At 35.9% G+C, this 288,358-nt stretch overlaps 1 protein-coding gene and 1 long non-coding RNA gene across 3 annotated transcripts; one reads left to right on the top strand and one right to left on the bottom strand.

Annotated features, from left to right (window-relative positions):
- Positions 1-1,830: 1,830 nt before the first annotated feature.
- Positions 1,831-210,556, bottom strand: LOC146397399 (uncharacterized). Of its 2 annotated transcripts, XM_084989064.1 has the most exons (5): positions 207,692-210,556; positions 121,831-121,915; positions 21,989-22,092; positions 2,823-2,928; positions 1,831-1,916 (listed from the first exon to the last, which is right to left on the bottom strand). In XM_084989064.1, exon 1 carries the CDS (start codon positions 208,280-208,282, stop codon positions 207,896-207,898), a length of 387 nt encoding a protein of 128 aa, XP_084845190.1. In that variant the 5' UTR covers positions 208,283-210,556; the 3' UTR covers positions 1,831-1,916; positions 2,823-2,928; positions 21,989-22,092; positions 121,831-121,915; positions 207,692-207,895. The 2 variants fall into 2 exon arrangements, with proteins under 2 accessions (XP_084845190.1, XP_084845192.1); XM_084989066.1 differs by lacking the exons at positions 1,831-1,916; positions 2,823-2,928; positions 21,989-22,092; positions 121,831-121,915 and adding an exon at positions 162,005-163,942.
- Positions 38,185-50,847, top strand: LOC146397400 (uncharacterized). The gene is made up of 2 exons (XR_014823554.1): positions 38,185-38,268; positions 43,401-50,847. It is a non-coding gene; the product is annotated as an uncharacterized LOC146397400 (long non-coding RNA).
- Positions 210,557-288,358: the final 77,802 nt, after the last annotated feature.

Consider the following 288,358-nt stretch of genomic DNA (forward strand, 5'->3'; position numbering starts at 1 on the left):
CATAAGATTGATATAATACTCAGAGTCTCATACTACAATATTCAAAACTTCTAAGATACAATCCCTTATGTTGTATGAAGAATGAGAAAATTTTCAACTCATTTGGGAAAAGAAAATCAATAAATTCTAATGGTTACATGACATAGATGTTGGAATTTTCTGACAAAGATTTAAAATTAGCTGTTATAAAATACTCTAACAGCTTAAGAGGGAACCCTTTTAAAATAAATGAAAAGACGGACAGTTTCAGCAAGTAAGTAAAGGATATGAAAAAAAAAAAACCCTGAAATTTTAGAACATAAAAATAGCAAAATCTAAAAATTTACTGAATTGGCTCAAAGCAGAATCTAAATTACAAAGGAAAATAATCATTGAACTTTAAGATAGATCAATAGAGATGATACAATGTGAACAAGAGAGAGAAAAGAGAAATATTTCTAAAAAACTGAACCAAGCCTCAGAAATTTGTGAGACAGTATCAGACTAAATGTACATGTCATTGCGGCTACATAAGGAGGTTAGAAAGAGGGTGGTGTAGAGAAAAAAAATGATGTAATAATACCTAAAGACTTCCAAAATTTGATGACATACTCCTACAAAAGCACAAGCATACTTCAAATAGGATAAACTCAGAGAAATCCTCTTCCAAATGCATCATAATCTACAGTTTAAATTAATTAACCATTAAAACTAAGTATTTAAAGAATGGAAAGCAAACAAATTAAATATTGCCTATGGCATAACAATAATTTTCTAGGTTCCAACCAAAATTATGGAGACACAATGTTTTTAAGGTGATAAAAGGAAAGAACTATCACTACAGAATGCTATATCCAGCAAAAATATACTCCAGGAATGAAGGCAAAATAAGACATTCTCAACTGAAAGAAAACTAAGCAAATCTGTCAGCAGATCTCCAAAAGTTTTGCTAAAGGAAGTTTATGAGACTGAACAGAAATAATATAAAGATTGAAGGAAGAGCAAAAGAAATGATGTGTATCTGAGTAAATGTAATAGATGGCTATTCCATCATCACATTAAAAACACATTTGATGGTTAGAAATAAAAATTATAATAGTCCTGATGAAATTTCCAGTGTTTGTAGATAAAATATGTAACACAGCTACAACACAAAGGGGACAAGGATAAGGACACTTACATGATGGCAAGCTTTCTGTACTTTCAATGGAAGTGGCAGAATATTGATCAGAAGGGAACAATGAAAAGTAAAAAAACTACTGTATAGTCAAAAACAAAACAGACAACTTAAAACAGGATACCAAAATGTGGTAAAAAGAAAAAAACCACAAAAGGATGGCAGGAAAGGGAAAAAGGGAAACAGAACAGAGAGAGCCATCAAATCATGGTAGATGTATATCCAGATATATCAGTAATTACATAATAATGTAAATACTCTAAAAGTCTCAGAATATATAAAATATATCCCCTAAATATATGCTGCCCACAAGGAATTCCTTAAATACAGCCCATCAGTTTAATTAAAAGTAAAACAGTCTACCATACAAATAATAATCACAGAGAGCTCAAGTGACTGTGGTGCTCTGAAGATACCTTTGAGCAAAAATAATTTGTAGGGATAATGATAAAGTTCAAGTCATCATTCTCTAAAAAGATAAAGTACCCTAAATACGTGTGCACCATACAATGGTATATTAAAATATATGAAGCAAAAACTGACAGAACTGAAAGGAGTCAGATAAATACAAAAATATATTTGAAGATTTTAATATTTTTCTCAGTAATCACTTAAGCTAATAGGCAGAAAATCACAAAGAGGACACAAACAACTAGAAAATATTCATCACCCACCTGGATCTGGTTGATACACCTACGTGATATCATCAGGATATGGCAGATTCTTTTGTAGTATACATAGAATATTCATCAAGATAGACCTAATATGGATATTAAAGCAAATTTATAATAATTAAAATAGACTATATATATGAAGTGCATACAGGAATCATAACTGAATTAGACTAGAAATAATTAATAGAAAACAGGAAAATCTTAACACACAAAAATTGAACAATACACTTCCCATAATAATCCTTATGTCACACAAGAAGTCTCAAGTGAATTTAGCCAATATTTTAAATTGAATGGAAATTAAAGCACCAGATATCAGAACTTTGTGTAATGCAGCCACAACTGTGCTTGGTGGGAAATTTATAGCATTAAATGCTTATATTACAAAGAAGAAACGTCTTAACACTGTGGGCTTCCACCATAAGAAACTAGACAATTAAAAGTGAAATAAATCAAAGAAAGCAGAAATCAATGAAATTTAAGAGGGGGATGGTAGAAAATAATCAAGAAAACAAAGTATGAATCTTTGAAAAGATCAATGACATTAATAAAGCTCTTTAAAGTCTGACGAAAAAGGAGAAAGGATGTAAATTAGCAATATCAGTAAAGAAAGAGTATTTCTACAGATATAAATATGATAGTGAATACTACAAACAACTCTGTAAACATAAATTTTCAACCTAGATTAAACGGAACCCTTCCGTAGAAACTATAAAAATGTATTCAGGGTGAACTTGATAATTGATAATCTAAATACTGTTATATGTATTAAAGAAGTTGAATCTGCTAATACCTTTAAAAGAAAAAATGCTTAGGCTCAAGCAGTTTCACTGGTGAATTCTACCAAACATGTCAGGAAGAAATAACACAAATTCTGTACAATCTCTTCCAGACACAGAACATGCCCAATACATCCAATTTGTGTTCTGAGGCTGGCATTGCTCTGATTCCAAAGTCAGACAAAAATAATATAAAGGAGGAAAACTACAGACCTGTACTCCTCATGAGCATACTTGTAAAAATCCTCTGTAAATATCAGCAAATAGAATCCAGCAACATATAAAAGGAGTAGTACACCATGGCCAAGTGAAGTTTATCCTAGAATTTCAAGGGATTAATATATTAGAGCATTAATCAATAAAATTAATAATATTTTAATGGTAAAAAGAAGAAAAGCTAAATGATCAGTTCAACTGATGCAGAAAAAGCAATTGACAAAATCCAACGTGTATTTGTAACAAACTCTCAGAAAAAAAGAATTTAAGAAAAGTTCTGTTATGTACAGTACAGTGTTGTGTACTGCCTTGTCATCTGGTGAGACTGGGGGTGCCTCAAAGAGCCTGAGCACAAGTCTCCTTCTCTCCTTTGCTTTTTGGGACAAGATCCCCTAGCCAAACAACCCTTTTTATTGGGGGGATCATGCACAGTTCCTGTTTATCCCTGAGTAGTGAGTTTCAGTTTTTTGCCAGCTCAGAGACTCATTCAGATAAGCCAGTTATATCCTCAAGAGAACATTTTTCTGTTACTCTACCTGCCCGATGCCACAAACTCCGGCCCCCATTACCCCTTTGTGATTACTCTGCTTCTAAGCCCAGACCCCTGTGGCCCTGCATGGTATATAGTATCCTTCTCCCCCATGCTGTGAATTTATGTGACTAATTAACTGCTATTGATCTCATCTGTCTGGTGTTGACTGTCCTGTATTCAACCATCTTCATAATCCTAGGGCAAGAATCTCTCCCTCCCCAGAGGGATGGGTAGGATGCAATTAGAATGATGTCCTCAACTTAATAAAAGGAATTTAAATCAAACCTATAGCAAACATCATACTTAAAATGTTGAAAGACTGAATGCTTTCACTCCATGACTGTGGCCAGCAGAATTTGGAGATGGTTCCCAAATTGCCACCCCATAGTGTCAATATCCCGTATGATATCTATCTATAGAGTGTGCCAGGACTTGCACATGTATGGGGGTAGTCACGCTCTTGATGATGTTAATGTTAAGGGACAAATCTTATGTAACCGTAACTTGAAAAATTAAATTATATGAGACTCTGTCTTGGAAGCTGGAGAGAGATCATCCTATTTGCTTTGATGAAATATGCTGCCATGTGCTGAGAAAGCCACAAGGCTAGAACCTGAGAGTGGCCTTTAGTTTCTGTGAGTGACCCCAGGCATCAGCTAGAAGAAAAATGGGGACTGGATTGTGCCAATAACCTTTATGACCTTGGAAGAGGATCCCCACATTTTTAGACGTGAACACAGCTGATACTTTGATTTCAGAGTTGTGAGATCTTCAACAGAGAACCTAGTTAAGCCATGCTTGGGCTCCCGACACACAGAAACTTAGCAGGTTATATACACTTTTTTTTTTTTTTAAGCTGCTAAGTTTCTAGCAATTTGTTAGGTAGCAGTATGAACTGGTGTGTCATGTCATGGCAAAATAGTGAAGTATTTATGGAGAAAATACATTTAAAATTTTTTATTTTTTTATATGATGATTTTTATTTTTTTCCATTATAGCTGGTTTACAGCGTTCTGTCAATTTTCTACCATACAGCATGGTGACCCAGTTACACATACATGTAATAACATTCTTTTTTTGCACATTATCATGTTCCATCATAAGTGACCAGACATAGTTCCCAGTGTTACACAGCAGGATCTCATTGCTGAACCATTCCAAAGCAATCCCACTCTTGGGCATATATCGGGACAAAACTTCCTTGAAAAAGACACATGCACTCGCATGTTCATTGCAGCACTACTCACAATAGCCAAGACATAAAACTTTTTAGATATGGCAATATCTAAAGAGATCTAAAGAGCATTTTGTAAATTTTGAAATGTTTCAGTTTTGATATTTTGGGGTGTACTCACAAATCTGTCAATAGCAATTTACAGTTTTATGATCTATTTTTATAGGAAGAAATATGTTAGTTTTAAAAATAAAATTATAGGAGTTCTCCTTGTGGCTCAGCAAAAACAAATCTGACTAGTATCCATGAGGATGCTGGTTTGATCCCTGGCCTCATTCAATGGGTAAAGGATCCAGTGTTGCTGTGAGCTGTGGTGTAGATTGCAGGTAGGGTTTGGATCTCACGTTGCTATAGCTGTGGTGTAGGCTGAAGGCTATAGCTCTAATTTGATTCCTGGCCTGGGAATTTCCATATGCCACAGGTGTGGCCCTAAAAACAAAATAAAAATAAAAATAAAATAATAGACAAAGCATGAATGTTTACTCTTTTTTTACATATAGTGATTTTTATTTTTTCCACTATAACTGGTTTACAGTTGTCTGTCAGTTTTCTACTGCACAGCATGGTGACCCAGTTACACATACATGTATACATTCTTATGTATACATTAATGTGTACATACATTTTTATGCTCCATCATAAGTGACTAGACATAGTTCCCAGGGCTACACAACAGGATCTCATTGCTAATCCATTCCACAGTCAATAGAGTGAATCTATTAACCCCAAGCACCCCATCCATCCCACTCCCTCCCACTCCCCCTTGGCAACCACAAGTCTGTCCTCCAAGTCCATGATTTTCTTTTCTGTAGAAAGGTTCATTTGTGCCATATATTAGATTCCAGATATAAGTGATATCATAGGGTGTTTTTCTTTCTCTTTCTGACTTACTTCACTTAGTATGAGAGTCTCTAGTTGCATCCATGTTGCTGCAAATGGCATTATTTTGTTCATTATGGTGGCTGAGTAGTATTCCATTGTGTGTGTGTGTGTGTGTGTGTGTGTGTGTGTGTGTGTCACATCTTCCTAATCCAATCATTGGTTGATGGACATTTGGGTCATTTCCATGTTCTGACTATTGTGAACAGTGCTGCAGTGAACATGCAGGTGCATATGTCTTTTTCAAGAAAAGTTTTGTCTGGATATAGGCCCAAGAGTGGGGTTGCTGGGTCATATGGTAGTTCTATGTATAGTTTCCTAAGGTACCTCCATTCTGTTCTCCATAGTGGTTGTACCAGTTTATATTCCCACCAACAGTGCAGGAGGGTTCCCTTTTCGCCACACCCCCTCCAGCATTTGTTCTTTGTGGACTTATTAATGATGGCCATTCTGACTGGTATGAGGTGCTATCACATGGTAGTTTTGATTTGCATTTCTCTAATAACCAGGGATGCTGAGAATTGTTTCAGGTGCTTGTTGGCCATCTATATATCTTCCTTGGAGAAATGTCTATTCAGGTCTTTTGCCCATTTTCCATTGGGTTGTTGACTTTTTTGCTGTTGAGTTGTAGAAGTTGCTTGTATATTCTAGAGATTAAGCCCTTGTCAGTTGCATCATTTGACACTATTTTCTCCCATTCTGAAAGTTGTCTTTTTGGTTTCTTTTTGGTTTCCTTTGCTGTGCAAAAGCTTGTCAGTTTGATGAGGTCCCATTGGTTTATTTTTGCTTTTATTTCTGTTGCCTTGGGAGACTGACCTGAGAGAACATTTATACAGTTGATGGCAGAGAATGTCTTGCCTATGTTCTCTTCCCAGAGTTTGATGGTGTCTTGTCTCATATTTAAGTCTTTAAGCCATTTTGAGTTTATTTTCGTGCACGGTGTGAGGGTGTGTTCTGGATTTCATTGATTTTCATGCAGCTGTCCAGGTTTCCAGCAAGGCTTGCTGAAAAGTCTGTCTTTTTCCCATGTTATGTTCTTGCCTCCTTTGTCAAAGATTAATTGACCGTAGGTGTCTGGGTTTATTTCTGGGGTCTCTATTCTGTTCCATTGGTCTGTCTGTCTGTTTTGGTACCAGAACCACACACTGTCTTGATGACTGTGGCTTTGTATTATTGCCTGAGGTCTGGGAGAGTTATGCCCCCTGCTTGTTTTTTGTTCCTCAGAATTGCTTTGGCAATTCTGGGTCTTTTGTGGTTCCATATAAATTTTGGATTGTTTGTTCTAGTTCTGTGAAAAATGTCATGGGTAATTTGTTATTATTATTTTTTAATAGTTATTTCCCAAATATAGTTTTTTCCCTACTGTACAGCATGGTGACCCAGTTACACATACATGTATACATTCTATTTTCGCACATTATCATGCTCCATCATAAGTGACTAGACCTAGTTCCCAGTGCTACACAGCAGGATTTCATTGCTAAATCATCAGTAATTTGATACGGATTGCAATGAATCTGTAGACTGCTTTGGGTAGTATGGCCATTTTGAGAATGTTAAGGATGGTTCAACATAAGCAAATCAATCAGTGTCATACACCACAATAAAAAAAGATAAGTCAAATACCACATGATCATCTCAATAGATGCAGAAAAAGCATTTGACGAAGTCCAACATTGATTCATGATAAAAAACTCTTACCAAAGTGGGTATAGAGAGAACATACCTTAACATAATCAAAGCCATTTATGACAAACCCACAGCAAATATAATACTCAATGGAGAAAAGCTGAAAGCCTTCCCACTAAAATCTGGAACAAGACAAGGATGCCCACTCTCACCGCTGTTATTCAACATAGTACTGGAAGTCCTAGCCACAGCAATCAGACACACAAAAATAAAAGCATCCAAATAGGAAGAGAAGAGGTAAAACTGTCACTTTATGCAGATGGCATGATCATATATATAGAAAACTCTAAGGATTCAACCCAAAAACTACTTGAATTGATCACCAAATTCAGCAAAGTAGCAGGATATAAGATTAATATTCAGAAATCCGTTGCATTTCTGTATATTAACAATGAAATATTAGAAAAGGAATACAAAAATACAATACCTTTTAAAATTGCACCCCAAAAAATCAAATACCTGGGAATACACCTGACCAAGTAGGTGAAAGACTTATATGCTGAAAAGTATAAAACATTAATCAAAGAAATTAAAGAAGATGTAAAGAAATGGAAAGCTATTCCATGCTCCTGGGTTGGATGTTTAATCTTGACTCATTATTGAAAACTTAAATGAAAAGAACATATGGCTTTAAATTATAGGAAAGTACGTATTGCAAGCTTTAGTATCACCTAAAATGAAATCTGTTTTTAATACCTTAGATTAAGTGGAAGAGATAATATTTTTAAAAAAGGTATATATACATATACATATATATATATATATATATGTATTTATGTACGAACAATTGCTTTGAATTTTTTCCATTTATTTTGTACTTCTCACACTTCCCCCCTTATTTCAAGTTAAAATTTCTTGAGGGTATGAAATGTGTTGTAGTTGCTCGGTACTTTCACAGGGAAAAAACATAACATGCATACATAGTCTGTATTGATAATTGTTATTTGAAAACAAGCTGCCTCTCTGACAGCTTCTGTTCTGCCCTTGCCTCGATGCCTCTTCCAGCACTTTTCTTCCTGTATGGCTGTATTGCTTCATTTAGTCTCAGCCTAAATGTCACCTTGTCACAGAGGCCTCTCCTTACAATGTTGTATAAAATCTCAGTTGCTCTTTCCCTGGTCCATTGCCTTGCTTTATTTTTCTTCATTTAAGAAATAAAACTATGATGTAGCACTGGGAACAATGTCTAGTCACTTATGATGGAGCATGATAATGTGAAAAAAAAAGAATGTATACATGTATGTGTAACTGGGTCACCATGATGTACAGTAGAAAATTGATAGAACACTGTAAATCAGCTATAATGGAAAAAATAAAAATCATTTTATATATATATATATGAAATAAAACTGATTTTTCCATAGACAGAATAAGCAAGTACATGAGAAATGCTTAACCAATTTTAAACCTTATTTAATTTTTTATAACAGTAATACATGTTTTGTTGAATATTATATGCTATAAAAATAAGAGGAAAACTGCTTTTAACATTCAATGACATAAACAGGCTTTACATTTAAATTTAATACTTTCAGGATTTTCTTTGTAAATATTAACTTAGTTTCTTCTTTCGTTTCTAAAGTTTGTGACACAAGTAAAGCATGTATCATTAAACAGTGAACTTAAGAATGAAATGTATCATTAATTTTAAGTATTTGGAGATGCAAAATTTTGGAAAGCTATGTGATGTCAAGAGAGAATTCAAAATAATATATTAATTGTATCATCAATATGTTTGTTTCTGTAAAAATAGCATCAAATTTTCTACTGTATTAAGAGAATTCGAGGTTTTAATAGTTATTTAATTGATATTGATTCTTATATGTACTTATTTATATTTTATCTTCAGTTGACTAAACAATTAATAATAAAACCTTTTTTTTTATTCTTTTATGTCAGTTTTATTTTATTTTTTTTTTTTATTTTCCCACTGTACAGCAAGGGGGTCAGGTTATCCTTACATGTATACATTACAATTACAGTTTTTCCCCCACCCTTTGTTCTGTTGCAACATGAGTATCTAGACATAGTTCTCAATGCTATTCAGCAGGATCTCCTTGTAAATCTATTCTAAATTGTGTCTGATAAGCCCAAGCTCCCAATTCCTCCCACTCCCTCCCCCTCCCATCAGGCAGCCACAAGTCTCTTCTCCAAGTCCATGACTTTCTTTTCTGAGGAGATGTTCATTTGTGCTGGATATTAGATTCCAGTTATAAGTGGTATCATATGGATGGAACTAGAGAATCTCATCCTGAGTGAAATGAGCCAGAAAGACAAAGACAAATACCATAAAACCTTTTAAATAAAATTTTGTTTTGTCATAGGTTTGCTTCTTTCTTCCATAAAGTGTGGATTACATGATTTCAGTTTTAAAACATTCAGAGAATAAAATTAACCTACACAGATTGACACCCTTAAAGTCAACAGATATACAGAGGTTAAAACATTCTCTGAAATGTGGAATCAACAAAGCTGGGTATAGTAACATGATTAAAAGATATTTTCCATCTTGGTATTGCTTTGGAAGATTCAGTTTAAGCCAATATGGAAGTAATGTAAGAAATGTAAGAAAAGTTATGATGAGGTTTCAACTATATATTGCCATTGGACACTTTGAGATTTCCCTGTCTAATACTCATTCAAGTATCTAATACCTTGCAGAACTATCCTGAGGACTATATATATATGCATCTGTCAAGACACGAGTACAATGCATGGAGTGGACAAGTCAGGGCGTATGGACTTCTTATCGTATGCATTCATTTTCAAGTTAAGTTTTACTGTTTGCTCATACCATAAGCTAAATTTGATGATTTTTTTTTCCAAAATATGTTTCACCAGCACAAGGTCTCAGCAATGACTTAATTACTCTTTCAAAGAAAGTGGAATATTGGCTGTAATGTTTAGGTTTTCTAACTGGTTTTGTGACATGGATTCCTCTTCATCTGTTTTCTTGTCGTGTAACAGGGATGATATTATTTCCTTACCTACGGCAATGGTAGTAGGTGGCAATAAGTGGTAAAGATGGAAGGCACTACTTGCAAATAGCTTTCAAAAGTAAAAAAACATTTAAAATTATCTTTGGTTTTGCATATTTTATCATAGGTTACAAATTATTGGCCCTTGGACTGGTTGGGTCCTAAGACATTTTATTTGGTATATATGTGTGATTTCTTTCAGAAAGAGCCTGTGTTCTCCAGTTTACCATATTCTTCAGAAGTCCTATGTTCCTTTTGGTCTATTTCATTAATTTGCATTTCCTGTAAATATCTGCATTGTTATTGCCACTCTTAAGAGTTGAAAATGAAAAGTTCTACTCATTTCCTTGTTAAAACTATGGGTTAGAACATCCTCAAAGTTCTTTTAGAAATATATATCAAAGTCAGATTATTACTCCAAAATCAGACTTATTCATCAGTGCTCCTTGATATAACTCAGGAGGTTTGTGAATTTGGGAAAATAAAAAATACTACATCTTTATTTTCAGGATGTCTTTTAATTGTGATTGTAGACAACAGGCCAACCAAGTATTAGAAGTACTCAATAGAAATTACAAATATTTTTGTATTACATTACATATATTTCAGATATCTTGAATTATTGCCCTTTGAAATTATAGTGATTGTAAAACTCACTGCTAGATTGTGTTATTTAATATATTATTAAAGTGCACATATTTCTGTATTATAAATATGTGCTATGACTATTTGGATAATTGCATTTCAGAATAATGTCCTTCCTTTGTTATCTTATATGTTTTAGTTCATGCACTTAACAAATGTTATTCTGAAAGGTATCTTGGTGAGAGAAAAAGAAAATGAGAAATAAAAACAAAAAAAAAAAAACTACTGCTCTAAAACAGTGTACTTTTATCTAGAGAAAGTACTTAGTTCAAAACAATGTACATGTCAATTCTATGCTGTCATATAATCTTTTATTTTCAGTGGAAGAAAATATATTGGAAATATTTATATTCCAATGGCAAAATTATTCCTTTAGTCAATGTTTCTTTTCTTAAAAACATCCTTCCTACAAACACAATTATACGCACATTTTATCTTTTATCGCACTTAGCTAAAAGGAGCACAAATTGATTTAAAATTATGTATTAAGAATTTATTACACCCACCACTATATTTATATAGACTTGAAAATAGCACTGTATAAATCATACATACCAGGAGTTTTGAAAATCTGGATAAAATGTTTGATTGTAAAATTTTAAATAGCAGATCTGGATTTTGAGACTCTGTTACTTCAGTAATATACAGCTATCTGCTGCAACTGCCCAATTTATGTTTTCTACATGTTGGTGTACCAGGAAGGCAGCACTTTAATCTTAATGTCAGCTCTGGGTTTGTGCAAAATCTGCAGTCACTCCAGACACACCAGATGCTTCTCTGTGTATTTGAAGCTATCAGTGTAATGTAGCTTTCATTGGATCAGAGTACAAATATGAAGGATTATGTTCTTGCTGAACAAATTATGTTTTTTCCTATATGCCTCCCTGAGAAGTGATTATAAGAATTCTGACTTTCAAGAAACCAGTATGGCATCTGAAAATATCCAGGATATTAAAAGGTAGATAAAAATACCAAAGGCATTTATTTAATACTATTGTAATATTATTGCTCCCCACCCTAGCAAAAATAAATAAAAAATCAATATGGATAAAACATGCAGATACATTACATGTTTATATCCCCATCCTGGTTTCTCGAACCTTCAACTCCAGATCCTATTAGTGTTTAGGAGAATAGTAGTATTTTGTATATTTGTAATAAGTTCCTCCATGCACCCTAGATTGTAAACTCCAGAAAGTGGTGATCTTTCTTTTGGCCCATTGTTCCAATGCAGGATGCTTTGGAATGCTTTATTGGTGAAGTGATCCAAACTGTATCACAGGGGCATGACCAACTGAGACAGGGAAAGAAAGGGAGCCATTAAGTAGGTCCAGTAACTCAGTACCTCTGGAAACTCTGGAAAATAGGATGGGAAACAACTCAGAAGCTGGGATAATTCTCCAGCTCTCAGCTGTCATTGGCTGAGGGCTGCTGTGGAATACCCCTGCACTTTCCACTTTCCGTTTGTCCTGTACCGAGCTCAACAGGATAGGAAGAAACCCTCAGGCAGAGAATCTCAGCAGGACTGATGAGCACAGAGCTACAAGGGAGACCAGCTATGTCATACCAGGACAGGGTGAAGATGATTTTTGGGGGGGGAGGATCATAAAGGGTAGATTCTAGGAGGTTAAGAGGGAAAAATCTCATAGAAATTCTAAGAAGACAAGAACAAAAATAAAAATCACCTCCCAATGCTTCTTAGACTTTTAATGTTTTTTATTAAATTATAGTTGATTTACAGTACAGTGTCATTTTCTGCTGTACAACATAGTGATTCAGTCATTCATATACATGCATGCTTTTACTTATATTGTCTTCCATCATGTTCTCTCCCAAGAGCTTGGATATAGTTCCTTGTAATATACAGTAGGACCTCATTGCTTATCCATTCTAAATGTAACAGTTTGCATCTACCAACCCCCAACCCCCAGTCAATCCTACTCCCTCCCCCCTCTCCTTTGGCAACAAGTGTGTTCTCAATGTCTGTGAGTCTATTTCTATTCTGTAGATAGGTTCATTTGTGCTATATTTTAGATCCAACATGTAAGTGATAATATCACATGGTACATTTTTTATCTTAGCATAATCACTTAAATTTTTCAAGAGAAGCATATATACTCTTTAAGAGAACTTTTAGGGAGAAGGTAGTAGTAAGTATGGGTTAAGTAGATGCAACGAGGAAAGAAAATGAGTAAAACTGCAGTAGTGAAGGAAATCAAAATATGCTCAGTCTCCCACAGTATTTCAGCACAGAAAGCATGAAGCAAGAACCAAGGGCAACAATCTTATCCTTTCTTCCCAACAGGCAGAATTTGTACTGTGAAAATCAACAGTCTTTTGCTTCATCAGAATTGAAATCATACAGTTTGCAGACATACACTCACACTTGAAGTAATTTTATATATTTATGTATATCTATATATTTTATTTTAGAAAGAAATGATTCATTCTATAGTATCCATTGGAAAATTCCTCAGCATCTCAGAATTATGGGTAGTTTCTCAGTGTGAGGTAATTGTTTTAATTATTTTCCTCTGTCTAGAATATAAACTCTGTGAAATGAGAAACAATGTGTTTTTTAACCATCTATTAACACAATGCCTGGTATATAGTGATGATAGATGTATGAGTGAATTTCATTGGTTATATGAAATGAAGTCATTTCTATAATCTAGTGGTTCTTAAAGGGATATGATAGGAGATGATTTTGCCTTTTCACATCCCCCCTCTCCCCCACCAGGGACATATCTCACTGTCTGGAGAGATTTTTGGCTGTCACAACAGGAGAGAGGCTGCTACATGCAGATGCATACAGTAGATATGCTGCTAAACATTTTATAACGCACAGGATGGTCTTCACAACCAAAAGTTACCCATCTCAAAATGTCAACAGTGGGCTAGACTTTTTCAGCCTGGTATAATACCTAACACTGTTCAGTCATTAACATATTCTGTTCACACTTTATAAAATGCCCTTTCAGTTATTAACCAGCACGTTGGGGTTTTTTGGTCCACCGTTAGCATCACACAGAAGTTCTTTTATTCATTATAGAGTTAATGTCTGCCCAGTGTTTGGGGTTCCCCTAAAAGCCAACCCAGAGACAAGGAGTTCCACATAAGTAGTTTATATGGGAGGTGACCTCTGTGACAACAGCAAGAAGCAGGGCATTGAAGCAGGAAAAAAAAGGAAGCCCATAAATGGTGCAGCATAATTAAGATTTTTACCATTGTGGACAATGGGACTAATTACTATTGGAGAACCCTTGGAAACAGGGTATAGTGCAGCTCAAAGTCATCTGAAATGAAAGGTAAGGATGTAGTGTTGTGTATCCATACCCCCTTTATCATTGGCTGTAGGTGGTATTCAGGGATATTAACTCTCAAGTTCTTTTGGCTTGTCCTCCACACAGGTTGAGTGTATTCCACAGCCAGATAAAGACCTTTGGCAGAGTTTATTTTTGTGCATGGTGTGAAGGTGTATTCTAACTTCCTTACTTTGCATGCAGCTCTCCAGGTTTCCCAGCAATGTTTGCTGAATAGACTTTCTTTTTCCAATATTATGCTCTTGCCTCCTTTGTCAAAGATTAATTGACCATACGTGTCAGGGTTTATTTCTGGGTTCTCTGTTCTGTTCCATTGGTCTGTCTATCTGTTTTGATACCAGTACCACACTGTTTTGGTGACTGTGGCTTTGTAGTATTGCTTGAAGTCTGGGAGAGTTATGCCCCCTAGTTGGTTTTTGGTTCTCAGGATTGCTTTGGCAATTCAGGATCTTTTGTGGTTCCATATAAAAAATAAATAAACTCGAAATGACTAAAAGACTTAAATATGAGACCAGACACCATCAAACTCTGGGAAGAGAACATAGGCAAAACACTCTCTGACATCAACCTCATGAATATTTTTTCAGGTCAGTCTCCCAAGGCAACAGAAATAAAAGCAAAAATAAACCAATGGGACCTCATCAAACTGACAAGCTTTTGCACAGCAAAGGAAACCAAAAAGAAAACAAAAAGACAGCTTACAGAATGGGAGAAAACAGTGTCAAATGATGCAACTGCCAAGGGCTGAATCTCTAGAATATACAAGCAACTTCTACAACTCAACAGCAAAAAAGTCAACAACCCAATGGAAAATGGGCAAAAGACCTGAATAGACATTTCTTCAAGGAAGAGATACAGATGGCCAACAAGCACATGAAACAATTCTCAGCATCCCTGGTTATTAGAGAAATGCAAATCAAAACTACCATGTGATAGCACCTCATACCAGTCAGAATGGCCATCATTAATAAGTCCACAAAGAACAAATGCTGGAGGGGGTGTGGAGAAAAGGGAACCCTCCTGCACTGTTGGTGGGAATATAAACTGGTACAGCCACTATGGAGAACAGTTTGGAGATACCTTAGAAATCTATATATAGAGCTACCATATGACCCAGCAACCCCACCCTTGGGCATATATCTGGACAAAAGTTTCCTTAAAAAAGACACATGCTGGAGTTCCCATTGTGGTTCAGTGGTTAACGAATCCGACCAGGAACCATGAGGTTGCGGGTTTGATTCCTGGCCTTGCTCAGTAGGTTAATGATCCAATGTTGCTGTGAGCTGTGGTGCAGGTCGCAGACGTGGCTCGGATCCCGTGTTGCTGTGGCTCTGGTGTAGGCTGGCAGCTATAGTTCCGATTCGATCCCTAGCCTGGGAACCTCCATATGCTGCAGGAGTGGCCTTAGAAAAGGGAAAAAGACAAAAAAAAAAAAAAAAAAAAAAGACACATGCACCCACATGTTCATCACAGCACTATTCCCAATAGCGAAGACATGGAAACAATCCAAATGTCCATTGACCAATGATTGGATTAGTAAAATATGGTATATATACACAATGGAATACTATTCAGTCACAAAAAGGAACAAAATAATGCCATTTGCAGCAACATGGATGGAACTAGAAACTCTCATACTGAGTGAAATAAGTCAGAAAGAGAAAGACGAATACCATATGATATCATTATAACTGGAATATAATTTACAGCACAAATGAACATTTCCACAGAAAAGAAAATCATGGACTTGGAGAATAGACTTGTGGCTGCCCAGGGGGAGACGGAGGGACTGGGAGGGATTGGGAGCATGGTTATCGGATGCAAACTATTGCTCTTGGAATGGATTTACAATGAGATCCTGCTGTGTAGCATTGAGAACTATGTCTAGATACTTACGTAGCAACAGAACAATGGGAGAAAAAAAAATGTATACATGTATATGTAACTTTGTCCCCATGCTGTACAGTGGAAAAAAATGAATGAATGAATGAATAAATAAATAAAAATTATAAAAAAAATTCTAGACACTTAAAAAAAAAAAGACCTTAGGCAGAGAGTCATGGGTATTCACATGAAGTGGCTTGGTGTGACAAGATCAGTACCAAGGAGATATGGCAGGCAAGGCAGTGGCATCTCCATCATGATGTGGCAGGTTTATGACCAAATATGAGTTCCTATAGGGAATTGCATAACAAAAATTGTTTACAGTGATTTTTTACTAAAATCTTGTTTTCCTTTTAGAGAATCAGTACACTTTGAGCTTTAATCTTATCCTTGTGATACTATAGAATCGTAGAAACATGAAATCTTTCAGTGTGTCTGACCCTACCTCCTCTGTGACTTGAACAAATGGATATTTAGTTTTTCTTTCAGTACTTATGTCCTACTACTGTCTAATCACTTAATTAATTAAATTAATACTAAAAAGAAATAATCTGTTTTCCTTTGTGTTTTTACTTTTAATTATGAATTAATTAATGTCACACTGCCCTTGATCGATTACTGATAGAAATGCCTTAAGTTATAATACTTGTTTTATGCTTGGAGAAAGATAATAAACTCCAAAGAACTAGAAAAATGTTATGTAGAAAATGGTGACTGTTTGAAGATCTCCATGTTTTGTATACATTTGTGGTTTAAATATTACTCTGTATTTTGTATACATTTCTAGTTTAAATATTACTAATTATTTCCATTAAATACTCATTCCAATAGGTGTATGCTACCAATTTATAAGGAAACATAAAATTAGTTTTATAGAAACTTCTAAAACTAGTATAAATCTGACTCCTATGCAATATTCATCTCTGTCCACACATTACATTAAAGTGTGCTAAAATGTGTAAATTTAACCCTGATACATATGGGTTGAAGGCTTTTTTATATGATTTATGGATTACCGAAAGATTTATTTCTCCTCTCCAGTCATTTTTTTACTATCTTCTCAAGATTTATATTATCCAATCAGATAAAGACCACTTTCAACCATATTTGAATAACTGCTGATAGGTCATAACTTTTCTAGAAAGGTATATCAGGTACAGTAGTGATGTTCTTTGATTTGACAAATCTTGAACCGGAAAAGCTTGGCTGCTGAGATTTTCAACATCAATCCACTTTTTGTGTTTTTACAGGTATTTTTTTAAAAGTCTTGAAACACAAAAACGAACTATCTATCTCAACTTAAAAACTGCTACACACACAAAAAAAAAAGAAAAAAAAATTGTTACCAAAAATAAACAAAAATACTCAGTTTAAATTTCAGGAAAGACTATCAATGTGGATGATTGTATGATAGTGACAATAATGACTGCCATTGCTATAAATAATTCTCTTTAACTTAAATTATTTTTTTCTTCATAGTCTAATGAGATGCACTATAATTTTTGTGCAGATGCATTTATCTCACATTTCATTCACTGCTGTTATTATATCTCTCTATAGAGAGTTAACAGTGGGCAAGAACACTAAAGAATTTTTACACTAATTTTGCATGCTATTTTATAATTATTTTACAGAAGGTCGATGTAAGAGGGAAAGAAAGAGAGTTTAAACACATAGAAAATTCTATTTAAATCATTTAGATCATGCCACTGGAAATGTTTCTCAAATAGTTTATGAAAATTATTTTGTAGAAGGGATTTTAACACTATGAAAGACACTGGTTTTAATGGTGGTTTACGGAAAGATGTTTCTTGAAGAATTAATTTATGTATTTACAGTGGATCTGGAGTATGCCCTAGTTCCATTTTGATATATGAATTTCACTTGGTATCTTTGACAAAATGCTATAGCAATCAACCTGGTTTTTATTTAGCGCGTGAAAGGACAATCAGCCAAATTCTAATCTCAAATGTGTGAACTTATCACATATTTCATAAAATATGCTTCTTTGCAATATCAAAAATGGATTTGAAACATTTATGGCAAAGCACAGTACATGTAAGGCACATAAGGGTGGGTGAATTCATTTCCAGGGAATAAACATGGGGCTTCCGTTGTACCTTTAAGAACACAAGACTTTCATTTTTCTCTTCAGGTTCTAGTCAGCTCAGGAAACATGTAATTTATCAGCGGGCAGAATAGAGAGGCTAAACGTTTAGTGTGGGAAAAAAGGAGGGCAGCAAATCTTGAAAGTCATAGATTATCTGAGAGCTACTCAGTGCACAAATGGTTGTGTTTTCCTTCAGTGATCCCTGATTGAACTAGTCACTCACTGATCATTTGCATTCTCCTGCACAGATTTTCATAAATTGCAGTTATGGTTTTACTTTGGGTGGATATACTGCCAAATATGACCACTATTTTTTTAAATATAGGCTTTCTTGATTTGATTCTTTCCTTTCACTTCCTGTACCTCACCATGAGTAGAGTTACAGCAATGTTAGATGATGACAAAGAACCTTTAATATTTATACAGTTCAATTAATCTTCTAAACTTCTGGTCATCCATGAAAGGCAATCCAGAATGTTTCACCCTTTGAGGCTTCTCCTTTGAGTTTCAAAGTGCAACTTAGTTGTACCATTAAGACAGATATTTACTGCAGGAACTCATATTTTGTACATTTTAAGCTTTATATTTTGTAGCCTGATCATTTGTTCTATACACCCTATTTCCAGTGTATTGTATCTAATTATGTTGAGTCAATTGCAGCTTTCTGAAAAGTTCTAATGAAATACTTACTTGTCAATTTTTAGTTTTCTTCACTGGAGCTATTACTCTTAAATGTTATTATTTGATATGATTAATAATATCATTTTTGGATGTGGGTTACATTCTGATAAACACTTAAATATTCTGAAGGAGGTAGCTTTATTTTTAAAGATGCAATTCAATTGAAACTGACATTATGCAGTTCAAAATATATATATTTAGTCTACTTTAACATTGAAGAATTACAATCTGGGAATGCATTTCTTTTCATTGTTAATAATAGCTATGTCTAAAGATCAAGTCCTGTAGGCAAACCATATGCTAATCTTCACCAAACACTGCCTCTTTTAAGTAGATAATTTAAAACATTCACATTCTTCCCTCTTAGATGCTCTTGGAATATCTCATCTGAAAGGACTCTACAGCATAAATATTTGTTTTTTTATTATAATTACCCCTTTCCACTCTGCAATAACATACTGTTTGCATCATCTGGTAAAGACTCTTTGCAAACCAAGATGGGTAATAGTATGAGTGAGAAGAATCAACAGTACCTTCTAAGTGGCTATGAAGAAGACTGGACGTTGGGAGTCCTAGGAATATTTCATATGTAGCAGAGAAAATTGTGTAATTACTTAATGCAACATTTTACAAAGGGGAACGTTTAGAGTTATAATGTAGAAGTTCTAACACTTCTGTGAATAATGTTGCCTATAAATATTAAATATTGAAGAAACTTAACGTATTTAAAATGGAGCAGGAAGTGATGGCCCTTTCCCCCACCATGTCATCCTCAGCCTGCCGTTTGTCTGTAGGAAAACTTTAGTCAAAGAATTAATTTTATCAGGAGTTCCCCTTGTGGCTCAGTGGTTTATGAACCTGACTAGTATACATGAGGATGCAGGTTTGATCCCTGACCTTGCTCATTGGGTTAAGGATCCAGCATTGCCATGAGCTGTGGTGTAGGTCGCAGACAAGGCTCAGATCCCTCGTTGCTGTGGCTGTGGTGTAGGCCACAGCTGCAGCTCCGATTCGACCCTGGCCTGGGAACTTCCATATGCCATGGGTGTAGCCCTAAAAAAGAAAAAAAAAAGAATGAATTTAATCAGAGAGTGAGAAAATATAGAAACAAAGGGAAATAGTCAAAAGACCAAATAATAATACACTAGTCGTTAAAGTCAAGGACCTTTAGTTCCTTCTGAGGGGCTATTGATAATATTCTGATTTATATGAAACCGCCATGTGGAAGAAGGTAATCACATGATAACCAGACTATAAACTGCCACAATTCCAAGTTCTGGCCTAAAGGAAATGAGAACAAATTGACCGTGGAACTGAAGATTAACTGTAACTAAAACAATCAAGGTGATACTGATCAGACTACTGCATGACCAATTTCAAGACAACTGCCAGAACTGACTATGCCGCTTCTGCTGGTAGCCTTCCTTTGCCCATACACCCTTGAAATGACCCTTTAAAAGCCCTTGCCCACTGATTGTTGCGGGAGTTGGGCCTATGGAAATGAGTTGGCCCTCTCCCCTAGTTGCTGGACTCCAAAAAAGCAAACTTTCCTTTCCACCAACCTTGCCTCTGAGTATTGGCTTTCAAGCAGTGAGTGATACTTGAAAGTAATGTACTGCCCAGACAGAACCCTTTCATGGGGCTGTTGTTATGGTTATTGTTTTTATTATTAGTGTTTTAGGAGATTCAATACATAGCTACCATAGACCCTTTTAAATTGAGTTTGTATCCCTGCCATTTAACACCATCCAAAGACAACCTCTTTTAAACATGAAACATAGTTAACTAAACATTTATAAAGTAAAAATCCCTTTACTACACAAAATTAATCATAAGCAGTGGTACCAATGATTTGGTGATAGAAACTCATCAAATATTTCAAAATCTAGTCTAGATATTGAATTTTTGGCAAAGTTACACTGTCGGTATCTTGGTTTCACTGAGTCCTGCCTTCTCTAATTCAGTTCTAAATTTGGCCAATGAAAAATTATTTAGCATAACATTTCACCAAACTAGGTTAATTTGCTTAATTGCCTACAATTTTGCAAATAATTATTGAGCCCTTACTGTATGCCTTTTACCAAGATAGGCACTAAATACCTTACTCATAAAGATAACTGGTGAGACACCATTCTTCACCTCAGAATTTCAAGATTTATTCAAATCATCACAATCTGTGATATGATAGGAATCATGATAAAGGTATTAGAAAGAGAAATAGTAATGATACTACTATGAATTCCAATAAAGAGTTTATCAAAATTCTTCGGATCCACTTTTTTCACAAATATTCATTAAGTGCTTACCAGGGCTTATCAGAACACTGGGGATATCTCCATGAATGAAACAGACAACACCTCTCTTTAAATGAGGCCAACATGCAAGTGGGAGGAGATGGAAAATAAATCATAAAAATAAGAAATAAGTAAATTTTGTAGTATGCAATATTTGATTAGCTGTTTTCCTCCTTCGAAGCAAATAAACTTATGTCCTGCTAAAGGGACATATTTGGGGCAATTTAAAAAATATTTAGGAGTTCCCATCATGGCTCAGTAGTCAACAAATCCGACTAAAAACCATGAGGCTGTGGGTTCGATCCCTGGTCTTGCTCAATGGTTAAGGATCCGGCGTTGCTGTGCGCTGTGGTATAGGTTGCACATGTGGCATGGATCTGGTATTGTTGTGGCTCTGGCGTGGGTCGGTGGCTACAGCTCTAATTGGACCCCTAGCCTGGGGATCTCCATATGCCATGGGAGCAGCCCTAGAAAAGGCAAAAGACAAAATAAATAAATAAAAAATAAAAAATATTTAAATCCAATTACTCACATTGACTATTCAAATATATTAGAAAAATATGAAGTAACTTCTCCAAATTTGACTTCTCCAAATTTCATATTTTATTGCTACTAAGATACATATATATATACACATATTTAGTGACTCTGAAAACAAAGTGTATAAATTAATTAATAGGATGCAACAATCACTGTCAACAGGACAGCAGGTGCAATAAAAGTTGTACACCTGCTGTGCACGTATCAACTTGGATTTCATCTATGATGACATGATGGGAAAACAACTCCCCTTTGGCCTTGGTTAGGACACCAGATATGAACACATTAAATAAAGACTATGAGTCCTGGTTGTGGTCTGAAACCTCCTATTAAGTCCTTGTGTAAGGTCAAGAAAACACTGAATAAAAACTTACAAAAAGTGTGGCAGCAGCTTTGAAGAAAAAACTGGAGACGGCAGGGGAGCAATCTTTTGAGAAATGCTGTATCACCAATGCTGTCAGTGGCACAGGGGACAATACTGTGGGAGTAAAAAAGAACAAGTTCATAGATGACTCTGAGTAGAAAGGAATTCAGGAGAATTGTACTCTGAATGTGACAACATTCTGAGAATACCCTATCCAATTTTTTGGTTTATAGTTCCCTTTTCATGTGTATACAAAGTGATATGTAAAAATGTTTGTTAAATCTAAAACACCTCTGCAATATTTTCAGGCAAAAATTTCAGGTCATATGAATGTATAGCCCATAAAATTGGCAGGAAAATCAAAAGCCAATGCATTAGCTCTTTTTGTCATTCAGTCAGATTTTTGAAGTCTAGGATATCTTTTTCTAAAAGATACACTTTATCATGATTTAGAATTTAGATGTAGTTTCTTTGTAAATTAAATTATGTTTGCTTAGCTATTGCTCTGTTATGCGTACTGAGCAGTAGACTTAAAATTTCCAACCACTACTGTTCTGACGATTAAGCACACTTGTTTGTCTAACATCTTGCTTGGAGATAAATGGCAAGATGGTAAAGAATTGAGTACATGCCTCAACCCTTGTTTGGTCCATATTACAATTTCAGACACTCTTCCGTCTTTCAAGTTACTGGTCTTTGGTTATTACCTAATTTCCTCCTTTTGTCCCACGCCACATTGTGTATGCATGCGCATGTGCACACTCACACTCACACACACACACACACACACACACACACACACACACACGGGTAATTTTTTTTGTATCTTAAAAAGGTAGGGAACAGACAGGTTTTTGCTGTATGTATTTTTGGTGGGTTGGGGAAGGCAAGAATTCTTCCTGGTGCTCCTCAAATAATGTCCAGTGACTAGTGTCTTTATAGTTTTTTGATTAATTCTGGTGAAAAGGAAAGTGTAGCTATTGATGGATGGCAATTCATTTTAAAAATAAGATAAAATGTGGACTTTACATTACTGTTTTTGATTTAAGAATGTGATATTTTTCTGCTTTTTTGAGCTTTTTCATTTCTCTACATTCATAAGAAATGTATGAGACTCTGTTATTTATGCACATAATTTTTTGTGCTAATAATATAATTAATAAAGGGTCTAAACATCACTAGCATTTACACTAAAATTTCTTTCTGAAGTTATTGTAGACTTTTCTCATTTTAAGCTACAAAATTTACTTTTGTCATTGAGGATATTGGTAAAATCATAGAAAATCTAAATAATGCATTATGAAACCCTATCTTAGCAACAGGGTTATCATGTGCCATGAGTTCTGTGGTATGCCAAGTTTACTAGACATTGGAGAACAGTGAAAGTTTATATAAATGAGCATTTTCCCTTTAATTTGCATAACTTTAAATTTTATCCACTTTGATGCAATTCTTCCTTCCTTCTTTCCTCCCTCTCTCCCTTCCTTTCTTTATTCCTTCCTCTCTCCCTTCTTTGCTTCCTTTTTTTTCTTTCCTTTATCGGGCTGCACTCACAGCACATGCCAGTTCCCATGCTAGGGGTCAAATTAGAGCTATAGCTGCCGCGTTATGCCACAGCCACAGCAACACAGGATTCGAGCTGATTCTGTGACCTACACCACAGCAAGGCAACACCAGATCCTTAACCCACTGAGCAAGGCTGGGGATCGAACCTGAGTCCTCATGGATACTAGTTGATTAATTTCTGCTGTGCCACAACAGGAACTCCCAATATTTTTTCTTTAATTGTAGTGTATTCTCTCTTACTATAAGGCACAGAACACAACTGACTTTGATAGTCCCCTCAAATCAGGGTCATCTTTAATAGCTTCAATTCCTGAAAGGTAATTATAAAAAGTTGGATGGGGGTGCTTTTAAAGGGCAGTTGATTAGCATACAAAATATTTTTGTGACTTGTATTTTCTGTTTATGACCATCTCTTTCACCTATTTTATATTCAAGTCATTTTTCTTATCCTTTCTACATTTCCACTGGCCATGACTACTAACTCTTTACATCTATTATTTTCTTTTGACTTTTGATCATTTTTTTCCTTTCCTCCATCTTATTTTCTTTTATCTTCTAAATTTCTTTTTTTTTTCAGACTCTTTGGCTTTCATACATTTCAGATTTGGCTGATAGTTATCATTAGACAACAAGCAAACTCTTGCTTGTATTAATATCCCTTCTTTAGTTCTTCTTGGCTGGATTTATTGGTAGGATTTTCTATTCCTTCTCTTATTGGAACTGTTTCAGAATGTTGGCCATGCCTGCTATCCAAGGGCTGAGTATACACAGTGTTCCTGTAATAAAAATGAGAGCCTTTGGGTACCAATTTTATTAGCTTACCAAAATGTGAATTCTCTATGCCAATTTTATATAATATGACATTTGGATACATAACAATATTTTATGAAGGACATTGCATGATGTTGCCAGAGTTTCTATCTGATCTAATGTCTGTAACTGCTGTGCCAATAATGTGACTAATGAGTAGATTTAAAAAAATCAAATCTGACATTCTTGTGCAAATAAAGTATTTAGTCATTATAGATTATAATTTACATGATTCCATGAGATAAGAAGTTGGCATTGAAATACTTTTCTTAAAACTTTGAAATTTATCTTCTGTATAATTGATAACATCTCTGTATCAAGACATTCTACTTGGATGAAGTTACAAAAATAATCAAAAAGCCCATAACTTTAAGGTTTTTTTAAATTATTTTTATTTTTTTCCATTATAGCTGGTTTACAGTTTTCTATCAATTTTCTATTGTACAGCAAGGTGACCCAGTCACACATACATATATACATTCTTTTTTCTCACATTATCATGCTCTATCATAAGTGACTAGATGTAGTTCTCAGTACCATACAGGAGGATCTCACTGCTTAAGTTTTTTTTAATCACTAGTGTGTAATACAGCAAGGACCTAAGTTTCATGAGGAAGTATATTCTGACCAAATAATATAACCACGCCCATGAATTTTTTATTTAAGACTATACTAATGTGTGCCTTTGTTCCTAATTATATATGTTTCTCAGTCGAAACAGAAGTTTTGTCACTCTGGTGGCACAATCGGTTAGTACCTGGTATGTATAAAACATACAAGTTTTGTGTTTATTTCCCCAATTTCTATGTGGAAAAATATGTAAAAGAATTTTGTGAATCAAGCCCAGGTGTTTTCCTGTGTATTCAAAACTCATACTTAATTCCAAAGCACTTATATTTCTAAACCAAGAGCCAGATTTATGGGATATATGAGCTCTTTCAAATAATAGTGTAATGTGAAGGCTACTCTAGAGTTCCCGGAACTTAGGTCAGGCCACAGTGCCGTTACCTTTTTAATTGTGGTCTATTGTGCAAGACAAACTTTTAACTCCTGGGGTTCACTTTCCTCAACTGTAAAATGAAGGGGTTGGGGTGATACTAAGGGTGCATGTATATTATAGAGCTTTGGAAGGGATTAAATGAGAAAATACATTTAAAGCACTTATATATACCTCATGTATAGGAAACACTTGACAAATATTAGATCTTATATTTTCTGAGTGGCTATGTTCCATTTAGACAGAAAATGTAAGAATGAAAAAGATTTGCAGATGTTTTTATTGGAGAGGCCATGATTACATATTAAAGTCACAAGTAAAAGGGTGATGTAATCTTTCCTTACTGCTCTATTTCACTGAATAATCCATCTTCCACACTATGCAATCTAACTTCGTCCCACACGGAAAAACCTTCACACTTTATCCAAAAGACTCAGGTTTTGCTTCTCTGAATATTGCCAATGTGCTTGAGAGGAAACTGGAAATGATATTAAATGGATTTGATTTTTTACTATCTAGAAACTTACTGTGTAAAATGAATTTATATAAACAGAAATTAATCCTTTAGAATTTTTGACATATTAAACAGACTTCATTTAGATGCAGGGTGGTCTCCATTACTTCTGATCAATATGTGTAACCACTTTAATTTTAACATATGTTAAAATCGACATCAGCCCTGACGTGTGGTGTCTAATATTAAAGCTGATATAGAGAATATTTTGAAAGCTAAAAAGTAATGAAAATTATAATGTTTGTTGGTTTTTTATACACAAAACAAAAAAGCAGTATCGATTTTGAGGCTTAGTTTTCCAGAAATAAATGTTGTAATTCATTAATAATTCAGTTGTCAAATCTATTTTTATTTTCATTTATTTATTTATTTGCTTTTTCTTTCTTTTTTTTTTTCTTTTTTTTTTTTTAGAGCCACAGCCACAGCATATGGAGGTTCCCAGGCATGGAGTATTTGGAGCTGTAGCTACCAGCCTATACCAGAGCCACAGCAATGCAGGATCCAAGCTACATCTGCGACTTACACCACAGCTCACTGCAATGCTAGATCCTTGACCCACTGAGCCAGGCCAGGGATTGAACTCACAACCTCATGGTTCCTGGTCGGATTTGTTTCCGCTGCACCATGACGGGAACTCCCTAAAACATGTACTTTGATACATGACTCAAACAGTCATCCAAAATTTTATTGAGGGATTTTAGAAATTATGGGTACTGTTGAAAGGGCATTAAATATTTTCAAGGAGATTACAGTTCAAATTGGAGGACAATAGTAATGCATATGTCAAAAGTAAAAGAGTAATTAAATGTACCTCATAGAGTACACAGGATATTTTTCAAAAACTCTAAAATAACAGTTAAATCTACAATGCTGTCAGCATTTCGCATGAGTCATGCCACTTCGCCATGCAGCAAAGCATCATGGAAGAGCAACAGAAACTGGCTTAACATTTGAAGCTTTTTTTCTCTACAACAGCCAGGTCATGTCGTATTATTGCAGCTCACAATTATCAGCACTAACTAGGTAGAGAATGCTTCAACAATGAATATATTAATACCCTATTTTAGAAGACTTCGTGGGATAATACAGTACTTTTTATATTTTATACAATTTCTATATAAAGTTGTAGTATTCCCAAAGGAAATGTGAAAGCAGTGCAGAGTGTTGTAGATCCTATAAAGTAGGGAGTTAGCAGTCATTACTGGATCATTTTCTATTGCAGAATGCTCAAGATATGCACATATTCACCACAGGTGGCTGTTCCAGTTCCACACTGTGCAACTCTAACAGATACTATTTACATTTTCATCTATGGAGAATGTTGTGCATAGGAAGAATTCCACTACCATATGCAATGGTCGGGTATGTGCTAGAAACATATCACTTGCTTACATTTTTTTTTTCACTATAGTTATTTGATAATAAAGAGGAACCTCCAAAGTGAAGTGCAGATTCAGTGCAAAGTAAACAGGTAGGCTCATCAAAGCAGGAATGGTAATGTCAATACAAGTGGTGGTGATGATGTATGTGCATTATCAGTTGCTTACATATCCTTTAGAATCCATATGGCGGGATTCTGACAGATGATTTTTTGAAGGGGTAAGAAAATATTTTAAGTTTCTGTTGTTTGCCTAGGTTCTTTATCAGTTGCTTTGGAGAAGTGTATTGGTGAACAGAACCTTATGTTTTTGTGTGTTTAGATTGTTGAACGATCTTCAGGGAAGCTCCAAGTAAATCCCTCTGCACACAATGTAATAATTAAATATTAGCTTAACTTTTCTATCACCTCCTGGGTTGTTATCAACCATTCTCAAACTAACTCAGCAGAAATGAAAACATTTCTAGTGACTGAAAGAGAAAAGCTTATTTTATTTGTACATTCTAGATAAATGCATGTAAGTATGTAGCATATTTTGGATACAATATCACGGTCTAAAGATCTGTGATCAGAGAAAAGAGTGTTCATATGTACTAACATATGCTGTGTACAGATTCCTCTGCAAAATTTTCCTTTTCCTTTCTATATAGAGGAGGGTCACATAGATAGGACTGCTATCTTGGAAAGGTGAAACAGAAGAAAGTGTTTTCTGAATCACATAGTTCTTATGTCTTATTAGTTGAAATCATTTAATTTGATTAGAATGGAGACCAGAGAAGCTTAATGTTTAATGGACAGTGCAAACTCAGCTCCCTGATCTATAGTGAAAAAATCCAAGAGTGCTGGAGGGCTGGGTGTTGGGTGGGACATTAATTGGGAAGGGATAGACAGGACTTTTTGAGATGATCTTGAATATGATGGCAGTTACATGAGTGCATCTATCTACCAAAACTCATTAACCTTACACATATAATGGGAGCATTTTATTGTATGTAATTTATATTTCAGTAAAAGCGATTTTGAAATACTAGCTGCCTATATCCAAAAGGAAAATTTCTTTATTAAAAATAGAAAAACATTTTTCTCTGTTCCAAAGAAATACTAGTACATCTATATATTTGAAAACAAAAGAAGGAGTCTTATCGAGAGTTAACACATGAAGAATTGTTACCTTAACTGAAAGTAAAATGTGGCAATATCTTTTAAAATATTTGAGGTCATTAAATATCTATGTGTATGTTTAAGTGGGTGAGTATATGTATGAGTGAATAAATAATTGTCCTATTGCTAAATAATCTAAAAATGTATAGTATGTTTGCTATAAACATGGAAATGTTCCCTTTCTTAAAATTGTAATATTTGAATAAGTATATTATCTTTGAAATATTTAAATAGTATGAAATGAAACGCCCCTCTTACCCTTCTTTGCCTCCTAATACCCATTGCTCAACTGAGACTTCAGAGTTGGAAGCTCACATTTGTACTTTGCTCCATATCATTTTTATTCATTCATTCATTGGAGATTTGGGGTATGAATGAGTAGATTTAAAAGTAGATACACACACACTGTTTCTGCAACTTGATTTTCACTTAAGTATTTAGAAAAAATAGTTTAAACATTACTAAGTAAGGCTGTGTCCAGATCCAAAATCAGCTGGTCAATTTTAAAGCATATGCCTCCTCCAAAGTTTATTCCAGAGGGATTTTAAAGTGATTAACATTTAAAAGTTGTTGATTTCAAAGGAATGTTAGGGCAAAAATTTTTTTTAACATTTTTAACCTATGTATAAATTACAAGGCATAAATCTAAATTCAGTGAGTCTTGACAAATGTATACCCATGTAATCCACAACCCTGTCTAGACAGAATTTTCTCAAATTCTCAGAAACTTTTTTCATGACTTTTCCCAGTCAATCCCTATGGCAGTTGTTCATACTTCTTTTCATTGATTAGTTTTGTTTGTTCTAGGATTTCACACAAATGGAATCAAACTGTTTGCACACTTTGTTAATCTCCTTGGCTTATCAACCTGTTTTTGAGCTTCTACCCATATCAGTAATCTGTTCCTCTTTACTGCTGACTAGTATTTTGGTTGTAGGAACATATTACAATTTGTTTATCCATTCTTCCTTTGATGGATATTTAGGTTAGGTTTAACTTAGACTGATTATGAGTAAGTGCTTATGTTCATTTTTATACAAGTCATTTTTGTGCTTGTTTTATCTCTGTGGGGCTAAATACTTAGCAGTGGAATTGCTAGGATTTAGAGTTAGTGTCCAGCTAACTTTCTGAGACTCCACTCGACTCACTTCTAAAGTGGTTGTATCATTTTACACTCCTACCAGCAGTGCATGCCAGTTCTGGTTAATAGCCTATATTTTAGCTATATTATAGTTATTAACTTCAAAGAGATTTTGGTACCTGATGTTTTAAAAGAACCATGAGTCTAAATGGACAATTTGGCCACTACCATCAGGGAGCTACTTTCAACTCTAAGAGGTCATTTTGTAGGGCAAGAGTTAAATGTCAGAAACAAAAGAACAGTTTAAACCTCTGCTAATTATCAGGTATATTAAGAAAAGTCCTTGACTTTTCAGCTGTCTTTGGCAGATTTTACAATTACCACATGTGCCTCAATATTGGATAGATTTTGAAATATTATATAAATTAGTGCTTGCTTAAATCAGAACAGTTTCCTGTGTTTTCCATTTTAAATGCTGGTACAAGCCACCATTTCTCACTGACTTAATTGTAAAGTGCATGATCCAGTGCAGAAATAAACACATACCTTCAGTTTTGCCTCTAATCTCTGAGTTCTTGCCAACCCTGTTTCTTCACACCTCTTGAGTTTTTCAGTGGGGGATTTGGAGCGATAGAGACATTAAATTCTAACTCTACCCTTTACTTGCTTTAGAGTTCAGGCAAGTTAGTTAAGAAAGAAAGGGGCAAATGGGGGCTATAAAAACTACATGAAATGATGCAAATAAGGCACTTCATTAATACAAATCACAAGAAGTTTTAGTTCTCAGACATTGTAGCAGCAGGAATCTTTTTTCTAAATTCCATGCCATAGACAAAGTGCAGTGCTCCCTTTTTTATAAATGTAGCCTGTTTTTTCTCTGCAGTACCTTAATTCATACTGTTGCTACGCTCTTGGCAGGTCTGTCTTCCATTTTTTAGAAGTCTAAATCCTCACAGTAATTCTCAACTTAAAGTCCTCCACTTTATCTGAATCTCTCCAAACGGTCTATCTGGAAACAAACTTTAATGTGAAGTATACCTGTCCTTTAAAGATAGAACAAGTCTTTTTTGTTTGTTTTTTGTAAATTGTCACCATGTTTGATACTATTAGGGAATAAATTATAATGAAAACAAAAGTTGTTTTATTTTATTTATTTTACTCTTCAAGAGGCAGAAAGAGTACCATCCCATGTATCTTGCCATCTTTATCATCACCATGAGAACTACATTAATAAAGTGCTTCCCATGTGCCAGACTCAGTTCTAAGCATTGATATTATTAAATCAATGTGGCAAATGCACTTGGGAATTTCTTTTTTTTAAAATCTGACTCACATTAACTTCTTTGCTTCAAAGTTTCTTTTGAATATACTAATTCCCTTCCATCTTTACTGAGACTTAGGGTGGACATTTAATCAAAAATCACTACAGAGAATGCTACATTCACCTAGAATTGTGACTGAGATTAAAAATCAATACATACTATTAATATCTAATTCCACTACTTTTTAAAGTGTCCTTTCTCCCTCTCTTTTAATCCCAGCTCATCTATGAGTTTCAGCATTGACATTCTAAAATGGACTATGATGAGGATGATTCACTAAAATACTATGAATTAGTACTATGAACAGTACTATATGAACTCTTTCAATACATATCTGCAGCACAAAATTGAGCATATCAACCCACTGGAAAGTGCATCTATCCTTAGCATGGAACTCTTGTAGGTCATCTGAGAGTATAAGGCGGTTTTTCAGGAATCAAAGAGATAAATTCAAATCAAATTTTGCTCCATGTCCTGTAATAAGTTGTGATTAAAATGTCATTTATTAATTTTGTCATAATTCTAGACATTGAATGATACTCTAAATGACTTTATTGAGGTACATTTTACATACAATAATATGAAACAACTTGAGTGTACAGCTTAAGGAGTTTTGTCAAATGTGTAATCTTGCTCACCCACCATGACTTAAGGTATAGATCATTTCCATCACTTTGCAAAGTTGTTTGGTACCCATCTGCAAACAGTTCCTCTCATGTTAATCTCCAGGCAACAACTTCTTTCCGTTCTAACACTGTAGGTCAGTATTGCCTCTTTTACAACTTCACAGAAATGGAATCACAGGGTCTGTACTCTGCTTTTCAATCTGAAAATCGCTAGGTATTTCCTTTCTACAATTTCAATCTCCTTATTGATATTCTCTATATCAATAAGTGATATCAATAAGTGAGATATAATTATCATGCATTCTTTTAGTTACTTTGACATATTTTCCTTAGCTCTTTGAACATATTTAATATAGCTGATTTAAGTTATTTGTCTCATAAGTACAACATCTGAATTTTCTCAGGAAGTTATTGACTGCTTTTTCCTGAATATTGGCCATACTTTTTCAATTCTTTACAAGTTTTAGAGGTTTTTGTTGAAAACTGATTTTATTATAAGGAAGTAACTCCTGAAATTAGAGTCTTCCTCCTTCCCAAGATTTGCTACTGGTTGATGTTATTTGTTTTAGTGACTATTCTGAACTAATTTTAAAGTCTGTTGTTTTTTGCTCTTTGTAGCCACTGAAGTTTCTCTATGATACCCTACCAATCAATTAATGCTTGGACAGGGATTTCGTTAAATTTCCCATGCAAAAAAAAAAAAAAAAAATCTTTCGGTCTTTGCAGATTTGCTCCATATTATGTGTAGGGGTACATCTTGAACACTCAGCCAGGCATCTTCCATCTTACCTTTAACTTCCTGCTTGTGCAGATCCTGAAAGTCACCCAGATATGAGATTTTAGGGCTTTCTCTGGCCTTCTCTGAACATACAGCCAACCCTGTTTATGTTTGGTTTCCATATTCCAAGAATATGTCACAACTTTTCAAAGCCCTTATTCCTTAGATATCTCATTTTCTAGATTTTCTTCCCATTCTTTTTTTTTAATAATTTTTTTTTATTTTCCCACTGTACAGCAAGGGGATCAAGTTATCCTTACATGTATACATTACAATTACAGTTTTTCCCCCACCCTTTGTTCTGTTGCAACATGAGTATCTAGACAAAGTTCTCAATGCTATTCAGCAGGATCTCCTTGTAAATCTATTCTAAATTGTGTCTGATAAGCCCAAGCTCCCAATCCCTCCCACTCCCTCCCCCTCCCATCAGGCAGCCACAAGTCTCTTCTCCAAGTCCATGACTTTCTTTTCTGAGGAGATGTTCATTTGTGCTGGATATTAGATTCCAGTTATAAGTGATATCATATGGTATTTGTCTTTGTCTTTCTGGCTCATTTCACTCAGGATGAGAGTCTCTAGTTCCATCCATGTTGCTGTAAATGGCATTATGTCATTCTTTTTTATGGCTGAGTAGTATTCCATTGTGTATATATACCACCTCTTCCGAATCCAATCCTCTGTCGATGGACTTTTGGGTTGTTTCCATGTCCTGGCTATTGTGAATAGTGCTGCAATGAACATGCGCATGCACGTGTCTCTTTTAAGTAGAGTTTTGTCCGGATAGATGCCCAAGAGTGGGATTGCGGGGTCATATGGAAGTTCTGTGTATAGATTTCTAAGGTATCTCCAAACTGTTCTCCATAGTGGCTGTACCAGTTTACATTCCCACCAACAGTGCAGGAGGGTTCCCTTTTCTCCACAGCCCCTCCAGCCCTTGTTATTTGTGGATTTATTAATGATGGCCATTCTGACTGGTGTGAGGTGATATCTCATGGTGGTTTTGATTTGCATTTCTCTTATAATCAGCGATGTTGAGCATTTTTTCATGTGTTTGCTGGCCATCTGTATATCTTCTTTGGAGAAATGTCTATTCAGGTCTTTTGCCCATTTTTCCATTGATTGATTTTTTTTGCTGTTGGGTTGTATAAGTTGTTTATATATTCTAGAGATTAAGTCAGTTGCATTTCTCTATACCCATTCTTTTTAGGTAGTCAGTTGTTTCTCTGTCCCACTGTATCTTTTGCTTTGGGTGGGAAAGACTGAAAAACATTTACATGAAAATTTTTTTCACAAATGCCTTCCTTCACATGGCTTGTTCTGAGTTAAGCAAGCACTAATTTTGAACCAGTCGTCGTGAAGCTTCCAGACAGATCCACCAAGGCTCAATCTTTCCAAATCAAGATATTTTTGTTCCCTTGAACAATGGCATCTAGAATGCAAGCTGCCATTTTTAAGACTTCTATTGAGGTGGAGGGGGGGATGTAGCTATAGGTGGGAATAGGGAACATCCCGAAGTTCACTGTTTTTACTGAAATTCACTGAGTTAAGTAAGCACTCCCAAACTGCTGCAGGCTTTTCATTCATTTTCAAAGCTGCAAAAAAAAAGCTGATTTTGGTAGTTTTTTGCAAACATAGTTGCTTGTATGTGTAGGGGCAAATACTTGAAGTTTCTTACTCCTCTATTTTTGCTGACATTAATGCACAACCTTGTTTGTCTGTTCTTGCATGTTGTTTACTTTTCCATTAGAGCCTGTAACATATTAATCATAATTATTCTAATTTATTTATCTGATCATTCCAACATATGCATCATATCTGAGTCCCATTCAGTTTTTTACTTTGTTTAGACTGTGTTATTCCTTGCCTTTTAGCGTGCCTGGAATTTTTTGTTGCAAACAGGATATTCTATTTTATCCTGTAATAAGAACTGAGGCAAACATCTTTTTCATATGACTATTTTTTTGTTGTTTATTTCTTTATTTTTTATTTAAGTAAGTCAGAAAGAGAAAGACAAATGCCATATGATATCACTTATATCTGGAATCTAATATATGGCACAAATGAACCTTTCCACAGAAAAGAAAATCATGGACTTGGAGAATATATAACTATTTTTTATTTCAATTTATGTCACTATAATTGACTTACAGCACTGCATATGTTTAAGGTATACAGCATAATGACTTGATTTACCTATATTACAAAATACTTAGCACAGCAAATTTAGTTAACTTCTCTCACTTCATAGAGATACAAAAAAAAAAGATAAGCTGTTCATGTGAGGATTTATTTTAATCTTGGCTAGGACTGGAACTGTGTTTAATGTGAGTTGAAGCTGTAGGTTACATAGGCTTCATATTCCTTAACTGCTGTTTTTGGCTCCTTTATTGAATTGGGCTTCCCTAGTACTCTAATTCTCCTCCTCAGAGGCACTCTTTCAGCTGTCACCATTGTTATTATGTAACCTTTTGGTGTGGTTGTAATGTTGGGGGAGGGGAAGCATTATATAATCTTACAGCTAAATCTGTTTTTTATGTGTTTCTGGGTTGGACTTTTGAGTTTCAAGTGTTTTTCCTGTGATACAGCTTTTTTCTCCCCTTTGGAGGGAGTCAGGAAGATTAGAGGGGGATTAAAATGACCTTCTACTGGCTGTGAGACTCTGGTAGTCTTTTCCCTTGAAGAGCATGCCTGGGCATATTTCACAGGGATTCATCTCTGCTTCTCCTTTGAAGGATCATGAGAGACTCTTTCTTTGATCTTCATACCTGGGTTGATGGAGGTAAACCCCTGAAGTATCAGAGGGTCCTGAATGAGGCCTCAGGACTTTATCACTTTCATGCTAGTCCACAGTCAGTCTCTAGTACTTTAAATTTATCACTGAAGTGGTCCTATCTTCTGCCCCAATTAAGTAAATCTAGACTGTGATTCCTTTTATTCTTTTTTCTCTCCAGATTTAGGAGGAATAGCTTGTCTAACTGATGGACTGAAGAAAAGTCATTGATTATCAGTGTTTAGCTTTTCCTATTTATAAAGGTCAATCATGATGAATTTCAAGCTCTTTATATTTCAGAACTCAAAGCAGAAGTCCGTGTATTTATTTCTTTAATCTTTTATTTTTTCTAGGTTTCTATTTAGGTCGTTTCTATCCTTTTAACTTCAAGTCCAGTGATCTTTTCTTCTTTATGGTTTTATATGATGTTAAGCCATTCTATTAGTTGTAAAAACACAATGGTGTGTTTTTTACCTCCAGAATTCCCATTTTTTTTTTTAAATATCTTCTGTTTTTGACTATATTATGTTAATACTTTTTTAAATCCTTGAGCATACTTAGGATAATTGTAATTGCTGTTTTAAATTCCTTCTCTGTTATTTCCATTATTTTTGCACTTCTTGGTTTATTTTTATTTTTTTTGACAAATATTCCCTATGATTATGGGTCATAATGCGTACTCTTTTTTTTTTTGTACCTTTGCTATATAAGTTTCTTTAGTCAAGCAGCTCATTTATTTATTGATTACCTTATCCTTCACATTTTACTTCTTCTTAAAAGCCTTTTTAGCTCTGATAGTGCATTTTTACAGTAACCTTTACACTAAGGCTGGTGTGACTTCCAGGCACCTCTGCTGATTGCTTCAGTATTTAACAAGGTCTCACGACTTCCAGTGAACTCTAGAAGATTTTGCTTATAGACCTACATTTGTTTTTGTTTTATTTGCTTTGACTGATCATTTCCATTTGAAAATGATGATGGGTATTTAGCTGAAAACTCAGCAAACCTCCTATGCAGACAACTGGAATCCTTTTTTTTTTTTCTATAGATCTTTCCCATTCTGGACTCTTCCCACAAATTATAGCTGATTTAGCTTTCCCAAACTCCAATCACTGTTTCTTCAACTTATCAATATTCCCATTGTCTATTTAGTTTCCTTCCTCCCCATGCTACTGTTCTGAACTTGGCTCCAGGTAGGCAAGCTATGGCAATGTTTAAGGTGCATTACTTCTTTCTCTTCCCTCAGGGATCACAGTACTGCACTTTTAGTTCAAATGTTTGAAAACATTTGTTTCCTATATTTGGTCAAGTTTCTAATTCTTTATTTCAGAAAGGCACCTTTCACACTTGTTACTCTTTCATAATTAGAAGCAAAGTTCTGAATTATACTTCCATGTCGTTGAATTTGTGTAATATAAACTACTGCAAATTACTGGGGACTCAGGAGTCATAAAATAACCTTAACTTTATAGAAATTTATTGTGTAAGTTGTAAAGAATTTTAGTTTCCTTATTAGTAGCTCATTTTATTCTTAATAGTAATTTCTTAATTCTGTGCACATTAACATTGTAATACTATTTTATAATTATGTAGATACTTGGCAGTGAATCAATTTCTTTCCCCGAAATTTCTCAGCATACATTCAGAATTAGCAAAAATTGATTGAAGTTAACTGGGATAATAACAACATTAACTAATATCTATGGAGTCCTAACCATGTGCCAGGTACTGAGCTAGGTTCTTTATATATACCGAAACCCTGGACTGTCTTTAAAGGCACTTGCTATTATTTTACTGGTATTATTGATGAGAAAACAGATAAGATAGCTAGTATTAGCATACCCACTTTACATAGGGACTAAAGGCTTGGAAAGATTATATGCTTAGTAGGTAATGAATTTAGGTTCATCCCAGAAAAGTAGAAATAAATATGATTTTCTCTTTTTAAAAAAACATTGTGGATTTAATGTGTATGATTTAGGATATTCCTGAAAGCGTAACCTTAAAAGCTAAAGCCAGAGGCTTATTTGGGAATATGAAAAATATTTCTCTGTTAAAATTACTTTCAGTTTCTATTTGAGTTTTCAAAAGGTTCATATTAGAAATATGAAGTTTATCTCACAGTCTTATTTATTTTCACTTTTATAGTTATTGACATCATTATTTTGTGGGGACAAATATTCTTCCTGTTTCTAATTCCTTTACATATCAGTATTTATTTGTAATCAAGATCACCACCATTTATATTTCTCCAAAGATCTCTCTACCATTACAATTGTTCTGTTTTACTCTCGACATGGATTTATTTATATTCCAGCACCTCCCAATGCACTTTGCACATACTGTAGTGGTATTCATTATGCATTTGTTGAATAAATGAGTAAATGCAATAAATAAGTAATGAAAACCTCAAGTCCCCTGTCTGCTCTCCAAGTTCCCTATGGCAATTACTTACTCTTTTTGTTTGCCACAGTATTCCACATCTCTAAATCACTTACAGTGTGAACAAGTTATTGCTTTTCCTTAGAGAATCTAAATTCTAACACTTTATTCATTCTTCTCTCTCTCCTCTTTATCTTTACCTCTCTAAATTCTAGATGAGCGCATCCATACAAAACACATACATACATATAGTACACATTGACTCACACAATTTACTTACAATTATGTGTTACACATTTCATTTACTCACTCAATAATGGAAAATTCCTCATAGACAGGAAACATAATTTTTCTCCTCTAACACATCATTCCTCAGTTATAATGAATGGAGTCAATGTGTTCATGAGATTGCCCACTTCAAAGGAAAATGCTATCTGATATATTTTCTTTGTTTCTTTGTTTCTTTTGTTTGCTTAGCAGAGCACCATATGCCACCCAATTTAGTCATATTTAAGGTTAAATATATATATATATAAAACACACACACATATAACAAAATACTGTCCACCACATAGCATTTTATTATCTACTCATTTTACAGTATAAGGAGACATAATCCTAATTTATAGAAATATAAAACCCTGTTTTGAGACTGTGTCCCAAATATATCAGAAGGGAAATAGGCCTGGTGCCTGAGATTTACTACGGAGGTGGGCAGAAAGTTTATTTCTATTAAGTTTCCAAGTAGTACTGATATTGCCGGTTCAAATTTTGAGAACCACTGCTCTAAGTCATTTAGTTCATATTTCTTATTTATTTGCATATTTGTTTCTTTCCTTCATGTAGGAATAAATCTGTACTTAGAGGGAATAAATTCATGTGAAATATTAGAAGACTACTTTAAGGTAAGAGGTGCTCCTAAATTATCTAGAGTAGGTTAGTCTCTTTTTTCTTGACTTTGACAATTCAATTCCCCCACCTTAGTTTACTAACCCTAATGATTCTGAATCATAAGATAAATCTTCCCTCCTATCAAGGTTAATAAATCCCTTCCCAGACCCACTTCTTTCACAGAGTTGCATCCAAACAAAATTTGCTTTGGAACTTTTTCTGAACTCCACAGATGCTTCCATCCAAATCTACTAGTCCTTTACCTTCCTCTTGAGTCTGCTGGTTTACTGGACAAATTAGCTAATATTATGTCATAATATTAGTGACATAATAGTAAATACAAGTGGATACTTTTTTTTTTGTCTTTTTGTTGTTGTTATTTCTTGGGCCGCTCCCGCGGCATATAGAGGTTCCCAGGCTAAGGGTTGAATCGTAGCCACCGGCCTACGCCAGAGCCACAGCAACGCGGGATCCGAGCCGCGTCTGCGACCTACACCACAGCTCACGGCAACGCCACAGCCACACCACAGCTCACGGCAACGCCGGATCGTTAACCCACTGAGCAAGGGCAGGGACCGAACCCGCAACCTCATGGTTCCTAGTCGGATTCGTTAACCACTGCGCCACGACGGGAACTCTGCAAGTGGATACTTTAATCACTTGGATGTAGGTATGTCTTAGAGAACACAAGGGCAAGGAGTGTGACTGGATTTGCTAAGAATTGGCTAGAAGTAGGAACTGGAAAACTATGAGGAAATCAAGTTTCTACCCACATATTTTCTCCCCTACAGAAAACATGGTCTCTTGCATTCGTTTCTGCAGACACCTTTCGCTCTCTCCATGCGTATGTCTATGACACAGTTCTCAATTTCATGTTTGTGCTAACAAACAAGATGATCAGTGTCTTTGTTACAAATCAATGGAATACAGAATTTGGCTCAAGTTGGTGTCAATTGCCCAGCCGGTTTTCAGTTAACCATAACTACAGGAAAAAAGTATACTGTATGATTGTAACTGTTGATGCCAAACCCTCAGGGGTGAGGACAACTCTGAGATGAATATAGATGTCTCATTCATGAAAAAAATGATATTTAGATTCTATTTATAAATAGGTATATATGAATTTTAAAATTACAAAAATGAAACTTGCATGTGATAAAACAAAACATATTCAGGTAGGTCATTATGATGACAAGTCAGATAATTACCATAATTGAGGTAACCACTTGTAAATTTTTTGTTTGAGTGATTATTCTCATTTTAAATATTTTAAAACTTTAAATAGATGAAAACAGATATTCAGATATTTAGCTTTTCCAATAGCATTCCTTAAAAGATTCTTTTCAAACAAAAAGAATTTGGAGCTTTGTTAACAATCAACTTGTCAACACAAAATATGTGTATCTTCATACTCACTATTCTGCTCCATTGATCTAATTTACAATAGTAGAACACTATCTTCATTATTGTAGCTTCATATGCAGTCTTGAAATTAGATAGTAAAGGTCTTTGAGCTTTGTTTTTCCCTTTCAAAAATGTTTTATGCTGGAATTCCCATCGTGGTGCAGTGGAAACGAATCCGACTAGGAACCATGAGGTTGTGGGTTCAATCCCTGGCCTCACTCAGTGGGTTAAGGATCTGGCATTGCCGTGAACTGTGGTGTAGGTCACAGCTGTGGCTCATATCTGGTGTTGCCGTGGCTGTGGCAGAGGTTGGCAGCCGTAGGACTGATTTGACCCCTAGCCTGGGAACCTCAATATGCCATGCATGTGGTCCTAAAAAGCAAAAAAAAAAAAAAAAAATTGCTTTGGGCATACATATGATATCATTTATATGTGAAATCTAAAATATGGCACAAATGAACCTATCTACAAAATAGACACACAGACATGGAGAAAGAACTTGTGGTTGCCAAGGGGAACAGAGAGGGGGGATGGATTGGGAGTTTGGGGTTAGTAGGTACAAGCTATTACATTTAGAATGGGTAGGCAATGAGGTCCTATTCTACAGCACAGGGAACTATATCCAATCCCTTGGGATAGAACATGATGGAAGATAATATTAGAAAAAGAATGTATGTATATATTATACATAATATATGTGTTTTTTATATATACTATATATATAATATATATGTATGAGTGAGTCACTGCTGTATAGCAGAAATTGATACAACATTGTAAACAACCATAACTTAAAAAAATGTCAAAAAATGCTTTGGGTATATTAAATTTTGGTATTTCATTATAAATTTTAGAACCAATTTGTCAACTTCTGTAAAAATTCTCTTAGGATTTTAATTGGGATTCAGTTCAGTCAATTGTTGGTTTGGGTGAGAAGAGACATTGGTATCATCTAATCCATATCATGGTATATTTCTCACTTATTTAGATCATCTTTGGGTTTTCTCAATATTTCATAGTTTTCAGTATAGAGAACTTACTGCCATTTATTCCTTGGTATTTGATACTGACATATAAATGTTTTTGTTAAAATTTTATTTTCCCATTATTTATTGATTATTTATTTATTTATTGAAGCAGGACTCTGTTTTGATTATTGACTTTATAAACTTTGGCCTTGCAAAATTCACTAATTCTTATCTAAAAAAAATTCTCGGTGTTCTTGCTTCTCAATATGTCATTTAGAAATCATAAAAAAATTTCCTTTTCTGCTCTTCTTCTTCTTCTTTTTTTTTTTTTTTTTTTGGTCTTGTTGCCTTTTCTAGGGCCACTTCTCATGGCATATGGAGGTTCCCAGGCTAGGGGTCTAATCAGAGCTGTAGATGCCAGCCTACACCAGAGACACAGCAATGCAGGATCTTAGCCGGGTCTGGGACCTACACCACAGCTCATGGCAACACCAGATCCTTAACCCACTGAGCAAGGCCAGGGATCAAATCCTCAACCTCATGGTTCCCAGTCAGATTTGTTAACCACTGCACCACAACAGGAACTCCACCCTTTCTGCTTTTTATGCTTTCTCTTTATTTTTATTGTTTTATTTGTTTGTTTTCTTGTTTTATTTCAGTGGCTAAGATGTTGAGTAGAAGTGATGGGAGAAGGTATTCTTGTTTCATTTGTTAATGCAGGGATAAAGTCTTCAGTGTTTTATCATTAAGTAGAAGCTTAGGTTTCTTATCAATGCTTTTTAGTCATATTCAAGAAGTTTCCTTCTATTTCTAGTTTGCTAAAACTTTTTATTATTCCATTTATTAGAATGATGGTATATTTTTCTTCCTCCTTTTATTTGTTAACATTGTGACCCTGATTGATTCTCTAACAATAAATTTACCTTACATTCCTGGGATAAATTCCACATGTTTATGATGTACTCTTTTTTCAAATATTGTTAGATGCTGTTTGCTAGTAGTGCCTTAAGCATCTTAATTATTTTGTATTTATGATCATGAGTGATAACTAGTCTAATTTTATTTTGTCAGATTTTGAATTAGGGTTATGCTGGTCTTACGAATTGAGCTGGTTTGTGTTTCCTTCTTTTAAGTTGAAAGAGTTGTCTAAGGTTGATATTACTTCTTTCTTAAATGATTGATAAAATGCACAAATGAAAGTGCCTAGATTCAGAATTTTTTTGTGAGATGGGTTTAGATTAGGAATTAGGTGTTGAATGTATCTATATCCATTCACATTTTCAGTATCTTCTTGTGATAATTTTTGTAATTTTTATTTTTAAGTAATTTTTCTATTTCCTCTAAGCTTCTGAATTTATTGGTACAATGTTTATTAGTTATTGTCACAATGAGTATTATATTATTATCATTATTATCTTTTTCATCTTTGCTGGATCTGTTCTTATGTTTCTGCTTTCATTCCTGAATTATGAGAGTTCTGTTTTCTCTTCTTTGCTCCATCATGCTAGGAATTTACCAATTTTACTAATCTTTTCTAAGTTCACTTTTGACTTTATTTTTCTATTATTTACTTCATTTATTTTCTTTCTATTTTATTAACTTTTAAAATTTTCCTTTGGTTTTAAGCTTGATATTTTAAATTTTATTTTAAATTACTTCAGGCATTTTTTCATTTTTTAAAAGTTTTATTGAAGTATAATTGATTTACAATGTTGTGATAATTTCTGCTGTACAACAGAGTGATTTAGTTATATATATACAAATATCCATTCTTTTTTAGATTTTTTTCCCACATAGATTATCATAGAATATTGGATAGAGTTCTCTGTGCTATAGAGCAGTTCCTCACTGGCCAATCATTCCATATACCACAGTGTGTATATGCCAATCCCAAACTCCTAGTCCATCCCTTCCTACTACCTCTCCCCTTTGGAAACCAGAAATTGTTTTCAAAGTCTGTGAGTCTGTTCTGGAAATAAATTTGTATGTATCCTTTTTTGTTTTAATAGATTCCACATATAAGTCATATCATATGCTGTTTGCCTTTGTCTGACTTAACTCACTTAGCATGACAGTCTCTTGACTGGGCATTTTTTTATGGTCCAAATTATGGTAAATCTCAGTAAATGTTCCAAGAGAACATGAAAAACTATATTCTGTACTTGATGACTGAAATATTTTATAAAAGTTAATTCAAATTGGGTGATGATATTTTTTTAAATATTCTATATTTTTCCCGAAATTTTTTCTACTTTATCTGATATAACTTGCCTACTTGTCTTCTATTTTATAAATTTTTTTTTGTCTCCTAATTATTGTGAACTTACCCAGTATATTAGTTTTCTGTTGGTATATAAAATTTGCCAGACACTTAGGAGCTTAAAAGAATACACATTTATTATCTCATAGTTTCTGTGGGTCAGGAATCTGGTATGTGTTTCCTGGGTAATGTGCTCAGGGAACCACCTGCTGAAATTCAAGTGTTGGCTGGGGCTGCAATTTCATCTGATATTTGGGGAAGAATTTAGTTGTAGACTCAATATCCTTGCTGACAGTTGGATGGGGTTCACTCTACACTCCTAGTGGCTGCCCTCAAAGCCTAGGCATGTGGTACTCTTACAACATGGCAGCTTACTTCTTTAATCCAGGAGGAACCCTCATCAGTCACCTAAGACAGAGCCTTATATAATAGAGATATGAGAGAGATGATCTCAACAACTTTGTCATACGGTAAAAAACTAACCAAGGGAATGACTATCTCATGTTGTTCACAGGTCACACATACATTCAAGAGAAGGAAGTTATTCAGTGTGAACACCAAGGGGCAGGGATCTCGGGAGCCTTCTTAGAATTTGTCTACCACAATGAAGACGTCAAAATGAACCAGTAGGATTGCTTTATTGTATAGTACATGTCTCCATGTGTATAAGACCACTGTAAAAAATTATAATTAACTTGTGATTACTTGAAGTGATGGATTAGGGCATATCATGTGCCAGAAGGACCTGGGCCATGTTTGAAGAGCTATGTTTAATGAGAAGAGAGATTTTAATTGCCTGAAGAACATCCCAGAGTAAAAGCTTCTATAAAAGAGAGTACTTAGGCTTTGTGGAAAATGTATTTTTTTAATTGCTGTGAAAAGCATAGGATGAAGGAACTTTGGAGGGGAGAAAAGTTGAAATGATATTTGCCAAATGAAATATGTTGCAGTTATGTTAGGACATCTACTCCCTCTAAAATCTCAGTAAAAGCCATAAAATTTGTGAAAATAAATTGACATTTCCGTATTTCTTGAAGACACTAGTAAAGGGGCTGGATTCCAGGTTTAATTGATGTGAGGGCAAATAAGACTCATTGTGGGCAGATGAGAAGACTGACACCTCTGCGTTATTGAAAATTGCTGTTTAATAAATACACAACCCATCCTTGATCAATTTTGTGACGCAAAATTTTAACGGACATTTTAAACTTCTGTTCTTTCTCCTAACCCCCTTTTTGGCCATAATTTAGGTTAGTTCAATGACTCTTACACTGTATTTTTTGGACATATCTGGCTGTTTCTTGAACTTCCTAAAAGCTTAGTTGTAGGAACAATTTGCTGCTGATAGCAGAGTTTCAAAAATGTTGATTTTATTTTATTAAAAAGATATTTATAATATTTAGAAGAGTACATATAATAAGGTATTTATTTTCCACTGCTGTGGAAATCTTAGTTTTGCTTGCTTTTTTTAACTCTAGTCTTCTCCTCATCCTCCTTCTCTTCTTTCTCTCTCTCTCTCATTCTCTCTGTCTCTCTCAACTTGTTACTCTATTGATTTTGTTAAAATTATACCTTAACAGAATAAAAGCTAAAATAATCCAATTATTACAAAATATGATATCAAAATTAAAACAATGGCAATAAAAATTAATGGCAAAGCCCACCTACAACTATGAACATTAAGTGACTATCATCTCCTATTTTACATGTAGTATCCTATTTTAAATAGGATGCTTGGTAGGTAGATTGACAGACATATAAAATGAGGTTATATAGTTACTGCTCTTTTAAAATTTGAGAGTATTAAATTGAATTTTTTGAATTAAATTTATTTGGATGAACAGCAAGTAAATATTTTTCGGTTTCAAGAAATATTTCATAAACCAACTTTAGTTTCAAAAAAGTGATTGTAAAATGCATTAGGTGGTTGGATTCACATTCTTCAGCCTGCATTTCCCTATAATGGACAATTCAGACATAGACATGGACATTTTCCTAGGTCTCTTCCCTGCCCACATATGCTTTTTTATTTTTGTTTTAAATAAGTGATTGACATTTTCATTGTGGATAATCTTGGGATTTTTTTTTTTTTCTCTCAGACATTGGAGGATGTTGCTCTGTTATTCTCTGGTTTTGAACCTTACCACAGATGTGAGAACAGCCAGTTCCCTGGTATTTTTCTGCTACCTATTGTTAGTTTGTTTTTCTTTCTGGGTGTTTAAAGATTTCTTTCTTTATCTTTGAGGTACAAACGAGGCTATTTCTAGGTGTTAAATGTCTGCATTTTTTGAAACAGGATGTGTTATTTCAATTTGTATTTTTTTAATTTGTTTAAAGGAAAAAAATGTCCAATTCTATCTCATTTCCAGTAGTTTTGTATCAATTAATATCTCTATATTTAATCCTTGCAACATATGGAAGTTTCCAGGCCGAGCCAGGGATTGAATCCCAGCCATAGTTGTGACCTATGCCACAGGTGCAGCAATGCAGGATCCTTTAACCCACTGTACTGGGCCAGGGAACAAATATGTGCCTCCACAGCCACTGGACCCACTACAATTGCACTCTTAACCCACTGTGCCTCAGCAGGAATTCCTGTTTTAACCCCTTTGACTTTTTCTTTTAATTATTTTTCTTATCAAGTAGTCTTAATTGTAATAAATTGTTATTTCCCCAATACTATTTTTTTTCTACTGTACAGTTACACATACATGTATGGAAACACCCCAAATGTTCATTGACAGATGATTGGATTAGGAAGGTGTGGTATATACATAATGGAATACTACTCAGCCATAAAAAAGAACAAAATAATGCCATTCGTAGCAACATGGATTGAACTAGAGACTCTCATACTGAGTGAAGTAAGTCAGAAATAGAAAGACAAATACTCTTTGACTTTTTCATTTGTAATCACTTTGCTTATCTTCAGTCTTCTTTTATGTCAATAATTCAGCTTTTAGTGTGGCTTCTATTTGGCTTCTTTTTATCTTTTAAATTTACTTCTTTGCTCTGAAATGATGATGCTGTTTTGTTCTTTAATATGTTTGGAAGGGTCTCCAATTTGATTTTCACTTCATACTATATCATTCATTTTATTATTTTCTGTTGTTTTATCAAATTTGTGTTCATATTGATGTTACCCCTGTTCTGAAAAACTAGAATGAATTTTATTCTTTTACTTGAAATCTTAGTTTTTTTCTCTGAATTGGATTATTTGTTTTCCTGTTACATTGTACTTTTTCTCTTTCCTTTTTTATTTCCCTCATTCTGTTCCTTTAGTCCTTCCTTTCCTTTCCCTTCCTTCCTTTCTTCTTTTCCCACTTTATAGTTTATCTGCATTATTTCCACGTTGTCTTTCATCTTGGTTATGCTCAGGCCTATGTGTTCTTTTGCTTATATACAGAGTGAATGTATCTTGACTCTCCTCATTGAATATCAGATACTGGTTTGTTTTTCCTTCCAAGGTAGAGATAGGGACTGTGCATCTGAGACTGTGCATCTTCACCCTGTCTCTGTAGACCGACAGGGGATAGAAAAATGAGGAATATGAAGGTAAAGGGTGTGAAAACTCAATGGAATTCTCGTGCTTTTCAGCTTGGTTAAGGTCTAGAAGCAGGTTTTACCTCTGTCTAACTTGAAGGCTGATAATTTTGTTCATGAAGGGACTTTTGGCTTACCCTTGGGCCTCAGACTTTTTCCTCAATCCAGCATATGTCGTCCTGGAGTCTTTAGTTGATTGAGTCTTTACCTTTGCTATCTTCTTTATACTTACTTTTGGATTCCAATAATCTTCAGTACAAAAGGGGAAAATAAAGTGGATGTCCATTCAGTTGTTTCATTCCAGATTTTGGGAGGCATCATTAGTGAGTAGTAATGGAATTTTGTTAACTCATTAGTAAAGCTTCTAGAAGGTGATATCAGTGTTAGGAATCAAGTGGTTTATCTCCTGTAGCTGCCATTATTTCCTAAATAATCTTACTAATTGTGAAGCAATTAAAGTTTGTTTCTATGTCATGTGGTTCCCCCAGAAGAACATGACACAACATTTGACTGCAGGTAGTTTGGGAGGTAACTCCAGGTGCAGAAGTGAAGAATTTAGCAGAGACATTATCAGTGCTTCCTTTTCGAGCCAGATAGTCACATAAATTGTTGGAGAAACTCTGGAAACCACTACCCAGAGTTATGTCACCTGAGAAAGGAAAGAGTTGGGCTATTTACATTCCCAAACATCTGCCAATAATTCATTAGTTGTTGTTGTCCCTGAGGAATTTAATCCTTAGTACTTTTAACTTGTACATTCAGAAAAGTAGTTTCCATCATGCCAGAGAAAATCCTCAGGCAAAGCAGTGTAAGGTGCTGGAAGTTGGAGAGGATATGGTAAGCATTAAATTAGTAATGGATAAAGGGTCAGTGCCCTGACAGTATCTGTTACAGATAAATTAATTTTCCACTAATTTGCTATCAAGTACAATGGTGATATGGTAATATGGTAGCCGAAGGAAAAAGGAATTGTTTTAAAATTATATGTTAAAACACAGCATTATACTATTGCTCAGGAAAGAATAAGAATTTTTTTTAATGCCTATATAATTTATGATAGACCACAGTACATTCCAAACAACTACTAATTTATAAATAATAAAGGTTTATTAATTTTACTCAAGTATTTAGCTTAATGTGTGCTTTCATTTCTCTCAAGTGACACTTAAAAATATGAAGGTTATAACAAACAACTCAAGAGTAATATGTAACAACATTATAAAGCACATTCTAGGAGATCACAACAAGTGGTACAAAAGGAAGAAATTCAGCTACATTACAAGAGATGAGAGTTCACTCTACCTATTAATATAAGTTTAGCTTCTAGCTCCGTTTTGGAGGCTGGAACACATACCATTTGCCTCTCCTTCCACAGGGATCTCCTTATAATCATTCATGGCATTGAAGTGCAAATAATAATAAACTCCGAATGACAGAGAATTAACATATATGAGATCTTGACATATTTCTAGAAGCTTCTAGTCTGTTGTTTGAACAATCAATGTATTTCAGATTCTTGAAAGCTGTTGCCCTGCATATGACCCTAAGGTACTCTTGTGGAGGTACAATTTGGTCTGCAAAACAAAACTTCAGAAACATGCTTGAAATGGAGTTGGAAGAAAGGACAGAGAGAAATAATGAGAATGAAGGAAGGAACTGATGGATTAACTAATGATCTGTAAAGGGAAGATCTGAGCTAATATGTTCTTAGCCAGGAAACAGTTAACCCAGTATAATCAGGAACTACCAGCCCATTAGTTCTTGGGAGAACTAATACATTTGTACAAGTGATGGTAACTTGGAATAAAACCCTTCTTAATCCTGTCATTTAACAGAACTGTTCCTGGCCTGATAGTATTTTCTTGCCTGATCACTCTAAATTGAAGCTTTATGATTAACACCAGACTTCCTAATCTGGCTTGCTGCTCTGAGAAAAGATCTATTAGAAAAAGCAAATTTATTAAAAAGCAAATAAACTAATCTTAGCTACCTAAAGTCATCATTTCAGCTCTATATTCCTAAGAAATGGTAGTTAAATATCACCTGAATTAAGAACAAAACTAGTAGTATGAAAAAGAACTAAATTGAAGAAAATCTGACCCCTTTAAGATACAGAAATAATTCTTTGAAACTATCTCTTAACAATAAAAGATATATTTTTAAAAAAATTATTGGAGTACAGTTGATTTACAATGTTGTGTTAGTTTCAGGTGTACAGCAGAGTGAATCAATTATCCATATACATATATCCATTCTTTTCCAGATTCTTTTCCCATAGAGATAACCCAGAGTATTGAGTAGATTTCTATTTACTATATAGTAGGTCCTTGTTACTTACCAATTTTATATATAGTAGTGTGTGCTAATCCCAAATTCCTAATTTATCCTTCCTGCCAACATTTCCCCTTCGGTAACCGTAAGTTTGGTTTTGAAATCTTTGAGTTTGTTTCTGTTTTGTGACTCAGTTATTTTGTATCATTTTTTATTAGATTCCACAAATTAGTGATCTCATACGATATTTGTCTTTCTCTGTCTGACTTAACTTAGTATGATAAACTCTAGATCCATCGATGTTGATGCAAATGGCATTATTTCATTCTTTTAATTGGTAGATAATTTTCCACTGTATGTAAGTACCACATCTTTATCCATTCCTCTGTATATGGCCATTTAGGTTGCCTCCATGTCTTGACAACTATAAACAGTGATGCAGTGAATATTGGGGTGCATTCATTTTTTCAAATTATGGTTTTCTCTGAGTAGATTCCCAGGAGTGGGACTGCCAGATCATATGGCAGTTCTGTATTTAGATTTTTAAGGAACTTCCATACTCTTCTCCATAGTTGTTGCACCAATTTACATTCCCATCAACAGTATATGAGGGTCCCTTTTCTTCACATCCTCTCCCTTTTCTCCACATCCTCTCCATCCTTACTGTTTGTAGACTTTTTGATGATGGCCATTCTGACTGGTGTGAGGTGATACCTTATCATAGTTTTAATTCACACTTCTCTAAAAATTACTAATTTTGAGCATCTTTTCATATGTTTTTTGGCCATCTGTATTCTTTGGAGAAATGTCTATTTAGATCTGACCATTTTTGATTGGGTTGTTTGTTTTTTTAAAATAAACCCATATAAGATTGTATATTTGGGGGATTAATTCCTTGTCTGTCACTTAATTTGAAAAATGTTTTTCCCATTTTGTGGGTTGTCTTTTCTTTTCTTCTTTTTAAATAGTTTACTGTGCAAAATCGTTTAAGTTTAATTAAGTCCCACTTGTTTATTTTGGTTTTTATTTCCATCACTCTAGGAGTCAGAACCAAGAAGATTTTGCTGTGCTTTATGTCAAAGAGTGTTCTGCCTATGTTTTACTCTAAGAGTAAAGTATCTGGCCTTATTTTTATGTTTTTAATCCATTTTGAGGTTTTTTTTATGTATGGTTATAAGAGATGTTCTAATTTCATTCTTTTACATGTACCTCTTCAGTTTTGTTTTTTTTTCCAGCAGCACTTAGTGAAGAGGCTGTCTTTTCTCCATTATGTATTCTTGCCTCCTTTGTCATAGATTAATCAACTATAGGTGCATGCGTTTATTTTTGGGCTTTCAATTGCATTCCACTAATCTATATTCAAAACATAGATACCTTCAAAATATAATAAAACAAAACCTGAAAACCTAATTTTAATCTTTCTGTGTGGTAAATAATTGCATTCATAAAACATGAGGAATATGCCCTGTGATATAACACATTATAGAGCATGATAATAGTTATAATAAATGGAAAATATCATTACCTATCTTAATAAATCTATTTCTTGCCAAAAAAAGGAAAATATCATTACATTTAAAAAAATCAATTGAAAGATTGGAAATTAATGTCAATAAAATATCACAGAATAAAGATAAAAAAATTTAGATAGAAAAAATATGAAAAAAATATTTCAAAACATCAACTAGTATAGAAGAGTCATCATCAGAATTAAAATAAGCCCTGGAAAAAGAGTTAAGAAAACAGAGACGAAAAAATCATCAAAGAAATTACACAAAACCTTCCAGAGTGGAAGATGAACTATGAGTCTTTAAAATGAAATGGCTGGAGTTCCCATTGTGGCTCATCAGGTCATGAACCTGACTAGTATCCATGAGGATGTGGGTTCAATCCCTGGCCTCACTCAGTGGGTAAGGATTTGGCATTGCCCTGTGCTGTGGTGTAGGTCACAGACATGACATGGATCTGGCGTTGCTATGGCATAGGCTGGCAACTGAGGCTCCAGTGTGACCCCTAGCCTGGGAACTTCCATGTACTGCACGTGTGGCCAAGGAAAGAAAGAAAGAGAGGGAAAGGGGGAGAGAGAGAGAGAGAGAGAGAGAGAGAAGGAAGGAAAGAGAAAGGAAGGAGAAAGAAACAGAAGAGAGGAAGGGAGGAAAGAAAGAAAAGGAAAGAGTTCACTGGTGAACATGAAAAGAGCTACACCTTGTCACATTTATGGTATACCATGAAGATCCTCAAACTAAGTGGAAAAATACTAAAACACAAGATGGGATATGTACACAGTAAAGAAAAGCAGGTAGATATCAGTAACGTCTAATAATAAAAGTTAATGAAGCAGTGCCTTGAAAGTTCAGAGGTAAAGTATATTAAATCTATAATTCCATAATCTTCCAAACTATCAATCAGTTTAAACATTTAAAATGTTCAAGATTCTCAACATTGACCATTTGTGTATCTTTTATTAGAATTTTCTTGAAATACTTTAGCAAAATTAGGAAGACACCCAATTAAAAAAAAAAAAGCTCATGAGATCTAGGAAAGTGTAAGTATATATAACCAAGGAGAACAGAAAAGTTCTAGGTTAATAGCTTTTGACCAAGTGACTCTAGGACTAGAGATGATTATAGATAGCACTTTGGGATTTTTATATTTGGGGCAAAAGACCTTATATAACATATGATATTTTTGTCAACAGGTGTATGATAAATTGGAGCTATGGTGAAAAGCTTTTGTTGTTTTGAGTTTTGGTCAAGAAGAAAAAGGGAAGACAATTAGATTATTCAGGAAAAATCAAATTTTGTATAGGAAAATTGTGCCAAATATGTAGCAAACATATACATGGAATGGTTTGAAGTAAAAGAGTATAAGAAAAGTAACTGTATTTGACTTGCTCCTCAGAGCTACTCAGGGATGGAAATAAGCTACAGTAAAGTAGAAAGTTATGTCTGGCAAAGACATTCATAATAACACTGACAAAGCCTATTGATTTTCAAATTTGTTAATAAATCTATACAAAAGTGCAGGCAAAATTATTAACAGAATATTAGGTTTAAACTTAAAATATGCAAACAAAGAAGTATTTGAGAAAAGGTAAAAGATGAAAAGTACTGGGAGAAGATGGGGTGGAAGGGCATGGGTGATGGCATCTCCATCTTTGACAGAACTGTTATATTGACCCAGGTTATTGACACAAGAAATAGAGCTGTAAAAATGTTATTCAAAGAACAGATACAAATAGTGGAATTGGGAGGATGATTGCTTTTAATTATATATTTTTATGTACTCTTTAATTTTTATTATTTCTCTGTATTACTACAATAAATATATTAATTTATGTACAATATGGAGAAGCCATTTCTTGTTTTTATGTTACTTTATCTCTTAATGTGACACTTTATTCAAAACCAACAGTTTTCTAGGCATAATTATTTCATGATAGATGGAGGATAGCTCCATTTATAATTTTTCAGAATTTTTAATCAATTTCAGTTTCAAAAAAAGTAAAATAAACAAAGGGCCATAGATAAAAGCCAAGGCATACTTAAACTCTAAAACTGATTCTGAAAAAGATTTAAGGGCAAGGGGAAATGGCCGAATAAATATACGGCAAATGTTAATTCTCAGGCTGCCAATAAATCTGTTAATTATTAGCTAAATATTAATTGCGAAATATTTAGCTTCTTTCAAAGAAAAGGAACATTTCAATAATTACTTTAATAACAGATGGTTTTCACTCTCTAGTTATAAATCTTATTTGTTGCTGTTACATATCTCTTTTAAAATCTCTTAAAATTTTGTTTAGAAAATTTCCTATTATTATAGATTATTGTAATAATCTATACCTCCTAATATATGAATTTACAAAGTCAACTGTATTTATATTATGACAGAGCTTTTTAACCTATCTGTATAGTCTTATTCCTACTGCAATAACAAACACATCTGTAACATTTAGCCACAAATATTTTAGGGATATAATATGACAAACTCTGAAGGAATCTAACCTACTGTGTTTAATTTCAGTACACTGGCTGTCATTAAGTACTATGTGTCATTCAGTACACTATGTCATTAGGTACTAAGCTCTAAAGCTTAACAAAAGATGGAAAAACTAGAGAGTTCATGAAATGGATTAAAGAATTGACAAGATAATGGCTGGATATAGAAGCTGGTGTCTAGTTTGGCAAAAATTATTTTTGGAAGAATAGCGAGTTATTTGTGCACTTTATTTTATTTTGTTTTAGCTGCACCCACAGCACATTGAAGTTCCTGGGCTGGGGATCAAACCTGACCCATAGCAGTGATAAGTTGAACCTTTAAGTACTAGGCCACCTCGAAAATCCTGTTTGTGCCATTTTAAGAGTGTGACTTTGTGTAAATCACATTGGGGAATAGGGTGGGACAATTAAAATTAAAGCACTATTTCAGATATCTTTGATATCTTCCACATATAAATTGTATAATTCTAGAAAACATTAACACAGAAAAGATATTATCTTAAAATTGCTTAAACTGAAGCAAGAAAAAGGCTACATATGGCAAAACAAAAAAAGAAAGTTAACTCAGTTGTATTCTTCTAAAAGAATCTATGGATTTTTTTTAACAGCAGAAAGCTAATTTGTGTGGCAAAAAAAAACGTCTACTTAGATGTTAGGGGAAAATAAACTAAGTTAATCTTATAAATCTAAATTCTGAAAAAACAAAAATCAGCATAGCTTTAGTCATCATACCATTTGCTCTAATTAGTCTAGATCCACAGACCTTCTCCTGGTCCTGCATATTCTTCATCAACCCTCCCACCTTGATAGGATAATTGCACATGTAATCATCTCCATTCAGAATACATTTTCATGACTTTTTTTTGGCTGCACCTACAGCATGTGGAAGTTCCCAGGCTAGGGATCAAACCTGAACCACAGCAGTAACAATGCCGGATTATGACCCACTAAGCCACCAGAGAACTCCTCCACCATCGTTTAAGTCTGTTCATCCTGAAGACTGCAGTTTAAGCATCAAGACCCTGTTGGACATTCCTTAACTCTCCTCATTGCATCAAATTGCTCTGTTATGAATTCTTTTAGCAGCAAAATAGCTCCCCTACAAAGTACATGTCAGAGTTGGAATTTTCATATCATTTGTGTATATACTTGGATGTGTTCTGTCTCCTTCTGTTCTCTAATTTTATGAGGCTAGGTACCAATTAAGTTTTGATCTTAGTTTCATTTCCAGTGTTCTGAGACAGACCCTGGTACAAAACACACAGATGCTGAAAGAAGGAATGGATATTTTTAAACCTCTATCCATAGTGTTGGAGGTCCTAGCTCTCTTTGCAATATCTTTATTTTCTAGATTTCTCATTTTGAGGATTGATAAAGTTCTTTATAAACTCATAATTTCTTGTTTCACTTTTACTTTTACATGGTAGGTAATCCTTATTAATATTCAGGAAACATATTGTTAGAACTGAGACAGATGGAGGGGAATGTCATATAGTATAAACATATCAGATATTTAAAAAGGCATGGGTCTAGTCCAAAACCTGACTTATGAACTTTTTCCTTTGTTCCCTGTTTATCTGTGAAATGGAATTAATAGTCTTTACCTTGCCTGCCTCGCTGGATGGTTTCATGTATGAAGATGAAACACTTCTAGTTTTGCTGTTTTTCAATTATCTATTAAACTGTGTATATCTAAATATAGCCAGGAAAATACTACTCAAATTGCGAATAGTTATGTATCACTAAATTCTTTCAATTGTAAGTAATCAAATGAAATTCAAATAGGCTTAAGAAAAAAAGGGACTATATTAACTCATACAAGCTGAAAAGTTCACAAGAAATTTGAGTACAACTGTATTCAAAGCCTTAAATGTCATGAGCTCTAAATCTTCTCTACATACATTATGTTAGCTTTAGTCTCTGGTAATGTGTACCATAGTAATGTCTACCACGGCATGTGTAGGCCAAGATGCCCATGTGCAAATTCATTTCCTACCAGGTTAGCATGCCCAGATGGTAAAACAAAACATAATAAAACAAAAATTTTATTAATTCCTTCCTCAAGTGTTCCAGCATTCATTGGCCTAACTCGCCTAAAGTACTGTTTCCTAAACAAGTTATTTTGAAATATGATTAGTTACAGCTGAGGCAAACACACTTTTTTTTTTCCCACTGTACAGCAAGGGGGTCAGGTTATCCTTACATGTATACATTACAATTACAGTTTTTCCCCCACCCTTTCTTCTGTTGCAACATGAGTATCTAGACATAGTTCTCAATGCTATTCAGCAGGATCTCCTTGTAAATCTATTCTAAGTTGTGTCTGATAAGCCCAAGCTCCCGATCCCTCCCACTCCCTCCCCCTCCCATCAGGCAGCCACAAGTCTCTTCTCCAAGTCCATGATTTTCTTTTCTGAGGAGATGTTCATTTGTGCTGGATATTAGATTCCAGTTATAAGTGATATCATATGGTATATGTCTTTGTCTTTCTGGCTCATTTCACTCAGGATGAGATTCTCTAGTTCCATCCATGTTGCTGTAAATGGCATTATGTCATCTTTTTTTATGGCTGAGTAGTATTCCATTGTGTATATATACCACCTCTTCCGAATCCAATCATCTGTCGATGGACATTTGGGTTGTTTCCATGTCCTGGCTATTGTGAATAGTGCTGCAATGAACATGCGGGTGCATGAAACACACTTTTTTTTTGAGACAGGGTAGGATAAGTCATACCTATACTTGTATGAAATTGTGGAGGAGGGATTGGAGTTTCCTAGAGGAAAAACAATAGACTTTTTGGGAGGATGGAATACTAAGAAGGCAAAGTAAAATATGCTTCCAGCAATATTCATCTTGTTACTAGGATTACCTGTAATCTATTATCTACTTTTTGCTTCTCTGTATTTTTCAATAATCCTCCAACAATCATGTACTATGTGGGCAGTAACAAAAACATAAATGAGATACTGTATACAATAGTATACTCTAAACTCTAGGGAGCTATATAATTGAAAGGGATTATTAAAATGACTGGATTTTCTTTCAAATGGAAGAAATAGGATAAGCAAAAACCTCAACCAAAACACCATTAATTCCCAGCAATTTAGAGTTATTGAGAATGTTTATGTAGTTTTTTAAAAAATGTGTTTGACCTAAGAAAAGAATTTGAGATGGTTTTTCCAGCATAAATTTGCCATTGCCTCTTAAGGAAGATGTTTGTTTGCTGTGAATGCCAGTGAATAACTGTGGCACCTTATGATGGCTCAGCACCTATTTCTCTACATACTTTATGGCTTAAGAGAGCATTTCTCATTTTTTTATATATTGCTCTTTTTTTTTTTTTCCTGTCCTTTTAGGGCTGCACCCATGACATGTGCAAGTTCCCAGGCTAGGGGGAGAATCAGAGCTGTAGCTGTCAGCCTACACCACAGCCACAGCAATGCCAGATCCTTTACCCACCAAGCAAGGCCAGGGATCAAACCCATGTCCTCATGGATAGTAGTTAGGTTCGTTACCACTTACCCACAATGGTAACTCCTCATTTTTCATATATTTCTAACTGTGTTCTAGTATTTTATCTCTGGCACTGCAGACTGGTGGTAGATGAAACCCACACGTGTATCTTAGAGTTGACAGAGTCTAAATAGAAAGTGGGTCTCAATACTATCATTTGTCTTTCAAGAGAGTTTCATGAAATGTGTTTTATTTAGGCCATCATATTGAAAGAAACAGTCTAAATAATCTTCAGCTGATGTTTGTTCTTTTCTCACCCCTCATCATTCACAGTTTTTTCAAAGGACTCAGCTTTAGAAGGGTTCTGTGGATGATAAACTCTCCTAGGTTAGGTTACCCAGGAAACAGACTAGGAGACAGAGATTTGCATGCACAAGGTTTGTTGGGGAGCGCTTTTAGAACAACACCTACAAGGGAGGGATGAAATAAGATCATGCAGAGAGAAAAGCTGTACTGTGATGTGGTGAGAACAAAGGCTGATTCTATGGGGAGCTGTGGAGTGGCAATGACCCTTCAGACTTGTCCTGAATTGGGGCAAGGCAGTTGGACTTTTGTACCCCACATAGAGCAGTCATTGAAGTGAGGGCCTCTGGAAAAGAGGTACAGTGTGGATGAGGGAGCCCCCCTGTGAATGAGAGCAATTCTTCAGCAGATTTCTTCTGTGAGTGTTTAGTAGCCAACCAGTCCTGGCAACTGAGGAAATGAGAACTTGTGTTCTAAAAGGAAGATCTGGGTAGCACAACATAGCTTCTGCTACATATATCTAGTGACTTAACTTCATTTATAGTTGAAATTAAAATAACATTTCTTTGTTGTGCATCAGAAATTATCACAACCTTGTAAGTCAATTGAATATCAATAAAACTTTAAAAAAATAAAATTTGAATAATCTCAATAATTATGGTCAAAAATCTAATGTAAAGCTTAGATATTTGTATGTAGCTATCAAAATAAGTTTGGTTCTTTTTCAGCATGTATTTTGTTATAATTTTCTCAATCTCGATATTTAATCCTGAAGATTAATTTTTTCCTCTAGTGTTATTTTCCTTCAACCTGCAGAACTTCCTTAAATTTTTTCTCATAGTTTAGATTGGCTGGCACCAAACTGTCTTTGTTGTTCTTTGATATGACAGTGTCTTTATTTCTTTTTCATTCTGGAAGGATTTTTTTGCTAGATATATAATCTCGATTGAAAATTTTTATATTTTTCCTGTCAGCACTTTGAAAGATATTGTTTCACTGACTACTACTCTTGCTGGATTTTTGATGAGAAATCCAGTGATTTAAATGATCATCCTTCTCTCTTTACAATATTTAAGTTTTGTTTGTAATGTCTTTGGCTTTTTACAGTTTGATTATTAGGTATCTATGCATGTTTTTCATAGAATTTATCCTATTTGGAATTTATTGAGCTTCTAGATTCTATAAATCTATGTATCCCACCAAATTCAGCATATTTTCAAATGTGATTTCTTCAAATACACTTCTGTCCCAATCTCTTTGTCCCTTTCTTCTGGGATAATAATGCAACTTACTTTAGACCTTTTACTATTGTTCCATAGGTCCATAAATCTTATTCAATTTTTTATTAAACTTTTTTCTTTTCTATTCTTGAGTGATTGCTATTGATCTATATTCAAGATTACTGATACTTTGACATATATATGTGTATATGTTTGTGTGTATATTGTATATATATGTATATGTGTGTGTGTGTGTGTGTGTGTATACTGTTATTGAGCCCATCCAATTTTTTAAGATATTGTACTTTTTTATTACAATTTTGTATGTAAGATATTGTACTTTTCACCTAAATTTTTTTCATTTAGTTATTTTTTTGTTGTTTTATTTCTCTGCTGATATTTCCTATCTTTATATTCATTTCAGTTATTTGTTATAAAATTTTTAACCAATAGTGGTAGTTACAATAGCTGCTGAAAGGTCCTTGCCAGATAATTACAAAATCTGGGTCATCTTTTGCTTGGCATCGGTCAACTATTTTTTCACTCTTAAAAATGGGTTTTTCGTAGGTCTTTCTAGGTCAGTTTTTGGTTGTATATTGGTCACTGTTAATGTCATATACATTCTGGTTTCTATTATAATCCTCTTGGGAATGTGGACGGTTTTGTTTTGAGACACAACCAGTTTGGATACATCTGGACTGTAAGATCTGTTTTGTCTTTGGTGGGTGGTGGTTTAAATTTCAGCTCAGTTCTTTCAGCTTTTGCTATGCTGGTTTTGGTTGTGCTTTGTACATACACATTTCAGAAGTAAAGCTGAGCATTATTTAATTAGAGCATCTTAGCTTTATTCTCAGTAAATTACACCTAGGAATTGCGTTTTTCCTTATCATCAAGGAATATTATCAATTAAAGACTGGCATAGCTTAACTAAAATTTTTGCATGTCAGTCAACTGAATTTATATTAGAAAAACCAAATCTTTTCTAGATTTATCAGAGAGGGTAATATTTTAATATTTTCTGAAAGCTGGTCCACTAACTTCTACAAACATTTATTTTTTAAGAGGTTATAAAGAATTTTGCTTCCATTAATGACTAACTAGGAGGTTTCAGAGGCTTTGGATGAGAACAATGAAATAAACCAGAAAAATATTTAGAAAACTATCTGTTTAAACACATATAAAAGGTACCACTGCCTTGAAAACTTAAAGAACTAAGAGACAGAAAATGAGGACTACTAAGGGAGATTATTTCAGTATCTGGAGCCACTTTTCCCAGGAAAATTAATGCCTCATGCTAAAGCACTGGTTAAGAGGACAGGCAGCTTGGCATAATATTGCTTCTTTCATATTGCTAGGGAAAAAAATATGGAGTTAAGGGCTCTGGGTACCTTTCAGTTAGTATCTAAAGGCCTTGAATTCTACATGTAATATTTAATGGAAACAAGGTAAGCTCTCATAATAACTAATGCCCAATTTAAAATCATCTCACCTCCAGTTTAGATTATGGTGATGCGCCCACCTATGTGATGATAACAAAAATTATTCTCTGGAGAAAGACGACATTAGCTAAAGCTGCACAGGATTGTTACTCATATTCTAAGCAATGATATACAAGTGGCTAAACAATAAAAATAATCAGGCTCTTGTAAAGTAAGATTCAAGGATGTAATGCATAGCACATGGAATATAACCAATGTTTTCTAATAATTATAAATGGAGTGTAATCTATAAAACATCAAATTACTATGTTTTACACCTGAAACTAATACACCTCTTTAAATCAACTATCCTTAAATTAAAAAATCAAGCACAGAATGTCAAGAAACCACAAAAACAAAACAAAAAGCTAACTACTGAGATTGACCAAAAGAATAATGATATATTAGTTATAAAATATAACTTTAATTAACATGTTCATAAATTATGACAAGATGGAGAAATATAGCAGAAAACTGGAAATTTTTTTAAAAATGGAAATTCTAGAAGTTAATAAAATAAGAGGTTAAGATCTCAACAGTGGAGATTTTATTAAACTAAGTCATTGAATTTATCAGCAGATTAAACACAGCCGAAGAAAGAAGTTGGAAAATAGGTCCCCAGAGAATATGCAAACCGAAGCAAGGAGCTCTACAAAGATAGGGAATATAGAGAACAGAATAGATATTTAGAATATAGTGCAAATATCTAACAAATATGTAATTGAAGTCTTAGAAGTGGACAAAAGAGTGAATTGGGCAGAAGCAATAGTTAAGAGGATTACAACTAAGAATATTAAAAAACTAATTAGAGAATTCAAGGCAGAGATTCAAGAAGTGCTATAAAACCTAAGAAGCAGAGGTAAAAAGAAAAATATCCTGAGATGTCATATTGTAGAAAACAAAAGATAAATGATAAATCATAAAAGCAGTCAGAAATTTATAGATGCAGCTAAATCCCAAGCATCCTGAAGTATTTTTTGAAGAAATTCATGAACTTATGTTAAAATTAAAATTCAATTGCAATATATATATATATATGGCATTTTTGTGGTCTTTTTTTTGTGGGGGGAGCATCTGTGGCATATGGAAGTTCCCAGATTAGGGGTTGAATCAGAGCTGCAGCTGTTGACCTGCGCCATAGCCAGAGCACCACCAGATCCAAACTGTCTGCGACCTACACCAGAGCTCACAGCAATAGCATATCCTTAACCCAATGAGCCAGGCCCGGGGACTGAACCTGTGTCCTCATGGATACTACTCAGACTCACTTCCACTAAGCCATGAGAGAACTCCGATATTTTTTTCTTAATGAGCAAAGTTGGAAGACATACATCACCTGATTTTGAGAACCACTATAAGGCTATATTAAGAATGTAGTATTGGTATAAGGAATAACAAATAACAAATAATCTATAGAACCAAATGGAGTTGAGACACAGACCTGAATATGTATCTAGCTATTTTAAACCAAGGTGCTAAATTAATTCCATGAGAAAGAAAAGTCTTTATATACAAATAAAGTGGTATATGAATCAATTCCATATATCACTCCACAATTAAATTAATTCAAGTTAAATCAATGACCTTCATATAAAATCTACAACCGTAAATCTTCTGTGGGAAAATGACTTTGTCATCTTGAGTAGGCAAAGATTTATTGCATAAAATGCAAAAAAGCACTAGTCATTACAAAATTTGATGCTGTAGATTTTATCAACATTAAAAATAAAACTTCTATTTATCAAAATTTAGGAAAATGAATAGGCAAGCCACAGACAAAACAAAATACTTACAATGCATAAACCTGACGAAGGACTTTTATATAGACTATATAAGGGACTTCGACTCATCAGTGTTGTAAAGACAGATAACTCAATAAAAAGGGTAAAATTTTGAAAAGATAATTCCTAAAAGGAGATAGATGGGTGACTGATAAGCACAAAAACATAAAAAATGCTTAACATCTTTAATTACCAGAGAAATGCAAATTAAAACCACAATCGTTTTACATCTACTATGATGGATAAAATTAAGAGTGACAATGCTAATTGTTGGCAAAGATGTGGAGCTTACTATAACTTTTACAAATGCTGGTAGGAATGTTAAACTGTACAAATACTTTTCATAACTGCTTGGCAGTTTCTTATAAAATTACATATACATTCTGTCCCACAACCCAATAATTGCACTTTAGGTATTTATCCAAGATAAATAAAACCTATGTCCACCAAAAGATTTATAAAAATGTTCATCATAACCTCATTTCAGAAAACTCAAATGCGGAGTTCCCGTTGTGGCTCAGTGGTTAACAAATCCGACTAGGAACCATGAGGTTGTGGGTTCGATCCCTGGCCTCACTCAGTGGGTTAAAGATCCAGTGTTGCCATGAACTGTGGTATAGGTCACAGACATGGCTCAGATCCCGCGTTGCTGTGGCTGTGGCCTGGGCGGGTACAGCTCCAATTAACCCCTGGCCTGGGAACCTCCATATGCCGTGGGTGCAGCCCTAGAAAAAAAAAAAGAGACAAAAACAAAAGCAAAAACACTCAAATGCTCATCATTGGGAGAGTGGAATAAACAATCTGTGGTATATTCATACAGTGAAATATTATTGCTTGACAATAAAAAGAAAATGAATAATACTGACATATGCCATGGTGAATCTTACAAACACAATGCCAAGCACATGATGTGGAGCAGAAGAAGTCAGACATAGGATTTTAGCTGTAGCATATTACTTATATGAAGTCCAAGAATAGAACCATAGTGATAGAAATCAGGACAGTAATTCTTCAGGTGAGAGTATGAAATTGAATGGAAGGCAAGAGAATTCTTCCTGGGATGACAGAAATGCTCTATAATGTATTTTTCTTTGGATAGAAGTTACATGGCTAAATACATTTGTCAAAATACAACAACACAAGGTTTGTGCTTTTTTTTCATGTATATTATATCTCAATAAAACAGGAACCCAGTGAGATCCTTCTGTGTAGCACTGAGAACTATGTCTAGATACTTACAACACAGCATGACAATGGGAGAAAAAAGTATGTATACATGTATGGGTAACTGGGTCCCCATGCTGTACAGTGAGGAAAAAAAAAGTCTGTTGGGGGAAAGAACAATAAAAAATAAATTAAAAACAAACCAACCAATAAACAAAAACAAAAACAAAACAAAATGGCTAAAATTAAAAACAGTAAACATGGTAATGTTAATTGTTGAGGGGCTTATGGACCCATGGAGATATCCATGCAGGACTTGCAATAGCATAAGCTGGCACCATCAATTTGGAAACCTGAAGGATGAGATCCACACAGTTTTGACCCAGCAATTCCACTCCTAGGTATATTCCAAAAATAAATTAGTAGAAAGGCTGGTGCAGGCTATTTATAAAAATACTATTTTAATGGCAAAACTTACATTACAGCAATGAAAATTACCAGTACATGTAAAAACACGGAAATCTCATAATATTTTGTAAAAGAAACCCAAAAGAAAGAATACATATTGTATGAGACCATTTATATAAGCTTCAAAAATGATTATAAATTTCTCTATAATTTTTCTGTTTGTATGTTTTAATTCAATTTCAGAAGGTGCATTATAAAAGAGAGGGTTTAGAGGCTGTGCTGTGGGATGGGTTTCGGGTAAATAGCATGAGGAAACTTGGAGGGGAAGCAAGGACTTTATATTTAATCTCCATTTCTATTATCAGAAAAGCATAGTATCTTGCCTACACTTTTGTTCAAGTTTTTATTTTATTTTTACTAAATTCATCCCAGAATAAAGTCACAGATCTTTAGCCCCTAGAAATTTTTTTTTTGTTCTCTTCCACATGCACTCTGCATTACACTTTCAAAAGTTCACCAATGCCATATTACCTTATCATCTTACTGAATATTTTATGCACAGGCACTTCCTTCTGTATTTGCTTTCACAATTTTGCAGGTTTTTCATTGACTTCCAACTGCTAGCTTTCTGGTGAGGCTAATATCTTTTGCAGGTCTGTTAGACCCCTGTCAGCTTTTGTAAAGTATACTGACCTTTGGGACTGCACTGTTAACCAGTGTGATTAACATATACATTTTTGAAATTAGGACATAAAGAGACTCTAAAAGAAGTCATAATTTAATTAGATTATTAATCTGTTTCATTTATGCATATTATTTATTCAAAAAAAACCCCTACAATTGACTTAAATTATTGCCCTAACCCAGTTTTTTTCTACTGTGCCGTTCAATAATTTCAACGTGCATAATTGCTTTATGTTAAATAGATCACCTAATTAGGAGGATGGCTTAGATAGTTACATGATTTTTTTTAGAATGGTGGGGAAGAAGGAAGCAGAGGCTGGAGCAATGAGATTGCGAGCAGAGTTTACTGACCAACAGAGTGGTCAGGAGCTATGAGCAAGCAAGACTCAGCTCAACCCCTCACCCCCCACCCCTCACAGGGGATTACTCAGTTTCTTATAGACAGGGTCATTTTGTTGAGCCATGTAGTCTGTGGCCTTGGGGCTATCTTTGTCTTTGGGAAATCATTCCTTACTTGGGCCTGTTCAATAAGGAGGCTGCAAGTCTGGATTTGACTGGGTTATGCTGATTTTTTGTCCTTTAGGCCTTGTTTCACTTTCCACCTAGGAATTTTAAGCACTTTTTTTTTCGAAAATCCATTATTTAAACTGTAACAACAGGATAGGCTTCTGCAAAATCAAGACTTCCTTTTATAGATCCTTTCATGTATATATTTTGTTCGGAGAAATAATTCCCATTTAAGGTATGTGCATTTAGAGACAAATGCAAATGTAAAATGAAAACAAATATAAAGTGTGTTTATAGAAAATGTAGCAGCTACAATTTATTTAGTACCTACTATATTATGGTGCTACATAGACAATTTTCATATATTACTTTATATTGAGTGCAGTTTTTACTGTGTGTCTCCATAATATATCCTCTCCATAGCTACTCTTTCTGCAAAGGAGGAAACTAAGTCTTAGGGAGGTAAAATGACTTGAGCAAAATGCACATGACTGTAGTGATTCTTACTGTTGCTGTTTGTGGTTTTCATGGTTGGTAATGACCCCCTTAAGGGTTTGGCTACCCCAGGTCCCACATGTTTAACTATAGAGTGAGGCCATCAGTAGCTCAGTGCAGTGGTTGGAATGCTCTCATCTGATAAGTGGTAGAAGTATTTGTTAAGATCAAAAACATTAAATACATATTAACATAATGGATACCCTAGCTCCTGACAGAGATCAACAGACAAAAATTTTTGCTGGAGTATTTTAGTTTTAGTCCTACACAAAACTATAGATCTCATATTTTGCTTAATCATTCTTAACCCCAAACATTGTGGGCAAGTACATGAAAACATGTCTTCTACTTACACTTGATTCCCTTTTTAATGTCCCTCCCACCACCAGCCCTCCATCCCTCCTTTCTTGGGTGCCTAGTTATTCTGCATTCCATTCAGAACTTATGGATTCTGTTTACTCTGCTAGATTCTTCCTCCTCCTTCTCACATAGCAAATGTTCCTATTAGGTGGCGTGTATCGTCAAAATTTTGATGTCTGATTAGTATATTGTAATAGAAATTCCTTATGTTTTGAGCATTTGTAAAAAAAATACCTTGTACTTGTGACTATCCTCTTTCAAATAACCTATCTCCAAGCAGCTTAAGCAAAAAGTGAATTAACTTCCACTAACAAAAGTTAGGGTGGTTCTTCTGTTAGGTAGCACTTCACTTTTGGACTTAAATGATACCATTTGAGATTTGTCTTTCTGAGTCTCCTAACTGCTCTTTTGTGCTGACTGCACTTTCAGACAGACTCTGCCTTTTTGAAGCAAGTATACTTAAAGCTCCAGGGTTACCTATGAGCAGCTGGACATCATCAGTGGAAAGAGAATGCATCTTTTCTAAGAATCATAAAGAAGACCTGGGGTTCTTTGCTCCAACTGGTTTGTTAGTCACATGCTGCTGACTGCTGGAACAGATCACCACCTCATGGTGACATAGTCTTCTCCTTGGCTGGATGTTTGGTAGAGGAAAAAACATGTGTGGAACACACTCAGTATATTTTCAAACAAGCCTTAAGGCAGTCTTCTCAAGACATATGTAACCGTTGGATTAGTGAAAGCATTTCTATTTGCATTTTAACAGTTTTAGCACCAGAGCATTGACATTCTGGGAGTGGAATTTACAGATATGAGGGCTGATGCAAATACTCTTTTGGAGTAGGTAGAATTTGGTACATGTGGGGGCAACATCTTTCTATTTGTGGAGTGGCATGCAGCAATGATTTAATTGTTCTTAGATATTAACTTGGAGGTATAATTCTCTCACTAACATTGAAATCCTATTTTCCTTGTCAACAGCTTTCTTGTGCTGATTTTAAAATACTCTTAGGAGTGTAGTTTGTTTTGATTTTCTGATAGCCATATGGGCTCTTTACAACCAAAACTGTGCCCCTCCTTTGAAGGGAATTATAGTTTGTTCTGGCTTAGGGTGAACACTTCTTGTACATTTTCAAATTCATGTCTTTACTCTTGAATTGGTTAAAAATATGAAAATTTTTAAGGTTTGTATGGCCAACAGTGAAACATTATGGTATACAATGAAACCTGACTAGTTTCTTTAAATAGCACAAGTGAAATATCTGCAGCAACTTGCAAACCATTAGAGATATTTCTCAGTAGTATACCCTAATGCCTAATTCGTTGCATGTAACTGCAAGAAATTTGATCAGGGATTCCCTGTGCAGTCTAGAGTTGAGGATAAAGGATCAGGACTTGAATTTCACATATAAAATATCCTCTTTCCATCCAATCAGGTAAGGTTGGAGGAATAAGTCTGTGTGTAAAAAACAGAAACATTATCCCTAGAGTTTAATTCAAAATCAGGGAAAATACGATATGCTCTACTGTTAAGCAAATAGCCTTCTTTACTGAAAGTGGGTCATCCAGAACCAAAGCTGCTTAAGGAAAACAGATGAAATACAATAATTCCAAGTACAGGCCAATAAAGGCCAAGTGCCCAGTTAATCTTTCAAAGGACAAGTCCCTCAGTAGCCACATTGTGCTGTGAATGCCTGTTAAGAGTTGAACATGTCTAATTTATATATAACTGGAGGGTAAACATGATTTAGTGGGAAACAAGATAGAGTTTGTAGTATCCAATGCAAGGGAAACTGTTGAAGAAGGTTTTAAGGTTTAACAGATTTTAAGGAACTTTTGCAAGAAAAAAGTTAATGTCATAGTCTCCAATTTACAGTTGCTCCAAAGAGAATAAAATGAAAAGATTCCAGCTTATTAACTAGTTTTTAAGGGTCTACATAGAAACAACATAAAGGAAGATGCCCTGTGGCAGGAGAGGACACTCTTGGCACTGGATGAACTCTAAACTGTTCTAGACAGCTCGCCTGGTAAACACTCCATTAACACATTTTCAAAGGTCAGTTTGGGGTGTGATATGATATGACATTCTTTTTATATCATTAGAAATTTATATGTAATTGTACAATAGTAGTTTCCTTCCTAGTGATTTACAAAATAGGTGAGGCATTTCTGGGCTTTTGGAATTTATCTTTAAACATTCAAATCCTCCTTGAACTGTGTATGCCATATTCTAGAACATTGGGTTGACAACCTCTTTCTGTAAAGGACTTCCTAGTAAATATTTTCAACCTCTGGGGACAGACAGTCCCTGTAGCAACTATTTAACCCTGATAGTGCTGTATAGAAGCAGCAATAAGCAATATGTAAATTAATGTGCATGCATATGTTTTATTAATAAAACTTTATTTACAAAACAGGAAACAACCTGGATTTGAATTGCCAACCTTTACTATAAAAGAATGTTTAGCTTAATGATAATTTAATGACTGACTGTAGAGGCTGGTGTGTTTCAGGCATATGAACGGCTAAGTTTCAAGTGACTGATTAGTGATGTCCCAGTATGACTTGGAATAATTCTGGTACTGCTAGTACTTGAAATAACTGGTAATTCTGATATAACTAGCAAAAATCATGGATGGTTCTCATATTCTGGTTGTTAATTACTCTTTTAGAAAACAACAAATTCTAACTTTGTCACACGAACATCCATCCATGTAGATATTAATTATGAAAATAATTTTTGGAATACTACTATATTTTAAAAGTATGCTAACTGAATTATTCAAAACACTGTGATACTGATTATGTCACAGATATGTTCTGGACATTATTACTAAAACATATTCCATTGTAGTCTTTTGTTGTTACAAACAGCCTTTGTTTTCTAAAGCCACATAATGAAGTTATTTTACTTTGCAGCTTCTATTTTCATGTTCTCTCTGAAAATAAGATACCTGGTTAGTTTTAATGGAAACAGCATAGTGGTTAAGACTCTTAAGAACTTGACCTGGGAAATCAGATAAATCCATATTGTATTTTAGCTCTGTCTCTTCCTAGTTTTTGGGATTATGTGCAAATGACATAACTTCTTTGAGTCTCTGTTTCTTCATCTGTATGTAAGACAAAGTAGACAATGTGCATGAAGCATTTGCACAATTACAGGTATATATGAAATGCTCAATAATTTACAGCTTACCTTAGTAATTGTTACATTATCAGTAGTAAGATGGGGAAATCACTCAGTCCCCTACCATTGTGTCTTTACTATTAGTATCTTTTTTGAGAAGATGATGACTACTGTTTTTTGCTTGTCAAATATTCATTCTCCAGTCTTACAGTGATTTTCCCTGGGGCTTCTAGGAGCTTAAGAGTGAGGCTGCCCTTGTCTCTGGTTCAAGCATAGGCATACGACCCATCTTAGCCACAGGACTGATTCACATGTGGCACATGGCCCCTTTTAGCCCTTGAGATTTTACTCTGGGGTTTTTTTGTTTGTTTGTTTTTGTGAGAAAGAAACTGAAAGTAGGTAAGCCTAAAGCTCTGGCAAAAATATTTGCCTGAAATCATACCACCCATGATCTTTTCATTTGTGTGAATCCTAAATTTGTTGCTGTTGTTGTTTTCCTTATCCATTCAGAAATAGGTTTTTGTCACTTGTAACTGAGTGAGTCCTAACTAATTCAACTAAATTATTTTACTAATTTTCTACCAGGACAGATTGTTTTAGGTAATCAATGTTTGAACTTTTTTTTTCTTTAAATAGCAGATATAATTGATCTCTCTCTTCTTCCTCCCTTACTTCCTTTTCTTTCTTCTTTCTGTTCTTTCTATTCTTTAATTTTTTGAACTTAAGAATCAAGATTCAAAGTAATCAGGTGGCAAGACGTAAACTTGTTAAAAAGATCAAACATTTTATTTTGCCAGTGAAGCTCTTTGTAAGACTTTCTGTTTTCTTTTCTCTCTCTCTTTTTTATTTTTATTGCTTTTTAGGGCCGCACCTGTGGCATACGGAAATTCCCAGGCTCGGGATCAAATCGGAGCCATAACTGGTGGCCTACACCACAGCCACAGCAACACAGGATCTGAGCTGTGTCTGCAACCTACAACACAGCTCAGGGCAATGCCAGATTGATAACCCACTGAGCAAGGCTAGGGATTGAACCTGAGTCCTCATGGATGCTAGACAGATTCGTTTCTGCTGAGCCACGACAGGAACTCTAAGATTTCTTTAAAAACAAAAACCAGAGAATGTTAACTCTGAAAAGAATCTTAAAGATCAGCAGCCCTTTTGTCCCATGGGGAATGTTTTGGCCTAAAAGATTTGTCCTAAAGTGAACAGCCCAAGATCCTATAATTGGTTATAAAAAAGGATTAGAATTCAGGTTTCCCATCCATACAAAACTTCCCTTTTGATGTGCATTTAAATATTTAGCAAACCATCTTGTCTGTGTTACATGAGTCCAAATGAGTAAAATTTCTTGGATAAAACAAGGAATAGCCACAGATATATTTGTTTTGTATTTACAGCCTAATTATACATGTAAAAATAATAACATCTGTTTAAATGCAGGTAATAGTTTTAATACAGTTATCAAAACTTGTTAGTAATTCAAGTACTTGGAGTGCTTTGGATGGCTCTATAGCTGCCCCCAATTTAACATAAGCTTTACATGTGTATCTTTGAACTCTGATTAAAGTAAACTCAGGATGACTTTGTAATAATAACAGAGTGTCCTTGGGAAGTTACTTAACTTCAGTGAGCCTCTATTTCCTCAAGGTACAGTATTTTTAACATTAGTAACTTGAGGATAACAATGTAAGTAAAGAGAAAATGAGACAATATCTATGAAGTATACAGCCCTGGGCAGGGCACATAGTATCTTAGTTGGCTCAGGTTGCCTTAAAAAAATACCACAGACTATGTGCCTTGAATGGTAGAAATCTATTTCTCTCAGTGCTCAAGGCTGGAAGGTCCAAATGAAGGTGTGTTGGTCAAGTTGGTTTCCATTGAGAGCTTCTTTCCTGGTTTATAGATGGACTGCCTTCTCATTTTATCCTCACATGGCCTTTCCTCCATGTTTCTATAGAAAGACAGAAAGAAGTGTGTGTGTGTGTGTGTGTGTGTGTGTGTGTGTGTGTGTGTGTGTGTGTGTGTGAGAGAGAGAGAGAGAGAGAGAGAGAGAGAGAGAGAGAGAGAGAGAGAGAAATGTTTTTCTTCTTATCATACCACTAATTCCACTGTGAGAGTCCCACCTTGTTAAAGAAAAAAATATTGTGATACTTGCCAAAGTGATAAGGAAAACGTTATTGAAGACTATCAGGATCACCATAGGGGCTACTGCAATGGGGATTTTGAAGTAAAAGAGACTGGGTTCAGCTATGAATACAGCAAGGAATGGTGGGAATTTATAGCTGAGGATGGGGGTGGGAGTCAGTGGATAGAAAATAGCTAAGAAAAAAACATCAGGGGTAAGGGAAGATTCTAGCTAAATCAGCCTAATAAAATTCTTGCTGAAGAGCCCAGGGAGATAAGATGTCACCTGGGGGACATGGGAGAGGAGGAACCCAGTAGATATTGAGGGTGATCAGATGTGGAGGTGGGGGATTCTGGCTAAACTGACTTAACATGACTCTTGCTAAAACTGTCCAATGCAGAGGTAGAAAGAATAGGACAGAAGTTGAGGTTAGTTCAGAAGAGAACTCAGAGGAACCTGAATAAAGTTTGATCAAGGAGAGACATTTAATCCTAATACCTTCCAAAGGCTCTATCTCCAAATACCATCACACTGAGGGGTGGGGCTTCGACATATGAATTTTGAGAGGATGTGAACATTCAGGTCCATAATGATTAGCAAGTGTTCATTATACATTAGTATTCATTTTAAGATTGTTATCATTTTGTTACTATAGTTGTTCTTTAGCTAAAAATTAAACCTGAGCCTAGGTGAGCTATTTGGAAGTTTGTTTCTTTTCCTGATCCTCACCTATGTTATAATGCTTTGTTTAAAGTCTTGGCTTTTAGAAGTCAGGTACTTTATCATGTAACAGACCATGTAATAAAAGCAGAGTGGAGCATGTGTCTGAAATGGGTAAAAATCACAAGTTGATCTATTTATATTATAATAGTACAGTTAAAAATAAATAGGCAACAATACTCCTGAAAAATAGAACTATAATTTCAGGAAGCCAGTGCATTCATTAGTTTCTTTTTTTAACGATCTAACAAATAACATTTCACACATTATAGCCTTCTACCGGGGAACCCTAAAATAGAAAATGAAGCTTTTTGTGTCACAGCATGTATTCTATTGGTAGGATCGGTAGCAGTCCTCCTCACAGCAGCAAGACATTAGAGAGGGATAATACAGGGGAATGGATGGGAAGGGAAGACAGTAGGGAAATACCTCAAAATCATGTTTGGAAAGAACTAGAACATGATCGTTTTCTTTCCCCCAAATGTAAAGCGTTTGATTGGAACCAGGTGGTGTGTATATTTCACTCAGCTTCTAAAGTGACTTGAGATCTCATGAAATTGAGGCTCAAATTGGTACTTGGCAAAATCCCCATCTCTTCAGTCATTCTCTGTATTGGAATTTTCTCAGAGCTTTTTACCCCATTTGAAGTAGCAAATTATAATAGGATTCCATTAAAAGGTCAGTTAGCTTTTAGAATTACAGTTCTCAAACTTGAAAATGCATACAGGTCAACTAAGAATCATCTTTGAATGCAGGATGGGACTTGACATTGTGCATTTCTAACCAGCTCTCAGGGGATGCCGGCCTTGCTGGGGTCTGTAGACCACATCTTGAGTAGCTCTAAGAATGGAACTCTCTGTGACAATGAATACTCTGCATCCATGCTGTCTGATAGGTCAGCCACATGTGGCTATTAAGCCTTGAAATATAGTTAGGGTAATTGAGGAATTGAACTTCTAATTTTATGACATTATTAGCTAGTGACTACCTAATTGGACAGTACAACTATAACCCTGTCAGTATCTTCTCCCCCAGTAAAGCCTCTAAGAGGTTCTCTTTGTATTTGTAGAATAAAAGCAGACCTAGTCTATAAGACTCAGCTGCCTTCTCTCTACCTCCTCACAATCTACTCCCCCTGCCCTATTGCTGTTATGCCCTGGGCTTAGTCCTTCTCTCTTCATGCTCCTCCCCCTCGAACATGATTTATGACATAATTTTCCCTTTGCCTGGAACACAACCCCCTTTACCTTTATTCCTCAGTTCATTTATATTCAGCTTTAGGTTTCAGTTCAGAGAAACTTTCTTTGAAATCCTTGGTCAACTGTCCATAATTCTGTATTTCTCTCCTTCACAGCCCATGCCCCAGCTGAGAGTCTGTGCCTGTTTGTGTGATGTCTTATAAACATCTGGATCCTCACTAGGCTGAAATCCCATGAGGACAGGAATCATATCTTTCTGTTTGTTATTATAGGCCCAGAAATCAGCATAGGAAATGGCACATAGTAGGTCATGAACATTTACTTGTTGAATAATGTTTAATGTATATATTAATATACACAAATTATTCGGGGTATTTGTTAAAAATGCAAACCCTTTTGTCCTGCCTTCTCAAATTTTAGTCACTAAAAATTAGGATGTGGCCCAGCAGTCTTTATTTTTAGCAAGCACTCAAGTTGTGATGCAGTTACTATCTCTGGATTCTATTTTAAGAAATCATGTTCTAGGTAGTCCTAGAGGATAGCTAAGTTTAAGTGTATTTTTATTTTCTTTTGGTGAAAGGGGCAGAGAAAAGTAGTTCTGTCACTCCCTTTCAAGAATTAAAGAAGACTTCCTCCCACCCCCATATGACATATTTGAGAAAAGCTAGAGCACAGCTGAGCATAGCTAGAAAACATTACTCTCATAATACAGCCATGTGGAGTTTCATGATCCATCAAGCAACTCATATCCAAATAAAAGAAATTATCTTAAAGGGCAGTATGTATAGAATAGGAAAAGAACATGGTATTCCAATGAATAGTGATGGCTTTGTAGATTCTATGTCATTGTTAACATCCTATTTATGTGTGTTTTTTTGAGTGTGGTTTTTTTTTTAAGTACTCTTTAAGATAAAAATCTTCCTCTGTAGAACGTATAGTCTAATGAGAGGAGATGGGACAGTACACAATAAACATAATACATCTAAGTTTTAATAATTAACAGTAACAACCACTAAGTAATAGAGTATGTTATGAAATGCAAATGGATGGTTGAAAAATACATTTAAAAGAGTATTAACATCTGATAATATAATTATTAAATACTTGGCCATTTTACTGATAGATGCCAAGGAAAACATTTCATGGAGTTGAGGCAACTTATCAAGTAACACAAATAAATTTCCTTTACTCAATTACAGAAAAAAAAATCTAGAAAAATAGGCTTATGCAACTTGACTTTAGGATAGATATAACTTACCTTCTCTGTCATCAGAGGCATTTTTTTTGGTCTTATTTATAAGCCTGGGATTATGTGTTCATTTTATTTTATTTTTTAATATTTTTTTTGTCTTTTGTCTTTTATTTAGGGCTTCAACCACAACATATGGAGGTTCCCAGGCTAGGGGTCGAATCAGAGCTGTAGCTGCTGGACTACACCACAGCCACAGCAACACCAGAACCAAGCTGCATCTGTAACCTACACCACAGCTTACAGCACCTCAGATCATTAACCCACTGAGCAAGGTCAGGGATTAAACCCATAACCTCATGCTTCTCCCATTTGTTCATTTTAAATTTAGTAGAGTTTTAAATAGCCTCATATTTTGTGTGAAGTTTGAAAGATATAAATTTAGTCTCAATTGATAAAATATTTTGTCCTATAGAAAAAATGCTATAACTCTAGCGTATCTTTGAAATGTTAATTTCACACTGGGGTATGGATAAACTATAATTATGTCATAATGATACTAACTTTTTTACAAGAAAATTATATGGCTAGTAGAAGATTTAACACATATTTTGCATATGCTTTTATAATTGTTTTCTTTCTGCAGTAATTTATTCTTTTCACACACATTACAGAATAACAGTGTTTCCATTTAAATAAAGGAAAATTGTGTTTAAAAAGAATATTTTCTATGGATAGATACCAGAAGAGGTGCTGGATCATATGGTTGTTCTGTTGTAAATTTCTTGAGGATCCTCCAAACTGTCGTCCATAGTGGCTGCACCAATTTTTACTCCCATCAACCTCATCCTCACCAACACTTGTTATTTTTTTGTCTTAAGAGGCGTTATCAGGTACACATAAGTAGAAATATAATGTTGTACACATGAAACTCATATAATGTATGTCAATGTTACCGCAATAAATTTTATTAATAAAATATTTTCTCTTCTTTAAATTGGTATCATAGATATTGTATTCCATTATGAATCACTCTCTTGTCAGTGACCAATAACGCAACTGAAATTAGATTAAGGAATATAAAGAAATTATCAACACATATAAAGAAGCGATTCAGAACTAGATTAATTTTCAGGTATAGTTTGGTTCAGACACTGGGCCACCTCATCAAAATTTGTTTCTTTCTGTCTCTTGACTCTACCTGCAACTTTGCTGGCTTAAGTCTAGTTAGCATTCAATTTCTTCTTGTGTCAGGAAGATTTCTGTTGCAGCCTAAATTTCTCAGTCTTCTATTAAGAGACTAGGGGGAAAAAGTGAAGTTCCTTTCTGTAGCTTTTCCAGAAGGCTTGAAATTTACTGTGATTGGCCCAACTAAAATGTTGTGTCTACAACTCAATCAAATTACAGTGACCAGAGAAGATCTGGTGTACCCTAGCAACTCACTGAGTGAGGTGGATCTTCAATTAAAAATCAGGGAAAGGAGTAGTAGGGAGGTCAGCATCTAATATCCACAGTATTAACCGAGAGTAGTTTTTGCTATTTAACAAACAATTTCAAAAATCTCACAGGGTTGCAATGACAGATAGCTCCATTGCTTTCAAGTTGTGGGTCAGCTCTGCATTTATCTTATTTGTTAATAGCTGTGTAAGATATGTTTCTATAGTGGCAAATGGCCTGAAAGCAAAAAAAGGAAAAAGGTGAGTAGAGTTATGAAATACATTTAAAGACTTCAGCTTGTGTCTAGAGCCCATCTCTTTAGTCCACATGCTATTGGAAAAACAAGTCATGTGACTAAACTCAATATCAACTGAAATGATGAAAGATACTCTTCGGATATTAGTGGGAAGTAATGCAAAGTCATGTGACAAAGGTCATAGACTCTGTAGTTCCAATACAAGATAGCAGTGAAAAATTGAGAGCAATGAAGCAATTTACCAGAGGATGTAGCCAGTGCTCACTTGATGACAAAGTCAGCCATCAGAAGATTTTTCTCCAATTCAAGTCTTTGTAGAATTTATTAACAACCATGAAGGTAATGTTTATCAACATTACATTTCTATCCAAATTAAATTACACACTAATATCTGTATATGATTATTTTATCATCGATAAGGAACCAAAGCGGTAACAAATGTAGTTTATTTTTTTAATTATTAATATGACATTTTCCCATACTATAGCTTTTGAGGACCAAACTTTATTAAAATCTTTATAGTAGTTCTGCAAGAATTCTGATGTCAATTTCTGGTTTTCATTTGAGATTTTTATCTACCTTTGGTTTATTCCCTTTGGGTACATTTTCTAAATCCAACAAACGAATGTTAAGACAAATCACCATTAATTCTTTTTTTAAAATCATATATATATATATTTTTTCTACTGTACAGCATGGTGACCCAGTTACACATATATGTATACACTCTTTTTTCTCACATTACGTGTTCCATCAAAATTGGTTAGAGAGAGTTCCCAGTGCTACACAGCAGGATCCCCTTACTAATCCACCCCAAGGACAACATTCTGTATCTATTTACCCAAAGCTCCCTTTCAGGGATCATTTCTATAATTTGTGACCATTAATTCTTAATATTCTTGTGTTCACTGGTCACTGTCATAACTTTAATATGAGTTAAGTGCATTTTTTATGCAGTAATTTGGTAAATTATCTCAGTAAATGACAGCAAATTACCCAACTTTGTTCTGCCTGATGGATAATATGTTCCAGTTGAGTAATTAGGTATTAGTTATACACAGCTGCAGCTTGTGTTTGACAAGTACTTTCTCAGTCACACATTTATCTCTCTCATTATGGATGAATTGACACTATGCCTTGTATAGGTCTTTGTTATACTGTTTTTATGTACTACAGTCTGCTGGTCCAAAGGGATATATACATATGTTAGATATGTATGTAATACCATCTTTTAAGGGGAGGACAAATTTTTATTAAAAATCATACATGACAGTATTGCTATGTTACACTATTATTATTAGATATATTATTTTTAGTCTTTCTATAATTCTCCCTTTTAAGCTCTCCTTTCCAACTATGAGAATTTAAGGATTATAGTCCACGATTTTGCAGGTAACATTTGCCTGTGCACAGGCAGTATGTTTGACATGTTGGAGACCATGTCATTGGCTGGAATACCACTGTGCTGTAATGGTGTTCTTTTGAAGTGGGATCTCTCAACCTGCACACTAGTGACATTCTGGGCCAGCAAATTTGTTGTGGTGGGCTGTCCTATGAATTCCCCGATGTTTAACAGAGTCCTTGGTCTCTACCCATGAGATATCAGGAGTACTTTTCACTAACCCCGGTTATGTCAGTCTAAACTGTCTCCAGACATTCCAAATATCCGAGGGACAGGGGGGCAGGTGGTGGCAAAATTGGCCCTACTGAAGACTACTGCCTTAAAGTAATTTCTTTTTTTTTATTCTTGCTATTTTACAGCTGCAATTGCAACATGTAGAGGTTCCCAACCTAGGGGTTTAATTGGAGCTACAGCTGCCGCCCTGTGCCACAGCCACAGGAATGCCAGATCCGAGCTGCATGTGTGACCAGCACCATAAGGATCATGGCAATGTCAGATCCTTAACCAGTGAGCGAGGCCAGGGATCGAACCCGCATCTTCACGGATCCTAGTCAGGTTTGTTAACCTCTGAGCCACGAAGGGAACTCCTAAAGTAATTTCTAATTAATGCTGACATCTTACGGCAACCTCTCCTTCCACTATTCCTACCTTACTTAAAATTGTTGGCCTGAAAACTGATAAAGGAATAATGACAAATGAGGTTAATATGTCTCATTTATTTAACATACATCTATGAATTTGGACAATAGTGAATTACTTATTTAGAAAAAAAAAATGTTTGCCATCTTTTTTTTTTTTTGACTTATTTATTTATTTTTTGTATTTTTGCTATTTTCTTGGGCTGCTCCCATGGCATATGGAGGTTCCCAGGCTAGGGGTCGAGTCAGAGCTGTAGCCACCGGCCTAGACCACAGCCACAGCAAATTGGGATTTGAGCCGCATTTGTGACCTACACCACAGCTCATGGCAATGCCAGATCCTTAACCCACTGAGCAAGGCCAGGGATCGAAGCCCCAACCTCATGGTTCCTAGTTGGATTCGCTAACCACTGAGCCACAATGGGAACTCCTGTTTGTCATCTTTTATTCAGGTTCTTCATGTAGACCTTTATAGGACAGTAAGTTCTAGTCTACCAGGTTTAACTTTCCTTTCATTAGAAATCCCTCTGCCCTATTGTTATTATTGTTCCCTTAATTTCTATTAATTTAAAAGATTGTACTTATTCATTTTCTTTGCTGTGCAAACATTTTACAATAGATGATATTGCAAGTGAATTACATTATGTCTATGAAAACTTACTCTGAGTAGGTAGTTTGTATAAAATAGATGGGTCTTGGAAAAAGGGTTTTTGTTTAATTTTTACATTTGGAGAGAGAATGATTTTGGATTAACTCAACATAGCTATTAAACAATCTCACTCCTTTAATGTGCCTTGGCAGGGATAACAGATGAAGTTTCAAGATATTATTTATCTGCAAGAATACTTTGCCTTATACGCTCGCAATTTTTAGAACATAAAACAAATACATGAGGCTTGAAGTCTGGGCTCTCAACATTAAATTCTATGGATAAATCCAAACTAGCAGGAAGAACATGGATTTTTATTAAATAGAACTGTATTCCAGTTCTGGCCTCTAAGTACTTGCTGTGCAACTTTGGTAAAGTTGCTCAAAATCTCTGAAATCTGTTTCCTCATCAGTGAATGGAGATAATACACTTTATTTTGGGGTTTGGGATGAGAGTGAGTTGGTGGTAGGAACGTGACTACATTTACTACCTCTACTTCCTTTTATTTCATTCTTTATGTTTAGCATCAGCCATTTTACTAAAAACTGTTCTCTCCAACACCCATTTCTGATAAAAACCCTTCAGAAAGTGGGCATAATGGGAACCTACCTCAACATGACAAAGGCCATGTATGACAAACCCCCAGCGAACATCATTCTCAATGGTGAAAAGCTGAAAGAATTCCCGCTGAGATCAGGAACAAGACAAGGATGTCCACTCTCGCCACTACTCTTCAACATAGTTCTGGAAGTCCTAGCCACAGCAATCAGAGAAGTAAAGGAGATAAAAGGAATCCAAATTGGAAAGGAAGAAGTAAAACTATCGCTATTTGCAGATGACATGATACTATACCTAGAGAATCCTAAAGACTCTACCAGAAAACTGTTAGAGCTTATCCACGAATTTGGCAAAGTTGCAGGATACAAAATCAATACACAGAAATCAATAGCATTTCTATATACTAACAATGAAAAAGCATAAAAGGAAATTAGGGAAGCAATCCCGTTTACCATTGCATCCAAGAGAATTAAATACCTAGGAGTAAACCTACCTAAAGAAACAAAAGACCTGTACTCTGGAAACTACAAGCCACTGATGAAAGAAATCAAAGATGACCTGAACTCTTTTTTTTTTTTTAAAGTTAACTGTTTTATGTTGAATATCCAGGCAGAATAAATATGGATTTCTTTCAATGTCATGGTGGAACAAATGCCTGGGTTACCAAGATGAAAGAGAGGCTTTGTTGTTGCTTCTAGTAAAATTCTGCAATGATAAAAAAAAAAAAAAAAAAAGAAAGAAATCAAAGATGACACAAATAAATGGAAAGATATACCATGGTCATGGATTGGAAGAGTTAATATTATCAAAATGACTGTACTACCCAAGGCAATCTACAGATTCAATGCAATCCCTATCAAATTACCAAGGACGTTTTTCACAGAACTTGAACAAAATATTTTAAAGTTTGTTTGGAAGTACAAAAGACCCAGAATAGCCAAAGACATCCTGAAAATGAAAAATGGAGCTGGAGGAATCAGGCTCCAGGACTTCAGACTATACTACAAAGCAACAGTCATCAAAACCATATGGTACTGGCACAAAGACAGAAATATAGATCAGTGGAACAGGATAGAAAACCCAGAATTAAACCCATGCACTTACAGCCAACTAATCTATGACAAAGGAAGCAAGACTATACAATGGAGAAAGGACAGCTTGTTCACTAAGTGGTGCTGGGAAAACTGGACAGCCACATGGAAAAGAATGAAATTAGAACACTCCCTAACACCATACACAAAAGGAAACGCAAAATGGATTAAAGACCTAGATATAAGACCAGACACTATCAAACTCCTAGAGGAAAACATAGGCCAAACACTCTCTGACATAAACCACAGCAACATCTTCTCAGATCCACCTATCCACCTATCAGAGTATTGACAAGAAAAAGAAAAATAAACAAATGGGACCTACTCAAACTTCAAAGTTTCTGCACAGCAAAGGAAACCCTAAACAACACAAAAAGCCAACCCACAGAATGGGAGAAAATCTTTGCAAGTGAATCAACAGACAAGGGATTAATCTCCAAAATTTATAAACACCATCTGCAGCTCCATACCAAAAAAACAAACAACCCCATCCAAAAATGGGCAGAAGATCTAAACAGACAGTTCTCCAAAGAAGACATACAGATGGTCAAGAAACACATGAAAAGATGTTCAGCATCACTCATTATTAGAGAAATGCAAATCAAAACCACTCTGAGGTACCACCTTACACCAGCCAGAATGGCCATCATCCAAAAGTCTACAAACAATAAGTGCTGGAGAGGGTGTGGAGAAAAAGGAACCCTAGTACACTGTTGGTGGGATTGTCAGTTGGTGCAACCACTGTGCAAAACAGTATGGAGATTCCTCAGAAAACTAAACATAGAACTTCTATTTGATCCGGCAATCCCACTCCTGGGCATCTACCCAGAGAAAACCACAACTCGCAAAGACACATGTACTCCAACGTTCATTGCAGCCCTATTTACAATAGCCAAGACATGGAAACAACCTAAATGTCCATCGACAGAGGAGTGGATCAAGATGATGTGGTACATATACACAATGGAGTATTACTCAACCATCAAAAAACGAAATACCAGCATTTTTAGCAACACGGATGGACCTAGAAACTATCATGCTAAGTGAAGTCAGCCATACAATGAGACACCAACATCAAATGCTTTCACTGACATGTGGAATCTGAAAAAAGGACAGACGGAACTTCTTTGCAGGACAGATGCTGACTCACAGACATTGAAAAACTTATGGTATCCGGAGGAGACAGTTTGGGGGGTGGGGGGCTGTGCTTGGGCTGCGGGATGGAAATCCTGTGAAATCTGATTGTTATGATCATTATACAACTACAGATGTGATAAATTCATTTTAGTAATATAAGAAATAAAAAAAACAAACACCTAAAAACTGCTCTCACAGAGTCTCCCCAAACCTTACTGACAAATCCAAAAGATTTGTGAGTCCTTTTATTAATCACATGGTCCTTTGCTTTAAAAAAGGGAATTAAAAACATTTTCTGTAAAGAGCCATTAGTAAATTTTTTGGTTTTGTGAGACAGATGGTATGTGTGTCATTCTCTCAACTCTGTTATCATATGTAAAAATGGCCACAGACAGTATGTTAATGAATGACGTTCCTATGTTCCAATAATACTTTATTTGTAATAGCAGGTGGTGAGCTAGATTTGGCTCATGGGTGTAGCTGGATGGTCCCTACTCTAAGCCACTCACTGGCTTCTCACTCCACATCCCTTAGGTTTCTGGCTAAAAAAGGATTCATCTTCTGGCATTGATCACTCCTCTTTTTTTTTGTCTTATTAGAGCTGCACCCACAGCAAATAGAAGTTCCCAGGCTAGGGATCGAATCAGAGATACAGCTGCAGGCCTACACCACAGCCACAGCAATGTGGGATCTGAGCCATATCTACAACTTACAACATGTCTCACAGTAGGCTGGATTCCTAACCCACTGAGCAAGGCCAGGAATCGAACTCGAATCCTCATGGATACTAGTCGGGTTTGTTACTGCTAAGCCACGATGGGAACTCCCTGATAACTCCTCTTCTTTCTCCTCCAATGGGTTTTCTTTGCTTGCTCACATCCTAATTGTCTAAATTAAGAGTGTCAGTTGGGAAGAGGAATCAGGTGTGTATCCAAATGGGACCATCATTTTCTCTCTCAAGCCTTTATCCTCTACATAAAGGCCAAGTCTCAGAGAGGCATACAAAGCTCTTGGCTATTTAATTTTTGCTCAACTTTGCATCTTCTCCTCAAATCCCTCATAGCCTGTTACCCTCTTAAACTACGTACATTTTCCCAATTTGCCTGGTGCTCCCTCTTATCCCCGAGCTTGGCACATATGACTTCTTCCTTTCGTAAGATTTTTCCTTTATCTTTTCTCCCTGGGTGAGAAAGCTCATCTTTTATACTCTACTTTTTAACCGGCTTCTTCTCTTAGCAGATTCCATTAAATCACACCCAAGATTGGACTGGAGTTTTTTTCCTATATGTTTTTTTTGAGCATTTCTCATAATATATTTTGGTAGTGTGTTTATTTATTTATTTTTGTCTTTCTATGTCCGCACTGCATGGCATATGGAAGTTCCTAGGTTAAGGATCAGTTTGGAGCTACAGCTACCAGTAAGGTGAGATCCAAGCTGCATCTGTGACCTATACCACATCTCACAGCAACACTAGATCTGTGGGGCCAGAGATCGAACCCTTGTTTTCATGGATACTAGTTGGGTTAGTTTCCACTGAGGTACAACAGAACTCCCTGTTTACATTTTTTTAAGGTCAGAATGACCAAAATAAAACAATACGATATTACCAATCCCAGATGCTGGAAAGAATGGGAAGCAAATGGATCCCTCATGCCTTGGTGTAAAATGGTCAGCCATTCTGGAAATTAACTTGGCAGGTTCTTGAATACCTAAATATATAACTACCATATGACCAGCAATTGTACTCTTGGGCATTTATTCCAGAGAAATTAAAATTTATGTCTGCACAAAGACCTGTACATGAATGTTTATAGCACTTTTATTCCTAGTAGTCAAAAATTAGCATCAGCCCAGATGTCCTTCTGACATCTTAATGATGAATGATTAAAGGTGAATGATTAAACAAAGTGGCATGTCCATATTATTGGTATATACAACTTGGATGAATTTCCAGGGAATTATGCTTAGTTAAAAAGCAATCCCAAAAGATTACACACTTTGTGATCCATTTATACAGTGTTATTGGAATGATAAAATTATAGAAATGGAGAAAAGATTAGTGGTTAAGGATGGTAGGGTGGGAAGTTGGGGGGGATACAGATGTGGTTGCATATATGAGAGGTCCTCTTGTTGATGAAAAATTTCTGTATCTTGACTATATCAATGCCAAAATTGTGGTTGTGATATTGTAATATGGTAAGATAATACCATTGAAAGAAACTTAGTAAAGGATACAAGGGATCACTCTATTATTTCTTACAACTGCATGTATATTTAAAATTATCTTCAAATAGGAGTTCCCGTTGTGGCTCAGTGGTTAATGATTATGACTAGCATCCATGAGGATGCAGGTTCGATACCTGGCCTCACTCAGTAAGTTAAGGATCTGGTGTTGCCGTGAGCTGTGGTGTAGGTCACAGAGGTGGCTCGGATCCCAAGTTGCTGTGGCTGTGGCAGAGGCGAGCAACTACAGCTCTGATTCAACCCCTAGCCTGGGAACCTCCATATGCTCTAAATAGAAAAAAAAAATTATCTTTGAATAAAAATTGAAAATATCTATGTAGTCTGTTCCATGATAGAGTTATGAGTGGATTGCTATGGGAATGCATAGGAAGTGCACTATATTTATTCTTGAAGACAAAACTGCCTTGGGAGACAGCAAGCAGAAGGTGAGTTTTGAGTTGGGTCTTGAAAATAGAGGAAACATCACACAGAGGAGCAGGGGAGGAAGATCAGCAAAGCTGATAGATGTCAGAATTCAGGACTGTGGGGCACTGGGTAGTTTATGGAACAATTCATGTTCTGGAAGACATTCTGTAATTCATGTCTCCATTCTTTGCAGTAAAGCTACACACAGATAGTTGATGCTTAGTAAATGTTTGTGGTGGTCAGATGGCATGAGTTTATTCATGGAAGTTACAAGTTAGACTGATTTCTTTTTTTTGAAACAGGCATACACTTTTGATTTATCTTAATATACTTATTAAGATAACTTAAAATACATTGATTTTCAATCATAGTACTCTAGGCAAACTTTCATAGATGTATGTATGATTAATCCTTTGCTCCCCAGCCCACTCATTTCCCCTCCATCAATACCCAGCATAGAACACAGAGAAGGTCTTCATATATATTTTTTGAATGAAAGAAAAATCTTGAATGTCACAAGAAGATGGCACCAGATAGGAGACAAAGAGTAAACAGTTTTCCAAACTCAAGAATGTATGTGTACAAGGCATAAAAACATCTTGGGTACTACTTGCTTATACCAAAATAATTACCTTTTAATCTTAAAAATTTTAAGGTAACTAGGATATTAAGCAAACGAGAAATACAATAAAGAAAAATGATTATAAAAATTCTAGAATTTGAGTTAAGACTTATAACAACCTTCAATTTTAACTAAGGCAGTCAAGATATTCATCTTTTCCTCTCAAAGTTTACTCATTCATGCATTCAGAAAATAGCTATGACAGGATATGATTAACATTCAGAAGTCAATTGCATTTCTGTATACCAGCAATGAAATATTAGAAAAAGAATACAAAAATATGATACCTTTTAAAATTGCACCTCACAAAATCAAATACCTTGGAATACACCTGACCAAAGAGGTAAAGGACCTATATGCCGAGAACTATAAAACTTTAATCAAAGAAATCAAAGAAGATGTAAAGAAATGGAAAGATATTCCATGTTCCTGGATTGGAAAAATCAGTATTGTAAAAATGGCCATACTACCCAAAGCAATCTACAGCTTCAATGCAATCCCTATCAAATTACCCAGGACATTTTTCACAGAACTAGAACAAACAATCCAAACATTTATATGGAACCACAAAAGACCCAGAATCGCCAAAGCAATCCTGAGGAACAAAAACCAAGCAGGAGGCATCACTCTCCCAGACTTCAAGAAATACTACAAAGCCACAGTCATCAAAACAGTGTGGTACTGGTATCAAAACAGACAGACTGACCAATGGAACAGAATAGAGAATCCGGAAATAAACCCTGACACCTATGGTCAATTAATCTTTGACAAGGGAGGCAAGAACATAAAATGGGAAAAAGAAAGTCTATTCAGCAAGCATTGCTGGGAAAGCTGGACAGCTGCATGCAAAGCAATGAAACACATGCACAAAAATAAACTCAAAATAGCTGAAAGACTTAAATATACGACAGGACACCATCAAACTCCTAGAAGAAAACATAGGCAAAACACTCTCTGACATCAACCTCATGAATATTTTCTCAGGTCAGTCTCCCAAAGCAATCGAAATTAGAGCAAAAATAAACCCATGGGACCTCATCAAACTGAAAAGCTTTTGCACAGCAAAGGAAACCCAAAAGAAAACAAAAAGACAACGTTCAGAATGGGAGAAAATAGTGTCAAATGATGCAACCGACAAGGGCTTAATCTCTAGAATATATAAACAACTTATACAACCCAACAGCAAAAAAGCCAATCAAGCAATGGAAAAATGGGCAAAAGACCTGAATAGACATTTCTCCAAAGAAGATATACAGATGGCCAACAAACACATGAAAAAATGCTCAACATCGCTGATTATAAGAGAAATGCAAATCAAAACTACCATGAGATACCACCTCACACCAGTCAGAATGGCCATCATTAAGAAGTCCACAAATAACAAGTGCTGGAGGGGCTGTGGAGAAAAGGGAACCCTCCTGCACTGTTGGTGGGAATGTAAACTGGTACAGCCACTATGGAGAACAGTTTGGAGATACCTTAGAAATCTATACATAGAACTTCCATATGACCCCGCAATCCCACTCTTGGGCATCTATCCGGACAAAACTCTACTTAAAAGAGACACATGCACGTGCATTTTCATTGCAGCACTATTCACAATAGCCAGGACATGGAAACAACCCAAATGTCCATCCACAGATGATTGGATTTGGAAGAGGTGGTATATATACACAATGGAATACTACTCAGCCATAGAAAAGAATGACATAATGCCATTTACAGCAACATGGATGGAACTAGAGAATCTCATCCTGAGTGAAATGAGCCAGAAAGACAAAGATAAATACCATATGATATCACTTAGAACTGGAATCTAATATCCAGCACAAATGAACATCTCCTCAGAAAAGAAAATCATGGACTTGGAGAAGAGACTTGTGGCTGCCTGATGGGAGAGGGAGGGAGTGGGAGGGATCGGGAGCTTGGGCTTATCAGACACAATTTAGAATAGATTTACAAGGAGATCCTGCTGAATAGCATTGAGAACTATGTCTAGATACTCATGTTACAACAGAACAAAGGGTGATGAAAAAAAACTGTAATTGTAATGTATACATGTAAGGATAACTTGATCCCCTTGCTGTACAGTGGGAAAATAAAATAAAAAAATAGCTATGAAATACTACATATACAAAGGCACTGAAACAGGCTCTCATTATCTGTCTGATTAAATTCTTAAAAATCTTGATATTAGTTGTGTATATATTTATATGTACACACACAATTATTGTTATATATGTGCATATACATGTATTATGTCTCTTTAAAAAGCTGACTAGGATAAAATAGTTTTTCAACACTTGCAATTATCATGTGTCTTGTACTATACATTCTTTAACTACATCTCATAAAATGGTCCTGGTTTTCAAGCTAAGTTATTCTAAAAGCTCTGAACCTATTTATTCTGGGAATAAAATTTATGGGAGAAAATAACATTTAACAAAATACTGCTTGGAGTTCCTGTTGTGGCTCAGGGGTTAAGGACCTTACAGTCTCTCTGAGGATGCAAGCTCGATCCCTGGCCTCATTTAGTATAGGTTAAGGATACAGCATTGTATAGATATGCCTCAGATCTGGTGTTGCTGTGGCTGTAACATAGGCCTCAGGTGAACTCTGATTTGACCCCTAGCCCAAGAACTTCCCTATGCTGCAGGTGCAGTCATTAAAAAAGAAAAAAAAAAAGAAAAAAAAATACTGCTTTCTTCAATGTGACCAAATTCCAGGAAAAAGAAAAAAAGAGGAAAGCTGGACACACCCCTTCTACTCATTCTCAGAATTGGAATTAAGAGAGAGAATTTATGGAGAACATACATTATTGAACAGGTGTCTAGGGAGTTGAAGCTGACTTCATATTTCAATGGTGTGAAGAGTCATTTCCTACTATATGGGCAGAACACGATTTCTTCCCCAGATGTCTCCTAGGCATTTCATGCCCTATCAACTGTTGCTGCATACATTCCACTTCTAGGCCAAAAACATTATAGTTGAAGTATCTTATGCTGTATTTTCCAAAAGAATGTTTTGGAAAAACAATGCATATCATATGTCTTCCTAACCTATTAAAGACTTCATCACAGAATAGCTAGTTGCTCATTAAATGTTTGCTAAGATCAAAAGAATGCATTATTATTCTATAAACATAAAAGATTCATCAAAGTGAAGGGGGAGTTATTACTCCTCATGAACATTCAAAAATAGTCTAGCTATTGATAATATCTTGATAATTCACAGGTCACTCATACTCAAAAAATAATAAGGGGGTACACAAAGTATGATCTGATTAGGGTGATTCAAAAATGAGGATGTTCTATTCTAAGAAATGTATACTTCTAAGTAGAACTTAGTGTCAAAGGTCAAATAATTCTGCCAGCTACCTGCATTCCCTCTGAAAACAGGAATAATAATACTTTCCTCAAAAGATTTTCTAAAATTTATGTGAAACCATGCAGGTAATGCATTTGATTCAATTATTATCACATTGTAGAATTTGAAATAGGAGAAATACTAAGATAAAATCATAAAATAAAAATGAAAAAATAGTGCTCACCTCTACATGTTTGTATTATAGTTTCTCATGCTTTTAATAATTTTCTAGAAAATAAACTTGTACTAATTATTGTCAAATTTGCAGTGTTCTCATACTCTAGGGATGTAATCGTATCCATATAATCTGAGAAAAGGTGCCAGTATTGGTTGTAGCCTTTCTGTAATTCTCAATGGCTGTTTATTTATTTGCTTCAATCTTGGGACTCATGAAGAGTGGGACTAAGGAGCAAATAAAATCTTTAAAAGTGTTGTTAGCTTGAAGGTTTTCCATTTTCTGTATATTCCTGTTTATCCTAAGTGATCAGTACTGGAGAAGAGGTCATGATACGACTGAGAAAAAGGAATTATTTTTATAACTGTGGGGAGGAATTCATCGAAAGTTAGGTAGAGAATGATAAAAGATATTCCTTGACTATATGAATATTTACTACATGTTTTTCTTTGAGCCCTTTTCTTTTCATTCTTATTTTCAAAGAAATGGTAAATGATGATTTTATGTTCTCATTAACTCTTATTCTAATTTTCCTTAACATCTCCTAATTCTCATTTTCTCATTTCCAACCACCCTATTACCACAAGCACCAAAAAAATAAAAAAAGAAGTCAGACTTTGTTATCATTGTCCCAGAAGGGAATCAGTTATCACAACTTCTTTTTTTATTTCACTGCCACTTATTTAAATTTTTTTTTTTTGGAACCAGAGAAATTACTTTATTCTAGGATCTCCCCTAAGACAAAAAACCCTGGTAACCATAGCAGCACTGCCATCCAGTCTCTTGAATCCACAACAAAATGCTGCTAGAAATGCTTAGCGCAGTCTCCCAAGGCAAACATTGCTGTGATGAGTGACAAACTGAAACAATAGGAGCTGCTCCTGTTGCCATGGAAACAGGCCTTTCTATCTGAGTGGTTCCATCCCAGGATTCACAATCTAAAGCTTTGCAAAGGTATGCTAGTCTTAACTCCCCTAGTGGTTAGCACTCACTACCAGACTAACACTGCTGAGATGACTGACATGGAAAAACAATGAGGGCTACCCCTCACTGCCACAGTAACCCAGGTTTCCAGTAATTTGCCTTAATGGAAAGTTGAAAGGGTTGTGTAGCAGATGTCTATAATAGGCAAATTAAATAACAATTAAAGAGAATAAATGTGGTAAGTTCCTTAAAAGTTAAATGTACACCTTTCTGGGTGTTGCTGGGGCTATATTTTCTAAAAAAATATAAGCCCCACAATGCTTTTAATGAATCACAATTTAAATTATAAAGTACTGGAACAAAATATGCTTCATCTACTTGCAAATATGTTGATACAGAATACATAGTTCTCTGAACATAAATAGAAAACACCAAGTTATTAAACATTATTTTCTTTGAAAGTCCTTTGAAGGGAAGGACTCTGTTCAACAGTATAACAAAAATTTCATTGAATTAACTGGTATATTTCTGTTTAACCATATATCCTAAATACATTTTTTTAGCAAATGGCTAATCAAAATATTAGAATTGGAAAATTATGGTGAGCTGATATTCTTATTTTAAAAATTAAGATTAAAAGACATTTAAAAATACTTCATGTATAATGAGGTGATCTATTAGGCAGTCATTGTAGTCATTCAGTTGGTCAGGCAAACCCAACTCTGGGAGGTTAAAGTGACCTACACAGAGTGATACAGTAATGGTGAAACTGAGCCTTGTGCCATATTCCCCACTTTTAAAATTTTACCATTTTATTTTAATCTCCACAACATGTACCTATTAAATATCCTTAGAGAATTTAACCAAAGTGCAATTTGGTCCAAGTTAAATGAATGTATAGTTCCAGATGCCATAGGCCATATGCCTGTATATCTTATGCATTTTTCACTGTGGTCCACTTTGTAGACATGAACATGGAGCAGAACATAATTTCCTCTAGAACTAATATTATGACTGGACTTTGAGGTCTAATCTAGAAAGTTGTGGGGATAGGCGTTCTCACTGCGGCACAGTGGATGAAGGATCTAGCATTGCCTCAGCTCAGATTCCATTCCTCCTTCCCCCTAACCCCCTGCCCTGGGAACTTCCATATGCCATGGGTGTGGCCAAAAAAAAGAAAAAATAAAGTTGTGCTGTACATCACCGCATAGCTTACCTGACCACCTAGGCTCATGGATAGGTTAGAAAGGCAGATATCAAACTCAGAGCTCCAAGGTAAGGGGAAAATGTATGAAAATATGGTTCAAGTCCTGGGAAATATGCATAAGGTATACTATGCATTGATTACTCAGGATACCAAGTGCTCCACAAATTGTACATAGAGCTTCCATCAGACTATGATGTCATATGTACGTTAGTGAAAATAAACAGAACTATTATTAATATAAATGAAATGTTTTATAAATAATAGTATAAGGATGATAAATGATGAGTTTGAATGACAGCTCTAACATTTACTAATTGTATGACATTTAGCAAGTTACCCAACATCTATACTTCCTTTATAAAATGGGGATAATAATACTTAATCTCTAAAGTCGGTATGAAGATTAAATAAAATAATAAACATACAAACATCTAATACAGCAACTGGCCCATAGTAAGGACACAAGAAAACTTAAGTTACACTTACTTGTTCTTATAGAAATAAAAGGTCAAATAAGAAGGTGTCCTTTGCTGCTTCTTCAATGACAGAGCAGACAGGATTTAATAGAAAAATGCAAGAACAATTACTATTTTATTCTATATTAGAAAAGGGAACCCTTTTGTCCAGATATATGCCCAAGAGAGAGACTGCTGGGTCATATGGTAGTTATACGTATAGTTTTCTAAGGTACCTCCCTACTGTTCTCCATAGTGGTTGTACTAGCTTACATTCCCACCTTCAGTGCAGGAGGGTTCCCTTTACTCCACACCCCCTCCAGCATTTGTTCTTTGTGGACTTATTAATGACGGCCATTCTGACTGGTGTGAGGTGTTATCTCATGGTAGTTTTGATTTGCATTTCTCTAATAATCAGGGATGTTGAGCATTTTTTTCATGTGTTTGTAGGCCCTCTGTATATCTTCCTTGGAGAAATGTCTCTTCCAGTCCTTTCCCCATTTTTCCATTGAGTTGTTTGGCTTTTCTGCTGTTGAGTTGTAGAAGTTGTTTGTATATTTGAGAGATTAAGCCCTTGTCAGCTGCATCATTTGAAACTATTTTTCACCATTCTGTAAGTTGTCTTTTTGTTTTCTTTTTGGTTTCCTTTGCTGTGCAAACTTTGTCAGTTTGATGAGGTCCCATTGGTTTATTTTTGCTTTTATTTCTGTTGCCTTGGGAGACTGACCTGAGAAAACATTTATACGGTTGATGTCAGAGAATGTCTTGCCTATGTTTTCTTCCTGGAGTTTGATGGTGTCTTGTCTTATATTTAAGTCTTTAAGCCATTTGGAGTTTATTTTTGTGCATGGTGTGAGGGTGTGTTCTGGATTTCATTGATTTGCATGCAGCTGTCCAGGTTTCTCAGCAATACTGTCTTTTTTTCCACTTTATGTTGTTGCCTCCTTTGTCAAAGATTAATTGACTGTAGGTGTCTGGGTTTATTTCTGGGTTCTCTATTCTGTTCCATTGGTCTATCTGTCTGTTTTGGTACCAGTACCACAGTGTCTTGATGACTGTGGCTTTGTAATATTGCCTAAAGTCTGGGAGGGTGATGCCTCCTGCTTGGTTTGTTCCTCAGGATTGCTTTGGCAATTCTGGGTCTTTTGTGGTTCCATATAAACTTTTGGATTGTTTGTTCTAGTTCTGTGAAAAATGTCATGGGTAATTTGACAGGGATTGCATTAAATCTGTAGATTGCTTTGGGTAGTATGGCCATTTTTACAATACTGATTTTTCCAATCCAGGAACATGGAATATCTTTCCATTTCTTTACATCTTCTTTGATTTCTTTGATTAATGTTTTATATTTCTCAGGATATGTCCTTTATCTCTTTGGTCAGGTGTATTCCCAGGTATTTGATTTTTTTTTTTGGGTGCAATTTTAAAAGGTATTGTGTTTTTGTATTTCTTTTCTAATATTTCATTGTTAGTATACAGAAATGTGACCGGCTTCTGAATGTTAATATTATATCCTGCTACTTTGCTGAATTTGTTGATCTAACCTTATTTTCTTCTGTTTTTCTGAAAACACTCTGATTTCTGCTACTCTTCAAACATACTCAAACTTTGCTGCCTTTATTCCATTGTTTATGTTTCTTCTGTCACCAAGAATACCAAGCCTCTTAGGGGAAAAAAAAAATGTTGTTAAAAATTTTACTCTTCCTTTAATGCCAATCTCAAGAGGTAGCTTCTTCTTAAAGTATGCTTGACATCTCCCACTTGAGAGTGTGCTCTCTCCTGCCCTTTTCACAGCCCTTCAGATTGTACCTTGGAGTCCAAGTGTAAACTATTGCACACAATGGAGAGATATGAAGGAGAGATGGAAATAAATGACAGAGAAGCTGAAGAAAAACCAAGTATAGTTGACCCTCCATATCAGTGGGGGATTGATTACAAAGATACTAAAATCCCTCAGATGCTCAAGTCCCTAGCACATCTGTGGGCCCTGAGGTTCAACCACCTGGGGATCAATTGGTTGAATTAGCAAATGCACAACCTACTGATATACAGAGGACAGACTGTATCTAAAGGAGTCTACCTCCCATTTCAGCTCATAAGTGTATGGTCCGCAGTAAGCTGAGAGGTGGAGTATCTGTTGCTCCTAAGGCAATTCTCATTTCCTGCATATATAACTTGGTTTGACCATCTCACCTCTTTGTAATCATTTATATGTATGATATATATGTCATACATCATACACACATTGCACACACAGATGCACAAATATATTTTTACTACACACATTGCACACACATAAAGAGGCACAAATGTATTTTTACTACATAGTTCCCCAACACAACCCAACATTACAAGAGTTGTTCCATGGAAAAACAGTGATTTTGTGGTGTTATGGTTCTTATTCTGGATGTTGGCTATATTGGACTCAATGCTTTATCTTGGAACCAAGTTGTTTTCAGGCTTTAGAGTTATTAAAAATCCTCTAAACATATTTGAACCTTGAAATAAAATATACTGACCTCAATATATGGAAATTTGAAAAACTGAAATTAGTCAGTATTTAATTAAATGACTACAAACACAGGAATTCAATTTTTGTTAATGTAAGACTGGTATTTATAATAGATTTTTCACAATTAAATATAATTTTGTAATACATTTTCTCTGCAACAATTTATGAGTATTCAGTATTCAAAACAATGAAGAAAAAATTAAATTTAGACAGTCATAGCCACTCCTTAAACAAATGCCAAAAATGCAAATTATCTCCTTTAAAAAAATTCACAAGATGTTTAGTGTGGAAATTGAGTGCTTAATAATGTATTAGATAATCTGTGGGATATGGATTCTAGAGGTTACAATCATGAGACTTTGTATGATTTCCTTAGATGTCCTTATTGAGAGTTACAATGGGAGCACCAGGTTGGCTTCCCAAGGATTTTTAGAGGTTAATTTGACTGCAATTCATTTTGATTTCACCTGACTATGTTAAGACGTCACTCAACTCTGTCTCTCTTATGGCACTCCTTTAGCTCTCTTTATAAATGATTATTTTTGCTATGATATTTTAATAGTCCTCTCTTATTCCTTAAGTCCTCCTTTTTAAAATTATGTGTACTTTCTGTACTTTAGATCCAAGTTGCTAAGCTTTTCCCAGTGTAACTGGATTATCAAGATAGAGAGTTTCCACTGTGGTGCAATGGGATTGGCAGCATCTGCAGCAGCAGAACACAGGTCCAATCCTTGGTTCCACACAGTGGGTTAAAAATCCGGCATTGCCAAAATTTCAGCATAGGTTGTGACTATGTCTCAGACCTGATGCCTGGCCTGGGAACTACATGTGCTGCAGTGCAGCCAAGAAAAAAAAAACTTCAACAACAAAAGTGTACATATAGTCAGATGTGCACAAAGATTATAGCTAAATTATTTTATGCAACTGATGTAAACTTTTTCACAGACTCTTATCCTTATAGGCAGTGAGAAGAAACATGTTGTTTAACACCAATATCTCAGCATCTTCCAGTTTTAAGAGCACCTTTCTGTTCTAAATAGAGAGACTCTCTCTGTTAAATATTTAGTCAGGTTAAGAGCTCAGGTTCTATGAGGGCTACATTATCTTTCCCCTGCAACCTTCTGCAAGGAGGCAGCTGGAGGTAAGTGATAGGTCTTCGCTATGTTTCATGGAGGAAAAGCTCTCTGGAATTTTACTTACTTGATCTCCTCACCACCATGATAGATCTGATATTTGTGTGTTCACTGGTGCTATCTGTTAAGGTGCAGTTAGTTGAACTTTATTACTGAGCAGCCAGATCTTTCTACTACTATTGTCTATACCTGGTGATCTTAGGGTCCAATCTCTTAGTTCAGTCTTGATTTAGCCCCACATCAGTAATTGCTGGTGTTAAAGAGTCACCCTGAAGGCAGGTGTTACTGCTTCTGAGCTTCATCCTTAGAGACCAACAGTATTTTTCTTGGCTACAAGGCCACTCTGGCCACATTGTTCTTAACAGTGATTCCTTTTTGGTAATTCTCTCAGCCAGACATAAGATTCGTTATCTTTCTGTTCTCAATTTGTGACACATACCACACATTTCTCTCTATTTATAGCAGTTTTCATTATCTTTACATTTTTCTAAACTCAAACCCAATTTGTTTAAAAAAATGAAAATGATACACACGCAGACAATAGTAAGCTTAAGTTTACACAGCTTATATCCATTGAACAAAGTAACTTTTACGCATTTGCCTACTGGGCTCAGTGTAATCTATTTATCAATACTTTTACTTATAGGAATGGGATGTTACAGTTAGTTTAGAAATAAAAGACTATACTCTCCTGAAACATTTGAGAGTCCAAGAGAGATGACTAACTGGGCCAATCATATTTTTTCCAAAGGTGCTGTGACACAGCCCTTATTTATCAATTAGAAGCAAAAAGAAGAAAGGGTAGGTTTTCAGAGAAAAATGAAAAAGGAGATAAAATAATTCCTGTGTTCCAGATGGCATATATTCCTTGTTCCCATCCTTCTCTATGACCTTGCTACATCATCACCTTGAAAAATGGCAAATACTTTAAATCTTCATAATAAATTCTCATTATGTCTCTGTAAGCTAGCTCAAGTTGATTTTTGTTTGTTTCTTTCTTTCTTTCTTTTTTTTTTTTTTTTTTTTTTTTTTTTTTTTTTTTGCTTTTTTGGGTCTGTGCTTTTGGCACATGGAAGTTCCTAGGCTAGGGGTAGAATCAGAGCTGCAGCTGCTGGCCTATGCTACAGCCACAGCAACTCAGGATTTGAGCCATGTCTGCAACCTACACGACAACCCATGGCAATGATGGATACTTAACCCGCTGAGCAAGGCCATGGATGGAACCAGCATTCTTACCAATGAGCCACAACAGGAACTCCAGTTGTCATTCTCTAGATCCCAGTGTGGTTACTGGACTTTCAGAGCCCAAGTTTTTCTAACTTTCCTTTAAACTTGTGAGTTACTATGTGTGTTCGATTTCCTGCCTCACTCAGTGGGTTAAGGATCTGGCATTGCCTCAAGCTGTGGTGTAGGTCGCAGATGTGGTTCCAACCCAGTGTTGCTGTGACTATGACTTATGCCTCAGGTGCAGCTCTGATCTGACCCCTAGCCTGGGATCCTATGCCACAGGTGAGGCCATTAAAAAAAAATAAGAGGGAAATAAATATTTTCTTATTAAAAAGTAATCTGCCTGTCTATGATCCTGATTTAACTTTGAGCTGACAACCGGATATTTTGACTGCTTTATTTATTCCTTGGACACTTTTCTATATTCTTTAATTAATACTGTAGATTTTAAGTCTTGTTGAGCAATGCCAACTTTTATTTTGTTTTTACAGTTAAAAAAATTGTTTCTTAAGCATTTTTTCAACATGGTAAAATTAAATGAACAAAGCTTATTTACCCTCAAACTATCTATTTATTATCATGTATAAATCTTTTGACGATATCCAAAATCTTGAAGACACAGAAAACAAACAAGCAAAGAAAACTAAAAAAATACACTAAAATGTAATGTAAGTTTCATGATAATGTTTAAAGTATCTAAAGTAGGTTTTTTTCAAATTGTTTAGAATATTAAAGAAAATGCATCATCATTTTCATATTCAAAACCTTAAACATACAGATTTACATTTATTTTCTTTCTCTCTTTCATAGTCTAATGAGTGCTAATTTTATGCAATGATACAAGTATTTATAAACATCTAATATTTACACAGAGCATTTTCTATGTTTATAACATTTAAAATATTGGAATAATATTTAAATATGGAAATAAAATGGAAGAAATACATTTTTTTGTGTACAAATGCCTATGGAGGCTCTATGTAAGTATGTAGGTTTGAGAGTGTGTACATGTGTGTAAGTATGTGGTTATTTTTTAATTTGTAAACACCTAAAGAATATTGCCTTCCTTGTTTAAAGAACTACTTTGTTCCTACACTATTCTTTTATCTATTTTGATTACTTAAGTTGTCCTTAAAGTGAGCCTTCAGAGAGTAGGGATAGCTTTAAAATAATTTTGATTTTTTTTTTATGGAGAATTTTGGTGCTACCAATGGATAAAAGAATAGAATAGTTTATTAATTATTTTATGGCTAAGTAGTATTCCATTTTATCTGTATGATGTTTGGTGTACTATCAACATTTTAACAATATTTATTTTTAAAATTTATGATCTGTATATCTTGACATTTATTTGTATTTTCTTCATTTTCTTTCACCCATGTCTTACAGTTTTTAGAGTACAGATCTTTCACCTCCTTGATTAAATATATTCTTAGGTACTTTTATCCTTTTTGATGCAATTGTAAGTGGAATTGTAAGTAGAACTCTTTCTAACAGTTCATTAGTGGTGTACAGAAACACAATAGATTTTCGTATTTTGATTTTTGTACCCTGAAACTTTACTGTATTCATTAGTTATAGCAGTCTTTTTTTTTAATGGAGTCTTTAGGGTTTTCTATATATAGTATCATGTCATCTGCAAATAGTGACAGTTTTACTTTTCCCCTTCCAATTTGGATGCCTTTTATTTCATTTTCTTACCTTATTGCTGTGGCTAGGACTTCCAATGCTATGTTGAATAAAAGTGGTGAGAGTGGGCATACTTGTCTTCTCCTAATCTTAAGGAAAAGCTTTCAGCTTTCCATTATTGAGTATGATGTTAGCTGTGGGTCTGTCACATATGGCCTTTATTATGTTGAAGGATGTTCCCACTATACCCACTTTGTTGAATTTTTTTTTCAATCATAAATAGATACTGAATTTTGTCAGGTTTTTTTAGCTTCTACTGAGAAGACAGTATGAGTTTTATCCTTCATTTTGTTAATGTGGTATATCATGTTGCTTGATTTGCTGATGCAGAACTGTCCTTGCATTTCTTGAATAAATCCCACATGATCATGGTGTATAATCCTCTTAATGTATTGCTGAATTCAGTAGGAGATATTTGCATCTATGATTTTCAGGGTATTTTGTCCTGTAATGTAGCTTTTTATAGTGTCTTTTTTATTTTTTTTGTCTTTTGTCTTTTTGGGGCTGCAACCGTGGCATATGGAGGTTCCCAAGCTAGGGGTGTCAAACTGGAGCTGTAGTCACTGGCCTATGCCACAGCCACAGCAATGCAAGATCCGAACTTCATTTGCTCCCTACACCACAGCTCACAGCAATGCTGGACCTGAAACCCAATGAGCAAGGCCAATGATCGAATCCACGTCCTCAGGAATACTAGTCTGATTCATTAACCACCTAGCCATGATGGGAACTCCTTTTTGTAGTGTCTTTATCAGGTTTTAGTATCACTGTAATGCTGACCTGGTAAAATGAGTTTGGAAACATTTCTTCCTCTTCACATTTTTAGAATAGTTTGAGAAGGATAGGTACTAACTCCTCCTTAAATATTGAGTAGAACTTACCTGTGAAGCTCTCTGATTACTGATATTATCACTGAGTTCATCCATTGTACTTGCAAATTTGGTTAGCATCTTTATGAGCATCACTTAGAATTATTTATCTAGTAAATTGCTTTTCTCCATTTTGTTTAGTTCTTGTTCTGAGATTTAACCTGGTTTTTCTTTTTGGAAGATGGTTTGTCTCCTTATTGTACCTAACTCTCTGTGTTGTTTCTGTATATTAGATATCATTAGTTATCTATCCCAGTCTTGAAGCCCTGGTTTATGTAGATGTGGCACAATCCCTTCTGGTCTTAAAAGCCAGGTGCTCAGGGGCTATCTCCTGTGTGGGTTGTGTGTGCCTTCCTGTTGTGGTTGGGCTGAAATTGCTGCAGTCATGCTGGTGGAAAGGGCTGGTCCCTGGCTTGGCTAACTGTGTGGCTTGGCCTCAACTACTGTGGGTTCTGTGGTGGGCAGGTCTGGCCTCTGGCCTGACTGGCTGAGAAGGCCAGCTATGACTGCTGCAGGCATGCTGATACGTGGAAATGGCCTTTGAACTAACTAGTCCAACTGCAATTCTTAGGGGTACACTGGTACGCAGGACTGTTCCCCCAGAATAGGAGCTGCTTTGGAGGGGTACCAGTGCTGGCAGAGGTGGCCCACTGGGTGAGACAGGGCAGGAAGCTTTTTGGAGGGGAAAGCCTGGGTGGGTATGTTAGGCAGGTGGGTCCTCAGCGGGAAGTCTGAGGTGGAGTACATGGTGTTAGCTAGGTCGATGGAGAGTAACAGCCTCTATTACCAGGCCGGCTAGGTGGAAGGAGAGTAAACAAAAATAATAATGGTGCTTGCAAGCTGTTCCATCTGCAGAGAATGACTGACCAGATTCCTGCCTCTCTAGCACATACCCTAAAATTAGTCAAAGAATCTCCTTCTCATATGAGCCAGGTGCTTTTCAAGTTGCTGCCTCTGTATAGGAACTAGGAACAAGTGAATTTGTGCAAGAATCTTTTTAAGAATGGAATCTCTGTTTCCCATAATCTTCTAGCTCTCCCAGATGTAAGCCCACTGGTATACTAAGCCAGACTTACGAGGTCTCATCTTCCTGGTGCAGGTCCCCTGCACTGAGGAGCCTGAACTGGGGCGTTGACTGCTTGCCCCTCAGGGGGACTTCAATGGTTGTGATATTCTTCCTACTTGTGAGTCACTGCACCAGGGGTGTGGATTCTGGTTAGTCCATGCCTCTGCTCATCCTGCCTATATTGACCTTGCCTTTTCTTTATATTCTTAGTTGTACAAACTCTTTTCTGCTGATCTTCAGGTTGTTCTCAGATGTTGTTATAGATGTAGTTATGGTGTGCCCATGGGAGAAGGTGAGCTCAGAATCCTTCTACTCCGGCATCTTGATCCAGACTCCACTTCTGTAATATTTTGAAGTCAATCTCAGACATATATATTTCCTTTGTAAATATTTTAGTATGCATTTGTTAAAGTTAAGGAATGCTTCTCTTCTTATACATAACTGGAACAACATTATCATATCTAAAAACAAAATGGAGTTTTGCTTCTGGTAAAAGTGGAATAACATATCAGACTTACCTCTTGAAATAATTATAAGCTTTGGACAAAACACATTAAAAATAGAATTGTTTCTGGTCAAACAGGTCTGGAGGACACTCTCCACACAGAGGGAACTGTGACACAGCACTTTGCTTGGGCATGGGAAGGCCAGGCTCTAAGGCCAGCAAAACTCCTTATATGAGGATTAGAATATGCAGAAACTGTATCCTGTTGTGTTCCCTAGTCAGGGAACCCACAACTTGGTTCTGCAAGTGAGTGAAGCTGCTGGTTGGGATTACAACTTGGGCAGTGCAGAATAAGAAACAAGGATGTAAGGAGGTTCTTGCTGTACTAAGCCATGGACTGAGACACTGGAAGTTGAGACACAGACAAAAATATCATTATTAGCCAGATGAATTATTTCTTGTGTTTTTTCTTGTTTGCTATAATAATTGTTCAAAAAGGAGTTTTTTGCTTTGCTTGGTTTTTATAACAGCCATTGCACTCTAATTGGATTATTGATCATCTTCCATTTTATTTTTCCACTTCATCATGAGGTTCTTTCTTTTTTGCCTAACAGTCCTAAGCCACAGATTTGACTTTAAAGCTGATGTATTTGCTAAGAAACAGGCTAAAGAAGTATTCTGCTTTAATCAAACTAAACAAAGGTAACTTGGGATTCCCTGTTTGTGACTGGCTGTTTTTAATGTCACGTTATTCTCATCCTCTACTATCTGAGAGACTTTAAGGTCTGGAAAATTCAAAATAAAACTGAATTGTCCAGAGTCTGTGATGGACGACATCTCTGATTAGTTTTATCCTGACAACCTGTTCTAGCTCTTGATATTTTTAATGTTTTCCTTAAGAAAAATAGTTAAGTGTAGAAAATCCAAGCTTTAAATACATTTATTATTTTATTTAAAAATTATTTTAATAGGAATTTCCGTAATGGCTCAGTTGTTAACAAACTCAACTAGTATCCATGAGGACACGGGTTCAATTCCTGGCCTTGCTCAGTGGATTAAGGATTTGGCGTTGCCGTGAGTTGTGGTGTAGGTAGCAGATGAAGTTTGGATCTGGTTTTGCTATGGCGTAGACCAGCAGCTGCAGCTTGGATTCAGCCCCTAGTCTGGGAACCGCCATATGTCGTGGGTGTGGCCATAAAATACAAAAAAAAAAAAAAAAAAAAAAAAGACAAAAAATGATCTTAACAACCCCTTCCTTAGAGAAAATGGTAGATGGAATTTTTAGGCTTATTTTTTTTAAAGGTGTACTTTTAGCTTTAACATATAAATTACTATAAACTTGTAAAGTTATTTGAGAGACTACCTAACTTGTTTTATTTATACACTTACAGGGAATGTGCATGTAAGTTTGGGGGCATATGTTTAAAAGAAGAAACATCACATCTGAGTCCTCTCTGTAAGGGAGAAATAGTAGTCCAAAAATCATTGTGCTCATACCTGAGTTGAGACTTTACTTTCATGTAAAAGTAAAGGGCTTGATCCTATTAGAGATAAATTAGTATTTTTAAAACATTCAGCTTTTTCCTCATTTATAATCTCTCTAGTCAATAAATAGTGCATCCTTTTGTAAGTTACTATACTGAACAAGCTTTACTCCTTTTAAAGCAGAATGTGGAGAAAAAAAATAACATTTTAACAGACAAAAAGTGAGACACTGGTATTTCTCCTATATTATTTAGTACAGGAAAAAATACAGGTTTGGTTTCAAGGATAGAAGAATAGCAGTTTATATTTTTTTAATTTATCAATAAGTTATAAGTACTATTTAATCAAACCTGATTCTACTTTTAAAAATAATAGTTATTGATACGCAAATAATTATTATTTTCAAAAAAGTCAATTTTTCTTTTTTTGTGTGTGTTTCACCTTGATTTTAATATTTATTTTGGAGACCTTTCCATATCAATTCATAGAGAGTTTCTTTTTTGTTTTTAACATATGAATGGCATTACAGTATGTGCACATAACCATTATTTAACCAGGGTTTCATTAATGAATGCTGGATTATTTCCAGTTGTTCCCTATTCCAAGCCATACTGTTAAGAAAAGCTATGTTCACTTTGTATTTCTCTTATGTCTAAGTATACTTTGAGAGGTCACAAGCAAGAGCCTGCATTCTGGAGCCTGGCTCCACCACTTACTAGCTGTGTGTTCATGAGCTTGTTACTTAAATTCTCTGTGCCTCAAGTTATTAGTAAGGACTCAAGTTATTGCGAAGACTCAATGAATCACCCTATGTAAACTACTTGGAAAGGTGCCTGACATACAGTAAATGCCTTAGTTGCTGCTGCTACTGCTATTGTTACTGTTAATAACACTATCTTTAGAATAAATACCCACACATAGAATTACTAAGTCAAAAAGAAAATACATTTTTAATTTTGATGGATATTTCCTAAATAGTCTTCAGCTGAGATTCTACAAATTAACATTGCCAGCAGTGATGTGTGTATAGAATGTCTATTTCCCTACATCCATGCCAATAAAATATTTGAAATTTGTTAATCTAGGCCAAAACTGTTATCACAGAACAGTTTTAAAATACATTTCACCTTAGTAAGTAGGGTGAGATGGTTTCATGGGTCCTTTGGATTTCTTTTGGTGTGAATTATCTGTTCAATTATTTTCCCCATTTTATTTGAAACCAGGATGATGAATTTGTCTTACAAATTTGCAGTTCTTTATATACTAAATAAATTAGCTGTCTCTTACTGATATAACTTGCAAATATTCTAGAATATTTTTTATCTTTTGATCTAGCTTTTGGTGGGATGAGCCACTCAATTTTTTTATTTATTCTTTCATAGCTGATATTATCAATTTTCTCTTTGGTGGCTTCTGAGTACTGTGTCATATTTAGAAAGGCATTCCTTATCCAAGATAATTTAAAATAATTATCCCATAGTTTATAATATTGTTTGATTTTTTCCATTCAAATCTGTCATTCATTTGGAAGTTATCATGGTATAAATTTTGAGCTATAAATTCAAATTTATTTTAAGGATTTTACTCCCTTTTCTCAAATTATTTATTGAGTAATTTTTTTTTTCTAAAAAATGAGACGGCCACTTTATTGTATACTTAATTACCATATTGCTTCTTCTATTTCTGAACTTCTTATTCTATTTCTATAAATTGATACCTTTGAAATAAACTATTTTACTCGGTTTTAATATTTGATGGTGCTAACTAGCAGTCAGTCACTCACTGATCTTTTTCAGGTATTTCCTAGCAATTTATGTTTGTTTTTCCTTCTATGAACTTTGAAATAAATTTGCTAATGTACAAAAAGTTTTCTTTGGAGTTCCCGTAGTGGCACAGTGGCCAATGAACCTGACCAGGAACCATGAGGTTGCGGGCTCAATCCCTGGACCTGCCCAGCGGGTCAAGGAACCGGGCGTTGCTGGAGGTTGCAGATGTGGCTCCGATCCGGCGCCGCTGCGGCTCTGGCGCAGCCGGGTGGCCACGGCTCCGACCAGAGCCCCAGCCTGGGAAAGTCCACATGCCACAGGAGCGGCCCCAGAAAAGGCAAAAAGACAAAAAAAAAAAGTTTTCTTTTAGTGCTTTTTGGGGGTTTTCAGTAAGAAATTAAAGGTTCACTTGAGGAAATCACGTTTATGATTTTTTTCTTCCTCTCCAAGAATTTGGTGCCTTTCCATTCACTTCAATCTTCTTTTGTTTTATTGATATGCAAATAATTATTATTTTCAAAAAAAGTTCAGTTTTCAGAGCTGCATGTTTGCCTTCTTCAAATTTCTTTGCATTTTCTGAATGATTACTGAGTTTGTCACTAGAGCTCTCACCCAGCTCTGGTGATATTTACCTCTGGGAATTTATTCCAAAGTAAGATCAACTATGCACCCTTGGTATCTGGCCCAAAAAAAAAAAAAAACTTTTGGCTCAGCTGATATTTCAGTGATATCTTTATGTGGAATTATAATAAAAATAAAGATTTTGTTTGTGATACATTATTTATTTTCCTCAGGCTAAAGAGGGGCAATCCTATGATTTTTATCTAGCATCCTGTATCTGTGAATTCATGCTGTGACAACTGCCTTTCCTTCTTTCTGTGCCTTTAAATACAAATTTCAGTTCTGTACAAGAGAAACATTAAAAAAGTTTTTTTTTGAATGAAGATTTTTAAAAAAATGTTTGAAGGCATTGAAGAGGCATTGGAAGTAGAAAGAAATACAACTCTTGAGGCAAAAGAAATGGGTGACATCCACATTTAACTGACTTTTCTCTGAAGGAATTCCCCAGTCTGTATGTGTACATAAGAGTTCAAGGTTAGAGATACAGTCTTACTTGAGTGCAGAGTTAGATATCACAGTGTAAGACTACCAGAGAGATTAAAAATTGACAAGAGAATAATACAAAATAGCTAGGCACAGGAAAGGAAGTCCACCAATCTGAATACAGACTCTCCACAAAATTTTCCATTTATTCCTAAAGTGTAAATACACAGAGCAAGGCTCCAAGGAACCCAGCAGAAAGCAACAGATAGAAATCTTAACATGTGAACAAAGATTTAATCAGCTGCCACACTAGAAAATATGAGTTTTGTATTGGAGTCCTGATAAATTGGAATTGTTGGATAAAAACCTTGCTTTCTGTGAAAAACTTAGAAGGAACATACTTTAGGTATAAAGTCTGCAGTAAGGGCTATCACCAAGGATCAAAGGTAATCCCAAATAAGCTTGCCCTATAAAGCCTAAAGGGAGCGGTCAGAGAATTAAAGTGAGCTATAAATAGTATATATGTGTTCTAGAAAGAAAAAATTTTTCTGAGATATCTAACAAAATCTAGCATCATTACCAAGTATTATCTCCAATTTTCAATGTAAAAAAAATTAGTATATATGTGGAAAAATCAGTAAGTGTCACCATACTGAAGAGAAGAAAGAGTCAATAGAAACAGAGTCAAAACTGACTCAAATGGGAGTTTCCATAGTGGCACAGCAGAAATGATTCCGACTAGTGTTCATGATGATGTGGATTCGATCCCTGTCCTTGATCAGTGGGTAGGGAATCCAGTGCTGTCATGAGCTGTGGTATAGGTTGCAGATGTGGCTCAGATCCTGCATTGCTGTGGCTGTGCCCCTTGCTGTGGCTGTGCCCCTTGCTGTGGCTGTGGCGTAGGCTGGCAGCTGCAGCTCTGATTCGACCCATAGCCTAGGAACTTCCATATGCCATGGGTGTGGCCCTAAAAAAAAGTGACTCATACGTACACAAGCTTTATAACTTATTAACATGTTAAATAATTTACAGGTAAACAGGGACATGATGGGTAAAGGTATGGGTTCTTATGGAAGGAAAAAAAAGTCTAAAAATGAATCAATTAGAAATTGCACGACTAAAAAATATACCATTTGAAATTGTATAAAACATCATTAGATGGGATTATGAGTAGACTGGACATAGTTCAATAAAAGCAGTGAACCTGAAGAAGGATTAATAGAAAAAATATTTTTTTCTCTCTTTATGGCTGCACCTGCAGCATATGGAAGTTTCCAGACTAGAGGCTGAATCGGAGCTGCAACTGAGGCTTACACCACAGCCATGGCAACATTGGATCCTTAACCCACAGATGGAGGCCAGAGATTGAACAGGTATCCTCATAGAGACATCAGGTCATTAACCTGCTGAGCCACAATGGGAACTCTGAAAAAAAAATCATCATTTCTAATTTGCAGCTCTAACTCATGTTAATTTAAAAAATCCAAAGCAGACACATACAAAAATTAACATTTGTGAGTTTTATTTATTTTTTTTTATTTTTATTTTTTATTTATTTATTTTTTTGTCTTTTGTCTTTTTTGTTGTTGTTGTTGCTATTTCTTGGGCCGCTCCCACGGCATATGGAGGTTCCCAGGCTAGGGGCTGAATCGGAGCTGTAGCCACCGGCCTACGCCAGAGCCACAGCAACACGGGATCCGAGCCGTGTCTGCAACCTACACCACAGCTCACGGCAACGCCAGATCGTTAACCCACTGAGCAAGGGCAGGGATCGAACCCGCAACCTCATGGTTCCTAGTCGGATTCGTTAACCACTGCGCCACGACGGGAACTCCCATTTGTGAGTTTTAAATACTTAAAATATATACTTTTTTTTTAATTTGAAGGGATTTACTCTATTTCCCCATTTCTTTTGGTGTCTTCATGACTATTTCAGTCACCTAGACCTGAAATCTACTAGTCTTGGCTCTCTACCTACATCTAGTGAATCATCAAGTCAGTGTCAAAAATTTCTGTTAATTCTTTTAGCTTCTTTTTTCTGCTAAAACTCCCTTCCTCCCTAAAATAAATATACCATTTCTCCAAATATGAATATAAATTCATAGGTGAATGAATGAGATTATTTATTACTTAAAAAATGAAAAGTATTCATTTAGCATTGAGTAAATTAATAAAAAGGAAGATCCTTTTTTCCTGCTTGAGGAATTTATAGTTTCTTGAAGGTATAAGGTTTATGTGATAGATCTTACTTATTAGTTAATCAACAGCTCCCTCATTCTTCCTTGCTATCAGAACCATAGTTTGTTTTTTGTTTGTTTCATTTTGGCTGAAGAACAAACAATATGTCCAAATTCAGGGAGTAATCATGACTAATATAAGTCAGCTCCTGTCTCTGCCTTTTCCTACTTGCCATGCACAACTTTTCCAATGTCACTTTTAGCCATATGAACATTTTCTGGCCTGTAAGATGTAAGGACAAATCTTTTGGGAGGTCTTTAAATGTAGCTTTTATTTCCAGCTGACAAGACAACATAGACTCAGGAGGACAGAATTCTCCCTCCTCTTTCTTGTATTTTTTTCCCCCTTCTTTTAGTGCCACACCTGTGGCATATGGAAGTTCCCAGGCTAATCTAATCAGAGCTGCAGCTGCTGGCCTAGGTCACAGCCACAGCAATACCAGATCCAAGTTGTATCTGCAACCTGTGCACTAAGCAAGGCCAGGGATCAAATTTGCATCCTCATAGATACTATGTCAGGTTCTAAACCCACTGATCCACAATGGGAACTGCTCCCCTAATTTTGAATATAATTGTGACATCTGGAGCTTGCAACTGAGGCAACACGCCTAAGACAAAACAAAGATTAAACACACACACACACACACACACACACACACACACACACACACACCCCAAAAGGAAAAGAGCCAGTGTGTCAAAAAGCAAGGGCAAATGGAAAGAGTCTAAGTTACTGATGATTATATTAAACTGTTTGAACTAGTTTTTAACTTCCTTTTCCTCCTTACGTTAAATAATTATACCTGTGATTGAGGCACTGTTTTTTTTTTGTTGTTGTTGTTTTTTTCCATTTGCTGCCCCCAATTTTTGATCAGTTGAGTTTACCTACATGAAACAGAAGGCAAGAAAGCATATGGTGGTTACCAAAATTAAGATGGATTATTGTACTTCAGAAAGATGAATTTAATAAGTTCATCCTTTTTGAGTTAGAAAAACCATCATGGAAGGTTTGCCTTATATAGCATGCATCATGCTGATTCTTAAAGATTTCCTATCTGAGAGAACATGAATAGTACATGAAAGTAAAACTCAAAACTGTTTTTGCACATTCTATTTTTATAAAGGTTGAATTTACTGGATAATAAAGTTCTATGTGTTAAAATCACTTTTTCTATCATTACCTCTAGTAAATATGGAAAATGAAGCATTTTGTTTTTTCTCACAACTTCTGGGCTGGAAAAAGGTCTTCAGAGGCCTTTCAATATCTGTTTAGTTGTTTAACTCCCTCTACTCATCTCTCTCAAATGTTTGCCAGTACTGTTCTTAAGTTCCACTGGGTGACTAGGAACTGGAATCAGTACATTTTATCTTCTAACAGTATTTGACTTATGACCACTCTTTCCCTCTGTTGACTATAAATAAGTACTGTGTAGTTTCTTCACTTTGGTGTAAACTCTATACTATAGAATTAGTACTGGGATTCTATACTATAGAATTAGTATTGGGAATGTATAAAGATAGCTATTATTTCTTCACTGACATGTTTGATAGTTTTCTCATCTGTGGTTCTAAAGGACAGATTTATAGTAAAGTTTTTTAAACATCAGTCACCGTGGACTATCTTATTTTCCATATCAACCTATCATTTATTCAATAACTTACTTAATGTGAATCCTCATTTTACTTAAATAATTCTAGCTCCCCCCATGTAGTAATAGATGTTAAATCACTAGTTTGATCTCCTAGTTATAATTTTTATTATAGGCATTATAATAAATATTACAATGAAAATGTTCACATTTAGCCTAATATGTATGATACATATTGAGAAACAGAGTATTTGTTATATCCCTAAAAGATTTTTTGTTTCTTAAAAGTTTTCTACTTTTCCTGTGGACTATAATGAAGCCTCTCTCCCTTCCTTCCTTCCTTGTGACAAAACAAATTAAATTTATTTACTATGAAACTGAAAAGTGTATGAGTTTGAATCTCTCTGCTTAAGGAGACCTCTTATATGATTACAGAGAGTAGGTTTTTTTTTTTTTTTTTTCCTCTTAGCTACTATAGTAAGATTCAGATTCTCTATATTTGTTGAGGTCTGTACTCTTTATTTTGTTTTATTTTTTTCTTTTTACAGTTGTGCCTGCGGTATATGGAAGTTCCCAGGTTAGGGGCTGAATCAGAGTTGCAGCTGAGGCCCATGCCACAGCCACAGACACAGCAACGCTGATTCCAAGCTACATCTGTGACTTAACTCTGCAGCTTGTGGTAACGCTGGATCCTTAACCCACTGAGCAAGGCCAGGGATCAAACCCACATCCTCACAAAGACAACTTCTGGTCCTTAACCCACTGAACCACAATGAGAACTCCCATGCACTCTTCAGATCTGGTTAACATTGTTTGTCATTAAAAATTAAGAAGAGAGGTGAGATATTTTTATCCATATGTTATTTTTGTAAGAACCTAGAAACATCTATATTGGAAAGATAATCTTAATAATAGGAGTTCATCCTATTTTAATAAATAAGATAGAGTTTTAATTATTTTCTAGGAAAGAGTTATGACTATATCAAGGAAATTAAATGTATCTTTAAAATATTTATTTATTTATTTATTTATTTATTTATTTTTGTCTTTTTGCCTTTTCTAGGGCCGCTCCCACGGCATATGGAGGTTCCCAGGCTAGGGGTCTAATGGGAGCTGTAGCCGCTGGCTTACGCCAGAGCCACAGCAACTCGGAATCTGAGCCATGTCTGCAACCTACACCACAGCTCACAGCAATGCCGGATCCTTAACCCACTGAGCAAGGCCAGGGATCGAACCCGCAACTTCATGGTTCCTAGTCAGAGTCATTAACTGATGCACCACAATGGGAACTCCAAGGAAATTAAATATATCTTAATGTCATATTTTTCAAATTTTTTTTTTTCTTTTTAGGGCAACACTTGCAGCATATGGAAGTTCCTGGGCTAGGGGTCTAATCAGAGCTACAGCCGCCAGTCTACACCACAGCTACAGCAACATGGGATCCAAGCCGCATCTGCAAACTACACCACAGCTCATGGCAATGCCAGATCCTTAACTGACTGAGGCCAGGAATAAAACCTGCATCCTCACAGATACTAATTGGGTTTGTCACCACTGATCCACAATGGTAACTCCTCAACATTTTTATTAACTGAATCATACATTTTAAAATAAGAATAAAGCAATACTGTGTGGATTATAGTTATTTTTATGTGTGCAATGGTTCCACATTTCTTTTTCTTGAATCAGGGTTTTTAGTCACTTCATATTTTCTGGTTAACTGTAAGTAGATGCCCATTGAAGCTATGGCAGCCTGACATGTCGCCCCTTGATAAACCTTCACCCAGACTGTGTGATTGCAGAGGGCCCTGTAGGTGAAGCTTTAAGAATGTCAGTAACTTAGACATGACATTCTGTAAATCAACTCTCATTTCATTTGCATAAGCACAATTCTGAAACTTGATTTCTGAGGATTTAATGATAATTAAGCTCACTGGTTTCAGCATCAAATGAGATGGACCAGGGACAAGCTCACCTTAATATATCTTTTTAAAATTTTTTTAGTTATTCATTTGTTTTTTCATTTGAAGTATAGCTGATTTATAATATCATGTTAGTTCCAGGCATATAGCACAATGATTTAGTTCATATATATAGATATACATATATATATATATATATACACACCACACACACATTCATATATATATAAATATAGTTTATTTATATATATAAATTATCATTTTATTTTTGTCTTAAAGGTTATTATACAATATTATATATATATAGCTTATTCATACATATATAAACTCTATATATAGTTTTTATATAAATATAAACATTTTCATTTTATTTTGACATAGATTATATAATATTGAATATAGTTCTTTATGCTATACAGTAGGTTCTTGTTGGTCATATATTTTATATATAGTAGTGTATATATGTTAATCACATCCTCCTAATTTATCCTTCCCCTCCCCTTTCCTCTTTGGTAACACAGGCTCTTTTTCTATGCCTGTGAGTGAGTCTCTTTCTGCTTTGTAAATAATTTCATTTATAGCTTTATTTTGGTTCCACATATAAGCAATATCATATATTTGTCATTCTCTAGCTGGCTTACTTCGCTTGGTTTGATAATCCCTAGGTCCATTGATGCTACTGCAAATGACATTATTTCATCTATTTTTATGGCTGAGCAATATTCCATTCTCTCTCTCTCTCTCCCTATATCTATCACATCTTTTTATCTATTCATTTGTTGATGGGTATCTAGACTGGTTCTAAGTCTTGGCTATTGTAAATAGTGCTGCAATGAATACTGGGGTGCATATATCTTTTTGAACTGAAGAATTAATATTGTTAAAATGATTATACTACCCAAGGGAATTTATGGATTCAGTGAAATCCCTATAAAATTACTAACGGTATTTTTCATAGAACTATAACAAAGAATTTTAAAATTTGTATGGAAACACAGAACACCCCAAACAACCAAATCAATCTAGAGAAGAAAAATAGAGCTGGAGGAATCAGGCTCCTTTGACTTCAGAGTATCCTACAAGGCCACAGTCATCAAAACAGGATAGTATTGGCATTAAAATAGATATAGAGAGCAATAGAACAAGATAGAAAGTGTAGAAATAAACACACACACATATTAGCAAATTTTATCTGCAACAAATATCTATAAGAATAAGCAATGGAGAATATACAGTATCTTCTGGAGTTCCCGTTGTGGCTCAGTGGTTAATGAATCCAACTGGGAACCATGAGGTTGCAGGTTAGATCCCTGGCCTTGCTCAGTGGGTTAAGGATCTGGCATTGCCGTGAGCTGTGGTGTAGGTTGCAGATGTGGCTCGGATCCTGCATTGCCGTGGCTCTGGTGTAGGCCGGAGGCTACAGCTCCGATTGGACCCCTAGCCTGGGAACCTCCATATGCGGCGGGAGCGGCCCAAGAAATGGCAAAAAGACAAAAAAGAAAAAAAAAAAAAAGAAGAAAATACAGTATCTTCAATAAGTGGTGCTGGGGAAGGAAACTGGACAGCTTAAAAAAAAAATGCAGTTAGAACATTTTCTAATACCAAACACAAAAATAGATTCAAAATTGATTAAAGACCTAAACATAAGGCTAGATAACAGAAAACTGCTAGAGGAAAACCTAGGCAGAACACTCTCTGACATAAGTTGCAGCAATATATTTTTGATCCACCTCCTAAAGTAATGAAAATAAAAACAAAAATAAACAAATGGGATCAAATTAAACTTAAAAACTTTTGCACAGAAAAGGAAATCATAAACAAAATGAAAAGAAAACCCATCGAATGGGAGAAAATATTTGCAAATGATATGACTGACAAGGGATTGATTTCCAAAATAAACAGTTTATACTACTCAATATCAAAGAGAAAGACAAATACCATATTATAACACTTATACCTGGAGTCTGATATATGGCACGAATGACTTTTTCCACAGAAAAGAAACTCATGGATTTGGAGAATAGACTTGTGGTTGCCAAGGAGTGGGACAGAGGGAGTGGGACAGATGGGTGCTTAGGTTTAATAGATGCAGACTACTGTCTTTGGAATGGATTAGCAATGAGATCCTGCTGTTTAGCACTGGGAACTATGTCTGGTCACTCATGATTGAACATGATAATGTGAGAAAAATGAATGTATACATGTATGTGTAACTGGGTCACCGTGCTGTACAATGGAAAACTGACAGAACACTATAAACCAGCTATAATGGAAAAAAGTAAAAACCATTATATATATTTTAAAAAATCCAATTAAAAACAGGCAGAAGATCTAAACAGACATTTATCCAAATAAACAGAAAGACGGCCAACAGGCACATAAAAATATGCTCAATATCACTAACAGAGAAATGCAAATGAAAACTACAATGAAGTATCACCTCACTCTGGTCAGAATGGCCATCATCAAAAAGTACAACTAATAAATGTTGAGGATAGTGTGGAGAAAAAGGACTCCTCCCTATACTGTTGGTAGAGCCACTATGGAGAACAGTATGGAAATTCCTTAAAAAAGATAAAAATACATATGATCCTGAAATTCCTGGGCACATTAATATAGCTTTATATAATATTTGCAAAAAAAAATGAATATTTTATTTGTCTTTTTGTCTTTTTAGGGCCATGCCAGCGGCACATGGAGGTGCCCAGACTACGGATCTAATCAGAGCTGTAGCCACTTGGAACGTGGGATCCAAGCTGCGTCTGCAACCTACACCACAGCTCACCTCAACGTTGGATCCTTAACCCACTGAGGAAGGCCACGGATCAAACCTGCAACCTTATGGTTCCTGGTTGGATTCGTTAATCACTGAGCCATGACGGGAACTACAATATTGAATATTTTAGTGTCACATAAATGAGATGAATATTTTCTGATGGGAAATAATACAAATCAATGCAAAGGAAGTCAACAAGAATTTTACAGAGATTGAAAAATCAGAATGAAGTAAGTTAAACTTTAAAAAATAGATTTATATAACACATAATGTGCTTTCAGAATGAAGAGAAAGAAACTACCTAAATTAAAGGTGAATTGGTCAGGGTGCAAACATTTTATTTGGAAGGACACATTTTTTTAGATAAAATTATGTTTGATCCTAATTTATAATTATTTTGCAGGTGAGAACATTTGGATGCAAAATAAATTGGGACAACAATGTTCAACTTACATAGTTAAGATATATATGGATTAGCCTCAAATTTTATTTTTTTTATTTTTATTTTTTTGCTTTTTTAGGGTTGCACCTGTGGCATATGAAGGTTCCCAGGCTAGGGGGTCTAATCGGAGCCACTTTTGCCAGCCTACACCACAGCCACAGCAATGCCAGATCCAAGCTGCATCTGCAACCTATACCACAGCTTATGGCAATGCCAGATCCTTAACCCACGGAGCGAGGCCAGGGATGGTACCCACAGCCTCACGATTCCTAGTGGGATTCGTTTCCGCTGTGCCACAACAGGAACTCCCAAATTTTATTCATCTATATTTGTTGTGGGAGGGAAAGAAATGTTACACTATTCAGATGCTTGAATAATGAGGATTTAAGTCAGCAATTTCTTTGATACTACTTATTCTCCAAAAGTCCAATTTGGTCATGAAATTTCAAAACAAAACAAAACAACAGTTATAATTTGCTTATATAAGCTAACTCTATGGACCTTTTAAAGATGGCAGTAATGTGCTTCAACATGAGAAGCATTATTCTTCAAATTGCATATTTTTTATGATTTGTATTTACACATAAGCTCCTGGCTTAGGCTGACTCATGGGACAATCCTACCTTATTCTACTGGCTTTGATTTAAAGCAACTCAGAGATTTTCTGGTTGAATCTTGCTGGGTTTTTTGTTGTTTTGTTGTTGATTCTTGTTTTTTTTTTTTAGGTCTAAAGCCCTCATTTAATCAATTTTAAGGTGGCTTCCATGTTCTGGTGACACAGAATAATATACATTTTTTCCTTTGTTTTTATTTTTCTCTCTTATTTAAGTGAAGGATTTGTGAACCTTATTAGAATAGGATTTATCCATTCACTTCTGATTTCTCCAACTACCTATGCTACTTTGTGGTATGGAATTTGCTTAGTTGCTTTTATACTTTGGGTGTAAGTATCATATTGAATATCAGATAAAGATGTGGTAAGCCATTTGCTTGGTGCTTCATGGAATGAAACATTTAAGAAACCAGAAATAAACACAATTTTCAGTATACGTTCGCTTCCAAGAAATAGCAGAAATTCTTGAATAAGAAATAAAATACTCTGAGCAGGTGATATGGTCCTGTGGTCCGTATTTGTGTTGAATTAGAGTTTGCCAATGCTCTAAATCAAAAAAATTTTCAACGTATTTGACAGCTAAATTGTATTTTTAATAATGATGATCCATTTACATTGATTCCTGTCTATTTTCTACTCAGTCATCCCAATGGTAATGATCTATATTTGAGAATCAAAGTTAAAAGTCAAAATATAATCCAGGGGTATGGAGGAACAAGAATACGAAGATTTATCTGTTACTTCATTAACTCATTATATAACCATCTCAAGTTAAGTTTTAAATATTATTAAAATGAGCTTAATTTTTTCCTCTTCTTAAACCACCCTCTTTCTTTTATGACTTATACCACACTCTATATTTAAATTGTATTTATTTGTATGTTTACCTCTTAGAGTTTGTTGTTGGTCTACTATAAAATACGTTGTATAAGGAGAGACACTTGGCCTCCGTGGTCTCTAATAATGTACCATTGTCATCTAGCACAATGCCTAGCACATGGAAATGTTTCAATTGAGTGCACAAATGGCCTAGGATAATCATGCCATATACTAGGCACTATCTGTGTTTCTAGACCATAACCCAAGTCTTATATTTGACAGATATTTAAGCTCACCAGTTCAATTTTCAATGGAGGAATTTTACCCATTGCCTAATCAAAATACTGTCATATGGTTTTTTTCCCTTGAAACAACTAAAATGAAGATACTACTGCAACTGCCTGAAGACAAGAATCATTGGTCTCCCAATGTCTCCTCTTTTTTCCTCTCAGACTAAAGCACTAAAATTCCGTTCTGCTCATTCTCTTTTTGTGTCCTCTTGTGTAATGCTCTAGAGTTTCAATGTTTGATTGTGAGAGAGACAGACATAAGGGTCCTTGCTTTTAGATACACTGTGTTGCTGGATTATGTTAAAAGAGGTGACTGATATGGGATCCACTAGGTGATTAAGTCTAGTTGGATCCAGAAATGGAAAGTCTTAAGGAGAAACATTAGCAGGGTTCCGCAATGGCAAAACACCAACTTTGGATGGCTTTGAAATGTTATGAGTGCAGACAACAGAAAGTAAGACATTATTAAAGGAGTCACAGAAATTTCCCATTTCTGTTAAGACATTTGAATTTCTGATTTCTTTGGCTCTCTGATTAGGAAAAAAGTGTATCTTTACAAATTTATACATAAAAACACAAATAAGAGTTTGCCACTGAAGTTCTCAGTGCTGTTTCTACTTTGATAAAAGGACTTATTAATCCAAATGCCTTTCTTATTGGTTGACTTTAAGAATGAAGAAAAAAGTAATTACAGAGGAATTGATTTTGAAAAGTTATCTATGTAAATGACTATGGAGGAGTGAGAATAACTTCTTTAAAATAAGTATGATTATGAGACAACAAATAATAACAAGATGAAGTCTGAACATGTTTACAATGAGAAATAGAATAGCAGCCCCTGACATCAGTGAGAACCTGGTGGTGTTCTAAGTTGATCTGATGTTCACAGTCAGGCCTTGGACTTCCCTTGTTGAATATAAGGTGGTTCACAGAACATTAACATCAGACATGGCACAGCAACTCCATGAACATGATGGATCAAGACAAAAATAAGACCTCTGTATAATCATGCCTGAACATAGACTAACCATGGACACTGTTCAAGCCATGAAGGACTGAACACTTCTTTCTCCCATATAATACGCATGACTGTTGATTTTTTTTTACCCGTTAGAGCTGAATGATCTAGTGTTCCCTCCTTCTAGATAAGATTTAATAATATATCCATTCATAGAATTACCCCACCTCCTGAGAGTATCCAATCGAGAGCAAAGACCCACCTCTGTCAATGTAGAAGAAAATATGCACAACCTAAAAGTTGAGAGTTAAGATTTATTTGGGGCAAAAATGAAGACTATAGCCTGGGCGGTAGCACTTCAGATAGCTCTGAAATACTGCTCCAAACAGGTGGCAGGGGAAATGTCAGTATATGTATGATTTTGGTAAAGGGGGAGGTACATGCAGTCAAGCACATATTTTGCAGGAGGTTATTGCTAATGAATATTACTGCTGATCACAAGGAAGGATTTTAGTGCTTTTCTAGATATGAAATGTAAGAACTGGGCTCAGAAAATCTGAAAATACATAATGAAGTCCTTTTCTGCCAGTTTTTCCAGGATTGTCTAACTCCTGACCTCCACCCTGAGCTCCTTTCAGGAGTTATGAGGGTCAGCAGCTGTAGTGGTTCATGATTAAGTCGGTGTAGAGGCAGATGGCAATGCCAATCTTTAGTTCATGGTCCTTGAACTCTCCCCCAACTTATTCAACACAATCCCAAATTCTTGTTACAAGTCCTTTCTAACACCCCCTTACTGAGTCATCCCATGGTTCCCAGGGCAAGTGTTGTCTGTCACTGTTGTGGAAGATAAATCTGCCCTGTTCAACTATAGCTGTAATACTGGAGGGCTTTGGGTGGGGAGCACTGGCAGCAGATAACTATCTCTGGACAGTTTTGGTGAGTGGTGATGCTTGCGGTAAGGGCAGGAGTGATAACCTTCTTATAATTTTAAGTGACATCATCTTCCTAGCTAACACTGAAAGATATTTGAGTCATTTGTACTGCCCAAGTGCTCTGCACTTTAAGCAAATCTGTTAGGTGTAAAGACAGATTTCTACTATAGTTAAAGCAGTTAAAGACTGTGCATTACCTCCAAGGATTATTAGTTCTGCAGTTCACTCTTAAAGGAGAATCCTTTAAATAACAAATTCTAGTGCTTTTAGAGTGTGATTGATTATCAGAAATTTGATATAAGAAAAACTTTTCATGAACACATTTAAAGCAGGATACAGCTGTAAGGGGAAATATTAGAACTTGTTGGTCTAGACGCTAATTTGATTTGCATTCATTTTTTTAGTATCTAGGTATACTTTTCTAAGATTAATTAGTGCCAACATGGAAAAAAATTCATTTGAAGAAAGTATGTTTCTTAAGGGCTCATGTAAAATATGAAAATGTTTCTGATTTTTCAGATGAACATTTTATCACTTGAGATAGAGTGAAAAATGCAGCTTCTCTGTTTTCCAGAGAATAGGTTGTCATAAAACATTTTTAGTAATTCAGTTTTTAAAGATAAACAGTTCCTATTTTCTTTCCTATGTGTCTTAACTTTTTTCAATGTTATGTAACAATAAGACACTCATCACAGCAGATACCTTATATAAATAGAACTGGCTTTATTTCAGAAGCTCCATTAACTCTTGCTCTACCAGGATTTTATTGGAAATATGTGTGTATTTTAAATATTGCTGAAAATGATTCATTGCTATGAAATGGCTTTCTTTCACTTGGTTGCCTTTGCTTCTGACAGAAACCCACCAGCTACAAATAGCCACATTTCTGCTCTTTTTTCCTGCTATTATATACCCCATAAAAAGTAAGTTCTCATGGAATCTGTGCACAAATTGGTTATTGGATTTTATTGAGCATAAGAATTGTCAAATATAATGTTTTAAAATTTTAATTGCAATTTCTATCTGCCTTAATAACCATGGTTATTAACCAAAAATAACCATGTAGTTCATTTGAATGAATTTTTAAAACATGAGAATGGAAATGGCAAAGTAAAATGCTTAAGTTTCAGCTCTGGTCAAGGTCAATACTCTGTTTTGAGGAGGTGATTGAAGGTAGTATGACATTAAGAATATCTAGGATGGCCAGGATGGAAACAGAATCACTACCTGGTAGTCGTGGTACATGGTGCACTAACTGCCCTGTGGGGAGCATAACTTGATTCCCATATGCAATCATTTGTGCTTTAAATTTTCCCTATCTGTATGTTCCTATCTTGTTCAGATAAATTTTATTTATTATTTAAAAGTGATTTAAACTAATGATTTAACCAAAATAATTCAACCATTTATGCTAGAACATCTGGAGATTATCATTACCAGTTTATTTTCATTTCATCTTAAGAAAATGATAATACTATTAATCTTTGCTTTGAAGAACATGGATTCTTAAACTGCTGTTTGAAGATGGAGTCTTCAAACTGACCAGGCCAGTAGTTTACAAAGTATTTTATTTTGTTCTATTTTATTTTATTATCTAATTTAATTTAATTTAATTTAATTTTTGGCTATGCCTGTGGCATGTGGAAGTTCCTGGGCCAGAGGTCAAACCCACGCAGCAATCCAAGCCATGGCAGTAACAATGCTGGGTCCTTAACCTGCTGAGCTCCCAGGGAACTCCTACAGAACCTATTCTTATTAAAGCTTGCTTGGCATCACAAAATATAAAATACATGGCACAATTTATGAATTATTTATATGTACTGAAGTAGGAGAAAAAGACATAAAGCTCTTCCTGCACAAATATTCCTTTTATGCTGGGTGGTCACTGAGGCTTTCTATGAAATCCTAGTATCTTCAGGAATGTGGGTGGGAAACTCCAGAGGATCAAGATATTCATTGTATCAGGGAATAGGTTTAGTTCTTTCAAGAAGAACTGAGTTTTTTGAGAGCCAACATCCACTGAATGATAAAGATTGAACCAGAATACAAACTTCAAGCCTGTTTTTGATAAATCTTATTACATGCTAGTGAGATTTTTTTTAATCATATAGCTCACTTATAGGAAAATAAAGTGAATGGCAGAAGGAAATGAAAAATACTTCTATTAGAGTAGAAAAAAAATTTATGAGGATAATGATTTATATCTTGTTCTTAAAACCTTCTATTATATTTTTCCTTGAAATTATAATTGCTTTGATAAACAACATATAATCAGTTGCCCATATCATAGAATTTCTTTGTTGAAAAGACTTTGATCTGGGACCATAAGAACAGGTTAATATCTCATGAAATATAAATTTTGCTCATGTCTCACCATAACTACTATGAACATACTTAGTAAAGAAAATAATAAATTGATATCTTTGCACAGCCAGCTCCTTCTTATCCCTCAGGGATCAAGTTAAATTTCTTTTCCTCAGAGAGGCATTTCTGTAGGTTCTGCTTGTCATTTTCTCTGATGACAGTTGTTTATTTCCTATAAATGACATAATCCAGATTTATCATTTTGTATGTATTTCTTTATTGTTTATTTTTCTGCACATCTGTGCTGTAAATTCCATCATACCAGAGTTCATGTCTTTCATTCTTGGTGACTATTGCATCTTCAGCAACCAATGTATTTCCTGTCACATGGCAAGTGCTCAATTTATATAATTATTGGACAATAAATGAATATATTATATAGTTAGCTAGCTTATATATACCTTAATATTAATCTATATGAATACTTTCTAAGAAGCATTTCAGATCTATATGTATATACACATTCCTAAATTGATATTCAGTTTTGAAAGGTTACAATTGTACACATTCCTACAATTGTTAATGGTAATTGTTGGATGACATTGCAATGTACCTTTGTGATGTTTATATTCACATCAGTTAAAGAGTTCAATGAAGAAATTTCATGAGGAAGTTTTCAGCCATATGCTCTTCAGAATTGCAGTAAGAGTATGACTAATGTCTGCAGCTTTTTCTTTCAATAACTTTGATTTTCCAAATGGTTCAGTTATTTTCATTTTAGATTTCATTTTGTCTTTCTTTCAATTGTCACAAAATTACAAGTCAGAATTACAAGGAAAGACTGGACAGCATAATTGGGATGTTTTCTATCCCCAGGGCACATACAACTTTGAAAATAATTATGTTAAAAAATTACTGAATTATGTTTAATAAATAGCTCATTGTTCTAATTAATCAATTAATCAATTTACCATCTCTTTATTGAGACCCTACATGAGTAATATAATGATAGAGATAAATAAATATATATGAAAAGGTTCTTTCCTTTAGTGAGTATTTATTAATGATAAATATTGCCCTGCAAACCAATGAATTAATTGCTTAAACCAACTAGCACTGATTATATGTGTAATCAAGATAACTGAAAAAATGAATGATTGCTATGAGCTGGAATGATGATGGAGTTAGATTTAATCTTAGCTTTGAGGCATGGGTAGTATTTGGAGAGGTAATGGCTTGTTCAGGAGCTGATGAGGATCAGAGGGAACAACGCACAAAATTTCAAGCTCAATGAATAAGGGGGACTTAAAGTTGCTTGAACATGGTAGAGCTAGGCTTCTGAGAAGTAGAGAGAAATGAAGTGGTGTTTTTAAGATAAAAGAAGTTTATGAGAGATCTTAAATGTGAAATAGTCATAGGTAGTATGTAGTAGGGAAGCATCTTTCATCCTTAAGTAATTCAGTTTTGTGATGTAAAATGTATTTTTAGAAAAATTAATCTGGTCGTGATAAGCAGACTTAATTTAAAAGCAAAGATAGAGTTAGGGAGATGAAAATAAAAATATATGCTTAACTCTTTTCTCAAGAATTTCTAGCTTTTAAAAATACTCTTTAGTCATCCAAAACACAATTTTTAACTAGAATAACATGAATCATGCATAGCTTAAATATGACAAGGTGTGTACTAAATGAATCCCAAATTGCAAATGTATAATTTAGAGACATTTTTGTTTATGAAGATATATCCAGTTAAGAACATCTTACCTACTGTTATATTGAAACAAAACAGTCATAGATATCTTTGTGACAGCTCCATGTAGATGAAATGTTTTCATTAGGTTTATGATAATAAATTCAATGCAGAAAAAATTCATAGAGTATATATAATGGTGGGAGATTAAATGAGAAGAAATCACAACAGTATCCTAGCAGCATTCAAACTGATCTGTAGATAGCAAGTGGGTGATTACCATGGATCTACTTCATATGCACATACAACAGATGTTATCTTTAAATACCTCCCCAAATAAGCTTCTTGCTGAAATCTACAATCAATAGCTTTAAAAAGTCTGAAGACTTGAGATGCCAGGGATGGAAAGCTGCTGGCAGCATTTGGGACCATGTCAGGAGGAAGATCAGCATTTCCAAGGGTGACAAAAAACAGTTCAATCAATTTGTTCTTGGATTTAATTCCAGCATTTAAATGTAGTTTTTAAAAAAGCTACATTAGGTTTAGCGACATCAACAGCTAGGATGATTTCATTCTCAGAATTAACCAGTTTACCAATCTGTCCAGCTGAGCAAACCAGAAACCTAGGACTCATTCTTTTTTTTTTTTTTTAATGATTTTTATTTTTACATTATAGCTGGTTTACAGTGATCTATCAATTTTCTACTATACAGCAAAGTGACCCAGTCACACATACATGTATTTACATTCTTTTTTTTTTTTTTTTTTTTTTTGCCTTTTTGCCTTTTCTAGGGCAGCTCCTGTGGCATATGGAGATTCTCAGGCTAGGGGTCCAATCGGAGCTGTAGCCTCCGGCCTACACCAGAGCCACAGCAATGCGGGATCCAAGCCACGTCTGCAACCTACACCACAGCTCACGGCAACACCTGATCGTTAACCCACCGAGCAAGGCCAGGGATCGAACCTGAAACCTCATGGTTCCTGGTCGGATTTGTTAACCACTGCACCACGACGGGAACTCCAATATATACATTCTTTTTCTGACATTATCCTCCATTATGCTCCATCATAAGTGACTAGATATAGTTCCCAGTGCTATAGAGCAGGATCTCATTGCTTATCCATTCCAAAGGCAATGGTTTGCATCTATTAGCCCCAGATTCCCAGTCCATCCCACTCCCTCCCCTTCCCCCATGGCAACCACAAGTCTGTTCTCCAAGCTAGGACTCACTTTTGATGCATTCTTTACTAACATAGTCTCCATCCATCCATTTACCCAGCTGTTGGTTTTACATATGTAACTGCAGTCATTCAGCTTCTCATCATCTCCACTGTTTCACCTTCGTCTAAAATAGGATCAGCTATTCTGTGATCAGGTACCCTGCATTCATGCTGGCCCTTGGCTGGCCTATCAACTGTATAGCAGCCAAAATGATCTTTCATGTACCTTCCCTCATTCCCACATTAAAATATTCCCATGACTTCTTATTTTTAGGAAACAGTCCAAAAGCCTTAACAATGGCTAAAGGACAGTGCATTCTTATCACTGCCTGTCTCTGCAGACTCCTTGCTTACTATCTGTTCCCAGGTCTTGTCACAAGAACATTCATTACCTTCACCCTCATGGGTTCTTTGCACATACTGTTTTTTGTTTTTGTTTTTAAGTCTGGAAGGCCCTTCTGCTTCCTCTTTCCTACTTGGCTATTATTTATTTATTGAAAATTATCTCAACCTGTTTCCTGAAGGAAGACTCCTTTGAATTCCTAGCATAGAGCGTATGATATTATTATGTGTTACATGGTGTTCTAGGATGATGTTTATTTTATTCAAACCACTCAACTTGTCTATAATCATAAACTTGCCAGTTTGACTTTTTATTTTATTTATACTTGTCTCCTGTACTATATTTTGTCCATAAAAGCAGAGTTTGTGGCTCCTTTTTCTTGCCATTTTACTGCCAATACCACCAATATGTCTGGCACACAGTGGGTATTTGATTTGCTTCCACTCCTACACTGATGAATAGTATATCTTAGACCCATTGGTAAGTCCCTTAACCATGCACCATTTTCTCATCTATCAAGGGGTAATCACTAAGTCCCATTTCTATTAAAACATATTCCTTTAGACAATGTCTGCTTAAGCTAAATATACGTGGTTTGACTCAGGAATTCCCTAAGACCCTCTGAATCAGGAATTCCACTTCTAGGTATAAACCCCAAAGTAGCACATACATATGTACTCTGGTAAATAAGTATAAGAGTGTTTATAGAAGCATTATCATACTAGCAAAGTTCAGAAAACAGCCCAAATTTACATCAAGAAGAGAATGAATAAATGAATCATTACAGATTCATGAAATGAAATACTACCTGCAATGAAAACGAAGACAACAAAAGTGGATGAATCTCATGAGCTAAGGTTAAGCAAAATAAGCCAAAAGCTAGAGTACATACTATAGGCTTCCAGTTATACAAATCTGAAAAGTATGCAAAGCTCCTTGCTGACAATGAAAGTCAGAATAGTCACTACTTACCAGGAGGTGGTGTGGAAGGAGCTATTGGGGTGCTGGTAAAATTCTGTTTCTGAATCTGAATGGTAGTTACATGGGAGTATTCACTCTATAGAAAAAACAGTGAGTTGAACATTGATCACTGTGTCCATTTTCTAAGTGTTTGTTATACTTTAACCAAGTAGTTTAATGTATAAATTCCATGATTGTAGAAAATTTAAAAATTATCATATTTTTCATCAAGAAAAGAGAAAAATTCTAATATAATGGGTGAATATGAGAAAGTAGGTTTTATCTAGGTGTGTTAGGGTATTTATGAAAGTGTTAAAGTTATTTTGTCAAGAAGAGACTATATGAGACTTAAAGATGAAGCTATTTGAAAAACAAACAATTACTGTTCAGGATGGAATAAGCTTTCTTAATGTTGAATCTTTTCTATTTTGCTATATTTTCTTAACCAGAAAATGATAATTTATATTTTTGAAATATTAACATATGCATATTCCTCTGATTTTTAACTGAGAGAAATATTTTATGGCTCTGTCCTTAGACACTGCCTAAAATCTGTAATAATTGTCAACATTAAATGAGCACTTACTATGTGCCAGATACTAGGTCAAATAAATTATATACAGTATCTCATTTAATCTCCATATGTATACTTGGAAATGTTATTTTCATCATCTTATGAATGAGAATGCTGAAGTTGAGAACTTAAATAGCTAGAGGAAGGTGACAAAATAAGTGATAGAGCACTGACTGAACTGAAATTAAGAGTTCTAGCCCCAATATCTTAACTTGTTACTCTGGCTCTCAAAAGATGCTGAACAAACTCATTAATATTTGTTTAACATAAGAATTAAATTAAATTTTTTTTGTATAGTTATACTATTAAAGCTGTTCTTTTAATGCCTGAGAGATAGGCTGTTACATTATAAGTGTTTATATTACTGGTCCATATATGAATTTTAGAGAATTAAGCTAATATAATTTATAGTTTGGCCAAAACAGAATAACTAGAGATGAAAAGATCTTTATGAATATGGGCAAAGTTACAAAATAATCCCAATATTTCTCTAAAAATGAAAAAAAATATTATCTGACTAGTACCACTATATTTTAGGAACAGAATAAAATAAATTACACATTTGAATGATGATTAAATGTAATTTGCCAAATTTCCATATTTCTGTAGCCTATTATAGAATTGGCAAGGCAATTCAGGGCAACTATTTTATGTCTATAAACGTTCTCATTATATAAATTTTGGTGTACTCCCACTGAATAATTTGTATAGGATACATCTAAAATATATAAAATATATTGTTAGTATTCTTCAATAATTTTTGCAACTAAAAACAAATATTTAAAGTCTCCATGTAATCTACAATTAACTTTTAAAATGTATGGGTAGGAGCATAAAGAGACATGGAGCCAATAAAACAATACATTAGCAAAAGATTTGTAGCACTGGCATTACAATCAATCATGTTTTTTATCCTGGAGAACATTCCAAAATAAACTAAAATAATTTGTAACATTTTAAACTATAATAAATAAATATAAAATAAAAACTATATGTTATCTATTAGAAGGTGAAAACTGCCAACAGTGATAGCACAGCAATTGGTGTGAATATTAATTAATAGCACAGTACCTGGCCTTTCCACTGAATGTTTCCTCCCATTAAATGGGGAGAAAAAAGTCACATGATGTAAAATAGTTACAGACAATACCCTGCTGTCATTGAAGACAATAACTATTACTGTGACTTTAAGAAATAATTCTCCTAATTCTGATTATCCTCCAATTTGCTATTGATCTAAACCCATAAGTCCCCTTGGGTTTAATGAACAATCAGTATTCACGCCCATAATCAACATATTTCTTTTATTTTTCTTTTGATAATCAACATATTTCTATTATTATCTCTAAGTAGGGAACTAGCCATATCATCATAAAATTGCTAATAGAATATATGATATATGTATGCATGTGTGTATATGTATATGCACACACATATATTCTATCACATATTCTATTGAAACATTATTTCAATATTTCCTTAACTAAATTAATAAGTCAGGAAGCTAAAAACTTCAAGCAAAATGGCATTATTTTTATTTCATTATAGTATAAGCTTGGTTTCACATCAGGACTAATGTTACTCAGATTCTTACTCTTGCAAAACACTTCAGTGAAAGCATTCTGACTTTCCTGTAACTCACTTCCCTGGGATTGATGATGTCTGCTGGATGGTATAAATTTCAATGGCCATGAGTTAAGTGAACAAAATAGAAGCTTCCAGAATTCACTGAAGAGGAAATGGGACAAGTATTGTGATCCATAATGAGGGGATGACTAATCATTCATCTCAGGACAGAGGCAAAACAAAGAAACAGTGTGTCCTACCTTTTTTTTTTTCTTCTCATAGGTATTTTGTGTGGAAATCACCACTATGTTATTTGGTCCAGAATTTACCATCAACATTAAAACATTAAAATTGTGTCATCGATTTCCTCCTTCTGAGACCCTGCAGGAAAGAATGAATCTTTTCCTCTCCTTCCTTTTCTTGTTATCCTTTAATAGAAGTTGAATGTAGCAACAGTGATGCAGAGTTGAAGAAAGTTAGAAAAGACTGCCTACAGAGACTCCCATTCTGGGTCCGGTCAATCCCTTCTTTATGCATTGTATGAGGTCAGTCAGCTGGAGTCAATATGAATAGGAGTCTTGGCGATTCTTATCCTCCCCCTTGAACAACTCTACCTGCTTGTGATAGGCTCTTCTCTTCTGGTCTCTAGCCATTGCCCTTTGCTCTGCTCATCTTCCCTTTTAGAAGAATGACACCCAAAGGCTTTCATTCATGTTCTTGTTCACTGCCATTAGGTATAGAAGCTGCTTCCCTGGGAGGGGCCTGGGAATGAAGCCCCCTAGCTGACCCAGAGCCAATGACTACTTGGACAATGTGTATAAAAGCTCAGCTATTTGTTTCCAGGCAAGAGATTTCCTATGCAATTAGCACTCCCTTGTGGGATCAGACTGAGGCTAGAAGCTATCACCTGAAACTACACCCTTACCTAGCTGCTCCCTTTCTTCAGAAAGCACTTCCTTAATGTCTTGCATGTGAATTCCCATCTCAGGCTTTCTTTTTAGGAAATCTGACCTAAGACAATACACAAATTATATTTGTATGTTTAAAACTGAGTACAAATGGCACTTTGCCAGCAAATCCTTCACTAATCTCAGAGGGGGGAAAATGCGCTTTCTCTTTGGAAATCCTGTACATTCCTTACAGCTTTATTATTTCCTATCATGAATCAGAGCTATCTGCAATGTGGGTTTGCTCTTCAGTAGGGTGGGCACTCTGTGAAACTAGGAAATGGTAACATCTGTCCCATTTTCACCTCTTTTATCTTATCTTTTCAAGCATTTCAATGTCTGTTCTTGGTCTCTCTCTTTGACTGTCTCTCCTCTAGACCCCTCTGCTCTCCTTCTAATTCCTCCAGCTCTTTTCTAATTCTAAATCTTTCCTGCTATTCTCTGTGGCTGGCATTCTTGTCCTCTCTTTTTTTCAACCTGATTCATACTTCAAGTCTCCCCTTAAAATTCTCCCTCTGGGACATGCACTTTTCCTGAGCACTCTATCCTAAGAGCTCCTGTTTTCTGTTACACTCATTGGTTCATATATTTTATGCCTTCTGTATTAGTTTCCCACAGCTGCCTTAAAAAGTGCCAAGAACTGGTTGGTGGCTTCAAACAATGGAAAGTTGTACTCTCACAACTGTGGAACACACAAGTCAGAAATGAAGTAATGGTAGGGCAAGGCTCTCTTTGAAGGGTCAGGGGCAGATATTTCTTTGCCTCTTCCTAGCCTGTAGTGATTGTTGGTAATCCTTAACATGTCTTGGCATCATTTCAATCTCTTCTTCTGTCTTCTCATGGCCTTACCTCTGTGTGTCCCTGTCTCTATATGCAGATTTCCCTCTTTTTATAAAATCAACAGTAGTATTGAATATGGCTTGCCAACTCAGATTCAGTATGATTAGATTAGGTGCAACTTGATTAAGTGGGAAGACCCAGTTTCCAAATAAGGCCACATTCATGGTTTCTCAGTGAACATGGATATTGGGGGGGAGGGGACACTATTTAACCCAGTACATCTTGTTAACATTGAACACGATCTCTACTTATGGGCATTAGTCTCCTGTTTGTTTATTGATTGTCTTTTGGCTGTGTCTGCTATGTTCACAGTTCTATCACCAGCCCCTAGATGAGTACCAGACACATAGTAGGCACTCAATAAATACTGAATGAATAAGAGAAAGCATTTTTCAAGCACCACACATAGATTCCTAAACAAAAAAACTGTCATACCTACTAATTATACATGCAATCAGTGCTTGCATTATAACAAGTAACAATCTGCAGGCATAAGTTTTGTCTTTCTTTCTTTAAAGAGGGAAAGATTTAGTTTCAATCATAAAACACTGAAATTTGAATTTGTTTCAGACTCATTTATAAGCTTATTATTAAATATCATCTTTTGGTTGGAACTCAATATTTCTATGCACTCATTAAATACATATATTTATATGTCTATATTCACAAATAGCCAAGACATGGAAACAACCTAAATGTCCATTGACAGATGATTGGATTAAGAAGATGTGGTACATATATACAAGGGAATACTACTCACCCATTAAAAGAAAAAAAAAAGATAAACTAATGCCATTTGCAGCAACATGGATAGAACTAGAGATTCTCATACTAACCGAAGTAAGCCAGAAAGAAAAAGACAAACACCATATGATATCACTTATTTGTGGAATCTAAAATACGGCACAGATGATCCTATCTACAAAACAGAAACAAATCACAGCTCAGAAGAGCAGACTTGTGATTCCCAGGGAAGGGGAGAGAGGGTGGGATGGATGGGCAGTTCGCGGTTTTGGGATGCAAACTGTTATATTTGGAATGGATGGGCAGTGGGGCCCTACAGTATAGCACAGGGAACCAAAACCGTGTGTGATTGGGTCACTTTGCTGTACAACAGAAACTGAAGAGACACTGTAAATTAACTATACTTTAATTAAAAAATAATTGAATTTAACCAATAGAAGTAAAGGCAGCTCAAAACACCATCAGGATTTGTATTCTGGATGTGTCATTCAGACATGTAATTATTAGTTGCCCATTACCTTCATACTCAGTCTATTCTGAGTGTGAACTTTTTTGCAGAGTATCTTTTTCTTTTGACACAGAGAATGATTTCATAAATAGACAAGCCCTGTAATTTGCAAAAACAATGAGATGTATTCAGAAGCTCAATAGGGCTGGTGCTAATGAGAGGAAAAAAACAAACATAAACAAATACATTTGCAAATAAATGTTTCTGATATTAATTTTAATTAACTTGGTAGCATTCACTGTATGTTAGACTCACCTCAGACTTTTATTTTAGTTTATTTTTAAACAATTCTAAGCCCAAAGTGTATATTCAAGTTAGTACCATCAAGTTCACCAAGTACATACAAAATGGAATTAGCCTGAATAAAACACATGGGTTCTAGTTGCAGACAGAACCCAGCAGACCTATGGCATGAATATCTGTTGGTACTTTGAGTAATGGCAGACATGTTGAGCTATAAAACCGGGAAGATAGCCATGTAGCTATTAACAAGTTATGCAGCCTGTCTATAGCTCAGTTTCCTCTTTTTTGAACTGGAAATAATTTTTTTTTTGTCTTTTTGCCTTTTCTAGGGCCACTCCCGCGGCATATGGAGGTTCCCAGGCTAGGGGTTTAATCGGAGCTGCAGCCACCGGCCTACACCACAGCCACAGCACCTCGGGATCTGAGCCGCATCTGCCACCTACACACCACAGCTAATGGCAATGTGAACTGGAAATAATAATCATGCTTCTCAATAGGGTTGCTATGAGGATTTAACAAGTTACTACTACATGTAAAATTCTCAAAGCAGTGCCCAGTTGTAATGAGAGCTCTATATGAAGCTATTATGATAAGATGGTAATGATGATAAATAACATTAGACATTATTTCCAACACAGCTAACGCTTTTTATTTTGAGACAGAATAGCTTTTTAAAACTTTTTATTTTTATTTTATGGTCACACCTGCTGCTTACGGAAGTTCCCAGGCCAGGGATTGAATGTGAGCCATAGCTGGGAACTACGCTGTAGCTGGAGCAATGCTTGATCCTTTAACCCACTGCAATGCACCAAGGATTGAACCTGTGCCTTTGAGGTGACCAGAGCCACTGCATTGGGATTCTTAACCCACTGAGCATGGTGGTAACATTGAAAAGCAAGGGAGCTTTTGAATGTCCATCAAGATAAAGCTTTTCTTTTGCTTATTTTTCTTCTTTTCCCCATCTAATTGGCTTTGATTTTCTTCTGCTTAGTGAACACAATTCCAAACCTTTACTTTCAGTTATAGCCATTAGTAAATAATGGTTGTAACTGAGTGGGAAGAGTGAAGAATAATTGTTTCCCCTTTATGGTATACAGCTTTCAAGAATTTGGGGTTTTTGAGGTTTACCATGGGGCACCAATGGAATAGCAAATGACAGGATAAAACCTGAAAGACAAACATGAAGGTTCAAATCTCAATAGATGTGGCAAAATAAGATGAATATCATTTGAGGCGAGTACATTTAGGAAGTTCTAAATTTGTAAGTTATTAATCTTTGTGAAAAACTTTTTGGGGGCTGAGAGAGTCAGATTTAGTCTGCAATGTATCCTGACCATAATGGCATGGGATATTATCTGAATTTTATAACTTCACACTAGTGTTTGCTGGACAACAGTTTGTTCTCATCCACAGTGATACTATTTCGAGAATCCACAACTACTGAGCAAGAGGCTTGGGAGCAAAGCAGAAAACATCATTCTATGTATTCAGTTCTGTTCTCTCCATCTGGAGCTAGCCTAAAGGTTGATTATATTTGAATATTTTTTACATAACATTAGAATAGCACACATCATTTTGATTGGAAGTTTCACTATTCTGGCAGCTACCATATTTACTCCTTTTTCTTTTCCCCTTCAGTTCTGTTCTCTTCAACTACAAAGATAAAATGTTTAATCCTAAATGTGGGAAAAATTATTACTAATCTTTTCTTGCCACTGATTGCTTTTCTTTCAAAAATATTTTTATATTTTCTTTTTCCTATATTCTCATGACAATATATTGTATCTAAGTGATTCCTGGCATTTTACATTGTTTATTCTTAGATCAATCTGAGCTTTTTTCCCAAGAGCAAATTTATGTGTTCATTTTGTGCTATTTGCTATAGCAATTTAACACATTTATCCATTCCATTGTTAAATAGTTCTTATTAGTGAGAAATTCTTAAACTTTGTTTTATTTTTATTCTTTTTTGTCTTTTTAGGGCCACACCCATGGCATATGGAGATTCCCAGGCTAGGGGTCGAATCAGAGCTGTAGCCACTGGCCTACCCCACAGCCACAGCAATGTCAGATCTGAGCCGCACATGTGGCCTACGTCACAGCTCATTGCATCCTTAACCCACTAAGCGAGGCCAGGGATAGAACCTGCATCCTCATGGATACTAGTCAGATTCGTTTCTGCTAAGCCACAACAGGAATTCCTTAAACTTTTGTTTTAAAGGATGTAAGGATTCGCTCACAATGCAAACTATCTTAAACATGAAAGTTAATTTATTTGACTCATCTAATGCAAAAACCTAGGAATAGATCTTCCATCTTCAAGCATGATGGAACCAGGTACTATAAAGTTACGATTATTATCATGTTTCTTTTTTTGTTTTTTGTTTGTTTGTTTGTTTTTTTAGGGCTGCGTCTGCAGCATATGAAATTTAATAGACCAGGGGTGGAATTACAGCTGCAGCTGCTGGCCTAAGCCACAACAATGCCAGATCTGAGCCATGTCTGTGAACTACACCTTAGCTCGTGGCAACGCCAGATCCTTTAATCCACTGAGCATGGCCAGGGATCAAACCCACAAGCTCATGGATACTAGTCAGGTTCTTAATCCACTGAGCCACAATGGGAACTCCTCTTTTATTATTTTTCAAATCTGATAAATCATTAGCAGAGTCATGTGGTTATTAAAAACAGGTTTCCATTCTCTCATGTGCAAATTTTTTGAAAGAGAGATTGCTACATTCTCAGTTTAAACAAAGGCACTGGGCCTGACTTACACTGCTCTAGTGGGTAAAATCCCTAATAATAGATACCATAAGAATTGCTGGAACTTGCTCAAATATTCACTATAAAACCTTTATGATTCAGATTGTTAAGACTTTTCTCCTTGAATCCTACACTGAAGATAGAGGATTTCCAGCAGTTACACAGTAATTCTAAATGGGTTTAAGTTCACAACTGAACAGAAACTGCATCAGCAAAGGCCTGATTATACTATAATATTGTATAGTATACTGTACTATAATGTTTCAGGAATACCATGGGTACATTATAATATTTTGCTTTTTCATTGTAGTTTTATATTTTTGCAATTATCATGTCATAAATGTGTTTATAATATTAATGATAATTGTAAGCTACTTTTGACTGGTAAAAATGGTCAGCTAATTTGTTTCATCGTGATGCATTCTGTAGGAGACTAAACGAATAGTCTAAGTATTCAGACTTTTGGGAGTCACATTCCAGCTTATTTACTTAATTTCTCTAAATATCTATCATCAGAAAAATGGACGCAAAATTGTTAAACTTAAATCAATAGTTGAGATAGTGAATGAAATGGATCATTGTGGTATATATTATTTTCTTAGATTTTATGGTCTAATTCCCAATGGCCAGTGCTTCATTTTTCACATGTGAATTCTTTACCATTTCCACTTAACAGCTAGTATAGATATCTAAAGTACCAATCTGAGTCAGGTGAAAACGTTTATAATTTTTGAAGAATGTTGGTGGTTGAGTGATGTGTATTTATTTATTTATTTATTTATTTATTTTTTGGTTGCACCCAGGGCATGTGAAAGTTCTCAGGGTAAGGACAGAACCCACACCAAAGCAGTGACCTAAGCTGCTTTAGTGACAATGCTGGGTCCCTAACCTGCTGTACCACAAGGGAACTCCTGATTGATTTTGGTTTTATTTATTTTTTCAGTCTATTTTATTTTTTTCTTTTTAGGGCCACACCTATGTCATATGGAAGTTCCCAGGGTAGGGGTCAATCGGAGCTGCAGCTGCAAGACTACAGCACAGCCACAGCAACACCAGATCCAAGCCACATTTGTGACCTACGCTGTAGTCTGCGGCAACACTGGATCCTTTAACCTGCTGAGCAAGGCCAGGGAACGAGTATCCTCATGGATACTAGTTGGGTTCTTAATCCACTGAGCCACAATGGGTATTCCTTTGACTTTGTTTTTAATTGCGGATTCTTCTTCTACAATTGAAATGCTGTGGCTAATAAAGTGATAGCAGAATAGATCAGGTACTGTTTTTTTGAATCTCCAAATTCTAAAAGCTGAGATTAACTTTTTATCAGAATGCCCTAAGACTTGCTCAGTAGGCCTCTTTATGTTTCAAAAAACATCAGGGCTCTGAAATGCTTCTTTCTCTAAGCACCTGTCAAAAGTCAGTGAAGAAAAAGAGGATATAAAAACAGATGGTTGACTCATATTTATAATCTTAACAACTTTGATGGTTTGCTGAAAAGTATCTTGTTCTTGGTAAAAATTGACAAAAAAAAAAAAAAAAGAAAGAAAGAAAGAAAAAAAGAGAGCACCAAATGCTGGACATCTGGAAGCCAAATGAAAATAAAGACAAATGCCATGTGTGGGCTCTCTTGCCTTTTAAGACACTGTTTGTTTCTTGGGAAAAGATATATAGTCCATGGGTCACTATTAAATATATGCTATAGCTTTTATTTTCTTATATTTGTGAAAAATGAAGTGAAATTTGATAGCTGGAGGCAACCTAAATTATTTGGTGAAATGGAATGATAAATTTTGCTGATGGAAAAAGGGGAATAAAATGATATTCAACCACCCCAATGACTTGTTTTGTCTTATATAACTCACCATTCGTCTTCCTCTTTTTTGTGATAGAATCAGAATATTTTCAGAGAAATAATATTTTGATTCAGAGGTTTATTATGTGATAATAATAGAAGCAGTGAAAAATAGTGATACCTAAAACTTAAAGAATACTGCATTGCTTTAAAAACTCTTTCATACACATAGTTCAATGGATACACCCTGAAAAACTGTAAGGGGTATACATTTTTCCCAAGGTTTTTTTTTGTTTGTTTTGTTTTGGGTTTTTTTTATGCTTTTTCCACATGCTTCTGCAGCACATAGAAGTTCCCAGGCTAGGGGTTGAATTAGAGCTGCAGCTGCCAGCCTACACCACAGCCACAGATCTGAGTTGTGTCTGCAACCCACACCATAGGTCACAGCAAAGCCAGATCATTAACCTACTGAGCAAGCCTAGGGATCAAATCCATATCCTCATGGGTACTAGTCGGGTTGATAACTTGCTGAACCACAATGGGAACTCCCCTTTTCCCCAATTTATAGATGAGAATGCAAAGACTAAGAAAGGCTAATTGTTTTACCCAAGGTCACTCAGATAGACTTTGCATAGTTAGGAGAATTTGATTATTTTATGTATTACTCAGTGTTCTATTTCACAGAACTATCTCCAAGAACACATAATGTGACATCCATGGGCATGAATCAAAAACCCCCCAAATTCCTATGAAATTGTTTCTAAAGGTGTAATAATCACTAGCCAATGATAACATTGCCAAGCCCCAATCCTTTTCTTGTTTAAACTTTTGGGAGATTTTCACCATATTGAACTAATAGAAATCAGATTTAAGTTCCTAAGACTGTGATTTCATTTATGTTTCCAAAACCATGGTGAGCTCTGCGCAAAACAATTTTCCTTTATTTAAGTCTTGCTAATCCACTTTAAGCTAGGGAAAAGTCACACATCATCTCAGCTGCTGTGATCACATACAAACCACCTCTGCTAATCTCTTCAAAGGGGATTTTCTTTTGCACAGGCATACTGCACAGCATGGGACTTAAAGGAAGTGCCTTGCAGTTTCACAGGTTATTTTATAATTCAGCCTCTATCCTAAAACTGTAGCATGGAAGATCTCTTCCAAATAATTCCAGCCCATCTTACCAGTGCTTTTGATTGTCTCCCTAGCTTTTTAATAACTGACAAAGGCAAAGATGCAGTCATTATAGCAAGGATTAACTGTGATCCACATCGTTTATTTGTAAATGGAAACAGAAAATTGCCCTAATATTCGACACTCTGAGTTTACAGAATGTATCCTTGGGTTTTTGGTCGTTGGATTTTCTTAGTTTAGTAAATTATTAATACACACACACAAGGTAATTCTCTCTTGTGTCTCTGAATGCAACTTCCATTTTAGATCAGGCATTTGAAAATCTTAAGCATGATTTAGATAGTTTCTGGTACTTAATGAACAGTATTATAAGTAACTTTGAGTGCCTAGGCAAACTACAAGCACATGTTTTAACAATTGGAGAGAAATCTAAAACTTAAAATTATCAAATACTAGCTCGACATACTTTAAGACAAAACTGCACAAGTGACATTTTCCAGAAAAAAAAAGAATAAGTTGAATTGGTAAATTCAAGGATATAAAAATAAAAGCTTATTTTGCAGTAATATTTGTAATGACATTCTACAACTATGTGATTTAATTCTCCAAATTGTAGCTTGGGGTGTTGACTTTCATAGTCCTATATGTTAGCACTTTGGAAAAGTTCATCATGTAGAATCACTTTTATAATTCAATGCAGCACATCCCACATGACTTAGTCCATTTCTGACAGTAACCTAGTAAAGCATGCTGTCATTAACAGGTTACACATCCTTTTGTTGTTACTTGGCAAAACTTAATGGGATTCTAATTTTAGTTTAATGTTTCTGCTGAGAACTGACACTTAAAATACTGAAAAAATGAGGTAGAAGGTCACTGGACATTTTTTCTGGATCTTAATATCATACCATTGCAATCTCTTACTTTTCCAAATAAAATTACTCAGAAAAACTCTTTGCAAAATGGACACCTTTGGAAAAATTCACACAATTTTTAAAAACATTGACCTGTGAAATACATGTATTCTCAGTTTTTTTTATTGTAACATATATTACTGATTCCTAAGATTTACAATTTTTCTTTATCAAAATTATTGACTGCAGTGCCTTAAAAAGATGATTTTTTCTATGTATGCATGTATGTATCTACCTAACTATAAATTATCATCTGCTATATCTAGAAGAAGTTAAGTCAATTCTATTCTTAGTTCATCTTTTCTTGTGACCAGATTTAGATATGGAGCTGAAAATATAAGAAATGCAGATTTTTATGAGGCATTCAGTTAGTAAATGACACAAAATACCAGGATTCTATTTCTTTAAACCAAGGACTTTCTAGAATGTAGGAGGAAAAAATTTTTAAAAATCTGCCTTAATCAGTATTTTAATGACATTACATCCAAAAACATCAGAATATACATTCTTCTCAAGTGCACATGGGATGGTCTCAAGGATCAATCACATACTGGGGCATAAAGCTAACCTCAACAAATTTAAAAGCATAGAAATTACTTCAAGTATCTTCTCTGACCACAATGGCATGAAACCATAAAATAACCACAGGAAAAGAAATGACAAAAAACTGACTACATGGAGAATAAACAACATGCTACGAAAAAAACCAATGGGTCAATGAGGAAATCAAGAAGGAAGTTAAAAAGTATCTCAAGACAAATAATGAAGACACAACCTCTCAAAATCTCTGGGATAACTCAAAAGCAGTGCTCAGAGGGAAATTCATAGCAATAGAGGCTTTCTTTAAAAAAGAAGAAAAATCTCAAATTGACAACTTAACCCACCAACTAACTGAATCAGAAAAAGAAGAACAAACAAAACCTAAAATCAGCAGAAGAAAGGAAAACATAAATATAGAGAGGAAATCAATAAAACAGAGATTCAAAAAAAATACAAAAAAAATCAATAAAACAAAGAGCTGGTTCTTTGAAAAGTTAAACAAAATTGACAAACCTCTGGCTAGACTCACCAAGAAGAGGAGAGAAAAAAAAACCCAAAAAACAAATCAGAAATGAAAAAGAAGTCATAATGGATACTATGCAAATACAAAAAAACCATGAGAGAATACTATGCCAACAAATTTGACAACCTAGAAGAAATGGACAACTTTCTAGAGACTTACACCCTGCCAAAACTTAATCAAGAAGAAACAGATCAACTGAACAGACCGATCACTAGAAATGAAATGGAATATGTAATAAAAACCCACTCCCTACAAACAAAAGTGCAGGACCAGATGGCATCTCTGGTGATTTCTACCAAACATACAGAGAAGAACTTACACCTATCCTCCTTAAACTTTTCCAAAAGGCTAAAGAAGAAGGAACACACCCAAAGACATTCTATGAAGCCACCATCACCCTAATGCCAAAACCAGACAAAGATACCACCAAAAAAGAAAACTATAGGCCAATAACTTTGATGAATATAGACGTAAAAATTCTTAAAAATTTTAGCCAACCAACAACATATAAAAAAGATCATATACCACTACCAGGTGGGATTCATCCCAGGTGAACAAGGATGGTTCAACTTATGCAAATCAATCCATGTCATACACCATATTAACAAAAGAAAAGTCAAAAAGCACATAATCATCTCAATAGATGCAGAAAAAGCATTTGACAAAGTCCAACATCTCTTCACGATAAAAACTCTTCCCAAAGTGGGTACAAAGGGAACATACATTAACACAATAAAAGCCATTTATGACAAACTCACAGCCAATATAATACTCAATGGAGAAAAGCTGAAAGCCTTCGCACTAAAATCTGGAACAGGACAAGGATGCCCACTCTCACCACTGTTATTCAGCATAGTATTGGAAGTCCTAGCCACAGCAATCAGACAAACAAAAGAAATAAAAGGCATCCAAATAGGAAGAGAAGAGGTAAAACTGTCACTGTATGCAGATGACATGATACTATAGATAGAAAACCCTAAAGACTCAATTGAAAAACTACTAGAACTGATCAGCAAATTCAGGAAAGTAGCAGGATATAAGATTGATATTCAGAAATCAGTAGCATTTCTGTATACTAACAATGAAATATTAGAAAAGGAATACAAAAATACAATACATTTATTTTTTTATTTTTGTTTTTTATTGTTATTTCCCCTAACACACCTTTTTTTTTCCACTGTACACCATGGGCACTCAGTTACACATACATGTCTACATAATTTTTTCTCTCCCATTGTCATGCTCCGTTTTAAGTATCTAGACATATTTCTCAGTGCTACACAGCAGGATATCATTGTTAATCCATTCCAAAAGCAATAGTTTGCATCCCTTAACCCCAAGCTCCCAATCTCTCCCACTCCATCCCCCTCCCCTCAGGCAACCACAAGTCTATACTCCAAGTCCATGATTTTCTTTTTTGTCCATTGGAGTAGGAAGATGTGGCATATATACACAATGGAATGCTACTCAGCCATAAAAAAGAATGAAATAATGCCATTTGCAACAACATGGATGGAACTAGAGATTCTCAAACTGAATGAGGTAAATCAGAAAGAGAAAGACAAATACAATGCCTTTTAAAATTGCCTGCAAAAAATCAAATACCTTGGAATAAACCTGACCAAGGAGGTGAAAGATTTAGATGCTGAGAACTATAAAACATTAATCAAAGAAATTAAAGAAAGTGCTAAAAAATGGAAAGAGATTCCATGCTCCTGGGTTGGAAAAATTAATATTGTAAAAATGGCCATACTACCTAAAGCAATCCATAGATTCAATGCAGTCCCTATCAAATTACCCATGACATTTTTCACAGAACTAGAATAAACAATCCAAAAATTCATATGGAATGACAAAAGACCCAGAATTGCCAAAGCAATCCTGAGGAACAAAAGCCAAGCAGGAGGCATCACTCTCCCAGACTTCAGGCAATATTACAAAGCCACAGTCATCAAGACAGTGTGGCACTGGTACCAAAAGAGACAGACAGACCAATGAAGCAGAATAGAGACCCCAGAAATAAACCCAGACACCTATGGTCAATTAATCTTTGACAAAGGAGGCAAGAACATAAAATGGGAAAAAGACAGGCTTTTCAGCAAGCATTGCTGGGAAACCTGGACAGCTGCATGCAAATCAGTGAAAACTAGAACACACCCTCACACCATGCACAAAAATAAACTCCAAATGGCTGAAAGACTTAAATATAACACAAGACACCATCAAACTCCTGGAAGAGAACATAGGCAAAACATTCTCTGACATCAACCTTACAAATGTTCTCTCAGGTCAGTCTCCCAAGGCAACAGAAATAAAAGAAAAAATAAACCCATGGGACCTCATCAAACCGACAAGCTTTTGCACAGCAAAGGAAACCAAAAAGAAAACAAAAAGACAACTTTCAGAATGGGAGAAAATAGTTTCAAATGATGCAACTGACAAGGACCTAATCTCTAAAATATACAAACAACCTATACAACTCAATAGCAAAAAGCCAACAACCCAATTAACAAATGGGCAAAAGACCTGAACAGACATTTCTCCAAGGAAGATATACAGATGGTCAACAAACACATGAAAAAAATGCTCAACATCCCTGATTATTATAGAAATGCAAATCAAAACTACCATGAGGTACCACCTCACACCAGTCAGAATGGCCATCATTAATAAATCCACAAAGAACAAATGCTGGAGGGGGTGTGGAGAAATGGGAACCCTCCTGCCCTGCTAGTGGTAATGTAAACTGGTACAGCCACTGTGGAGAACAGTATGGAGGTACCTTAGAAATCTATACATATAACTACCATATGACCCAGCAATCCCACTCTTGGCCTATATCCAGACAAAACTTTTCTTGAAAAAGACACATGCACCCACATGTTCATTGCAGCACTATTCACAATAGCCAAGATATGGAAACAACACAAATGTCCATCAACAGACAACTGGATTCGGAAGATGTGGTATATATACACAATGGAATACTACTCAGCCATAAAAAAGAGCAAAATGATGTCATTTGTAGCAACATGGATGGAACTAGAGACTCTCATCCTGAGTGAAGTAAGTCAGAAATAGAAAGACATACCATATGATATCACTTATAACTGGAATCTAATATACAGCACAAATGAACCTTTCCACAGAAAAACTCATGGACATGGAGAAGTAACTTGTGGTTGCCAATGGGGAGGGGGAGGGATTGGGATGGATTGGGAGCTTGGGGTTAAAAGATGCAGACTATTGCCTTTGGAATGGATAAGCAATGAGATCTTGCTGTGTAGCAATGGGAACTATGTCTAGTCACTTACGATAGAGCATGATACTGTGAGAAAAAAGAATCTATACACGTATGCGTAACTGGGTCACCATGCGGTACAGTAGAAAATTGACAAAACACTGTATACCAGCTATAACAACAACAACAAAAAAACCTCTATATAAAAAAGTAAGAAAACAATATGAAAAAAAAATCTGAAATTCAAGTCTTATTCCCTTGTTTTGTTTGTGTGTTCAAATCTTAGAATAAAAGAATGGACATAGTATCTTCTGAAGCCTTTTCTACTCCTGTGATATTTTTCATTTTCAAGTATGATACAAGTCTAAAGAAGATAAACATGCCCTGCTTTTATCAGGTGCTTTGTGGTAAGTGTCACAGTGATTTTACCTTACTATCAATTCTCTTTGCTATCTACACTGACCCTCCTCTTTCAGGAGGCAAGAAAGTAATAAAATACATAATAACTTTGCTGCTCTTCCCTATCCTCTCCTTTAAATTTTAACTTGTATCAGCAAATAGCTCATTGGGAAGTAAGATTACCTTGTGGAAAAAATATAGAACAGAATGATGTCAAAAACTCAGTTATTGCTTCCTTGAGCTGAAGGAATGGCTAGTACTTTTGTTCAGTTAATTCTGTGCTTTGGATACAGTAAATAACACTAGCTGTGTGTGTGTGTGTGAGAGAGAGAAAACATCTTTGAATAGAACAACCACACATTTTGGTGTTTCATATTCTTGTCCTTGGAAAATCAGGTCAAGTTAGTTCAGTGACAACACCAAAGAGAAAAGTCAAGTGAACATGGAGGAATGGCATATGTTTTGCCTCAGGTCTTAATTCAGTATCGGCTAATTCTCTGGAGAGAGGCAACTAATCTCTTGATTTTGTGTGTATCTCCCTGGCTGCATCCCCACACATCTGTATTCTAAACTTCAGGCCCCATTAGCATGTAGAATACTAGGTAGAGTCCTGATGAAGGTTTATTTGGCACAGTGTTCATCCTGTTATGCACAAGTGCATAGAATTAAAATAATAATTTCTAGTTGATTTCATGCTTCCATAGCTTAATGGTCTCCAATGTTACTAGTAGATACATTATACATATTTTTTTGTACAGAAAAGATGCACTGAAAGAAAATGTCAGCTTTTGAATAAACCTGTATCCAAATTTACGCCAAAATAAAATTGAAAAGAAAATTGGAAATATGACTTTTAGAAGGATTTACTACTCTATCTTTTCTGGGTAATTTGATACTGTGGTATTCATAATGATCAGTGAAGTACTGAGGACAATTTTGTGCTCATCTCTATACCAACCTGACATCTCCTTTTTTTCCTTTAAGTGCAGTGGCATGTAATTAGCCAACAGCTTGGGGCTTGATTAAAATGTCACATTTTATAAATTTATGGTCATCTTCTATGCCTTCCTGAAATTGAAAGACTCAGAATTCGACTCGACCTACATGCCAGGTAAAGGTATTCCTTCATTAAATAAAAGGGAAATGTACTCCCTGTTGGTTTTCAGGAGTTTCTATCAACTTCCTTATAACTTGCAAGTAAATGATTTATATAAACTAAATTTATACATTATTAAGTAGATTTGGATCGCTAATTTTTATAACAAAAACTCTCAAATTTATCTCCCCAATTATTTAAAATTAATTTTAATAAAACTAATAATAAAATTTGAGCCTGATTTCTGATTGCCTTGGACCACTGAATATGAAAGCTAGAGATGGAATAATAGATTGAGAATTCGGGCCCAGGTTTTCATCCTTTTCCAAATCCTTGTTCTCTGCCATGAAACTGTGTAATTCTTCCAGAAACAGGTAGGGGTGCTTTCCACTTCTTGGCATTTGAATATAGCATGAGGCTTGTTTTAGCCAGTGGAATGTGGAGAAGTGACATTGGCTAGTTCTGAACCTATGCCTTAAGTGGTCTTATCTATGTCCACTGGCTCTTCTGCAATCAGATGAAAGGATCTTTCCATGGAAAATGGTTGCCTCTTCACATGAAGGAGCTCTAAATGAAGAGTCAAACAACAGCTTGTTGTAAGTCAATGCAGACAGTCTCTCTCTAGATCAATCAACCACCCACTAGTTGACTCAGAGACATGTGATAAATAATTGCTCACTGTCACCAAGATTCCATGGTTTTTGGTTAAGCAATGATGGTTGATTGGCACAGAAATGTAGAAAATGGATATTTGGAACTAACTAAATAGTGCTGCTCATGGATGGCAATTCTGTTATCTAGCACAAACATAATTTATATCTATTTGTCTTATATAATTATATTTATATAATTCATTGTGTGCTATTATGTATTAATTAGTAGTATGTGTGTATGTATGTGTGTATACATACATATATATGTGTATATATATGTATGTGTGTGTGTATATATGTATATGTATATATATGTATGTGTGTGTCTGTGTGTGTATGTGTACATACATATGCAAGCACTATTGAGCTACTGGACATTTGTCTAATTGAACAATAGGACAACTTATTAATGTGAATACAGAATTGCTTCAGGACTTTCTACAACCATATCACACCATATCATTCAAGGTTCTCATTTGAAGAAACAGAATCCATACATTCTTAGAGATTAAACACTCAGGGATTCATTAAGGGGCTTTACTAGCTTATAGATTGATTGGGGAGACTGAAGAAACAAACTCTATGCTGAGTTTCCAGGAATGATTCTCAAAACCAATCGAAGAACCAGGCTCCCAAAGTAGCTGATGCTTGAGCCCTGCCAGCTCCAAAACCCCTCAGCCCAAGTGGTGAGTCACACAAGGAATATAGTTGCCTTTTTCTTCACCTAACTATAATTAGACTCTCCACTTCTTCATCTGATTCATGGAGCATAGAGATAGATGCAAGTCAGTATATGCAAAATGACTATGGTGCCTAAGATGTGCCAGCCACTGGCTTAGGTCCTACCCTCATGGATCTTACATTCTGGAATGGAAAGTAAATTAAATATATAGTATATTGGATGACAACAAGTGCTGCAAGAAAATAAAGGAAGAAAGATGATTAGACAGTGCTTTGAGTGAGGGTATGTAATTTAAACTCCTTGGTCAGAAAAATCCTCACTTTAAAAGTAAAAGCTGAGCAGAGTTTCAAAGGAGGGAAAGAAGTGAGTCATGCAGACATCTGGAGGAAGAGCATTCCAGCAAGGGGGAAGAACAAATTCAAAATCCCCAGGGAGTAGATGAGGGGAGCATATCTGCCTGTTTAAGGAATGGCAAGGAGGCTGGTGTGCAATGAAAAAGGATGAAAGTACTTGAGAGCAAGAGAAGTAACAGAGAAGCAGATTATGTGGGTTCTTGCAGAACATGGTAAGGAGTTTGTATTATGAGTGAGATGGGAAGCCATCATTGGGTTGGAGATGATGAATGATTTATTGTTGGATGCCATTTTTTCTGCACTTGAAAAGATGTGATGCCTTCGGGATGGATTAGCAATGGGATCCTGCTGTGTAGCACTGGGAACTCTGTCTAGTCCCTTATGATGGAACATGCAATGTGAGAAAAAAGAATGTATACATGTAAGTGTAACTGGGTCACCATGCTGTACAGTAGAAAAAGTATATATAAATAAAAGATAAAAATATATGATGTCATCTACAAAATGAAAATTTAAAGTGAACAGTTCAGTGATATTTGCTACATTCATATTGCTAAATAACAGCCATCTCTAGTTCCAAAATATATTGTAATCCCAAAAGAAATCCCTTTTCATATTCAGCGGTCATTCCCCATCCCCCAAGGCCCTGAAAAACAAAAATCTGCTTTCTGCCTCAGTGGATTTATCTCTTCCATAGTCTCTTATCATTAGAATCATGCAATATGTGATCATTTATGTCTACCTCTTTTTACTTAACAGAATATTTTCAAGGTTCATCCACACTGTAATGTGTATCAGTGCTTGATTCATTTTATAGCTGCATAATATTCCATAACATGTGTAGACTATGTTCTTTTTATCCAGTCATCATTTGATCCATTCATTGGTTGTTTCCACCTTTTTTCAGTTCTTGAGTGTACATGCAGGAGTTGAATTGCTGGGTCACGTGGTAAATTGTTTGTTTGTTTGTTTTTATCTTTCTGCCTTTTTCTAGGGCTGTACCTGCAGCACATGGAGGTTCCCAGGATAGGGGTCTAATCAGAGCTATAGCCACCGGCCTACGCCAGAGCCATAGAATGCCAGATCCAAGCCGCGTCTGCAAACTACACCATAGCTCATGGCAACGCCAGATCCTTAACTCACTGAGCGAGGCCAGGGATCAAACCCTCAACCTCATGGTTCCTAGTTGGATTCATTAACCACTGAGTCAAGACGGGAACTCCTCATGTGGTAATTTGCATTTAAACTTTTGAAGAACAACCAAAGTGTTTTACCCTGAAGCTGCATCATTTTACATTCCCACCATCACTATATGGGGGTCAAATTTCTTCACAGCCTCACCAACACTTGTTATTGTCTTTTCATTATAGCCATCCTAGTGGGTGTAGAGTTGTGTTTCATTTTGTTGCTATTTTTCCAAAACAAAAATCACTCTGGCTGTCATGTTGACAAGATAGTATACAAAGGCAAGGGTTAAAGCTATAAAAATAATGTGAAGAGTACATATCCTTTTCAATAAAAAAAACTGTTTCAGTAGAATGGAAAATGAATTTACGCTGTCTATGAATGCACAGAAAATCATGACCCTATAGATTTCCATACAAGGAAAATTATGTGTAGTGTTAAAAGAAAGAAAAGTAAATGTAGTTAACATCCTTAAAAAATGACCACAGAATATTGTACTCTGAATGTCCGAATGAGGCCACACAGTTATAGAAGAAAAGCCTGCAGTTGAGAGTGAATTTAGACTTCTGTATTATTCATTTTATCTTCAACTGTAAGAAAGAGAAAAGCTAAAACAAATACTGGCTTAAGTAGTAATGGAATTAATTGTCTCATACAACTATTATACGAGAGTAATAGAAGTGGTGTTACACTCAATTCAGAGAAGAGGCTTAAGAGATTTACACACAGGGAGTTCCCTCGATGGCACAGTGGGTTAAGAATCTGACTGTGGTGGAGTGGCTCTGGTCACTGCAGAAGGCATGGGTTAAATCCCTAGCTTGCTGAGCAATGGGTTAAAGGAATCAGTGTTGTTGCACCTGTGGTGTAGGTCTCAGCTGCAGCTTGGATACAAGCCCTGGCCTGGGAACTTTCATGTGCTATGGGTGTTGCCTTAAAAAAAGTTTTAAAAAATGAGAAAGAGATGTCCCTACAGTACACATTTTTGCATCTATCTTGTCTGCATCTAGTTCTCTTCATGTTTGCATATGACTTTAGCACTAGCAAAACTTATTTTTAACTCAGATTTAAACCTTTTCAGAAAGACGTGTGTTTTTTCCCCAGGTGTCCTAGCAGATGTGCCATGGCAGCTCACTGACTCCAAGCACACAGGCTGAGCCTGCATCACATGACTGCCCTGTGAAGGACCCACACCTATTCCACAGATGACAAATGGAGGAGAGATGGATTACTGAGTGATTATGAGAAGAAGGCAGAATGGATGCTAAGTTACAAACTACAGCAAAATCAAATATATCTAGATATACTTCTTAACTCTACTAGTTATTCTCTAAATTTAGATGTGTTAATATTTCTGATCCTCAGTGTGCTCTTTCAATAACTGGAGATGAAATTCTCTGTCCATATGTTTACTGGGAAGTTGATATGAGATAAAATATGTAAAATCCTTTATATATCTTAGGAATCCTTTATATATCTTATCTGCTTTTATTATTATGAAAATGATTATAATAACCATACTTTAACTGAACAGCACTTATTTTTACATTACATCACCTATCCTTATGTTGTGCCCATGACACATGTATGTTTGAATTGGAAATTGTCTGTCTTTGTTTCTTTTTATTTTTTTCACTTTTACTGAGAAACAATTGCTATACATCCTTGTAAGATTAAGGTATACAGCCTGATAGATTGGTTTATGTATATTGTGAAATCATAAGCAAGATAGATTAAGCTAAGACCCTTCTCATATAGATACAGAAAAAATTTGCTTGTGATAAGAAATTTTATGATTTACTCTTTTAACAACTTTCCTAAATATTATATAGTAGTATTAATTATAGTCATCATGTTGTACATTACATCCCTAATACTGATTTATCTTGTGACTGAAAGTTTGTGTGATTTGACCATCTTCCTCCATTTTCCCTTGTCCCCACACCCCACTTCTGTAGCCAAAAATGTGATCTTTTTTCTATGAATTTGGTGGATTTTTGTTTTACAGGTTTTTTTTTAAGATCCTACATATAAGTGAGATCATGTAGTATTTGCCTTTCCCTGTCTGAACTCTTTAACTCAGCATTAATGCCTTCAAGGACTATCCATGTTGTTGAAAATGATAGTTTTTCCTGTCTTGGCTATTGTAAACAATGCTGCTATGAACATGAGGGTGGAGATATCTTTTCAAGTTAGTGTTTTGTTTCCTTTGGATGTATATTCCTGGAAGTGGAATTGCGATATGGTAGTTTTATTTCTAATTTTTTGAGGAATCTGCATACTGTTTTCCATAGTGGCTGTACCAATTTATAATCTTGCATCTTTGCTTATTTTAACTAACATCTACAATGAATTTGTTATATATAGTCACATGACAGAATTAAAAAATCCTCTAAGTACTTTACAATAAATTTTTCTTTCTCCTGCGGCATATGGAGGTTCCCAGGCTAGGAGTTTAATTGGAGCTACAGCTGCCTATGCAACAACCAGAGCAACACCAGATCCAAGTCACGTCTGCGACCTACACCAAAGCTCACAGCAATGATGGATCCTTAACCCACTGAGTGAGGCCAGGGATTGAACCCACAACCTCATGGTTCCCAGTCAGATTCATTTCCACTGTGCCATGATGGGGAACTTTTACAATAAGTTGTTCTATTGGCCTTATTATTCATATGCATTAGACATGATCCATTTGTCAAATATAGATCTCATCCCATTTTTAGTCGTTTACTCCACCGTTTATTTAAAGGACACTAAAATAATTTTCAGTTGTTTCACTGTTTTCATGGAGACTTTTTTCAGAGGATATATCTTAGATTAGAATCCCTCAGAGGCAGAATGTGAAACAAGGACTTGAGCACAACTAAACTGCTGGGAGATGATTTTGGGAAATGCTGAAAGAGGGGAGAAGTATGAAATAGAAGGAAAGGCAGTCAATAAAGGTTGCATTTCAAATCATCTACCGTGTGGGTAAATGGAACTCATTGCTTCTATGGAAATTCTAAGAGGAAGGATAAAAAACATAGCTCTGAATCATCCCACCCAAAGGGCAAGATTTATCCACCAATACTCATAAATCTGTATACCAAATCTCATGAGACAGTGGTTGAGGATGCCCCAAGTCAGGGCTAATTCTTCAATACTTTTGGCCCTGGGTATATTTAACAAAATGGACTCCAGTGGGAAGAAAAATTCCTCAGGGAGAGAGATATAGAAGGAAGAAGAAATACTACAGTAAGTAGAAAAGAAGTTCCTATAGGTGACAGAGGTCAAGATTATGTGTTGGGCACACACAGCGTATGGTATTGATATGTCTTAGAAAATTTTAACAAAATGTATCTTTTTGTGGTCATGTGCTACATACACACATAGTATTCCTTGATTGTCAGTAATAAGTAGTTGAGGAGCTCAGGCACAGTAAGTGATCTTGTTAAATGCAAATCCAAGTTTTACACTCTTAGGAAGATTGTGCTGGAAAAACAGATTCAGTGGAAAGTTAGAAGAGAATTAAACATCTCTGATAAACAGCCACCAGCCACATTTCCTATATATTTCATAAAAACATTTGTTCTTAAAAAAGGACACCCCCTTGAATGTACATCTGTGAAAACTGTCCCATCAGGTAAAAGAGAGTAGCAGAGACTTGCAAAATGAAGAACGGAGTAAAAAATCAAGTTTGAGAGAATGGGGAAGAGGCAGGAAACAATAAGGGAAATTCATGTAGGTTTACTTTATTCCAGATGGGAAGATGGAGAATGTGGATAGAAAAGACTGGTATATTAAGTTGCTAAGATTTCCACTGATTTGGAAATATCTGGGCTATAGGTTTAGAGGGTTAGAAGAATGTGAGCTATAAAGATCATTTAAGAATCAACCTGGGGGACAGACGCTCAAGATGTTGAGGAGTAAGACATCATGCTCACCTTCTCCCACAGACACATCAAAAAAACACATCTACATGTAGAACAATTCCCACAGAACATTTACCGGATGCTGGCAGAACTTAAACCTCCAAAAAGGGCAAGAAACCCTCTACATAACTGGGTAGAACAAAAGAAATACAGAGAGAGAGAGAAGGAATCAAGGTGGGATTAGCATTCATGAGAGGGAGCTGTGAAAGAGAAAAGGAACCCACACCCTGGGAAGCCACCTAACCAATGGGGAGATAAGCTGAGACAGAGGGAGCCCAAAGTCTCCGAGAAAAGCACAGCAGCTGGACTGAGGAGGGCAAAGCAGTGAGAGCCACACAAATCATCTGCACCACTGACCTGGTACATAGCCTTATATGCTCAGGTAGGGGCCAGTCACTGAGACTCAGGCTCCAGAGGTCAGTTCTGGGGAGAGGACTAGGATTGGCTGTGTGGAGACAGCCTGAGGGGCTAGGGAGCAGAGTGCCATGGGCTGGGGAGAAGAACGCCATAGCCAAGGGTACACAGGAGGAGGCATGGGCCTACAGGACAAGCAAAGCCATTGTTGGGAAGGTTGAGAGGAGGAGGGACAGACCCCCATAGGAATCTCCCTGTGCACACTTGGGCTCTTAGAGAGCAGGCCGCCTCTGGTGCAGGCTACAGGTGGTAAGCAGCCACTTGTTCAGGCTACAGGAGACCGGATGCTTCATGTGTGGGCTAAGGGTGGCCAGACACCTCTTGTGTGGTCTAAGAGCACAGGGAGCTAAGCACGACCTGGTACCTCTTACATGATCTATAAGTGCGAGGGACAAACTATAATAAGTGGTCATATTAGAAATCAGAGGGAGGCATGGCCTGCCACCACTAGGGGTCTGTGAACAGGCTCCCACCTGGGGCCCAGTCACCTCAGAGGACTACAAAAAAGAGGGAACTGAAACCAAACACCACCCCCACCTGTTGTTGCTCTCACTCCCCTGAAAACACACCCATCCTGCTGCGGCCACTGACAAATACTCTAGGAAGCACCCGCATACTTAATCACTACCACTTTCTATAGGACCCTGCAAGTATGAGCAGCCTGTGCAGTACCTCCTGCATAGGCTAAGCAGGATAGGGTGCTTCTTGTGTGTTCTACAAGTGACAGTGGAAAACCACTGCAGTTATCTCTGATTCCAGAGGTGGGTGTGACTCATCACCACTAGGGGTCCATGAAGAGGCACAACTTATAGCCCCAAACATCCCAGAGGGCGCCACAGAGGAGGGAAAAGAGATTAAACACCACCTGTTGTTGCTCTCACTCACTGGGAAATCACACACCCTGTCACTGCCACTACCAAATGCTCCAGGAACCTCATAAATGTGACTAAGGCTCATTACTGCTTCCCAGGGCCCTGCAACTAGAAGGAGTTTATGCCACTTTCCTGTGGATCCTTGCTGCTGTTAAGATCTCAGCAACCAGACACTGACAACTACCCCTGCCCATTGCCTCCTTCTCCCTGGGAACACACTCAGCACCATGGGGATAACAGCCTGCTCACACCAAAGAAAGAGACAGCAAATGTCCAAACTCCCATGCCAAATATAAACAGTCACCCACCCTGCCACAAAGTACAAAGGGGTGCTCTTACATAGAAATAACCTTTCAAGAATACAGTTTGGTTTCCCTAAACTCACAGAAAAAGAAAAATATAACCAAAATGAAGATGCTCAAGAACCATTCCCAATTAAAAGAACAGGAGAATTCACCTGAAGCAGCAAACAATGAAACAGACCTCTGCAGTCTAACAGACACTGAGCTCAAAAGGGAGACAGTGAAAATACTGAAGGAATTAAGGGTGAATATGAAGGAATTAAGAGTGGATAAAAACAGTAATGCAGATTACTTTAAAAGGACCTAGAAACTATACGGAGGAACCAAGAAAAATTAGAAAATTCATTTGTAGAGATGTAAACTGAGCTAAAGGCACTAAGAGAATAATGAATAATGAAGAGGAACACATTAGTGACTTGAAAGGTAGCATAATGGAAATCACCCAATCTGGACAGCAGACAGAAAACCAAATGAAAAAACATGAAAGCAATAGAAGAGATTTATGGGTTAATATAAAGCAGGGCAATCTAAACATAATAGGAATTCCAGAAGGAGAAGAAAAAGTAAAAGGAGATAGAAAATATATTTGAAGAAATTATGTCTGAAAACTCTCCAAATCTAAAGGAAACATGTATCAGGATACCAGAAGCACAGAGGGCCCCGAACAAGGTGAACCCAAACAGGCCCACATCAAGACATATTATAATAAAAATGGCAAAAGTTAAAGAGAGGATTCTAAAGGCAGCAAGAGAAACATGAATCGTTAATTATAAGGGAACCTCCATAAAGCCATCAGCTGATTTCTCTTTAGAAACACTACAGGCCAGAAGAGAGTAGCAAGATATATTCAAACTTCTAAACAGGCAAAATGTGCAGCCTAGAATACTCTACCCAGCAAGAATATCATTTAAAATAGGAGGCGATATAAAGAATTTCTCCAACAAAAAAAGCTAAAAGAGGACAGCAATACTCAACCTATTCCAAAAGAAATACTGAAAGGGCTTCTCTAAATAAAAAATAATTAGGAAGAAATAGGACAGAGCATATCAAAATTGTAAGCAATCACAGAAATAATCCAGTATACATATCTAAAGGGAAAAAAAAAACCTATTGTAAAAGTGAAGAAAAACACAAGGAACAGCAAAAGGACAAACATGAAGATGTTAAAAGAGGACTTCAAAATTATAGAAGGTGGGGAAGGAAAGTAAGAAAATCTAGACTTTTCGTTTTTGATTTATTTTTTTTAATAATGTGTTTTATACTATGTGATTATCAGGCTAAAGCAAGTAGATATAGGAAGTGGCTAGAACAACCACAAATTAAAACCAAATATTACATTCACAAAAACTAAAAGGAAAAATACATAAGCATAACATACGTGGAAATCATCCAACCAATAAAAAAGGAAAGGAACAAAGGAGAAACATAGAATCAGTTGGAAAACAAGGTTTAAAATGGCAATACATACATATTTACTAATAATTAACTTAAATGTCAATGGACTGAATGCTCCAATCAAAAAACACAAAGTGGCAGACTAGATAAAAAAATCAAGAACCTACAACAGGATGTCTGTCCACAAGAAACTCACCTTAAGGCAAAGGACACATATAGATTGAAAGCGACGGGATGGGAAAAGGTACTTCATGCCAATGGACAAGTCAGGAAAGCAGGAGTTACAATACTCATATCAGACATAATAGACAATAAAATGAGGACATAAAGAAAGACAAAGAAGGACTCTATATAATGAGAAATGGGTCTATTCAAGAAGAGGCTATTACTATTGTCAATGTGTATGCCCCTAATATAGGAGCACCCAGATACATAAAACAAATACTAGCAGATATAAAAGGAGAAGTTGATGGGAATACGATAATAGTAGGAGACTTTAACACCCTACTCACATCAATGGACAGATCCTCAAGACAGAAAATCCATAAGGCAACAGAGATCCTAAATGACACAGTAGAAGAGTTAGACTTAATTGACATTTTCGGGACATTACATCCACAAATATCAAAGTACACATTCTTCTCAAGTGCACATGGAACATTCTCAAGGATGGACCACATACTGGGGCACAAAACCCACCTCAACAAATTTAAGAGTAAAGAAATTATTTCAAGTATCTTCCATGACCACAATGGCATAAAACCAGAAATCAACCACAGGAAAAGAAATAAGAACTAAAGTAACTACATGAGACTAAACAACATGCTGCAAAAAAAAAAAAAAAAAAAAAAAAACAAAACAAACAAACAAAAAAAAAACCCAATGGGTCAATGAGGAAATCAACAAGGAAACTAAAAAATACCTCAAGACAAATGACAATGAAGACACAACCATTCAAAATCTATGGGATGCCACAAAAGCAGTGCTTAGGGGGAAATTCATAGTGATACAGGCCTTCCTCAAAAAAGAAGAACTATCTCCAATGGACAACTTAACCCACCACCTAAATGAATTAGAAAAAAGAAGAAAAAACAAAACCTAAAATCAGTAGAGGGAAGGAAAACATAAAGATCAAAGAGGAAATCAATAAAATGGAGATTCAAAAAAAACAATACAAAAAAAATCAATAAAACCAAGAGTTGGTTTTACCTTTGAAAATGTAAAGAAAACTGACAAAACTGTGGCCGGACTCACTATGAAGAGGAGAGAAAAAAATGAATAAACCAAATAAGAAATGAAAAAAGGAGAAATTTCAACAGATACTGCAGAAATACCAAAAAAATAAAAATAAGAGAGTACTATGAACAATCACATGATAACAAACTGGACAACCTAGATGAAATGGACAACTTTCTAGAGACTTACAGCGTGCCAAAACTTAAGAAGAAATAGATCAACTGAACAGACTGATCACTAGAAATGAAATGGAATATGTAATAAAAAACCCCCTCCCTACAAACAAAAGTGCAGGACCAGATGGCATCTCTGGTGATTTCTACCAAACATACAAAGAGGAACTTGTACCCATTTTCATTAAACTTTTCCAAAAGGTTGAAGAAGAAGGAAAATGCCCAAAGACATTCTATGAAGCTACCATCACCCTAATGCCAAAAACCAGACAAAGATACCACCAAAAAAGAAAACTATAGGCCAATACCTTTGATGAATATACATGAAAAAATTCTCAACAAAATTTTAGCCAATGAATCCAACAACATATAAAAAAGATCATACAGCATAACCAAGTGGGATTCATCCCTGGTTCACAGTGATGGTTCAACATATGCAAATCAATCCATGTCATACACCATATTAACAAAAGAAAAGTCAAAAAGCACATAGTCATCTCAATAGATGCAGAAAACACATTTGACAAAGTCCAACATCCCTTCATGATAAAAACTCTTCCCAAAGTGGGTACAGAGAGAACATACCTTAACATAATCAAAGCCATTTATGACAAACCCCGAGCCAATATAATGCTCAAAGGAGTGTTTGGGTTGTGGGATGGAAATCCTGTAAAATTTTATTGTGATGATCATTATACAACTACAGATATGACAAATTCGTTGAATAATGAAAAAAATAAATAAAAAAATAAAATTAGGAAAAAAAAATAATACTCAATGGAGAAAAGCTGAAAAGCCTTTCTGCTAAAATCCAGAACTAGACAAGGATGCCCACTCTCACCACTTTTATTATTGGAAGTCCTAGACACAGCAATCATACAAACAAAAGAAATAAATGGTATCCAAATTGGAAGAGAAGAGGTAAAATTGTCACTGTAGGCAGATAACATGATACTATATATAGAAAACCATAAGGATTCCAGACAAAAACTACTCAATCAACAAATTTGGCAAAGTAGAAGGATAAAAGATTAACATTCAGAAATCAGTTGCATTTTTGTATACTAACAATGAAATATTAGAAAAGGAATACAAAAATACAATACCTTTTAAGTCATACTCCCAAAAATTAACTAACTGGGAATAAATCTGACCAAGGAGGTGAAAGACTTAGATGCTAGGAACTATGAAACATTAATCAAGGAAATTAAAGAGGATCCAAAAAATGGAACAATATTCCATGCTCCTGGGTTGAAAAAATTAAGATGGTGAAAAAGGCCATACTACCCAAAGCAATCTACTAGATTCAATGGGGTCCCTATCAAATTACCCATGACATTGTTACAGAACTACAACTAACAATCCAAAAATTTATATGGAACCATAAAAGATCTAGAATTTCCAAAGCAATTCTGAGTAACAAAAACCAAGCAGGAGGCGTAACTCTCCCAGACTTCAGGCAGTATTACAAAGCTACAGTAATCAAGAGAGTGTGTACTGGTACCAAAACAGACATAAAGACCAACAGAACAGAATAGAGAACCCAGAAATAAACTTCAGGCAGTATTACAAAGCCACAGTAATCAAGAGAGTGTGTACTGGTACCAAAACAGAGAGACCAATGGAACAGAATAGAAAACCCAGAAATAAACCCAGGTACCTATGGCCAATTAATCTTCAACAAAGGAGACAAGAATATAAAATGGGAAAAAGACAGTCTTTTTAGCAGGTGGTGCTGGGAAAACTGGACAGCCACATGTGAATCAATAAAACTGAGACACACCCTCACACCATGCACAAAATAAACTCAAAATGGCTGAAAGACTTAAATATAAGACAAGACACCATCAAACTCCTGGAACAGAACATAGGCGAAACATTCTCTGAAATCAACCATATAAATGTTTTCTTAGGTTCGTCTCCTAAGGCAACAGAAATATAAGCCAAAATAAACCAATGGGACCTAATAAAACTGACAAGCTTTTGCACAGCAAAGGAAACCATAAAAAAAAAGACAACCTAGGGGATAGGTGAAAAAAGTTTCAAACAATGCAACTGAAAAGGGCTTAATCTCTAAAATATACAAACAACTTATATAACTCAACAGCAAAAATCCAACAACCCAACTGAAAAATGGGCAAAAGACCTGAACAGACATTTCTCAAAAAAAGATACAGATGGTCAAAAACACATGAAAAAATGCCCAACATCAGTGATTATTAGAGAAATGCAAATCAAAACAACTATGAGGTACCACCTCACACCAGTCAGAATATAAGCCATCATTATATAAGTCCACAAACAACATATGCTGGAGACGGTGTGGAGAAAAGGATCCTTCCTACATTATTGATGGGAATATAAACTGGTTCAGCCACTATGGAAAACAGTATGGAAACACCTTAGAAAACTAAATATAGAACTATCACATGACGCAGCAATCCCACTGTTAGGCATATATACGGACAAAATTTTGCTTGAAAAAGATACATCATGCACCCATATGTTCATTGAAGCATTATGCAAACAAACTAAATGTCCATTGATAGATGAATGGATTAAGATGTGGTATATATACACAATGGAATACTACTCAGCCATCAAAAAGAACAAAATAGTGTGATTTGCAGCAACAGGGATAGAACTAGAGACCCATATTACATGAAGTAAATCAGAAAGAAGACAAATACCATATGCTATCACTTAGAACTAGAATCTAATACATGGCACAAATGAACCCTTCCACAGAAAAGAAACTCATGGACTTGGAGAACAGACTTGTGGTTGCCAAGGGGGAGGGGGAAGGAGTCGGAACACTGTGAACCAACTATAATGAAAAAAAATTACCAAAAAAAAAAAAGCATCAACCTGCATACTGAATTATATGCACAATTGGCCAAATGGGACCTGCTGTATGGCACCAAGAAGTCTACCCAGAATTCTCTGATAACCTATGTGGGAAAAGAATCAGAGGGAATGAATATCTGTATATGTATGACTGGGTTACCTTGCTGTACAGCCGAAATTATCACAGACTTTTAAATTAACTATACTTAAATAAAATTTTTAAAATAAATAAAAATATATACATAATTAAAATAGAATCAAGCTGAAAACCTACCTGCTATCATGAAGGCTCTTAACAAGTGCTCTCCCTATGAAGTTGCTGAAGCTGTGTATAAAACATGTTGTGTGTTTATGTGTATGTTTGTGTGTGTAAATGTACTATTTAATCTTTGAGGAGAGCCCACTGCTTTCATTCTAATCTCTCAAAGCCTCCAGGCACCAGGAAAGATAAAAATTGTGGGTCTTTGGGAAAGTCAGATAATTTACCCATTTGTGGGACTTGTGAGAGAAATCTCTTGCAGGTACTTGCTAATAAGCACAATGTGACCAGTGATGGTCTATGGGAGAGAGTGCTGAGTCTGCCACACTGAGATGTGGACAAAAAAATTGAACAGTGACCAATTACCACAGTACAGATACCTGTACACAGTACACCCTAAAATCACCTTTATTCATTTTTTCAGCAAATTAAACCAGCATATTCAGAAGTTATTATGTGTCAGAATTGTTTCAGATTTAGGCTATTTAATGCCAGTGTTCATAGCCACACGTGGCTATTGAGCATTTGAAATGTGACCAGTGCCATGTGCAGAAATTATAGTATTTTAGAGATACATTACATTTTTACATATAACAATTATATTTGCATGTACTTCACCCATTGCATTTTACTATTTTAATGCAGCTTCCTGAAAACTTTAAATTATATATGTGGCTCTCATATTTTTAATGGGTAGCACTCTGCTAGATACTCGCAAAGACCCTGTCCTTTTGGATTTCAGAACTATCATATGATCCAGTAATCCCACTCCTGGGCATCTAACCAGAGAAAACCATAATTTGAAAAGAGACATGCATCTCTTTGTTCATAGCAGCATTATTTACAATAGCCAAGACATGGAAGCAATCTAAATGTTAACTGACAGAGAAATGGATAAAGAAGAGGTGGTACATATATACAGTGGAATATTACTCAGCCATAAAAAGAAAAAAATAATGCCATTTGCAGCAACATGGATGAATCTAGAAATTACCATGCTAAGCGAAGTTAAACAGTAAAAGACAAGCATCTTATCACTTATATGTGGAATCTAAAAAATGGATACAAATGAACTTATTTTCAGAAAAGAAACAGCCTCTCAAACTTTGAAAACAAACTTAAGATTACCAAAGAGGACAGAGAGAAGAGGGAGGGATGCACTGGGGGTTTGGGACTGGCATATGCATACTGTGGTATATGGAATGATTGGTTAACAGGTACCTGCTTTGCAGCACAGAGAACTCTACCCAATATTCTGTGATAATCTATATGGAAAATAATCTGAAAAAAAATGAATGTGTGTATATGTATAAATGAATCACTTTGTTGTACAGCATAATTTATCACAATATTGAAAATCAACTATATTTCATTAAAACTTTAAAAAATGAAAACAATTACAAAACATAAATTCTAGTGGAATAAATGAGACAATCAGCAATAAATCTAAGTTAATTATACAGTATGGTAGAAGCTGATGAGTGGTATGGGTTAAAATAAGAAATAGAGTGGCATAAGAGGAATCAGATGTGATATGGTAGAATGCATTTGTCAATGTGAATGTGAAGGCAGGTTGCTTTAGGAAATTTGAACAAAGAATCGTGCAGGTAGGAGGAAGAATGGTACAGAATGTAGGAAAGACCTTAATGTGGAAGAACAACAAAGAGAACAAGGGGGCTGGAACGGAGTGAGCGAGAAAGGAGTAGAGAGCAAGGTCAAGGATGCAAGGGCTGCAGGAGGAGGGAAAGACCGTGGCATGTTTGAAAATATAGACACTGATTATGAATGAAATGGAGATCCAGTGGAGGATTTTAATGGCCCAATTTACTTGCATTTTAAGTAGTCTTCTCTGGCTGGGTATATTGCAGCCAGATCACAGAGAAATCAAGCGTGGAAGCAGGAGACCACTGTGCAGGCTCTGAAGTCATCCATGTGAGAGATGAAGACAGCTCAGAACAAAGGGGTGGCAGGATAGACTCTGAGCAAGGATCAGATCTAGAAGTCATTCAACTCACCAGAAAAATACTTTCAAACTCTCAAGCTTCGGACAAAGGAGAGATCCTGAAGAGGAGGTTTCCCTGACAAACTAATGTGGAATTTATTTCTTGGTCTGCATGAGTATAGATTTGAGCTTTGTTTCTTTTATCCCAATATAAGCTTTGAGTCATTTATATGTTACTTAAATAGGTTCAAGCATTTTCTGGAAAAGAATTACCCTTAGGAGTCAAGAGCTTTGCATATTTGATTATCAGCTATGCATTTCCTGTTTGGTGTCTATTTTCTACAAAACCTCAGATGGATGGTAATAATAAATGTTTGTTCAGCAGCTGCTGGTCCCAGATTGTTACTCTGTCATGAACATATTTTATTTATTCATCTTCATTTTCTTAATTTCTTTTGGTAGCCTTTCTTTTAGGCATTACATGTGAAATAAAAATGTGTAGCACTTAATGTGTTCACTTTCATGTTTCTTGCACTAAATTAAGTACAACTGTATTTATACAAAAAGCTTTACGATACCTGCTGTGCATCATTGCTGATTTAAACAAGAACATGAAAAATGAAGAAAAGATCTTTCAACACTGTATGGCATTAGGACAAATGCTCTACTTTTTAAAGTATCTTTATAGGGAGGTCTTTAATGTTAACTTTGTACTGAGAGGGTCTATTGCTTTCAAAAGAATTAAGCTGGTGTTAGATTTAAAAGAATTTAGGGAAATAATGTAAAGAAGAAACCATATCCATAAAGTCTACTATTGCATCAGTACTCTTCTTATTTTGTACTAAGTGAAATGAATTTTTTTAGGTTTTTATTTTTTTATAGTTTATTTACATTTTTCTGTCAATTTCTGCTGTACAGCAAAGTGAACCAATCATACATACATGCATATATATATATACACATACACACATTCTTTTTCTCACGTCATCCTCTGTCATGTTCCATCACAAGTGACTAAATATAGTTTCTTGTGCTATACAGCAGGATCTCATTGCTTATCCACTCCAAACACAGTAGTTTGCATCTACTAATCCTAAACTCCCAGTCCATCCCACTCTCTCCCCCCTCCCTCAGCAACCACAAGGTTGTTCTCCAAGTCCAGGAGTTTCTTTTCTGAAGGGAGGTTCATCTGTGCTGCACATTAGATTCCTAAGTGAAATGATTTTTAAAATTCATTTGAAGACCATAAGGTTCTGTTTATGCTTATTTCAAATGGATTGCAAAGTTTATCATATAATCATATTATTCAGGTCAGTTTTAGATAGTGTTTAGCAGCCAAAACCTTGGGAATTCATTTATTCTAATGCCTGTGCAACTTGCGGATTATTTTTTTCCTGAGTAGATTTACCTAATCTTAGTGTGAATGACTCAATTATTCAAATCCATTAGGAAATGCTACCAAGTAAGCCAATAAATTAAGATAACCTGTTCTAGACTTCTAATATCTTGCCTTTTGAAGGCAGAATTAAATAGTTGGTAATGCTATTGTTTTTGGTGGCAAATAGATCTAAATTCTAAACCCCAACTCTGTAACTTATCTACTTGGAAACCTTGATCAAGATATTTAGTATTTCTAAGCCTTCGTTTCAGTTTCTATTCAATTATGGAAGTAGGAAACCTTCCCTTGTGTTGCCATGAGATGAAGGGAAACCCTCTTTTTACATTAGCTTCCAATTGCTGGATAATAAATTACCAAAAACTTGGTGTCTTAACACAACACCCATTTTATTATCCCACATTTATGTGGTTCAGAAGATCAGGCAGGCTCATTAGGGAGATCTGCTCAGGGTCTCACGAGGCTGAAATTAAGGTGTTAGATGTCGGCTGGCCTGGGCTCTCATCTAGAGAGTCTTAGGAAAATCTGTTTCCAGGCTCATTCAAGTTGGTACAGGAATTTGGCTCCTTGTAGTTGTAGGACTAGGTCCTCATTTCCTTACTAGTTGTGAGCTGGGAAAAATTCTCAACTTCTAAAGACCATCTTCACTCCCTAGCTGTGTCCCATTCATCTTGAAAACCAGTAACAGTACATGGAACCTGTGTTGTGCTTTAAAATCCCTCCAACTTCCCTCCTGCCCTCTTCTATTTCTACTTGTTGTTGTGCATGCGATTATATTAGGCTCACCTGGATAATCCAGGCTACCATGGCTATTTTAAGGTCAATTTATTTTTGACCTTCATCACATCTGCCAGCTGTGTATATTCATGGAGGTAATACCAGGGGGAAAAGGCAAGGGGATAAAATCATGTCTACTAAGTTTGCAAAGTACTTATCACACACTGCTTGAAACAGAATGAATGCTGAGTTTACAGCAACAATGAGGACAGCACATCAGTGGTGTGGGGGCCTATACATTGTAAGTGAATGTGCTACTCTCAAGGAAATTCCAAGGCAGATTAGTTAACTATAATTTTACTTAAGATGCCTTGTTATAAAGTTGGATGACACCAGAGAATTTCATTGGCAGCTTTATTAACCTGAACCCGAGGAACTAAAATCAGAGAGGAGGTATTAATCCTTACACCTTTTGTAAGGCTTATAGGAGCTGGGAACTGAGCAGATTGATGATTAGACAGCATCCTGCTCAGAGGGAAGAGAACCTGAAATCCTGAAAGGAGCCCTCAGGTTAGAAATCACCAGCTAAACATGACAGGAGACACTGGGATGGTGACAGCAATTTTAGCTATATAGAGCAAAGAAAGATAAGGATTTCTAGAAGAGCAGGTTGTCTCTGTCAAGAGGAAAGTATATTACAAGAAGACCAGTCGAAAAGAAGTGAAAAGTAAGCTTATTGAGTGGAAGTATCTTACCAGAGTGAAAAGATGTCATGTTAACAGCAGTGTGTACATGGAATCTGGCTCTTTATTAATGTTTTCAATACTGAAAATACAAAAGCACTTGAAAGAAAATTAAACGGACATTTAGGAAAGTGAAGCTCATAGTACAGGAGATACTGTTGACACCTTGCCCTTTATTTCTTATCACTCTTCATTCCCCTAAATCAAGATTTATCAAACTTGGTACTGTTGACATTTAAGGTAGGTTAAGTCTTTATGCGAGGGGAGGGGGTGTTGTCCTCTTCACTATAGGGTGTTTAGCAGAATTCTTAGCTTTATTCATCAGCTGGCAGTCCTTTCCCCCTCTGATTTATAACACACAGCAGTGTCTTCAGACATTGACACATGACCCCTGGGGAATGAAACTGCCTTTGGTTGATAACTACTGCCTAGACCAGTGGTTCACATACTTGAGTGGCATCGTATCACCTGGAGGGGTTGGTTCAACACAGATTGCTGGGCCTCAGCCTCAGTGTTCCTGTTGTAGGTCTTGGGTGCTGCTTGGGAATTTGCATTTCTGGTAAGTTCTCAGGTGATGCTGATGCTGGTGGCCCAGGGACCACACTGAGAATCAGTGCGGTAGATAAAGCTTTTTGGTAAAAGCTTCCTGTTGCAAACATCTATCACTCCTCTTTGGGGCTTTCTCTGGCTACAGGGAATGGCCAGCTCCCCATGAGACAGGCATTAAGTGCCAGAGAATTAATGACCTCAGGAGTAGCTACAACCAATTAGGGAGGGAGGTTAGGGAATAAATACCTCATAACCCTCACTCTCAGGGGGGACAAAAATGAAACATGTTCTTCACAGTCTCCCAGGGATCCTAGCAGGATTAGGCCCCCATGGAACAAAGCAGCAATCTGTTTGTTAACTAACCTCTACTGGCTTCTTCTTTATCTCACTTTCTTCCTCCTTTTCTGATACTTTTTGGGACCAATTCCCAAAAAAACTGCATGTCATTAAATCTTTATGTCGGGGTAGCCTTAGAGGAGAACCTAAATTAAGGCAAAATTATAACTATAATCTCTAGGTTTTATTTTTAAGGGTGTTATTTTTTCCCCCTTTAGCTCAGGAGTTCTGAACTGGGGGAAAATTTGCCCCTCTGTGCCAAGAGACTTTGGCAGTATCTGGAGACATTGCTGGTTGCCACAAATGTGAATGGGGGTATGTGCCATTGGCATCTAATGGGTAGTTCTAGGGATGCTGCTGAACATCCTACAACGCACAGGCCAGTCCCAAATAGCAGGGCCAAGACTGAGAAAACCGAGCTCTAGTATAAAGGATCTAAGGAAGATGCATTTCCAGGAGTATGCATTTATCCCTTTGGAATTACAAGTTTGAGGTTCAAGTTTGGGGACTGATAAGATTCTGAAACTGTAGCCATTCATCTGCCTTAAAAACAGTAATCACATTCAACCTGTGGTATTTTTCTTACCCTGTCAATTGGACTATTCCTAGATTAATTTCCATGAGATCTTAAAATGCCTTAAAATAAATGTTTCCAAAAGTAAATGTTCAGTTTTCAATGTATAAAATTTTATGAAGGATGAAAAATGCAGGTAATATGTTAAAAGTTATTTTTGAGTCTTGCCTTTCCTGTCTTTCTCTCATTTTCTTTTAAGGAAAAATATTCAGCTGCTTGTTATGTGTGTTTAAAGTATACTCCAGGTTAATGTATATGTGCAGCTGAGCATTCTATAAGATGTCCTATCAGGAAGTAGATCACCAGGTTTTTTCTACAGAAATATCAAACTAATTTTTGGCAGAAGATTGCATTTGTCATTGCATAGCTGGAAATTGGTATATTTGGATAACTGTTGGAAAGTTTTCTCATCTGCCATATTGTTATCATTCAAAGAGGTTTCTGGATATCTGATACACGGGGCATTTTTTTTTTCAGTGTAATCTAGTGAAATGTTGACTGCTAATGAAAATGCAAATCATTTGATGCAAAAAATTAAACTTGGTAAAAATGTAATAAAAGCTAACTGAAGAAAGAATCACTGCATAAAAGTGAGTGTTTCTTTTTTAAATACAAAAGTTTGAGATAAGAAACTTGTGAGTCACCTATGTTGAAAAAAGGAGAAAAAAAATAGCAATAGGAGAAGGAGCTGAATTTAAGCATATCCTTTATAATAGTATTTTCTCAAAAAAATTAAATGTAAGTGGATTACTCATTTATTATCAGAAACCTAACATCAGTAATTAAAGGTTTAAAACTCAGGTATTTCTTTTTAAACATCAGACAGCCTTTTATACAACTGTTAGCTACAGGTAAGTTCAATTTTCAATAATTATTTTTAAAAAACCTTCTTAATAACACTGGGCTATAAATTGAAAGAGGTCATTTTATGTCACAGCACTTGATTCCTTAATTCAGTCAACTTCTTGTTATAAAAATGTAGTCATAAGACAATCACTATTTTTAAAACCATGGATTATCTGTGCTTCCCCATATGGAAGACAGTGTTTTACATTATAGCTTTTCTAGAGACTATACAGTGAAGTAATATGAGTGTGTGAGCAAGAGAGAGAAGGGAGAGAGAGAGAGGATGGATGAGAGATGTATTTTGGAGTATCCAATTAGGCACAGAGACTTTAGGGAATACTTTTCAGCAAAACCCTCAAAAACACAAGTTTTGGAATTCCCTTGTGGCACAGTGGGTAAAAGACCTGACATTGTCACTGCAGCAGTTCAGGTCCCTGCTATGGTGCAGCTTCAATCTCTGGCCTGGGAACTTCCATGTGCCACAGGTACAATCAAAAAGAAAAATGCAAGTTTCACTCTATGGGAGACATTCCTTTTTTCCTGTGTACATATGGACCAAACGAAGTGATTATATATCCAGTATCACTCAGGAAGTATGGATAAATAATATCAAATCAAGTCCTATTTACCAACTGAACAGAACAAATGAATTTTTTTTTCGGCTTTTGGGGGCCGCACTTGCAGCACATGGAAGTTCCCAGGCTAGGAGTTGAATCAGAGCTGCAGCTGCTAGCCTACACCACAGCCATAGCAATGCAGGATCCGAGCCATAGCAATGCAGGTCCAGGATCTGCAACCTACACTACAGCTCACAGCAATGCCAGATCCTTTGAGGATCAGATGCCACTGAGCAAGGCCAGGGATCGAACCTGTATCCTCATGGATACTAGTTGGGCTTGTTACTGCTAACACACAATGGGAACCTCCTGAAAATATTTTTAAATGTATGAAATTTAGATGAATAGCTACCACAGATATGCATTTTATTGTAATTTATTATTAATTAGAATAAACAATTTATCAAAAATGAATTCATGAAACTTCAATATAAAATGGGAATAAATAAGTAGTATTCCCAAGGACAAAACAAACAACAATCTTATATATTCCAACTTGGATATGACATTTCACTTTGTTTTATCCTGAATGAGACAGATTCATGTCCCAAGTTCATTGGGCATGCTTTTCTGCAGGTCCATCCAAAACGAGGAAGATGATGACAATGTTCGTAGCTTTAGACAAACAGGAATACAAAGACATTGCTCTGGGAGTGACCATATACAACTTGAGAACGTACACTTGATGAATGGAAAAGAGTATGGAGTTTTTAAACACACAGTGACCAGAAAAGCAATTCAAGTAAAAATATATTTAATATGATTAATACATTACTATGTGAGATTATCTCATAGGATTGGGGCATGGAGAAAACGATTTATCAAATCTTGAAGGCTGTTTTGGAAACCAGCATAGCTCTGTCTACCTAGAACAGACTAATCTAAACAAATGCAAATATGCACCCCCCTTTTAAAAAACACAGTCTTCATGTGAATGGTGGGAATTCTAGTCTTCAGAGGGGAAAGAAAGTTTGTAAGAAAGAGGGAGAGCTTTGTCTCCCAAAACAGCTATACCCATGGCAAATCAACCATTCAGAGAAAGATTATTACTACCTGGAAGATGATATGCTAACTAAAACTTAACATAACCTTATTAAACATGCATGATTACATATTCTACTGCTCAGTGCTTACATCAAATCTTGGTAAAACACTTGCAGTGAGGTATGCTACTCCAACAATCAAGCACTAAGTAATATTTGCCTCCTACAAAAGTAATTACACATTTGTAAGCATTCAATATCTAGTGGAAAATAGAGTACCACTGACTATATTTAAAAAAATGGTTTGAATATTGTGAAAAAGGATGCAAGGTGTTGCTATTATTTTAACTATTACTATTTATTAGAAGCTTCCCTTAGTGGATCAGGCTTATATATAAGGTAAAAGTCCAGCTAAAACACTGCTTGACTGATCTTGTGATGACACATTCAATAAAGTGAAAATCCAGTATGGAGATATAGACAAAATATGTGTCCCTTCTTACCGAGCCTTCAAATAGATGTGATTATTGTTGACTTTCTCAGTTGTAAAAATGTTTAATGTGGCAGAAGCCATTGTTGAAATTATTATTATTACTATAATGATTCTTATAACTGCTAAGAATTATTTTAGTTTCTTCCTTTGAGCATTCAGTGAAAGATAAATAAGGGATTGTGGTATGAGGGCTATAGAGGCAAGAGAGAAGCATGAAAAGTGACAAAGATGGAGATGCATGGAAAAATTGCAATATGTTATGAATTAGTCAGTCTCTTCAATCACTATAGGAGTCATTTAGGTCAGCCTCTTCAAGTTCTAACATCGCTGTTTCTATTTAAAAGGAATCCAGATGTATCAGAGTGAATGGGATGATCTAACAAGTTGGCCAAAATGGGATCCCAGAAAATTATTTTTATACTGTAGGGAAGAAAAAGCAATTTTCCCTCTACCATTCTGAGTTCTTGGCTGAGATCCCTGTAACAAAAAGAGATTAACAAAAAATAAAAACAAACAAAAAATTATTAAACCATGCAGCACATATCACAAGAGGAGACGCCTAAACTGAGATCAATTCAAAATGACAGCTACAATTGAGTTTACATAACATCTTCGACAAAGAACAATACATTTATAAGGAAATGACCAGACAAAGGAAAGAAGTTGTAGCCTTCCAAGGGTGGCAACCTTTGGGTAAGAATATGGCAGGAAACTAATAGAGTTAGATTTGTCTGTAGATTCCTCTGATGCCACTTCTGGGGTAAAAACAATGTCCTCTTTTTTCCTGGTACAGGGAGGGTACTTTTCACATGGGGATATTTCCTGATTTTAGGAAGAAAAATGAGGGTCAGAGTGAACTTACTGCACCTGCTGTTTCATAAATGCCTTTAATTCAAAATAATCATTGTGCAAAAGTAGCATATTTTGGAAATCAGACAGTACTTTGCCTTCATCTACATGAAAACAAACAAACAAATATCCATTGCTTTTCAGATCTGAGAATTCAAAGAATTACGAAACATTCTGGTGCTTCACCTTTATGTCTTACATTTTACTAGATTTAGGCTGAAATAAAAGTAAATTTTTTGACACATTGAGCCAAATTTTTGATGCTGTTTTTCAGTGATTGGAACAAGGGAACTGAGATAAAAATATAACCCATTCTTTTTCCATCTAAAGCATAAGATCCATTTTCAATGTGAAATATAAAACCTTTTGGCTAGCAGATACATGTAGCTTCATTTTTATTTCAGTCCTTGGGCTACAAACAAACAAAGAGCCAAATAATTTTATTTCTTTTTGATTCTAAGCTTGGAGAGAAAGAGAAGATGAGGGTTTAGAGGCAGTATTTAGACTGAGTTTTTTGGGTTTGTTTGTTTTCTTTTGAGAAAGGCTGCAACATATTCTGGATAATAAAGTGAATAGGGTTGACTAAAAAGTGGAAAGTGTTTTTAAATCACACAATTCTCTTTCAAAACCATGATAGCCCTATGTGGGACACTGAGATCTCAGCCTGTGTAATCAGAAGCCAATACAACTGAATGGATAAAGATTAATTTGAAGAGACGAGAATATCGTTACTGCCTCAACTTAGGCATGTGTTTTCTGCTCCTTCCCTACAAACTACCCCTAATGCTCTATTTGCTTAGTTGTAAAACAAAGCATTTGAATCCGTGAGACAAAAATTAAAGAGGCATAACAAAAAGCCACAAGAGTCAAACCTGCTGCTGGTTGTCATGAGGATCAAGCAATTGTTTAGATAAATCCCAAATGATAAATAATACTTCACTAGACAGCTTTTCTTGGAAAAATCCCTCATTGATTTATGTTTTAGTATGCTAACCCAGTTCTGAAAAATCCAGGGCATAAACCTTTAGCTGAACTGAAAGAAAGTTTACTGCTGTTTTAATTTTAAAGGAAATTGCAAAGGTTAGCAGTATGTTTTTAGGATCATAACATGCACAATTACAGAAGGCATGACTGGCCAGAGGGGGTTACATTTTACACATAATTAGTCTAGACACGTGTTGGAGCCAATGAAGAGGGCAGTCTGGCTGATTCTGCTAACACTTGCTTCACTTCTTGCATATGCATTTTTAAAAAAGTATTTGCTTTTGATTTTTTATAGTAAAGTGGTTTTAGTAATAATTTTGGGTAAATAAATATGTATCTTCCAAAGCTATATGTCTAAGTAAAGGCTGATTTTTCTCCTATAATAATAAAGTTAATAGTTGGGATTATATGTAGTTGCTATAGTAACTCACACAAGTCTATTTCTTTTGAAGGGGAAGCATACGATTAATTTGTCTTCTAAACCTTTTTATTTTGAGAATGTCCATGAAATGCAATAACAGAGATCTGTAGGCCTAAAAATTTAATTATTTTATTATAACCCTCTAAATCATCCTGATTAAAAAATGTTAATTATTTTGAACTTGAGGGAAAATAAGTATATCTTTTGTTTAAAAAAAAACTTCTAAAATATTTGGAGTCTTCTGTATTACTTTACATTTTATGGAGTTCATTAATGTTCCACCCAAACAAATTTAAAATTTACAAGTCTTTTATTACTTCATATAATGCTTTTATTTAAAGTAAAATAATCTTCAACTTAAGGTGGTAAATGTACCAGTGCTTCAGAATATATCAACATATTTTATATCATACATCATTTGGCTTAAACTTGCATGGGCACATGTCTCCATTTCTGTGTAAATATGTAGATTTCCTCTCACAAATCCCCTTGCTGGAGTCCTCATAACATAACATTAAGTAGCTCTCTTATGGTTTTGATAATCTGATACTGAATTATATTTTTAAACCAGGGTTGTAAACTTAAGTGGCTATAGCAGTGAGCCAGGCAATGAAAGCAAGTGAAAAGGACCAGGTGAAAAACAATAAGAAAGAAAGGGAATGGGAGATCAGATAGCCATGAGAAAGACAGTAACTCCTTCTTAAGCCCTGGTGAGTTTTGATGTATGGAATTTGTACCAGTGTTTTCTCACTTTTTAAAGAGAAGCCAGAGTTCTGAGTGTTGCAAAATCTGTTTGCATACAATTCCAGAAAACAAGTCACTTAATTTTTGAAAAATGTACCATGAAAAGACAAAACCATGTGCAGATTAAATCTGTATTATTAGCTGTCATTTTGCATACTCTACCTCCAGGGGCAACTCCAGTCTTGAAAAGACAAAATCCTGAGCTAGTGATATGTGTTGAGCCACTGGAAAGTACAGAAATTACATTCTTAGTTTGTAGATGCAGAAAGCATCACTGATTGGTTGAAATTTATATCATAAATCAGAAGCAATCTTAAAAGAATGGATGTCCTCTTGCTATTTTATTTTTTATTCATTTTTATTACAGTTGATTTACAATGTTCTATCAAATTTTGCTGTAAAGCAAAGTGATCCAATCATTCATGAACACACACACACACACACACACACACACACATTCTCTTTCTCACTTATCCTCCACTATGTTCCATCAAAAGTTAATAGATATAGTTCCCTGTGCTATACAGCAGATCTCATTGCTTATCCTCTCCAAATGCAAAAGTTGCCATCTATTAACCCTAAACTCCCAGTCCATCCAGGGCCACATTTGTGGCATATGGAAGTTCCCAGTCTAGGGGTCAAATCAGAGCTGCAGCTGCCAGACTATGCCACGGTCACAGCAAAGCAGGATCTGGGTCACACCTGGGATTTACACCATAGCTCATAGCAATGTCAGATCCTTAACCCACTAAGCCAGGCCAGGGATTGAACCTGCATCCTCGTGGTTACTAGTTGGGTTCGTAACCTGCTGAACCACAACAGGAGCTCCCCCTCTTGCTATTTTAAAGCAAATCATGATCTTGGATCTAGTGACTAAAATTCTATGTTGAGATGAATGGTGGGGGAAGAAATACTGAGGAACAATAAAATGGCCTGGGTTTGGGCTATTGGGGCAGAGGATCAAATAATACAATGGAATTTGGTGAGTGGGGCTGTGTCAAGGGACAGGGCAGAGAGTGATTCTGGGGGAGAAACAGAGGAGGTGAGGATGTGACTGGAGGACTATCAGGAGAGGAAATGACTGGGGAAAACAAAGACTTTTACTATTATGAGTTCAGATTGACTGCCTCCTTGTCTTCTAATAACACCTTTCATAAAAATCTAGATTATATTTCAATGCATTCAGAGGTGGGTATATGTCAACTATTTAATATTGTAGTTGCTTAGTATTATAATATCCTGAAATTGGCCTCATGAAAAAACCAGGCTACCTAAGAATGCTCAGTTATGCCAGAGTTACCCTGGATTCTATATTACACTATTTTATTCAAGAAGACACTACTCAGAAAGCAATATATTTGAAATAAGTTATAGAGAAACAAAGCTAGAAATTTACTGTAGCATCTGACTATACAGGGAATGAAAGAGGAAAACTGAACAGAGAGGGTGGAAGGAGTTCCACCATATGGCACAGTTTCAGTAGTCACTGTACCAACCCTGGGTAAGGATGGCATCTGCCACCAGTTTTGCTTTTTTTTTTTTTTTTTTTTTTTGCTTTCATCTATTATAGTTTTCTTAAACCATGTTCCTCAGTTCACAAGAGAATTATAAAATAAGACCTGTTTTGACCACAGCCTTTGAGGGTAACAGTTCATTTTACCTTCCCTTCACCTCAATACTAAGTGGAGTGTATGCAGGATGCCAACAAGATAAAATGTGATTGGTAATGGAGTGGACAGGGTGAATTAAATCCTAGGACTGAATTTCACTAAATTGTTAAGGTCCAGAGGAAAGGCTTTGGCAAGAGGGGTATCAAGATGGTGGAGTAAGATGATGTGGGCTCTCCACCCCCCTACAAACATATAAAAAATACATCTACATGTGGAACAATTCTCAAGAAAAACTAACTGAAAAGATCTCCCATACAACCAAGGCTGCAAGAAAGAGTCTCAGATAATTGGGTAGGATCTGGTAAAAGAGCATTGGGTCCTGACCTATGCCCCTAAGAGGAAAAAGGACGAATGCATAGGTAGCCATTCACCCTTGGGAGTGAGTGGGTGGAGCCACAGACTGGACATTCCCATGTTGGGGGCCTACTCAGAGGAGACCAGCCCCTTTTGCTATTGAGAGAATCACTGGGACAGAGAGAAGGGCTTCAGAAGCCTAGACTTCACTTACTATGAATATGCAGGTGCTGGTTTGCCAACAGACAGGGTGGAAAGAGCTCTCTGCACTAGCAGCAGCTGCCTTGCCACACCTACCAGTTTAAGCAGAGCAAACACCCTGACCCCACTCACTCCATGCCATGGCTTGGCATGGGATCTAGGGAAGAGAGTTCCTGGTAAAAAACTCAGTCTAGCAACACAGAAGCAGCAAGGGGGCCTGAAGTGTGATCTGGGTTGGGAGGCAGCACCGCTGCTGGTACATACTCAAACAGCACCAAAGAGGCAGCTGTTTTAGCTGGTGACCAGCATACCAGCATATAATTCACACTTGAAGCCTAGCAAATGCTTCAACCTTCCCCCTGCCCCGAGTCCATGTCACAACCTTGCACTAAATCTGGGGCAATCATAACATGAGAAGGAACACAACATTGGTCTGCATGTGAGTGGAGCCACAGAAGCCTTCACAGGCAATACATCAGAACTCTGTGAGTGGAGGAACCTCATTGCCTTCAGCACTTCCCTGCAAAGGCCTGGTGCAAGAGGAGGAAAAACACACACTTAAAAGGAACAGAGCCTGCTCAAGCCTGACCCTCAGGGCTTCTGCTCCAGCTGCTGGGGATCAGACACTGGCCTTGACAGAGTAGAGAGAGCCATGGAGCAGAGAGGGATAAAGTAGTGGTGATAACTGCACAACACTGCAAATGTACTTAATGCCCTTTAATTCAACACTCGAAAATGAGTAAAGGGAGAATTTTATGTTATGTGTATTTTGTCACAATAGAAACAATTTTTAAAAAAAATTACTGTGACATATAAATAATAACTTTCCAGAAAATTTCTATGATATTATTAAAATATTTTCTGAACTAAGATATCTCTTCCCCACACAAGTATGACTTATGACCAGTAATTTTTTAGATGTTATAATAAATCTGTAAATTTAAGTACCATTTTCTTTCATCTTCTTTGATCCTGCTAGTACCTCTGATGATTTTCCTCCAAATCATGAAGTAAATTCTCAGGAACTCTTCTAGGACATTAAAGGAGTATGCCCTGAAACTGTTTTGTATGGTTTTAATTTGCAACTGTTTCATAAACTTGTTAGGACTATGTCCAGTTCTACCAGGGGCAGCATCTCCTCATCCTGCATTTGGAAATAAGGTACTTATTACATCCAGGCAGGAAAAGAGTAAGACAGAATTATGTCTCTAAAAAGAAAAAAAAAGCAGAAGAAGGAGGAGGAGGAGGAGGAAGAAGAAGAAGGAGAGGAGGAGGAAGGAGAAGAAGGAAGAAGTAAGAAGGAGAAGAAGAAGAAGGAGAAGAAGGAGAAGAAGGAGAAGAAGGAGAAGAAGGAGAAGAAGGAGAAGAGGGAGAAGGAGCTTTCACAGTCCATTCCAGGGCTTGGTCTTTAAAAACATGATAAGAAATTAATTGGAAAATACTTTGTTATAGTCACTGCATTCCCATGTTGGCACAGTCTTTTCTAAATCTTTAGTAATAGTTAATTAGAGAAAATAGTGCCATTATGTAAAAGTTCAGCTTAGAGGGAATTGAGGTTGGCTTTTTTTTTATTTTTTATTTTTACATAGCTCTTAGACAACTAGTGAAGCAACAATAATCTAGCATGCCAGCTTGGTCTAAGACTCTTTAAAGCCTGTGCCTGGTTCATGGTATGTGTTAAGTATACAAAGTGGTCGGAGTTTGGTAGTAAAATAAGACTGGTGTTTGTAACAGTTAACAAAGTACTTTCATATAACCTCATCATGAATACTATCACATTATTCCTTAAAACAGCAATCAGAGGGGGGTATTATCATTGTTCTATTACAGAGAAGGAAAGTGAATTTCTGATTGAGAAAGTGATTTGCCAAAGACTATAAAATGATGTAAGAGGCATCACTGGGATTTGAACCCTGGCCTTCTAACACAAAATTCTGCCCTCTTTCCGTTATACCATCTTATCTCTTATGTATTTCATTTTCAGGTTATAACCTAGACCTCTGAATATTATTTTGATTTTTAGACTCTTCAAATGGGATTGACATAAAACTTGCTTAGGATATGCCAAATCACACCTGAGTCTTCAGGTGGTCCACATATTTACACCTACTGTTCAGATCTCTCTTCTGAACATCATAACCATGTCCTCAGTCACCTGTTAGAGATATGTATCTGTATATCTCAAAGGCATCTCAAAGTTTACATGTCCAAAAAGCAAAGGCAACAAAGGCAAAAATAAAACAAATGGGACTACTTCAAACTAAAAAGCTTCTGCAAAGCAAAGGAAATCATCAATAAAATGAAAAGGTAACCTACTGAATAGAATAAAGTATTTGCAAATTATATTTCTAATAATGGGTTAATTTTCAAAATAAATAACTCAATGGCAAAAAAAGCTCAAAATGAACAAAAAAATTATAATGCCCATTATAAAACTGGGCAGAGGATCTAAATACACTTTTTCCCCACAGAAAATACACAGTTGGCTAGCGGACAGATGAAAAGATACTCAGCATCACTAATTATCAGAGAAATGCAAATCAAAACCACAATGAGATATCACTTCTCAAATATCAGAATGACTATTATCAAAGATGATAAATAACAAGTGTTGTCAAGGATGCATAGAAAAGGAAACCCTTTTACCCTATTGGTGTGAATGTATATCGGTGCAGTATGGAAAGTCCTCAAAAACTGAAAATCTAATTACCATATGAACTATCTACTCTACTTAGGGGTATTTTTCTGAATAAAAACACTAATTCTAAAAGATATATACATCTTTATGTTCACTGAAGCATTATTTGCAATAACTAAGATATGGAAACAACCTAAATGGCCATCAATGGATAAAAGGATAAAGAAGACATGTCGTATACAATGAAATGCTACTTAGCCATCCAAAAAAGAATGGAATCTTGCCATTCGGGAAAACACGGATGTACCTTAAGGACATTATGTTAAGTGAAATAAATTAGAGAAAAAATAAATTCCGTATGATTTCACCTATATGTGGGATATAAAACACAAAACAAATGAACAAATAAAATTCAAAAATACAGACAACTGGAGTTCTCCTGTGTTACAGTGGGTTAAGTACCTGCCATTGTCACTGCAGCAGCTTGGGTGGCTGCTATGGCATGGGTTCTATCCCTGGCATGGGAAACTTCTACATGCCATGGGAGCAGCCAAATAAATAAATAAATTAATTAATTAAATAAATACAGAGAACAGATTGCTGTTTATCAGAGAAGTTGGTGGGGAGGTAGGTTAATGAATGAAGGAAATCAACTGTATGGTGATGGGTAATAATCAGATTTACTGTGCTGATCACTTCGTAGTGTACATAAAGAATGAATTACCATTTGTACAACTGAAACAAATACAATGTTAATCAAAATCAGACATGTAATTGATGGCATTTAAAATTACAGTTAAAAAAAACTGAAGGAGAAGCTACAGTGAGGTTTCACCTCACACTAGTCAGAATACCCATCATGAAAAAGTCTACAAATAATAAATGCTGGAGAGGATGTAGAGAAAAAGAAACCTTCCTACGCTGTTTTTGGGAATGTAAATTGGTGTAGCCACTATGGAGAAGAGTATGGAGGTTCCTCAAAAAACTAAAAATTGAGCTACTATATGATCCTGTAATCCCCCTCCTGGGCATATATTTGGAGAAAAACATGATTTGAAAAGATACATGCACCTCAGTACTTATTTACAGTACTATTTACAACATCCAAGACATGGAAGCAACCTAAATGTCCATTGACAGAGAAATTGATAAAGATGTGGTATATACATATACAATAGAATATTACACAGAGAAAACAATGAAACAATGCTATTTGCAGCCAAGAGGATGGACCTAGAGATTATTATACTAAGTAAAGTAAGCCAAAGAAAAATATTATATGATATTGCTTACATAGAATTTTAAAAACAGATACAAATGAACTTATTTCCAAACAGAAAGAGATTCACAGATATAGAAATCAAACTTATGGTTACCAAAAGGGAAAGGGGGATGGGAAAGGGATAAATTAGGAGGATGGTATTAACATATAAACACTACTATATATAAAATATGTAATCAACAAGAGCCTACTATATAGCACAGGGAACTATACTCAGTAATTTATAATAACTGAAAAGGGAGGAGAATCTGAAAAAAAATATATATGTAGATATATATACATATATATATATGTAGATATATATATATATATGTACATATATATATATGTACATATATGTATGTATAACTGAACCACTATGCTGTACACCTGAAACTAACAGGATATTGTAAATCAACTGCACTTCAATTAAAAAATGAAGAAGATAAGATTGGATGAAAATATATAAAATAAATTATAGATGAAATATCAAGCCCCAAATTAGGGTTATAATATATATCTTTTGTCAGAGACAATTCCAGTTCTTATATAACAATTTTTTTTCCATCATAGCTAGTTTATAGTGTTCTGTCAATTTTCTACTGTACAGCATGGTGACCCAGTTACACATACATGTATAGATTTTTTTTTCATATTATCATGCTCCATCATAAGTGACTAGACATAGTTCCCAGTGCTACAATTCTTTCATTAAAAAACAAACTGTAACAAACTAAATTTAAATTTTTCTTATAAGCAGGCACATTTTACATTTGTATATATTTAAAGGAAATTATGATACATGATTAATTCAAGAATGTTAACAAGGAATTCCCATAATGGCTCAGCCATAACAAACCTGACTAGTATCCATGAGGACGCAGGTTCCATCCCTGGCCTTGCTCAGTGGGTTAAGGATCAGGCATTTCCATGAGTGGTGGTGTAGTTCGCAGCCATGGCTCAGATCTGGCATTACTGTGGCTGTTGCATAGGCTGGCGGCTGCAGCTCCGACTCGACCCCTAGCCTAAGAACTTCCATATGTCTCAGGCATGGCCCTAAAAAGCAAAAAGTTAACAAAACTGCTTTAACAGCTCAAAGGAATGAGAAAAATTAGCCCCATTCAGTTTAACAGGAAGAAAGGAGACTGTGTGGGGTCACCTCAAACTCACACAGCACCCATGACCATGTGGAAAATTGAATTCCTTTTTGTTTTAAATTCTCCTTTCAACTTAAAGATGAAACTTCCAAATAATTCCATTTACTTATCAATCATTTGTGGGCTTCTTGGTAAGCCATCTGCGTACTCACTCACGTTACTTGATTCTCAATTCTAGATGTCATTCTCATATTAAGAACTTTCTCATAGATGAGAGAGAATCCAGAGAACAAAGTGATGCCCTTGTTTTACCAGATGACCCATATTAATAGGCATCCTAAAAGGAGGGCACAATAGAAACTGCTGATTCATATGAATGACACTGTCTTAAATACAAAGACATTCAGTTACTTTTGTATGAATTTGATAAAGCTCAATTACTACACACTTGAAAAAGTTCAAGTTGTTAATTCTATGTAAAAAAATATTCTCAGACTTTCTACCATCTTAAAAGTCTTCTACAATGAAATTCTGATTGTTAGCTATTTGGCAGAAATTGGTGAAAAAGAGGCAGTGTTAGCATGATTGTTCTTCCTTCCGCTATTGTGAAAGTTGTTCATACATGCATTCATTCAAGTAGCCATGTGTGTGAACTCAATCTATGCTTTGCATTGTACTAGACACTAGTTAAAAGTTTAGTAGGCTAGAGTATGTCTTCAAATTACTCAAAGTATAATTTCTTACAAAGAAATATACATGCTATTTCTAATGTGATGCTCTTAGCTGCAAAAAACACAATCTCTGCACTAAAGCACAGTGAAAGTTGGAAAAACCAGTATCTTGGAAGTGGAGGCAGTGCTTCAGAATTTGTTTTTTTATTTTTATTGATGCACACATGGAATATGGAAGTTTCTGAGCTAGGGGTCAAATCAGAGCTGCAGTTGTTGGCTTATACCAGAGCCACAGCTACAGCCATACCAGATCTGAGCTGAATCTGCAACCTATGCAGCAGTTTGCAGCAATGCCAGATCCTTAACCCACTGAGTGAGGCCAGGGATTGAACCTGCATCCTCACTGAGACTAGCAGGGTTCTTAACCCACCAAGCCACAATGGGGAGTTTTGTTTTGTTTTGTTTTGTTTTTTCATTCTTTCTCTCAGCCATACTTAGTAAGGTTACTTTATTCAAATGCTTTACGTTCATAGCATCAATATAGCTGCAGCAGCTTCAAGCATAACATCCTCACACAACAGCATCCATAAGCCAGAAGGAAGAGGGAGAATCATGAGTCATAACTGTCTCACATTCTTTTAAAAACGTAAATATAAATAAAAAAAATGCTCAGACATCTCTCAGCAGACATCCCTCATTTTTCATTGATCAGAATTGTATTCTGTGATCATTTCCAAACTCATCATTAACAAGGGTGATAGAAATACTGACTGGTTTTTCAGAGTGAAAATTTCAATGCTTAAAATTCACTGTGGAAGTTGGTGTGGTGCTGGGTCGGACTCACCATCAATTGAAGCACATGTCTACCTGATTCTTTAAATGACGAAGAACAAGGGTAAGGGTGGGTTTGTATGGTTAACAAGAAGTCTAGTACATGCAGATAATCATAATTCAAAATGATTAGTGCTTTAATAAATGTACATACAAGAGCCTCTGAAATTTTGCAAAATATTCTGAGGATGTAAAACCTTTTAAACGTTTTGTTGCTAGGTTGATTAGTGCTTACTATAGGAGCAAGAGGAATTCAAAAAAGGCTGAACATATTTAAAATCCTAGCCAGTTTTCACCAAAACATCATCCCTTTATTAATAAAAACCTTAATTCCAGTAGAATGAAGAAAACATTAGAAAAAGATAAAAAGAAGAATCAGATTGTCTTACTCTGCTCTATTCTGAGCCTATATCAGTGGTTCATGTCACTTAACCATCTCTAAAGTCTGGATAAAAATTCTTACCTATAAGTAGATTATAAAACTTGAAGGAGATTAAGTGTATAAGAACAATTTATGAACTTTAATTTGTGAACACAAATTTCCTCTGTACATATTATATTTATTCATGTGAATGTATGACATCTATCTCTGTGTTCATTTAGCCATCTTTCTCTCTCCCCCCCAGCAAATTCAGTCAATACCAAGGTAATGCCACACCTATTTTTGTAATATCCTCTTGTTAGTTAATACCGTGTAATGAATTCACAGAGTTACCTACAGTCAATTTCATCATAATTTTCAGAAAATCAAAATTGTTAAGAGGGAATAAAATCAAAGTGTCTTTTCAGCCAGAGAGAACAACTGCATCTAAATGGTATATTAACAACTCTGTGTTTCACAGACAGGAACGTGATCTCTGGTGGATTACGGTGCGTTTAAAGAAAATAAGAAAACACTCTGTAGTTAAATATGTACTTGTCCTTGCCTTGCCTTGTGCATTCTTGAGGTTTAGGGAAATTGTTTATAAGCAGTTACTAACTTATTTATTTATTTATGTATTTATTTATTTTATTTTTGTCTTTTGTAGGGCTGCACCCTCGGCACATGTTGGTTCCCAGGCTAGGGGTCTAATTGGAGCTGTAGCCGTTGGCCTACGCCATAGCCACAGCAATGCGGGATCTGAAGAGCGTCTGCAACCTACACCACAGCTCATGGAAATGTTGGATCCTTAACCCACTGAGTGAGGCCAGGGATCGAACCTGCAACCTCATGGTTCCTGGTCTGATTCATTAACCACTGAGCCATGACAGGAACTCCAGTTACTAACTTTAATGTTAAGACAATAAAGCCTGGTCAAAGAATCACTTGTGAAGAGTCCCTGAGGCCCCATGTTATGCTTTCAATTATCCAAGTCCTTAGAATGCATTTTATTTACATTTCTCCTCTCTCCAAGGAGCCAGAGTTATCTGCTGAGATCATCTCACTTCTACCATGAATCTGACAGGTGTTGTTAAAGAGACTGGGAATTTACATATGTGAGCTGGAGGCTTACAATAACTGTCCAAAAACAACAACACAAAATAATCCATAACCTATTAAGTTTCAAATCTTTATTTTACTGAGGTATAACTGACACACAACATTAGGAGTACAACATAATTATTTGATATTCGAATATACATTTGACCCTTGAACAATGCAGGAGTTGGGGTGCAACCCCTCATGCTGTCAAAAATCTTCATATAACTTTATAGTTGGCCCTTTGTATTCTCAATTCCACATCCTTGGATTTAAGCAGCTGTGGATCCTGTAGTAGTATAGTTTTATTTTAAAAATCAGCGTAGAAGCGGACTGCGCAATTCAAACCTATTTTGTTCAAGGGTAAACTGTATTGCAAAGTGATCATCAGAAGTCAACATCCATCACCATACATAGTTATAGAAATATTTTGTGTGATAAGAACTGTTAAAATCTACTCACTTGGAAACTTTAATACTTTATAGTATTATTAACTATAGTTGTCAGGCCAGATATTACATCTCTGTGAGTTATTTATAACTGGAAGTTTGTACCTTTTGATCTTATACCCTTTGCCCATTTCACCTTCCTACCTCTCCCACCCCTGCGTGGCTGAGTATTAGTCACCTTTAGTTTTAGATTCTTGTACTGGCCTTCCCTCCTGGTTCCATTATTGTGAATTACACATCCCCTAAATTACCTCAGCATCCACTTTGTTGAATCTCAGCCTATGAGTGGTACCAGAATTGATCCTGCAAAGAAGACCTGTAAGATAGATTTTGGGGCTGGATCACTCATTGGGAAAATGGCAAGTGTGGTTGTGAGAAGTGAGGGAATTATTCCTAGCCTGTGCCAGTACAGTTTAATAAGATGCCCCTGCCTAGACTGGGAAGAAGAACGGAAATAAGCAGCAGCATTAAGTTCTGGAGTAGCTGTGACAATTAAATGATGTGGAGGCAACCAAAAATGAACTGGATAACAATTTTGGAAATCTTGAAAAATTAAATGGTAGCTCACCACTATCATGATTCAATAAATACCTCCATCCAAAGCTAGAAGAAAATTCCCAAAAATGATAAACATGACTTTGTTTTTCTCATTTTCTTTTGCTTGTTTATGTTTTTTATTATAAAATAAATACATAAATATTTAAGTGTAAATGTATATATAAATTTATAAGCAAGTATAAATACTAAGTATTTGTTTTTTCTTTTGAGCAATATTATTCTGCTTGAGAATTATCCATTACTCATTGATATTCTTCCAACAAATCTGTATGAGTTGGTAATAACTGGTACATTTCCTATTTGTTCAAAACCAATGTCATATCAATTACTAAATATTTTCTGTATAACCCCTGGACTTGACTTATCCATGCAGTTTTGTATAGCTGTCACTCATTTATTTTTAGTACTATGTAGCTTTCTTTTGTATGAGTATGCTACAATTTATATATTCCCTCTATTTTCATGGATATTTGGGTTATTCTTACTTGGTACCGTTATGTATAATGCTGCTACTGACTTTCTTACCTATATCCTGGTACAATGTACAGGAGTACCTCTAGAGTATATATTTAGTGCTATGTCTTAGGGTATACATTAATTTAATGGATAATGTGAAATTATTTTTTAAAGTACAATTTACTTTTCTATAGACAATATATGAGAGTTCTCAGATGTCCCATGTGATCACAAACACTTATCACTCTCAGCCATTTAAAATTTTTGCCCATTTACTGGGTGTATATTGATTTCACATTGAAATTTCAACATTTATTTTCTAATTTGTTTTGGAGGTAAGCAGGTTTTAATTAGTTTATTGCTCATTTGGGTTTTGCCCTTTATGAAATGCTTATTCAATTTTTTGTTAATTTTTTTCTATTAGGCTGTTATTTTCTTATTTATTTGGAGGTCTTATTTTTACATTTTGAGTGAGACTTTGTGAGTTACAGTTATATTCTCCCATACTGTGGCATGTCTTTACTCTTAGGTGAAATTTTTACAGAAAAACTTCATGTTGGAGCTATAAATGACTGAATGTATAATTTATTCTTTTTTCCCACTTACAATGCCGAGAAATTATTCTTATTTTGCAGAGTTACACACTTATGGGTCAGCTTACCTGAAGGGTGAATAATGAGTCTTTGGCTTAACAGCCTTCATAAACACTGAATGATGGGCTTAGTGAGAAAAACAGATTTAAATAATCCCTTTTCCATACTCCATGAGTTAATTTCACCTTGCTTCTCTGGAAAGGAATAAATACACTGTTGCTTATGGACAAAATGATCAGTTGTGCATGTATCTACAGGCTTTGTTTTACTAATTTACTTTAGGAGGACAACAATAATCTCCTGTGTCTAAAAATGAGTACGCTTCCTTATTTGGCCTTATAATTTTTGTTTCCTAAAGGGAAAGAACTGGGTCCTCTGCAGCTGAAAATTGAAAATGAGCTGGTTAAAGAAGTAAAGTGGTCTCAGACCTCACATATTAGATTTTTAGATGCATCACAAGATTTGCAAGGGCAAGTTGTAGCATTCATATGTGTATATTAGCACTCCTTTTCTCTATCTTCTGTAGCTACTCAAGCAAGTGACAAGGAGTTATGTTATGATCACATGCGACATATAAATTACAAGTTCCTGTGCCCCTCTAAAACTTTAGTCAGCATCAAACCTGTGCACCAGTACACTAAGGCATAATCGTTGATAATTTATGAGTGTAATTTGAAGGAAGCAATTCTGCTTTGTGATTACGGTAGTAAATAAAAGATTCAAATCTTCATTGACCCAACGTCAAATTCAACTCTGCTTTTTTTCCCCTGATGTTGTTTATGGAAGTAAGCAAGCAGAAACCAAGAAAGAAGAAAGGTGACAGATTAAAGAAATGCAGTGATTACAAAGAACAAAGACAATGGCATTAAAAGTGAAGAAAATTAATAGGAGAAAAGAAATCGGAATAGGTCCAAATTTTATAATTTAGAATCCTTTTTTACTTTTGAAGGGGATAGGGCTTTGGAAATGAAGGTATGCTTCATAGATAGGTGATATAAGTGATAGGAGAAATGATGGAGAGCCTAGATAGAAGACTTGAATGGAACTGCTTTATGATTTCATGGTTAAGATGTTTTAAAGAAGAATTCAGTTCCTTGATAAATGAAATATACTGGTGTGGACCAGGGGATTCACTGCAGACTCTTTCTCAGTTAAATATCTGCCCCAGAGACTACAAGAGCAGCCACAATTTGGAAGCAGTTAATTATATTTTCTTAGGAATTTTTTTTAAAAAAAAGGTTTTTCTTCCCCATTATTTTCTTAGGTTAGAACTCAAGTAGGAATTATAAAACCTTGGTTAATATGAAAGGGTGTTCAGCTTTAATATTAATTCAGCTTGCTCACTGGACCCATCCCAAATTAATTAGCCTGAGGTCTAGATTCAAATTCAGATCAATTTAGATCAATTTAGAAATGAAGTGCGATGAATGTGAATCTACCCAAAGATTACAAAATGATCTGAGCAGGAAACTAGGGGCATACATGCCTTGACAAGTACACTAGGTTCAGGAGTTGACTGACATGTGACCTTTAATAAAACATCTTAGAATATCATCTTAATAGCACTATATTTCACTTCCATATGAGAATTCAGAATAAGTAGTCATTAGTGATAATTTATCACATGACATTCTCACAAAGATTAATGTTTGGCTTACTTTGGTTACTCTCTAGTAAGACAGTGCCTTGCATAAAGATTTGTTTGTTAGATATTTGTTTAAGCTGTTATTGCATGATAATAATTTGTATCTATCCAACATTATTTTATTTTCTCATGAGCTTTAACATACATTCTAACTTTCATAACAAACTGTGAGGAAGAAAGGGAACCATTACAAGTGAGGAAATTGAATCAGAGCTATGTAGTAATTTGCCCCCATGCAACTAATATACTAAATGGCAGAACTTTGACTAAAAGAATTCTTTTCCTCTAAGCTGGTGGAATTTCTTTATTATTTGTCCAATAGAAGATGATTTTAGTAACAATAAGAATATGTAATGATTAGGCTGCTATAGCCAACTTGGTGAATTTAAAAGTGCATGTTTATTTCTGCCTAATAAGTACTCAATATGTGGGAATTATCTTCTCTATCTTGGGCCTTACTTTCATTTTTTTTCCACCTTCAGCCTCTCCACTTCCGAATTCTCTCTTCCATTCTGCCAACATTCACACGCAGAACTGTCAACTAACTCTTCCTCAAGGATCATGTAATACTCTCCAAAGAAAGTGTTTTCATGTAACAGAAGCTTAAGAGAAACTTCAAGATATTCAGTTATTTGTGAGTTTGTCAGAGGCACTTGTCAAGTGCCACTCATATCACAATTTTATGGGAATAGACTATAGAAAGTATTTTACTGTTTCATGTCTATGAATCAGGTGAAAAGGACGTTTCTTCCTCCTTCCTCCCAATTTAATGTCTGTGTTTGCAGCACAGTGGAAAGGAAATTCCATAGGAATCAAAACTGCGCCCTTTACTAAGCTGAGTGACTCTTTGTATAAATTAAGGTTGCATTAGCACCTAGTTTGCATAGTTAGTGTGAATACAAGAAAGATCACTTGTTGAATATGGCAAAGTTGTGGGGAGCACCATGTTTTTGTTCTTGGAGTTGATGCTCTGATTTGGTCTATCACAAAAGCACACTTCCTGGACTATAGCAAGTCGAATCATTGTGTATCTGACAGAAAGAACAAGTGTACCAGGGCCTCAGCAAGAACAACACAAGCAAGTTATCAGGCACATGTCATGAGCCAGGAATGGAAGACATTAAGTGCTTCACATATATGGTAAAACCCTATTATGCCTATTTGACACAGGAGGAGGCAGATCCAGAATATTAAATAATTTGATCTTTGTCACTGAGCCAAGAAGTGGGTCTTGAACTCAGGTTGTCTGACTGAAATGCCGGAATTTGTTAGTTTCAGAACTATCAAAAACAAGTTTTCATTTTGGTACACAGTGAGAACAAGTTGAACATTTCTGAAAATTTTCTGGAATTTATGATAATGAAATGAAAGCTGGTCTCTATTTCTCTCATGATTCTAGAAAAGATTTAAATGTTGCATTACTTGCTGCAAAATGTGCATCATATTACCTACTTAGAAATAACTGATACATTGTCCACAGTAGATGTTTGTATTTTCAGCTGAGGTGCACTGATTGACTTTCCCAGTATAAATTAATATTAGATGAAGTTGTTGAGGTATGAACTTATCTTAAACATAAAATTCTAGATATTTCAAGGATCATTTCATAATCATTTATTTCAAGATTCAGTTATTTCAAGATCATTTTAAGGACTTTTCTTTTTCTTTCATGTCCACTAAAAACAATCTTAGCGAGTGGTAATGATTATTATCATTATTTAAGAAAAGATGAAGCCTTGAAAAGACAAGAACCATGTCAGAAAAAAAATAAGGGTGAATAAATGCCTTTTAAAGTATTCTGCAGTATTTACATCATAAGATAAAACTACTTTCCTTTTTCGAATAGAAAAAGAAAAGTGTGTCTAACGTGGAACTTTTTACCATTTGATTTGCTCAAATGCCTCCTCTATTTGTATTATCTTTCCTTTATAAAAATGAAGAAGAAAATCTCAGAGAAAAACCATTTCCTAGGATATTATTTTGGAGATTGCTTTCTTTCTCTCAAGGAGTAAAACTCCATTGTCATCTTTCATGGGATAATTTCTTGGACTATAAGCAGGAGACTCTAAATTTATTGTACTTTGATTTTAGATGAGAAAAAATACCTCTGGTGATGTAAACTGAAAATAAATTGGGAATGGCGTGAATTAGGAAATGAGGTGAGTTTGTTGATTATAATACATTTGTGTATGTTTATATATATATGTATGTATGTATGTTTGGTAGCTGGAAGTATGTGTTGTTGGATGATTCAAAGAGAAGAGTTTTTGATGAACACGCTAGGGAGTTGTTAAAGGCAAATGATTATTTAAACATTTACTTTGGGATTTGGGAGGAAAATATTTTCACAGAATAGTAGTAAGGCAAACCAAAATGAGTTGATATATATAAAATGTTAAAGCTTGTGGGTTTCTCTTACATACTTTTTGTCTGAAAGCAACAGAATATAAAATAAGGTTGGCAAAAGATACAAGTCAAATAAACCTGGATTAGATAGAATTAGTATGCATGTACTTGTCTGTAGGAACTCACTTATGCATTATATTGAAGAGAACAAATGATGACCTGCTTAAAGCCAGAGTCTTACTTTTTTAGGTTAATGGATTTGTCAAGGGCAAAGACTGTTTAGTTATGAAGTGTGACTGGCTCCGTGTATACAAAGTGAAAATAATGTAAAACTCCATGGATGAAAGATGGAAGAAATAAGTAGGTGAAAGATAATGCTATCCGGAAATGAAATTTATTACATTAGGCAGTTTGTGACTTTACAGTGTATTAGAGGTTTATCTTCTGTGATGAGGATGCCAGCTCAAAAGGAAACCTATCATTCACTTTGCATTGCCATCCTGGAAGAAAATTTTATGTAAGTAATAATACTAGATGAAATAGCACAATATTATTTTATCTGAAAAGCAAGGATATGTCTTTAATGACAAATTAATATAAATATATTTTTGGAAGATTGGTGGGAATATACTTCAAGTACGGAGATGCTAGGACACTTAAACACTGCTAGTATTTTAGCAGTGAAATATGTTACTTCCTGTGTAAAACTAACAAAACAGTGCACTAAACCCTGAGCCAATTCCCTTAAAAGATAAATTGTTACATGAAGTGTTAACTAGAATACAGTCATTTCTGAGTGACAATTTGTGTATTAATGTCTTTCTTCCTTGATTTACTCATCGGTGGTTTGAAATTCTCTCAAAATAGGAAATATTTAAATGTTAAGTAACTTAAACAGTTGCTTTTAAGTCAACTTAACGTCATCCAATCCTTGACACTCTCACCTTTTGAAAGACCATAAAATAATTTAAATAGAATATGTGATCAGATAAAATGAATATGATTTTATGATTCACAAATAGCTTACTATGAATGCTTTAGAGCTTGCATTCCTCCCTTATGTTGAATTATGGCACAACATAAAACTGTCAGACTATGTTGTAGACATCTTCTGTGGAGTTTCCTTATGTTTTAAGATTTTTTTCTATAAATTCAATTTTTGGTTCATATCTTTCTTCTAAATCCCTGTTTCACTGATCTTTTCCCTTTTCTTAGACTTGATGTCAGAAACTGTTAATGTCTTAGAAATAACATTTCTATAATAACATAAAAATCCAATAGTGGTTAATAGTCGAAGTAGATAAAGTCTTAAGAGTTGGAAGAGATTTGGGGGAATCAACCCTGGTACAAATGTCCCCAAGGGTACTGTAGCCTTTTCAAAGGAAACTTTCCCTGTAACCCAACACTCTGGGGAACATAATAGCTACAGATTTTCAAATACATATAATGCTATGAAGAAGAGGAGTTATGAGCATTGGCCTTGGGGTGTGACAGAATTGTATTTGGTCTTTTTTGGCTCTATGATTGAAACATACCTTCTGAGCCATGGCTTCCTCCTCCATATAATAAGGTGGATTGTACCTCATCTATATAGTTGCTGTGAGCATTATATAATGTAAGTCATGTAAAGCATCTAATATGCTCCTTGGTATGTGGTTTATGTTTTAAGTGGAATGGTAAGTTACTGACCTCAGATACCACATCCTTCCTTCCTCTTTAAATCTCGTAGTCTAGAATTATTGGTTAGAACCCTAAGAGGATTTGCTGGATCGATTACATATTAATCCTTTATTTGAGTATGTTGTAACATATAATCCTTCAGGTGCCTCAGGCTGGAGTTTCAGGCTGAGCCTCTGGTCCCTATGTCTAGGAAATTCAGCATACACTTACTGCTTAGACTTGCCACCCATGGTTGAGGCACTCCAGGGAAAAATCCCTTACACAATACACCAAGAAGCCTATCCACCATCGTTCTAAATATTTAAGTTATAAAATAAAGATAAAATTTCAAATGTCCTACCCTCTCATCTTGATAAATATACCTTAAAAATGACTAGGAGTATCAAGTTAAAATTTAAAATGCTCCTTTAATGCCTTGTAAATTTCTTGAATTGCTATCCTAAAACACAGTGGTGCAGAGACCACCAAACTGTGGCATGTAGCCCATCCTCTGTCCCTGCCTATCTCTGGCTCTGTCCTTGGCCATGACAAGATTTACATGCTTACACAGGGTCCTTCTATGTGTACAACCAAGCTTGATTCACATCCAAGGGTAGCACTCTTTACTGAGTTTTGGTAATTTGTAGTATATGAAGGAAGACTTGAGCCATTTCTTTTAAATTGTGAAAATCATGAGCACAAAGTTGTTTGCCATGTACCACTATTATTTTCTTTAATGACTGTGGACTCTGTAGTGATATTCTCTATCATTTCCTCTCTGATGCTGTTAGTTTATGTTTACTCTTTTTAGTTTTGTTATTTTTACCATAGGTTTCTCAAGTAGAACGAAAATTTCGGAAGAACAGGTTTATTGTTTCATTGATGTTCTGTTGTTTTCCTGTTTTAAAATTCCACTGAATTCTGTCCTTACCTTTATTTTTTCCTTTCTTCTACTTGCTTTTGGCTTAATTTTCTTTTTTCAACTTCCTATGGCAGAAACTTAGGTTACTGATTTGAAATCTTTGCTTATTTTCCCCAGTCTGCCCCAGACACCACAGACTGAGATGCTCAGGCGGGGGCTAGGCACTGAGACTCAGGCTCTGGAGGTCAATTCCAGGGAGAGGAATAGGGTTGGCTCTGTGGAGACAGCCTGAGGGGCTAGGGAGCAGTGTGCCATGGGCTGAGTAGCAGAATGCCACAGGCTGGGGAGCAGAACAACATAGCCAAGGGAACCCAGGAAGAGGTCTGGGCCTGCAGAAGAAGCAAGGTGCCATTGTTGTTGAGGGCAAGAGAAGGAGGGGTGGACTACCATAGGAATCTCCGTGCATATGCATGGGTTCTTAGAGTCCAGGGAACCCCTGGCGCAGGCTAAGGGTGTCTAGAGGCCACTTGCTCATGCTACAGGAGACCAGGAGCTTCTTGTGCAGGCTACAGGTGACCAAATCCTCTTGTGAGGGCTAAGGACAGCGGGGGGCGGGGGTAGGTGCCATGGAGTGTCTCTTGTGTGATCTATAGGCAGCAGGGACAAACCACAGCAGTCATCTCAGAAACCAGAGGGAGGTCTGGGCCACCACCACTAGGGGTCTGTGAACAGGCTCCATCTGTGGCCCTAGTCATCTTGGAGGTCAGCAAAAAAAAGAGCACTGAAAATGAGCACAAACTGTTGGGAACACGCCGGCTCTGCTGTTGCCACTGCCAAACGCTACAGGCAGCACTAACACGTGCTTGATCACTGGACACTGCAAGTAGGAGCCCCCTATGCAGCACCTCCTGTGTGGGCTAAGCGGGATGGGGTGCTTGTTGCATGTCCATAGGTAGCTGGGGCAAAGCACCCAGTAATATCTGATTCCAGCGGTGGGCATGGCCTGCCACCACTAGGGGTCCATGAACAGGCACCAGTTATGGCCCCAATCACCTCAGAGGGCACCACAGAGGAGGGCACAGAGACCAAACACCACCTGTTGTTGCTCTCACTCACTGGGAAATCACACACCCTGTCACTGCCACTACCAAATGCTCTGGGCACCATCTAAATCCGCCTGAGGTTCATTACCACTTCCTAGGCCACTGCAACTAGGAGGAGGAGCATGTGCCATCTTCCTTCAGATCCTTGCTAGTGTCAAGAGCCCAGCAACCAGACACTGACTATCAGCCTACCCATTACCTCCTTCCTGGAAACACACTCAGCACCATGGGGATAACAGCCTGCTCACACCAAAGAAAGAGACAGCAAATGTCCGAACTCCCATGCCAAATACAAATAGTCACCCACCCTGCCACAAAGTCCAAAGGGGTGCTCTTACATAGAAATAACCTTTCAAGAATACAGTTTGGTTTCCCTAAACTCACAGAAAAAGAAAAATTTAACCAAAATGAAGATGCTCAAGAACCATTCCCAATTAAAAGAACAGGAGAATTCACCTGAAGCAGCAAACTATTAAACAGACCTCTGCAGTCTAACAGACACTGAGCTCAAAAGGGAGACAGTGAAAATACTGAAGGAATTAAGGGTGAATATGAAGGAATTAAGAGTGGATAAAAACAGTAATGCAGATTACTTTAAAAGGACCTAGAAACTATACGGAGGAACCAAGAAAAATTAGAAAATTCATTTGTAGAGATGTAAACTGAGCTAAAGGCACTAAGAGAATAATGAATAATGAAGAGGAACACATTAGTGACTTGAAAGGTAGCATAATGGAAATCACCCAATCCGGACAGCAGACAGAAAACCAAATGAAAAAACATGAAAGCAATAGAAGAGATTTATGGGTTAATATAAAGCAGGGCAATCTAAACATAATAGGAATTCCAGAAGGAGAAGAAAAAGTAAAAGGAGATAGAAAATATATTTGAAGAAATTATGTCTGAAAACTCTCCAAATCTAAAGGAAACATGTATCAGGATACCAGAAGCACAGAGGGCCCCGAACAAGGTGAACCCAAACAGGCCCACATCAAGACATATTATAATAAAAATGGCAAAAGTTAAAGAGAGGATTCTAAAGGCAGCAAGAGAAACATGAATCGTTAATTATAAGGGAACCTCCATAAAGCTATCAGCTGATTCCTCTTTAGAAACACTACAGGCCAGAAGAGAGTAGCAAGATATATTCAAACTTCTAAACAGGCAAAATTTGCAGCCTAGAATACTCTACCCAGCAAGAATATCATTTAAAATAGGAGGCGATATAAAGAATTTCTCCAACAAAAAGAGCTAAAAGAGTACAGCAATACTCAACCTATTCCAAAAGAAATACTGAAAGGGCTTCTCTAAATAAAAAATAATTAGGAAGAAATAGGACAGAGCATATCAAAATTGTAAGCAATCACAGAAATAATCCAGTATACATATCTAAAGGGAAAAAAAAACCTACTGCAAAAGTGAAGAAAAACACAAGGAACAGCAAAAGGACAAACATGAAGATGTTAAAAGAGGACTGCAAAATCATACAAGGTGGGGAAGGAAAGTAAGAAAATCTAGACTTTTTTAAAAATAATGTGTTTGAGCCTTTATGATTATCAGGCTACTAAACAAGCAGATACAGGAAGGGGTTAACATATTTGTAAAATAGGACATGAGGTTGCGGGTTTGTTCCCTGGCCTCAATCATTGGGTTAAGGATCCGGTGTTGCAGTGGGCCATGGTGTAGGTCGCAGACATGGCTCGGAACCTGCATTGCTGTGGCTCTGGTATGGGCTGGTGGCTACATCTCTGCTTGGATCCCTACCCTGGGAACCTTCATATACCTCCAGTGTGGACGTAGAAAATACAAACAAAAACAAAAACAAAAACAAAAAAACCAGGACAACTACAAATCAAACCCCAAATATTACATTCACAAAAACTAAAAGGAAAAGTATACAAGCATAAAATACACAGAAATCAACCAACCAAAAAAAGGAAAAGAAAAGGAGAAACATAGAATCAGTTGGAAAACAAGGTTTAAAATGGCAGTACATACATATTTATCAATAATTACTTTAAATGTCAATGGACTGAATGCTCCAATCAAAAAACACAAAGTGGCAGACTAGATAAAAAAATCAAGAACCTACAACAGGATGTCTGTCCACAAGAAACTCACCTTAAGGCAAAGGACACATATAGATTGAAAGCGACGGGATGGGAAAAGGTATTTCATGCCAATGGACAAGTCAGGAAAGCAGGAGTTACAATACTCATATCAGACATAATAGGCAATAAAATGAGGACATAAAGAAAGACAAAGAAGGACTCTATATAATGAGAAATGGGTCTATTCAAGAAGAGGCTATTACTATTGTCAATGTGTATGCCCCTAATATAGGAGCACCCAGATACATAAAACAAATACTAGCAGATATAAAAGGAGAAGTTGATGGGAATACGATAATAGTAGGAGACTTTAACACCCTACTCACATCAATGGACAGATCCTCAAGACAGAAAATCCATAAGGCAACAGAGATCCTAAATGACACAGTAGAAGGGTTAGACTTAATTGACATTTTCGGGACATTACATCCACAAATATCAAAGTACACATTCTTCTCAAGTGCACATGGAACATTCTCAAGGATGGACCACATACTGGGGCACAAAACCCACCTCAACAAACTTAAGAGTAAAGAAATTATTTCAAGTATCTTCCATGACCACAATGGCATAAAACCAGAAATCAACCACAGGAAAAGAAATAAGAACTAAAGTAACTACATGAGACTAAACAACATGCTGCAAAAAAAAAAAAAAAAAAAAAAAACAATGGGTCAATGAGGAAATCAACAAGGAAACTAAAAAATACCTCAAGACAAATGACAATGAAGACACAACCATTCAAAATCTATGGGATGCCACAAAAGCAGTGCTTAGGGGGAAATTCATAGTGATACAGGCCTTCCTCAAAAAAGAAGAACCATCTCCAATGGACAACTAACCCACCACCTAAGTGAATTAGAAAAAGAAGAACAAACAAAACCTAAAGTCAGCAGAAAGAAGGAAATCATAAAGATCAGAGAGGAAATCAATAAAATAGAGATTCAAAAAAACAATACAAAAAAAATCAATAAAACCAAGAGCTGGTTTTACCTTTGAAAAGATAAACAAAATTGACAAACCTCTGGCCAGACTCAGCAAGAACAGAAGAGGAAAAACCCCTGTAAACGAAATAAGAAATGAAAATGGAGAAATCTCAATAGATAGTGCAGACATACAAAAAACATAAGAGAATACTATGATCAATTATATGCCAACAAACTGGACAACCTAGATGAAATGGACAACTTTCTAGAGACTTACAGCCTGCCAAAACTTAAGAAGAAACAGATCAACTGAACAGACTGATCACTAGAAATGAAATCGAATATGTAATAAAAACACTTTCTACAAACAAAAGTTCAGGACCAGATGGCTTCTGTGGTGAATTCTACCAAAAATACAAAGGGGAACTTATACCCATCCTCATTAAATTTTTCCAAAAGGTTGAAGAAGAAGGAACACTTCCAAAGACATTCTATGAAGCCACCATCACACTAATACCAAAATTAGATAAAAATTATACCTAAAAAAGATAATTATAGGCCAATATCTTTGATGAATATAGATGCAAAAATTCTCAAAAGAAAATTTAAACAAATTAATCCAACAACATATAAAAAAGATCATACACTACAACCAAGTGGGATTCTTTCTAGGTTTACACGGTTAGTTTGACATATGCAAATCAATCTACATCATACACCACATTAACAAAAGAAAAGTCAGAAACCACATGATCCTCTCAAAAGATGCAGAAAAAGCATTTGACAAGGTCCAACATCCATTCATGATCAAAACTCTTACCAAAGTGGTATAGAGGGAACATACCTTAACCTAATAAATGTCATTTATGACAAACCCACAGCAAATATAACACTCAATGGAGACAACCTGACAGCCTTCTCACTATCTTCTGGAAGAAGACATTATTACCACTTTTATTCAACATAATATTATAAGTCTTAGCCACAGCAATCATACAAACACAAGAAATAAAGGTATACAAATTGGAAGAGAATAGTTAAAATTGTCATTCTATGCAAATGACATGATACCAAGTATAGAAAACCCTAAGGGCTCCACACAAAACTATTGGAACTGATCACCAAATTCACCAAAGTAGCAGCTTACAAGATGAGCATTCACAAGTCCGTCTCATTTCTGTATACTAACAATGAAATATTCGAAAAGGAATACAAAAATATGATACTGTTTAAAATTGCATCCCCCCAAAATTAAATACCTAGGAATAAATCTGACCAAGAAGGTGAAAGACCAATATGCATAGAATTATAAAATATTAATCAAGGAAATTAAAGAGGATCCAAATAAATAGGAAGATACTACATACTCCTGGGCTGGAAAAAAATACTGTAAAAATGGCCATACTTCCCAAGGCGTCCTACAGACTGAATGCAAACCCCATCAAATTACCAAGGACATTTTTCACAGAACTAGAACAAACAATCCAAAAATGTATATAGAAACACAAAAGACCCAGAATTGCCAAAGTAATCCTGAGGAACCAAAGCCAAGCAGGAGGCATAGCTCTCCCAGACTTCAGACAATATTACAAAGCCACAGTAATCAAGACAGTGTGGTCTCCCAAAGCAACAGAAATGAAAGCAAAAATAAACCAATGGGACCTAATCAAACTGACAAGCTTTTGCACAGCACAGGAAACCAAAAAGAAAACAAAAAGACAACTTTCAGAATGGGAGAAAATAGTGTCAAATGATGCAACAGACAAGGGCTTAATCTCTAGAATATATAAGCAACATATACAACTCAACAGCAAAAAAGCCAACAACTCAATGGAAAAAATGGGCAAAAGACCTGAATAGACATTTCTCCAAGGAAGATATACAGATGGCCTACAAGCACATGAAAAAATGCACAACATCCCTGATTATTAGAAAAATGCAAATCAAAACTACCACAAGACACCACCTCACACCAGTTAGAATGGCCATCATTAATAAGTCCACAAATAACAAATGCTGGTGAGGGTGTGAAGATAAGGGAATCCTCTTGCACTGCTAGTGGGAATGTAAGCTGGTACAACCACTATGGAGAACAGTATGAAGGTACTTTAGAAATCTGTACATAGAACTACCTACCATATGACCCAGCAATTCCACTCTTGGGCATATATCCAAAAAAAACTTCCCTTAAAAAGACACATGCAGCCGCATGTTCACTGCAGCACTGTTCACAATAGCCAAGACATGGAAACAACCCAAATGTCCATCAACAGACAATTGGATTAGGAAGATGTGGTATATATACACAATGGAATACTACTCAGCCATCAAAAATAACAAACTAATGCCATTTGTAGCAACATGGATGGAACTAGAGACTCTAATACTGAGTGAAGTAAGTCAGAAAGACAAATATCATATGATATCACATATCTGGAATCTAATATATGGCACAAAGGAAACTTTCCACAGAAAAGAAACTCATGGACATGCAAGAGAGATTTGTGGTTGCAATGGGGAGGGGGAGGGAATGCAATGGATTGGGAGCTTGGGTTAATAGATACAAATTATTGCTTGTGGAATGGATTAGCAATGAGATCCTGCTGTGTAGCACTGAGAACTATATCTAGTCACTTATGATGGAGCATGATAATGTGAGAAAAAAGAATGTATACATATATGTGTAAGTGGTTCACCATGCTGTTCAGGAGAAAAATATTGTATTGGGGAAATAACAATTAAAAAAAAATTTTTTTAAAGTGTGTTACTGGTACCAAAACAGACATACAGACCAATGAAATAGAATAGAAAACACAGAAATAAATGCAGACACCTATGGTAAATTAATCTTTGACAAAGGAGACATGAATATAAAAAGGAACTTTTTAAAATTACATTTTCAATTTCAGTACTTGTGATTGGTCTATTCATATTTTCTGTTTCTTCCTGGTTCATTCTTGGTAGGTGGTATCTTCGTAAGAAACTGTCCATTTCTTCTAGGTTGTCCATTGTTTTGGCATACAGTTGCTCATAGTATTCTCTCATGATCCTTTGTATTTCTGCATTGTCAGTTTTAACTTCTCTTTTTTCATTTTTGATTTTATTGATTTGAATCCTCTCCAATTTTATCTTAACAAAACTGGCTAAAGGTTTATCAATTTAGTTGATCTTTTCAAAGAACAAACTTTTGGTTTCATTGATCTTCTCAATTGTTTTGTCTTTATGTTGTTAATTTCTGCTCTAATATTTATGATTTATTTTCTTCAACTAATTTGGGGCTTTGTCTGTTCTTCCTTCTCTAGATATTTAAGCTGTAACGTTAGGTTGTTTATTTGCATTTTTTCTTCTTTCCTGAGATGACTGTATTGCTATAAACTTCCCTCTCAGAACTGCTTTTGCTGTGTCCCATAGGATTTGGATTGTTATATCTTCATTTTCATTTGTCTCTATGTATCTTTTAATTTCCTCTTTGATTTCTTCACTGATCCATTGGTTGTTTAGTAGCATATTGTTTACCTTCCAACAGTTTGTGATTTTGCTGTTTTTTCTTGTAGCTTATTTCTAGTCTCATAGTGCTGCAGTTGGAGAAAATACTTGAAATAATTTCAATTTTTAAAAACTTTACCATGGCTTTATCTGTGGCCCAAGAAGGGGTTTATCCTGAGGAATATTCCATGTGCACTTGAGAAGAAAGTATATTCTGCTGTTTTGGGGTGAAAAGTTCTATAGATTCAGTTAAGTCCATTTGGTATAGTGTTTCCTTGCTGATTTCCTGTCTGGTTGATCTGTCCATCACTGTAGGTGGGGTGTTAAAGTCCCCCACTATTATTCTGTTACTATCAATTTCCCCTTTTATGACTGTTACTGCCTTATATATTGTGCTGCTCCTATCTTGGGTGCATATGTACTTAAAATTGTTATTTCTTCTTGTATTAATCTTTGATTATTACGTAATGTCCTTCTTTGCCTCTAGTGAAATTCATTTTAAAATCTATTTTGTCTAATATGAGTATTGCTACTCCTGCTTTTCTATAATTTCCATGTGCATGTAATATTTTATTCCATTCCCTCACTTTAAGTCAGTACGCATGCCAGTACTAGTGTTTTGATGACTATAGCTTTGTAGTATAGTCTTAAGCCAGGGAGACTCATTCCACCTGTTCCATTTTTCTTTGCCAAGATTGCTTTGGCTATTAGAGGTCTTTTGTATGTCCATACAGATTTAATTTTTTTTTTAATTCTAGTTCTGTGAAAATTATTATTGGTAATTTGATAGGGATTGCATTGAATCTACAGATTGCCTTGGATAGTATGGTCATTTTGAAAATGTTGATTCTTTCAGTCCAAGATCATGGTATATCTTTCCATATATTTGTGTTATCTTTGATTTACTTCATCAGTTCTTACAGTTTTCAGAGTACAGGTCTTTTGTCTCTTTAGGTTTATTCCTAGGTATTTTATTCTCTTTCATTGACAATTTAAAAACTTTCTTAAAGAGTATTTGAATTTTTTTATTTCACCGTCCTCCAAATTTCCATGTTGGAAGCAGTTTAAATGAGCCAATAGTGTTAGTAAATGAAATAAATAGAGATACATTCTAAGTTATTACAATGTCATGATAGGGATAGAAAAGAAAAGAATGGTTTTTTAAAATATTACTTAAATATCACATTAGTACCTATGCCTACCTAATTATCTCTAAATTTAAATTTATGGAAATTGGAAGTTAATCTGTAAGAAAATAAAGAAAATATATGAATAGCAGTTCACAGTAAATAATACTAAAATTAAGTAACAAGCATTCTAGAAGGAAGTTGAGTAATGCTATGTGTGCAACTGTAATTCTTCGTTTGAAGGATGAATGGGAAGTTATGATAATGCATAGTCCTATGGAACATTTGGCAGACATACAGTTTCCTGTATATTATTGTCTTTCATGCGGCCCTGGTGAGAAATATAATTATAAAAGGATGCACTATTCATCTATATTTGCAATACCTTACTTTGCTATTTCTTTTCTGCCTTTTTATGGATCCTATGCTTCTACAGAACTTATTCAAGCATTATAATGATAAGGTTGGATTGGGTCATTAATGCAAAAATATAGCTACCTAGATATTTATCACTCTGTATTTTGATAAATGTTTTTGTTTACCAGTGTGTTCCCTAAGGAGAAAAAAAGAGAAAACCTCTAAGTTGACTTATTTACAATATCTTGTCAGCTGAGTTAGGATTTGAGTTAGGAATACAGAACTCTCTAATCTGCCAAAGTAAACTTTACAGATTGTTTTTCTGCACACTTAAATTACCTATATAACCTGGAGAGATCACTCAAAGACATCCAGCCTCAGTTCCTTTCATTCATTTGTTCATTCAGCCATCAAATATTTATTCAGTTTCTACTGTTATTCATGCTGTGTGTAAGGTGCTAGAGATAGACTAGTGGATATATTACTATATACATATAGTATATATAGATACATTACTAATATATATATATAGATATATTACTAATGTATCTTACTAATATATTGCTAATATAGTTATATAGATATATTACTAATATTTTATAGGCACAGATTTTATTCACATATGTACATCTATCCATTAGCATATGATTATATTTTATTTGGGTACACACATATACACAGATACATATGTACTTTTACTGGTTATCTTAGATTCTTATACTGACCTTTTATCTTGTACCATCTCGGAAATCTTTTAAGATCACTACCTTGAAAAGTCTATTAAAGAAATAGAACTCAGAGTAATCCCCTTCTGAAGTTTAAGGTCTGACATTTCTGATGCATCTGACAACAATTATTCCGAGATTGGAAATTCATATTTTAAGTTGTAAACTATATTCAGAATTCCAGAATTATAAGAGCTAGTGACATTTCAGAAGAGGTTCTGAGTGGAATTTTGCTGGGCTAAATTGCCTGTGGCCTTCTAATATTATTTACCTTAGGCTTATGATAGAATGATCATGTGATGTGGACAACCGTCTTTTTATTTTCTTTTTACAGTATAATTCCCTACCCTGCCTCCCCTCATAAATTCTTCTTGATAACAATATCATCTTTATATACTCTCAGTTCATGTTGCTTGGGTAGGGCCAATTCATTCTAGACCTGGGAAATCAGATTACATTATCTTGTTGGTCATAGTTATTTGTTCAGATGTGTGAACATGACCTATTGAGACAAACATTTGACTAACACTCTTGTGGAAAATGGAGCAATATTCTGTTTTCTTTGGATTTTAATTTAATAGATATATGTGATAAGTTGCTGGTTGATATCTTTGATCCCTTGAAGGATTGTATGCCAAAGGGCAGAGGAAAGCAGACTAAAAAAGTGAGAGGGAAAGACAGCACCCTGATGATTTTGCATAAAGTCTTGAATCAAGCTATGATTTAAACAAGCTCATCCTTAAAAATAGTGTCCCCCAGCTATCTCCTTCTGAGAGTCTATAGATAAAGGGTGGTGGGAGTTAAAGTTTTAGGTTGTTGGTTCACTTGATTTTTGCTCTGGTCCATGGATTATATATTTATGTGTCTGCCTATGCATCCTTGGGCAACATATAAACAAATGCCTATACAAGGTATGTGCATAATTTCACAAAGTAAATTATAAGTATATATATCTAAGAGAAATTGTGATCATCTGTGCCTCTGATAGAACAAAAATTTGAGGAGTAGGATGTTATAGTACCGTCCTTGATGACATGGGGAATCAAGACCCCTTCTATTATTCTGCTTGGCTCTCTTATAGTTTAGAACTTATTCTCACATTTATTTGATGAATGCTGTATCTATCACCATCACCATTATGTTTCTAGCAGGAAAAGACAGAAGAATTCATGGTAAAAAGGAAAAAAAGAGGAAATATGTGGAAAGAAAATCAGATAAACCAAAATTTGTCACTTTTCAAGTATTTTTTCCCAGAAGCATATCAGAAGCTTCTATTACCTCTCATTGAGTAGGATTGTGTCACATCATGACTCTTACATGTGAAAGACTGGGAAATAAAGTGTTTTGCCTGCAAGTAAGGAAGAAGACAGAAAAGCTGTTGAGGACCAATTATCAGTCCTGCCATAGGGTATATTTATGGGTATTTCCTCATTTGTAAGATGATTGGTCTGCACTAACTAGATAAATTTAGCTGGCTTACAATCCTAGTCTCCAACAAAGGCCCTGACTAAATCAGAATCTTTAGTGCTGGTGGCCAAGAATCTTTATTTTAATAAGCTCCACAGGGACTCTCACTATAACCCCAATTTGATGGATCTGAGTAGATGAGGGTTAATTTCCATCCAAAACTTAAATGTAATTCTGTAATGTAATTCTGAATTTTAAGTTTTTTACTATCTATTGTTTTATTTCCTATATATTGTATTATTGAAACAATAAAAAATCCATATTAAACACCCTAAGCTATCCTATAATTTCGAGCTTGTATCATTGTATTTATGTAATATTCATTGTTGTATTCTAGCTTGTTTATCTTGAAATCTGGTAGGATGCTTTAAAGAAGATTCTAGCTCTTTACCATCGATCTCTTAAAAGTATTTATTTCCCCTAACAGAAAGATACAGGCTGAGGTAGACTCCATGAAAGCAAAATGAACAGATTGCTCTGGAGGCTGTATCTTTTTTCTTTTTTTTTCTGTCACTGCCACTATACATTCTAAAATGGAGGAGACACAACAGTCCCACAAAATTAGCAGTGTGGGCAGAGGTGAGAATCCCATGCTCTTTGAGACACCTCCAGAGTCCAGCTGGTCTGATGGTCTAACCCAATGAGAGCAAGCAGACAAAGCTTCTTTTCTTTATTTGGAAATAGTTTGTACTTCGGAGGAATGTCCAAAAGAGAGTTAGTTGCTCCATTTGAGGTAATACAGAAAAAAATAGCCAAAATGTGTAATACAGAATCCACAAATTGATCAAAGAAAAAAGCGTCCTTCTTAAGAGACTAATTCACCTAGCAACAGGGATCAAAACTCAAAACCAGGGAATAAGAATGTCCTCTAGTAGTCTGGGCATAACTTTATCTCAGAGCTGTGGCCTTCGGAGAGAATAAGAATGACTTGAACATCATGCTCAGTGAAGTACTGAGAACAAGTTGTGCTGCCCCTGTTGATTCTTGTTTATTTTGCATTTATTCTTTAACAATATGCAGTTAATCTGTGTACATATTTTAAAGTATTTAGGAAGTTTTTAAAGCCGAAAACAGGGATGACTTAAAGAACTAAAGACATAAATGTGGAGTGTAAAACTCTAAAAGTAATAGCTAATAATTTAGGAGTATATCTTAATGACCTAGGAGTTACAAGGAACTACTTAAACTACACTCACAAAACATCTATTATAGGGAAAATAATAGATTAACTGAATAATTGATCAAAACTAAGATTTCTGTTCAATACATGAAACCATCCACAAAGTTAGCATATGATATGTTGGGAGATGATATCTATTTCATCTCTGAATGATTCTCAGAATGCAAGAAAATCCTGAATGGAATGTAATTAGAAAAATAGGAAAAGTATAGAAACAAACAATTCACAGAACAGGAGACCTACAACTTATGACAAAATCCCAATTCATTAGTGTTAGAGTAAATCAAACTAAAGCATCAAAAAGCTCCAAACACTTATCAAATGTATAGAGTGGGGCTGCCCAAGATTACGGTATCTAGAAAATCATGGTGAGATTCCTTTGGAGATAAATTTAACAGTTCTTAGTCTATTTACATGAGCCATGTCACTCAATGACTCTGCCACTGAAAAATTCTCTCACATGTCCATAAGGGGACTTGTCCAAAAATGCTTATTATATTATGTTGAGTAGGAAGTTCATCTGTGGAGTTCGTCACTGGAGTCTGTCACTGAGGTAATAGGCTAGTATAATGAAGTGGATAGACTACTCTCTTAGTTTAGGATTACCTAGATGCAGACCATGGGACAAGGATATTTTCACAGGGATGTGTAGGCAATAAATAGGAGAGGAGAGAAATGCCAAATGAATGGAAAGGCAGCAGCTAATAGAGACTGAATTATTAATTCAACAACCAGCTATTGGAGCTTAACCATTAGGGAAGCTCTAGAGGTTGGCCTAGAATACCATAGAGCCAAGAAAAGAGGTTGCTAGAGAATTTATATACCATATCTAGTCAATCACAGATAGAAGATTGCTTTAAAGAAGCATAATGTCTGGAGTTCCCACTACATCTCAGAGGGTTAAGAATCTGACATAGCGTCTGTGAAGATGTAGGTTTGATCCCTGGCCTCACTCAGTGGGTTAAGGACCTGGCATTGTAGCAAGTTGTCTAGGTTGCAGATGTGGCTCAGATCCAGTGTTTCCTTGGCTGTGGTGAAAGCTGGCAGCTGTGGCTCTGATTTAACCCCTAGTTCAGGAATTTCCATATGTAATAGGTGTGGCTGTAAAAAGAAAAAAACAAACAAGAAGCATAATTTCCTTAGCACTTAGTGCATGCCATGGACTGCAATATGGTCTCTGGAGGCCAGAGAAGGCCCTCAGGCAATGAAATGCAAGCACAGGCATTTGGAAGTTCACAGATGTGTAATGACATGGTAAGGATAGAGAATATGAGTGGGGCACTGTGTCTGCAGTAAATCCTAAGCATAAGTTAAAAGTAGTAAAGTACATACCTACAATAACATAGAGAGATATTGAAAAGAGTGATGAGTGAGAAAATACAAAACAGAATAAGTCCTATAGTGCAATTCCACTTACGTAAAGTGAGATCACTTGCAGAGAAAACAAAACAAAACAGAAACATAAATACAAACTTCTTAAGAATGCATATGTATATGTGGGACACAAATCTGAAATAAAATGTTTACCAGGGAATGAGAGTGGGGAATGGAAAATAAAGGAAAGGGTTTTTTAACTTGATATTATGCCATGAGCTGAGAATTTTAATTAACAGAAACATCCACTCTTCAGCCCCCAAAAAGAAGAAAAAAAAAATACTAAATGTTTTACTTCCATTGTTTTAAAACCACTTTTTCAGTAATGTTTACCCAGGTATATCTAAAGTCATTGAGGGAAATCCTGCAGGGGATTAGTGGGTTAAGAAACTGACTGCAGGAGTTCCCGTCATGGCGCAGCAGAAATGAATCCGACTAGGAACCTTGAGGTTGCAGGTTCGATCCCTGGCCTTGCTCAGTGGGTTAAGGGTCTGGCGTTGTCATGATCTGTGGTGTAGGTTGTAGACGCAGCTTGGATCTGGCATTGCTGTGACTCTGGCGTAGGCCAGTGGTTACAGCTCCAACTGGACCCCTAGCCTGGGAACCTCCATATGCCACAGGTGCAGCCCTAGAAAAGGCAAAAATACAAAAGAAAAAAAAAAAAAAGAATCTGACTGCAGAGCCTTGGGTCTCTACAGAGACCCTAGGTTGAACCCCTGGCCCAGCTGGTTCAATCCCTGGCCAGGCACAGTGGATTAAAGGGATCCGTCCTTGCTGCAACTGAGGTGTGGGTTGCAGCAGCGGCTTGGACTGGATCACTGACCCAGGAACGTTCATATGCTGAAGGTGCAGCCATAAAATTAAAAAAAAAAAATTAAGAATAAAAATAAATAAAGTGACTGGGTCTACTCTCGGTATATAAAATATGATTACTTCATATTTAGTACTAGGTTTCAATATAATAATAAATGTGGAAACTTGTGATTTTAGGTATACGGAGAATGAACTGCACACATAGAAACAATAATAATAATAACGATAATAATATCAAACAATTACTAAAGGCTTACTAACAGCTGAACTAAGTTGCATTATAAGCTTATAAAAATCATAAAAAAATGAATGCAAAAATAAATTTGCCCCCTAAATTTTCCTTAGACTGTTGTTGTGTCTATTAAGATATACCACATTGTTTGCACATATAAAAGTGTTATAAAGGAGAATCTCCTGGAAAACTGCAAGAAACTTGAAATGTAAAGGAAAGAGGTACATTTACATAAATTATCTCAAAAATATATATACACATTCATAAAGGTAGGACTATCCTATGTGTCAAATGAATAAATTCGTTAACGTTTCTTTTAACAAGAGAATTTAATCCATTTATATTTATTGTTCGATACCTATTTGCTTCTTCCACAGCATGTCTTATCCCAGCAAATGTTAACTCTGTTTTCCATTTCCTTTGGCTGAAAGCCTTAAAGTCATCTTTCATTTCTTTTACTCTCCACGTTCATTCTCTCCACATCTCCCTCCAAAACCCTGAATAATCTGGCCTTTATTCTCACTCTACTTCACTATTCCCATCTTCATTCTGCTCAGCCACACATATTGCCTCTGTCCCTTGGATTTGTGTTGCTAACTCTACCAATTCATAACTTTTGCAATTGCTATTTGCTCTTTCTGGTACTATCTTATTTTGGATTCAAAAACTTCGCCTCTTCAAGTCTTTTTATAATGTCATCTTCTTAGTGAGTTTTTCCCTGGCCGCCCTGTGAGAGAAAGTCCCTCCCTTTGGCACTTTCTACTCCTTTATCTGATACATATTCTCAGTGTTTAGAACAGTCCCAGGATCCTGGTAGGTGCTCTGTAAATATTTACTGCGTAAGTGAATAAATCATTACTGTCTTACAAAATATTTTATTTGTATTGCTTATTTACTTGCTTTCTATTGCATTGACAGTTTTACAAACTTTACTCCTCTCTAAGCTTAGAAGTTTCAGATTTCACTATATTTTAAATGGTTATTTCTGTATTTTTGGCTATTTTAACATAAAGGACAGAGACATATATATAAAATCAGTGAAACAGATCATTAAATGTCATGAAATAATAAACACATCTGTGTAACCAGTACCCATATGAAGAAAAAGAACATTCTTAAAACCCCAGAAACTATTTTCTGCTCCCTTCCAGTTTCTACATGCCCACCAAAGATAACATTGTTGAGACTTCTAACTCCATAATTAGTTCTATCTATCCTTGAATTCCATAGAAATACAATCTTGCATATGCTCTTTACTGTCTGACTTCTTAACATAGTGTCTGAGAGATTCATCCAAATTATTCTGCTTATTATTAGTTTATTTATTCTCATGCATGTGTAATATTTCATTGCCTATATATAGCAAAATTTACCCATTTGCCTGTGGACAGATATTAGGTTTATTTGAAATTTTTTATATTAACAGTGATGCTCTATACATTGTTATGTATTTATATTATAAAAACGTGATTATGTGAGATACGTAACTAGAAATCACTAGATCATGGGATGTGCATATATATTCAGCATTAGTAAATACTGCCAGTTTTAAGTGGTTGTATCAATTAATATTCACATCAGCAATATATGAAAATCTTACTATTAATTGTTATCAATTAATATTTAGAAACATGATGGTTATTATTTATTAACTCATTCATTTAGGGTTGTAATATTACACCTTAGCATGCATTAATTCAAAGTGACTTTCCTGTGATTTATATATTTATATATCCCTGTTACTGAAATACACATTTTAGTTGCACATTAATTAGACTTATGAACATTATTGAATTTTTTTTACTGTTTTTTCTTTCATTCTTTCCTTTAACTTGTGGATTACTTCCTCTGAATAAGGTACATTGTTTAATAGTTATTTCTTTTAAGTCTGCGTATGGTAAATTACCTGGCTATTATATATGTGTCAAGTTTTTAATTTTATTTTCTACTCCTGCTTTAGCTGGTATAAAATTCTAGACAATTATTTCTTTTGTTATGTTCTATATAATTCCCTTGTCTCTATTGTTCTGATGAGAAGACTGCTATTAGTCTAATTGTCATACCTTCCTAAATAACTTATTCCCTCTGGTAGCATTTAAAATTGTCCTGTATAACTGATGATCTGCAGTTCAACCAAATTATTTCCAGGGTTTATATTTTTTAAATTTATCCCACTGGATTGACAGAGTGCCAATAGCCCAGGTTTATTTTTGCTAATTTAACAACATCAATTAAAGGAGTTTCTTTTTCCCTAGTGTCTCTGCAGAAATCCTAGGATTAGTGCTCATTTAGATAAATGTGCTTTCCTTGAATAGTACCTTTGGCCTGGGAGTTGGAATACAATAATTGGCAAGACCTGAGACATGTGCCCACACCCAAGGTAGGAAGGTTTGTGCTCAGCCCATCCTAACTGCATGCATTAGGAGCTAGGGAAGAGACATTCCACAAACCCTCTTAGAACTTTGAATGGAATTACAGATGCAAGAGACTGTTATCAACCAAGCGATTATTGATGCTGTTCAGAGGTCATTGGATTTGCCCTATAGGAATATTTGGTCTAGGAATTATAATTTGAGTAGGAGGCAGTGGTAAGAAGAATCATGAAGGCAGGTATTTCTGTCAGGTAGAAGGGAAACCAATTATTTCAGTTATTTGGCAGATCAGATGGAAAGATGATATTGTAGTTGGAAAGGCAGGCTGGAAAACAGAAGGATATGAATGTAAGCTATCTGAACATCTCTTTGGAAAGAGTGAAATTCAGTGAAAGATAATTAGTAAGAGAATGATGTGGTCATGAACATACTTGACAGAAAGAGAAAAGGGATCTGACATAAACGGAAAACTGCCAAGTGGTTTGGGAAGAAGTGTGACTCCTCAAAATTTGTTATGTTGAAACCTTAACCACCAGGTCCTCTGAATGTGACTATTTGGTGATAAGGTCTTTAAAGAGATGATTAAGTTAAAATAAGTTAAGGTGCACCCTATTCCAATACGACTAGTGTTTTTTTGTGAAGAGGGAATTTGGAGGTAAAAAGGTATACCAGAGGCCTATGTGCACAGAGGAAAGACCATGTGAGGACAAAGAGAGAAGGTGGTCATTTGCAAGCCAAGGAGAGCAGAAGGAACCAAACCTGCCAACACCTAGATCTTGGACATCTAACATCAACAACTGTGAGAAAATAAATTTCTGTATTTTAAGCCACCCATCTGTGGTACTTTGTGATGGCAGCCCTAGGACACTTATAGGGAGTGATTTCAAAATTTCTAATATTCCAGTTGTAACAAGCAGAGAGAAGTTATTTTAGAGGTAAAAATCTACCAGACATGGCAACAGATTGGATGCTAGGCATGAGGGAGAAGCAGCAGCAACTCTCTGTTAAAAATCCTTTAAATTATGAAGCAAACCCCCACATATTGTTTGCTTGATAAATTCTTAGGGTAAGTATGTAAAATCAGTGGTGGTGCACCATGTGGCAATGCCAGTCTGGTATCTCTCTTAGCATATACGGAAGTTTGTTGATTCCTAATCTTGCTTAAAGGCAGGAGAGATCCATAAAACAGCCCTTCTCATTTATGATAGGAGATTCACCTCCCTTGAAGAGGAGGTTCTGCCAATGCCTGGAAACAAAAGCCAAGCTGAGTAGTTTTACAAAGGCTCAGGGTTGCTCCTACAGCTGCAGCTTGATAGTGGCGTTGGGAAATTAAAACTTTTTAGCTCTCCCTAAGCTGTTTTCTTACAGATGGTACTGGGAGTTGATTTTTGTATGTGTGTTGTATTTGATGGTGATTCTGGCCAAGAAGAAAAAGCTCATAAGACTATCTACTCTCTCATTCAATTTCCTGGAGCAAAAATCAAATTAAGATAAGAATATTAATAGGTAACTGCAGTCTTTTAAAATTATAGATTTGAATAGAGGATTTTAAGTGACTTCTTTGGGGTTTACCTACTTCATACACACTCAGTAAATCATGCAGGCATTTATTACTACTGTAAAATGGAATTTGCAGAACTGACTGTATTTACTCAGAAGTTTGAAGTATACATTTTCTGTAATATATAGGCTGGTTTATAATCTTGTGTACATAAAAATGACATAAGGTATATAATTAAAGAAAACTTTCAAAATCTGTGATTTCTTCTATTGTAGATCTTTTTATTTCTGTGGGAGGATTACCATATGATGCAGTAAAACACTGTGCATACATCTCATTTACTTGGATATACTGGCCAACTTCTATACTGAAAATGTTTTTCTGCAGAGGAAGAAGATAGGCTTTGGATTTCTTGTTTGTATTCACTCTATAAAAATCAATGCCAGGTTGGCAGGTTTGTAAATATTTATTCTGGGTAGCAGTTCCTAGGCAGCCCACCTCCCCCACCCCCCACAAAATGCTCTCTTATTTGTTAAGTCACTAACAAAAATCTGCATGGAATTCTGGGGGTAAAAAGAATCAAGGCATAGTACAGATTGAGAGATCTGTAGCAAAGATTTCTATTAGTCTGCTAAAGGTCTCAGTAAGAATCTACTCCTGTGTCATGCCTGGGGTTTATACTTTCAAATAATTTTCATAAATCATTAGAATTTGGCAATTACCCCTTTGAAATAAGATATGTATGACAGATTTTCTATGGCTTAGGAAAAATAAGATTTTAGGAATTCATGAACTATTTTTTAAAAATGAAAAGGACAGGACTCAATAGCATTGGAGTGGGCACTACGTTTTTCCCCGAACATCAAGTTTAGAAACAGAAAATAACTGTGTGTTTAAAAGACTGCTGGGAAATATAATACATAAGTACATTAATTTGGATCAGATTTTTAAATTGGTGATACATCTGGAATTCCTAAAATTAACTTATTTATGTTAATTTATTTTTAACTAATTTATGTTAACTTACTTTTCACATTTTGAGTATAACATTTCAATATAAAATAAAGAAGTGGTTTCTATTTTAGAGTGCCACATTGAACTACACATTTCTTCTCCTTTCCACAATAGAATTTTGTTATATGTATCTTCAGAGTATACGCTGCTACAAGACTTCCTCAATAATCTGTTCCAAGCAATAGAAAATTTCATTCTTCTCTTTTTTCCTGTTAAGTAATGTTATTTCTCCTTCCTTTTTTCTTCAGTAATATTTAAAACATAAATGTGTGCTTCAAAAATTGATAAAAATCATTCTGTTATCTGTAACAACCCATTTCCCTTTTTAATAGCCTGACGGTTGCTGAAATGTATTCTATAATATGCATCAGATAATTATGATTTTTAGGGACCATGAATAAAATGCATTCTTACTACTAATTGTTAGGGTACCAACATTAATCACCAAAATCTAGTTCTAGAGGGCAAATTGTGAAAAATCAATTTGAAAAAAAGTCATATGAGAATGGGAAAAGAATCTTTTCACTCTCAAGAAAAGCAATAGGAAAGGGCTGTGAGCTGGGCAGAGATGACCTGCTGATTAGAGCTCCCTGAGCTCTTTGAGGTATATTAGGTACAAGATGGCTTGGAGGATATATGTAACCAAAGGGTCCCTTTAGCCTGTTTAATGAAAGAGGCATAGTAACATACTCGAGGCATTTTCAAACCGAGGGCCTAAATTCCTGCCCGTGACCAGACCTCATATACAGCTCCTTAAATGCTAAATGTGATGGTACCTAGGTACAAAACAAAATGTGGTTCAATTTTGCCATTTTTCTGAAAAGACTAATGGCTTTGTAACCAGAAAACTGATGCCCCTAAATAAATTGTTATCATCAGAGTGCTGACCTACTACAGAGCACTGTGTATTCTCAGGCGCATAACCTTAATGACAGATATTTGTATTGGCCACTTGGGTCAGGAATAAATCAAATCCTGTTGATCAAATTGACTAATACTGAAAAATGTGGATGGATGTGGCTTTTGAATTAACACTCTGAGTAAGAAGTTGTTACATGGGGTGGTGACCCTGGGGTGCCCAGTGACATGATCCACTCTCTGCCTGGCTTCCAAATGTGTTTTAAAATAAAAAAAGAGCTATACAGATGGAGGTCAAAATACCTTCTTCCTTATTGGTGAACTGATATGGAAATGTGTTTTAAATTTGCAGGCAAATGAGAATTCTACTACAGAACCTCTAGTTAGGCTGATTTCACTCCCCAAAACAGAAGGAGCTAACCATTTCAGGCTGTCCCTTGTGAACTTGCACAAGAGCAGAATTGGAAAGACAGAAAACTTTAAGGAGAAAGTCCTGCTCCCAGAAAGGGTGGGACTGGAGTGCACATCCTTACCTTTTTCTTCACAACTCTCAAAACAGAAAATTAGACATCCTTCTCCAGGACTGTATAAGTGAAAGGGAGAAGAAGGGCTAGTGTGCTACATGAAGGAAGCTTCCTCCTTAGAGAAGGAAACATTGAGAATGGAGAAGAAACAGTTTGCTTAATAATGAGCTGTATCTAACAGTATTTTGCTACTCCAGATAGGAGAACATTTAAGATGATTGAAATTGTGTCCAGAAACTTTAGATCCTAATTAAAACCCAGAAAATATGATGGTAAACAATATTTCTGAGAAAATTGGGGGAGGGGAGCAGGGTAGGAGTAGGATGGAGTTATTTCTTCCTAAACTTTAACGCTTATTGTATGGTTATGGGTAAAAGAAAAGCCATTATATCCTAGCTCAGAGTGCATAGAATAAGATTTGTCTTTACTTCTGGATTGTTTAATGTGGGTGGAGAAGAATGCTTTTTGAATTTTATCCAGACAAGAATGTTTTAGATACAGAATTATCCTAAAAATAAAGATGCATTATGATGACATATCAGCAGTTGAACCCTCAGATTTATACACATACCAGGCAAGGAACATAAATGAGTGAAGAACTCCAGCATACGTGATGCAAAATGGCAACCTATGCTAAGGCTCACAATATGGGAGGCAGTGGGGTGTGATGGAGAATGGCAAACTCAGGCTCAGTCTAAATGGATCAGTCAGTAGTAACGTCCCTATGATTCTCCTAATTTTGCAAGAGAATCTAAAAATGCAGATTTTATATAAAATCTGCATTTTTAAAGTTGGCAAAGTCATTTTAAAGGGATCAAAACTCCAGAAATGTGAGAAGCCCAATGTTGCTAAGACAGGAAGAACCTGGTCAACATCACCCCACTGTTACAATGAAGGCCTTCCCACTTTCTTAAATTCCTTGTATTCCTTGTTCCAGATTCAAAGTCTAGATGAACACTGGCAACATTCTGTAACCTCAACCAACCCTTTTAATTATTTTAGAAAATGAAGTAGAACTTTCTGATCCCTTCAGCTTCATTGGTACGTATAATTATACTTACAACAAGTTCATACATCATGTTAGGCAAATTGTGACCCATGGCCAAATCCATATCACTGCCTATTTTTGTAACTACATTTTATTAGCGAATGGTTATGCCTATTCTTGTATGAAATGTCTATGGCTGCTTTTCTGCTCTAAAGGCAAAGTTGATAGCTGTGGCCTAAACCATTTGGCCTGCAAAGCTTAAAATATGTATCATCTGGCCTTTTATAGGAAAACTGCAGACTCTTGCAAAAGAAAAGGGGGAATTAATACATGGTAGTAATAAATGACATATACATACTACACAGCCCAAACACAACATGCCTTTAAAATCTGCTCTTAATGCATCCATGCAATATGTAACGTGTGTTCATCCATATATCTATATGTATATCTTTTCTTTGCAAAACTGTGCTAAGTGCCGAGATTAAAACCGAGTCAAAGACCTCACAAACTACTGTGAAGAACGGACTCCAACAACAGATTATAATTAATACTATTCCAGGTAAGTGGAGAAGCCTCTAAAGGGCACATCAGAGACGTGAGTAGCATGCAAAACAGAATATAGAACTTCAGCAAACATGAGCATAGTGGGTTCCTACCAAAAATACCAGACCTCATTGCCAATTATTAAAGCATTTATAATAAAAAAAAAAAGTAAACTATACCTTTGCTTTAGGTGTTTTCCTCAGGTTTTAGCTTGTTCTTTCCTTTGGAACATGTACCTCTTTTTCTTCATTTTGCTTGAATCTTGGTGCATGGGATCAAACAGCCCTCTGCCCAATCTGCAAGGAGAGGCCTCCTGTAGATCCATATCCCGCAGCCTTGCCCCGGCCTTTGGGCTTCTCTCAGCCTCTGCGGCCAGCTGCAGCCTATTCTGGTTTTCTCGGCCCCCAGTGGTGGAGGCTGTGCCCAGACGTTAGCGCCTCAGGGCTCAGTCCGCACCTGAGTCTGGCTGACTGTAAGCCCAGCCTCAGGCAGCAGGTCTTGAAGGACGGCGCACGTACACAGTTCTCTGGGACAGCGCGCAAAAAGACGCCAGAGCCAGACTCCTGAAGAGTCCCCTGTGCGGCAAAAGCCAGGTCTGCAGACCAGTGCGCAAACTCCCGTGTGGGGGACGTGGGCGAGCGCTCCGGCAGAGGGGCGTGAAGACAGCAGAGGGGCGTGAAGACAGCAGCAGGCCAGCTCTCTGAGGGGCGGTGGCGGCCTCCCTTCCGGTCCCCCTCAGGCCAGAGCTCCTCCCAAGCAAACAAGTCCATTTCTCAGCAAGACAGGTGCGTTTTCAGTCCGTTTCAGTCCGCTGTCCATGTTCAGCCCTAGGCAGACGGCCTGCCAAGAACCGTGTCTCTTGTTGCTCCAACCAGAGGGACTCAGGAAAGCGAACGTCTCGCCTCCGGAGCCCGAGGTTTAGAGGCTTCTCTTCCGAGAGCCGCAAAAAACAGGTTCTCAGTCATGTCACACATAAGAGCTACCCAGCCAGTAGACAGGGGTGCTTCGGCAAAGGAGAGCGGGGAAGGTGACACCCACTGCCGGGGGGAGTCAGAGGGAGAGGACAGGTGGCACCTGCCTGGAAAATGAAACTGGGGAGGTGGGGAGTGCAAAAGAGGAAAAAAAGAAAAAGATGGTATCCCGCCAGCCAGAACACAAAGATGGCGCCTGCCCCTTGGAAAGAAGCAGTAGTAGGTGGTGCCGCGGGAATCAAGATTTAAAAAAAAAGGAAAAAAGCAAACAAAAAAGATGGTGCCTTCTGGCAGAGGGCGATTATGAAGATGGTGGCCCCCAGAAGGAGGCCCTGGCTGGCAGTTACTGAGAGGTCTGCCCCCAGGCCAAGCTTGAAGATCAGCCATTGAGCCTCGTTCTCGGAAGGTTTGGCGCCTGCGGATCTACAGCCTCTGCCAGGGACCCCAGGCAAGTGAGTCCCAGTGCCTTCTGTCCTTTGAGAGCCTTTTCCGATGCTAATAGTCTTGTAGGTCATCTGGATGCACATCTCATTGGTTTTCACTTTGGGGGCTTGTCTCTTAGGAGCAGATCTCACAAGTTGGGGTGCCTGCTGTGGGGTTCAAGCCTTTTCTTCTCAGGGAGAAGCTGGGGGGTTGTAGTTTGAGTTTCCTACCAGCTGTGCATCATCGTGAGGAGGATGGAGTTCCTGTCTCCCAGCCTCTCCTACTCACTTGGACCTGGGTCTTCTCTTGTTTGCGAAAGCATAGAAGTTTCTTTTTTTTAATCCCTAGAAGAAGTTGTTCCATATGTGGCTGCAGCTTCAGTATATCCGTGGGAGGAGGTAAGCCCAGGATCCTTCTTTATCGCCATCTTGAACCAAAGCCAGCTATTTGCCGCTAATATAGCATATTTTGAACTTTAAACCTTTCCACCACTGGGTTCTCTCTTGGACTCCCCAAAATGGCCAGGTTTAGTGGTTTGGTTTCAGCTTACCTGTGGTGGGACTGTTCACTTGGAAGACACTTGCTAAAAATTAGAATTAAATTGCGTAAAGGTCATAGAAATTGCATGTTAAAGCATCCAAGAAAAAAAAAATTCTGAAAAATAGCATCAAAAGCATACAGTGTTAATTTGTCTCAGGCAGTGTGAAGTCTGGAGAGTTGGCACAGTTGTTCAGTGATGTAATTTTCTGAGGTCAGAGACCCTGGGCACTTTACCTCTTTGCACATGGATATCTTTGGTTTACAAGTTTCATCCTCATGGTCACACATCTGTAACTCACGTTTGTGCTTCAGCTGTAAATAGGGTGGTAGGACCAGAGGGGGAAGGGGTCCTGCCAGCCAAGTTCCCTTTCCCTCACACCCAGCTCTCTCTCTGTCTCTTTTTCTTCCTTTTTCTCTCTTTCAGTAAACTTAAACTTCAGGTATAGCATAACTCCAGTCATAAATGCTGATGGTTGAATGCTCATAGATTGAACCCACTTGTGTAACCAACACCAAGTTAAGAGTTAAGACAGTATCAGCCCCTACAGAGTCCCTTTTTCATTCCAGCTGATGGTAATCACTATCTTATAACTGCATAGCATTGTTTTTCCTAGTTTTGAAGTGTGTGTAAAAGGAATTATACAGTTAGTACTCTTTTGTGGTTGATTTCTTTTCCTAAATATTATAACTTGATCTTCATCCTCTTTGTTGGGTTAGTGGTAGTTTTTTTCAGTCATCTTAGAGTGCAGTAGTCTATTTTCTGTTTAGTCATAATTTATTCATTTCCTGATGGACATTTGGGTTGTTTTCTGTGTTGGACTACTATGAATTGCACTATAGTCTTGTTAGTTTCTTGGTAATCAGACATAATGCATTTTTGTTGGAAATATACCTCAGAGTGAAAGGCCAAATTTACAGGGTGTGCTAAACGTTAGTGGGTGCTACTTGGTACTTTGCTTCTCCTTATTCACACCTGGTAACTCTCCTATGCAATAGAGACATTGAGAAACTACTAGTTTAAGCATTAAGTGTTTATACTGACAAAGAATCATGTACAAAAATGCTAGGATCTTATTTAAACTCAAATGAAAGGAACAAAAAAGAGAAAAAAAAAAACTAGGAATCTTTGAAGAGAGATTAAATGTTCATAGGGCCAGGAAAGGAAAATTCTTCTGTTAATGCTTTGATACATCACTGATTTTGAATATCATTTAGTATACCATAAAGTGTACTCTCTCTAATAAGAGTAGTTTAGATTCCACCCACTGGAAAAAAAAATGTTGTATTGAATGAACACAGAGCTGACATATGCTGTATTGATTCAATCCTGGAGCACTTCAGAAGTATGACACTTAATCCTGCCACCATGAAAGCAGTTGGAAAGTGAGCTGATGATCTGAATCGTGTAGTAGTAAACACATTTTCATTCTTAAGTTGATCTCCACTTTATTATAATATGGCAGGGATGCCACTTGGAGTAGTACACCAGCTCCAAATGCAAATGTATGCAATGGCTGGACATGTGACACAGCTGAATCAAATGATTCTGGTGGGGACAGCAATGCGTTCAGAAGGGCATATCCCTTCTAAAGTTGGTAGCCACTACTTGAAGACATTTTTAGAATTTGAAGTCTGTAGTTGCTAGATTTTCTCATTTCCCCCCAAGCTTTTATCTTTAAATGTTTAAATCTTATCAAATAACTTAATTTGTTAGAAAAAGAAAACACCAAGAGCCAAATAAGCCTTGTCTGCTTGTGGAATCAGAGCTGCAGGTTGTGGCCTCCAGTGAAGAGAGAGCCCTGAATAAGGGTCATACTCTCTACTCCATACTGGTTATATGTTTTTGATAAAGGCCTCAAAACACCAAACCATCCCTTGTTTCCTCCATATCAACTCAATGGTTAAACTAGTTCACGTCTAAAGTCACTATTAGTACTTGAATATTATGATGCTGAGATATTCTAGATTGAGTCTTTCTGAAACATAATGATCTCTTTCAAGTTTTTGGACCACATTTTAAGGAATATTTTAAAGAGTTTCTGTCAAGTTTTACTTCAGCTTAGTGCAAAGGTCATTGTCTCAATACTTCCAGGACAAAATTAAGATGATGTCGTTTTGTAATTGCTATGCAGATATTAACCCTTTGGGGCATCAAGCAGAAGTTTGTGTGTTCTTGGGAAAAAAGTATGGAGTCTTTTAATTCTTTCAAGTTGGATTTCTTGAGATTGACAGTCTAAAAGAAGAGAGTAATGGGATGTTAGTAACCTTATCAAATGGCCACTCAGGAATTAGGCATGGATGTTCAGCTTATATTCTTTTGCATTTGCTCAGAGATCCATAAACTTCATTCTATAGGAAATTATATTATTAGGATTGCAATGTATAAATATATATGTGTGTGTGTGTATGTGTTTACATATGTAATACATAGAATGCTTCAAATTATAATCGCTAGTGTAGATAATTGCCACATGTGTATATTAAAACACTTTAATGTGTGAGTACGGTTTATGTGTGTGTGTATACATGCACACACACAAATATGTATATGTATATTTTAGGATTTAGAGTTTATTTTAATTTCTCTCTTCTGTGTATGTTTTTGTGTTTTCTATATTTTCTGCTTTATTTAATGAGAATACATTACTTTTAAAATTAAGAAATAGTACACAGTAAAAAAGTATCCTTAAGATATCAGTATAACTTATGCCGCATGAAATGTAATTTAATGTCACATATTTATTAAAGATCAAAATGAAAGGAAATCCCTATGTTAAAATTATTAAGTCGACATGCTTTTACTGAATAATATCAAAGCGTACTATATACTCAGCTATAATATTTTCAAAAATGTATTAATATTGCTTTAAATTACAAGCAAGAGTTAAGGTAGAAAAGGCAAACAAATTCCACACATATGTTGCTAACTGTATAAAAAATGGCATTTGTTAAGTGAGATGAACTCAATGAAAAAGAATAAAAGTACTTCAGATTTCTCAATGTCTAGACATCCAGAAGAGACAGGGGTGAAGAGAAAAGTGATTGTGAATAGCAAATTAGATGTGAATACACAATCTGTGCTGCCAGTTAAAAGTGCCGTTACTTGGGGTTGAAAAGCCATTGTGTTATGAACCAAGAGGAGAGGCAATTGCCTACCTTTCTCCACTGTTGAACAGGCTGTACCTGGAGTACCATATGTATTTCATAAAAGCGTATTACTAAAAAACCTGAAAGTATAGCAGTTTTAGAAAAGAACACGAAACTATAAGGAGAAATGAAGCCTTAACTGAAAGGTTAAAAACTAATTGAGTTAAGTATGCCTAAGTAAATTAATAAGTAACATGGTGATAAAAGGACTACTAATGATGAAGAGAAAATAATGAAAGAGAAAAATAATTTACAGAAAAATCTGATGGAAATGTTTACAAATCTTAGACAGTTATAAAATTAGTGTTTAGAAATTTCAGAAAACCTGCCGATGATGATTGTTATTGACCAATATGCTGTTTCATGTGTATAATTTGCGCATTTATTGGTCTTTGAAATACTTACATTAACTGAATGGGCTGAAAAGATTATATCTGTTTAGCATGTTAACGGAGAGAATTGTAGATAACCTTTTTGTTCTGCCCAGTATTTATAAATAACAAATATGATTGATGGATTTCTATTCTCACCATTTCATTGAATGTTAAGAATAGGATTACTTTTAAGTTAGTAATAATCAGTATTTTTACAATAATAACCAAGAGCATACAGGTATGGTTCAAAATATATTGGCCACAATGACTTAATGTTATCTACTAAATAAGTAAAAATGTGGTTAAAATATAACTTGATGACATTCAAATAACATAACTCTCAATAAAACTGGGAACACTTATACATCACCGTGATAGCTATGAAAATGTTCCTCTCAGACCTCCAGTTACAAAGATTTTAATCTATGGACTCAAGCATTTTACTAATCCAGTTTGTACTCAAGCTTCAGGTTACAGAGGCTGCTCCCTGTCAGAGTGAGCTCACAAAGATAGTAAGACCAACCCATTCTTGGGAGATACGGGAATCCTCTCATGGCTCAAGGACTCTCCAGAATCCTTGCCAAGTTTTGTTTTTGTTTTTGTTTTTGTTTTTGTTTTTGAAATTGTACACAATTGAGGATTCTTTGATTTAAACTTCCTTCTTTCTATTACTCAAGGCCAGCCTTCCTTCACAGTTCTTGGCTCCTCCAGCTTTTTCTGGCTCCCTCTCCATTTTCTCTCGTTAGTGTTGCCCTTAATCTTTGCATGTTTAATCCTGTCTTGGCATCTGCCTCGTGGAGAAATCACATTTCTAGATTCTACACCTTGCAGTCATTTTATTCAGATAGCTCCCAGGTGTAGATTTTTTTTGGGGGGGGGCAATTAGTGGTTTTGTTGTGGTTTTTGTCTTTCAAAAATGTTTTTGCAATATTAAGGAAGATTAGATCAAGATAATAGTCTGATTTAACTTCTGCCAAAAATTTTAAAATTCAGGGCAATTAGATAAAATATATCCACTACAATTCTGAAAAACACTAAGGCCAGAAATTGTGCGAAACTTGTTTGGGGGAGAAATTAGATGAAGGTATATTGGGAAATGCTGAAAAAAAATGTAGCCTGAAATTATGAGCACAAATTTGTGACAGTCTGAACAAAAAATTATGACTGCATAACCTTAAATAGACCTAAGAGAAGTTTTGAGTGAATTATTTCTTTAAAGATAAATTTGTTTATGTAAGTGTGTGAAAATTGAGCATGCATCTTAGAAAATGAATTATATAATGAAGAACAAATTAAACAAGAAAAAGAAATATTTCATTTTGATTAAAAATTACTCTAAGGCATAATACAGTCGCTATAGAATAAAGGATGCCATGACAAAATTTAAAGAAAAATACTGATTGGAATAAAATATCTATTAAAAACTTATATAGAGAAAATATAAAGAGCTCTTACAAATCAATGGAGAAATGACAATGAAGAGCAAAATTGATGAAATTTAAGAGTGTTTGAAGAAGAAACATAATATGTACTTATTTAATAAGTATTGAAATATTTAATCTTACTAATTACCATAGACACAGAAATTAAAACAACAGTTTGGTAATATGAAAAATTTGATGATATTTTGATTATGCAATTTAACCAGAATATCTATTCTAGGAAAATACCTGTCCATGATCATAAGTCACAACTGTTATTGACCCAGTACACTCTGTCACTTTTTTTTTCTCTTATAGCTATCTAGTTCTGAGTAGTAAAGCATATGTCCTTTATTGGGCAGTACCTAGCTTATTCTGAATGTTAAGTAATTTGAACATCATTCTTGGCACAAAGTTATTTACAAAGATGTTCATTCCAGCATTACTTGTAATAGTAATAAAATGATACAAATCATAACCATAATTTCAAAAACAAAACACAACCTAAGTATCCTTCAGTAAGGGAATGAAGTAATAGATTATGCATAGTCATATGAGAAAGAAAGTAATAGATTATGCATAGTCATATGAGAAAGTGCTATATGTAGTGCTGTTCAAATAAGTGTACTAAATCAACATACAACAGCATGAATAAATCTCAAAAATAATATTGCGTTTATGAAGGCTGCAAAATTCTGCATACGGCTTGATTTTATTTACTTAAGGCCCTGAATCATAAAATAACAATTTGCTAAATGAATTATGTAGTAATAATATATTCAGATATATTCATGCCACATTCAGAATATTGGTCAGTTTTGGTGAAGTAGCAGACTATGGAGGATTCTCCAAAGAAAGAAAACCAGTAGGATTATTTATTTATTTATTTATATCTCCATATAGAAACATGACTTATATTTAACATCAGAAATGGGATGACATGATTCTGTACAGATTGAGAAATCCACAATCTGCCAGCTGCAATGTGGAATCACAGAAAAATCAGTGGTATCATTCCAGTCTGAGTCTGAAGGCATTTGAACTTGGGGTGCCTATTGTGTAAATCCTAGTTTGGGGTCCTAGGAAAATTAGATGAGAGGTCTCACCTAAAGCAGGCAGGAAGGAAGAAAGGGGGGTACACTTGTGCTCCCCTGCTTTTTGTTCTGTTTAGGCCCCCAACAGGATTGAATGATCCTCAACTACACTGGAGAGGCCAGTGAACTTTCCAAGTCCCCCAACTCCAGTGCTAATCTCCTCTGGAAACATCCTAACAGACACATACAACAATTATGTTTAATTGCGCTTTAGTTGGTTAGTTAACACATAAAATTAACTGCAGTTATATTTCCTTGGGCTTTAACTATGCAATCTTTAAAATCTTATTTCTTAAGCTAAAATGGAGCAATTATGGCAAAGATTCTCCTAAATTCTAGGTGATTTTCATATATTTCAGATATTTCATAATTTGGAAAAAAAACGAAGCATTCATTATTCTCTAGAGAATGATGAAATACTTCTTTTTTGCTTTGTTTTTAGAATTCTAATTCTTTGCAAAATTTGTTAAAATATTTAAGCATTTCAAAATTTTAAATATAAATGTAATCCTCCAGGGATTTCAGTTTTGGAATTTATGTTTATATAAGTGGTTTAAAGCAGATTTGTCTGTGTTGCAGTCTTCGTTATTCCTTTGGATGTGAAATGAAATTCCTATTCTTTCTTTTTTTTACTCAAATGAATTTATCACATCTGTAATTGTATAATGATCATAAGTGTTTTCAGAAAACACCTGTTACATTTCTCAATGGCATCTGTTTAGGAATAGAAGACCTTTGAAATTCATTGTTTGCATAAAGATTGTAACACACAGATTGTACCAGGGATTTTTAAAGACTTGTTAGAAGTTTTTCCTAGTTAAATTTCTTAGCCACTGCCATAATATATACATTTTTAATTGAAAATGGTGGTGAGGAGGCGATTCAGAAACAGTGGAGTCGTGACATATAAAGCTCTGCTCTGAGAAATACAGACAGGTAAGAATTATTATATGCTTAAATTTAAAGTGAAAAAAGCTCCCTATATTTTTAAAACCTTAAGCTTAAAAGTCTTACTAACATACTCAATGTAAAATTAAGCATATATGTACCTAAATTTTAGTAAGTACCTAAATTTGCTTATTCAGCTTAAAATAAAATTTGATTTAGAACAAGATGAAAAAAGAACTAAATGTCTGGGTACAGATTTGTGCCATCCCTAGAAAATCAAGTGAGTAGTAAACACTTTACTACTTTTTGGTTGGATATATTAGTAACTTTTGACCATTTAAAATGTCACTTTGGTATATAAAACTTGATTGTATCTTCTCAACAATTAATGAGTTCATTGTAACTAATTTGGACTTAACCATACAGTCCTCACTGCCCTGGATGCTAATTCAGAAATGAGGAAAAAAAAAAAAAAAAGAAATAAGATGTATCTCTAAGTCTCTTTCACTTTTCAGTATCAAAAATGGAACCAATTTTGGACTTTGGACATTCAACATATTTTATTTTCATTTTGAATGTATGTTATTATGCAACATATACATATGTTTATATCAGAATGTTTACTTTGATGTCTTTTCTATGTAAGAGTCTCAAGGATCATTAAAACTTGATTTGAATTAGTATGGTGAAATGCATTTATGTTGTGTTAATTTATTCATTAAGAATTTATTGATCACTTGCTATGTACCAGAATCAGTGTTAGATATTAGATACACAGTGATTTAGAGAAAACTGCACAGTTCCAATGAGCAGAAGAACTATGTACTTCTTGGAATCATACTTGGCTTGTGTAGAATAATATAAAGTTGATTTGGGGAGTTACCCTGGTTTATTAGAAATATAAGATAGCGTTTTTCATTTTCTAATTATATTTCTTAACTCCGACAAGACTAGATTGAAATGATTACTAATTATACTTCCATAAAATATTCCTATTTCACACTTCCAAATGAGGTGTGGATATCACAAAATCCTCCTGTCTTCTGATTCTGTAATTTAGCTCTTCAACTTCTGGTCCCAGCTGGAACTAAGAACTTCGTGTTTGTTCAAAAGTGAATAATGAATTGTTAAGTGTCTTTTACTTCAGATTCACTTGGAATAACGGGCTGAGTTGGTTCTTATATTATTCAGTCCAAATTTGTCTTTCATCACACAGGGTGGCCCCTATATTTCAGTTAAGAAGCCAGCTTATGTTTACAGGTTCATCACTGTGGTATTTTGATTGTTTGCTTGCTTTCTCTGCTTTGCTTTCTGATAAATTAGTTGCTTTGGAAATAACAGTTCAGTTCAGAAACAGCAATCGCCAAATGTCATATTTTGTTTTTTCTCTGCTTTTGTAAATCTTTAGGTGGGGGAACTTTCCAAATTGTCAGATTGCTTCATTGTTTCCCTGTAATGTGGTTGCCAAGTTTAAATATTCATAGCTAAGGAAGTAGGATTTTGTGCAGTGCCTACCTAGTATTAGTTGACAAGCAATTGCTCCTTCTTTCATTCAATTTCTGTTATTTTCTGCTTATTAAACTATTTGACACTCTTTGGGAAATCTTTTTGTCTTTAAAGATATTTATCATATGTGAGGAAACTGATACATAAAATAGGCTTCAAGCCCTAGTAAAACTGAGAACAGCCTCCTTTATCAATGCAGCAGCGTGGCTCTATTTCAGTTAGTTACTTACGTATTTTTCCTCCAGTTTCTAGCAGTATATTTGCTTTGCGATTTTATATTTACTCACAGAGTGCAGCAAGATCAAGAAGATGGGACACTCTAAGATTCTATTCCCCTTGGGTATTTCACTCCCACAAAGAAGGGTTGCTGATTTGCACGATATGGCTGCTGTTCTTCTCCACTCCTCTGCTTTAATTTCTCTCCCCTGCTGCTCTGCATATTGAACAATAATAAATGTTTTCTGAACTCCCACTGTCTCTCACCTACTCTCATTCCCAACAAAAAGGGAAAGTTTTTGAAGTCAGTTTCATTTTATGTTAAATTCTACCAAAATGTGCTCAATTGTATATGGATTTCCAGTGATTATTTTTTCCTTGAATATGTGAATTCAAAAAACAATAATCACTTTAAATTAGCTTTGGCCGAAACACTGCAGAAAGGGTTCAGTAATGTGTTGATTATCTTTCAGTTTATGAAAATTAAATTGATATATAAATATTACTAACTGTGTAACTCCCAATTTACTCATGAGGATTGACTGGAAAGGAGGTGGAGGGAACTTTCTGGATTGGAGCAGGAGTTCTACATCATGATTAGAAAAGTGATCACGTGATGTATATATCTCTTTTATATTTGTAAAATTCTCTACATAAGACCTGTGAATCTACCATATAACATAGACTATGTTCAAATGATTTAAAAAAGACAGAAGGTGCTAAGAACATAGATATTAGTTCTAAACAATTAAATATGTAATTAAATTCAATAAGTAGTTTGAGGGCATGACAGGATATTATCAGAAATAATATAAGCCTTTTTTCCTATAATTAAACATGTATCACAGCCAAAATACGAAGCTATGATCCACAGCAATTTTATCTTGAATACAATAATGTGTATATGTACATTGACAGGGATGGTGGTTGTATAGGATCAAGGGAGACTATGAAATAAGACTTATTCTGTTAGAATTCACTCAATTGCATATGATTCTCCAATGACATTTGCATTTTTTCCAAAAAAATAAAATAGATTGTAGTAGGGGATGTACATATTGAAGCATGAGAATGAACAGCCTATGGAGGGAAAAATTAATATTGTGTATTTTCCAGTATGTTTCAACATTTCTATGTTTTAAAAATAAAGATACTACCAATAGGCATTTGCAAGATATGTGGGAAATAATAATTTTAGAAGCTACTAAATTCAATGCAAAGAGAAATATTTATTGAATTACAGTATTTTGTAGGAATTATTAACTAATCATAATAATGTAAATTTGTAATAAATTACATAGTTAATAATAATTTTTAGGAATGAATAGTATCAAAAATGGGTAAATTACTAATTTAGCTGTATTACATTAATTATTATATGTATTATATTACTACTGAGCATATTAATAAGTTAGAGGTACTTTTCAGAAGGAATAATTTAAAAAATTAATGATGTATTATGTTTAAACTATGTACATATATTTATTAGGTAAAAATAAAATTTAATTTTGAAAAAGGGTGCTGTAATACATGAACATCTATATGAAAAAATGTATCTACATACAGACCATATACCCTTTACATAAGTTAACCCCAAATGGCTCATAAACCAAAATATAAAATGCAAATCTATAAAAATCTGGCAGATAACATAGAAGAAAATCCTGGACATGACATGTTAGGTACAGCATCAAAGATACAATCCATGAAAAAATCAATGGATAAACTGTACTTCATTAAAACTAAAAACTTCTGTTTCATGAAAAACAATATCAAGAAAATGAGAAGACAAACCACAGACTCGGAGAAAGTATTTACAAAAGATGTATCTTATAAAGGACTGTTGTCAAAAATGTACAAGAACTGCTAAACTCAACAGTAAAAATATGAACAATCCAATTACAAACTGGACAAAAGACTCCTTAACAGATACCTTATGAATGAAGATATAGGGATGGAAAATAAGCATATCAAAAGATGTTTCACATCATATGTCATCAATGAATTGCCAATTAAAACAATTATGAGAGATACCACTACATACCTATTAGAATGACTAAAATGTAACACAACAGCAAATGCTGGTCAGGATGTAGAGCAACAGGAACTCTCATGCACTGCTGGTGGGAATGCAAAATGGTACATACAGCCTCTTGGGAATATAGTTTAGCAGTTTCTTACAAAACTAAATATACTTTTGCCATATGGTCCAGCAGTTACTCTCCTTGCCATTTATCCATCTTTCTGTGAGTTGAAACCTTTTGTCCACATAAAAACCTTCACAAGGATGTTTATGGAAGCTTTAATCATAATTGCCAAAACTTGAAAGCAACCAGAATGTCCTCCAGTAAGTGAATGGATAAATAAACTGTAGTATTCCGGGCAATGGAATATCATTTAGTGCTGAAAAGAACCATCAAGTCATGAAATGGCATGGGGGAATCTTCAATGCATATTACTGAGTGAAAAAGGGCAATCTGACAAGGGTGTACCTTATATGATTCCAACTGCATAACATTCTGGAAAAGGCAAAACTATGCATATAGTAGACAGTCAGTGGTTTCCCAGGAGTTAAGAGGGAGAGAGGGATGAATGCACAGAGCACAAGAGATTTTAAGTGCAGTGAAGGTATTCTGTATAATAGTATAATGGTGGATATATGTCATGCCACTTTTGTCAAAGCCTGTGAAAAAACAACACAAAAATCAAATTCTAAGGTAAACTATGAAATTTAGTTATGAATGTGTCAATGCAGATTCATTGTAGGCTTTTGAAAAAGAAAGTGTGCATGTGTAAGGAGCAAAAGGTATATCAGAAATCTCTGTACCTTTTGCTCAATTTTCCCATGAACCTAAACCTAGTCTAAAAAATAGTCTATTAAAAATAAATGGACATTTCAACAAAGAAGATATACAGATAGCCAGCAGGCACATGAAAAAATGCTCAGCACCACTAATTATTAGAGAAATGCAAATCAAAACTACAATGAGGTGCCATCTCACATCAATTAGAGTGGCCATCATTAACAAGTCAACAAATCACAAATGTTGGAAAGGATGTGGAAAAAATGGAACCCTACTACACTGTTGGTGGGAATGTAAATTGGTACAACCACTGTGGAAAACAGTATGGAGGTATCTAAGAAAACTAAATATAGAAATACCATATGACCCAGCAATCCCACTCCTGGGCATATATCCAGACAAAAATTTCATTGAAAAAGATACATGCACCTGTATATTCATCACAGCACTATTAACAATAGCCAAGACATGGAAACGGCCTAAATGCCTATTGACAGATGAATAGATTAGGTAGATGTGGTGTGTGTGTATATATATATGTATATATATATATATATATGGAATACTACTCAGCTATTAAAGGACAAAATAGTGCCACTTGCAGCAACATGAATGGAATAGAGACTCATACTGAGTGAAGTAAGAGACACCATAGGATATCACTTATATACAGAGTCAAAAATATGGAAGAAATGATCTATTTACAAAACAGAAAAGATTATGGACATGTAGAACAGACTTGTGTTTGCCAGGGGGAGGGGGAGGAAGTGGGCTAGATTGGGAGTCTGGGTTAGTAGATGAAAACTCTTGCGTTTGGAGTGGATGTGCAATGAGATCCTGGATGGAACATGATGGAGGATAATGTGAGAAAAAGAATATATATATCTGGTTCACGTTGCTGTATGCAGAACATTGTAAATCAATCATAATAAACATTAAAAAAACAGGTTTTATTCAAAAATAAAATACCTCAGATGCTTTATAGGAGCATTCTTGAAACTAGAGCTCCCAAGTTTTACATCTCTTAATATCTAAGAGAAGTTCATAAAAATTCATCCATAGAATCTTTTTTTTCCTTATGCAGTTGATACCCACTTTACTTCTTTTAGCTGCCTTTGTCCCCGACTCTAATTTTTTGGGACAGAGCAATGCACCTCCTTAAGCATAGATGGCCAATGTTCTCATGGACTGATTTCAAGGTATTTTCACACCATACAAAATCCTTACATATAATAAGTAGGAAAATATTTGTAAACATATCTGTATTACCATAGGAGCTAAAGAAAAACCATGTATTAGGAAAAAAAAATACACCAGAGCTTGTAGTAGTTGTAGCTTTCTTTGTTAGAACCAGTGGAGATACAAACATCACTCACTATTTTCTACTTACTTCCCCTTGGCCCCTCAAATAGCCACTAGGCATAGACCTACACGCCCAGTTTTATTCCTCAGTCACAATTAATGAAAGTCTCATCCACTGCATTTAGATTTCTTTTCATCTATCTATTTTTGAGTCATGTGTTTATTGCTATCTTTAGACCCCAGTGGTAATTCAGATCACAAGTACTATTGTCATTGGCCTTCATCTTTGGCACCTGGTTGTATTTCAGATGTCTGGCCAGTTTTCTTGGCTCTTCTGACTGAGAAGGCAAATTCTCTCACCAGCTTGTGAGCCTTTCTGCTACCAAGTATAATCAGTGTAGGGAGGGAGGTAGTCTCTAGAGCATTTGCTAATTTTATTGTTTAGTTATATTCATAATGTTTATCATTGGTGACAAGTGTTTTATAAAAAAAGAACAAACAAACACACCAAACCTTCTAAAAGGGTGCCTTGTAATTGATGTCATGGGCATTTAAGACTGTGGTAAACTTAATATAAAGTTAAAACTTTCTAGCTTCTTGAGTAGCTCATTTCTTTGGCAGATTTTCCCCACTGGACCCTAAAGAGATGGTATCATTGTTTTCATACGCTCTGATGTTTAGGCTGAAAATTGATTTACCTGCATATGATTTTAATTCAGCTCGAATGTAAGATTGTGATAGTCTAGAAATATTAGCATCATCTAAGAAACTAGTAAGGATTCTACTTTTCTTTTATGGAAATGAGTTAATGATTTGACGCCAAGTAAGGTGTTAGAATAAAGCATATTTTTATTCTCAGCTTAGAAACAGTCATAAGTTGTTATGTTTTTAATCACCATTCATTCAGGTGACATGGATGTCAATTTATTTTGGATGAATCTGATTTATGTACATTTATGTACATAATGACATATTTAAATTTTCAATGATTGGAAATTATATAACAATTCATTATTTTATGCTAGTTGCAAATTCTGTAACTTCAATGATCTTTGCTAATTTTCTGAGACATATGGTCATAAAATAACAATGTGACCCAGTGATTATTTTTCTGAAGTTATTTTCCTTTTTCTCAAATTTTTTTCTTGCTTTCATGCTAATATGAACAGAATGATTAAAATTATTCAGACTTCCACAAACAACTAGAAAAAGGGCAGTATTTCCACCTCACCCAGGTCAGCTCTCCTAATCAGCACTTACATTACAAAGTAACCATTTTGACAACCATTTTTATTTATGAGCATGTTGTTCTGGATTTTTTGTTTTCTTTTTCTTCATAGCAGTGGCTGTGGGTGAAGGAATGTCTGCTTAGCATGCATGCTCCTGGAGATTGTTATTTGGACTAACTTTTCACAGTTGCTAACACTAGACCCAATTTTTAATGTGGCTGAGTACTTTTTAATAGTAGGTAACACAGTAAAATTACAGGAATGAAACAATATATTTCTTTCTAGGATACATAAGATAGAGGGGAAGTAACTAACAGGGTAAGAGTGAACTTGATTCTATAACTCTTGAGTGAATCCTTTTATCTACCAGTATGATCATGCCAAATAATATGAAAAAACTCTCAAATATGTCCAGAATCCATTCTTACCCCTCTTCTCCCTTGGCCCTATATCCACCTGGAGCTTCTGTGAGTGCTCCTGAACATGGATCCAAACAGTTCTGAGGACTAATGTTCCAACTGAGGATCTGATAAAGGCTATGAATCATCTCCCCAAGAGCATGGGCCTATGCATATAACACAAAATATTGTGCATAATTCCATTGTATCAGAAGCCTAGTCATGGAGTCCCCTGACTCTGGCTTAGCTAAAACTGTGTTGATAACTATGCTTAGCAATATCTACTTTTTGTTTTTTGGAAATAGCTTCTGAGTTGTCCTGCAGAATCACCTCTCTTCTGCCCTTTAGTCCTTGGGACACACTGATATAATCTCTTACACTCTGTAAGTGGTATATTCGTCTGCTCAAACTGCTGTTAATGAAATATCATAGATTTGGTGGGTTAAACAACAAAACTTTATTTCTTGTAGTTCTACAGGCTGGAAAGTTCAAGATCAAGGTGTTGGCAGGTTCTGTTCCTGAGGCCTCTTTTCCTGGCTTGTAGATGCCTGCCTTCTTGCTTTGTCCTTAGGTTATAAGAAAGGGGTCTGGGAGGGGTGTGCTCTCTGCTTTTTTTTTTTTTTTTTTTTTCCTAAAAAGGGCACAAATCCTATTGGATCAGTGTCCTACCTTTATGACTTCGTTTAACCTTAATTACTTGCTAAAGACTAATGCCAAGTATAATCACATTGGTCGGTGTTTCAGTGTATGAATTTGGCCAGGAGAACACAAGTTAGTCCAGAGCAGGCTGTCATGTGATCCAGACTTGAGCAATAGATGTCTTCTCTCTCTTAGCCACGATTAATTTTTGACATAGTTATATGACCCAGATCATGTATATGAACCCCAATTTGGAGAATTTGGGGAAACCTCTGGGGAAAAAAGGTTTCTAAATTTCTGTGCTCTATTATTTGTATAAATAAAATAATTTTGGACATGCTTACAACTGCCTTTTAAGGTCTAAGATTAAGCCAAGAGAGAGAAAATAAGACATAGGTACTTGCTGGGAAATGGAAAGTCATTTTCTCCAGAAAGGGAAAGAGAGAGGTAGGATGCCATTCTTTGCGCCCCAAATTGGGCAATGCCTCGAATGAAAAGTCACATTACTTCTCAACTATAGAAGCCAAGACTTCCTACTTATGTTTACTCTAGTTAATTTGAATTTTTATCACAGCCAAGATTCCTAACCAATACACTCAGCTACTGGAAAAGAAGTATGATTGTATACAAGAGAAATGGGTCCAACTTCTTTGTCTTGGCAAGAAAGCTCTCTTGGGAAAAATCAGTAGATTTTCCTTTCCAAGTAGAAATGTAATACAATTCTAAATGGAAGGAAAATACCTGAATGGAAGATGGCTTTTGACTATGTAAGCTTGAAGGAGAACATGAATCTCAATATATATTAATTGATTTATATAGGCCTATTTAAAAATCATTAGTCAGAAGATTTCAGAATCTATTTGGTAGGTAACAATGAAAAATGAAGGTCGTTTCATGACTCTTATACTATTTTTCACTTTAAAAATATGAATACAATGATTAAATTTCTATCCAAAACCTTAAAATATATAACAATGTCTAAAATTCAGTATGAGTTGAAGCTGATATAATGCATTCCTTTGAAAAGTCAAATGTTCATACAGTTTCAGACAATAGCTTTATGCCTAAAATATCACAGGGATAGGTATTCAAGAAGAGAGGTACACAACCGTCTTAATCAACAGGTTATGGCACATCAAAATCAGGGTGTGGTACAGAATCAAACAGCAAAATCAAATTGGCAAGCAAAGATAACAACCCATATTTATGTTTCTGATACAAGGTAGAAATCAAGATGTAAGATGACAGAAGTTTCGTTTACAAGTAACTCCACAGAAAAGAGGAAAATGATTAGTGAGAATCAGTAAACATAATGGATGAGGATTCAGACTTCAATTTCAAATAAACTTGGATTTGACCCCTGCTTTGCTATTTATAAAATCCAAAGTTCATGACCTCTTACAAGTTCTTATATATGCAAGCCTCAAAATGAAGATAACAGTCCCTACTTCATAAAGTTGTCCATGAGGATTAATTGAATTACTGCCTACAGCCGTATTATTATTTAAGCTTTAGACCATGAGATAATACACACAAGGTGTTTAGGAAAGCCCTTGATCCAGAGTTAGCACTCAGTGAATAGAAACTGCTCTTTTTAAGATAATTATCATTATAATCATTATAATAAACCCAATCAATTAGATCCTGGTTTGCATAATAACTCATTCATGACTAGCCCAGCACTTGCTCTAAAGGTCATTATGCTGTCAGCATATGCATATTAGTTTTCATTCTACATTTGCAACCCAGACACATAGTGTATGAACAAAACAAGTTTTCCAACAGTCATAATGATGCTTGTAAACATATTTTATAGTTAAAAACTTGAGTATTTATGCTACCTTTAACATTGTATGTGATGTGAATTTCACGTGAAGTTGCTTTAAATTATGGCGATTTCCGTCTGTCTGCTGTTCAGTTTTCTCATTATATTTTAAGATTCTCCTTCTTTAAGACTTCATGTGGCAAAACAAAATAGAATTTAGCCAAAGATGGAGTTGAGAAAGAGAAAAGTCATGTTTCAGACCATCTGCTTTTAGATAAGTTTCTTAGAATGATGATTTCATTTGAGGTTCTTTTCAGGTACCACTTTAAAATATGACATTTCATAATTTATTTCTCATAGCCCTAAGAATATTTAAAAATAATAGTTCTGATTCAAAATAGAGGAAGACAAGATACTATTTAAAAGTTAAACAATCATTATGATTATTTATCATATTTTCAGCTTTAAAATTGAACTAGTAAAAGATTTCAGCAGGAGAAGTGGAAATGTCATCTAAATAAAAGTGAAGTATTTTAATTTATTGTTTTTAAGGAATTTGAAAGAAATAATACTTTTTAAATAAATGAAGGTCTACATTGGCTAAATCTGATTTAAATGGTGTTCATATATATATCTCTATATAAATATATGTGTGTGTGTATATATGTATATATCAGTGAGCTCTGTGGAAGTTTACAATCATACCTTAATTTAAATTAGAATGATGTTTTGACTTTTATACTAACTGATAGAAAAATGATACTAAGGTTTATTTTACTTGTTTGGAAATTTGTTTTTATTGGCATCTGTATTTGATAAAATTCCAGATGTTTCTTATTCATGATTTTTGACTTTTAACATATGTTGTCACCTGTTATAATTAATGCGATAACAAAATTTTTTCAATTAAATTATGTTATAAATATTATATGTAGAATATTTTTGAAAAGTGTAATATTTTTATGGAACATTATTAGAGTTGGTCAAAGTATGATGGATTTGAATGAATGTTCCCAAAGTTATTTCATATAATTATCTTAGCATGTTATCTACTGCTAAAACATAGTCCTTACATAACAAGTTGTAATGTTTTCAAAAGAAAATATTGGCTCAAGCATTAGACACATTGTAGTATTTGATATGTTCTACAGTTTTTACAGCAAGAAAATTCCAAAACGGATCTGCTTGGCACTTTGAAGAGTAATCAAAACAAAATCAGGAGTTCCCGTCGTGGCTCAGTGGTTAATGAATCTGACTAGGAACCATGAGGTTGCGGGTTCGATCCCTGGCCTTGCTCGGTGGGTTAAGGATCTGGTGTTGCTGTGACTGTGGTGTAGGCCGGTAGCTACAGCTCCAATTAGACCCCTAGCCTGAGAATCTCCATATGCCGCAGGTTTGGCCCTGGAAAAGACAGAAAGACCAAAAAAAAAAAAAAAAAAAAAACAGAACAGAAACAAATGAACAAAAAAAAATCACAGTATAGGAAAAAAACATATTTAGAAAAAAAATCTTTCTAAATAGTCTACCAGAAGCATAGAGAAATAAAGATGACTTATTTGATTTACAGTAATGAGCTTTCTTATCAGTACCCTCCGCTCATCTTTACCACTTTATTTTCCCCAAAGCACTTATTGATGTGTTTTATTTTTCTCTCCTCCTCCTTGCTGGAATGCAAGCCCCCAAGGGTAGAGATTGGGTTTGTTTTATTTCTTGGGGTGTCTTCAGTGCATAGCACTGTGCCTGGCACATGGTATGTGCTCAGTTAATAAATAATTTTAGATAAATATGTTAGGAATTAAGAATTGCATGGATGCTTGTCTTTCACAGCAGTGGTCGAAAATTGGGAGAGTCTCTGGTGAGCAAGTTAGAGCACACCATGCTTGGCACATGGATTTTTCTATACATGAGTAATAAAAATACAATTAAGTGTAGATTTGTAATTTTTTAATTAAAAAAGCATGTTCAAAACAAAGGCTTTTAGATTACCTGTTTTAAAGAGTTTAATACTTAATTGTCACCCTAATATTTTCAGTGTTCTAGAGATGGGCCAAATTTAGCTGTAGGCAAGATAAAAGACACAGTCAGATTTGCATGGAGAAAAATGTCATTTATTTGCTAAACTCATGTGATTAGAAAATATCCATATTTTGGTGAGGGAGGTGTAGTGTTTATTTGTCAAGGATCTTCTAACATCCTTCTCCAGCGTAGATGCTGGAATCAGTACACATGCCATGAAATCTTATATGCCAATAAAAATTTAGAAAAAATTGCATTTATTGAAAGCCAAATGCAATGGCTTAGAGCTGTACTTCTCGTTCCAAGGTTTAAGTATATTCCCCCACTCAAGTGATTGTGTTCAGTAGTAAGTTTGTACAAAAATATTCAAAATTTTGGAGGAGTTTCTGTTGTGGCTCAGTGGTTAACGAATCCAACTAGGAACCATGAGGTTTCAGCTTCGATCCCTGGCCTCGCTCAGTGGATTAAGGATCTGGTGTTGCCGTGAGCTGTGGTATAGGTCACAGACACGACTTGGATCTAGTGTCGCTGTGGCTGTGGTGTAGGCCGGCAGCTACAGCCCTGATTCGACCCCTAGCCTGGGAACCTCCATATGCCTCAAGTGCGGCCCTATACAGCAAAAAAAAAAAAAAAAAATTCAAAATTTTTCAAAAAATGAGGGCAAATATCTTCATCTGCTTCAGAAACATCTTCATAAGGAAGCATATGAAAGTTAAGTCTATAATGCTTCAGTAAAATTGCATCTTCCCCTTTAGTACCAAACTTCAGAAAATGAAGCACTGTAGGCTTTACCTTAATCACTTACTATTATAAAGGGAGAGAAAATTGTTATCACTGCTTTGTCAATACCCCTTACTGGCAGAACTGGTTAGAAATAACCTTGTTACTGAATGGTTCTAGGTTTCAAATAAGCAAGTAGTTAGCATTGCAACAACACATTATAGTTACTAGAGGAGCAATCTAGAACAAATAAGGATGAGAAATGGCTCCTCCAATAAAAGACCACATGTTTAAAAGTTTAAATAACAAAATGGTACCAGTAGTAACTCCTTAAATAGTAACTGGTTTTTTGAAAAGCCATGTTTATTCTAAAAGTTCATTCTATGACAGCGTTACTCAGTTTGGGCCTGGACTTTATCTAAATATGGATTTGAATATTTGGCACTAAATAATTTTGCCATAATATGAATTTGGTGCATTTCTAATATATGAATATTTTCAGCTGTTATAATCACTACGTCTTTTGTTTTAGCGCTGTTGATAATCGACAGTGTGGTTTTCATAAACCCTTTTGACAAGGAACCAATTTTCAGTTAAGCTCTGTAGAAATCACCAGAGCAGTTAATAAACCTCTTTTCTTTTTTTTAAATGAGTATAGATTAGATACCAATTTAAAGAAAAATTATAAGGAAATTAAGAAAAACATTTTTATTATATATTCTTTATTATAAGGAAATTTAGAAATCTTTGAGGGAAGATGTCAAATATAAGTGTTATTCTCTCTGAGTGTGTAGATTTGACTGTTCCCACTGATTAGAAGCTAATTTCTGCCTGGTGATTTTTCTTCAATTGATATGAGTGGTGCATAATTAAAGCTATTATCCATCCATCTTATACCTATCTCCTTCTTTTATCAGATAGGAAATGGCATGTGTCCATTATATGAAAGAAATACATCATACCGTCCTTCTTTTGACTATATATTTTATCCATTTCTTCTTGGTGTTTTGTGTCATTTCCTGCCCAACTATGAAATTTGAGAAAATACATTGTTACAGATAAACCCAACCAATTGTAAAATCTCATAAAGTGATTGAGTAAGAAATAACCTTGTATTGTATATTACCCTCATTGGATATAGATTACTTGACAGTTTTGAATCTATCCTCTTACTACACCCTTGTTTGCCCTTGAATGCCAGTATCTATTCCTGTACCCAATAAATTGGCAGTATAATGCAGAGTAGACAAAAATAAAAGTTCTAGAGGCTGATGAAATGAGGCCATTCTACTGTGAATATTTAGAAAAGGAGGAAAGCAATACTGTTGTATTGAAACTTTCCAACTTCCTTTAGCTTTTCGGGTGTTTACTGGAATCTGAGGACAGCTTCTGACTGCCAGAGTTATTTTGGTTTCTATTCTGTTTCTATTCTGTTCTATTCATGGTTGTGCCTGGTGATTGTCTATTTCTCCCAATCTCTTAAATTATAGAGGAAAATAAAATGCATGTACTCTTATCCCTGTCTTCACCTTTGTCCTTACTGTGGGATCTTCTGGATTGGTTATATAGGAAGTAGTGATAAAAGTGACACTGTACCACCATGGTGGTTGGTGAGTTGCTACCCATTCCATAAAACAGGCAATTCTTTAAAGGCAGAAAGTAGAATATGTGGATTTTGTAGGATGGAGGGTAGAAGTGGGAAGAAATAGGTACAGGGTTTCTTGAGGGAGTAATGAAAATATTTAAAGTAAGATTGTGGTGATGGTTGTTCAACTCTATGGATATTGTAGAAACAATGAATTGTATATGTTAAATAGGACTATTACATAATATATGATTTATATCTATAAATAAGGTAAAAACAATGAATTATACAATTTAAATTGGGAAAATTATATGATATAGGCATATCTATAAATTCATTAAATTTTAAAGCAGTATTTAAATAGAATTCTTTAAAAATCAACCATCCCTAAGAAGTATAATTTAGTAATTATCACTTGATCAATTTATGTATATTTCTGTTCCCTCCAAAAGAATTTGGCCGTCTTACCCTGAAAGCTTAATCATGGTATTAGAAAGTCGTATTGCTAATAGAAAACCTTTTTATTTTAGAAATTGAGATAAAACCCTTTTATACATAAGGAATGAATTATTATTATATTTGATAAACCAGCTATGTGTATCATGAACTCCTTTCATTATTTTGAAAAATACATTTGGATCTTGTATTCATGCTCTAATTCACAAGTTAGGGAAAAAACTATGGTCTCAGTGTTTCTGGCCTGGATTAATGAGGTTCAAAAATATGTAAATGACACATTAAGTTCCAGAGTCAGTTATTCCATTTCCATCTAAAGAATGGCATATTAAAATATTCAATCCAGCACGATTGTATTTTCCGCCAATGTGTTTAGGTATCAAGATTTATGTGGTAAAGAAAAATTTAGAGTGTGATTAATGGATAGAAAAATGTCATTTTTTTATTCAGATATTTACTGAACATCCATGAAATTTGCAATACAATGATGTTATGTAAAACGAATAAGAAAAGTGAGGACTCTCTTTTTAGGGGCTGTTTCAATGGTAGGGGAGCTAAAAGGACAGACACAAATATACACATACACACAAGAACACACACAAAAAAGTACCATACAAGGTAATAGGCAAATATATACCCACTAACAGAAACACACACCTTCACATCATAATATCACCATCGACCGTTTGTGCATGCATTCATGCACAGATACAATGAAAAACAAAAAGGAAGAGACTGAGATTATTTCTCTATGAGGGGATCTGGGAAAGTTTGAGGAAGTACCTTTGTGTTACACTATTAGTCTAGCAGATGTTTTTGGAGACTAGGAAGAATAGAGTTTAGGTTTTGGAAAAAAAAAAAGCTGTTGAGAAATTACAAAACTCTTAGGTAAAACTAAAAACCACAACAACTTTGTGTATGTTGCAGGTGGGAAGAGATTTATTGGCTGTGACTTTGATGGGTTTGGGAGTGGATGTGATGTTCTCAGCAACTATTTCCATTGAGACAGGTTAATTCAGTAATAGTGACTATCTAGAGTTTAAAATTGGATAAGATGGTTATAATGTTAAATTTAAATGCTAAATTCTTCTAAGACAACCATGATCATGTGACGTCCAGACTGAATAGAGAGGCAAAAAAAAAAAAAAAAAATTTAAAAAAGTAGCAAGAGAAAATGGTAAGACTGAAATGTGGTGTTTGTTGAGAGATTGGGGAGTTTATCTTCCTGATGCTGTATTTCAGTGTTATAACTTTTGAGATATTTTTTGTATCGGGGCACTGTGCTAGGCACTTTAAAAACATCATCTTTCCTAGCTCTTGAACTGTATATTATGATTATTAATCACATTTGGTAGATAAGAATGTTGAAATCCAAAGACACTAAGTACATACTCTTAGCTAATAAATGACAGAGCAGAGATTCAAATTCAGGATGATCTAATCTTAAAATTTGACCTATTTACAATTGATCATGGTTTCTTTCTGTTACGTATACCTTGAGAAGCTTAAAAGTCACTTTAATTGATTTTATAGTAAATTAATCTTGATTTTAATTTGAATCCAATCTCTTGCTGCATCTTTTTTATTTATTTATTTATTTATTTATTTATTTATTTTTTTTTTTGGTCCTTTTATAGGGCTGCACTCACGGCATATGGAAGTTTCCAGGCTAGGGGTCTAAATCGGAGCTGTAGCCGCCAGCCTACACCAAAGCCACAGCAACTGGGAATCTGAGCTCACGGCAATGCAGGATCCTTAACCCACGGAGTGAGGCCAGGGATCAAACCTGCAACCTCATGGTTCCTAGTCGGATTTGTTAACCACTGCGCCACAATGGGAATTCCTCTTGCTGAATCTTGAAACTCTTAGCCCAATACCTTTTATACCCATGATTCTATAGTATTGCTTTTATTTTTAAATTTTTGTAACTTCATTCCTAAGAAAATTTACCTCCTCTTGGTGAGATTTTGAGACTGTTATGCAGAAAAGCCCAATGAAAGACCGTTTTTCTGAAACTGAGAAAATGTGATCTCTTAATCTGCATTATATATGTGAAGAATGAGATTTAGCTGATTAAGGGTCTTCCCTACAACTTTATTGAGAAAGTGTTAAGTGGGGAAAAAAGGAGGTAAAGCATCAAGAAGCAAACTAAAAATAATAATAGCAAATTTCAGTACAATGATTTGTATTTCCACAGTGTTTTCACACCACTGGTTACTTTGAACAGGTTGTATGATCACCATTTTACAGGTGAGGAAACTAAAACTAAGACACTAAAATAATTTTTTAGTGTCATGCAGCTGAGATTTATGTGCTAACACTCTGACAACAAGGTCTGCACATATTTTGATACACCCAATTGTTTACCTGACTCTATAAAACTAGCTTTGAAAGTTAGCACAGTGAAATAGTGAAAACTAATAGATGCCAAGAATTTAGAGATCTAGTTATAGCAATGCCAGATCTGAGTCACATCTGCAACCCACACACCACAGCTCACAGCAAGGTCAGATCTTTAACTCACTGAGCAAGGCCAGGGATTGAACCTATGTCCTCATGGATACTAGTCAGATTCATTTCTGCTGAGCCACGATGGGAACTCCACCTTATCATGTGGTTTTGATACTGAGTTAACTTTCTTATCTATCAAATGTGGTTAGTAATAATGTTGTGGAGTCAGTAAATTGTAAAATATAAGCAAGCATGGAAAAATGGAGTACTTATGCCAGATCCAATTTTATCCAATATCTCTAATCAAATAATACTCAAAGAGGTTTAAACTGTGTGCAGTTGATGAATTATCAGTGTCAGTGACTGTCATCTAAATTTTTATTTTCATTAATCCAAAAAATGTATGATATTGGTACTTGATACTCTAAGACAAAAAATGCTGAAACATTGTGGCGTTTGCATACAATAATGATTTTATAAGATCTCCTCAAAATGTAAATCTAGTGTATCTATCTCAGTGTAATTTATTTAATAAATATTGATGATAGGCTAAGTAGGTTTTAGTTACTCCATTAGATATATATGAGTAAAGCCTATATTTAAAAAAATGATGATAGCGATATATTTATTCAATCCCTCTATCAGAGACTGGCTATAATCCCACCTAATTCATTTTCTCTTCATTCTCAATACACAAATAGACTGCATTTCCCAGCCTCCCTATAATTACAGGTAGCTCTGTGAAAGTATTCTGGCCAATGGAAGATTACTGGCCATGAGGTGGACCTACCATTACTGTATAATTGAAGTGTACTATTCTTGCTGTTTCCTCTTCTAAGGATGACCTTGGAAGCCTCAGAAGAATCACAGAAAGAATCCCAAGATTCTGGGATAACATTCCCTTAACTAATATAATCTCTGTTATAACAGAATTTATATACAGAAATTAATAGAATTTCCTGCAGTCCTTAGGTCAGCAAATTGTATGAAAATAGGTCCCCAAAAGATTAATGTATGAATGTTTTCCATTATTTATTTAACATATGCATTAAGCTCATACTATGCACTAGTCATTGTGCCACGTGTTGGCGGTAAGCTAGAAAATAACACAGATTAAATACTTATAATCATGGAACCAGCTCTGTGATATAAGAGAGGACAGTAAAGAAGAAAGAAACAAATAACATAATAATTGATTATAATAAATTCTTTGAAGGAAATTAAAGGGGTGATATGATAGAAAATGACAGAGTGGTCAAAGAAGTCTTGAGAAAGTGATAGTGAAATTAAGGACAGAAAGCCAACCATAAAACCAGAACAGTGACTTCCTTGACTATTAAATCAAAGTCCACATCTATTTATAGGAAATACCTACAGCCCATTGAACTAATTGGCCCCTAAATAAAATCCACAACTTCATTTATTTAAACTTCACTTTGATTGTCAATAACATGGCACTATTGCCCTTTTCGATAATATCATGTCAAATGGAATATTTTCTATCCATATATAAACACCCATAGGACTTCAAGGTGTTTGACATCTAAATCGACTTTTCTAATTAGCATAGTTTACTATTTTTAAACTTAAATTTCACACACTCAGTGTATTCAACTGGGGTGAGACTGACAGCAAGATAAATCTTTTTAGTTATTCATGATTAACTTGAATATAATCATAGTTCATATTCCTTAAAGCAGATTTAACACTAGTGAAGCTGAATTGAAAAGAATTCTGAAAGGCATTTTTTAGTGGTAATAAAAAGATACTCTTAAATTTAACCGCAGGTGTTTTTGATTAATAAAACTATTTCTACACTTGTCAAAAAAATTAGAGGAGCAAGTTCATAATCTTAACTAGAGGCACATGTAGGAAGGCATTTATCATTCCTCTGTAAGGCTGATTTATTTATTTATTAATTTTAATTTTTTATATTTTCCCACTGTACAGCACGGGGGTCAGGTTATCCTTACATGTATACATTACAATTACAGTTTTTCCCCCCGCCCATTGTTCTGTTGCGACATGAGTATCTAGACAAAGTTCTCAATGCTATTCAGCAGGATCTCCTTGTATATCTATTCTAGGTTGTGTCTGATAAGCCCAAGCTCCCGATCCCTCCCACTCCCTCCCCCTCCCATCAGGCAGCCACAAGTCTCTTCTCCAAGTCCATGATTTTCTTTTCTGAGGAGGTGTTCATTTGTGCTGGATATTAGATTCCAGTTATAAGTGATATCATATGGTATTTGTCTTTGTCCTTCTGGCTCATTTCACTCAGTATGAGATTCTCTAGTTCCATCCATGTTGCTGCAGATGGCATTATGTCATTCTTTTTTATGGCTGAGGAGTATTCCATTGTGTATATATACCACCTCTTCCGAATCCAATCATCTGTCGATGGACATTTGGGTTGTTTCCATGTCCTGGTTATTGTGAATAGTGCTGCAATGAACATGCGGGTGCACGTGCCTCTTTTAAGTAGAGTTTTGTCCGGATAGATGCCCAAGAGTGGGATTGCGGGGTCATATGGAAGTTCTATGTATAGATTTCTAAGGTATCTCCAAACTGTTCTCCATAGTGGCTGTACCAGTTGACATTCCCACCAACAGTGCAGGAGGGTTCCCTTTTCTCCACAGCCCCTCCAGCACTTGTTATTTGTGGATTTATTAATGATGGCCATTCTGACTGGTGTGAGGTGGTATCTCATGGTAGTTTTGATTTGCATTTCTCTTATAATCAGCGATGTTGAGCATTTTTTCATGTGTTTGTTGGCCATCTGTATATCGTCTTTAGAGAAATGTCTATTCAGGTCTTTTGCCCATTTTTCCATTGCTTGATTGGCTTTTTTGCTGTTGGGTTGTATAAGTCGTTTATATATTCTAGAGATTAAGCCCTTGTCCGATGCATCATTTGAAACTGTTTTCTCCCATTCTGAAAGTTGTCTTTTTGTTTTCTTTTGGGTTTCCTGTGCTGTGCAAAAGCTTTTCAGTTTGATGAGGTCCCATGGGTTTATTTTTGCTCTAATTTCGATTGCTTTGGGAGACTGACCTGAGAAAATATTCATGAGGTTGATGTCAGAGAGTGTTTTGCCTATGTTTTCTTCTAGGAGTTTGATGGTGTCCTGCCGTATATTTAAGTCTTTCAGCCATTTTGAGTTTATTTTTGTGCATGGTGTGAGGGTGTGTTCTAGTTTCATTGCTTTGCATGCAGCTGACCAGCTTTCCCAGCAATGCTTGCTGAAGAGACTGTCTTTTTCCCATTTTATGTTCTTGCCTCCCTTCTCAAAGATTAGTTGGCCATAGGTGTCAGGGTTTATTTCCGGATTCTCTATTCTGTTCCATTGGTCAGTCTGTCTGTTTTGATACCAGTACCACACTGTTTTGATGACTGTGGCTTTGAAGTATTTCTTGAAGTCTGGGAGAGTGATGCCTCCTGCTTGGTTTTTGTTTCTCAGGATTGCTTTGGCGATTCTGGGTCTTTTGTGGTTTCATATAAATGTTTGGATTGTTTGTTCTAGTTCTGTGAAAAATGTCCTGGGTAATTTGATAGGGATTGCATTGAAGCTGTAGATTGCTTTGGGTAGTATGGCCATTTTTACAATATTGATTTTCCCAATCCAGGAACATGGAATATCTTTCCATTTCTTTCCATCGTCTTTGATTTCTTTGATGAAAGTTTTATAGTTCTCGGCATATAGGTCCTTTACCTCCTTGGTCAGGTGTATTCCGAGGTATTTGATTTTGTGAGGTGCAATTTTAAAAGGCATTGTGTTTTTGTACTCCTTTTCTAATATTTCATTACTGGTATACAGAAATGCCACTGACTTCTGAATGTTAATCTTATATCCTGCCACTTTGCTGAATTTATTAATCAGTTCAAGTAGTTTTGGGGTTGAGTCCTTAGGGTTTTTTAGGTATAGCATCATGTCATCTGCAAACAGTGACAGTTTTATCTCTTCTCTTCCTATATGGGTGCCTTTTATTTCTTTTGTTTGTCTAATTGCTGTGGCTAGGACTTCCAAAACTATGTTGAAGAGCAGTGGTGAGAGTGGGCATCCCTGTCTTGTTCCAGATTTGAGTGAGAAGGCTTTCAGTTTTTCCCCATTGAGGATTATATTTGCTGTGGGTTTCTCATAAATGGCTTTGATTATATTCAGGAATGTTCCCTCTATACCCACTTTGGCAAGGGTCTTGATCATGAATGGATGTTGGACTTTGTCAAATGCTTTTTCTGCGTCTATTGAGATGATCATATGATTTTTGACTTTTCTTTTGTTAATGTGGTGTATGATGCTGATTGATTTGCGTATGTTGTACCATCCTTGTGAACCTGGGATGAACCCAACCTGGTCATGGTGTATGATTTTTTTGATATGTGGTTGGATTCGGTTGGCTAAGATTTTCTCGGGAATTTTTGCATCTATATTCATCAATGATATTGGGCGATAGTTTTCTTTTTTGGTGGTATCTCTGTCTGGTTTTGGAATGAGGGTGATGGTGGCCTCATAGAATGTCTTTGGGAGTATTCCTTCTTCTTCCACCTTTTGAAAGAGTTTAAGGAGGATGGGCACCAATTCCTCTTTATATGTTTGATAGAATTCACCTGTGAAGCCATCTGGTCCTGGACTTTTATTTGTAGGGAGTGATTTTATGACCTCTTCAATTTCATTTCTAGTGATCGGTCTGTTCAGTTGGTCTGTTTCTACTTGATTCAGCTTTGGCAGGCTGTAAGATTCTAGAAAATTGTCCATTTCTTCCAGATTGTCAAACTTGTTGCCATATAGTTGTTCATAGTATTCTCTTATGGTTTTTTGTATTTCTGCTGTATCCGTTGTGATTTCTCCTTTTTCATTTATAATTTTGGTTATTTGGGTTCTTTCTCTCCTCTCTTTAGTGAGTCTGGCCAGGGGTTTGTCAATTTTGTTCACCTTTTCAAAGAACCAGCTCTTGGTTTTATTAATTTTCTCTATTGTTTTTTGAGTCTCTATTTTATGGATTTCTTCTTTGATCTTTATAATTTCCTTCCTTCTGCTGACTTTAGGACTTTTTTGTTCTTCTTTTTCTAATTGGTTTAGGTGGAGGGTTAAGTTGTCAATATGGGATCTTTCTTCTTTTTTGAGAAAGGCCTGGATTGCTCTAAATTTCCCTCTGAGCACTGCTTTCACAGCATCCCATAGATTTTGAGAGGTTGTGTCTTCATTATCATTTGTTTCAAGGTAGTTTTTAATTTCCTTCTTGATTTCCTCATTGACCCATTGGTTTTTTAGTAGCATGTTGTTGAGTCTCCATGGAGAAGGTTTTTTCTCTTTGCTTTTCCCATGGTTGGTTTCTAATTTCATGGCATTGTGGTCAGAGAAGATACTTGAGATAATTTCTATGCTCCTAAATTTATTGAGATTCGCTTTGTGTCCCAATATGTGGTTGATTCTTGAGAATGTTCCATGAGCATTTGAGAAGAATGTGTATTCTGCTTTTTTTGGATGTAGTGTCCTGAAGATATCAATGAAGTCTAACTTTTCTATTGTTTCCTTTAGGATCTCTGTTGCTTTATTGGTTTTCTGTCTAGAGGGTCTGTCCATTGATGTGAGGGGGGTATTAAAGTCTCCTACTATGATCGTATTCTCATCAATATCTCCCTTTATGTCTGTTAATATTTGTTGTATGTATCTGGGTGCTCCTGTATTTGGGGCATATATGTTGACGATAGTAATATCCTCTCCTTGGATGGATCCCTTAATCATTAAGTAGTGTCCTTGTTTTTCTTTATGTCTTTTGTTTTATAGTCTATTTTGTCTGATATGAGCGTTGCGACTCCTGCTTTTCTGTCATGTCTATTGGCGTGACATATGTTTCCCCACCCTCTCACTTTCAATCTATATGTATCCTTTGTCCTAAGGTGAGTTTCTTGTAGGCAGCATATTGAAGGTTTTTGCCTTTTTATCCACTCAGCCACTCTGTGTCTTTTGATGGGGGCATTCAGTCCATTGACATTTAAGGTGATAATTGATAGATGATTATTTATTGCCATTTGAACCTCGTGTTCTAGTTGATTCCATGGTTCACCATTCTTCCTTTCTTTTTTTTTTTGGTTGGATGGTCTCCTGTTATTATCTGCTTGAGTGTATTTTTTTTTTCATTTTTTGCGAATGCAGTATTTGGTTTTGCCTTGTGGTTGCCCTGTTTTTTAAGTATGCTAACCCCTTCCCATAATTGTGTGTTTTAGCCTGATGGTCCTGTAAGTTCAAACACTTCATTACTATATTAAAATTAAGAAGAGAAACATACAAACAAACAAACAAAAAGGGTTAATTACTTCCTAACATCCCTTGCCCACATTTTATGGTTTTGATTACTTTTTTTTTCTTTTTAATGTTAGTTTGTTTGAAGCATGTTCATGATTAAATCTGTATGCTGGCTTATTTGAGTGACTGCTCTCTGATTGTGGTTTCCTCTGTCCTAGTTCTTCCTCTTCTTCTTTTTTTTTTTCTTTTCTTTTTTCTTCCCTTTCCTTCCTTTCTTTTTGGTTTAGAGAAGCCCTTTCAGTATTTCTTTTAACCTGGGTTTTGTGTTGCTGTATTCTTTTAGTTTTTGTTTGTTGGAAAAAATTTTTATTTCCCCTTCTATTTTAAATGATATTCTTGCTGGATAGAGTATTCTAGGTTGCATATTTTTTCCTTTGAGCACTTTAAATATCTCTTGCCATTCCCTCCTGGCCTGTAGTGTTTCTGTAGAGAAATCAGCTGATATTCTTATGGGGGTTCCCTTGTAGGTAACATTCTGCTTTTCTCTTGCTGCCTTTAGGATCCTCTCTTTATCACTAACTTTTGCCATTTTTATTATGATGTGTCTTGGTGTGGGTCTATTTGGGTTCAATTTGTTTGGGGCCCTCTGTGCTTCTTGTATCTTGAACTCAGTAGCCTTTAGATTTGGGAAGTTTCCAGGGATAATTTCTTCAAATATATTTTCCATTCCCTTATCTTTTTCTACTCCTTCTGGAATCCCTATTATGCGTAGATTGGCCCGCTTTATATTATCCCATAGGTCTCTTATATTGCTTTCCAACTTTTTGATTTGGTTTTCTGTCTGCTGACCGGATTGGGTGATTTCCATTATTCTATCTTCCATATCACTGATTCGTTCTTCTGCATTATTCATTCTGGTTTTTACTGCCCTTAGTTCAGATTGTATCTCTGCAACTGAATGTTCTAGTTTTTCTTGGCTCCTCCTTATATTTTCTAGTTCCTTTCTGAGGGTGTCTGCATTACTGTTCATATCTTCTCTTAATTCCTTCAGTATTTTCACTATTTCTCTTTTGAACTCCAGGTCTGTCAGACTGCAGAGATGTGCTTCATTGTTGAGTGTTTTAGGTGAGTTCTCCTGTTGGTTTGACTGGGGGTGGTTTCTCAGCTTCTTCTTCTTGCTTGTTGTTTTCCTTCTCCTGAGGGAGTTGTACTCTCCGTTATCGGGCAGTGTTTGCCTTGTCACTGCTGTGGAATATTTCCTGAGGGCTGGCGTTGTTGGTCAGTCTTTTTTGAGGCAGTGTGGCTTTTCTGGAGTGTTGATGGGGCTAACAGGGTCTCTTTGAAGCAAAGGAGGACTTCCTGAGGGCAGACAGGACTGGGAGGTCCACACCACGATGGTAGCAGATTTCACTTGGTCATGCAGAGCTTGCTCTGGTGTTTTTAGGCTGTGGGGTTCTTGCAGGGAGTTGGCGGTGTTGGGCCACTGTTCCTCAGTAGCGCAGCATCCCCTGGGGGCTGGAGCAGCTATCTGGGTCACTGAGAACCTAAGAGGCTCTTCCCTAGGGCAGCCCAACTCAGAAGGGTGACCTGAGAATGTAGGCGGATCTTTTCACAGTCTGGCCAAGCTTGTTGTAGCTTTTCTGGGCTGCAGGGGGTCCTTCCTGGAGCTGGCAGTCCTATGCAACTGATCCCTATAGCTCAGCACCCCCTGGGGGGCTTTGGCGGGTAGCAGGGTGGCTGGAAACCCAAGAGGCTCCTCCCCAGGGCAGCCCAACTCAGAAAGACCGTCTGAGAATTAGGCTGATCTTTTCACAGCCTGGCTAGGTTTGTTCTAGCTTTTCTGGACTGCAGGCCTTTTCTCAGGGGCTGGTGGTGTTTGGTGCTGCTCTGTGGAAGTGTAGCTCCTCCAAAGGCCAAGCAGGCCTGTGCAGGGACAGCCCCTGCGGTGGTAGGCTTCAGGCAATTGTTGAGGCCAGCCCTCCTGGATGGCAGGCAGCCCCAGGTTCGGCAAGAGCAAAGGGGGTGGTGGGGGTGGTGGGGGTGGGGGGAGGGGATGCACTGGGAAGCACAGCTTTCAGCTAGCTAGCGGGCCTGTAAGCTTGCTGTGGCATGGGGAGTATTCTATGGGGACCCACCCCTTCTTCTCTCCCCTCCCCAGCACGGGCGCAGACATGGCTCTTCTCCCAGGTTCCCTCTGATGTGGCTTTTCTCTTCCCCGCTCCTAGAGTATTGCTCCCTTCCTCTGCGAGAGCTTTGTTTTCTAGTTCCCAGGCAGTCTCTGCCCCGTCTAACTTGACAGACTGGTTTCTAGACCTCCCAAGCAGTTCCGCTCCACCCCGCCCCCCCAGCCCTTCCCTGGGAACTAACCCCCAGAGCCGAGAACTCGGTGCCCAGCCCCCACCCAGGCGTCTTAATTTTTGATGACTGTGCCCCTAGTTCTGATGGTCCGTTTGGTTCTTGATCGGCTTTTCCGTACTCCAACTTACTGCTACACTCTTCTCTGCATCTGGAGATCCCTCCCGTTCGTTTGATCTTTCCCCCGTGTAGGTGACTTTCCAGGGTGCGGGATCCCTTTCTCCTCAGTTCCCTTTCGGGAGCTCCCATCCAGCTCGGATTCACCTTCTCTCACTCTCCTCTTTTTTCTTGTTTTGCCTAGTAATGTCACGAACTTCTTGCCGTTATTGGAGTTTAGGTTCTTCTGCCAGCGATTGGTTGCTGTTCTGTGCGAGTTATTTGTTCTATAGATGTGCTTTTTTTGTTGTGTTTGTGGGAGAGGGTGAGCATGTCCCCCTACTCTTCCGCCATCTTGTCCGCAATCCCCAAAGCTGATTTCTAACATGCATTCTGGAGAACTTGATGAAGAAAGTACTAGATAGGAGATATATAGATATATGAAATTAAGAAATCTCACTTTGATTCACACTAGATGCTATATTTAAGCTATCAAAATAGATTTCCAATTTGCATATTTTATCCAAGATGTTACAAAAGGGAGCTTTTAATTTATGGATAAATGATTCTATATTCTTTAAGTTGTTGGGCAATTTGAAGATAATCTGTAAATGAGGAGGTGATGCTCAGATTGTGAATATGACTTACTTAGGATTAAGGAAGCAAGAGGGGAATCAGGTCCAGTTTCTCTGAGTATGCACTCCTGCTTCTTTCCGCCATACATTGCATATCTTCCCAAGCTTTTATTTCTTTACTTATTTATTTTTTCCCTGTATGCTCTCACTAAGTACTCTTAATGTTGATTAATTTATGACTTATAGTTTTGGAAAGTATAATGTCTCCAAATATTTAGAAAATATAACCTATTTAAAAATTCATGGTGTTCCCGTCGTGGCACAGCAGAAACAAATCTGACTAGGAACCATGAGGTTGTGGGTTCTATCCCTGGCCTCACTCAGTAGGTTGAGGATCCGGTGTTGCTGTGAGCTGTGGTGTAGGTCACAGACGTGGCTTGGATCTGGCATTGCTGTGGCTGTGTTGCAGGCCGGCAGCTGTAGCTCTGATTTGACCCCTAGCCTGGGAATCTCCATTTGCCATGGGTGTGGCCCTAAAAGGCAAAAAAGTAAAAATAAATAATAAAAATTCATACTAAGGGTGTTCCCTTGTAATACAGTGGGTTAAGGATCCATTGTTGTCACAGCAGTGGCTTGGATTGCTGCTATGGTGTGGGTTTGATCTCTGGCTTGGGAACTTCCACATGCCATGGGTGTGGCCAAAAAAAGTCATACCAAAACAAAGAAACAAATGAAATAAAGGATCTGACATTGCTGTGAACTGTGGGGTAGGTTACAGATGTGGCTTGGATCCCACGTTGCTGTGGCTGGCAGCTGTAGCTCCAATTAGACCCCTAGCCTGGGAACTTCCATATGCTGCAGGTGCAGCCATGAAAAGCAAAAAAAAAAAAAAAAAAAAAAAGAGTTTCTAGATGTAATTAAATAATGTAATATTAAAGTCTACTTGAAAAAAATCAATAGCATAATTTTAGTAAATTAGATCCATAGTATTCATGTCTTCCTATTCAATACTTCATGTATAGATATTTGATGAGAAAAATTGTACCATAGAAAATTAGTCAATTTTTATGGCAGTAATTAATTGTTTTACATCTATAAAAGACTGGAAGGATTTGAATTTTATTCAGAGTATTTTCTCACAGTGCCAGACATTCTTTCATAGTGTTACATATTTTGTAGTGTCACTTACCTATCTTTTATAAGTTAATGCTCACAAAAATCCTATAAGTTTGTATTACCATTATTATCTAGATTTTGGAGATTAGGAAACCAAGGCTCAGAGAAGGAAAACAAATTGTCCAACGTCACAGAACTGCTAAGTGCTAGATCTCCTGTTTGAGTTTTGGCATTCTGATTCTAGAGCTTATATTCTCGATTACTAGGTGCTACAACTTCCCAATATGGTTTCTCTGTTGCCCCAGGGTCATTTATTAACTAAATGCTAATTCTTTCAAGTTTGTCTCTATTTCTTTTTTTACTTTCATTCTTACATATGATGAAACAAAAACAAACAGCAACAAATACAATAATAAAAAATCTGAGAAATCAAAGAGAAAATGTAAACAAAGATAATTAAGGAACATACTACCATAAACATGTAAAACAGGAGTTCCCGCTTTGGCTCCATGGATTAAGAATCCTACTGCAGCAACTTTAGTCACTGCAAAGGTGTGGGCTTGATTCCCAGCCCAGCACAGTGGTTTAAAGCATCCATCATTGACATAGCTGTAGCATAGGTCGCAGTTACAGCTCACATTCAGTCCCTGGCTCAACAATTTCCATATGCCATGAGCGTGGCCACAAAAGATCGATAGATAGATAGATAGATAGATAGATAGATAGATAGAGTAAAATAAACATGTAAAATGAACAGAAAACTCCAAATCACTTCAAAAACTCCTAATCACTAAATAGATTAGGAGATATATTTGCAAATGAAGCAACTGACAAGGGATTAAACTCCAAAATATACAGACGTCTCCTTCAGCTCAATATCCAAAAAACAAAGAACCCACTTAAAAAATGGACAGAATGGAGTTCCCATTGTGGCTCAGAGGGTTAAGAATCTGACTAGTATCCATGAGGATGTGGATTCAATCTCTGGCCTTGCTCAGTGGGTTAAAGGATCTGCTGTTGCCACAAGCTGTGGTGTAGGTTGCAGACATGGCTTGGATCTGGCATTACTGTGGCTGTGGAGTAGGCTGGCAGCTGCAGCTCCAATTCAACCATAGCCTGGGAATTTCCATATGTCATGGTTGCAGCCCTAAAAAGCCAAAAAAAAAAAAAAAAAAAAAAAAGGCTGAAGATCGAAATAGACATTTCTCCAAAGAAGACACACAGATGACCAAAAAGCACATGAAGAGATGCTTAGCATCACTAGTTATTAGAGAAATGCAAATCAAAACTACTATGAAGTTTCTACCTTGCACCAGCCAGAATGGCCATCATCAAAAACTCTACAAATAATAAATGCTAGTGAAGGTGTTAAGGAAAGGGAACCCTCTTAAACTATTGGTGGGAATGTACATTGGTACAACCACCATAAAAAACAGTATGGAGTTTCCTCAAAAAACTAAAAATAGAATGACCATATGATCTAGCAATCCCACTCCTGGGCATCTATCCAGAGAAAACGATAATTCAAAAAGATACATGCACCCCAGTGCCTGTTGCAGCACTATTTACAATAGCCAAGACATGGAGGAATGGATGTCCATCAACAGAGGAATGGATAAAGAAGATGTGGTACGTATATACAGTGGAATATTAGTCATAAAAAGAGTGCAGTGATGCTATTTTCAGCAACATACGTGGACCTAGAGGCTATCATACTAAGTGAAGTTAGTGAAAGAAAACATCATATGATATTACCTATATGTGGAACCTAAAAAAGGATACTAATGAACTTATTTGCAGAACAGAAACAGACTCAGACTTTTAAAAACTTGTGGTTACCAAAGGGGACAGGTGGCAGGGTGGGGCAGTGAGAGGAATGGATTGGGGGTTTCGTACTGGCATATGCCCAGAGTGCATTTTCCTCCCTCTTCTTAAAATGTCCTAATTTTTAAATCACTTAATAGTCCAATTCAAATGCATTGAACAGTTTTAAACTCCACCAACTACTGTTTATCTCCTCAAGGTTTTTACAGTTCTCCATAATACAATCAATTGTTTTGATTCTCATGAGGGTCTCTGACTTCATTGTGTTTGTTCTTCTGCTTTATTATTCACTGTTTCTACACAGTGATAAAGTTTTCTTGTTGCAAAAATCCCTTTGCCGATTTTCTGTGGTTTTTCAACTCCAAAAATTCCTAATCGTTTGCATATCTGAAATGTCTTTTTGTTGTTGTTATGTGAGAGTGGCAAGTTTGTCTAGGTACTGAATTTAAGTTTGAAAATTCTCCATATGTGTCTGTTGACTTTAAGCATAGAGTGCTCTTGATGTGAACCTTATACTATTACTCAGTGTTTTTTTGTGTGTGCTCTATTTTTCTCTCATTGCTTTTAATAGTCCTCTCTCTCTCTCTCAAATTTTACTTTAAGGTATATAATTTAACATGCACATTTCAGATACTGTGTACATAAATAAAAAAAATAAGACTATTCCTATTCTCCAGGATGTACACTTGTTATATTATGATGGCAACATTTACAGTAACATACATAAAAGTATTCAAAGTACGGTGGTCTCAGATATCCAGATTTTGTCATAAGGCACAAAGGAGAACAAAAGAGTAAGAATAGGAAGTGTAATAAAGGTGTCTTTATTGATTTATGAATGAATAGTGGCAATTTAAAATGAGGATTTGTCTCAGTTCTTCCAATAAGATGAGAGTAACGTAGGGGTGAAATGAAAATTCAGTAAAATAGTCAAGGCACACATCATTTGATGTCAGCTCCTCATCTTTCTCTTGATTGAATACGCTAAAGAAAAAACAAATTATTATTTTTTACTAGCACTATTGCTTGTACAATAAGCACCTCAAGAAAAGATGTAGCAGAAAATATCCTTTCTCACAGTGATGTTTATGCTTCAGGGAAGTGTCCTTAAGGTGAATATTGCATTTAAGATGTAGAACTGTCCTCTGAATGTCTCCATATCACTAATGATGATTCTAACATGACAGCAGTTTTATCAAACAGTAGTTTCGTATGAAATGTCTAATATTTGGTGGATTTTTGCCTATAATTAAAGTTTCATATGGTTCAAATTAATCTCTGTATCTCTTGAAAGTAATTATTATTTGAAATAACATTTTAAAATTTCATTTGTAACTATATTATTTTTTTCTTCAGATTCACATAATTGTAATGGGAATACATTAAGTAGGGGGACCCCCTCAAATAGAAAACTATGAAGCATTTCCCCGTCTATTTTAATTGTCATAGAATAATTCATTATTTTGTCCTCTTTATTGCATTTTATAATCATATTAGCATAATTTAAAAGAGATTAAAGTGTATCATTTATATTTTATAATACTTATTTGGTTTGAATTATAATTTCTTATAATTTTAGCAAAAAAAAAATTTTAATTGAAAAAATATATAGACTCGGGCTAAAAATGAATTGCATGAAACCTGTGTTAATCTAATATTTGAAACATAAATATCCTTAGGAAAAATTCGTTAGAATTTGAAATTCAGCAGGAAAAATATAATTTCACAGGATGTTGGCTATCGTTGCTTTCATTTCAAAAACTCATCTAGTTATCCACTATTTGCATTTGTATAGTCTAAATATTTTCTGACAAGTACCCTTGCCATTATTCCACTAATGATGATAGTTTAAAAAACATACTCTTTTGGATCCGAAATAACCCAAAGGGCTTGTCTGCTGTTGATTTTATGAACTGCCTCTAAAATATAGTTACTGGAGTTCTTCTCGTGGCGCAGTGATTAACGAATCCTACTAGGAACCATGAGGTTGCGGGTTCCATCCCTGCCCTTGCTCAGTGGGTTAACGATCCGGCATTGCCGTGAGCTGTGGTGTAGGTTGTAGACTAGGCTCGAATCCTGCGTTTCTGTGGCTCTGGCATAGGCCAGTGGCTATGGCTCCGATTGGACCCCTAGCCTGGGAATCTCCATATGCCACGGGAGAGGCCCTAGAAAAGGCAAAAAGACAAAAATAAATAAATAAATAAATAAATAAATAAATAAATAAATAAATAAAAATATAGTTACTCGTAAACATGTGGTCAGATTATAACAGTGCATACGTTGTGTGGGGGGGACGTGGGCATGTAGAGTATATGAGAGAAAAGTGGAGGTTATGTGAGAGGAATGTAGTGACAACACTCCTGGAATCTATTACTTCTTCTCTGTTTATTTTTAGGGAAATATTCCTCTGCCATACTCAGATCAAATGATTCTGATCAGGAGTTCCCGTCGTGGTGCAGTGGTTAAAGAATCTGACTAGGAACCATGGGGTTGCAGGTTGGATCCCTGGCCTTGCTCGGTGGGTTAAGGATCCTGCATTGCCGTGAGCTGGGGTATAGGTCGCAGACATGGCTCAGATCCCACGTTGCTGTGGCTCTGGTGTTAGGCAGGTGGCTACAGCTCCGATTAGACCCCTAGCCTGGGAACCTCCATATGCCGCAGGAGCAGCCCTAGAAAAGCCCCCCCCAAAAAAAGATTCTGGTCAGTTTTGATGTTGTAAATCTTACTGTGTCCTGCCTCTTAATTCCAAGAGTGAGAAAAAAAAATGTCTGGCCACTTAGCATATTAAGCTTCAGGAGTCATAGAAATTGGCCAAGACATTTGCCTGTGACCCAAACCAAGTAATAAAACTGATTTCAAGAGTTTTTCTGGCACTAGTTAAAGAGAAGTATCCTGTTTAGTAAAATTGTTAACTGAAAAGTTAAAGACAGGCTTAGAGCTGTCAGAGGTCAACATGTGGTGAAAAATAGTCAAAAAGTAAAGCCAAATTTGAACCAAGAAAAAGATAGAATGGGACATTGTTTGAGCTTCTGGAATCAGCTATGCCTGAAGTCAGTGCTTCTCCAGACTTTTCATTCTATACCAACAAATTCTGTTTTTAATTTTGACATTATGTGTAAATGAATAAGACATGACTCTGAACTTGCTTGAAGCTCAGAGTCTGGTAGGGGGGCACATACAGACAAAATACTATAGTATAAAGAGATGTAAAGAACTAGGGCATAATCTTCAACTCATTTTATTATTTAAAATTCTGAGGCCCATAAAGTTAAAGTGCCATGGTAAGTGCTAGTACTTTTATGTCCTTTCATAGATCTACCCTATTTTCCCAGTGAAATGGCAGTTATCTTATTGGCAAAAAGTCCTTCTGTTTCTCTAAAATATTTAGTCCTGTCTCTTCCAATTTCCACCAACATTCAAATGGAAAAGTCTAAAGGAATAATATTGTTCTAACTTGGTGCTCTGAAAAGTCATATAGGGCAGAAGGATGCAGTGATAATTAGAATGTGAAAATTCTGGTATCCTAAGTTGAATTAATATTTGTGAGCCAAGTAGAAATTAATGGCTCACTTATTTTTTGAAAGTAGTTTTCACAATCCCCCAAATTTAATCTATTTGGATGCTAATTCTTTATTTTTCTTCTCTAGAAGTTGTATCATTAATCCAGCCAATGTTCCTTTAACAAAAGTGTAAAAGAGCACTTTCTTCTAGGGAATTGAGGGAATGCCATTTAATGTGTTCATGGGATATTTACTGCAATGAGATAGCAATAGTAAAAGGGAAAAAACACATGCATATAGAAAATCCTAAAACCTCAGGTTTGTAAGGTATTTTGTCCTGTGAAAGAACCTCCTGAACATTCTTCTGACAGTCCTCCATGATTTCTGCTTGGGTAAGCTGAGTATTAAAAACACACTGCCTTGTCCAATAATAGATGCCTCATATATAAATGATGGAAATTGGAGTTCCCATCATGGCTTAGTGGAAACAAATCTGCCTAGAATCCAGGAAGACGCAGGTTCAATCCCTGGCTTCACTCAGTGGGTTAAGGATCCGGCATTGCCATGAGCTGTGGTGTAGGTTGCAGACGTGGTTCTAATCCTGCATTGCTATGGCTGCGTTGTCGACTGGCAGCCACAGCTCCAATTCAACCCCTATCCTAGGAACCTTCATGTGCCATGGGTGTGGCCCTAAAAAGACAAAAAAAAAAAAAAAAAGAAATTCACCACTTTACAAGGCACACATGCTCCTTGTTGCTAGAAGGGGGCCTTACTTCTTAAGTCCAGGTCCTTATATCCCAGTTATGTCTTGCTAATAGATTAGTCATTGTATTTGACCCACATCCTTGTTTCCAGATCTTGTAGTCCTCTCTTCCTCTTTGAATTTGCCTAGAGGAAAAGTAACATTTCCAAGCATTTGTCACTTAAAAGGAAAAATAGTGTTTGTTAATCATCATGCCAGTCCTCTCAAAGAAAGACAAGGTTCCAGCTTCAGTGAGTTTAAAGATCTCATAGAGAACCTCCTCTTTACTTGTCATAATGTATACTGGCATCCAGAAAAAAAAAATGTCCTCAGGAAAGAAAATTCAGAGATGCTATAGGTAAAGTAATCTACTAACCAACTTCATTTGGTATGGCCAGTTTTATAGATTCTGCAGAACCTGAAGATCACTGTCTCCAAGAGCTCTGATTAGTATTCATTTTTCAGCCCAAGTATAACTCATGTAGATATAGAGAAAATAGGGGAATCACTTTCATTGATTAGTTTAAGCCACAGGGAATTCTGGATTATCTCTGCTCCCAGAGAGAAACTTTATTTCACATTAGAAACAGAAAAATAGAGAGTTCGAGTCATGGCTCAAGTGTTTAATGAATCCGCTTAGGAACTATGAGGTTGCAGGTTCGATCCCTGGCCTCCATCATTGGGTTGAAGATCCGGCATTGCTGTGAGCTGTGGTGTAGGTCACAGACGCAGCTCTGATCTAGCATTACTGTGGCTCTGGCGTAGGCTGGCGGCTACAGCTCCGATTAGACCTCTGTCCTGGGAACCTCCATATGCCTCGGGTGCAACCCTAGAAAAGGCAAAAAGACACTAAAAAAAAAAAGAACAGAAAAGTAGATGATATCAGAGAATTAAGATTAACACATAGACTTTGGAAAGATTGGAGAAGGATGAAATGTCTTCCTATTCTATATTTATTTCTGGAATATCTCCTCAATATCTATTGGCCTAAGAACCAGGATCAGCTTAAAAAGGCTGACCCAGAGTTCCTGTTGTGTCTTAGTGAGTTAAGAACCCAACATAGTGTCCATGGTGATGCAGGTTGCATCCCTGGCTTCATTCAGTGGGTTAAGGATCCAGTGTTGCCACAAGCTGAGGTGTAGGTATAGCTTGGATCTGGTGTTGCTGTGGCTGTGGTGCAAGCTGGTAGCTGCAGCTCCAATTCCACCTAGCCTGTGAACTTCTGTATGCTGCAAGTGCAGCTGTTTAAAAAAAAAAAAAAAAAAAAAAAAAAAAGGCTGACTCTTCCATGTAAAGGGACTACCAGAATGATGCTGCATTTAAAGTATGTTAAGTGATAATGTAAGCCTGTTGCATTGTGGTATAGTGTGCCTTTAGCTTCTCAAATCTGACTTGGAGATTTAGGCTACATTAGTCTATTTTCCAATTTCTTTCTTTTTTTTTTTCTTTTTAATTCTTTATGTTGGAGTTCCCGTCGTGGGGCAGCAGAAATGAATCTGACTAGGAGCCATGAGGTTGCAAGTTCAATTCCGGGCCCCGCTCAGTGGGTTAAGGATCTGGCATTGCCATGAGCTATGGTGTAGGTCACAGATGAGGCTAAGATCTGGTGTTTGCTATGGCTGTGGCGTAGGCCGGTAGCTACAGCTCCGATTCGACCCCTAGCCTGGGAACCTCCATATGCCGTGGGTGTGGCCATAAAAAGACAAAAGACAAAAAAAAAATTATTTATATTGAGCTATTTTCCGTCTCTCATAGCTCTCATGTATAGGTCTCAGTTTCACCTTCTGGAGCCAAAGTACATCTAAAAACTTAAGCATGCTTATGTTTGTGTGTCTGAAGACAGCTATCACTCTTGCAGACATTTCGAATGTATCATTTTATCATCCCCAGCAAACCATTTTCAAAATTGGAGTTTTTGTAACAGTATTTTTCTATATACTTTACTTACATCAACAAAGGAGTTATATACACACACATACCAAGCACTCAAATAAAAAATATATCTTTTATTCAAGGTTAGAATAATAGTAATGTTAGTAGTAGAGTAACCAACCATCCTGCTTTGCCTGTAACTGAGTATGTTTTCAAGATGTAGAATTTTAAATTTTAAAACCAGGGCAGGAGAGGACAAGATGGCGGAGGAGTAGGGGGACATGCTCGCCCTCTCCCACAAACACAACAAAAAAAGTACATCTACAGAATAAATGACTCGCACAGAACAGCAACCAATTGCTGGCAGAGAAACCTAAACTCCAATAACGGCAAGAAGTTCGTGACATTACTGGGCAAAATGGGAGAAAAGAGGAGAGTGAGAGAAGGTGAATCCAAGCGGGACAGGCGCTCCCGAAAGGGAACTGCAGAGGAGAAAGGGATCCTGCACCCTGGAAAGTCACCTACACAGGGGAAAGATCAAACGAACGGGAGGAATCTCCAGATGCAGAGAAGAGTGTAGCAGTAAGTTGGAGTATGGAAAAGCCAATCAAGAACCGAACGGACCATCAGAACTAGGGGCACAGTCACCAAAAATTAAGACGCCTGGGTGGGGGCTGGGCACCGAGACCTCGCCTACGAAGGTTAGTCCCCGAGAAAGGGCCGGGGGACGCCTGGATGGAGGCTGGGCACCGACACCTAAGCTCCAGAGGTTAGTCCCCGAGAACAGGCTGGGGGGCAGAGCGAAGCGGAAACTGCTTGGGAGGTCTAGAAACCATTTGACAGGGCAGAGACTGCCTGGGAGACTAGAAAACAAAGCTGTCGCAGAGGAAGGGAGCAATACTCTAGGAGCGGGGAAGAGGAAAGCCACATCAGAGGGAACCTGGGAGAAGAGCCATGTCTGCGCCCGTGCTGGGGAGGGGAGAGAAGAAGGGGTGGGTCCCCATAGAATACTCCCCATGCCACAGCAAGCTTACAGGCCCGCTAGCTAGCTGAAAGCTGTGCTTCCCAGTGCATCACCTCCCCCCACCCCCACCACCCCCTATGCTCTCGCCAAACCTGGGGCTGCCTGCCATCCAGGAGGGCTGGCCTCAACAATTGCCTGAAGCCTACCACCGCAGGGGCTGTCCCTGCACAGGCCTGCTTGGCCTTTGGAGGGGCTACACTTCCGCAGAGCAGCACCAAACACCACCAGCCTCTGAGAAAAGGCCTGCAGTCCAGAAAAGCTAGAACAAGCATAGCCAGGCCGTGAAAAGATCAGCCTAATTCTCGGACGGTTTTTCTGAGTCCGGCTGCCCTGGGGAGGAGCCTCTTGGGTTTCCAGCCACCCCGCTACCCGCCCAAGCCCACAGGGGGTGCCCCACTCCCGTGGAATAGCTGCTCAGCACCACCAGGCCCCTGGATGAGCGCCTGCAGCCCAGAAAAGCTACAACAAGCTTGGCCAGACTGTGAAAAGATCCGCCTACATTCTCAGGTCACCCTTCTGAGTTGGGCTGCCCTAGGGAAGAGCCTCTTAGGTTCTCAGTGACCCAGATAGCTGCTCCAGCCCCCAGGGGATGCTGCGCTACTGAGGAACAGTGGCCCAACACCGCCAACTCCCTGCAAGAACCCCACAGCCTAAAAACACCAGAGCAAGCTCTGCATGACCAAGTGAAATCTGCTACCATCGTGGTGTGGACCTCCCAGTCCTGTCTGCCCTCAGGAAGTCCTCCTTTGCTTCAAAGAGACCCTGTTAGCCCCATCAACACTCCAGAAAAGCCACACTGCCTCAAAAAAGACTGACCAACAACGCCAGCCCTCAGGAAATATTCCACAGCAGTGACAAGGCAAACACTGCCCGATAACGGAGAGTACAACTCCCTCAGGAGAAGGAAAACAACAAGCAAGAAGAAGAAGCTGAGAAACCACCCCCAGTCAAACCAACAGGAGAACTCACCTAAAACACTCAACAATGAAGCACATCTCTGCAGTCTGACAGACCTGGAGTTCAAAAGAGAAATAGTGAAAATACTGAAGGAATTAAGAGAAGATATGAACAGTAATGCAGACACCCTCAGAAAGGAACTAGAAAATATAAGGAGGAGCCAAGAAAAACTAGAACATTCAGTTGCAGAGATACAATCTGAACTAAGGGCAGTAAAAACCAGAATGAATAATGCAGAAGAACGAATCAGTGATATGGAAGATAGAATAATGGAAATCACCCAATCCGGTCAGCAGACAGAAAACCAAATCAAAAAGTTGGAAAGCAATATAAGAGACCTATGGGATAATATAAAGCGGGCCAATCTACGCATAATAGGGATTCCAGAAGGAGTAGAAAAAGATAAGGGAATGGAAAATATATTTGAAGAAATTATCCCTGGAAACTTCCCAAATCTAAAGGCTACTGAGTTCAAGATACAAGAAGCACAGAGGGCCCCAAACAAATTGAACCCAAATAGACCCACACCAAGACACATCATAATAAAAATGGCAAAAGTTAGTGATAAAGAGAGGATCCTAAAGGCAGCAAGAGAAAAGCAGAATGTTACCTACAAGGGAACCCCCATAAGAATATCAGCTGATTTCTCTACAGAAACACTACAGGCCAGGAGGGAATGGCAAGAGATATTTAAAGTGCTCAAAGGAAAAAATATGCAACCTAGAATACTCTATCCAGCAAGAATATCATTTAAAATAGAAGGGGAAATAAAAATTTTTTCCAACAAACAAAAACTAAAAGAATACAGCAACACAAAACCCAGGTTAAAAGAAATACTGAAAGGGCTTCTCTAAACCAAAAAGAAAGGAAGGAAAGGGAAGAAAAAAGAAAAGAAAAAAAAAAAAAGAAGAAGAGGAAGAACTAGGACAGAGGAAACCACAATCAGAGAGCAGTCACTCAAATAAGCCAGCATACAGATTTAATCATGAACATGCTTCAAACAAACTAACATTAAAAAGAAAAAAAAAGTAATCAAAACCATAAAATGTGGGCAAGGGATGTTAGGAAGTAATTAACCCTTTTTGTTTGTTTGTTTGTATGTTTCTCTTCTTAATTTTAATATAGTAATGAAGTGTTTGAACTTACAGGACCATCAGGCTAAAACACACAATTATGGGAAGGGGTTAGCATACTTAAAAAACAGGGCAACCACAAGGCAAAACCAAATACTGCATTCGCAAAAAATGAAAAAAAAAATACACTCAAGCAGATAATAACAGGAGACCATCCAACCAAAAAAAAAAAGAAAGGAAGAATGGTGAACCATGGAATCAACTAGAACACGAGGTTCAAATGGCAATAAATAATCATCTATCAATTATCACCTTAAATGTCAATGGACTGAATGCCCCCATCAAAAGACACAGAGTGGCTGAGTGGATAAAAAGGCAAAAACCTTCAATATGCTGCCTACAAGAAACTCACCTTAGGACAAAGGATACATATAGATTGAAAGTGAGAGGGTGGGGAAACATATGTCACACCAATAGACATGACAGAAAAGCAGGAGTCGCAACGCTCATATCAGACAAAATAGACTATAAAACAAAAGACATAAAAACAAGGACACTACTTAATGATTAAGGGATCCATCCAAGGAGAGGATATTACTATCGTCAACATATATGCCCCAAATACAGGAGCACCCAGATACATACAACAAATATTAACAGACATAAAGGGAGATATTGATGAGAATACGATCATAGTAGGAGACTTTAATACCCCCCTCACATCAATGGACAGACCCTCTAGACAGAAAACCAATAAAGCAACAGAGATCCTAAAGGAAACAATAGAAAAGTTAGACTTCATTGATATCTTCAGGACACTACATCCAAAAAAAGCAGAATACACATTCTTCTCAAATGCTCATGGAACATTCTCAAGAATCAACCACATATTGGGACACAAAGCGAATCTCAATAAATTTAGGAGCATAGAAATTATCTCAAGTATCTTCTCTGACCACAATGCCATGAAATTAGAAACCAACCATGGGAAAAGCAAAGAGAAAAAACCTACTCCATGGAGACTAAACAACATGCTACTAAAAAACCAATGGGTCAATGAGGAAATCAAGAAGGAAATTAAAAACTACCTTGAAACAAATGATAATGAAGACACAACCTCTCAAAATCTATGGGATGCTGTGAAAGCAGTGCTCAGAGGGAAATTTAGAGCAATCCAGGCCTTTCTCAAAAAAGAAGAAAGATCCCATATTGACAACTTAACCCTCCACCTAAACCAATTAGAAAAAGAAGAACAAAAAAGTCCTAAAGTCAGCAGAAGGAAGGAAATTATAAAGATCAAAGAAGAAATCCATAAAATAGAGACTCAAAAAACAATAGAGAAAATTAATAAAACCAAGAGCTGGTTCTTTGAAAAGGTGAGCAAAATTGACAAACCCCTGGCCAGACTCACTAAAGAGAGGAGAGAAAGAACCCAAATAACCAAAATTATAAATGAAAAAGGAGAAATCACAACGGATACAGCAGAAATACAAAAAACCATAAGAGAATACTATGAACAACTATATGGCAACAAGTTTGACAATCTGGAAGAAATGGACAATTTTCTAGAATCTTACAGCCTGCCAAAGCTGAATCAAGTAGAAACAGACCAACTGAACAGACCGATCACTAGAAATGAAATTGAAGAGGTCATAAAATCACTCCCTACAAATAAAATCCAGGACCAGATGGCTTCACAGGTGAATTCTATCAAACATATAAAGAGGAATTGGTGCCCATCCTCCTTAAATTCTTTCAAAAGGTTGAAGAAGAAGGAATACTCCCAAAGACAATCTATGAGGCCACCATCAGCCTCATTTCAAAACCAGACAGAGATACCACCAAAAAAGAAAACTTTCGCTCAATATCATTGATGAATATAGATGCAAAAATTCCCGAGAAAATCTTAGCCAACCGAATCCAACCACATATCAAAAAAATCATACACCATGACCAGGTTGGGTTCATCCCAGGTTCACAAGGATGGTACAACATACGCAAATCAATCAGCATCATACACCACATTAACAAAAGAAAAGTCAAAAATCATATGATCATCTCAATAGACGCAGAAAAAGCATTTGACAAAGTCCAACATCCATTCATGATCAAGACCCTTGCCAAAGTGGGTATAGAGGGAACATTCCTGAATATAATCAAAGCCATTTATGAGAAACCCACAGCAAATATAATCCTCAATGGGGAAAAACTGAAAGCCTGCTCACTCAAATCTGGAACAAGACAGGGATGCCTACTCTCACCACTGCTCTTCAACATAGTTTTGGAAGTCCTAGCCACAGCAATTAGACAAACAAAAGAAATAAAAGGCACCCATATAGGAAGAGAAGAGATAAAACTGTCACTGTTTGCAGATGACATGATACTATACCTAGAAAACCCTAAGGACTCAACCCCAAAACTACTTGAACTGATTAATAAATTCAGCAAAGTGGCAGGATATAAGATTAACATTCAGAAGTCAGTGGCATTTCTGTATACCAGTAATGAAATATTAGAAACGGAATACAAAAACACAATGCCTTTTAAAATTGCACCTCACAAAATCAAATACCTCGGAATACACCTGACCAAGGAGGGAAAGGACCTATATGCCGAGAACTATAAAACTTTACTCAAAGAAATCAAAGACGATGTAAAGAAATGGAAAGATATTCCATGTTCCTGGATTGGGAAAATCAATATTGTAAAAATGGCCATACTACCCAAAGCAATCTACAGCTTCAATGCAATCCCTATCAAATTACCCAGGACATTTTTCACAGAACTAGAACAAACAATCCAAACATTTATATGAAACCACAAAAGACCCAGAATCGCCAAAGCAATCCTGAGAAACAAAAACCAAGCAGGAGGCATCACTCTCCCAGACTTCAAGAAATACTTCAAAGCCACAGTCATCAAAACAGTGTGGTACTGGTATCAAAACAGACAGACTGACCAATGGAACAGAATAGAGAATCCGGAAATAAACCCTGACACCTATGGCCAACTAATCTTTGAGAAGGGAGGCAAGAACATAAAATGGGAAAAAGACAGTCTCTTCAGCAAATATTGCTGGGAAACCTGGACAGCTGCATGCAAAGCAATGAAACTAGAACACACCCTCACACCATGCACAAAAATAAACTCAAAATGGCTGAAAGACTTAAATATACGGCAGGACACCATCAAACACCTAGAAGAAAACATAGGCAAAACACTCTCTGACATCAACCTCATGAATATTTTCTCAGGTCAGTCTCCCAAAGCAATCGAAATTAGAGCAAAAATAAACCCATGGGACCTCATCAAACTGAAAAGCTTTTGCACAGCACAGGAAACCCAAAAGAAAACAAAAAGACAACTTTCAGAATGGGAGAAAACAGTTTCAAATGATGCATCGGACAAGGGCTTAATCTCTAGAATATATAAACGACTTATACAACCCAACAGCAAAAAAGCCAATCAATCAATGGAAAAATGGGCAAAAGACCTGAATAGACATTTCTCCAAGGAAGATATACAGATGGCCAACAAACACATGAAAAAATGCTCAACATCGCTGATTATCAGAGAAATGCAAATCAAAACTACCATGAGATACCACCTCACACCAGTCAGAATGGCCATCATTAATAAATCCACAAATAACAAGTGCTGGAGGGGCTGTGGAGAAAAGGGAACCCTCCTGCACTGCTGGTGGGAATGTAAACTGGTACAGCCACTATGGAGAACAGTTTGGAGATACCTTAGAAATCTATACATAGAACTTCCATATGACCCCGCAATCCCACTCTTGGGCATCTATCCCGACAAAACTCTACTTAAAAGAGGCACGTGCACCCTCATGTTCATTGCAGCACTATTCACAATAACCAGGACATGGAAACAACCCAAATGTCCATCAACAGATGATTGGATTCGGAAGAGGTGGTATATATACACAATGGAATACTCCTCAGCCATAAAAAAGAATGACATAATGCCATCTGCAGCAACATGGATGGAACTAGAGAATCTCATACTGAGTGAAATGAGCCAGAAGGACAAAGACAAATACCATATGATATCACTTATAACTGGAATCTAATATCCAGCACAAATGAACACCTCCTCAGAAAAGAAAATCATGGACTTGGAGAAGAGACTTGTGGCTGCCTGATGGGAGGGGGAGGGAGTGGGAGGGATCGGGAGCTTGGGCTTCTCAGACACAACTTAGAATAGATTTACAAGGAGATCCTGCTGAATAGCATTGAGAACTTTGTCTAGATACTCATGTTGCAACAGAACAATGGGCGGGGGGAAAAACTGTAATTGTAATGTATACATGTAAGGATAACCTGACCCCCGTGCTGTACAGTGGGAAAATAAAAAACAAACAAACAAAAAAAAAAAAAACAGGGCAGTCCTAGGCAAACCATCCTAGGTTGCCTGGAGCTAAGTGTTCCAAAACACAGGATCCTTAGTGCTATAGTCAGTAAAATCTTAGGCAAACATAAGAGTAGTTAGTAATTAGCACTTATCATTTGTTTATTGCTGTCACAATAGCATATATTCAGCTGGTGCCTTGAATATGTGATCACTGGACCTCTCATCAGCCATAAGTGATAAAGACTTTGAGGTGGGTAGCTCTCTGTCATTATTCACATGCTGAAGTCCATCATAGAGTCATGACTGCTAAATGGGTGCCCAGGCAAGCACCATCTTTCTAAAGCTTCCTTGCTTCAAGGTGTGACCATATGGCAAAGTGTCATAAATAGAACCTTAGTGGAAAGGCATGTGCCACTCCGGGCCAAAGGTTTTAAGAATTAAGTATGCTTTCTTCAGGATTTCTTCCCCCTCCCACTGACTGGCCGCAAAGACCTTTTGTGTTAGTAGAGCCAAAAGATCAAAGCAGCTTAGATGCAGGAACTGCCCCAGTATAGGAAAGCTGCCTGCCCACCAGGAACACTGCTTGGACTGTTATATAAGAGAAAAATAAACTTCTGTCACATTAAGTTGTTGAAGTGTTGAGGTATATTTGTTACAGCTGCTAGCATCGTGCTGATGAATCTAGTACTGCTATTCGCATTTCATTAGGAAACTGTCACTCAGAAAGATTAAATTACGCATCCAAGGCCACTCACCTAATACACAGAGCCAGATAGGGCCAGTAACCCTGCGCTTTTTATCAGAAACACAGTCTTGCTTCTTACAGACTGAAAGTGAGGAAGTAATTTATCTGTGGGGACTCAGATTGGCTGTAATTTAAATCTCCAGATTTCTCTGATTGTAAATTCTATGCACTTTCCATTACAAATAGAGGCTACCTGAAACAAATGTCTTTTTTTTTTTTTTTTGTATTTTCCACTTTTAAGTAATGGCTCAAACAAATTATGTACTAAACTCTAAGAATATACCTTCACTGAAGTTTATAGTGTATAACATATTTAACTAATTTAGATTATGTTTCAACCTTTGCTGATAACCCTCTAACATGGCATCCCAACTGATTACTGACTTCCTGTTTTTGTTCTTTTTTTTCTTTTTATTTCGTATAAATGAGAACCTAGAGAAATAAGTGCCATAATTCACTACCCAGATAGTGTGGAAGTAATTGTACATTTTATTTATCAGAAAAGCATGAAAAGCTTTACAACATTTCCTCACTTGAATGTTCTCTGTATTTAAACATTTCTAAATTAACATTAAAATATATAATAATTGTTTAGATCAACCTTGTGTGCGGTGGGGTATGACCAAGTATGTGAGTATATCTGTATGCATATGCTTATTTATACAATACCATTACTTTAAGTATGAGTGTCATTTAATAAAATGGCACTCATTTTAAGAATTAGGTGTAGCACTAGGAACTATGTCTAATCACTTGCGATGAATCTATACATGTATTGTGTAACTGGGTCACCATGCTGTGCAGTAGAAAATTGACAGAACACTGTAAACCAGCTATAATGGAAAAAATAAAAACCAGTATTTAAAAAAAAAAGTATGTCTTCTTCAGGATTCTCTCACCTTACCACCCACCAGCCACTGATTGGCTACAAAGACTCTGTGTGTTAGTGGAGTCAAAAGATCATATTTCCAGAAAGAACCAATAGATAGAAATACTTATTTTCCTCAGTTTTATCCCTTGCATTTGACAAGACCTAATAAAATTTAAAGGTCTTTCCTTGCTTTATTTTTATGTTATTGTACTCTGCTGATGTCTCTGAATGCTTCTTTCATTTAGTAATATTTGATGATTCTTAGCTCTTATTTATGTTTTTCTTCTCATCACTTTAATAATGATAATTACCATTTCTGAGTTCAACAAATAGGTTGTACGATAATCTCATTTAAACATCCTGCTACCATCAAATATAAATTTTATAACCTACATTTTACCTATAAGTAAATTTAGACAAGGGAAGTTTAAGCAACATGCAGATAACCCATAGCTAATAGTGGAGATGAGATTTAAATTTAGATCTTTGTGCCTCACAGTCTGTACTCAAACAGTGAAGTAGATCCCTTTGCTAAACTGGCTGCTGCAAGCAGTTCTACATTAACCTTCTTTGAGTCCCTCTTAGCATTAACATAAGGACTTATGTAAGTATATAAACAGTAAGATGAAAAAATAGATTAATGAATAGAAGGATGGAGGGATGAATAGATTGTTGGTTGTCTGGAGGAAGTAGTGATTGTGTTTAGCTGGTTGGGAAGCAATAGGAAGAATGACACTTCCAACTATCAAAATGACGGATGAGGGATAACTTTATTGAATAGATCATTTATAATAATTCAACATTATGACATATCATTCTGAGTTTCAGTGACCCTTTGTTCTTCCTTTTGATGTTTTTCTTGATTTACTATTTGTGGTTCAACCAAGCATCAGGTAATATTGTTTTTCATATAAAAGTTTAAGTAAATGTTCCATGTAATATTTATTTTATGTATCTTTTTTTTTTACTTTTATGTATCTTTGAAAAAACTCTGTTGACTTGAAAAACACCTTTGTTATTGCTCTAATAGTTATTGAATAGATAACAATCGAAAGAAAGCTTCTGATCTTATTTATGTGTTATAATATGTGGATGACCTGTGCTTTGGCTGAAGTAAAGTTGTTTAGAATTAGAATCAGAATTGTGAGTTTTTGGCTTACATTTTTAAGAATTTTTTTTGTTAAACTAATATCTCATGGTTATGTTTGAATATTTTTTGAGAGAAATTAAGAAAAAAATACAAAATGTCCCATGTTTCCTAAAATTATAGTGATAATATGGAAAGCATTTCTACTTATTGTTTAAAAAATAAAAAGAGATGAGTCTCTTAAAAGTGAAGGGACTAACTGGGTTTACATTGCATACCAGATATAACAGTATCCTGCATGGAAAAAACAAACATCAAATATAGAAAAGATGAAATACAGTAAGTATGAAAGAAAAGAGAGACTCTGCAGAATGAGACTGATTTTATGAAAGCTAGAGACCAGAATTCACATATGATCTAGAAGTTTTCTCTAATGCTTTCCAGAATTCTTTGGTATTTAATCTGCAGGATACACAGATAGCCTGTCCACAGGAAACAAGATACCTGGAAATGGAGCTCATTCAGTGGCCAGTGGCAGATGGAATCAGAAATGTATTTTGTCATTGTTACAAAACACAATGGGAAATGGACAGTCAGATTGGCTCAAGCCAGTGCTAGAAATCAAAAGTGAAGAAATGTCCACTAAGCATATTTGTTGATAATTTATTTTGACTGTAAGTGGAATCTCAATAAGTCTACAGTGTTTTTCTAAAGATTACTGTGTTTGTATTTAAATCGACATCTGGTATTTTAAAAAGAAATTCCTGTTTGTTAATAGAGAAACTTGGAAAAACACTTTTTTTTTTGCCCTTGACCAGTAACAGGTTTTTTTTTTTTTAATTACCTTAAAATAACTTGGCACTTGACTTTATATTACAAAACATCATGGCAAAAGCTAACATATCTGTTCAAGTAAAGTGTCTCCCTAGTAAAAATTTCTTGCATTCATTATGTTTTTTATTAAAGTCAAAGTGATTGGTACACATGGGATTCAATTTTAAACTTAGAATTAACAAAATAGCATGAGGAAACTTTTGGAGGTGATGGATATGGATCTTACTGATTGTGGTGATAGTATGCATTATGTCCAGATTCATCAAGTTCTGTACATTAAGTACACAATTTATATCAATTATACCTCAATATAACTGTTGAAGATAATGTTATGATGAACTTAAACCTGAGTAAATTGTTTTCCAGGTCCTATGTAAATGTACTATTTAGTTTTTAAGAGAAATCTGTAAGCTTTTCCTAGGGATACTATAAGACAAATCAATAGGAGAGCAATAGATAATGAGTCATTAAAAACACCAAATGGTTTCAAATAGTATAAAGAACATCTCCAAATATCACATCCAGTCTGCTATGTAACTGTTTGACTTGATAGTAGCAATATTAGTGTACCTCAAATCCAATTTATTCTTGGTCACCTAATTATTTTGGAAAGCTAAAATTGATAATTGAATTGAGTTTAGAAGTCATTTTTTAAAAACATCAGGGCACTATAGCGTTGTCACATTTGTAAAGCTTTTATTTCATGTGTTCTAAATCTTTATTGTGAAGTACAAATATGGAAATATGTTACAGGGTAGTAATGTTTATTATTTTGGTAAAGGCAATGATTTGCAACTAGACTTGGGGTTGATTCTTGAACTCTGTAGGCTCGAGATCTGTGCTATTAAAGTGAAAATGATGATGATGATGATAGAAGTAACAGATTTAGGAATTTTGCATACATTGTTTCTGACAATCCAGAAAAATATTTTTAATTCTAATTTTGTAGGTGAAGACACTGTAAGTCATATCAGTTTATTGATTAAAAATTTGCTGTCCTAATAAAGTCGTGGATGGCATTAGATTTTATTTTGTTTTGTTTTATTTATTTATTTTTTTCATTTTGCCATTTCTTGGGTTGCTCCTGTGGCATATGGAGGTTCCCTGGCTAGGGGTCAAATCAGAGCTGTAGCCACCGGCCTATGCCAGAGCCACAGCAATGTGGGATCTGAGCTGCATCTGCAACCTACACCACAGCTCACGGCAATGCCGGATCCTTAACCCACTGAGCAAGGCCAGGGATCGATCCGGCAACCTCATCTTTCCTTATCAGATTCATTAACTACTGAGCCGTGACGGGAACTCCTAGATTTTATTTTATTTATTTTTTTTAATCTTGTTGAGGGACCTTTATTGTTATTACTTTTTAATAGTTATTTCCCCAATACAGTTTTTTTTCTACCGTACAGCATGGTGACCCAGTTACACATACATGTACGCATTCTATTTTCACACATTATCATACTCCACAATAAGTGACTAGACATAGTTCCCAGTGCTACACAGCAGGATCTCATTGCTAATCCATTCCAAAGGCAATAGTTTGTACCTATTAACCCCAAGTACCCCATCCTTCCCACTCCCTCCCCCTCCCCCTTGGCAACCACAAGTCTGTACTCCAAGTCCATGATTTTCTTTTCTGTGGAAAGGTTCATTTGTGCCTTGTATTAGCTTCCAGATATAAGTGATATCATATGATATTTGTCTTTCTCTTTCTGACTTACTTCACTCAATATGAGAGTCTCTAATTCCATCCCTGTTGCTGCATATGGCATTATTTCGTTCTTTTTTATGGATGACTAGCATTCCATTGTGTATATATACCACATCTTCCTAATCCAATTGTTGGCCAATGGATATTTGGGTTGTTTCCATGTCTTGGCTATTGTAAATAATGCTGCAGTGAACATGCGGGTGCATGTGCCTTTGTCAAGGAAAGTTTTGTCCAGATATATGCCCAAGAGTGGGATTGCTGGTTCATATGGTAGTTCTATGTATAGATTTCTGAAGTATCTCCATACTGATCTCCATATTGGTTGTACCAACTTACATTCCCACCAACAGTGCAGGAGGGTTCCCTTTTCCCCACACCCCCTCCAGCATTTGTTATTTGTGGACTTATTAATGATGGCCATTCTGACTGGTGTGAGGTGGTACCTCATGGTAGTTTTGATTTGCATTTCTCTAATAATCAGTGATGTAGAGCATTTCTTCATGTGATTGTTGTCTACCTGTACATCTTCCTTGAAAAAATGTCTGTTCAGGTCTTGCCTTTTTATCAGTTGGGTTGTTGGCCTTTTCACTGTTGAGTTGTATATGTTGCTTGTATATTCTAGAGATTAAGCCCTTGACAGTTGCATCATTTGAAACTATTTTCTCCCATTCTGTAAGTTGTCTTCTTATTTTCTTTTTGGTTTCCTTTGCTGTGCAAAAGCCTGTCAGTTCGATTAGGTCCCATTGGTTTATTTTTGCTTTTATTTCTGTTGCTTTGGGAGACTGACCTGAGAGAACATTTATAAGGTTGATGTCAGAGAATATTTTGCTTATGTTCTCTTCCCAGAGTTTGATGGTGCCTTGTCTTATATTTAAGCCTTTCAGCCATTTTGAGTTTATTTTTGTGTATGGTGTGAGGGTGTGTTCTAGTTTCACTGCTTTGCATGCAGCTGTCCAGGTTTCCCAGCAATATTTGCTGAAAAGACTGTCTTTTTCCCATTTTATGTCCTTGCCTCCTTTGTCAAAGATTAATTGTCCATAGGTGACTGGGTTTATTTCTGGGTTCTCTATTCTGTTTCATTGGTCTGTCTATCTGTTTTGGTACCAGTACCACATTGTCTTGATGACTGTGGCTTTGTAATATTGCCTGAAGTCTGGGAGAGTGATGCCCCCCAGCTTGGTTTTTGTTCCTCAGGATTGCTTTGGCAGTTCTGTGTATTTTGTGGTTGCACATAAATTTTTGTATTGTTTGTTCTAGTTCTATGAAAAATGTCATGGGTAATTTGATAGGGATTGCATTGAATCTGTAGATTGCTTTGGGTAGTATGGCCATTTTTACAATACTAGTTTTTCCATCCCAGGAACATGGAATCTCTTTCCATTTCTTTACATCTTCTTTGTTTTCTGATTAATGTTTTATAGTTCTTGGCACATAAGTCCTTTACCTCTTTGGTCAGGTGTATTCCCAGGTATTTGATTTTTTGGTGTGCAATTTTAAAAGGCATTGTATTTTTGTATTCCTTTCCTACTATTTCATTGTTAGTGTACAGAAAGGCAACCGATTTCTGAATGTTAATCTTATATCCTGCTACTTTGCTGAATTTGTTGATCAGTTCAAGGAGTTTGGGGGTTGAGTCCTTAGGGTTTTCTATATATCGTATCATGTCATCTGCATACAGTGACAGTTTTACCTCTTTTCTTCCTATTTGGAGATTTTAATTTGTTTAGGTTGGAAAGTCAATATTTTGTTTGTTTGTTTCCATTAAACAAGGATTTCACAGCAAAGAATATGTTGTGTGGCTTCCAAGTTTCACCAAAATTATCACTAGCATGTTTCTCTGGGCATCCATTAGCAGTTTGAATCCATTAATTTCCATGCTCTCTGGAAATACTCATGAACTATATTAATATAGGTCTCTTTTCTTGGGTACTCTCTTTCGTTACCCGTGAAGTAACTTATGGCTAACTGATGGAATTGAATGTAAGATTGAACTCAAATCTGTTTGATTCCCAAATCTGTTCTCTCCTCATCTCCTGATTATAAAGGCTTATAGTTAAATATCTGAACTATGAAGCCTGACATCAAGGGTTACTCTTGTTAAACTGTGGTGTAACATTTCTACTCTCAGATGAAAAATGGCAGCTGAAAGCAGACATTCCTTTGTTCTGTTTTCTATTTAGGTTCAGTATCCACAGCTTTATTTCTTCATGATTCAAAAACTACATTTCAGCGTGTGTTCCTTTATTTTATCATTTCTTTCATGTGTTTTATGGAATTTTGGTGATGCATTTAAGCAAAAATATAACAAGACATAGATTGGCTTTAATTATTAATGAGGTATGCAGTTTTTGTACCCTGTTCCTATTGTTTCTTTTAGCATTATAATTGTATCTTATTTTATAGGAACTATAAACAAATATAAAGTTTTCAGCTATGCCCAAATTGGTAATATTTCAAGGGTTTGTAATCATTAGGAATCTTGTGGATGTTCTTTTGTAAAAGATTTTCAGTAGCTAATTATGTTATGTGATGGGCAATAAACTTACTTTTAAAGAAAAGTAAAAAAGAGCCCATTTTAGACAGTGTAAATGAATCACAGAATTTTGTCCTGTGATGTAGAAAATTGCAAAGAACACCACACTCATTCTTAAAATTTTTAGAAAAGGAGTCAGACTGACTTCATATTCATGATATTTTTGAACCAACTGGCAGAACACCCAACTAAGCAAAAGTCTAAGGGGAGAGGACAGGAAAGACATTTAACATTTACTTATCTGTGGCTGACAAGACTGAACCAGTTGGGAGAGTTCAGCAAGAGTAGTTGGCAAATTAGTAAAGGCAAGGTGTGAGAAATCCTGTTGAAAGGACAGTGGGAAACACCTGTGAGCTAGAGAGATTGCCTGAATATGTATCTTCTTTGCTCCCAAGTTGTTACTTCACAATCCCCTTCAGGCTCACACACCAAAGACTAGAAGGACCCCTCAGACTTCATTGTGAGATAGACCTGGGAGGTGAAACAGGATACCTTCTACCCTCAAGCAGATGTGAAAACTTCACTAGGGAGATTATCTGGACTATAAAATAAACTACAACCAATTTTAAAGAATAGAAATCATCCCAAGAATGTTCTTGGACCATATTGAGGTTAAACTAAAAATCAAAAACAGATATATAAAAAATCTACAACTATGTGGAAATATAACTCACTTCAAAGAGAAAGTCTAAAGAGAAATTTTAAAATATTTTGAAATGAAAGAAAAAATTAAAAACAACATATCAAAATGTGTGAGATATAGCTAAAGCACTGGAGCATTTCTACCATTGAAATATTACTTAGGAAATAATAAAGATCTCATACCATGTAGAAAAGCACATACAAAAATGATCTCAAACCAATTATTTATGCTTCCACTTCCAGGCAATTTGAAAAGGAAAAATACTAAACCCAAAGCAGTCAGAAGGTAGGAAATATAACAAAAATCAATTAAATTGAACACAGAAAAACAATCAAGAAAATTAATGAAGGTGAAACAAAAAACTGCTTCTTTGAAAGTGTAAATATAGTTGATGAACGCCTAGTCAGGATGAACAAGAAGAAACATGGATAAGACACAAATTACCAGTGTCATGAAGGAAAGCAAACACATCACCAAGACCTCACAAACATCGAAAATATACCAAAAGAGTAGTGAACAATTCCATGCCTATAAATTTGAAAACTTAGGTAAAATGAACACTTTTTTTTTTTTTTGAAAAGCACTATTAGAACTTAAGAAAAAAGACTCTGTGGATGGTCTTATACCTGTAAGTGAAATTGAATTCTTAATTATAAACCTCAAAAAAAAGGAAACATAGGCCCAGATGTTTTTAATGGTGAATTCTGCCAAATAATTCAGGAATATGTAATATCAGTTCTACACAATTTCTTTCAAAAATAGAAGGGGAAAGAAGAATTTCCCAATTACTGTCTCTCTCCATCTCTCTCCCCACCACCTTTATTTTGGAAGAGGCACTGAAGTTATGGGGAATGTGCACCTAATCATAAACTACAGCAACTTCAGATTTTTCAATAGTGAGGGATAGAAAGGAATTCCTGACAGATAAGTTGATCAAAAAATAAGGTAGGTCCCTACCTTTACTTCTTCCCAGGCTGAATATTATACTATTTTTAAAAGCAGCAGGATGCTAAGAAATAGGGGGAAAAAACCCCACGATATTTCATTTTCAAAAAGGCTTCAGAAGTGGTATAGATTACAAGATTACAGTGAGGAGATATTTGATCCATTGCATTGATCAAAATTAGTATCACACTGATGCGTTATATTCTTTATGATTTCTTGGAATCTTCAGTTAATCCAGTTGTATTCTGATCAGTGAACTCATGTAGTAATCTACTTTTGTCATCATTCCCAATAAAATTGTTTAAAGAGCACTTTGGAGTTTTCTCTTGTACTGCCTATCTAGATATACTTACTGAACACCTGAGGTTCTCCAGCATTGTCATTAGTTTTATCATGTTTGACTCTAGAAAAAGATGTATTGTTTAGCAGTTTTCTGTGAAGCCTGGGATTCCACAGAAGGGGTTTATGGGTGCCCCAGGAACAGCTCAAGAGGATGGATAGAATGGGATCTGTTCATCTGCTTCCATCAAAGAGGCCTGATCTTATCTCCTTTATGGCTTAAAACTCTGTGTAAGGTATTATATTATGCTGTGTTAAGTTACATTATCTTTTTTTTTTTTTTTTTTTTTTTGTCTTTTTGCCATTTCTTGGGCTGCTTCCATGGCATATGGATATTCCCAGGCTAGGGATCTAATCAGAGCTGTAGCTGCCAGCCTACGCCAGAGCCACAGCAATGCAGGATCCGAGCCGCGTCTGCAACCTACACCACAGCTCACAGCAACGCCGGATCGTTAACCCACTGAGCAAGGGCAGGGACCGAACCCGCAACCTCATGGTTCCTAGTCGGATTCGTTAACCACTGCGCCACAACGGGAACTCCTACATTATCTTTTTTAAAATAGGGTGAGTGGAAGGCTCTGTGGCTAAACAGTCTAGAAAATTATAGACCTTGGTATCTCTGAAGTTTTATACTTACAGCTTAATAACATACATCATGACCTAAAGCCTTTAATTCTCATTAGAGTTAACATAGTTCTGTATATAATCTTGACTTGGTTTTACTCACAAAATGCTGAATTAGAAATTTCAAAAAGTGATTTTTAAGGTGAAAATGGTCAGCCGTAGCAGAATTAGGACTTAACACTGAGTTAGTAACTGGTTTACTGTAACATTAACTCATATGTGATAGGCATTATGTATGAATAAATAATCATAGCTGGAAATGTTAATGGCTATATAGTTATCATGGGATTATTTAAACAATGTATAATAAGAAATTATTTCAAACTTCAAGGTGAAATTATCTAATAGGCAGAGGCATTAGCTAAAAGTCCTACTCAGCATAGACGTGTAATAATTTAAAAATGCAATTAGAACAACATTTCCCTTAGGATAATGGAGAAGTACACTTTTAAGATGCTTAGAAAACAGAAAGTTAAAACAGTTATGTATACAGAAGGATAAAACTTTTGCCAGTGCAAATCTAGTGAAGGGATGACAAAGAACATAATCTTTCAGATATTTAATTTTAAAAACCTTGTTTTTCCTATAATTATGATGTTGCCAAGACTGACTCCAAAATTATATAAATGTGGAGTAGTCTTTGGAGTTTAAATACTATTTATATTAAGTACTATTGGAGTTCCCATTGTGGCTCAGCTGTAACAATCACAATTAGTATCCATGAGAATGCGGGTTTGATCCCTGGCCTCCCTCAGTGGGTTAAGTATCTGGCATCTCCATGAGCTGTGGTGTAGGTTGCAGATACAGCTTGGATATGGCGTTGCTGTGGTTTTGGAGTAAGCCAGCAACTATAGCCCTGATCCGATTTGACCCCTAGCCTAGAAACTCCCATATGCCGCATGTTAGGCCCTAAAAAGCAAAAATAAAAATAAATGGAGTTCTGGCATGGTGCAGCAGGAATAAATCTGACTAGGAACCATGAGGTTGCAGGTTCACTTAGTGGTTGAAGTTCCTGCATTGCCATGAGCTGTGGTGTAGGTTGCAGACGTGGCTGGATCCAGTGTTGCTGTGGCTGTGGCTGTGGCATAGGCTGGCAGCTGTAGCTTGATTGGACCCCTGGCATGGGAACCTCTATATGCTGTGGGTGTGCCCCTAAAACAACAACAACAACAACAACACCAAAAAAACACAGTCTATTCTCAACTTTGGCTGAATATGTACTTTAGGGAAGGGCAAAGTAAAAGTAATTTCATTTTTGCATTTTTTCCAGATTTTAAGTTAATAATTATTATGTTTTGACCCTTAAGAAGATGCCCTGATATTGTCAGACTTGCACACCTAGCAAGGTGCAGATTTCCTTTGATTCTGGTGAAAGTTATTGGGATTTAGTTTACCCAAATTAGAGCTGTCTAGTATGGTCCTTGAATAAAGGGCTATGAAAAGGACAATTCCTGAGGTTGTTTCTCAGGCCTCCTCCTTTGCTCACATACAGTTCCTTGTTCTGAAGAGCACCGATTCATGCACTCATTCAGTAAATGATTACTAGACAAGTACTGTTTTCCAAGAACTGAGCTAAGGATTCTTCTGTAACATACTTATTTACATATCAAATGTATTATATGTTGGTGTCCTTTTAATTTTGATATCATTTATAATCTGAACTTTAATCAGGGTCCTTACTAAAGCTGGTTTCTTATTGTGATTAGGTACCTTTACTGAACAATTATTTTGTATACAGTACTGTGGTAAGCTGGGTCATTATTTATGGTCATTATTGCTTTCATCTTATTGTTGCCTTCTGAGGCCCTTTATTGGAGGATGACAGTCATACTGATGGACATTTGGATTGTTAATGGGATAAACTTGAACAAAATAAGTTGCCATTGATCCCTTGTGCAACTTTCCAAGCATTGTAATTAGCTGGCATTGACTTTTGAGTAAAAGTCACTGGCCATGACCACATGGGCCATTGTTTTTGTATTGTAAATTAGCCTTTTATTCTTAGCCCTATCAAAGATTTGTTCTGGAAAATGGCATTAATTAGTTACTGAATAAAACCATAAGATGCAGTTTGAGTCTAATGGAGAAACAATGAGATTGCTATAGGGAAAAGAGTGAATCATTTAACTTTAAAGTTCCTAGAAGCTTATATTCATGCCTTAGTAACCCTCACCTCTATCCTGAACATGATAGCTGCTATAATTGATAGAATAATAAAATATCTGATAAGTGAACAATAGCAAGATGGGATTTAGACATCTATAATTCAATTTGGTCCTTCCATAACAGTGCTAAAATACTACACTTTGAATATAATAATTAGTGGTGAGGTAAACTGTGAGCAAAAGTAATGTAGGAGTTGCTGTTTTAAAATCTTTAGAAAGAAAATTAGGCATTAGTCCATTGGTTTAGTAATTGAAAGAATGTAGTAAACAATAGCAATTAATATGACCAAGGTCAAATTTTTTTACCATAAGAGAAAGAAAAAGTATCAAAATACAGATATATTCATTTTTCAATATAACTTTTATCAATACCCGCAGTATGTCATCACATCTTTTTTATAACTCTACAAAATATTTTAATGCAGCATATTAAAATACTTTTGTTTCTAATATAACTCCTGCCTGTAAAGCAAAACATATTTTCTAAGAAATGTATGATTTTGGAAAACAGTATTATTCTAAAGATGGCTTACAAAGAACAATGTTTAAAGTCATAAGAATAATATATTTTAAACAAGGTAAATTTTCATTAAAAACTATTTAAGAATAATTATTTATAAACTTTGTGTGTGTGTGTGTGCATGCGTGTATAAATGTATACTGGATTTAATACAATAGTTCATGTTTCTCTATGATCTTTCATTTTCTGTTTTTAGTAACAGAAAATACTAAAATTTTAGAGGTAGTTAGAAAATTAATTATTTAGAAAATTATGAGTCCTGACCCTGTTTTACTTGTAAGAGTTAGTGGTACCTTGCTGTGGACAGAATTGTGTCCACCCCCAGAATTCATGTTGAAGGCCTCAATCCAGTGTGTGATATTTGGAAGTGAGTATTAGGAAGATAATTAGGCTGTAAGGGTGGTACTCTCATGATAGGATTAATGCCATTATAAGAAAAGAGAGTTAGCTTTCTGTCCTTCTGCCTCTCTGTGAGCCCACAAAGAAGAGATCATATGAGCACAGAGTAAGTTGGTGGCCCCCTACAAGCCAAGAGAAGAAGCCTCAGAGCAAAACCTACCTTGCTGGACCCTTGATCTTGGACTTCCAGAACTATGAGAAATAAATGTTGTTTAAGCCACTCAATGTTCTTTTTCTTTTTTTCTTTTTTTTCTTTTCTTTTTTTTTTTTCATTTTAGGGCTGCACTAGTGGCATATGGAGATTCCCAGGCTAGGGGTCCAATCGGAGCTACAGCTGCTGGCCTATGCCACAGCCACAGCAACATCAGATACAAGCCGTGTCTGCAACCTACACCACAGCCCACAGCAATGCCAGATCCATAACCAACTGAGCAAGGCCAGGGATCGAATCTGCAACCTCACGGTTCCTAGTTGGATTCGTTTCTGCTGTGCCACAATGGGAACTCCCAATGATATTTTCTTATAGCAGCCTACCCAGACTAAGATATGCCTTTAAAACATGTGTGGAGGCCCTACCTGAGATGATACATAAGGAGGTAAATAGGCCAGTAGAAGAATACTGGTTTTTAGATAGAATTCTTCAAAGCCTTCATGGAATCTACTCTGACCTTCCTCTTCCTTTCCCACTATGTAAATTGCAAATTGTGAGTAGTTTCTATTTAGTTCTTCCATAGCCTTCTGTCTTCATCACAGGCATTATCCTGCACATTTTCCCAGCACTTGTGATGCCCATTTCCTGTTAATCAGTTACAAATGTCTCAGTTTCACATATAGTCCCCTGTCCCTAGATTCCAAAGTGAGCTTCACATTGTGGACTACTCTGTGATTTCAGTTGGGCTTTGGAGGAATATATTGAAGTCCTGTGTCTGTGGTCAAACTCTTCTTTGCCCAAACTCTTCTCCTCATTTTGCTTCCTCTGTTTTTGGTTAAAATCACCATCTGAGTTACTGGCACACATTTTCTCTTCCCATTGCCCAGAATTCAATTTTTTATATCTCTACCTATTCTTATGTCTCTAAAAAAAATTTGTATTAAATATTGTAACCAAAAAGTTTTAAAATTTCTATAACACTTACCATGTGTAAGATTCTGTACTAGGCATTTTAGTATATATTATCTCATTTAATACCACCAAGAAGACTATTAAAGAGTATTATTTTTGGGGTTGAGTCCTTAGGGTTTTCTATATATAGCATCATGTCATCTGCATACAGTGACAGTTTTATCTCTTCTCTTCCTAAATGGATGCCTTTTATTTCTTTTGTTTGTCTGATTGCTGTGGCTAGGACTTCCAGTACTATGTTGAATAACAACGGTGAGAGTTGGCATCCTTGTCCTGTTCCAGATCTTAGTGGGAAGGCTTTCAGCTTTTTTCCATTGAGTATTATATTTGCTGTGGGTTTGTCATAAATGGCTTTGATTATGTTAAGGTATGTGCCCTCTGTACCCACTTTGGGAAGAGTTTTGATCATGAATGGATGTTGGACTTTGTCAAATGCTTTTTCTGAATCTTTTGAGATGATCATACGGTTTTTGACTTTTGTTAATGTGGTGTGTGACGTTGATTGATTTGTGTATGTTGAACTATCCTTGTGCACCTGGGATGAATCCCACTTGGTTGTGTTGTATGAACTTTTTTATATGTTCTTGGAATCGGATGGCTAAAATTTTTTAAGAATTTTTGTGTCTATATTCATCAAAGATATTGGCCTATAGTTTTCTTTTTTGATGGTATCTTTGGTTTTGGAATTAGGGTGATGGTGGCTTCATAGAATGTCTTTGGGAGTGTCCCTTCTTCTTCAACCTTTTGAAAAAGTTTAAGGAGGATGGGTATAACTTTCTCTTTGTATATTTGGTAGAATTCACCTGTGAAGCCATCTGGTCCTGGAATTTTATTTATAGGGAATGTTTTTATAGCATATTCAATTTCCTTTCTAGTGATTGGTCTGTTCAGTTGATCTATTTTTTCTTGATTCAGTTTTAGCAGACTGTAAGTCTCTAGATGTCCATTTCTTCCAGGTTGTCAAATTTGTTGGCATACAATTGTTCATAGTATTCTCTCATGGTTTTTTGTATTTCTGTAGTACCTGTTGTGATTTCTCCTTTTTCATTTCTGATTTTGTTTATTTCTGATTTGGTTTTTTCAGGTTTTTTTCTCTCCTCTTCTTGGTGAGTTTAGCCAGAGGTTTGTCAATTTTGTTTACCTTTTCAAAGAACCAGATCTTGGTTTATTGATTTCTTCAACCATTTTTTTAAGCTATACATAGAACTACCATATGAGCTGGCAATCCTACTCAATCCCACTCTTGGGCATCTATCCAGACAAAACTTTCCTTAAAAAAGACACTTGCACCCTCATGTTCATTGCAACTCTATTCACAATAGCCAAGACATGGAAACAACCCAAATGTCCATTGACAGACTATTGGATTAGGAAGATGTGGTATGTATACACAACAATGGAATACTACACAGCCATAAAAAAGAACAAAATAATGCCATTTGCAGCAACATGGATGGAACTCTCATCCTGAGGACTCTCATCCTGAGTGAAGTAAGTCAGAAAGAGAAAGACAAATACCATATGATATCACTTATATCTGGAAGCTAACATATGGCACAAATGAACCTTTCCACAGAAGAGAAAATCATGGACTTGGAGTACAGACTTGTGGTTGCCAAGGGTGGGGGGAAGGAGTAGGGTGGTTGGGGAGCTTGGGGTTAATAGGTACAAACTATTGCCTTTGGAATGGATTAGCAATGAGATCCTGCTGTGTAGCACTGGGAACTATGTCTAGTCACTTATGATGAAGCATGATAATGTGCAAAAATAGAATGCATACATGTATATGTAACTGGGTCACCATGCTGTACAGTAGGAAAAAAAAATTGTATTGGGGAAATTCCTAGTAAAAATAAAAAATAATAAAAAATAATAAAAAAATTTAAAAAGTATTTTAATTACAAATGTTATTATTCAAGAGAAGATTGAGATGGGAAGCTTTTAAGATGTGTACCTTGGGTTTACATACAGAGTTAGAAAGTCTTAGAAACAACACACCCTCACACCAGGCACAAAAATAAACTCAAAATGGCTGAAAGACTTAAATGTAAGATGAGACACCATCACACTCCTAGAAGAGAACATAGGCAAAGCATTCTCTGACATCAACCTTACAACCGTTTTCTCAGGTCAGTCTCCCAGAGCAACAGAAATAAAAGCAAAAATAAACCGATGGGACCTAATCAAACTGACAGGCTTTTGCACAGCAAAGGAAACCATTAAAAAAAAAAAAACAAAAAGACAACTTATAGAATGGGAGAAAATAGTCTCAAACGATTCAACTGACAAGGGCTTAATCTCTCAAATATACAAGCAATTTCTACAACTCAACAGCAAAAAAGCCAACAACCCAATTGAAAAATGGGCAAAAGACCTGAATAGACATTTTTCCAAGGAAGATATACACATGGCCAACAAGCACATGAAAAAATACTCAATGTTATTGATTATTAGAGAAATGCAAATCAAAATTACCCTGAGATACCACCTCACACCAATCAGAATGGCCATCATTAATAAGTCCACAAATAAAAAATGATGGAGAGGGTGTGGAGAAAAGGGAACCCTCCTGCACTGTAGGTGGGAATGTAAATTGGTACAACCACTATGGAGAACAGTATGGAGGTACCATAGAAAACCATACATACAACTACCATATGACCCAGCAATCCCCGTCTTGGGCATATATCTGGACAAAACTTTCCTTGACAAAGGCACATGTACCCAAATGTTCATTGAAGTACTGTTCACAATAGCCAAGACATGGAAATAACCTAAATGTCCATCAACTGATGAATGGATTAAGAAGATGTGGTATATATACCCAATGGAATACTATTCAGCCATCAAAAAGAATGAAATAATGCCATTTGCAGCAACATGGATGGAACTAGAGACTCTCACACTAAATGAAGTAAGTCAGAGAGAGAAAGGCAAGTACCATGTGATACCACTTACATCTGGAATCTAATATACAACACAAATGAACCTTTTCACCAAAAAGAAAATCATGGACATGGAGAAGAGACTTGTGGTTGCCAAGGGGGTGGGGAAGGGAGTGGGATGGAATGGGAATGTGGGGTTAATAGATGAAAGTATTGCCTTTGGAATGGATAAGCAATGATATCCTGCTGTATAGCACTGAGAACTTTATCTAGTCACTTATAATGGAGCATGATAATGTAAGAAAAAAGAATGTATACATGTATGTGTAATTGGGTTATCCTGCTGTACAGTAGAAAATTAAGAAAACACTGTTAACCAGCTATAATGGAAAAAATAAAAATCATTATAAAATTAAAAAAAAAGTCTTAGAACCAAAATTTGAACCTACTTGTTTCAATTCCCAAACCATTACCATTATTACAGGCTCACTGTTCCCTTCCTGCCCTCTCTACATCTCTTCCCTTTCACATTACAGAAACATATAAGTGAGTAGGTCATGGTCTTAGGGAATAAAATTCTTGATTCGTATACCCAAACTCCTTAGTGAGGTATTCAGAACACCTTGCATATCTCATCCTCGTGTTCTGGTTTCATCCAGTCTATTTGACATGAGTATGTACTCCAGCCACCCCAGACTCTCTTACAGTCCCAGCAAGGGTTCTTTCTCACATATGGGTGTGAATTCGAGCTCCTTTCTTTCCTTGCAATGTATTGTTTTGTTTTTCAACTCTTTGCCTTGCTGGCACAATTCTAATTCTTCTTTAAGACCTACGAAAAGTATAAACAAAACAGATAAGTCAGTAAATATATTAATAGATAAAACATTGACTCTTCTGTGTGTCTACCACAATAGAGCTCTCTATGCCTTCTATGGTGTTAACTCATGTCATGGATATAATATAACCACTGGCTAAAGCATTAATTATTATTTTATTTATACTCTTCTTGTCATTTATGCATTCTTCTATTATAGCATTTTAAAATTAAAATAGGCTTTATTTCTCAGAGTACTTTAAGTTTTACAGAAAAATGAAGCAGAGTGTTTCCATACACTCCCTACTCCCTCCCACTGCACCCCCACAGTTTCCCCTGTTTTTAAAACACTGTATTAGTGTGAGAAGTTTGTTAAAATGTAAGTGGCAATATGGATGTGTTATTACTGACTAAAATCTATTTGTAAAATTAGGGTTTACTCTTTGTGTTTCATAGTTGTTTGAATTTTGCCAAATGTAAAATGCCATGTAGCCACCCTTGTAGTTCATATAGAACAGTTTCACTGCCCTAAAAATCTCCTGTGCTCCACCTATTCATCCCTCTTTCTCTCCCTCCAAACCCATGACAAACACTTTTAGTTAATTTGTGTTTATTATAGCACTACTTTGTATCTACCTCTGATTTTTTTTTTTAAATAACTAAGAAGGTTTGGGTTCTATTACACAAAATGTTGCATGTGTTTTCTGTAAGAAACCATTTTACTCATTTAAAATATTGTTGTGACTTTTTGTGCTCTTCCTTATGGCATTGACCATATTAATATATACCTATATATGTCTTTCTGTGTAAATTCATTTGATAAACAATACATAAATATATTCTCACTTTGAAATCTGAGCATTGCAGGTAATCTTTGATTTTTTGAACATCTCCGTCATTTCCAGTGTATTACCTAGAGGGAACCACTGTTCTCATTTCATTTATATCTTTCCAGAGCTTTTCTCTAACCATTCCTATGCATGTTATATACTCATAAATATATAATATTTGTGTGGCCATGTTTATTTAGCAACTTGCTTTATTCACTCAAATTCTGGATATTGGGGTTGTTTTGTGAGCTACTTGCTGCCAATATGCTATTACACGTAGTGAATAATTCATTTTTTTTAGCCATTTCTCTCTTGGTAAACATTTATCCATTTTATTTATTTTTTTTTTTACAAACAATGCTTCAGTGAGCATTTTTTACCCACTTTTGTGCACATGTACATGGGGTTATCTTTTTTTATATTTTATTGTCTTTATTAGCTCATGCCTTCCTTAAAATCAGAGTCTAATCCTCTGTAGCACTGAGCCTGGTGCTTGCTCTATAGTTGGTGCATATTGACTTGTGCATGAGTGATGAACAAATAGATTTGTTAGTAAACAAACATCTCGTTGCAGTCTTTCATTTTAGCTTGCTATGTGCTTAAGGGTCATTTAAGATTTTTGTGAAATGACTATTGGTGAAAGTTAAAAACATTCGTCTTAGATCTAGGAATGAACTAAGTTAAAGGTAATTTTATCAACTTTGGTTATAATGCTCTTTTTAAGTTTGCCTACCTTTAAATTGGTAACATACCCCAATGTTAGGCATTGCTTCCTAATAACAAGTTTTTTCACTAAAGTAGTTCTCTGTAATGCTGGACTCTGTGTTGTAAAAAAGAACTGAGAGAGGCCTCAGTGAGCTCATCTACTAAAGAGTGACACAGGCTTGGGGACTTGTTATTAGAGGTAATCTTTCATCTCTTTACTTTTGGAATTAAATCTTTTTAGTTCTGTTTTTTGAGAATTATGAGTTAAACACTAAGTTGACTGGACTCCATGACCATAAGAAATAAAAATAAAATTGAAGTGAAACAACTGAAGTATTTAGTTCCAGTTAGTTTAACCTGATAGTCATGAAAAGTTCATTGCTCATCATCCTGCCCCTTCTTGTTGCGCCACTGAGAGATTTTCCATAGCAAAATCATTGGCCTTTTGCATAAAACCAAATGAATATCAGTCAATATGCTGAAGTATAAAGTTAACTCCAGCCCGTCTCTGCATGCTGTCTGTCTTAAAGCACAAAAGTAAGAAAAAAAAAGAGTACTGCAATTCTCCTTCACTTATTTTGCAGTTTCTATTAGATACTTTCCCAAAGAATGTGATATTTTTTCTTTTACTCTCAGTTTTGCTTTATCTCGTAATGTTGCTACTACTTCTTACTAATTCAGAGAAATACATGAAAAGTTGACTAGCATATTGCCTTTATACTTAAGTGTTTTTTATTATTTATTTTAATTAATTTTTAAATTGAAGTATTGTATAGTATTAAGTTGTACAATATATCCTTGTAGTTTATTTAATACCTAACAGTTTGTACCTCTTTCCCCCCACACTTACATTGCCCCTTCTCTGTTCCTTCTTTCCATAAGTAACCAACAGTTTGTTCTCTTTATCCATGAGTCTGCTTCTTTTTTTGTATATCTACTAGTTTGTAGTATTTTTTTAGTTTCCATATGTAAGCGATATCATATAGTATTTATCTTTCTCTGTCTGACTTATTTCACTTAGCATAATGCTTTATAAATCTGCCCACATTGCTGCAGAAGGCAAAATTTTTCTCTTTTTAAGGCTGAGTAATATTACATTATGAATAGATAGATAGATAGATACATATGTCTATATGTATATAGATCTCTCTATGCATAAATATATATATAGAGAGAAAGATATTTATCACATTTTCTTTATCCATTTATCTGTTGATGGATGCTTAGGTTACTTCCATATCTTGGCAATTGTAAGTAATCCTGCTATGAACATTGGGATGCATGTATCTTTTCAAATTAGTGTTTCTTTTTTCACATATGTACCCAGCAGTGGAGTTTTGGGTGATATGGTATTTCTATTTTTAGTCTTTTGAGAAACCTTCACAGTGTTTTCCACAGGGACTCTACCAATTTATACTCCTACCAACAGTGTACAAGAGTTCCCTTTTCTCCACATCCTTGCCAGCATTTCTTATTTTTGTTCTTTTTGATGATAGCAATTCTGACAGATGTGAGGTGGTATCTCACTGTAGTTTTGATTTGTAAGACATTAACTGAAGACAACACAAACAAATGGAGAGGTATACTATGTTCTCAGATTGGGATCTCAGATTGGGATAATGAATATTGTTGAAATGACTATACTGCCCAAGGTGAACTACAGATTCAATGCAATCCCTATCAAAATGCCAATGGTATTTTTTACAGATTGATAATAAATAATTTAAAAATTTGTGTGGAAACTCAAAAGACCTTGAATAGCCAGAGCAATCTTGAGAAGTAAAAGACAGATCTGGAAGAATCACAGCTCCTTGACTTCAGACTATACTACAAAACTACAATAGTCAAAGCAATATGATACTGGTATGAAAACAGACACATAAATCAGTGGAATGGAATAGGGAGCTCAGAAATAAACTCACACACTTATGGTCAGTTAGTCCACAACAGAGAAGTCAAGAATATACAATGGAGAGTAAACAGTCTTTTTGATAGGTGGTGCTGGGAAAATTGGACAGCTACATGTAAAAAAAATGAAATTAGAGTATCATCTAAAACCATATACAAAAATAAACTGAAAATGAGTTAAACATCTAAATGTAAAACCAGATACTATACAACTCCTTCAGGAAAACATAGGCAGAACACTCTTTGATATAAGTCACAGCAGTATTTTTTTTTGGGGGGGATCCATCTTTAGAGAAAGGGAGTAAAAACAAAATAAACAAATGGGACATAGTTAAACTGAGAAGATTTTGCACAGCAAAAGCTTTGGTAAGACAAAATGACAACCTACTAAATGAGAAAAAATATTTGCAAGTGATATGACCAGTAGGGAATTAATATCCAGTGCACATTAACAACTTACACAACTCAAAATAAAAAAAAAAAACAAACCTCCCAGTTTAAAAATGGGCAGAAGAACTGAATAGGTGTTTTTTCCAGTGAGAAAATGCAGATGATAAAGAAGTACATGAAAAGTAAGTGCTTTTTCAAAATGTATACTTCTATTTTCTAGCTAGCTTCTTTACATAATGAGGCATTCATTAATTCAACAAACAATGAGTGGATCCAGTGTAACATAGCTTGTTTTCAACATTGGTGTAACAGAGGCCCTAATCTCATGGTAAAGTCTAGTGGCTGATTTTATATTCAAGAGATGGGAGTAGTGATGATGACAGGAAAGATGCTGATGAAAAATGGAAGAAGAGAAGAGGAAAAAGTAACAATGTGAATTGTGAGGGTTGAATAGGATGATGAATTTGAAAATGCTCCATTCAAAGTAATGTTTACCCCAAGAACTGTATACTATGATGTAATTAACTCATTTTTCAGTAATGATAGCTCTATAAAGAAATGTTGTGCAGTGGAAAGAAGAATGGACTGGATGCGGACATCTTTGATATGGTCCTTAATTTGTCTCTCACTTGGTGAGCAATATTGGGCAAATAACTCTAGTTTTTATACCATGCTTCTTTACTTATGAACAAGCTAGTTGGATTAGATAATTTGTTTAAGGTGATACTAACAGATGTTATGGAAGTTAAACATTTCATGGTCCAATGAGTTTAAGTATTTTTTTCTTTTTTCACTATGGTCAGCTTTGGAGAGCCATGGTGCCCATGAGCACTGTGAGACTCCTAGAATTGTCCTGTATAATCAAAAACCTACCTCACTCTGCGTAAGCCAGCCTTTCACTATGTCATTTGACCTGGATGCCTATAGTCATGGGATGCATCTTGCTGAATTAGTCTTTTAGGGAATAGAGTTTGCAAAGTATGCACTAAAAAAGTCCCTTTCAGTTCTAATATTTTAAAATTTTTCATTTACTTTTCTCTCTATTGTTGGTACTTCTTCTATTTATTTATTTATTTATTTATTTTTGTCTTTTTGCCATCTCTTGGGCAGCTCCTGCAGCATATGGAGGTTTCCAGGGTAGGGGTCGAGTCGGAGCTGTAGCCACGGGCCTATGCCAGAGCCACAGCAACGCGGTATCTGAGCCACGTCTCCAACCTACACCACAGCTCACGGTATCACTGGATCCTTAACCCACTGAGCAAGGCCAGGGATCGAACTGGCAACCTCATGGTTCCTAGTCAGGTTCGTTAACCACTGAGCCAACATGGGAACTCCAGGTGGTACTTCTTCTTATCCTGGTCAAAATGCATGGCAAGAGATGTATCCACCAACACAGAAATATAGTGCCAGAACAATTCCTGTGCATTTAAAAATTGTTGTTCCACAGTAGGCATTGCTGTTTGAATCCTAAGTGATGATAAAGAAGGAAAACCATCCTTTATTCCTTTACGTTGGTTTGGAATTCCTTGAACAGAGCTCTCAATCTCAGCACTACTAAAATTATGTACAGTGTAATTCACAAACGGCTTTCAGGTGCAACGCACTGTATTTAGCTGCATCCCTGGCCTTCCAACTTCATAATGGGCATCACTCATCAGTTGGGACAATCAGAAGTATCTTCAGACATTGCCAAATGTCCCATGGGAAGCAAAATCAACCCCAGTTAAGAACTACTACATTGGAGTCATTCATATTATAAAACAACATCCAGTACAGATGGAACATCTTACTGTAGTACTGGGCCTAGCACAGTAACTCTAATCCCCAGATGGCATCCTGCTATAGAAAAATTTTTCTTCATGGTGGCATTAATGATTGTTTTGCCACCTGTGTATTCTTGCTTGGAGTCATGCTTATGTTTGCAGGTTGAGCTGTAGCACTGATATTGTTGCCAATCAGATTTAACAGGAAATGAAAAACAACTTCAATATTTCAAAGTACTGGACAGATTGGGCAGAAGGTATGTGGACAAATCCTATTAGCAAATAACGTGATTTGTACACACACAGTGCCTCCCACACTGTGCCTTGGAAACCTACACCAGGCTGTTTCCATCATCACTGTTGTGCATAAATCACAGAAATTATAATAAATTGAGGAAAATGTTCTCACACACATGAAGGCTCAACCTATATTCTGATGATAACTAAAGACATCTTGGATCATTTTGTCAAAAAAGTTATTTGATAAACAAACCTTTAATATGGCTTAGTTTTTAAGCAGCCAGCTCTCAATTTCTAATCTTAACCTCAAAAATAATAATAATATACTCATTAATGAGAGTTTTTATAGGAAAGAAAGAAGTAAGTAATAAAATTCCCTAAATGGGACAGATGCCACTGAGAGGTTTGAGCAGAATGACCTTTAAGTTCCCTTCCAAACCCAAGCAACTGTGAATTCCCCATCTGCACTCCTAGGAGACCAAAATGTTTCGAACTATTGGAGTCATCTTCCCTTCCATTATGGAGATGCTCTATGCTTCCAGGTATGTTTAAAGTGATACATTTACTGTGTGAAGCTGGTACCTTTCCTTTAATGCTTTGTTATCACTGTAGACATTGCCTGGTGGAGAAAGCCCAATATCAGAACTGCATCTGCTAGTTAATACATAGACTGTGATGGGTGACTTGGGATGGGGCTAGCATGGTTAACTTTTCTGAGCATCTTAGTTCTGAATATTTTGGAAAATCAACTCTATGCATTTTATCTTTGCAATGTAGTATAATGAGTCAAACCATTAGAAGTGAAGAAGTGTGTCTATAGGCTGAGTGATAGCTGATATTTTATTTAAAAGACTGGCTAAAACTTAGGCTCTTTTACTCAGAAAAGCTCAAAAGCTCCTAACTGCATCATACATAGCATGTATATGTATAGCTCTTCATACATTCTGTTTGCCCATCTGCCTGCTTGCCTGCCTTCCTTCCTTCCTTCCCTCCCTCTCTCCTTCCATCCTTCCTTCCTCCCTTTCTTGCTTCCTCTTTCCCTCCCTCCCTTCCTTCTTTCTCCTTCCTTCTTCCTATCCTTCCTCCCTCCCTCCCTTCCCCTGCTCACTCCCTTCTCCTCTCTCTCTCCATCCTTCCCTCCTTCCCTCCCTCCTTCTTTCCTCCCTCCTTTCCCTTTCTTCTTTCCTTCCTTCCCTCACTCCCCTCTCCCTCCTTTCTTTCTCCACTCTCCTCCCTTTTCTCGGTCTTCATTTCACTTCTCCTTTATTCATTCCATCATTTCATTTGAGAGGCAATATAGTGCCATATAGTGTAAAATAAGAGCAGTGACTGCTTGTATTAATATTGCAGATGCTTCTCCTACTATTTTTGTGAACTTATTAGTATGTAGATCTTTGATTGCTATAGAAATGAAATAACATTCTGCATAAAGCATTTGGAATAGTATCTGTTACATAGTAAGCTCTAAAGAAGAGATAGCTGTTTCCATTCATTCATTCATTGAGTAATGTATATGCACCACTCTTGTATGTCCAAGAGGTATAATACTGGTGATCAAAAACACTTGGTTCTTGTTCTCATGGAGCTTTCAGTTTGGAGCTTTCAGTTTGGTTCAGTTTAATATATATATTGAACACATATATACAAAATGAAATAATATCTCTGAAGTTGAGTAAGACCATTCTCAAGGAATATGTCATAAAGGAACATACTTTAGACAGCTGCAGGGGTGGAGTGTGGGGGAGGTAGATTAGTAGGTAGAAAGAAAACAGAAAAAATCTTTTAAGTAATTACAGTAGAGATTGAAAAACTGAATATAGTAGATGATTTTGTCCTCTCCCTCGATTCTCATGTACTGCTCAGTGCATTTATCACCCAGCTCCTGTGAAAGTTAGCTGCAGAAAGCTCATAGATGCACTCTTCTGAGGATTACCATGGATTGAATGTAGCCATTTTGCCCATAAATGCCTAGGAGGTTATCCCCTATACCCCAAAGGAGGGAAGGCTGATGGATGGGATGGAGAGGAGAGCATATATTTACCCTCTTATCTCTATATCAGGTGGTCCAACTCCCTAGTGCTATTTGTGTTCTGAACTACATGTGGGTTGAGACTGAGGTTGGAACTCAGCAGAACCCAGGCCTTTGCCTCACTTCTTTCCTTGTCCTGTCTTGCTTTTGTCAGTCCTTTATAAATCCCTTCCATAGAATTCTTGCCTCAAACAATTGTCACTAATTAACTTGACTTCAAAACAACTGTATTGGAAAAATCTTGGAGAATTGCCTGATAGGGCTGATGACCTATTGGAAACTGGTGATCATAATTATATTGTGATTAAAAACTATCTAGTATGTGTCTGTATCTAGTAAATCTTGGACTTTAAAATGCAAGCATAGTGAAAGCAGTGGTTAGGATTAATTTAGGATGATACTTTGCCAGAGGGGCATCATGAAAAGATGGAAGTGCACTGGAGTTTAGATGTTGACATAAGTACAGCAGTAATGGCCTATGGTATCCTAATGAGTAAGGAAAGACATCAATAAAGGAAAAGTATGAGACATAAGGAAAAATCAGATGGTAAAAGATGAAAAGTTCCAAACACAGTCAAGGATTAAGATTGAAAGAGTAAATAAACAATCTAACTGGAAGTAATAGCAAATGAGGGCAATAGCAAAAATGTAATGAATATGGATTTATGATTAAATAAGTGGTTCCATTTCTGGTAATGACAAAGTTCAAGGTGTAATCTCTGCTGTATGTGGCTGCAGTAGTATCAGAGACTTAGAGATCAAGGAACTGAGAGACCAGGTAGTGAAAGGATGGGTCGTCTGTGTGCGTGTTGAAAGAACTAGAAAGTAATGAGGGTTTGGACTGGTTCCACAGATTCCTGTCAGTAAATGAGGAATGGATAATGGGCTTTAAAAATGACCACAATCATGAAGACTAGCTTAGAAAAATGGTTTGGCATTCAAGGAAGCAAGAATTATTTTATAAGAAGCTGAAAGAAAAGGTCTAGATGTGGCCAAGAGAAGCTTGAAGTACAATAGACCCTCCAAACCCTCAAGCGCATAGTGAGTGGTGGCAAACAAAATGCTGACCGTCATTTGAGAGGTGACCTCCCAAATGAGGGGTATTTTCTAATGAGAACCAGATTTCAGTTAAGGTAAGGACAAATAAGAACTCAGCAGTGTGCTAAGGATAAAGCAGAGTTTGCTGGTCTTTCTATTGCCTAGGTGGTGAAATTTGGGCAGTGTAGCATACAGGTTAAGTGTGTAAGCAAGACCAGCTAAGTAGTTTGTGGGGCCCCTAGATGTAATATGAAAATGCAGGGCCTTTTGTCCAAAAATTGTTAATAATTTCAAGATAATGAGAAGAGATAATTAACCTAAGTATGGGGCCCTTTTATATGTGGAGCTTGGCACAGTAATAGCAAATGCAGTTGTCCTGTGGTTTCAGACTGCCTAAACTCAAATCCAGGCTCTGCTTAATACTAGCTACAGCAAATCACATATTTTATCAATTTTCCACTCTTTAAAATGATAGTATCAAAATAAAAGGATTGGGAGGAAATCAGATAGATTCATGTATGTATGCTTGGTAGGTACTAAACAATACATTTTCAGAAATTTGTTATTATTGGCAATATAATACATGTCAGCTAGCATATCTCACTCATCATTAATATTATTCATAAATTTTGAAGTTTTCAAGGGGGTTAAATCCCAAAAGAACATCAATGCTCATTGGCCACTTTCTGTGAACCAGGATAACTGCTTTAAATTTATGTTATCTCTGTATTTTTATACAATAGCTTAATCTTTCAAGTGGCTTCAATCTTTACTTGAAAGGGGCTACCATATTCAGTCTGTCCTCAAGAGAAAAACTGAAATTGTGGTTTGGTCTGTTCTGAGACTTGTATTCATGAGAATAATTGAGATTCTGTTGCTCTCACAAAAGCAGAGTATTGAGTATTATGGGATAGTTTTGCCATTGTCATGGAACTGATAGCACAAGGTGACTTAACATCCTGAAAATTGGCAGCCAGGACTGCCCCTAAAGACTGACCCACTAATGTAAAAGAACAAGCTTCCTGCTGATTTGTGCCCCTTCCTAGGTCCCTTGAAAACCTGCAGACTTTATTTTTTCCTATCTATAAAACTCCTTAGATACTCAAGGGATAACACTGCTGGGAATTTTGCCTGTGAATGGAGAGTTTTGTGTGGTCCTTAATTGGGAGAGGAACCTGTCAAAAATAATATATTCACAAATACTCTGAGCCATTGTGGGTATGGCAACACCATAGAAACTGTCACACAGCTGGTGGCAGGTGGGTTGATTTTTCAACAACACTAAGAGCTGACAGGAATGTCTTTCAGAAATCCATTTCCTTGAAGATTTCTAGTTAAGTTATTAGAAGAGGTGTGGAGAGTAGAAGGGGAGACAGGATGGGAAAGAAATGGCTGAATAACTGCTATGAAATTTTTGAACTGTGACAGCTGATTTTCATTTAATTTAGAGTATCAACTAATTTGCTTTGAAATCACAAGTTTTAGTAAGTTTGAATATTTCTTTACAAGATTTGGACTGTGGGTAATTTGGTGAAAACTAATGAGAGAAGAAACAAGATAATCTAAGAAAGGATAGAAAGAAATATAGAGGGACTATGCCATTTGGGTTTTTATGAAAAGGCTGCTACTATTTATGCACAAGATTGTGGCTGTTTTGTGTTTCATTTTGTTTCTGTTCTCATAGAAATCAGTGTCTCATCTCCCTTGGTTTCTTGCCCTCGTACGTTTTGTCCACATAGATTGTTAAATGCTTCCCACAAAACTGCAGGTCCTTTCAAGTAAAATAGGTACAAAAATTCAAATAAATAAGTACTTGCTGCCATCGCTCCTCCTCCCTAGTAATAAGAGTTTTAAAACTTATTTTGTACCACAGACTTATTTGGCAATCTAAATAAACTGAAGAATTACTTCTCAGAATAATGTTTCTAAATGCACAGGATTATAAGAGAAACCAATTATATTGAAAATGCTGTCCTCTCCTCAAATTCCTTGGAAAAGAACCCCTGCCCTA

The sequence above is a fragment of the Sus scrofa genome, chromosome 13, assembly GCF_054392235.1.
Source record: "Sus scrofa isolate SSC_HxYL_T2T_F1_AM1 chromosome 13, Sscrofa_HxYL_maternal_Yorkshire_Landrace_v2.0, whole genome shotgun sequence".
In the NCBI taxonomy this organism is placed as follows: domain Eukaryota; kingdom Metazoa; phylum Chordata; class Mammalia; order Artiodactyla; family Suidae; genus Sus; species Sus scrofa.

Coding starts and splice junctions, on each gene's coding strand:
- LOC146397399 (XM_084989064.1), bottom strand. CDS start 208,282: ATGGACTTGTTTGCTTGGGAGGAGCTCTGGCCTGAGGGGGACCGGAAG.